Source organism: Cricetulus griseus, chromosome 3, assembly GCF_003668045.3.
Source record: "Cricetulus griseus strain 17A/GY chromosome 3, alternate assembly CriGri-PICRH-1.0, whole genome shotgun sequence".
NCBI classification, from domain to species: domain Eukaryota; kingdom Metazoa; phylum Chordata; class Mammalia; order Rodentia; family Cricetidae; genus Cricetulus; species Cricetulus griseus.
Window position 1 is genome coordinate 135344200 of NC_048596.1, and position 227221 is coordinate 135571420.

Genomic DNA, 227221 nt, shown 5'->3' on the forward strand with positions numbered 1-227221 from the left:
ATTTTTGATTATAGGTATTACCTTCCATTTAATTTCATGAAATTGCAGCTGCACACCAGATCTGTTTTGTCGTTCTGAATCATGATTAATCTATATTAATAAATATAATTTCATACATTGTACAATGAGTTTTGTTCTTTTAATCCCAATTCTTCATCACATCCTGATCTGCTGAAACCATACTTTCTAAGTCCCTTACTATATTTTTAAGAATTAAGTACTTCATAGAAGTCTAGTGTATCTAGATAATTTTCACATCTCTGTACCTACAACCCTTTCTTTGAATTCCTCATTACTCTTCAATATTCACGTCCTCTTCATTTTTATTGTTCATTATACAAAACACACATACCCAGACACACACACAATCACAATCATATATAAACAGGATCTGTTGAATCCCATTATTGTTCTTGGGTCAATAATATTCTTTGGTTATAAGGATAGATTTTGGAATACAGTTATTGATTATAATGATTTTAAGAAAGTAGTGTTAATTTCATCTAAGTTATATGGAGTCATCCCTCACTTGACCTTTGCTGTTTTACATTTTGAGCATGATTTTTTTTTCATGTGAATGCCTCAGGTAGCTATTAGCAGTGAGCGAGGTATAAGATCCACTAATTTCTCTTCAATGATATCTTGCCATGCTAGTCTTTCAATGGCATCATAACTAGGCTGGACACTTCATCACTTTCCTCCCTCACCTGCTTTCCTAACACTTCCCTGGTCTCTGAAAGGATGTTTCTCAGTGATAAAGTTTGATGTATTCAAGTTCAATTTGTCCCTGATCCAAATAAATGCATTGGTATCTGCAGTGGGGATTTACATGTCTCTTCTTGGAATCAACCAAGTGTGATAGTATAGACTGTACTCCTGTGGTAGAACCTTGGACTCTACTTGCAAACAACTCAAAAGTAGATTGCTTCTGCCTGTTTCTAGAGGTATTTTGACATTACATATATTCTCCTGGTGGGTACATTATCTCTCCAAACTTTTTTTAGTTTCAATTAAATACATTCACATATATTAAATTTATATCTAATCTCTGGGGGTTATAAAATAATAATTTCCTCATTATGTTTATCATTTTTTGTGTTTCTTTTTATTCAATTTACTCCCTGTGTCCTCATGGAACTGATTTGTGGAAATGTTTATTCAAGTACTATTTTTGTAGTTCTGATTGTCCTTAAATTGAGAATAGTAAGATAATTTGTATTTTGTAGTCTACATTAGACATTTGTGATCTAATATGGAGTGATTTGACTCTTGCTTAAGGCCATACCTGGACAGTCAGGTATGACTGATATTGTGCTGATAATTCTACTTTTCCCCTTGGGATTTCCCCCAAAATCTGTTTCATAGAACTATCATCTAAATCATATAACTACTTTGCCATGGATTGTTTTATGCAAGTCTGACAAGAGTAAAAATGCTGTATAGATGGGTTAGAGTGCACATTATATGGATTCTGAAGTTAGAGGGCACCATCTTTTCACCTATATAAAACCTATAGTAACAGCAGGGGAAGGGAAATCTGATAAACCATTGGGTTGGAGAACAATCATATTGAAGATGAATACCCCAAAATTGTAGTTTTGTTTGGAACTGACCTGGATTTTGTTGGTGATAGAGGAAAGAGACAAGTAACTGAAGATAAATTGTACAAATTATCTCTATGCTACAGAGTAAATTTTTTGCCCTTTGATTTGTCTTATAAGAGAGTAGGAGGTTTATTTAAACAGGTGTGGACAATAGAGAGTGTGGTGAAGGATATCAGTAAGATGAGGTCATCTGTATAATCACAATGATTTGAGAAATCACAGGATAACAGTCTTTTTTTCCTTGGTGACAGGCATTCTTCATATCTGTATGACTGATTTCTACCTGGGAATGCCGTAACAGTGACCAAAGTAATTGCAAGCATCTACATAGGAATCCTGGCTCCTTCAGTGTTTGAAGAGAAATGACTCTCATGATGAGATTCAGCTCTGAGAGATACTTCTGATATAAGGTAAGAACCATAGCAAAAATAGTGTGAGGCTGACATTTTAGCAATGACTCCCGATACAACAGGTGTATTGGATAAAAGAAAAGAAATGCAAATATCAGTTAGTATTCTTTATACTGATTTAGGCCAAGAGCTAATAGGGCACATTTTATTCCAATATTATAGAGCATCCTTAGCAATGCAAAGCTGGAACCTGATGGTGTTACGTATCAAGGAGTTAGGTGTCTATGGTAATGATCATCAAATATTATTCAATACTGAAATTTCTAGAGTTGCAGAAAAACTTTCATCTGACCTATTATTTATTATTTTTTGCAGTGACATATATGTAATTATGTATAATTAATGGAAACTGCTGAATCCTTCAGCATTTGTATATTCCTCAGCTAGAGCATACATGCATGTGTTTAGGGCGGTATTCTTTGTCTCATCTGTCCCATTAAAGGGTTCACCCTTGAGAAGTCTGCTTCATTGAAATTGTAGCCTCTATCATTACAGGTAGCTCTTCAGCTAGCAGTTAGATCCTTGAGTTTCTCCTATCTACTTTTGCATTTCAAGTTGAAGTGTCCTTTTACTTTTTATTAATCTCTATGTGTTCTCATCTTGAGATAGAAATGGTGTGCCTTTACAGGCACAGATAGAGGACCCTTTCTCACAGTAGACATACTATTCCTCTGTATCTTATGGTAGTTCTGCTACCTATTCCACAATATTATGTGGATTTTGGTTCTTTTTTATTCATCAGGTTTATGTGGCATGGCAGAGTCAGTTGCACTTTGACCAGTGGATTATTTTTATTGTATCTTTCTATTAGAAAATGAAACTCTTTGGCTGAGGGTGAATGTTACACTATCTGTGTGTAAAAGGATAGGTATTTTAAAAGTATATAGAAATTTTACTACCTTAAATACTTAAGTATGTAGGTTCTTTTCGAATATCCATTATTTCAGTGTTTATGGATATTTGGCCAGGTTTACACTGTTTGGCATAATTTGTCCCTTGGTGATGATATAAGTCTTCTCCATTGACCAGAAATATCACAAGCAATTCACTTGTGTATTTGTAGTGCCAGGCCTCTGATAATCCAGTAAAAGCTATGATTTAGGAAATGATGATGCTTTAGGAAGTTTAGGAAAATCATGAATTTCACATAACTTCTGCAGTAATGTTATGCCAGTGGTCACATTAGGATTCCATGGTGGTAAGGAGTAGCCCAAATATAACATGAATAACATTCTAGATTCTCTCTACCATGTAAATAGTGTAAGAAATTCCAAAATCAAAATTATGTGAAAGTATAGTACATGTGAGTATTTAGAGAGAAGCTTGGCTCACATGTGGTGTGGAATGTAGTAGAGACTGTTATGTGCTACTCATGTTCCTTATGTCTTAGTGGCTCACTCTAAGCAACATAGACACTTTCCTACATTTTAATGTTTCAGAAAAACAAATTGAAACTTCAGACATCACTCAGAGATATGGTAAAACAATTCTGGAGATTAACACAAAATGGCCACCCCTATGGTCTTTTAATTAAATACAATTGTCTGCATTATGGCCCTGTAATTATCCTCAATGATAAATCTTATTGACGTTGAAATATATTCAACGGGTTACTTTTTCTTTTAAGATCAATTATGTCTGTGTGGGAATTTGCTTCAGGCAGAAACACTCTTTTAATTATGTCTACCAGATTTTTTCCAGAATGTAGAAGTAAACATCCAGGGATAGTGGTGAATTTGCAATTCATTACATGATGGTCTTTGCCAGATGTATGAATATAGTTTGCCATCAAAGAAATATTATTTGGTGAATGTTAGTGAGAATTATTCTCACATTGGCCACTGGTAGTAGGTATTTGCTGAACATGACAGTAGAATTGCACATATGAATTCCTAGTACTCATAACTGAATGCACAAGACTTGCTTGTCCCAGGTCAAGGTAGCAAAATCTCAGCAAAAGTAGTGGAGGACCTCATGATATCTCACTCATATTTTAGTAGCTACTGGTATTTATTTGTTTATGGAGACAGGACAGTTAGTTTTCCGCAGGGGCTTTTGCTCTCAGAAGTTATTCATGATCCCCTGGTTTTCTGCACATCTGTGTATAAACAGGCAACCCTAAATGGGTATTTAAAGCTTTTCAATACGGAGCTCCACAGCTCCTGTTTTAGTTCACCCTAACCCTAATCTTCCAATAATCATGATCTCCCTACCACTAAGTAGTTAACTAGGTTTCCAATACTAAGCATTATATTCCTCATGTTGTGCATGTGATGGGTATATTTGAGAGCTGTTGGCTATATCCAGGTATGTGTGTCAATATTGCACCCTTAGGGCTAATTTGCTCTGCTGCTCATTAATGTTGTTTATAAATATCACATCTGCTTAAGAGTGCTGATTGCATTCCTCTGTTGGATGCATGCACAGTCCTGATACAAATATACAAAACACCCATACCAAAATTCTTAGTCAATGTTGAGTCAAATGTGGGAGAAAATGTATAAGAGCTAGATTTGTCAAGGATTTTGGAATGGTATTGTGTCTTTTAGTAACATAAGATGTCCTGCCAATAGAGTCTCAGCAACATGACTGGCCAAAAATAATCTGAATAAATGTGACACAAATTAACTTACCAAAATGGACAAATAGTAGTCCAGAAGTACTCAACATGACACTAAGTTCTATATGTAACTGAGGAAATCTAGAAAAGGCAGATGTCACCCAACTCCCACCTGCCCACTCTGGGAAATCCCACCTCGGGGTCTACAGGCAGACTGAATTGGTCCCTGAAGACCCAGGGACCTGACTCTGCTGAGATCGATGGACTATTCTGTCCCCAGGCAGTGGAGAGTGCAGAGAATGCTGAGGTGAGCTGCTTTGGCCCCTGACTTGGGCCCAACTTCTGCCTGCCCACTCTGGAACTCCTGCTCAAGGGTCTTCAGATGGGACAATTCGACCCCTGAGGACCAAGCAACCCAGAATCTGCTGACATCTCTGCCCCCGGTGTGCTCTGGCCCACCTGGAGAGCAAGTGCTTCCAACCACCTGCACTCACCTTGAGACCATCAGAGTATTGGAGCTAATTGCACCCACCTGAAGAGAACACCATACCCATACACACTAGGAAAGGAATTGACACAACCTGTACCCACTGGAAGAAGAGATGGGAAGGTGAAAATATAAGAACACATCCAACAACAGGAAAACCAATATGACACCACAAGCATCTAGGGACTCTACACCAGCAAGACATGAACATCCCAACATAGAAGAATCAGAAGAGAGAAACCTTAAAAACAATTTCATGCAGATGATAGAGACACTAAGAGAGGAAATCAAAAATCCTTCAGAGAAATGGAGGAAAAGATGAACCAAAATATGCAAGAAATCAAGGAAAGCCAAGAAAATACAATTAAACAGCTGAAGGATACAGTTCCAGACCTGAAAACTGAAAAAGAGACAATAAAGAAAACACAATCTGAGGGAATGATGAAATGGAAAAGCTGAGTAAATAATCAGGAAACACAGATGCAGGCATACCCAACAGAATACAAGAGATGGAAGACAGAATGTCAGATGCTGAAGGCACACCTATCAGAATTACACTGGACTTTTCCATGGAAATTCTGAAAGCCAGAAAGACCTGTATTGATACTCTACCAACTCTGAGAGAACACTGACACCAGCCCAGACTACTATACCCAGCAAAGCTTTCAATCACTATAAATGGAGAAAACAAGATATTCCATGAAATAAACCAGATTTAAACAATATGTAACCACTAATCCAGCCCTACAGAAAGTACTCTAAGGAAAACTCCAACCTAAGGAAATTAACTGCACTCACATAAACATAGGCAATAAATAATCCCACTTTTCAAAAACACAGAAAAAAGCAGGGTATATCCCCATACCATACCAGTACAAACAACAAATCAAAAAAAAATAAACACTCAATGGACCTTCATTTCCCTCAATATTAATGGACTTAACTTGCCACAGGCTAACAGATTGGCTATGAAGACAGAAACCATCCTTTTGTTGCATACAAGAAATTCACCTTGAATTTAAAGACAGACATTCCTCAAAGTAAAGGGTTGGGATAAGATATTCCAATCAAATGGACCCAAGAAATGAGCTGGGATAGCAATCCTATTATCTAACAGGTTAGACTTCAAACTAAAATCAATCAAAAGACATAAAGAAAGTCATTTCATATTCATTACTGTAAAAATCCATCAGGAAGAAGTCTCAATTCTAAACATCTATGCCCCAAATACAAAGGCAACTACTTTCATAAAAGAAACATTATTAAAACTCAAATCACAAATAAGACCTCACACAGTTATAGTTGGAGACTTTAACACCCCACTCTCACCACTGGACAGGACCACCAGACAGAAACATAACAAAGAGACAAAGGAAATAACACAAATTATGACCCAATTGGTATTAACATATATCAATAGAACTTTCCATCCAAACACAAAAGAATATACCTTCTTTTCAGCATCATATGGAAGCTTCTTAAAAATTGGCCACATTCTCGGCAACATAGTAAACCTCAACAGGTACAAAAAATTGGAATAATCCCCTATGTCTTATCAGACCACCATGCTTTAAAGTTAGAAATCAAATACAAAACAAATTGCAGAAAACCTACCAACTCATGGAAATTGAACAACATGCAATTGCACCATTCCTGGGTCAAGAAAGAAATAAAGAGAGAAATCAAAGACTTCCTAGATTCAAAGAAAATGAAGACAGAACATACCCAAACTTATGGGACACTTTGAAAGCAGTATTAAGAGTTAAGTTCATAGCTCTAAGTGCTCACATGAAGAAACCAGAGAATAGTCACACCAGAGAGTTGACATCACTGCTGAAAGCTCTAGAACAAATGGAAGCAAATTCACTCTACAGGAGTAGACACCAGGAAATAATCAAACTGAGGGTAGAAATTAATAAAGTCGAAAAAAAGAAATCAAGTCAAAGTATCAATGTAACATAGAATTGGTTCTTCAAGAAAATCAACAAGATAGACAAATCATTATCCAAGCTAACCAAAAGGCAGAGAGAGAACATGCAAATTAACAAAATCAGAAATGAAAAGGGGGACATAACAACAGACACTGAAAAAATCCAGAGAATCCTCAGGTCAAACTTTGAAAACCTGTACTCCACAGAATTGGAAAATTTAAAGGAACTGGACAATTTTCTGGACAGTTATCACTTACCAAATTGAATCAAGAACAGATAAGCAACTTAAACAGACCTATAACCTCAAAGGAAATAGAAGAAGTCATCAAAAGTCTCCCAACCACAAAAAGCCTGGGGCCAGATGGATTCACTGCAGAATTCTACTAGAAATTCAAAGAAGAGCTAAGGCCAATACTCCTCAAATTTTTCCACACAATAGAAGCAGAAGGTTTGCTGCCAAACTCTTTTACGAGATTTCAAAAACCTTGATACCCAAGCCACACAAAGACACAACTAAGAAAGTGAACTACAGACCAATATCCCTCATGAACATTGATGCAAAAATTCTCAATAAAATACTGGCAAATCAATTACAAGTGCGCATTGGATAAATCATCCATCATGATCAAGTAGGCTTCATCCCAAGGATGCAAGGATGGTTCAATATATGAAAATCTATCAATGTAATCCACCATATAAACAGTTTGAGTGAAAAAAACACGTGATCATCTCACTAGAAGCCTAAAAAGCCTGTGACAAAATCCAACACCCCTTCATGATAAAGGTCTTGGAGAAATCAGGGATAACAGGAACAAACCTCAACATAATAAAATAAATATGCAGCAAGCCAATCGCCAACATCTAATTAAATGGAGAGAAACTCAATGCGAAATCAGGAACAAGACAAGGCTGTCAACTCTCTCTATATCTCTTCAGTATTGTCCTTGAAGTTCTAGCTAGAATCTAAGACAACAAAAGGATATCAAGGGAATACAAATTTGAAAGGAGGAAGTCAAACTTTCACTATTTGCAGATGATTTGATAGTTTACATTAGTGACCCGAAAAACTCTACCAGGGAACTCCTACAGCTGATAAACACCTTCAGTAAAGTGCCAGGATACAAGATTAACTCAAAAAAATCTGTAGCCTTACTATATACCAATGACACATTGGTGGAGAAAGAAATCATAGAAACATTGCCTTTACAATTGCCATAAACAACATAAAATACCTTGGGGTAACACTAACCAAAAAAGTGAAAAACCTGTACTGTAAGAATTTTGAATCTCTAAAGAAAGAAATTAAAGAAGATACCAGAAAATGCAAAGTTCTCCCATGCTCTTGGATAGGTTGGATCAACACAGTAAAAATGGCCATTTTGCCAAATCAACCTACAGATTCAATGCAATCCACATCAAATCCCCAACGCAATTCTTCACAGACCTTGAAAGAACAGACCTTCTCAACTTTATATGGAGAAACCAAAGACCCAAGATAGCCAAAACAGCCCTGTACAATAAAGGAACTTCCAGAGGCATCACCATACCTGACTTGAAGCACTATTATACAGCCATAGTCATGAAAACAGCTTTGTTTTCATAAAATAGATAGGTAGACCAATGGAACATAGTTGAAAACCATGATATTAACCTACACATCTATGAACACCTCTGTTTTGACAAACAAACCAAATTTATATGAAGTAACAAAGAGAACATCTTCAATAAATGGTGCTGTCATAACTGTTTGCAGACATGTAGAAGACTGTAGATAGACCCAAGCCTTTCACCTTGCACAAAACTTAAGTCAAAATGGATCAAAGACCTCAACATAAATCCAGGTATGCTGAACCTTTTTTAGAAGACAAAGTGGGAAATACCCTTGAATTAATTGGTACAGGAGACTGCTTCCTGAACATTACACCAGTAGCACAGACACTGAGATCAACAATTGATAAATTGGACCTCTGGAAACTGAGAAGCTTCTGTAAAGCAAACGACCCATTCAGCAAGACAAAATGGCAGACCACATACTGGGAAAAGATATTCACCAACCCCACATCTGACAGAGGGCTGATCTCCAAAATATACAAAGAACTCAAGAAGCTAGTCTCCAAAACACCAAACAATCCAATTAAAAAGTGGGGTACAGAACTAAATAGACAATTCTCAATAGAGGAATCTAAAATGGCTGAAAGACACATAAGAGTGTTTGACATCCTTAGCCATCAGGGAAATGCAGATCAAAACAACTCTGAGATACCATCTTACTCTTGCTGGAATGGGCAAAATCAAAAACACCAATGACTTCATGCTGGAGAGGATGTGGAGAAAGGGGAACAGTTCTCCACTGCTGCTGGGAGTGCCAACTTGTACAGCCACTTTGGAAATCAGAATGACGACTCCCAAGAAAATGGGAATCAGTTTACCACAAGATCCAGCAATTCCACTCTTAGGCATATACCCAAAAGAAAAAAATCATACAACAATTACATATGTTTAACGATGTTCATAGCAGCCCTATTTGTAATAGCCCGAAACTAGAAACAGCGTAGATGCCCCTCAACTGAAGAATGGATAGAGAAAATGTGGTACATTTACACGATGAATTACTACTCAGTGGAAAAAAATGAAATCTTGAAATTTGCAGGAAAATGGATGGATCTAGAAGAAACCATTCTGAGGTAACCCAGTCACAAAAAGACAAAGGTGGTATGTATTCACTCATATGAGGATTTTAGACATAGAGTAAAGGATTACCAGCCAAAATCCACACTGCCAGGGAAGCTAGTAAACATGCAGTACCCTAAGAAAGACACACATGGTCCCTTGGATAAGGGGAAAGGGTCAAGATCCCCTGAACAAATTGGGAGCACCTGAAGAGGCGGCAGGGAGCTAGGAGAATGAGAAGGAAAGAAGAGGAGGATGCAGAGGTCATGAGGGAGCAGAAAGTTTGAGTCCGCGGAAGAATAGAAGATAACAAGAAGGGAGATACCATAATAGAGGGAGACATTTGAGGTTTACAGAGAAATCAGGCACTAGGGAAATGTCTGGAGATCTACAAAGATGACACCAGCTAACAATCTAAGCAACAGAGGAGAGTCTTCCTTAAATGCCCTCCCCTGATAATGAGATTGATGAATGACTTCTATGCCACCCAATAGAACTCATCCAGCAGCTGGTAGTAGTAGAAGCAGACATCCACAACTATTCACCGAACTGAAATGGAACCCAGATGTAGAGAGGGACGAGTGAAGAGCAAAGGGGTCCACACCAGGCTGGTGCAACCTACAGAAACAGCTTACCTGAACATCAGGGACCTCTTGCTCCCAAGACTGATAGCTGGAATACCAGCATGGGACTGATCCAGACCCTAGGAACATGGGTTTCAGTGAGGAAACCTCAGAAATCTACGGGACTTCCTCTAGTCGTTCAGTACTTATCCCTAGCATAAGTGTGGACTTTGGGAGCCCATTCCATATAGAGGAATACTCCCTGAGCCAACACACACAGGGGTGGGCCTAGGCCCTACCCCAAAGGATACGATAGAATCTAATGACACCCTAATGGAAGACCTCACCATACTGGAGGAGCAGAAAGAATATGTGATAGGTAGGGTTTTAGTTTGTAGTGGGTGGTGGTGGTGGTGGTGGCAGGGGAGGACAGGTTGGGAGAAGGGAACTGGGATTGTCATGTAAAACAATTCTGTTTCTGATTCAAATAAAAAATATATAAAAAAAGAAAAGGCAGATGTCATTCTTAGAGACGTGGACACCAATTTGTTGTCTACTCCCCTAAGGTCTGCTTTTAAAAATTCACACAGGTAGCATTAGCAAACATATCAGGGTATAGTTAAGAAAGTATCTCTATTCATATACATATATGCATCCAATAATGATTATTATAAAATGTATTCATCTTTGAAGGAGAGTTGTATATTGTTATATGTGATAATTTGAAAGAGAAAAGATAAGGGAGAAATTTTGTAATTAAATTATACACTCAAAAATAAAAGGAAAGGATATTTCCCCCCACATACTCACACATGGACATGTAGGCATGCTCACATGGACATACACACAAACACATATGAGTACATAAAAACACATATTCCCACATGCACAGACACAGTCACAATGAAAAGGGAGTCCTCTAAGTCATCATAGAATAGTGTTTTGTGGTATAAGAGAGGAATTTTAGATAGGATATGTATGGAAATTGACTTTTTACAAATATACAATATTTATATATTTACATTGAATGAAACATTGTTAAGAAATGAAGGTTCCAGAAGAAGTTAGCAAAGTTTTGTCTTCTGTACATTACCTAAATGCACACCTCATACCAGAAAGCATGTACAACACACACAACACACACACACACACACACACACACACACACACACACACACACACACACTCACAGATGCACACAAACACACACACGCAGACACACACAGCACATGCATGCCCAAACACATACACACAAAGAAGATAATTCTCAGTGTTAGCATAGAATAGTCATAATAGGGATGAAGAACAATTTTAGTTTCGTGTATGGAGAATGGCATTTACCAACGCACACCATTTATACCTTTATATTGATTAACATATTTTTATGGAATAAAGGCACCTGAAATAATAGTAGAGTTTATCCTCTAGCTGTCACCTCCATGAACATGAGTGCCCTTCCCACATCAATTCTTCATGTGCTTGTCCACACCCCCACAGAGGGAGGAGATACAACTACTTTTATTAGTATTATAGCTACTAGTAAATAAAACAACAACAATAATAATAAACAAACCAGAATATTCTAAAAGTAACAAATGTACAACCAGGATAAAAATAGCCAAAACCACACAAGAATCTCATTTATGTGATACTCACTAATTCTCACTCACAGAATTCTCATAACACAAATATCAGAAAATATGATATATAGGTTAGGGAACTATGAAGCTAAACAAGAAGCCGAAATGAAGCATTGTGAGAAAGAGAACCACTAAAAACATCATTTAGTGATTTTTGTCAGGACATCTAATGGCAAACCCAACCTTTAAAAGAAGTGTGTATATACAGTGATATTTCAATGTAGAAATCAAATTTTCCATTACTTCTAGTCACCAAATAGGAACAACTTCTGATTTAGGGATGGGGGCTTGTGTTGATACTCTCCTGCCTTGCATCCAACGACCATCTCTCAGAGTGTAGGGAACTGTAACATTTGCATACTCATTATTCCATCCTCTTACCTCATAATTTTATCACCTACAATTCTATTCTCACTGTGTGAGAAAAATTTCTTTGCTACTCCTGTGCAACCTGTAGTATGTGAGATTGGATTAGGGAATAGACTGGTACACACTTTTATAGAAAGAACAGTTCTTCCAAAATAACCTATCTCTTTTATATTTTACATTTTTGCTTTTGATTTTTTGAGACAGGGTTTCTCTGTGTAGCTTTGGAGCCTATCCTGCCACTCACTCTGGATACCAGGGTAGCCTGAAACTCACAGAGATCCGCCTGCCTCTGCCTCCCAAGTGCTGGGATTAAAGGTATGTGCCCTCAATGTCCGGCCATTTTTAAGATGATGACTTATTACATTTTCCGTTTTTTTTCATCCCAAACACTTCATAATAAAAATTCACACTCTATTTCAAATACATGACCTATCTTTTTTTCTAATTGATACTGCATAAATATACCTAAATAGATGTTTTTACATATAAGATGTTCAGTTCATGTAATATTACTTTCATATTGCTATTCATGGCTGAGTATTAAGACTTGCAATCATCATTTAGTATCTAGCATGTACTTCTTAGCACCTGTCTCCACCAGTCACATCAGTGAAGTAAAAATGCAAATTAATACAGTTAAATTGCCTTTAGTTATTTTTGAAGTCATTAAACGTTTTCAATCATATTTATTTCAAATGAACCTGTAGTTATTGTATGTCCTGTGTCAGTTGTTCTCAAACTTGATAATACTGTACACAATTAATAGTTTATGTTGTTGTGAACAGACAGTCACAACTTTGTTTGCACTACTGCTCCACAAGTGTAATTGTGGACTGCACTGAATTATAGTTTTAATATTTGTGTTTTGTTATCATCTTAGGTGACCCTGTGAAAGCATAGTATGCTACCCAAAGGGTTGACAACAAATACTCTCCTAGACTATTTCCTTACCCACTGGGATATTTTTTAATTGACAACCTTTATATATAGGAACAACACAGCTACCTGAATTAAGTAAAAATATAACCTGAAATTTTATAAAGGAAGCATTTTCAGAACAGCTTCTCAAAGCAACACAAGGGCTTATTAGATTGAGGTTTCACTATGTTTAAGCAATCTGGAGAATCCAAAAGTTGTCAAGTTCTAGGAATCTTAAGACATATTCTGTATTCTTTGCTCCTGTGGTGATTCTCCTTTTAGGTTCTTGAGTTTTTTTTATTACAACGGATGTGTAGTCTGTAGTTTTACTAATGTACAGTTCATCACACTACTTTTTCACTGTAGACACCATCCTCTCAGCCTCCTACTGGTCCATTCTAAACACCTCACAGGTCTCAAGAATTGATCATTTATTTGTATTTTGGTGGAAGAATTTGCTGTTAAATATCTGCAGTCATTCCATAGATTTTCTTATCCTGATTAACTTTTGGACTAGGGAAGCTTTACTTTCATTTATATAATTCACTCCCAGGCATTTAGGCCTCTCCTTGAGGAAAATACACTTACTTTCTATACACCTACTACTTGTTATAACCTTGAATCCTTAGCTTTATGATTGTGCAATGAAATGTAATAGTGAATGTGGATAATAGTAGGAAATTCATTAAAAGAATGTGTGGAGTATTAAGCAAAACATCTATGTATTGAATATAGACGGCAGCATGTCCTTAACTTTTCTGGCAGAATTATGAAAACAGGTTTGGATAAGCTGGGTATATAATTCATTCCAAGACAGGTATGAAGTTCCCATAGCCAGCAATTGTCTCTAGGAAAATTACAGACCGTACTCATCATGGTACCATAGCAAAAATGTGATAGTCACTTAATGCACACCTTTGCCAGATTGACCATCCCTGTCTATTCATTCTGAGTTGTAGTGAGCAGGTAATGTTATCTTGGACTTTGTTAAATTTTCTATTGTGCAGGAGTTTTAATTCATACAAGTGATGGTATGGGGAATTTCACAGGGACAGATCTGAATGATAATTGTATATTAGATTGTTTACTGATTTCCTGTACATTGAACAGCAGGCAGGGTTAGAAGACTGTTGCCTGATTAGATAGACACAGCCTATCATTCCCACCTGCTTTATGCAAATATGCTCAAAGTCAGCAGAGACTCAGAGAGGGAGTAAAATGTATAGGGTGGGGAAAATGAGGGAACGGTGGCCCGATCTATGCCATTGGCAGGAAAGCAATGCCATTCCTACTATGAAAGTCATTCTGCTGCAGTGTTTGGTTGATAGTGCTCACCCTGCAGTAATTTTGTCATCTATGTCATGTAATTATAAACAATAGCCTTATTGGTTTCCCAGAGATTATCTTGGTGGGATTATAAATAGGTCTGCTCTTTTGAACATACTAAGCAGTAGTGATAGGCATAGTTTGCATTTCTCTCCAAATAAAGGTTGTTTGTTGTATATGTGCTAGTGGGGTCATAAACCAATATTACAGCTGGATTTTGGAAATCAGTGATGTTTTTCTTGCTATGGGGCACACATCATATTGTAAGAAGACATTTGTGTCCCAAAAGTCAATTTCCAATTAGGTGAAAGACCTCCAATTTAGACTGTCTCTGTATAGTATCTGGCTGCTGTTCTCTGCATCCCCTCCCATCTGCTTCACAAAAATTCTCCAGTTATCTGCTATTTCCAACAGAAGTTTGTGGGAGATGAATGATAGATTGTTCCACTATGTGACCTCCAATGTAGGTAAGTTTTTTCTTTATTTTTCTACTGGGTTATGCTTTTATGTATTACATGTTGTAGACAACAAGGATATGAAAGCTGAGCAGATTTATAGGTAATAGGGTAAAATCCATTCCTAGAGATAATAAATGCTATAAAACCCCTACTTCTGACATTAATGTCTTTGAGTATTATTAATCCGTATGCACTAAAAATGTATACATCATTTTTGTATTTGTATGTGTTCATATGTCCTTGAATCTATGTATGAGTACATGTATGAGCTGGGGATAGACTTATATGCGTGTGTATTTCTCAATCATTCCTCTTTACATTTTGAAGTAGGGTCTCTCTGAATATAGAGCTCATAATCCAGCTATTCGGGATGGTCAGCAATCCTCAGTTCCTCTAACTCTGCATTTCTTGTATGATATTAAAGGTGTGCATCACAGCATCTGGCTTTTTGTATGGGTTCTGCAGACTGAACTCAATTCTTCATGCTTATTTGGCAAGCACGTCACCAACTGAGCCCATCATCCCAGCAAACAAATTTGAGAGAAATGTTATTTCTACAAGAAGACAAGATTGTGCAAAAATGAAGAGGATTGAGATATAAGGCATGAGTAATGTAGAGATTCAGGAAAAATAGAGATTTTAGAGACTTAAAATGAGTTGTATATGTTGGTAAACTTCCAGCATCCTGTAGATAGTGTAAGGGGATCAGGAGTCAAGGACACTGTCAGTTACTTAGTGACTTGAAGGTCAGCTTGAGTTACATTAGATTCTATTTTAAAATGTATGTGGGGAGAAGTTTTACATCATTTAAATTGCATATGTAGTCGTCTCTGCACTCCAATTCAGGAGGAACAGCAATAAAAAGATACTTTTGGACAGGTACTGATATCAGATAAAAATTGTTCAGGTGCATGCCATAATTTAGCTTTGTGCTTATATGATGAAATATCTGGTTTAGAGAAGAATGCTAAAATATGTAGCAATAAAATTATATTACTCCAAGATATCTGGAATCTTCCTTAAACAACTCAGTAACGAAAAAAAAACATAGATCTATCATAAGACTGATAATTAGAAAATATATGTTACCAGTGTAGGAGTATTCCTTGCTTTGCTTTATTTTCTATGTGTTTAATTATTATTAAGGCAAAACTTCAATGTGTAGCTGCACTATAAAGGCTAGAATCACCCACCAGGTCATAGGTGGTCCTCCTGTCTCATTTTCTCAAATACATGGGATGTCTGGCACGTAACACAATTTGTATCATTCTTAAACTTTCTCTCTTTATCTACCCCTCCCTCTTTTGCTCCCTCCTTCCCTCCTCCTCCTCCCTCTCTCCATTCCCAGTTAAATCTGGGTCATCTAGGCCCAGATTAGAAGTGGCTTTTCTCAGCTCAAATGATCAGGGTTAAAGGTATTTCTTCCTACCCCAAATTTCAGTATTACAAGTGGACCTTCCTACTGCAAATTGAAAAACAAACGAAAAAAAAAAAAAAAACTCATACACCTGCCTATCAGTTTGGGGTTTTAGTTAACTCCAAATGTTTTCAAGTTGAAAACCAAGAATTGCCATATAGCCATCGCACTATATGTCTGTCTATTTATCTATCTATCTATCTATCTATCTATCTATCTATCTATCTATCTATGTTTGTGGAGTGTCGATGTAGGGATAGACATTGTCATCCTTGCTCAGGCGATGTATATCTTCGCTATTAATTAATTAATTAATTTATTTATTTTTGAGACAGATTCTCTCACTGGGACCAGATCAAATTTATTATGTGAGGCTGGGTCTCCAGAAAAGCCTTGAATCTTCCTTCCTGTCTCTGCTTTCTAAGGGCTGAGATTACAAGCACGTGTCTAATGTTAATTTTTAAAGCCATCTGAATCAGGTAAATAGAAGCAAGTGAAACCAGAGCAAGAGGGGTGTTATTTATTCAGATTTTTCCCAAGTTTCATCAACCACTATATGATTTCTCTTTTTAATGGATAAACAATCTGCAAATTTTGATAGAAATGATCTATTAGAACATAATAGAAGTTTCAGGACCTGTTCATTCATGAGAGGATAGTAATGGTCATGACATGTAGCTAAAATGTTATACATTTTAAGAGCAAGGTACACAGAGTCATGCTGGCAAAATGTGGCAGCTAATAAAGATCTGAAAATATTTGTCTAGAGAGAAAAGTCAATAACCCTGAATATTGGATAATGGTGTAAGAGAGTTTGTCCACAAGAACTACAGACTAGGTGAGAATCCATGTTGTCAGACTGTTTACCAGGGATGGATAATGCGTGGCCAGGGCAAAGATCTCAGGTGGGAATCAGAGGCTGTCATCACTTGAGAAAGCAGGCAGTAAGACAAAAATGTTAGTCTTCAAATCCTCAAATAAATAGTTTGTTTTTATTGGAAAGTGGGTAGATTACATGTGAGAAGTCTGAGACATTAAGTAACTACTGTGTCACTCCAGTATAAAGGATAATCTGTGATCCCCATTTCCCACTACATCAGTGGAGTTACAGGGGCACCACACCACACTTTTCATGTTTCCTGGTATTTCCTTTTTGAAGTTATGCATAAAACTTGAATCTGAAATACAGGGGGAAGAGCTGCATGGGAACGCAGAGAAGAGGATCAGAACAAGATAGGACACATTCTTCCTGAGAAAAGGTGGAGGATGCGCTGAAGATGAAGGGTACGTGAGTCAGGCAAGGTTGTGGGGTGGGGAAAAAGTGCATCTATGGCAACAGGGTAGGAGATGACAAGAGACCAGTTGTTGGCAACACAGCTAGGAACAACCCTGGTGACCGTGCAAGACCAGGAAGGGCAAAGTTTTAGGAGACACGACAGGTGAGAGGAATCAAGTAAGGTGGAGATGTGGATGTATCTCGCAGAAGAATTGTTTCTTGTGCTGAAGAATTTTGAAGTTTATTTACCATTGGTTTTATTCTTTAAAATATCCTCTAACCCAAGATGTCTGTCCATGAGAAATGCTTAGAAAGCTGTTTGCTAAGTTATTTCCTGCAGGGCTGGCATTAGGTAGGCAACGAGATGCATGGAAAGGACTGCTGGGTACGTGGGCATAACAGGCTTGAGAAAATGATTGCTTCTGTCAACCTTTCTCTCACTTTCACCTGTTTTGAGGACTCCTCCCTACAAGGACAGTAAATTCTTGTCAGATTGCTTATGTTTTCAGGCTTAGGTAAATTCTCTAGATCAGAAATCAGACAACTTACATTGGCACCTTTGGGCCACTAGGTGGAGACTGCGAACAGCCTCCAGGGTAGCTGCGGATGTGCAGAATCGGCAGCTGCGCAGTGGAGGAAATGGAGGGTCCGATGCTGGCAAGGCCTTTCTCCCTCAGGATGAAAGCCGCTGAAGAAGGTAAGCCTTGAGGTCCGGGGCTTGGGAGCGGCGATGGGCATCCAGAATACGAAGCGGACTTAATTGTAAGCACGTGGGTAGAAAGGCACTGCGCTGTGGGCAGTCATCCCTGGGTTCTTAGCATAGGCACAGATTCTCTGTAGTCGGCCTCCTGCATTGTGAGGTGCATGCTACATATCTTCGTGATTTTACCGTGTGCCTCAAAATCCTAACATGAAATTGAACGTTTTTTCTTCTTTTGTATGTCCCCTCCGTGTTCCTTATCAAGCAATACTGTGAGTAATTATGTTTTTTATTGTTCAATTAGTTATAAAAATTTTAGCAAATCAAGGGTATTGCCATATATTGGTATGCTTTTTATTTAATCGTTGCTAAGGCCATTTTTACGTAACCATTTTTAAGGGATCCGTTTTTGCATGTCCTAAAGCAAGGGTTGTGCTTGAGGTTTGGTGTGTGTCTTTATTATTTTTGCATGTTTCTGTTATGCAAATTGTTAAACCAACACTATTCCTTAAAAATTACATTATGTTTCTGTAATTCGGTTTCTAAAATATGGTATTTAAATTAAATTATTCCCCGAGAAGATCATTTGTGCATACACTATATTTTGATCTCTCTAAACTCCTTCAGTTCCTCCCTGTCCCCCACTATCCCCCTCCCAATTTTTGTATTTTTCCCTTAATAACCCACTTAGTTAAGTTAGTGCTTAACTTGTTTAACGAATTTAGGTCTTCTGTCTTTTCTAACCTGCATTCTAGAACTTTAGATTTCATTTTAACTTCTGAACTACAAGGGGGCCTATTTTAATTGTGTTTGTTCTCTATTGTGTTTGTTCTGTATCCAAGCTTAAAATCCTTCATTTCTTTACAGATACACTGTTTTTTCTTTGAAGATTCTAAAAGAGAAGAAAAAATTTACAGCAAGTATATATATGCCCATAACTATGTAGAAATGTGACTGCATGCATGATCAAATCTGGTAACCTATGAATAGTCTACCCATTTCTTTTAATTATACATAGCCTCCTTATTTATTGATTTCAGAGATCAACCCAAAGATACATGCAGATTGGTTTCAGAATCAGAAGGTCATACTGAGGAAGCGATGTTACCAAATAAATGCTGCACTATCAGCCAACTCCTTTTCAATTTCGGGGTGGAATCTCCAGTCATTTTCCAAGGTACCTGGGTCAGATCCCCTTTCTCCACTACTTTCAGAAATCAGGGAGCTTTCATATATTCATAAAAGAGTTAAACTGTTTCACCAATATTACTTTGTAGGAAAATCCACATTGCTGTTTCTAGAGATTGTGGGGTTATTATTTATGATATAAAATTGTGTAAATGTCCAAAATAATATTATACATATTATTTTCATTGCTCAGGAGATCCTGCGCCTTCTCCATGGTCTATGCATTCTTCTCTTAGAGTCTTTCTTCTTTCCTAGTTCCTTTGGTGATGAGGATTGTAGGCTGGTAATCCTTTGCTCTATGTCCAAAATTCATATATGAGTGAGTACATACCATGTTTGTCTTTTTGTACCTGGGTAACAGGAGGGAATGGCGGAGCTGGAAGTTTGAGTCAGGGGAAGAATAGAGGAGAGAGAGCAGGATGAGAGATCCAATAACAGAGGGGGGCCTTTATAGGTTCAATGAGAGATCTGGCACTAGAGAGATTTCCAGAGATCTACAAGGATGACACCAACTGACAATCTAGGCAGTGGTGGAGAGGCTACCCTAAATGCCCTTCCCCTGTAATGAGACTGATGACTGCTTTATATGACATCCTAGAGCCCTCATCCAGTGGCTGATGGAAGCAGAGGCAGACACCCACAGCTAAACACTGGACTGAACTCCTGGAATCCGTTGCAGAGAGGAGGAGTGAAGAGCAAAGAGGTGAGGACCCAGCTGGTGAAACCCACAGAAACAGATGACCTGAACAAGGGAGAGCACATGGACCCAAGTCTGATGTCTGGTAGGCCAGCACGGAACTGATCCAGAACCCTGAATGTGGATGTCAATGAAGAGGTCTTGGCACTCTATGGGGCCCCTGGTAGAGGATCAGTATTTACCCCTTGTGTATGTAGGAAGGGACTTTGGGAGCCCATCCCACATGGAAAATATTCTCTCAGCCTGGACACATGGGGGAGGGCCTAGGTCCTGCACAGAATGATGTGACAGACTTTCGGGAACCTGCATGGAGGGCCCAACCTGGGGACAGAGGGGGGATAAGGTGGGGAGCTGGTGGGGGATTGGCAGGAGGGGAAGGAGAGGGAGAAGGGATTGACATGTGAAGCAAGCTTGTTTCTAATCTGAACTAATCCAAAGTAATCTCTTGGGAAAAAAGAAAGTGTAAACCAAATACACCCTTTTATGCCCCCCAATAATTTTCATTGCAATATAAAAATTATGTGAGTCTCACATATTCAAACGTCCCATTACCAAAGCACGTTGTAGTTATTAATAATTTTATTATTTCCTCAACTCACTCTTTTGACAGTGTCACATAAATTAGTTTATACAGTATTTTGATATCTTTTTATTAATAGTATGTTTCTTGTATTGTAAAGTGCATTCCATGGGTATTTTGATATGCAATTGTCTAAGAATGGAAAGTATTAACAAGTTTTAATATGCTAATAGGATATTCCTATTAACTACTCTGGAGAAATGTCTATTTAAACATTTATTTCATCAAGATATTTCTCTTTTAACTTAAGAGTTAAGAGTTGTGATATATATATGTATATATATATATATATATGCATATAAATATATGTTTTAGAAAATACATTCATATCAGCTATTGAAAGATCATTCTTTGCTCTGTTGGTTGAGCTTTAATGTCCTTTTTCATTTTATATTTGTGTTATCCTTTTTGTTTGTTATGTTGCTGATATTTTAGGTGTTAATACTTCAATTTATATTCTATCACAGGATGAATATGGGAGAAGTGAAGTAATACAGGGGAGGATGTGAAGAGGCACAGCTAGCAAGTATGTGCCATCCCACAGGTATGTCTGCAGAAGGTATGCAGGGCAGGATGAGTTCATCTATCTGCTCGGTGTCCTCCAACAACACATCAGCTGATTCGAAATATAAGGATTAATTTTGAATGCTAAATTTAATTTCACTGATCTGTAAGTCTACCTGTAAACAATATCAAAGTGTTCTATCCACTATTAATTTGTCATATGTTTTGAAATGAAGGAGTATGTGCCAAGGATTCCATATCTCTTGGAATTTCAGGAGTGTTTTGAATATACAGACACCTCTTTGCACTTGCATAGAAATTTCAGCCCTGGGTTGTTTATTGTAACGAAAACAGTAAATATCTGGGATTTAAACTGGTCCTTCACTTAATCTCTAGCTTCCCAGGAATTTGATGTCATCATAACAATATTTAGCCTTACAATCAATGAAATTGGGGAAATTTAAAGTTTGTATACTCTGATTTTAATTTTTTCCTGCAGAATATAAATAGATTTAAGTATACATAGCCTAAAATAATTTATTTTTTCTTTTGTCTTATTTTCTGCCTTCTTGTCTCTTCACTTTTCCCATGCTTTCCTTTCTTTATAAGCATACTTGTTGCTAAATATTTTATTTTTTGTTATTTAGTTTACAAACAAATACAATGCCTCATTGTGCTGATGCTGCTGGTGTCAAACTCTGCAGAAATGCTAATCCCATTCTACAGCAGAATCCACTGTGTACAGAGATTGTCATACCTGGGTGATGTTGTGGTAAGTGTAACTGCTGAGTTTCCTTTTTCAGCTGTTAATTTTTCCTATGAAATACAATGGACATTTTACGTTATCATATATACTGATACTCCAATTAACTCGTTTTATTTCTGATCATGTTTATGGGTGTGTTCTCGTTTTCTCTCTCTTTTGATTACTTTTTAATTATGTGTATGTTATATATTCATGTAGGAATGTGTGTCCATCAGTGGGTCCTAAGACGTGACCTGATCACCTGGTGTGATCTTTCTGATTTAGGCTCCAGTGGGATGTGACTAGAGGTATATCACTAAGCCTGGCACATTTTCCTTTAGTATATTTGTTTTGACTTTACATTTGGAACATTTTGTGTAAACCTGCAGTTGATTATTTACTTGATCATAGGCACTGCACCATTGTCCAACTCTTTATATTTTGAGAAGGGTTTTGTGGTCCTTAGGTTTTTTTTTATTTTTGTATCCACAATGTCCTGTCATTTTCATAGAGGTGTAGTATGATTTGTTTGGGCTTAATCAATGTGCCATTGTAAATATAGTATTCCTTATATTATTTCGTCACCTAAGACACACGAGAGTAGCCCTGACACAAATTTTCATTAGAAACATACATGGGTTCACATCTGCTTATTTTTTAATCTGGAAAATGGAGCCTTTGAAGATATAATGATGTGTGATTTTTTTTCTGATGTCACTTTCGTTTGGCAAATTCCTTTAACTAACTTTCTTAGTGTTTTATTGCGAATCAGCCTAGGATTTGTGACGTATAACCTCTGCCTTTCATAATACTGCTTAATTTTCATCTATTAATTTTTTTAAGTATTTATCATCAGTTCTGCCTGCATGTATGTCTGAAGTCCATAAGAGGGCACCAGATATCATCATAGAGGGTTGTGAGCCACCATGGAATTTCTGGGATTGAACTCAGGACCTCTTAACCTCTGAGCCATCTCTCCCGCCCATTTTTTTCTATGTGCATAGTGTAATATAGTAACTGTCTTTAAATCTCAAATGAATATTGGCGGCTTGTATATTCATTGTTCTTATGTTTAGTCTTGCTCTTCTTTAGTCACCTTTGTTTCAATGGGGTTTTTTTTTGAAGGACTTTTCTTTTGTATTATTTAAAACTTTTAAATTTTTGTGTGTGCATACCTTGCTTACATGCTTGCCTTTGGATATCATCTGGTGCCTTCAGGGGCCAGAAGATGGTGTGAAATATTCTGGATCTGGATGTATAGACATTTGTGAACAAGCACGTTAGTGCTGGGAATCAAACTTGGGTTCTCTGGAAGAGCTGACAATGGCTCTTAACTATTGGACTTTTCTTTCAGTCTGTTTTCTGTATTCTTAAGTCATATTTGTCTCTAGTGTTCTGTCAGGTATGTGGTGTTTTATTATTAGGTTACACTGGCATCATTAAAGGCTCACTGAAAGTCTTTAATCTGTGTTTTGTTTGTCAGAAGTTTATGAAGAGAAATGATTGTGCTTTCTAAAATATACTTTCTACATTAAAATATGAACACGCTGTATGCTCATTATGATGGTTCAATGGTAACTGTTAACTTGACAGAATCTGAAATCACTTTGGAGGCAAGCTCTTGGGAAAATATCTGTGATAGCTTCTCTTGGTTATCTTAGTTGTTATTCAAAGTCCCACCTTAATTGTTGGTACCAACAACCTCTTGGCAGGAAACCCTAGATTGTTTAAAATGAAGCAGGCTGAACATAGTATGAATGCATTTGTTGCTTTTTATATTGAAAACATGTTTTCTTTGAATACATTCTGATCACTGTTTCCCCCCCCCCCAAATTTTTTTTTGGGGAGGTGATTGGGAGACAAGAGTTTCTCTGTGGTTTTGGAGGCTGTCCTCGAACTAGCTCTTGTAGACCAGGCTGGTCACAAACTCACAGAGATCGGCCTGCCTCTGCCTCCTGAGTGCTGGAATTAAAGGTGTGTGCCACCATTGCCTCGCAGAGAGTAGAGTGCTTACCTAACTGGGAATCAAACCCGGGCCGAGGTGGTGAGAGATTTGTATCATAACCTCAAGACCACCAGAGAGTATCCTTCCCCAAACTTCTACCAAACACTTTCCACTTTTTAACCAACCCAATGCCATACCATCTTTTTTTTCTTTCTCCAGAAAACAAATGGACAAGTTTTCTCTTTCTTGGCCATGGATACAATGATATTAGTTGCCTCATGCTACTTCCGTAATTGTGGGATGTTATTTGAAATTGTAAGTCAAAATACTCTGTTTCTCCTGATTTCTTTCTAGCTAATCCTTGCAGTTCAACAGGGATCAAAACTCCAAACCACCATAGAAGCCTAAAGGGGAGTTTACCAGCTGAGCCTTCAGGAAAACATCCTCCATGGATCTCAATCTATATTCCTAAAGAGAGAAACAAGTGAGTGGCATATAGGTTAAATATTCAAAATCAGGTATTGATATTAACTGTATTCATTCTCTATGAAAATTGTAGAGGAGCTTATGATGAGTTTTTGTAAGAGCGTGAGGAGCATCAGCAGAGTTGGGAGGTAGAGGGAAGGGTACACATGATGTAAATACACTGCCCATACATAGAATTCTAAAAAGATAACAAAATAGCAAAAAACAAAATACGTGAATACCTCAGAATACTGTTTACACAGAGTTCAGTATATATTGCCCTGTAACTTTACATTTACATCTTTATTGCTCAATTCTCTTTTGAAACATATTTCACAAATTTAGTTCACTCAGTTCTATGACCCTTAGTTGTTTAGTCTATCAGAAGACAATTTATATTTGTGCTCCCACAGGATTAAAACACTTGTTTTATTTTCTTTTTATACAGTTGTAAAACTACATTGGAGACATGTCTGTTCAAGGAATCATTATGTAGGTAAGATACTCCTCCTCCTCAGAGTGATTTTGTAACTTTTTCACCTGTTGGATTGTATTTCTGAATTTCTATTTATTCCTGCAACTGCTTCTCCTTGGAAATATATCACTTTCCACAGTATTTGACTCTGGCTTTATCTGAAAGGAAGGTAATTCATCTCAAATTCAAAATCTAACAGAGAGGTGGACCTGCTGTTTCCTACACACCACTCATTGACCTACTGTGTGAAGAATTGATATTTATGTACAGCTCTCACCCTGTCACCCTGAGACTCTTAAAGATTAGAGCAAACATATTGTTGATACCCCTCTCTGTTAGGTAGTTGCTTTTCATTGATATTGTTCTGTTTCATATAGTATATTCCTATTTCTGTTTCCACTTACTGAAATCCTGCTAGGTTCTGCATGCAGAGCCGCCTGCCCAAATCTATATTCTCCCTTTCTTTGTCTTAGCATATGAAGACATATGATAAAACTCACCCTCCTCCTACTACTATCACCTCTACTCCTACTAACAACAGTAACAATAATAATTAATAATAATAAACAAATCAGTATAGGATAAAATAAATAAATAAACGATCAGAAGGAAAATAGCTAAGCACTTAAATTAGATGTCACATAACCAAATTCAAATTCACAGGAATCTCATAAAAACACAACAAGAAACCCTAATGTATAGACAAGGGAATGGTAAGGTTAAACAAGAAGCTGGAACAAAGCACTATGAGACAGAGAGCTTTTAAAATGAAATTGAATGCTTTTTGTGGGGGCCATCTATTTCTAGGCCATGCCCTTATTGGTAGGATTTGTGTACTCAGTGGGACTTGTAGGGAGAAATTCATTTTTTCCTTTGGATTCCGTTATCAGTTAGAAATAGCTTCCAATTTAGGGATAAGGGCTTGTGCTGATATTCTCCTGCCTGGTACCCAATAACCATCACTCAGAAAGCAGAGAATTGTAACGGTGGCATCCTCCTTTCTTTCCATCCTACTACCATCAATTGTCTTCCAGATTCTACTTTCCAAACCAGACTCTATTATCATGTGAAAATTGTTACTGCTGTGTTGCAAATGAATTTTTCCTACTCCCCTCTGCACCCTGTATTATTTGAGATAGTAATAGGGAAGAGACTGGTTCATACTCCCATGAAAAAAGAACATTTTTACCAAAATATCCTTTCTCTTTTATATTTTACATTTTTGAGATTATGATTTTATTACATTTTCCCTGTCCTTTCCAGGACTCCCTCGGGAATAGCAATTTGCACTCTTCAAATAATCATGACCTACTATTTCACTAATATTATATATAATAGTTTTTGGTCCATTCTGGGCTGAGTATTTAGACTTGTAATCTTCATTTATTATCTAGCATGTGCTCATTAGCACCTGTCTTCTCCAGTGACTTCAGTGAGATAAGTCATGTAAGTTAATGCAGTTTAATTAATTTGAGTTGCTCTTTGAAATCACAAATCATTTTCAATCATACTTATTACAAATTATCCTGTGACTGTTGGATTTATTATCTCAGTTGTTCTCAACGTCCCAAATTTTTAATACAGTGTCTTGTGTTGTGGTGACACCCAATCATAAAATTATTTGTTCTTAACCTTCATAGCTGTAATTTGATACTGCAATGATTTGTGATGTCAATATCTGTGTTTTCTTATAGTCTTAGGTGACCCTTGTGAAAGAGTGGTGTGTCCCTCAAAGGGTTGAGATCTATGGTTGAGAACCATCATCCTATGTAAACTTTTATCTCCTGAAGGTTTCCCTTCTTATGGAATATTTTAAGAGGGTAAAAATTCAGGGTCATGTTAATTGTCAAGTGACACATATTGGCATCAACACAACAAAGCACAAAGTTCAATGTACGTATTTCCTCAATAGACTTCTCAGAGGAAGAAATTCACTACCTAAAAGTTAATGGAATTATGGATTTATAACCATATGTGGGAAAATTGAAGTTATGATTAGATAGACATGCTCATATGGCTGATAATTAGATACATAGGTCTAGAAAGGGGGACCAGGCAGTAGAATTCACATCCTTTTATATAATGCATAGAATTTTTGAAAAGGCTCTGCTTCTCTTTTATCATGGGTTCATATGCAGCTAGCAGGTTTTCAGGGGGTGTTATGGTGACTACACATGAGTTGCTGTTCTTGTAAACATGGTCTGCATAAGCTACTAGGCCCACTGGAAAAGCTCACATTTTCATCTGACTTTACCTTAGGACCTTTCCACTAGGAGCTGACCTAGGAGCTGGGTGTCTGAATGAGCTACTTTGAGGAAGATGGAGGAGGTAGAGACCTAAAATTATAGTCAAAGATGCTTTATTCTTCTTTTATAGCAAAGTTTACATGATGCACAGTGAATGCTGATACATCAAAATTTGTAAGAATTTAGTATTATTCAAATTGGGGTTACAGTAATATGCAATTTTAATATTTCAATTATCAGATGACTTTTTTAACTGAATCAATTTTATTTAAGCTTAATTTTAAATTAAAATATAAAATCACATCAATATTTTGTTATCTTAGAATATTATATTACTAAACTCTTATTTGTTTCTCTAAAATGGAAAGTCAGTAGAATTATCTGTTTTCAAGAATAAGAATGTAATTTTCATCGACAAATACTGACAAGTAGCCATAGAGCTGTTTGAACATAATTATGCCTAGATATTCAAACATGTGCTTGCTTAAAACTCCTTCATTTTCTATGGACACACTGTAGGGATCATAGTTTGTTCACTTACTGCCATAGAAAAAAAGTGCAGTCAATCAAAGATCATGTGTGATGCCATAATTTTGCAATTTTATTTGACTTATACTTTGAAATTTTCATATATGTATATTTAATAGGGCTTTATCATATCCACCATCACTCCAACAAATTTCAATTTCAAATTCATATTCTCCTTCTATCATAATTTATTAATGCTTCAAAGCCATTGATTTCACTTAGTTCTTCCCATATGCATGCATGAGTTAAGCATCCATACAAGGTCATTCAAAATTTTCAACAAAGAGGGAGAAATAGAACATGAGAGAAGGGTTGAGAGAGCATATGCACTGAAGGACAAATTACTTATTGAAATCTGAAAAAAATTCAAAGCTGTCCATATATGATGGGTTTGGGTTAAGCAGCATGAAAGCCAGTAGGTTACTGTTACCTTGTAGCTGAGTGGTGATTCAGTTGCATTCCTTGATGGTCTGTGAGCTGAGAGAGTCTCAGGGATAATACTTAACCAGTTCTAACTCTCTTTCCCATAGAATCTGGTCATGAGAAATACTTTCTTCATATTGATATCTAGATGGATAATATTGATGGCCTTGGGAATTACAGTGAACTAGAAATTTGAAGCATTAGTGCAATTAATTTTTCATGGAAACAATGAATATATTCACCTGAATACAGAGCATTAACTTGTAAGCTTATGTACAGTAGTTCTTAAAACTTTTCAATAACACCTCAAATTAAAACTAGATGAACTAATTTGAAAAAAATTTGAAAGTTCATGTAATCATTTTTCTTCAAGTAAGGCCCAGTATGTTCTAGCTAATTTTCCGTGGCGTTTCCTAAGAAATAGTATGTCACAGAGAAAAAAAAATAGTTAATTCCACTAATAATAAGGTACAGATGTTCATCTGTTGCACCTGAATTATATGCTGATCTGATGTTTCACTCATGAATGAAAATAAAACAAAATAACCCCCTTGCACTCACCATTTCTAGTGATTGTTTCAGCCAAAAGAATGTTTGAAGTTGCAGTAAATATAAATGCAAATTTTATGGAAGATTTTGAGACATTCTTAAGAAATTTTGCATCTTTCCTGCATTGGATTTACCTAGAATAAGCACTGTAGGGTATCCATGGGAATGAGGAAAGGACTCTCTCACTTAGTCTAATTTAAACTGAGGACAAGGCACGCATGTGGATTTACTGTATCTGCTTCATTATAACATCCCTAGATAGTCATATAAAGTGCTTTATCAAATCTATTATGTTTATAGGATTGTGTGTAAATGTGAAAAACCTGATATCACAAGAGATCCTTATGTTATGCTGTGGAGAATTTATTTATCATCATTAGATTAAATGTGAAGTATTAACAATTGAATATCATGGTGTCTCTCTGATGTCACACTTCTCCAAAGTATTCTCTTTGGCATAGAAATCCTGCTTAGCCATTGGCCATTCAGATTTTTATTAACAGTGAGAACACCACATTTTCAGTGTACAGAAGTATCATTCCAAATCAACAAATTATTGAAACAAAGTTGAATGAAGGAGCACACATTACATAGGGTGTATTTATATGACTGATTGACTCTACTATTGGGGATTAGTAGGCCACACACATAATGGCCTGTCTTTAAGGTGAAGCTACATTGGCAGTTTTATCTGTAGAAGAAATCACTGTATAGTTATCTTTTTCTCTTTCGTAAGCTGTGTCAGACATTATGATTGGGTGGATATTAGCTCCGGGGCTGGCCCATCTGGGACATAATTTACCTTGGACAGTTGCAAAAGAAACATGGATACTAACTACTATTGTTAATGATATCTCAGTGTGACTCAGCAGGGATTAAAGTCCAGGTGTATGCTGTGCATTGTAGCAAATAGGGATGTAAGCCTTGGATTTTTTACTGACCTGTGAAATAGTGAGCAAATTGCATAAAAGAGGAGAAATTTTGGTGCTGTATATTTTGTTTGTTTGTGTGAGAGTATGAATAATGGGCACAGATAATAGCAATAATATAGAACAGTGCCAGGGATTCCAAAATTGCAACCCATGTGAAGAAACATGCAGTAAATAGGAAGCACAAGATATATCAAAACAAAAAGTTACCATATGAGTACTGATTTGCTACAAAGGAAAATCTATGAGACAGCATTCAGGCATAGGTATTATTTAAAATCAGATGTGTGCTACAATGGTAATCAAAGATAATTCAACATTGAAAATTTTGGTGCTGTGTACAAGCTTTAACAAGAAAATGAGACTCTCACAGGCTGACTTGTGTAGCTGTGCTACAAGGGGGCACACAAGATCAGTCTTCGGGCAGGCAAGCCTAGATAATGAGAAAGATAAATATTTATTCTCCTTTGAGACACAGGATGTATAAACCGTTGTAGTACAATTCACATCCTTCTCTAATGGACTGGTTCATGTAGACATTAGAGATCCTTGTCCATCAACAGTGGATTCTCCAGGGCAGTCAGAAGCTAAAGGACAGTAGAGGTGGAACAAGCACTTCTGAGGGAACTAAGTATGAGGATAATCATATGTGCTTTGTTCACTGCAAGGGCTTCAATACTGTCATGGACATTTAGTGGTTTTGCTGAACATTATGTTCAGCAAGATCTTTGAGATATTGCAAGTCCTTTGCATTTTAATTGACATAGACCAGCATGTGAAGAATGTCTATAAAGTGTTATTGCATATTGGACAATTGAAAGAAATGAGTAGAGGAAGAGTTCTACTTGGTGTTGTCAGGAAGTGTGTTGAAGCAGAGTTCCTATGGAACAATACTGAAACAAAGCATTACTCTCTGGGAGGCTTTCAAGCCTCATTAGAACTTTCCAGAAGCCGAGAGTTGGTGACGCATGCCTTTAATCCCATCACTCTGGAGGCAGAGGCAGGCGGATCTCTGTGAGTTCGAAGCCAGCCTGGTCTGCAGAGGGAGTGCCAGGACAGGCTCCAAAGCTACACAGAGAAACGCTGTCTCGAAAAACAAACAAACAAACAAACAACAACAACAACAAAAACCTAAAGAATTTCACAGAGAACATGCATGATGAATCAATCTAGGTGAAGATAATCAAGCCTATCCTTGATGTGGGCAACTGTGCTTTCAGATTAATATCATTTCCCTGTCTTCTGTGAAAAGGTATGCTGGGAAGACAATGATCTGCACAGCCTGGGCTTTCAACAGAAGCAAGGTATGCTGGACAGAGAGGCAACTGTTGCTACTAAAGCCACAAGGCCAATCATTAGTATCCCCAATGACTGTGTTAATACAAAAATAGTTCAGTCTGAATGTTCTAGTGTAAATTTTGGAAGTAGGGTTTATATGTTAGTGAGAACACACTCTTAAATTTATTATTCTTATGTATTCATAATTGTGCTTTCTTAAAATTTTCCATCAGTTTCTTTCATAGATGTGGTTTTTATAGCACCCTTCTGTGTGACTATTATAAGTCAGAAAGGTAATCCTTCTTGCTAATGCAGCAGTTGTAAAGCAATGGTTCATAATTAACCATAAGATCAGAAAAGACAAAAACAAAAACATGGCAATGTTGTCTAAAGTTTACATGAAACTCTAGCCTGCAACAGTGCACCTCAAATGTTCAGAAATATATTATTCACTTAATTATCTGCTACTAAGCCTCCTCTTATTTTCCTACTGCCTGGATGCTTATGAAATTTTCTTTTCTCCAGCATCTTGTGCCAGGGTAGGAGCATATGGAAGCACACCAGTGTCACCCATCCACCAGAGGGGGCACAATGGAACTTTATCTCCTTTTGAAGAAAATCTATTGCTGCACACCTTAGAAAGTATTGTTTTTATTATGCTTCAGAGATTAATTTTAAGATATATGATAATTGCATAATTTTAAGTTTATGCCTGTATTTTGGTACATGAGCTGTTTTATCTTATTTAAGCGCATTAAAAATTGACATTACAATATAATTGCATCACTTTACCCTTTCCTTTCTTCTATCCAAATCCTCTCATTTTACCAGGCTTGTTCACTTTTAAATTTATGGCCTCTTTTTTATTGTTTGTTCTTACACACATACATAATCTCTCTCTCTATCACTCTCTCTCTCTCTCAGGTAGACAAACACAGACACACTTCTAAATACATAAATACCAAAATCAACAATATGTGTATGCAACAGAAAAATCCAATTTTACTGTATTATTCATTAATGAGAACATTTGAGAAACTTTTTTACCTTTGGCAATTCTTAACATAATTTAAGTGATTATTTAACACTTAACATATTTAAGTGACTTATGATAACATAAGTTAAGTGATTATTAGTAAATTATATTTTTGATTTATTCATTTCAAATAATATTGTATTTATAAGAGTGAGCATGAGGCGCAAGCATGGGTGTGTGTGTGTGTGTGTGTGTGTGTGTGTGTGTGTGTGTGTGTGTGTGTAGTGTCATATTGTAGTAAGGTTTGAAATCAGGAAGTTTGAGTAGAATGCTCCTGTCTTGTTTTTTTCACAGTACAAATTCATTGATATTCGATTTCTTGTCGTACTGTACATATGGTTAGAATAACTTTGATTGTTAGGAGAAAAGAATAACATATATGGAGATGTATAAGCTTCATGTACTTAATCTCTACATTGTGAAACTTGTATTCATAATATTAAAACTTCTTGTCTAGGACTTTGGAACTTTCTCTACCTTGTGAAGGGCTCACTAATCATATCAAAATGATAATTTGCTTAAATGTATATATTCTACAGTTTCTCACTATTTATTTCTAAATATTTTTCATCTTATTTCATGATCCTGATGTAAGGTCTCACAAGCCTGCTCATGATAATCTCAGACTTAAGTACAGAGGAAATACTTCTCCCCAACTTCTGAGAAGACTTCATTGAAGACATGCTCACCATACCTAGCTTGTGGTATTGTAAGTCTTGTTTAGTTTTGTAGCTTTCATATTTAATTACTAATTTCTTGCAGGTAATGTTCCATTACAATTTTATCTTTTTATGTATTAGCATGTTTGATGACCATATTTGTGTATGTTTCTTACTATTCCTATAGAAATCACATGATGTTATTTCCAACAAGACATAATTTATCTTTTGCTATAAAAACACATAATGCTAATTTTCTTCAGTAACTGCCATAAGGTCAATATCCATTAAATGTTTACTGAAGTGGCTCTATCTGTACTTTTCCTTTCAGGATTTGAGAAAGTATTGAACCTTTTAGGATCCTAGGAATTTGCTTCTATTTAAATCCATTAAATTCTAGTTCTATATATGACGTGCGTTGTTGAGTATTTTCTTCTTCTTGGATTAATTTTCTTAATAAATATGTTTTCTTACATTCATATACATTTTTGGTTATTTTATTCCCAATTCTCTTTATTCTCCCGTTCTTCTGAAACTGTACTTTCTAAGTCCCATTCCCATATTCTTTTCTTTATTATATAAAATATGATCATTTTATGTAAGATATGAGCGTTTATGTAATTTCCACATAACTATCTCTCAAACTCTTACTTTGTAGTTCTAGTCCACTGTCACATTCATTACCTCCTCATTAATTATTTTTCCATGTGTACACATACAAATGCACAAACATATACGTATATATTAATATGTGAACATAACCTGTTGAATCAATTTCTTTGTTCCTAGCTCTACAATATTCTGTGTATATGATGACAAACATGGTAATGCAGTTAGGCATTATAATGTTTGATGAAAGTCCTGGTAAGGGCCTCTGTGTTCCATGGATTCCCTAGCTCTGTGATGTTGGCTGGTTTGAAATGTTAAGCATGATTTACCTCTTTTAAAAAAGGACTTGAGTTCAGTTATAGAGATATCAATTATTGATAAGATATATGAGCCAGTAGTGCACCTTTAGAGAAATCTAGACATGCTGGTCATTGTCATTCAAAGTTAATATAACTAAATTGGGCAATTGAATACCTCTCTTTCTTTTTTTTTACCATTTTTTAAAATTTGAATTAGAAACAATATTGATTTACATGACAGTTCCAGTTCCCTTCCCCCTTCAGTCCTTCCCTACCACACCCCCAATTAAAACTCTACCTATCACATAACCTTTCTTCTATTCTTCACCTGAATCAACCTTTCTGCTTCCTCATGATTTCTGTATCCTTCCTCTTCTTCCCTTTTCATCCTCGTAGCTCCCTCCCCCCTCTTCCCATGCTCTCAATTTGCTCTGGGATCATGACCCTTTCCTCTTCTCCAGGGGACAATGTTTATCTCTTTTAGGGTCCTCCTTGTTTACTAGCTTCTCTGGCAGTGTGGATTGTAGGCTGGTAAACCTTTACTCTATGTCTAATATCCACATATGAGGGAGTACATATCATATTTGTATTTTTGTGATTGGGTTACCTCACTCAGAATGGTTTCTTCGAGTTCTATCCATTTTCCTGCAAATTTCAAGATTCCATTGTTTTTTTCCGCTGAGTAGTACTCCATTGTGTAAATGTACCACAATTTCTCTATCCATTCTTTGGTAGAGGGGCATCTAGGCTGCTTCCAGTTTCTGGCTATAACAAAGAATGCTGCTTTGAACATCGTTGAACAGATGTCCTTGTTGTATGAATGTGCTTCTTTTGGAATACCTCTCTTTCTGAACAGATTTCCTAATGCCGCTCTTGTCTCTGAAAACTAATCCACAGGTGTCTGGATTCATGTGGTTCCTGTTCAAATGTTTATAGATCCATAACAAAAACTCAGTGTTTCAGCATTAAGGTCAAATCCACTTCGTGGAAGCAAACATGAGCAGTAGAATTTAACTATGCACTTAGTAGCCTTCTGGACTCCATTGTCTACACTTTGAAAGGAGCTTCTCCAGACTGTCTATGATGTTCTTATTAGAGAGTCATGGCCACTTGTGGGCTGATTATCTTCCAAACTGTGTATAATTTCCTATAAAGTATGCTCATAATACATTTGTATTAGATTATTTTGAGTGAATATAAAAAATGATTTCTTGTCATTTTTTATCATCCTCAGCATTTCAATTCATTATTTTGTAAATTTACTTCTTGAATTCTCATAGAACTTCTTTGAAGAAATGACTATTCAGAGGGTTAGTTATATGGTTCTCATATTCAACTTTTTAAATTTAACTATCTTTTTTACATAGTTATATGAGGACCTGTTGTGGATTTTGATTGCATTCTTTTGTCTGTTATTGTGTGGTGATTTCTGTTTTATATCTTACCAATTTGTTAGGATCTGTGATCAATAAGAGACATTATACATACAATTTACATAATAGAGGGAAGGTTTTGAAGACACAGGTGGTGATATCCTGCAGTAAATGGGGCTTGTATGCAGACTGCCATGTCTTAGGCTCCTCCCACACCTTACCTGATTGACAAGTATTGTTCCTGCAAAGTTCTGTGTTTGTGTCATCATACTTGTTTGAGTTTATAATACATTTTACAAAAAGCATATTTTGTGTTAAATGCAATATTTCCTCTTCTTTTAGTCATTTCTACCTCCAACTTAGATTTATTATTAGTACTATATAAACTAATTCATAATGTATTGTCTTTGCTAATTTTTCATGTTAGGTATGTATTAGTATATGGGAAATTTAAATGGACTTTGTGGAGTAGTAACAACACAATAGGGCATTACCGTGTAAGCCACAGTCTACGGGCAATGCATAGATTGACAGAAATGGGTTAATAATTGAGGTAATAATTCAGACAGAGCTAGCCAATAAGTTGCCCTAGGGATTGGTCCACAGTTTCACAATTAATATAGCATCTGTGTGTTTATTTGGGGCTGAGAATGGCACTGGGACTTGATAGGACAAGAAAACTTTCATCTCCATGTTATGATGTTTAAATCAGATTTTCAATAGAGAAAATATCAATATAATTTATCAATGGATGGGATACTTTTAATCTCTGAATATCTTTGAAAATTATTGGCTTCTAAAATCAGAGTTGCAACATTTGTGCCAGGTACCACAAGTGTAACAGAACTGTGCTGTTTTTTTCTGGGATTTTGTTTTTTACTTTTTTTCTTTAAATGGAGAGTGCTGGATGTCTCTACAATTTTGTTCAAATGACTGCAGAACCTGGAAAAGCTGTTGCTGCTATTGATGCATAACATACTGCCATTATTGGTCTCTCTCTCTCTCTCTCTCTCTCTCTCTCTCAAAAATTCAAAAATTTTGAATTTTTGCAAAATTTAGCTGTGCTGTCAACTTTGGAAAAAAGTATTCCATTTTACCATGTTGAGTAGACATTGTACAAAAATTAACAGCCATATTGGTCTAGAAATGTTGAACTTAAATTTTTCCATTTGTACAGAGATAAACGCACTGTGTTAAATATGTAAGCTCTTAAAAAAAGAAGGGATTTTGAGAGCCCATCCCTTGTGAATGGATGCTCTCTTGACCTGGACACATGGGGTAGGGCCTATGCCTGTCCCAGGATGGTGTGGTAGACTTTGAGGAGCCCCTTTTGAGGGCCTTACCCTGACTGGGGAGTGGAGGGGGGTTGGCTAGGGGCAGGTGGGATGTTGTGGGGGGAGGGGAGGGAGAGGGAGAGGGAGAAGGGATTGACATCTGAAGCAAGCTTGTTCCTAATTTGAACTAATAAAAGAAAAGAAAAGAAAAAAGAAAAATATATATACATGTTATTAATAAGCTTAAATATATTTTTCAGCATTAAGAATACTCACATTCATGTATTTCTGTGTTTTGTCTTAATTTTTGTCCTTTATCTCTGACACAGATTCTGACCATTTTGATGAATGTGATGGCAACTCAAGCACTAAAGCCATGCTTCCTCACTGCATCCCAAGAAGCTGACACTGGAGGAGAACATTCCCTGAGCTTATGGTATTGTAAAACCACTTGTTTCCCCATATCATTTGTATTGCAACTACTGGTATAAATAATTTGATTGGACCTTATATTTTGTTATATGGTATATTCTGGAATTTGCACAGTATTAGACCTAAGTAACTTTTTGATTACTGACTGCTTTACTTTACACAAAGTTATGCCCTGCCAGAAAAACTGTAAAAATCTTGTTTACCTTTGGCATCAGACGTCTAAGAATCAGAAATATGGAGTATTTATTTTCCACAATAACTGTTTAGAGGAAACCTTCCTGGAAATGGAAATGGAGATGACAAGAGTGAATATTCTTGATTATCACTGAAACTTTTTTTTGTTGTTTTTTTGTTTTGTTTTGTTTTCAAGACAGAGTTTCTCTGTGGCTTTTGGAGGCTGTCCTGAAACTAGCTCTTGTAGACCAGGTTGGTCTCGAACTCACAGAGATCTGCCTGCCTCTGCCTCCCGAGTGCTGGGATTAAAGGTGTGTGCCACCCACACCTGGCTTATCACTGAATCTTAATGATCTGTACATGTGGTACTTTCATATATAATGCATCATATATTCTACATGCTGGAGGGTTCTTTGATTATTAATTAACATTAATTCCAGTTTATTGTCATTAGCCATGTGGATTTATAATTTTCTTACCTTTTATCATTTTAACTGTTTTATTTTCAAATAGTACTCTAGAAAGATTTTGAAAGTTATGTATTAGCACAAACTTTTAAAATTATTGACAGCATTTCCAAGGGAAAGACTTCTGTATTGTCAGGAAATGAAACAGAGCAACAAAACAATGAACTTGGAATGAGATATAGAATAGATGAACTTCTATTCATCTATTCTGGGGAGAGTAACGATTTAATTATTTTTGTGGGATGAGGAATAATACAGGAATGGATTTGAGCCTTGAAGAATTGATTTTCTAGAAAAAACTGTTACACATGTTGCATTCAGTACAATGTACTCTACTGGTACTGAATGAATTGGGCAAAATAATGACAGTCGAGGAAAAGTGGTAAAATTATTGGAAATCATGGAGTTTACTCTCTAAATTCCTAGGGCTGTCAGCAATGTTTGTTTACATTTACATAGCCATGTCTGAATGAAGTTAAAAGTTAGGATGATAAACAACTGTGCAACTGTCTTTCTCACTACCGTCTTATTTGTAAGAAACTAAAATGATACCACAATATTTTTAAATTAGATTTTAATTAGTGGAATCTACTTTTATTGTTCATAAAATTACCTCATATCAGAAATTGTAATTTGATGCTGATGTTAAAAGTGAAACCTAGTGTTGCCTCCATGATTATCCACCATGTCACATACAACTGAATGATATTTTCCTTCTCAGGAACATAACACACCACATTAGAACTCTTTTTTCCTTTATCTTCCCATGTTCCAATTCAGTTAATGCATGGACAGTTGTTTAAAATTTTTGAAATTTTAGTATAATCATCATTTCTCCCTTTCATTTCTTGTCTCCTAATCCTGCCCTATAATCATTGTTCACTTTGAAATTTATGACTTCCTCTTCATTACTTGTACACAAAACCATATGCACAAACCACTTCCAAATATATAAATAAATAAATAATCAAATATAGGTGTTATGTGAATGACAAGTCTATTTTCATTCTATATTGACAAGTCTATATTGACTTGTCCTAGAAGTTTTGAGAACCTTTTACATAGTATGCCTTTTGGCATTTGTAGTATGAGTTAAATAATAATAATAATATATGATAATTTTGAACCCACCACTTTTCTCAAATAATTTTGTATTTCTATGAGGGTGTGTGTGTGTGTGTGTGTGTGTGTGCATGTTGTCAATTTTAGTAAGTTTGCAAACAAGAAATGGATTGGAATTTCAGTGAATATGTTCTTATTTTCAATATAATTTCATTGATACCAGATTGACTCTGGTTCTGTATATATTTTATAGTTATGTTGATCATTAGGACAAAGGATGGGAACCTATGTGAACATCAGTATATACAGCATCTGTAATCTGTACATTACTTGCAAATATGGAATTATATTAATATTAACACAATTTGTCTAGATATTTGGTACTTATTAATCCTCATTTTGATCTTACTAATCATATGGAATTTATTTACTGCTTGTATACACACACACACACACACACACACACACATATATATATATAGTAATTACTATTTGTTTTTGTTTTTTAAAATTTAAATTAGAAACAAGCTTGTTTTACATGTCAATCCCAGTTCTCTCTCCCTCCCCTCCACACCTGCTCCTCTGCTACTCCCAATCTCATGCCCTTTCTGTTCTACAGGGAGGGTGATTCCATTGGGGATCTTCAGAGTCTGTCATATCATACGGAACAGGGCCTAGACCCTCCCCCATTTGTCTAGTCTGAGAGAGTATCTCTCTATGTGGAATGGGCTCCCATAGCCCATTTGTATACTAGGGATAAATACTGATCCACTACCAGAGGCCCCAAGATTCCCCAGAACTCCAAACTGACATCTAGGCACATGGTGTCTGGAACTGTGTTACACTGGTTTTTCAGCTATCAGTCTTAGGACCGTGAGCTTCCCCTTGTTCAGGTTACCTGTTTATGTGTTTTACACCAGCCTGGTCTTAACCTGTTTGCTCATCACTCCTCCCTCTCTGAAACTGTATTCCAGGAGATCAGCTCATTGTTTAGCTGTGGGTTTCTGCTTGTGCCTCATCAGCTACAGGTAGAAGGCTCTAGGAGGGCATATAAGGTACTCTTCAATCTCAATATTGGAGAAGGGCATTTCATATAGCCACTCCACTATTGCTTAGATTGTTAGTTTGGGTCACTTGTAGATCTCTGGACATATTTCTCTTCAAACCTACAATTTCTCCCTCAAATATGGTGTCTGTTTTTAGCTCTCCTCTATTCATTCCATGACCAAATCTTCCTGCTCTCTCATGACCTCCTCTCCCCTTCACTTTTCTGCTTCTCTTTTTCCTAACTCCCTCTCCCCTCCTGCCATCCTCGCAATTTATTCGGGAGAACTTCTCTATTTACCCTTCTCCAGGGGACCATTATGTCTCCTTTAGGGTACACTTTCTTTTGTAGCTCTTCTGGCCATGTGTATTGTAGGCTGGTAAACTGATGCTCTATATCTAAATCCCTATATGAGTGAGCACATTACTATTTGTTCTTAAACATGTTCTTTTTCCTTCTATGATGTTGACACACGATCTCATCACTCTGCTCATCATGATCCGACACAGCCACTGAGGACGTCCTTTTCTGCCTTCTCCTGAGAAGTTTTCACTGAAGACACAGACACTACACCTACCTGGTGGTATTGTATTTTGTGGGGCTTTCTTCCTTTTATATTTCACTGTTTCTTTCCTGTGTGTAAAACTCAATTACATTTTTGTTTTTTTGTGCATTAGCTTTATTGCTCACCATTGTTTAACTCCATTATTTTTGTACATATCATAATATTTCTGTAGAAATCCCATGATCTTTTTTCCACCTATATGACCATCTCTATCTATTAAGTCTGAGTTGTAGTAAGCAGATAATTCTAAATCTTATCTTGGATTTCCTAAATTTCTATTTTGTACAGGAGTATCTTTTAAGTCATACAACTGATGACATGTGGAGTTTAGCTGTTAAAGTTTTGAAAGAGAATCCTATATTGGATTGCTTAATGTTTCCTGTACATAGAGCAGCAGGCAGGGTGAGAAGACTGTTCTCTCATTACACAGCCTATTCCTCCCACCTATTTTATGCCACTATGCTCAAAGTCAACATGGACTCAGAGAGGGACAAGAGTATATAGGGTGGGAAAATGAGGGAATGGTGGCCCTATCTATACCTTTGACAGGAAAGCAATGTCATTCCTGCAAGGAAAATTCATTCTGCATTAGCATTTGGTTGATAGTGCTCATACCACAGGAATTATGCCATGTAAGTAACAACAATAGCCTTATTTGTTTCCCAGAGCTTATCTTGGTGGGAAATTAAACAGGTCCTCTCCTTTGAACATACTAAGTAGGAGTAAGAACCACAGTTTACATTTCTCCCCAAATAAAGGTTGTTTGTTGTACATGTGCTAGTGTGGGCATTACCCAATACTACATTTGAATTTTGGGTATCAATGTTCTTTTTCTTGCTATAGGGCATAAGTCATATTGTAGGCAGATATTTTTGTCCCAAAAGTCAATTTCCAATTAGCTGAAAGAAACATAAAGTTAATTGTAAATATTTGGCTAATGGATTACACTTGAATTTAGCTAGCTTCCAGAATTTAAATTAACTCAATTCTATTAATCTGTGTGCTGCCTTGAGGCTCCTTTACCTCATGTACTACCTCCTGTTTTTCACAGTGTATGGAGGGATTATTCCACACGAGCAAATATTTTGAAGCAAGGATGTATGAGGGAGCACACATTGCATAGGAAATATTTCCATGATGGTTTAAATGTACAGTGCTTTGGGTATTAGTAGGCCAATTTCAGATAGTACTATGGTGTAATAACATGTCTCTAAGGTGAAGCTATATTGGCAATTTTATACACACAAACTCATATGAGTACATAAACACATATAGTCCCACATGCCCAGACACAAAGAAAAGAAGAGTACTCAAAGTTATCATAGAATAGTGTTTTGGGGGATAGGAGAGGAATTTCTGTTGAAATTGACTTTTTACAAATACACAAGATTTACATATTTACATTGAATTAAACATTGTTAAGAAATGAAGGTACCAGAAGAAGTTAGCAAAGTTTTGTCTTCTGTAAGTTATCAAAATGCACACCTCCAGAATTACATGTGTACACACACACACACACACACACACACACACACACACACACACACACCACAGAGCACATGCATGCCCACACTCATACACACAAAGAAGATAATTCTCAGTGTTAGCATAGAATAGTCACAACAGTGATGGGGAACAATTTAATGTATGGAGAAATGCACTATACCAACACACAATACTTATACCTCTATACTGATTAAAATATTTTTATGGAATAAAGGCACCTGAAGCAATAGTAGAGTTTATCCTCTAGCTGACACCTTCATGAACATCAAATCTGCATGTGCATGTCCACACCCCCACAGATGGAGGAGATACTACTACTTTTATTACTATTATATCTACTAGTAAATACAATAATAATAATAAACAAAGCAGAATATGATAAAAGTAACAATTGTACAACCAGGACAAAAATAACCCAAAACCTCACAAGAGTCTCACTGATGTGATGCAAACTAATTCACACTCACAGAATTCTCATAAAACAAAAATCAGAAACTATGATATATAGATTAGGGAATCGTGAAGCTAAGTAAGAAGCAGATATGAAGCCCTGTGAGCAAGAGACCCAGTAAAAAACGCCATTGAGTGCTTCTTATGGGGACATCAAATGGCGAACCCAGCCTTTAAGAGAAGTTTTTATAGGCTGTGATATTTCAATGGAGAAATGGAATTTCCCACTTTCTTCCAGTCATCTAATAGAGATAAATTTGATTTACGGATGGGGTCTTGTGCTGATACTCTTCTACCTGGTATCCAACGGCCATCTCTCAGAGAGTAGAGAGCTGTATTATTTGCCTCCTCATTATTCATTCCTCCTACCTCATAATTCCATCATCTACAATTGTATTCTCACTGTGTGAGGAAAAAAACCGCTCACCCCTCCTCCTGTGCAAACTGAAGTATTTGAAATTGGATTAGGGAAGAGATTGGTGCACACTTCTATAGAAAGAACATTTCTTCCAAAATAACCTATCTCTTTTATATTTTACATCTTTAAGATCATGATTTTATTACATTTTCCATTTCTTTTCACCCCAAACACTTCAGAATACCAATTCACACTCTTTTTCAAATGCATGGCCTGTCTTTTCACTAATTGATACTGCATGCATATACCTACACATATATTTTTACATATAAGCTGTTTGGTTCTTGTAATATTACTTTTATGTTTCTGTTCAGGCTGAGTATTTAGACTTACAATGTTCATTTAGTATCTAGCATGTGCTTCATAGCAACTGCCTCCACCAGTCACTTCAGTGAAGTAAATCATGCAATTTAATACAGTTAAATTACCTTTAGCTGCTTTTGAAGTCACTAAACAATTTCAAACATATTTATTACAAATGATCTTGTGGTTATTGTATGCCCTGTGTCAGTTGTTCTCAACTTTGTTAATATGTTAAACCATTAATAATCTATGTTATTGTGAACACCCAGTCATAACTTCATTTATACTACTGCTTCACAAGTGTAATTGTGGACTGAATTATAATTTTAAAATTTGTGTTTTATTATTGTCTTAGGTAACCCTGTGAAAGCAAAGTCTGTCAATCAAAATGTTGAAAACATACTCTCCTAGACATTTCCTTACCCACTGGGATATTTTTTTTTAAATTTTACAACCTTTATATATATGGGAACAACACAGCTACCTGAATTAAGTAAAAATATAACCTGAAATGGTATAAAGGAAACATTTTCAGAACAGCTCCTCATGGCAACACAAGGGCTTATTAGATTGAGGTTCCACTATGTTTAAGCAATCTGGAGAAACCGGAAGTTTTCAAGTTCTAGGACTCTTAAGTCAGATTCTGTACTCTTTGCTCCTGTGGCAGTTCTCCTTTTAGTTTCTTGAATTTTTATTACAAAAAGATGTGTAGTCTGTAGTTTTACTAATGTACATTTCATCACACTACTTTTTCACTGTAGACACCACACTCTGAGCCTGCTACTGGCCCATTTTAAACACCTCACAGGTCTCAAGAATTGATAATATATTTTTATTTTGTGAAAAACGTTGCTGTTAAATATCTGTGTGCTGTCTTGAGGCTCCTTTATCTCATGTATTAACCCCCGAAATTGTAGATCTGTGTCTCATGGTATCTCTCTGACTTCACTTTTCACGCCAGTACTCACATTTCCCTAGATCCTTCCCAGATATCTGCAAATCAGCATTTTAATAACAATGAGAGCAGCATTCTTCACAGTATGGAAGGATTATTCCATGCCACCAAATATTTTGAAGCTAGGATTTTTTAGTGCAATGATGCAATCATTGCATAGGAAAAATTTCCATGATGTTTTAAATGTGCAATTATTTGGAGATAGTTGGTAAATCATGGAAAGTACAATGCTGTAATAACAATACAATGGTTTGTAAGCTAAAGCCATACTGGCAATTTTATCTATGTGAGACTTTAGATTATAGTGTTCTTTCTGTCTTCAGTATGCTGTGTTAGGCATGAGGTTTCGTTGGATGCATGGATTCATCTCTGTGGCTGGGCCATCTGAGACATAAATTTCAGTGTAAAGCTGAAAGGCAGCCTGGATGCTACTACTGGTAATGAGATTGCAGAAGTGAGATCTCAGATGTCTGCTGTGCATTGTAGCAAGGAAGGGATATGAGGATGGGATTTCATGTTGACATCTTACATAGTGAGTGAATTGGAGAAAGGTGGTGTTGGATATTGCCTTGTCTGTTAGAGTATATGGAGAAAGTGCCCATATTATAGCAATAATGTAGAATATTCCCAGGGATCCCCAAAACTGGACCCTTTGGGAAAAACCATGCTGTAAATAGGAAGCAAGTGGTTTATGAAAACCAAGAGTTATCAGATGAGTACTGCTTATAATGTAATTAGAACCTATCCTAAGTGAGGTAATCCAGACCTGATTTACACTTTCTAAGTATTTAATCCTAAATATTTTCTCTTTTATCTCAGGATCCCGATGAAGTGTCTCACAAGCCTGCTCATGGTATTCTCAGACTCAGTCACACAGGAACTGCTTCTGAGGAGGTTTCCCTGAAGATACAGTCAAAACATCTTCCTGGTGGTATTATAAAACTTGTGCTTTTCCCTTTCTTTTAAATTAATAATCGGCAATATATTAAACTCAATTACATTGTTTATGTTCCCTTACATTAGCATGCTTGTTGTCCATATTTTTAAATTTTGAAATCTTTATGTTATGTGTATGTTTACTATTTCTTTGGAAGTCACACATATTGTTCTTTCCAACTAGACATAGTTTATGTTTCTTGCCATAGAACCACCTACTACTCATTTCACCAGTATTTTCCCTGAATTCAATATCCAGAAAATCTTCTGCGAACTGAAATCTACTTATTACTTTTCGGTTCTAATATTTGCAAGTCCTGAAACTTTTATTAATCTAGAATTTCCTTCTCTTTAAATTCCTAATATTCCATTTGTATACATGAACTGTTTTGTTGAGTCTTTTCTTCCTTTTGGATTAAACATTTTTTTTAAAAAAAACATAGCATTTTTTTACATGCATATGAAAGTTTATCATTGTCACCCCAGCTCTCCTAACTCACTCTACCCTTTGTCTCTGACTGTACTTTCTAGGTCCCTTTGCTATATTCTTTCTTTTTATTTAAACATATGAAGAATTAATACAAGACTTGTTCATTGACCTCACTTCCATATCACTGTGTCTGAAACTTTTACTGTGCACTTATCATTCCCCTCTCAAATGCATTACCTCCTGTCTAACTGTTATTGTTATATATACACACACAACTATACAGGTATACTTTTATATAAACATGACATGTTAATCCATTTGCTGTACCAATTTCTCAACTATTTTATGGATATATTGGCAAAAGTGGTAATGCTTTACATATTATAATGTGGAACACCACATTTCATTTAATTAGTATGTATGTAACAATATGCAAATGACTCAAGGCAACAAATTTTTCTATGTTTCAAAATATGAGTGAAACTTGAAGTTCTCCATCATTACTTTTCTGTTTATTTTGTTGATGTTGCCTATTTTATAGAAGTTGTTTATGATGTTTAAGTCAGTTTTACCATAGACAATATACTAATATATCTTCACTATGGATGGGACTCTTTTTTTATACAGGGTTCCTCTGTTTCACTTTGGAGCCTGTCCTGGAACTAGCTCTTGTAGACCAGGTTGGTCTTGAACTCACAGATATGCAGCTTAGTCTGACTCACAAGTGCTGGGATTAATGGCATGTGGGACCACCCCCTAGCTTGGATAGGATACTTTTAATCTTTGAATAGCTTTGAGATTTATTGGCCTCTTAAAGTCAATAAATTATGACATATAAAAATATACATGCATACTAATGGTAATCCTAAATACATGTTTATAGCATGCAGAATTCTCACAATTATTTATCCTAATGATGTCCTTTAATTTATATCATCTTTTTTCTGATATAGAGTCTGACAGTGCTGTTAGTGAAGTTGCATCCAAGTACTACAGCCATGCTTCCTCTCTGCATCCTGAGAAGCTGACAATGGAGGAGACCACTTCCCTGAGCTTATGGTATTGTAAAGCCAACTGTTTACTCATTTCATTTGGATTGTTGGTTACTCATATAAGTAATGAGACTGAAATTCACATTTAGTTATATTCAGGATTTTCTGAAGTTATTAGACCTACGTACATTACTGGATTACTGACTGCTTCATTTGACATCAGGTTATGTCTTTTCACAAAAGTAATAAAAATGTTGTTTATATGATCTGCACATGTCCTACTTCCATATATAATAATGTCATACATTATATACGTTGGAGAGTTTTATTTTAATTATTAACTAATTTATCACAAAGATTATAGTATGCTTTTTATAACCTCACAAGAGACAAACACCCATACTATCACCCTCATTACAGAGGGAAATGGCATAGAAGGGACAGTAGCAAGATTCAAGGGACACATATAACACACAAACCTACCCTACTGCGATATCCAGGGTATGCAGGACACAGTGATAACCTCCCCATTAGATGACAGGTAGATCTCATTGACAAGCATGAATTTTATGAACTTCTACAACCATGATGAGACCCACCCAGATGACCCATTTACAAAGAGTTTTCAGATACCAAATTTTCAGGTATGTGCCTTTATAGCCATCCTATTTGAGAATAAGATATGAGCAGAGTCTCCAGTTTTAATCAGTATGGTGTGAGGCTGTGACATTCACTAATAGGGTTTATCAGGAAACACTAAACAGCATTCCTGTTTCCAAGGCCATGAGTTGAGTTCCTATAGATCTGGTCAAGATTGCAAAGTTTATGCATATAAGGACGGCTCATGTTACTTTGTGAGAGCATATTAGGTGGGCTGTATAGAAACCAATCCTGAGATTATTCAAAAAGGTGGAACAAGGCAGCATTAGTTACGATCTTTAAGTTTTAGGAAATAAACAAGGATAACATTGTATGTTGGGAAACAACACATGCATGGAGTCATTGCTGGAATGGGCTTCATATTCTCAGCAACACTCCATTTGAAAATCTGATTGTCCTTTCCCCCACAGATATGAACTACAAATACAGTCCTGGATAGGAGTTGATCTTTGTGGTCCAAGATGTAATAATGCTGGCATTCATCTGGTTTAAACAATGTTATTTTTTTGTAAATCTCATTGTAAAATCTTTCTACAATATTTACATATGTGAGAGTAATTTTAATGCAGTCCCATATATAATGGACACAATTCCCTAGCTAGACATCTTATGTCAAAAGTAATACCCCAGTGGCATAAGTGTGTTGTATATTGGACAGCCATTAGGCCTAAAATTTTTGGCTTATACTTATTTATCATTATGGAATATTTATATATTTATATATTTATATATTTATCTTCTGATTGCTCATTCTATTAATCAATGCTCTTATATTTGTGTTTGGGATGATGTCTTGATATTTAATAACTCATCAAAGGCCTTGTCAGAGAAGAATTCTCTTTCTCATTCTCAACATTCATTAGTTGCCTGTAGCCACTGAAGATTTTGAGATATCTGACATCCACACTGGCATGAAAGCATGTGCTGTCGTTTTGTTAACCTTCTTTAGGTATCTGTATTGTTGAGATTTTTGTGGATGCATCATTCACATTATAAATAGAAGCTACTTTTTTGTAGCACTCAAATCTACATTATTGACCAGAAATACCATGAGACATTCATATGTGTCTTGGAGCTATAATGAGTCTAAGTCCTGTTAAGGGCTAAGATTTGCAAAATGATGGCAACTAAGGAAGATGACACACATCAAGTTTAATTACAACTTTTGTAGCAGTATAATTATTTGCATTTTGGCCTCAGAAAATGAATGAGAAAGGGTCCCACTTGTGTTTTGAGATGTCCTGCTATTCAACTATATTATCATGAATGAAAAATATATTTGAAAATTATTTTCCATTAAACTTTAATTTGACTTTAAACTATTTTACCTCTCTAGCTTTAAATTGAACATTAACACCATATACAGAAGTATATATAATGGAAGTTATGAATCAGATTTCTCCTCCAAGATTGTTCAAGTGAATTACATTTGTATGTATCTAGGTTACAAACGTAGTTCTAAGGACATTAAATAATTTCATCATTTATACGTTGACTGACCATTTCTTGTTACATTTTAGAAAAAGTTTCAGCAAATTAGTAATTCAAATAAAATTTGGATTTACTAATTCATTCTTGCTACATTACTTCAGCCTCAAAATTTATAGCATTTGATTGAAGCTTTTTTGTAATAAAATAAGCTTTAAATGATAAATAGACTCTATGCAGTGAATGGGCATTTCATTATCCTTATGCTTTTACAGCATATATTCCAAAATAACAGTTCTTTATATAGCTCAGTGCATGTAATTGCTGAAACTTAATAAAGCTATCCAACACTTTTCTGGTAAGATGCACATTTTTGAAATCAATTTTTTGGTCAGAAATGAATATGATCATTGTTCTTGTTAACATAAACAAATATTTGTTAACTTAGAAATGTGCAAGAGTCATAAGCTAAACAATATCTTTAAGTTCTATCTTCCATTACCATTGCAGCATTCATGTTCTGCAGTCAAGTTGCTGGGATGAGATTTTGGATGATACATGTGTCTAAATCACGGCTGCAAAGCCTAAAAGGCTTTGGCTCCACTAGCAGCAGTTTAGTGCGTCTATTTTAATTTTATGCATGCCCTATCTTGGATACATGGATTTTCCTTTCTCTCTACGAAAAGGCAAATAGCAGGAATCCATGTCTATGTTTATTTTCCAAAACCTCCCTTATATACCTACTTGCTCAATTTCATTATCAGGGCCTCTTTATAGATTATGGTTACATGTATGTATGTGGCTGTGTACACACACACACACACACACACACACACACACACACGTATATCCCTTGCTAAGTATGTATATATTTACTTAATTTTCTGTTTTCAGCTTTTATCATCTGGTACTGGATTTGGTGTGTCAGATAAAACACTCTGTTTCTTTATACATATTGGGTGAGTCATAATATCTGCCACGTGTGTTGCTTTACTTCTCTTTTCTGACATAATTGGTTTGCCCCGAGCAGTTATGTCTCAATGTCAAGAAAAACCCTAAATCATTTAAATGCCATATATTCTGTACGTCTTTGAAAGGTTTCAAGAATCCATCTCAAAACATCTGTGTAATATAGAAAACATAAATAATCTAATTATATTTTTTGACTATTATAGGTGACTACGTAATCTGTATTTAATTATGTATATCACAAAATTGACCTTAAATTTGTATCAATAAATTAAAATCCATACCAATAAAAAGTATTCATTCCAGTATCCTATTCCCCTTTTTGACTTTTAAAGACAGATTGACTGATCATTAGCATTTATAACCAACCCCATTTCAATGATAACAAACATTTATAAACAATATTTGGGAATTTGGGCATCATTCATTCCAAACTGCTTCATGCTGGTTGGGGGCGATGTCCTCACAATAGGGATCATGATATCTTGCTGTAGTTATCTATGTCTTCATCTTCTCATCTGTTTTGGATGTAGGATCAGTTGGGCCACTGCTTCAGGGGGTCTTGCTTGATCAAACCATATTAGTCTGGAAGGAATCCACAGCTTTTCATTTTCTATGGAAACACAAGCAAAAACATTTTTCCCAAGTAGCCTGCCCTTAGATTTAATAATGAAGTCAAAACATTTTTAAATTATATAAGTTGTACTAATTTAGCAGCATTCATAATCAAATTTATTGTAGCAGCTGTAGCTCTTTCCTCAGCAATCAAACAATTTAAAGAACACAATATAGCATATAGTATACAAACTCTTACTGTATTTTCCATCTATACTGGCTATTTATTTATTCATTTTTTTACTTCCTTTTGTTTCTTTTTTTGCAGAGACAGGGTTTATCTGTGTAACCTTTGCTGACCTTGAATTCATTCTGTACACTAGGCTGGACTTGAAGTCACAGAGATCTGCCTGCTCTGCCTCCAGAGTGCTTGGATTACAAGCATGTGCCATCCCGCCCAGCTACTCTTTTTTTCTTCCTTGTTTTCTCTCACAAGCCTACATATATTTTTAAACACAGTGTAAACATTTAGAGGTTTTTCTTCATCTGTTTTTATTATAAATCTTTACCTTTTTATGGCCACCAGGTTTTTATTGTTAAACAACACCGCCAAAATTAAATCAGTGTCTTTTTTGCTAGTGATTTCCAAGATGGCAGAGGTATGTTTACAATCAGCTCTGAGAGCTGCACTGACTGCCTTGGTCTATACTTCCATTAAGCATGCTGCTGGCTTGAAGATGTGGTCACTGCCACTACCAGCTGCGTGGGGCATGGACCCACATCAAAAGTCTCAAGCTCTATGACTGAGCTACCTGGGCCTCTTAAAAGGGAACCTTGCAGGTTTTTTTGCTTATTCTGAGTCAGAAAACCTGTTTTAAAGGATCTGCTCCAGTCTCTGCTTGTCTTTAGCAAAACAGAGACTACCTGAGAATATTCTGCTACCAAGAATTGGTGCTTGTTTCTGTCCTTTTCTGCTGACATCTTTTTTTAAGCTTTTTTGAAGTTTACATGGAAGTTCATACCACTATGGCCAGGTGTCCCATTTCTGCTGCAGCTTGACTAGTCACAGGAAGGTGGCCCAGAGCACCTGGGACTCGAGGCAGTTTCTGCCCTTTGCCACATTTTGGTCCCAAGTAACACAGAGAGACTTGTATTAGTACATATGCTGCTTGGCCAATGACTTGGAATTCTCATCTACTATCTCAGTCTTAATTATCATAAATCAATGTATTTTATAAGACTTATGTAGGACACCTTCCACTGGCATCCTCATCCCAGGTTCACATGGTGGCTCAGAGCAGAGAGCAGGAGTAAGATCAAAAGGGGCGCACTACCTTCCTGTCCTTGCTTATATATGATTCTGTCTGTATGCCACTTCCTGCCTGGATCACAGACTTCTTTTTACTATATTTCCCAGAATCCTCATTGTCTCCCAGTCCTGCCTTACTATCTCTTACTATTTGCAAAACACTACTTTATTTGTCATCCAATTAGACAAACACATACACAGATGCACTTCTTCCATCATGAAGAAATTAGAATACCAAAGAATAGATGGTTTATCTTCTGGCTATCGCCTCCATGAAGATGTGTGACTAACCCACATCAAAACTGCATGTGCATGCATATGCAGATACAAACACACACACACACACACACACACACACACACACACACACACACACACACACCAGAGAGAGAGAGAGAGAAATATACATGATTTAAGAGTTATTTTCCAAAACATCTCTTAAATCATTTAATTAACTTCATGACACTTTAGGACACTCCATTCTCACTGCATAAATTGGTTACTGTAGCTGGAAAGCACCAATTCTTTCTTTAAGGTAAGAAGGTCTTTTTAGGGATGGATATATATATATATATATATATATATATATAATATATATATATATATATATATATATATATCAGGGGCTTGCTTCATGCATATAATCATAGCACATGGTGAATTTGACACAGACATGGTACAAAGTGTACACAGAAATCTGAATGACCAGAACAAAATGGAAGCTTCTGGGTAATATTCAGATTCTAGGACAAAGAACCTTAATATATGCCCATCTTCCATGTGCCGCACATGATTTTGTCTGTTGTTAAGTGCAGCAGGATTCCTTCTAAAAAGGACATTTCATCCTGAGATTTTTTTTCAATTTTCCTGCTTCTACTGCAACGGACAGGGAATGTGAGAGACAGATGGGACAGCAGCTTTGATGGAAATCTCCCTAGTTACTGCAGAATATGGATTTCTATCACTAGGTTTAGGATCTCTTTCTTGATTGATCTAAATCTATTCTCTTTATGATTATACACAGCCAATTAGTGGCACCCAAATCTCATAAAAGTCCCCCTGCAAATGGCCTTTGCCAGAAAGTTCTGCTCTCACCTGGTTCCAGTGTCTAACCAAGTTCTGGATATATGCTTCTCCATAGTGTTGTCTAACATTTTCGTTAAAATCAAGCCTGTAATGTTTACCTTGAATTCAGACATTTTTTCACATAATTATCTGATACCAGGCCTGCATGTCTGATTTCACTATTGCCTGTTTCCTTAGGAAATTTTCTTTTCTCCAGCATCATGTACCAGTGTAGTAGTTATGTGGAGACACACTATGGTCACCCATCCAGCAGAAGAACTTTATTTCCTTTTCAATAAAATCTACACAGTAGAGGGTAGTGATTTTATTAATGCTTCATAGATTAATTTTAAGCCAAATGATCTTTGTATAAATTTAAAATTATACCTATATTTTGGTGTATGAACTGCTTTGTTTTATTCAAGCATTACAATATAATTCCATCATTTTATCATATCCTTTCTTCTTTCCAAATCCTCTCATTTAACCCTCATTTTTTACTATTCAATTTATGGTCTCTTTTTCAATGTTTATTCTTACACAGACACTTAATCTCATCCTATTTCACTATTTTGTCTCTCTCTCTCTCTTACAGAAAAACACACACTCCTAAATACATAAATAAAAATAAGCAATATTTGTTGATAATAAGATAATCCAATTTTACTGTATTTTTCATTTATGATAACATTTGAGAAGAATTTTTACCTCTCATATCTTGTGGCTATCTATAAGGAGAGTTAAGCGATTATTTGTAAATTATATATATGAGTCATTTATTTATCTCATATAATTTTGTGTTTATAAGAGTGTGTAGTGAGTGTCATATTGCTGCAAGTTTTCATAACAGGAAGTATGATTGTAATGTTCCTGTCTTATTGTTTTTTCAGCATAATTTCATTGACACTAGATTTCTCATGTTTTTGTACAAATGTTATAATAATTTATACATTAGGAAAAAGAATAAAATACATGGGGATCTATTGGCCCACTCTATGAATTGTCTACCTTGCTTGTAAATACTGCATTCATAGTAATATGAATAATTTGAAACTACTTGTCTAGGAATTTGGGACACTCTCTAATTTATGTAGATATTATTCACCATATAAAATTGATATTTTTTACATTTATATATTTTATACTTTCTCAATATTCCTAAAAATTTTCCCTCTTATTTTATGATCGTGATGTAAAATCTCCCAAGCCTTCTCATGACAATCTCAGACTAAAGCACAGAGGAAATGCTTCACCACAACTTCTGAGAAAGCTTCATTGAAGACATGCTCATGCTACCTAGCTTGTGGTATTGTAAATCTTGTGTTTTTTTTTTTGTAGTTTTCACATTCAATTACTAATTTCTTGCATGTAAAATTCTATTACATTTTTATGTTTTCATGTATTAACTAGTCTACTCACCATATTTGTGTATGTCTTACTATTTTGTAGAAATTACGTGCTGTGTTTCCAACTGGACATAGTTTATATTTCTTGCCATGGAAACACCTACTGCTCATTTACTGCAGTAATTGCTTTGAGGTCAATGTCCACTAAATGTTCTGTGAAGTGGCATCCACTTGCACATTTCCTTTATAACTTTTGAGAAAGTACAGAAACTTGGAGGATCCTATGTATTTCATTCTTTTACATTCATAATATTCCAGTTCTATATATGACCCTATATGTTGAATCCTAATTATCTTTACTTTTCTCTTATGCTGAAACTGTACTTTCTAAGGACCTCTACCATATTCTCTTCTTTATTAAAAATATTTGAATTTAATTCAAGACTTGGGCATTTATGTAATATCCACATAACTATCTCTTAGACTTTACCTGTCCACTAATCAGTCCAATTTCAAACTCATTACCTCCTCATTACTTATTATTGTTACATATATACACATTGAAATATATATATATATATATATAGATATATATGTATGTATATATATCTATATATGTATATAGATATATATACATACATACATACATGTACACATAACCTATTGAATCCATTTGTTGATCCTAACTCTACAAAATTCTGTGGATATGATGATAAAAATGGTAATGCATTTAGATATTATAATGTTTGATAAAGTCTTGGTAGGAGTCTATAATTCCACAGACTCCCTAGCCCTGTGATGACTGCTGGTTAAAAATATTAAGCATGATTTACCGTTTTTAGGCATGACCTGGATTCAGTTATGTCCTTGTTGTATGAACGTGCATTATTTGGGTATATGCCCAAGAGAGGAATGGCTGGATCTCGAGATAGACTGATTCCCATTTTTCTGAGCAACTGTCATACTGATATCCAGAGTGGTCTTACAAGTTTGCACTCCCCCCAGCAATGGAGGAGTGTTCCTTTTTCTCCATATACTCTCCAGCAAAGATTGTCATTTTTTTATTTTAGCCAATCTGAAAGGTGTGACGTGGCATCTCAGAGTTGTTTTGAGTTGCATTTCTCTGATGGCCAAGGATTTTGACCCTCTCTTCTTGCCCAACTCCTGTCCAAACCCCATTCTCCCCAACTTCCTGAGTCTATGGTATTGTAAAACCACTTGCTTCCTAATTTCTCATTTTATAGCAATCGCTCATGTAAATAATTTGATTGAATCTTGTATTTTGTTAGATGTTATCTTCTGGAATTTGCATGTAATTAGACCTATGTAATTTTGGTTACTGAGTTCTTTATGTTATACAAAGTTATGCCATTTAGATAAACTGTAAAAATCTTGTTTGCATTTGGAATCAGACACCTAAGAACCAGAAATATGTAGTATTTATTTTTCACAATAACTGTTTAGAGTAAAGCTTCCTGGAAATGGGAAACAGAGATGACAAGGTGAATATTCTTGATTATCACTGTCCCTTAAGGATCTGCACATCTGCTACTCCCATAAGTAATGCATCATATCTTCTATATGTTGGAGGGTTTTGGGTTGATAATTAATTATTTCCAGTTCATTGTCATTGGTCATGTGAATTTACAATTTTTTCCCTTTTATGATTTTAAATACTTTATTTAATTTTTAGCTTAGTCAATAAGTTTATTATTTTATGAAAAAAAATCTTCATTGTAAACTGGTTTAGATATCACCAGCTGGTTCTTCAGCTCTGAGAAAGCTTGCTGTCTTTTGAGCAACCTGATCTTTCTTCTTGGCCAAAGAATTTTGGGACAGGTTCCAGGTCTTCTCCTTCATCTCTCTTTTGGGCCTCTTCTCATAGACTGGATTCTCTCGAATAGCAGCATGAGCTTTCTTATACATCTCCCCTGTCATTGTTATTTATGTAGTGGGAGAACTGTTTCTTATAAGCATCTTCATCTTGCTCCATTAGGTAACACAGAATGTCTGTGACATTCTGTCCCATGATGTAAGTCTTATGCACGTCTGCATTGAACTCCTTGCTTTCAGAATCATAACCAGAGAATCGTTTGGTACTATGAGGAATAGAAACCCTCCATGCACAGCTCCCTTCAGGGCACCCAAAACTTTATTGCCAGTTGTAGTTCTAATAAGACCTGCATACAGATAATAAGTGAAGTCACCAGGCTGACCATCAATGCTCTCTGCATTGTATTCATCTCCAGTCACCTCCAACTAGATTTTTTTTCTTGATATGGGGAAAGAGAGAAGTAACTGTAGATAAATTGTACAAATTATCTTAATGCTACAGAGTATATATTTTGCCCTTTGGCTTGTCTTCATAGGAAAGTAGGTGGTTTCCTTAAAGAGGCATAGACATAGAGAGTGTAGTCAAGGATATCACTAAGATGAGGTCACCTGGACAATCACATTGATTAGAGAAATCACAGGATAAGAGTCTTTTTCTTCTTGCTGGCAGATATGCTTGATACCTGTATGAATGATTTCTACCTGGGAATGCCACATCAGTGACAGAATTATCAGCAAGTAGGAACAGAAGAATTCTGGCTCCTTCAGTGTTTACTGAGAAATTACTCTCAGATGAGATTCAGCTCTGAGAGATACTTCTTGTATGAGGTAAGAATTGTAGTAAAAAGCAGCATGAGGCTGACATTTTGGCAAAGGCTTTCCATACAACAGGTATATTGGATAAAATAAAAGAAATGCAAATTTTGATTAGTATTCTTTATAGGTGAGGAGGCCAAAAGTGTAAGAGGGCATCTTTTAGACCAATAATGCAGAACACCCTCTGAACCTCCCAAAGCTGGAAACCGATGGAGTCATGTAGCAAAAAGTGTAGGTGTCTGTGGTAATGATCATCAAGGATTACTCAACACTGAAATTTCTAGTGTTGCAGAAAATCTTCCACCTGACTAGTTTTATTAAATTTTGCAGTCACATATATGTAATTATGTGAACTTAAAGAAAACTGCTGAATCCTTCAGCATTTGTATATTCCTCATATAGAGCATGCATGCATGTGTTTAGAGCTGTATTCTTTGTCTCATCTGTCCCATCAAAGGGCTCGCCCTGGGGAAGTCTGCTTCATCAAATCCTTCCAAATGTCATTACAGGTAGATCTTCAGGTACCAGTTAGAACCTGTGAGTTTCTCCCATCCACTTCGGCATTTCAAGTTGAAGCGTCATTTTATTTTTTATTAATCTTTATGCTTTCTTATTTTGAGATATAAACAGTGAACCTTACAGTAACATACAGAAGACACTTTCTCACAGCAGGCATACTATTCCTCTGTATCCTATGGTTGTCCTTCCACCTCTTCCACAATATTACCCAAGTGTGGAGTCCAAGTTAGTTTTTTTTTTTTTAATCAGTTTTTTTGGTTCAGCAGAGTCAGTTGCATTTGACCAGATGAAAATTTTATTGTATCTTTCTACTGGAAAATGCAGCTACTTTGCTGAGGGTGATGGATACATTCATCTGTGGGTAAAAGGATAAATATTTTAAATGCATATAGTATTTTTCCTGCCTTAAAAACTTCCTTCTGTAGGTTCTTTTCGAATATCCATTATCTCAGTGCCTATGGATAGTTGGCCAGGTTTACACTGTTTAGCATTTTTTTTTTCATTTGACGATGATATAACTCTGCTCCATTAACCAGAGATATCACAAACAATTCACTTACAGATTTGCATTGCCAGGCCTCTGATGATCCAGTAAGGGCTAAGATTTAGGAAATGATGATGCTTGAGGAAGGTTAGGAAAATCATGAACTTCACATCACTTCTGCAGCAATGTTACCCCAGTGGTCACCTCAAGATTGCATGGTGGTAAGGAGTAGCCCAAAGGTAAGATGAATGACATTCAAGAATATCTCTGGCACATTCATCGTGTAAGAAATTCAAAAACCAAACATGTGAAAGTAAAGTAAATTTAAGTTTTTGGCGAGAAGCTTAGCTCACATTTGATGTGGAATAGAGTAGAGTTTCCTGGGTGCTGCTCATGTTCCCTTACATGTTATTGGCTAGCACCAGAACAACATAGACAGTTTCCTACGTTTCAAAGTTTCAGACTAATAAATTGAAACTTCAGGTATCATTCAGATATATGATAAAAAAAATCTGGTGCGAATGTAGAATGGCCACCCCTATGGTCATTAGTTATATACAATTGTCTGCCTTATGGCCATTAAATATATTCAATGGTCAATCTTACTGACTTTGAAATATATTCAATGTGTTACTTTTTCTTTTAAGTTCAAACATACCTGCGTGGTTTGTTGCCTCAGGCATAAACACACTTTTATTTATGTTCACCAGAGTTAATTTGCAGATTATAGAAGTAAACATCCAGGGATAGTTGTGGATTTGCAATTAAGTACATGATAGTAATTGACAGATATATGAGTAATGCTTGTCAGCTCAGTAAGAGCATCTGGTGAAGTTTTGTGATAATTATTGTCTCACAAATTGGCAGAGGTAGTAAATATTTGAATAAACCAGTATTTGCTGAACATGATAGCAGAATTGCACATATGAATTCCTAGCACTTATAACTTCATGTGAAGACTTTTTTGTTTCGGGTCAAGCAGGCCATAGTCTCAGAAAAACTAGTGGAGACCTCCTGATATCTCACTCATAATTGAGTAGCTACTGATAATGTATTTGTTTATGGAAAGGGACAGTTAGTTTTCTTCTGGGGCTTTGGCTTTCAGAAGCTACCCATGATCCCTCAATTTTCTGCACATCTGTGTATAAACAGGCAGTCTTAAATGGATATTATATAGTTTTTGGATATGGAGCTTCACAGTTCGCTATTTTAATTGGTATTTCATCATAAATATCTCCATCAAGGAGAAGTTTCTTGGTGTGAGGAGAGGACTAAAAATACCGTTAGATATGAGGACAAATATTTATACATCTCAGAGGTTATGTTGATTTAATTTAATAAATTTAAGGAAGTAGATTCTCCTCCAAAATCATGATTTCAGTACCACTGAGAAATTAACTATGTTTCCAGTCCTAGTCATGGTATTCCTCTTGTTGTACAGGGATAGTGTGTACAGGTCATAGGTGTGATTTAAAAGCTGTTGGATACATCCAGGTAAGCATGTCAATATTGCAAACTTAGGGTTATTTTGTTCTTCTGTGCCTTAATGTTATTTGTAACTATCACAAGAATGATGATTGCATTCCCCTTTTGGATGCATGCACAGTCCTGATAGATACAGCTAGAAAAGTCTCACATAACTAAATCTTAGGCAATGCTGAATCAAATGTTGCAGAAGAATTGCATGTGGCAAATTTTCAAGGATTTTGGTATGACAATGTGTCTTTTAGTAATATAAGATGCTCTGCAAGTAGAGTCCCAGCAATATGACTGGCCTAAAATCATCTGAATAACGATGTTACAAATAAACATTCCAAGTAGGAAACACAAAAGCCCTCATGCACTCAAATGTGCCACATTTTCTCTATCTATTCTTCAGGTGAGGGGCATCTATGTTGCTTCCAGGTTCTGTCTATTACAAATAATGCTGTGATGAACATCGTTGAACAGATGTCCTTGTTGTATGAATGTGCTTGTTTTGGGTATATGCCTAAGAGTGTAATTGTTGGATCTTGTGGTAGACTGATTCCCATTTTCCTGAGAGATTGCCATACAGATTTCCAAAGTGGCTGTAGGAGTTGTCTGTCCCATCATCAGTGGATAAGTGTTCCCCTTTCTCTATATACTCTCCAGCATAAACTGTCACTGGTGTTTTTGAGTTTAGCCATTCTGACAGGTGTAAGATGGTATCACAGAGTTATTTCTTTCTTTTGAAGGAGATATTTGTAGGGCAATGTTGTATACATAAAGTTCTAATCAGGTTGATGACACATGTGTTTAATCAAAGCACTGGGGGAAACTGACACAGGGAGTATAAGGTCAGCAGAAATCAGAATGGCCCTGTACATAATGGATGCTTCTGGTTAATAGCCAGATTCTATGTTCAAGCCCTCTAATGGATTTTCAGTTTCCAGGTGCCATGAGTGATTTTGTCTGTTATTAAGTGCAGCAGGATTCCTTGTTAAATCACATTTAACCTGGCATTTCTTTTCAATTTTCCTGCTTCTACTACAACTGACAGGGAGGGTGAGAGGTAGATGGGACAGCAGCTCTGATGGAAATCTCCCTAGTTACTGCACAGTATGGATTTCCATTACTAGGCTTAGGATCTCTTTCTTGATTGACCCAAATCTATTCTCTATATGATTGTATACAGCCAATCAGAGGCAACCAAAACTCATAAAAGTCTCCTCACACAGGGCTTTTTGCCAAATCACTTTGTCATATTCTTTGTTATCAAAAAAATGAGAATTTAATACAATAGATGGGCATTTATATATTATTCATATAACTATCTCTTAATCACTTACTGTACACTAATCAGTCATCTTTCAAATTCATTATTTCCTCATTAATTATATTGTTACATATATACACATCTAAGTTCATATGTATTAATATGTAAACATAACATAATGAATCCATTTTTTGTACCTAGCTCTACAGTATTTTGTGGAGATGATGACAACATGGTAATGCAATTAGGCATCATGTTTGATGAAATGCTGGTAAGGGCCTCTAATTCCACAACTTACTAGCCCTGTCATGAATGCTGATTTAAAATATAAAGCATGATTTACCTGTTTTAAGCAGGACTCGGGTTCAGTTACGTAGATACTAGATAATGTAAGATAAATGAGCCAGGAGTTCACCATTAGTTATATCGAGCCATGCTGGTCATTGTGCTTAAAAGGTACCATAAATAAATTGGACAATTTTTTTGTGTTTTTTTTATTAGATTAGGAACAAGCTTGCTTCACATGTCAGTGCCTTCTTCCTCTTCCTCCCCTCCCCTAAAACTCCCCCCAACCTATCACCTGTCTCCCACCCTATCCACGTTCCACTTTCTTAGTTAGGCTACGGCCTTCATTACTTGTACACAAAACCATATGCACAAACCACTTACAAATATATAAATAAATATATAATCAAATATAGGTGTTATGTGAATGAAAAGTCTATTTTCATGTGGTATTGACTTGTCCTAGAAGTTTGGAGAACCTTTTACATAGTATGCCTTTTGTCATTTGTAATTGGAGTTAAATAATAATAACAAGTATATGATAATTTTGAATCCACCACATTTCTCAAATAATTTTGTATTTCTATGTGTGTGTGTGTGTGTGTGTGTGTGTGTGTGTGTGTGTGTGTCTGTGGGCATGTTATCAATTTTAGTAAGTTTGCAAACGAGAAATGGATTGGAATTTCAGGAATTTGTTCTTATTTTCAATATAATTTCATTGATACCAGATTGACTCTGGTTCTGTATATATTTTATAGTTATGCTGATCATTAGGACAAAGGAAGGGAACCTATGTGAACATCAGTATATACAGCATCTGTAATCTGTACATTACTTGCAAATATTGAATTATATTAATATTAACACAGTTTGTCTAGATATTTGGTACTTATTAATCCTCACTTTGATCTTAGTAATCATATGGAATTTATTTACTGCTTGTACACACACACACAAACACACACACACATATATTGTAATTACTATTTGTTTTTGCTTTTTAAAATTTAAATTAGAAACAATCTTGTTTTACATGTCAATCCCAGTTCTCTCTCCCTCCCCTCCACACCTGCTCCTCTGCTACTCCCAATCTCATGCCCTTTCTGTTCTACAGGGAGGGTGATTCCATTGGGGATCTTCAGAGTCTGTCATATCATACGGAACAGGGCCTAGACCCTCCCCCATTTGTCTAGTCTGAGAGAGTATCTCTCTATGTGGAATGGGCTCCCATAGCCCATTTGTATACTAGGGATAAATACTGATCCACTACCAGAGGCCCCAAGATTCCCCAGAACTCCAAACTGACATCTAGGCACATGGTGTCTGGAACTGTGTTACACTGGTTTTTCAGCTATCAGTCTTAGGACCGTGAGCTTCCCCTTGTTCAGGTTACCTGTTTATGTGTTTTACACCAGCCTGGTCTTAACCTGTTTGCTCATCACTCCTCCCTCTCTGAAACTGTATTCCAGGAGATCAGCTCATTGTTTAGCTGTGGGTTTCTGCTTGTGCCTTCATCACCTACAGGTAGAAGGCTCTAGGAGGGCATATAAGGTACTCTTCAATCTCAATATTGGAGAAGGGTATTTCATATAGCCACTCCACTATTGCTTAGATTGTTAGTTTGGGTCACTTGTAGATCTCTGGACATATTTCTCTTCAAACCTACAATTTCTCCCTCAAATATGGTGTCTGTTTTTTAGCTCTCCTCTATTCATTCCATGACCAAATATTTCTGCTCTCTCATGACCTCCTCTCCCCTTCACTTTTCTGCTTCTCTTTTCCTAACTACCTCTCCCCTCCTGCCATCCTCGCGATTTACTCGAGAGAACTTCTCTATTTACCCTTCTCCAGGGGACCATGTATGTCTCCTTTAGGGTACACTTTATTTCGTAGCTCTTCTGGACATGTGTATTGTAGGCTGGTAAACTGATGCTCTATATCTAAAATCCCTATATGAGTGAGCACATTACTATTTGTTCTTAAACATGTTCTTTTTCCTTCTATGATGTTGACACATGATCTCATCACTCTGCTCATCATGATCCGACACAGCCACAGAGGACGTCCTTTTCTGCCTTCTCCTGAGAAGTTTTCACTGAAGACACAGACACTACACCTATCTGGTGGTATTGTATTTTGTGGGGCTTTCTTCCTTTTATATTTCACTGTTTCTTTCATGTGTGTAAAACTCAATTACATTTTTGTTTTTTTGTGCATTAGCTTTATTTCTCACCATTGTTTTAACTCCATAATTTTTGTACATATCATAATATTTCTGTAGAAATCCCATGATGTTTTTTCCACCTATATGTAGTTTATATTTCTTGCCTTAGAAACACCTGCCCTTCATTTTCTCCAGTAATTTCCCTTAGCACAGTCTCCAGTAAATGTACTAAAAAGTGGCATTCATTAGAATATATTCCTTTGAAACTATTGGGGAATCACTTTACCTTTTAGGATTATAGGTATTACCTTCCACTTAATTTCATGAAATTCCAACTGCATACCTGACCTGATCTGTTGAATCTTTTCTCATCTTGCATTAATCTTTATTAATAATATAATTTTCATACATTTGTACAGAAAGTTTTCTTCATTTCATACCTTTTCTTCATCTCTTCCTACTCTCTGCTGAATCTATCCTTTCTAAGACCCCTTCCTGTTTTTTTATTGTAAGAAATTAACTACTTTGTAGAAGACTAGTGTATATATAATTTCCACATCTCTGTTCCTAACACCCTTTCTGTGTATTCCTCATTCCTCTTCATTATTATTGTTGATTATACACAGAACTCATGAACACACATACACACACACACACACACACACACACACACACACACACGAACGCATGCACGAATGCACGCACGCACGCACACACATAGAGAATCATATATAAACAGAATCTACTGAATCCCATTAGTGTTCTTAGGTCAATAATGTTCTTTGTGTATAAGGATAGAGTTGCAATACAGTTAGGAATTATAATGGTTTATGGAAGTAGTGTTAATTTCCTTTAATTTATGGCGTCATTCCTCACATGACCTTTGCTGTTTTACATTATGAGGCATGATTTTTTTTGTTAGACATGACCTGGATGCCATCAAGTAACTAATAGTTCTGGGTAAGCTATAAGAGCCACTAGTTTATCTTTAATGTTATCTTGCCATGCTGGAAATGGCATTATAACTAGGCTGGAGAATTTAGCACTTTCCTCCCTTCCTGGTCTCTGAAAGCTGGTTCTCAGAAATAAAGTTTGATGTATTCAAGTTCAAATTCTCCTTGATCCAAATCAATGCAGTGATTTCTACAGTGGGAATTTACCTGTCACTTATTGTAGTCAACCAAGTGTGATGGCAATATACTGTACTCCTTTGGTAGTTTCTTGGTCTCCACTTGTAAACAACTCAAAAGTGGTTTTCTTTTGTCCTTTGGTTTGTCTTTGTAAGAGAGTAGGAGGCTTCCTTAAAGAGGCATAGACAATAGAGAGTGTGGGGAAGGTTATCACCAAGATGAGGTCACCTGGGCAATCACAATAATTTGAGAAATCACAGGTTAACAGTCTTTTTCTCCTTGGTGGCAGGTATGCTTGACACCTGTATGACTGATTTCTACCTGGGAATGCTACATCAGTAACAGAAGTATCAGCAAGCCGCTGCAGAGGAATCCTGGCTTCTTCAGTGTTTACAGAGAAATGTCACTCATGACGAGATTCAGCTCTGAGAGATACTTCTGGTGTAAGGTAATAACTGTAGCAGAGAGCAGGGTGAGGCTGACATTTTGGCAAATGCTTCCTATACATCAGCTATATTGGATAAAAGAAAAAATGCAAATTTCAGTTAGTATTCTTTATAAGTATTGAGGCCAAAATATAAGTGGACACAATTTAGACCAATAATACAGAGCACAGTCTAGCATCCCGAGATCTGTATCCTGATGGAGCCATGTAGCAATAATTTTAGGTGTCTGTGGTAATGATCATCAAAGATTACTTAACACTGAAATTTCTAGAGTTGCAGAAAAACTTCCTCATGGTATTTTTTATTAATTTTTGTAGTGGCCTATATGTAATTATGTGTAAAGAAACCTCCTGAATCCTTCAGCGGACTCTTCCAATAGAGTCTTAGAAAAATGACTGGCCAAAAATCACCTGAATAAAGGCAATACAAATACACATGCCAAACTGGACCAATAAAAGCTGACATTGTCTCAACACTACAAAATGTTCTATGTGTAACTGAGGAAAACTAGAAAATGAAGATGTCATTCTTTGAGATCTGGACACCAATTTATGTCAACTACCCAGATGTCTGCTTTGAAAAATACATGCAGGTAGCATTCGCAGATGTATCAGGGTATAATTAAGAAAATATCTGTATTCCTATACATACTTGCATCCAATAATGATTATTATAAAATGTGTTCATCTTTGAACAAGAGTGTATAGTGGTATTTGTGAGTATTATAAAGAGGAATTGTGAGGGAGACATGTAGTTATAAATATACTCTCAAAAATAAAAGCAGAGGATATATCCCCCAAATACACACACAGACATGCAGGCATGCTCACATGATCATACACACAAACATGTGTGTGTGTGTGTGTGTGTGTGTGCAGAAGCTCATATATGCCCACATGCAGAGAGACAGATACAGAGAGTCCTCAAAGTTGGCATAGAATATTGTTAGTGTGGCTAGGGGAGGAATATAGACAAGGGTATGGGAGAGGCTTTTTAAAATTATACCATACACACACACACACACACACACACACACCACACACACACACACACCCCACACACACACACACACACACATATATATATATATATATATATATATATATATATATATATATATATAAACATTTTTAAGGAGAAATGGAGGCAATAGAAGAATTTAAAAAGATTTGTCTTTCGTATTTTACACCTCATACCTGAACTGCATGTACACACACACACACACACACACACACACACACACACACACAGCACATACATGCACACACCCAAACACACAAAGAAGATAATTCTCAGTTTTAGTGTATATAGTGGTAGTTGGCAAGGAGAAGGTATTAGGTTATGATATGAGAATGACACTGTTCAAACAATATTTCTATCATTATATTGAATAAAATATTTTTACGAAATAAAGGCACCTGAGAAACAATAGTAGAGTTTATCCTCTATCTGTCACCTCCATGAACATGAGTTTCCTCCCTTATCAACACTGCATGTGCCTATCCATACCCTCACCCAGAGAGGAGCTACTACTACTTTTATTACTATTATAGCTACTAACAACAACAATAATTACAATAAAAATCCATAATAAACAAACCCATATATGCTCGGATATATCTTTCTGCCAAAGCTGCCTGAGCTCCACCGGCACATATGCACTTTACGCCAGCCGCCTGCCCGAGTTAGGCCCAAATGAATACACAGAAACTTGTATTAGGTTCAATGCTGCTGGGCCAATGACTAGGATTCCTCATCTGATAGCTCAGTCTTAACTATCATAAACCTATATATTTTATAGGTCTTATCTTATCGGATGTCTTAATGGCATCCCTCCTGCCGGTGGATCACATTGTGCCCCTGGAGCAGGAGCAGAGGGGAAAAAAGCCATTTCCTGTTTCCTCGCTTAGATATGAGTCTCCTGCCATGTCACTTCCTTCCTGGAACATCACTTCTCTACTACATTTCCCAGAATCCTCTTTGACTCCTAGTCCTAACTTGCTGTTTCATTGGCCAACCAGTATTTTATTCAATAATCAACAAGATAAACATACACAGTATGTTCCCCATCACAAATATGATAAAAGAAACAAATACACAACCAGAAGAAAAATAGCCGAAAACCGCACAAGAATCTCATTTATGTGATACACACAAATTCATACTCACAGCATTCTCACAACACAAAATCAGAAACTATGATATATAAATTAGGTAACTATAAAGTTAAATATGAAGCCAAAATGAAGCACTGTGAGACAGAGAATAACTAAAAAAGCCATTGAGTTCTTTTTGTGTTGTCATCTAATGGTGAACTCAGCCTTTAATAGAACCTTGTATATGCAGTGATATTTCAATGTAGAAATCTAATTTTTCATTTTCTTCCAGTCATCAAATAGAGATAACGTGATGTTAAGGTATGGGGGCTTGTGCTGATACTCTCCTGCTGGTACCCAATGGCCCTCACTCAGAGAACAGAGAGCTGTAACATTTGCATCCTCATTATTCAATCCTCCTACCTCAGAATTCCATCACCTACAATTGTATTCTCACTGCTTGAGAAAAAATTTGTTTACTCCTCCTTCTGTACAGCCTGTATTATTGGAGATTGTATTAGGGAAGATACTGGTCCATACTCCCATGGAAAGAACATTTCTATCAAAAAACCTATCTCTTTTATATTTTTCATGTTTTAGATTATTTTATTACATTTTCCCTTTCCTTTTCACCAAACACTTCCAAATACCAATTCATATTCTTTCAAATACATGACCTACCTTTTCACTAATTGATATTGCATACATTTACCTACATATATATTTTTACATATAAGCTGCTTTGTTCTTGTGATATTACTTTCATGTTTCTATTTAAGACTGAGTATTTAGACTTGCAATCTTCATTTATTATCTAGCATGTTCTCTCAGCAATTGTCTCTACCAGTCATTTCAGGGAGATCAACTCATGCAAGTTAATGCTGTTAAATTACTATTAGTTGTTTTTTAAGTCATGAATCATTTTCAATCATATTTATTACAAATAATTCTGTGGTTATTGTATGCCCTGTGTCAGTTGTTCTCAACTTTGGGAATACGGTAAACCATTAATAGTTTCTTATGTTGTTGTGACCCTATAACTTTGTTTGTATTGGTGCTTCACAACTGTAATTGTGCTACTGCACTGAATTACAACGTTAATATTTGTGTTTTTTATTGTCTTAGGTCATGCTGTGTAAGGGTGGTATGTCACCCAAAGGGTTGCCAGCAAATACTCTCCTAGACTATTTCCTTACCCACTGGTATATTTTTTTAGTACACAAACTTTATGTAGAGAGACAACACAGCTACCTGGCTTAAGTAAAAATGTAACCTGAAATGGTATAAAGGAAGCATTTTCAGAACAGCTCCTTGAAGCAACAGAGTGTCTAATTAGACTGAGGTTCCACTACCTTTAGGCACTCTGGAAAAACTGGAAGTTGTCAAGTTTTAGGACTCTTAAGACAGATTCTGTATTCTTAGCTCCTGGGGTAATTCTTCTTTTAGGTTCTTGTTTTATTATTACGAGGGATGTGTAATCTATAGTGTCTACTGTACAGTTCATGACACTACTTTTTCACTGTAGACACCATCCTGTCAGCCTGCTATTGGCCCATTTTAAATACCTCATGTGTCTCCAGAATTGAAAATTTATTTTTATTTCATGGCAGACATTGCTGCTAAATATCTGCATGTCATGCCATAGATATTCATATCCTTATTAACTTTGGGATTCTTTTCTTTCAGTTATATAATTCACTCTCCCAGGCATTTAACCTCTCCTTGAGGAAAATCTACTTACTTTCTATACAAGTACTACTTGTTATAACCTTGAATCCTTAACTTCATGATTGTGTAGTGAAATATAATAGTGAATGTCGTAGTAGTAGGAGATTCATATCAAGAATGTGTGGAATATTAAGCAAAAAAAATCTATGTATGAATATGGAGTGAAGCATGTCCTCAACTTTTCTGGTAGATATAAAGAACCAGATTATCTCTAGGAAAAATACAGACACTATTCATTATGGTATCATACATAAATATGATAGTCCTTTAATGCACACCATTGCCAAATTGACCATCTCTATCTATTAAGTCTGAGTTGTGGTGAGCAGATTATTCTAAATGTGTAGTCTGTAGTTTTCCTAATGTACAATTCATCACACTACTTTTTCACTGTAGACACCACCCTCTGATCCTGCTACTGGCCCATTTTAAACACCTCACAGGTCTCAAGAATTGATAATATAATTTTATTTTGGTGAAAGACTTTGCTGTTAAATATCTGCAGGTCATTCCATAGATCTTCTTATCCTGATTAACTTTGGGAGTAGGGAAGCTTTTCTTTCATTTATATAATTCACTCGCCCCGGTTTAGGCCTCTCCTGGAGGAAAATACACTTATTTCTATACACCTACTACTTGCTATAACCTTGAATACTTAGCTTCATGATTTTCTAGTGAAAATTAATAGTGAATTTGGAAAGTAGTAGGAAATTCATAACAAGAATGTGTGGAGTATTAAGCAAAACATCTATGTATTGAATGTAGATGGCAGCATGTCCTTGACTTTTCTGGTAGAATTGTAAAAGCAAGTTTGGTTATCTGTGTCTAAAATCATTCCAAGACAGGTATGAAGTTCACATAACCAGCGATTGTGTCTAGGAAAAATACAGACTGTATTTTTTATGGTACCATACCAAAAAATGTGATAGTCACTTAATGCACACTTTTGCCAGATTGAACATCCCTGTCTATTAATTCTGAGTTGTAGTGAGCAGGTAATTCCAAATGTTATCTTTGACATTGTTAAATTTCTTTGCTGTGCAGGAGGTTTAAGTTATAGAACTGATGGTATGGGGAATTTCACTGGGACAGATTTGAAAGATAATCCTATATTAGATTGCTTACTGTTTTCCTGTACATAGAACAGCAAGCAGGGTGAGAAGAGTGTTGCCTGATTACAGAGCCTATCCCTCCCACCTATTTTATGCCAATATGCTCAAAGTCAACAAGGACTCAGAGAGGGCCTTGAGTGTATAGCCTGGTAAAAATGGGGGAATGGTGGCCCTATCTATGCCTTTGACAGGATAGAAATGCCATTCAAGCCAGGAAATACATTCTGCTGCAGCTTTTGCTTAATAGTGCTCAGCCTGCAGTAATTAAGTCGTCTATGTCATGTAATTATAAACAATAGCCTTATTGGTTTCCCAGAGATTATCTTGTTGGGATTATAAATAGGTCTGCTCTTTTGAACATAGTAAGCAGGAATGATAGGCATAGTTTGCATTTCTCTCCAAATAAAGGTTGTTGTATTTGTGCTAGTGGGGTCATAATCCAATATTACAGCTGGATTTTGGAAATCAATGATGTTTTTCTTGCTATGGGGGACATATCATATTGTAAGCAGACATTTTGGTCCCTAATATCAATTTCCAATTAGCTGAAAGTAACTTAAAATTAATTGTAAATATTTGGCTAATGGCTTGTGCGTGCATTTAGCTAGCTTCCAAAATTTAAATTAATTCAATTCTATTAATCTGTGTGCTGTCTTGAGGCTCCTTTATCTCATGTATTAACCCCCAAAATTACAGATCGGTGCCTCATGGTATCTCTCTGACTCCACTCTTCATGCCAGTACTCACATTTCCCCAAATCCTTCCCAGATATCTGCCAATCAGTATTTTAATAACAATGAGAGCAACATTCTTCACAGTGTATGGAAGGAATATTCCATGCCACCAAATATTTTGAAGCTAGGATTTTTTAGTGCAATGATGCAATCATTGCATAGGAAACATTTCCATGATGTTTTAAATGTACAATTATTTGGAGATAGTTGGTAAATCATGGAAAGTACAATGCTGTAATAACAATACAATGGCTTGTAAGCTAAAGCCATACTGGCAATTTTATCTATGTGAGACTTTAGATTATAGTGTTCTTTCTGTCTTCAGTATGCTGTGTCAGGCATGAGGTTTCATTGGATGCATGGATTCACCTCTGTGGCTGGGCCATCTGAGACATAAATTTCAGTGTAAAGCTGAAAGGCAGCCTGGATGCTACTACTGGTAATGAGATTGCAGAAGTGAGATCTCAGATGTATGCTGTGCATTGTAGCAAGGAAGGGATATGAGGATGGGATTTCGTGTTGACATCTTACATAGTGAGTGAATTGGATAAAGGTGGAAGAAAGGTGGTGTTGGATATTGTCTTGTCTGTTAGAGTATATGGAGAAAGTGCCCATATTATAACAATAATATAGAATATTCCCAGGGATCCCCAAAACTGGACCCTTTGGGAAAAACCATGCTGTAAATAGGAAGCAAGTGGTTTATGAAAACCAAGAGTTACCAGATGAGTGAGTACTGCTTATAATGTAATTAGACCCTATCCTAAGTGAGGTAATCCAGACCTGATTTACACTTTCTAAGTATTTAATCCTAAATGTTTTCTCTTTTATCTCAGGATCCCGATGAAGTGTCTCACAAGCCTGCTCATGGTATTCTCAGACTCAGTCACACAGGAATTGCTTCTGAGGAGGTTTCCCTGAAGATACAGTCAAAACATCTTCCTGGTGGTATTATAAAACTTGTGCTTTTCCCTTTCTTTTAAATTGATAATCTGCAGTATATTAAACTGAATTACATTGTTTATGTTCCCTTACATTAGCATGCTTGTTGTCCATATTTTTAAATTTTGAAATCTTTATGTTATGTGTATGTTTACTATTTCTTTGGAAGTCACACATATTGTTCTTTCCAACTAGACATAGTTTATGTTTCTTGCCATAGAACCACCTACTACTCATTTCACCAGTATTTGCCCTGAATTCAATATCGAGAAAATCTTCCGTTAAGTGAACTCTACTTACTACTTTTTGGTTCTAATATTTGCAAAGTCGTGAAACTTTTATTAATCTAGGAATTTCCTTCTCTTTAAATTCCTAATATTCCATTTTTTTCTTTTTTTCTCTTTTTATTATTATTATTATTATTGTTATTATTATTATTATTATTATTATTATTATTAATTCAAGTTAGGGAACAGGCTTGTTTCACATATACTTCCCCTCTCCCTCTCCCTCCCCTCACCCCCATTACTTCTCCCCCACCTCCAACCCTCCCCTCACCCCATCTACCCACCACTCCTCAGGTAGGGTAGGGCCCCCAACCTGGGCTCTACCAAGTCCACCAAATCTTCCTGTGCTGGGCTTAGGCCCCTCCCCATGTGTTAGAGACAGAGTGAATCCCTTCAAGTGGGATGGGCTCTGGAAGTCCCCCCCACCCACCAGGGCAAAATGCCAGTCTACCTCTAGAGGCTCCCAGGAGTGCAGGGGCCTCCCCATTGGCATCCATGATCAGGGGGCTGGATTAGTCCTGTACTGGCCTCCCAAAGAGCATCTGGGATCGATATGCTTTCCCTTTTTCAGGACAAGTGTTTCTGAGGGTTTCTCCAACCAGGTACAGACCCCTTTGTTCTTCATTCCTCCCTCTCTTCAAGTAAGTTCTAGATGTCAGCTCAGTGTATTTCTTTGGATGTCTGTCTCTGCTTCCATCAGCCACTGGATGAAGACTCTAGGATAGCAAAGAGAGTAGTCATCAATCTCATTCTAGGGGAAGGGTTTCTAGGCCATCCTCGCCTCCACTGCCCGGACTGTCAGATCGTGTCATCCTTATAGGTCTCCGGAGATCTTCCTAGTTCCAGATCTCTTCTCGGACCTATAGTGGCTCCCTCTGATATGGTGTCTCTCTTCCTGCTCTCTCTCCTCTATTCTTCCCCCAACTCAATATATCTGCTCCTCCATTTCTTCTCCTCTACTCTTCATCTTGTGCTCTTATTGTGGCAGCACCCACTCCCCTACCCTCATGCTCTCAATTAGCTCGGGAGTTCATGCCACTTCCCATTCCTGGGGTCCATTTATCCCTTAGAGTCATTCATGATTTCTAGTTTCCTTGGGGTAGAGGATTATAGGCTGGTAAACCTTTGCTCTATGTCTAAAAATCATATATGAGTGAGTACATACCATGTTTGTCTTTTTGTGATTGGGTTACCTCACTCAGGATGGTTTCTTCTAGTTCCATCCATTTGCCTGCGAATTTCAAGATTCCATTGCTTTTTTCTGCTGAGTAGTACTCCATTGTATAAATGTACCACATTTTCTCTTTCCATTCTTCAGTTGAGGGGCATCTAGGTTGCTTCCAGGTTCTGGCTATTACAAACAATGCTGCTATGAACATGGTTGAACATATGTCCTTGTTGTATGGACATGCAGTATTTGAGTATATACCCAAGAGAGGAATGGCTGGAACTTGAGGTAGATTGATTCCCATTTTCCTGAGCAACCGCCATACTGATTTCCAAAGTGGTCTTACAAGTTCACACTCCCACCCGCAATGGAGGAGTGTTCCTTCTTCTCCACAACCTCTCCAGCATAGGTTGACATTGGTATTTTTGATTTTAACCCGATCTTGTCTAATATTCCATTTGTATACATGAACTGTTTTGTTGAGTCTTTTCTTCTTTTTGGATTAAACATTTAAAAAAAAACATAGCATTTTTTTACATGCATATGAAAGTTTATCATTGTCACCCCAGCTCTCCTAACTCATTCTACCTTTGTCTTTGACTGTCCTTTCTAGGTCCCTTTGCTATATTCTTTGTTTTTATTTAAACATATGAAGAATTAATACAAGACTTGTTCATTGACCTCACTTCCATATCACTGTGTCTGAAACTTTTACTGTGCATTTATCATTCCCCTCTCAAATGCATTACCTCCTGTCTAACTGTTATTGTTATGTATACACACACAACTATACAGGTATACTTTTATATAAACATGACATGTTAATCCATTTGCTGTACCAATTTTCAACTATTTTATGGATATATTGGCAAAAGTGGTAATTCTTTACATATTATAATGTTTTATGAAAGAGCTTGTGAAGACCTTTAAGCTTCATGGATATAATAGCCATGTGACAATTGCTGGTTTACATTGTTAGGCAGGATTTACTTCTTTTAAGGAGGACTTGAGTTTTCTTTGTGAGATATCAGATATTCATAAGATATATCAGTGAGTAGTGTACCTTCATGAAATATAGCCATGGTGGTCATTGTGTTTCAAAGTTATTATAACTAAATTAGACAATTGAATCACTGTCTTCCTTAACCAGCTTTCTGAATGCATTCCTACTCTTTGATAGCTAATCATCAGATACCAGGGTTTCATGTATTTCCTGTTCAAATTTCCCTATGCAAATCTCAGAATTGATCTGCCAGTCTAACAGGATAATGATGTCTAGGACAAATGACAGCCTCTTTGTCACTGAACTTAAGCTGGAATTAAAGAGAGGAAGAGATTTAATGTTCACGTTGCCTGCATAGTCCTGAGTACATATACCAAATCCCTCACACATCCATGATTATTTACATGAATATCCTTAAGTGTTCATTGTGGAACACCACATTTCATTTAATTAGTATGTATGTAACAATATGCAAATGACTCAAGGCAACAAATTTTTCTATGTTTCAAAATATGAGTGAAACTTGAAGTTCTCCATCATTACTTTTCTGTTTATTTTGTTGATGTTGCCTATTTTATAGAAGTTCTTTATGATTTTAAGTCAGTTTTACCATAGAAAATATACTAATATATCTTCACTATGGATGGGACTCTTTTTTTGAGACAGGGTTCCTCTGTTTCACTTTGGAGCCTGTCCTGGAGCTAGCTCTTGTAGACCAGGTTGGTCTTGAACTCACAGATATCCAGCTTAGTCTGACTCACAAGTGCTGGGATTAATGGCATGTGGGACCACCCCCTAGCTTGGATAGTATACTTTTAATCTTTGAATAGCTTTGAGATTTATTGGCCTCTTAAAGTCAATAAATTATGACATATAAAAATATACATGCATACTAATGGTAATCCTAAATACATGTTTATAGCATGCAGAATTCTCACATTTATTTATCCTAATGATGTCCTTTAATTTATATCATCTTTTTCTGATATAGAGTCTGACAGTGCTGTTAGTGAATTTGCATCCAAGTACTACAGCCATGCTTCCTCTCTGCATCCTGAGAAGCTGACAATGGAGGAAACCACTTCCCTGAGCTTATGGTATTGTAAAGCCAACTGTTTACTCATTTCATTTAGATTGTTGGTTACTCATGTAAGTAATGAGACTGAAATTCACATTTCGTTATATTCTGGATTTTCTGAAGTTATTACACCTAAGTACATTACTGGATTACTGACTGCTTCATTTGACATCAGGTTATGTCTTTTCACAAAAGTAATAAAATTGTTGTTTATATGATCTGCACATGTCCTACTTCCATATATAATAATGTCATACATTCTATACATTGGAGAGTTTTATTTTAATTATTAACTCATATATCAGAAAGATTATAGTATGTTTTTTATAACCTCAGAAGAGACAAACACCCATACTATCACCCTCATTACAGAGGGAAATGGCATAGAAGGGACAGTAGCAAGGATCAAGAGACACATATAACACACAATCCTACCCTACTGCGATATCCAGGGTATGCAGGACACAGTGATAACCTCCCCATTAGATGACAGGTAGATCTCCTTGACAAGCATGAATTTTATGAACTTCTACAACCATGATGAGACCCAGCCAGATGACCCATTTACAAAGAGTTTTCAGATACCAAATTTTCAGGTATGTGCCTTTATAGCCATCCTATTTGAGAATATGATATGAGCAGAATCTCCAGTTTTAATCAGTATGGTGTGAGGCTATGACATTCACTAATAGGGTTTATCAGGAAACACTAAACAGCATTCCTGTTTCCAAGCACATGAGTTGAGTTCCTAGGAGATCTGGTCAAGATTGCAAATTTTATGCACATAAGGATGGATCATGTTACTTTGTGAGAGTATATTAGGTGGGCTGTATAGAAACCAATCCTGAGATTATCCAAAAAGGTGTAACAAGGCAGCATTAGTTACGATCTTTAAGTTTTAGGAAATAAACAAGTATAACATTGTATGTTGGAAAACAACACATGCATGGAGTCATTGCTGGGATGGGCCTCATATTATCAGCAACACTCCATTTTAAAATCTGATTGTCCTTTCCCCCACAGATATGAACTACAAATACAGTCCTGGATAGGATTTGATTTTTGTGGTCCAAGATGTAATAATGCTGGCATTCATCTGGTTTGAACAATATTATTCTTTCTTGTAAATCTCATTGTAAAATCTTTCTAAAATATTTACATAATGACAATAATTTTAATGCAATCCCATATATAATGGAGACAATTCCCAAGCTAGACATCTTATGTCACAAAGTAATACCCCAGTGGCATAAGTGTGTTGTATATTGGACAGCCATTTGGCCTATAATTTTTGGCTTATACTTATTTATCATTATGGAATAATACAATTATATATAGTTAACTTCTGATTGCTCATTCTATTAATCAATGCTCTTATATTTGTGTTTGGGCTGATGTCTTGATATTTAATATCTTATCAAAGGCCTTGTTAGAGAAAAAGTCTCTTTCTCATTCTCAACATTCATTAGTTGCCTGTAGCAACTGAAGATTTTGAGATATCTGACATCCACACTGGCATGAAAGCATGTGCTGTCGTTTTGTTAACCTTCTTTAGGTATCTCTATTGTTGAGATTTTTGTGGATGCATCATTCACATTATAAATAGAAGCTACTTTTTCATAGCACTCAAGTCTACATTATTGACCAGAAATACCATGAGACATTCATATGTGTCTTGGAGCTATAATGAGTCTAAGTCCTGTTAAGAGCTAAGATTTGCAAAATGATGGCAACTAAGGAAGATGATACATACATCAAGTTTACTTACAACTTTTGTAGCAGTATAATTATTTGCATTTTGGCCTCAGAAAATGAATGAGAAAGGGTACTACTTGTATTTTGAGATGTCCTGCTATTCAACTATATTTTCATGAATGAAAAATATATTGGAAAATTATTTCCATTAAACTTTAATTTGACTTTAAAATATTTTACATCTCTAGCTTTAAATTGAACATTAACACCATATACAGAAGTGTATATAATGGGAGTAATGAATTAGATTTCTCCTCCAAGATCGTTCAAGTGAATTACATTTGTATGTATCTAGGTTACAAACGTAGTTCTAAGCACATTAAATAATTTCATCATTTATATGTTGACTGACCTTTTCTTGTTACCTTTTTAAAAATGTTTCAGCAAATTAGTACTTCAAATAAAATTTGGATTTACTAATTCATTCCTGCTACATTTCTTCAGCCTCAAAATTTATAGCATTTGATTGAAGCTTTTTGTAATAAAATAAGCTTTAAATGATAAATAGAGTCTATTCAGCAAATGGGCATTTCATTATCCCTATGCTTTTATAGCATATGTTCCAAAATAACAGTTCTTTATATAGCTCAGTGTATGTAATTGCTGAAACTTAATAAAGTTATCAAACACTTTTCTGATAAGATGCACATTTTTGAAATCAGTTTTGTGGTCATAAATGAATATGATCATTGTTCTTGTTAACATAAACAAATATTTGTTAACTTAGAAATGTGCAAGAGTCATAAGCTAAACAATATCTTTAAGATCTATCTTCCATTAACATTGTAGCATTCTTGTTCTGCAGTCATGTTGCTGGGATGAGATTTTGGGTGATACATGTGTCTAAATTACGGCTGCAAAGCCAAAAATACTTTGGCTCCACAAGCAGCAGTTTAGTGCGTTTATTTTAATTTTATGCATGCCCTATCTTGGATACATGTTTTTCCTTTCTTTCTCTCTACAAAAAGGCAAATAGCAGGAATGCATGTCTATGTTTATTCTCCAAAACCTCCCATACACACCTACTTGCTCAATTTCATATTCATGGCCTCTTTATAGATTATGGTTACATGTATGTATGTGGCTGTGTACACACACACACACACACACACACACACACACACACACACACACACACACACAGGCACGCAGGCACGCACGCACGCGGGCACACACACACCTATATCCCTTGCTAAGTATGTATAAATTTACTTAATTTTCTGTTTTCAGGTTTCATCTTCTGGTACTGGATTTGGTGTGTCAGATAAAACTTTCTGTTTCTTTATACATTTTGGGTGAGTCGTAATATCTGCCATGTTTGTTGCTTTACTTCTCTTTTCTGACATAATTGGTGTGCCAGGAGCAGTTATGTCTCAATGTCAAGAAAAACCCTAAATCATTTAAATGTCATATATTCTGTAGGTCTTTGATACATTTCAAGAATCCATCTCAAAACATCTGTGTAATACAGAAAACTTAAATAATCTAATTATAATGTTTGAATATTAGGTGACTACATAATCTGTATTTAATTATGTATATCACAAAATTGACCTTAAATTTGTATCAATAAATTAAAATCCATACCAATAAAAGTATTCATTCCTGTATCCTAATCCTCTTTTTTTCTTTTAAAGAGAGATTGACTGATCATTACCATTTATAACTAACCCCATTTCAATGATAACAAACATTTATAAACAATATTTGGGAATTTGGGCATCATTCATTCCAAACTGCTTCCTGTTGGTTGGGGGCGATATCCTCACCATAGGGATCATGATATCTTGCTGTAGTCATCTATGTCTTCATCTTCTCAGCTGTTTTGGATGTAGGATCAGTTGGGCCACTGCTTCAGGGGGTCTTGCTTGATCAAACCATATTAATCTGGAAGGAATCAACAGCTTTTCTTTTTCTATGGAAACACAAGCAAAAACATTTTTCCCAAGTGGCCTGCCCTTAGACTTAAATTATGAAGTCAAAGCATTTTTAAATAATAGAAGTTGTACTAATTTAGCAGTATTCATAATCAAATTTATTGTAGCAGCTGTAGATCTTTCCTCAGCAATCAAACAATTTAAAGAACACAATATAGCATATAGTATACAAACTCTTACTGTATTTTCCATCTATACTGGCTATTTATTTATTCATTTCTTTTACTTCCATTTGTTTGTTTTTTTGCAGAGACAGGGTTTATCTGTGTAACCTTTGCTGACCTTGAATTCACTCTGTACACTAGGCTGGACTTGAAGTCACAGAGATCTGCTTGCTCTGCCTCCAGAGTGCTTGGATTAAAAGCTTGTGCCATCCCGCCCAGCTACTCTTTTTTCTTCCTCGTTTTCTCTCACAAGCTTACATATATGTTTAAACAAAGTGTAAACATTTAGAGGTTTTTCTTCATCTGTTTTTATTGTAAATCTTTACCTTTTTATGGCCACCATTTTTTTCTTGTTAAACAACACCGCCAAAATTAAATCAGTGGCTTTTTTGCTGCTGATTTCCAAGATAGCAGAGGTAGGTTTACAATCAGCTCTGAGAGCTGCACTGACTTCCTTGGTCTATGCTTCCATTAAGCATGCTGCTGGCTTGAAGATGTGGTCACTGCCACTACCAGCTGCATGGGGCATGCACCCACATCAAAAGTCTCAAGCTCTATGACTGAGCAAGCTGGGCCTCTTAAAAGGGAACCCTGCAGGTTTTTTTGCTTAGGCTGAGTCAGAAAACCTCTCTTAAAGGATCTGCTCCAGTCTCTGCTTGTCTCTAGCAAAACAGAGACTACCTGAGAAAATTCTGCTACCAAGAATTGGTGCTTGTTTCTGTCCTTTTCTGCTGACATCTTTTTTTAAGCTTTTGTGAAGTTTACATGGAAGTTCATACTACTATGGCCAGGTGTCCCGTTTCTGCTGCAGCTTGACTAGTCACAGGAAGGTGGCCCAGAGCACCTGGGACTCGAGGCAGTTTCTGCCCTTTGCCACATTTTGGTCCCAAGGAACACAGAGAGACTTGTATTAGTACAAATGCTGCTTGTCCAATGACTTGGAATTCTCATCTACTAGCTCAGTCTTAATTATCATAAATCTATGTATTTTATAAGACTTATGTAGGACACCTTCCACTGCATCCTCATCCCAGGTTCACATGGTGGCTCAGAGCAGAGAGCAGGAGTAAGATCAAAAGGGGCGCACTTCCTTCTTGTCCTTGCTTATATATGATTCTGTCTGTATGCCACTTCCTGCCTGGATCACAGACTTCTTTTTACTATATTTCCCAGAATCCTCATTGTCTCCCAGGCCTGCCTTATTATCTCCCCATTTGTAAAACAGTATTTTATTTGTCATCCAATTAGACAAACACATACACAGATGCACTTCTTCCATCATTAAGAAAATAGAATACCAAAGAATAGATGGTTTATCCTCTGGCTATCGCCTCCATGAAGATGTGTGACTAACCCACATCAAAAGTGCATGTGCATGCATATGCAGATTCACACACACACACACACACACACATACACACACACACACACACACACACCAGAGAGAGAGAGAAATATATATGTTTTAAGAGTTATTTTCCAAAACAACTCTTAAATCATTTAATTAACTTCATGACACTTTAGGACACTCCATTCTCACTGCATAAATTGGTTACTGTAGCTTGAAAGCACCAATTTTTTCCTTAAGGTAAGAAGGTCTTTTTAGGGATGGATATATATATATATATATATATATATATATATATATATATATATATATATATTCAGGGGCTTGCCTCATGCATATAATCATAGCACTTGGAGAATTTGACATAGACATGGTACAAAGTGTAAGTAGAAATCTGAATGGCCCGAACAAAATGGAAGCTTCTGTGTAATATTCAGATTCTAGGCAAAGGACCTTAATATATGCCCAGCTTCCATGTGCCACACATGATTTTGTCTGTTGTTAAGTGCAGCAGGATTCCTTCTAAAAAGGACATTTCATCCTGAGATTTTCTTTCAATTTTCCTGCTTCTACTGCAACAGACAGGGAGTGTGAGAGACAGATGGGACAGCAACTTTGATGGAAATCTCCCTAGTTACTGCAGAATATGGATTTCTATCACTGGGTTTAGGATCTCTTTCTTGATTGGCCTAAATCTATTCTGTATATAATTATACACAGCCAATCAGAGGCACCCAAAACTCATAAAAGTCCCCCCGCAAATGGCCTTTGCCAGAAAGTTCTGCTCTCAGCTCGTTCCAGTCTTTAACCAAGTCCTGGATATATGCTTCTCCATAGTGCTGTCTAACATTTTCGTTAAAATCAATCCTGTAAGTTTTACCTTGAATTCAGACATTTTTCTTCACACAATTATCTGATACCAGGCCTGCATGCTTGATTTCACTATTTCCTGTTTCCTTAGGTAATTTTCTTTTCTCCAGCTCATGTGCCAGTGTAGTAGTTATGTGGAAACACACTATGGTCACCCATCCAGCAGAGGAACTTTATTTCCTTTTCAATAAAATCTACACAGTAGAGGGTAGTGATTTTATCAATGCTTCATAGATTAATTTTAAGCCAAATGATCTTTGTATGAATTAAAATTATACCTACATTTTGGTGTATGAACTGCTCTAGTTTATTCAAGCATTACAATATAATTCCATCATTTTATCATATCCTTTCTTCCTTCCAAATCCTCTCATTTAACCCTCATTTTTTTACTATTTTATGTTTGGTCTCTTTTTCAATGTTTATTCTTACACAGATACTTAATCTCATCCTATTTCTCTATTTTTGTCTCTCTCTCTCTCTTACAGAAAAACACACACTCCTAAATATATAAATAAAAAATAAGCAATATTTGTTGATAATGGGATAATCCAATTTTACTGTATTGTTTATTTTGATAACATTTGAGAAGAATTTTTACCTCTTATATCTTGTGGCTATCTATAAGGAGAGTTAAGTGATTATTTGTAAATGATATATTTGAGTCATTTATTTATCTCATATAATTTTGTATTTATAAGAGTGTGTAGTGAGTGTCATATTGCTGCAAGTTTTGATAACAGGAAGTATGTTTGTAATGCTCCTGTCTTATTGTTTTTTTCAGCATAATTTTATTGACACTAGATTTCTCATGTTTCTGTACAAATGTTATAATAATTTCTTCATTAGGAAAAAGAATAAAATACATGGGGATCTATTGGCCCACTCTATGAAATGTCTACCTTGCTTGTAAATACTGCATTCATAGTAATATGAATAATTTGAAACTACTTTTCTAGGAATTTGGGAACTCTCTAATTTATGTAGATATTATTCACCATATAAAATTGATATTTTTTTACATTTATATATTTTATGTTTTCTCAACATTCCTAAAAATTTTCCCTCTTATTTCATGATCCTGATGTAAGATCTCCCAAGCCTTCTCATGACAATCTCAGACTAAAGCACAGAGGAAATGCTTCACCCCAACTTCTGAGAACGCTTCATTGAACATATGCTCAACCTACCTAGTTTGTGGTATTGTAAATCTTGTGTTTTCGTAGTTTGCACATTCAATTACTAATTTCTTGCATGTAAAATTCTATTACATTTTTATGTTTTCATGTATTAACTAGTCTACTCACCATATTTGTGTATGTCTTACTATTTTGTAGAAATTACGTGATGTGTTTCCAACTGGACATAGTTTATATTTCTTGCCACGGAAACACCTATTGCTCATTTACTGCAATAATTATCTTGAGGTCAATGTCCAGTAAATGTTCTGTGAGGTGGCATCCACTTGCACATTTCCTTTATGACTTTTGGGAAAGTACAGAAACTTGGAGGATCCTAGGTATTTCATTCTTTTACATTCATAATATTCCAGTTCTATATATGACCACATATGTTGAATCCTAATTATCTTTGCTTTTCTCTTATGCTGAAACTGTACTTTCTAAGGACCTCTACCATATTCTCTTCTTTATTAAAAATATTTGAATTTAATTCGAGACTTGGGCATTCATGTAATATCCACATAACTATCTCTCAGACTTTACCTGTCCACTAATCAGTCCAATTTCAAACTCATTACCTCCTCATTACTTATTATTGTTACATATATACACATTGAAATATATATATATATATATATATATATATATATATATATATATTAATATGTACACATAACCTATTGAATCCATTTGTTGTTCCTAACTTTACAATATTCTGTAGATATGATGATAAAAATGGTAATGCATTTAGATAATATAATGTTTGATAAAGTCTTGGTAGGAGTCTATAATTCCAAAGACTCCCTAGCCCTGTGATGACCGCTGGTTAAAAATATTAAGCATGATTTACCAGTTTTAGGCATGACCTGGATTCAGTTATAGAGATGTTAGGTATTGATAAGATATATGAGACAGTAGTGCACATTTAACTACATCTAGCCATGCTGGTCATTCAAAGATCCATAAATAAATTGGACAAGTTTTACTTTTCTTCCTTAAGATTTATCTATTGCCATACTGGTTGGTCTCTGAAATACTACCTTCAGGTGTTTGGGATTTATGTTATTTCTGTTCAAGTTTCTATAGATGCATAACAAAACCACAGTGTTTCACCCAGAAAAGACACCCTTAGTGTCCTTCATGTTTCCTAGTTTTGTTGGTGAAGAGGATTATAGGCTGATAATCCTTTGCTCTATGTCTAAAATTCATATATGAGTGAGTACATACCATGTTTGTCTTTTTGTGACTGGGTTACCTCACTCAGGATGGTTTCTTCTGGTTCCATCCATTTGCCTGTAAATTTCAAGATTCCATTCCATTTTTTCTGCTGAGTAGTACTCCATTGTATAAATGCACCCCATTTTCTCTATCCATTCTAGAGTGGAGGGGCATCTAGTTACTTCCACCTTCTTGCTATTACAAAAATGCTGCTATGAACATGGTTGAACATATGTCCTTGTTGTATGAACATGCATTATTTGGGTATATGCCCAAGAGAAGAATGGCTGGATCTCGAGGTAGACTGATTCCCATTTTTCTGAGCAACCGCCATACTGATTTCCAGAGTGGTCTTACAAGATTGCACTCCCCCCAGCAATGGAGGTGTGTTTCTTTTTCTCCATATACTCTCCAGCAAAGATTGTCATTTTTTTTTTATTTTAGCCAATCTGAATGGTGTTACGTGGCATCTCAGAGTTGTTTTGTGTTGCATTTCTCTGATGGCCAAGGATTTTGACCCTCTCTTCTTGCCCAACTCCTGTCCAAACCCCATTCTCCCCAAGTTCCTGAGTCTATGGTATTGTAAAACCACTTGCTTCCTAATTTCTCATTTTATAGCAATCGCTCATGTAAGTAATTTGATTGAATCTTGTATTTTGTTAGATGTTATCTTCTGGAATTTGCATGTAATTAGACCTATGTAATTTTGGTTACTGAGTTCTTTATGTTATAGAAAGTTATGCCATTTCAGATAAAATCTGGTTTGCATTTGGAATCAGACACCTAAAAACCAGAAATATGTAGTATTTATGTTTCACAATAACTGTTTAGAGTAAAGCTTCCTGGAAATGGGAAATAGAGATGACAAGGTGAATATTCTTGATTATCACTGTCCCTTAAGGATCTGCACATCTGCTACTCCCATATGTAATGCATCATATCTTCTATATGTTGGAGGGTTTTGGTTTGATAATTAATTAATATTATTTCCAGTTCATTGTCATTGGCCATGTGAATTTACATTTTTTCCCTTTCATGATTTTAAATACTTTATTTAATTTTTAGCTTAGTCAATAAGTTTATTATTTTATGAAAAAATCTTCATTGTAAACTGGTTTAGATGTCAAGAGCTGGTTCTTCAGCTCTGAGAAAGCTTGCTTTCTTTTGAGCAACCTGATCTTTCTTCTTGGCCAAAAAATTTTGGGACGGTTCCAGGTCTTCTCCTTCATCTCTCTTTTGGGCCTCTTCTCATAGACTGGATTCTCTCGAATAGCAGCATGAGCTTTCTTACACATCTCCCCTGTCATTGTTCTTTATGTAGTGGGAGAACTGTTTCTTATAAGCATCTTCATCTTGCTCCATTAGGTAACACAGAATGTCTGTGACATTCTGTCCCATGATGAGTCTTATGCACGTCTGCATTGAACTCCTTGCTTTCAGAATCATAACCAGAGAATCACTTAGTACTATGAGGAATAGAAACTCTCCATGCACAGCTCCCTTCAGGGCACCCAAAACTTTATTGCCAGTTGTAGTTCTAATAAGACCTGCATACAGATAATAAGTGAAGTCACCAGGCTGACCATCAATGCTCTTTGCATTGTATTCATCTCCAGTCACTTCCAACTAAATCTTTTTTTCTTGATATGGGGAAAGAGAGAAGTAACTGTAGATAAATTGTACAAATTATCTTAATGCTGCAGAGTATATATTTTGCCCTTTGGCTTTTCATCATAGGAGAGTAAGTGGTTTCCTTCAAGAGGCATAGACATAGAGAGTGTGGTCAAGGATATCACTAAGATGAGGTCACGTGGACAATCACATTGATTAGAGAAATCACAGGATAACAGTCTTTTTCTTCTTGGTGGCAGATATGCTTGATACCCGTATGAATGATTTCTACCTGGGAATGCCACATCAGTGACAGAATTATCAGCATGTAGGAACAGAAGAATTCTGGCTCCTTCAGTGTTTACTGAGAAATTACTCTCAGATGAGATTCAGCTCTGAGAGATACTTCTTGTATGAGGTAAGAATTGTAGTAAAAAGCAGCATGAGGCTGACATTTTGGCAAAGGCTTTCCATACAACAGGTATATTGGATAAAATAAAAGAAATGCAAATTTTGATTAGTATTCTTTATAGGTGAGGAGGCCAAAAGTGTAAGAGGGCATCTTTTAGACCAATAATACAGAACACCCTCTGAACCTCCCAAAGCTGAAAACTGATGGAATCATGTAGCAAAAAGTGTAGGTGTCTGTGGTAATGATCATCAAGGATTGCTCAACACTGAAATTTCTAGTGTTGCAGAAAATCTTCCACCTGAACAGTTTTTATTAAATTTTGCAGTCACATATATGTAATTATGTGAACTTAAAGAAAACTGCTGAATCCTTCAGCATTTTTATATTCCTCATATAGAGCATGCATGCATGTGTTTAGGGCTGTATTCTTTGTCTCATCTGTCCCATCAAAGGGCTCGCCCTGGGGAAGTCTGCTTCATCAAATCCTTCCCAATATCAGTACAGGTAGATCTTCAGGTACCAGTTAGAACCTGTGAGTTTCTCCCATCCACTTCGGCATTTCAAGTTGAAGCGTCATTTTATTTCTTATTAATCTTTATGCTTTCTTATTTTGAGATATAAACAGTGAACCTTACAGTAACATACAGAAGACACTTTCTCACAGCAGGCATACTATTCCTCTGTATCCTATGGTTGTCCTTCCACCTCTTCCACAATATTACCCAAGTGTGGAGTCCAAGTTAGTTTTTTTTTTAAATCAGGTATTTGGTTCAGCAGAGTCAGTTGCATTTGACCAGATGAAAATTTTATTATATCTTTCTACTGGAAAATGCAGCTACTTTGATGAGGGTGATGGATACATTCATCTGTGGGTAAAAGGATAAATATTTTAAATGCATATAGTATTTTTCCTGCTTTAAAAACTTCCTTCTGTAGGTTCTTTTCGAATATCCATTATCTCAGTGCCTATGGATAGTTGGCCAGGTTTACACTGTTTAGCATTTTTTTTCATTTGACAATGATATAACTCTATCCATTAACCAGAGATATCACAAACAATTCACTTACAGATTTGCATTGCCAGGCCTCTGATGATCCAGTAAGGGCTAAGATTTAGGAAATGATGATGCTTGAGGAAGGTTAGGAAAATCATGAACTTCACATCACTTCTGCAGAAATGTTACCCCAGTGGTCACCTCAAGATTGCATGGTGGTAAGGAGTAGCCCAAAGGTAAGATGAATGACATTCAAGAATATCTCTGGCACATTCATCGTGTAAGAAATTCAAAAACCAAACATGTGAAAGTAAAGTAAATGTAAGTTTTTGGAGAGAAGCTTAGCTCACATTTGATGTGGAATAGAGTAGAGTTTCCTGGGTGCTGCTCATGTTCCCTTACAAGTTACCGGCTAGCACCAGAACAACATAGACAGTTTCCTACTTTTTAAAGTTTCCGATTAATAAATTGAAACTTCAGGTATTCAGATATATGATAAAAAAATCTGGTGACTAATGTTGAATGGCCACCCCTATGGTCATTAATTATATACATTTGTCTGCCTTATGGCCATTAAATATTTTCAATGGTCAATCTTATTGACTTTGAAATATATTCAATGTGTTACTTTTTCTTTTAAGTTCAAACATACCTGGGTGGTTTGTTGCCTCAGGCATAAACACACTTTTATTTATGTTCACCAGAGTTAATTTGCAGATTATAGAAGTAAACATCCAGGGATAGTTGTGGATTTGCAATCAAGTACATGATAGTAATTGACAGATATATGAGTAATGCTTGTCAGCTAAGTAAGAGCATCTGGTGAAGTTTTGTGATAATTATTGTCTCACAAAATGGCAGAGGTAGTAAATATTTGAATAAACCAGTATTTGCTGAACATGATAGCAGAATTGCACATATGAATTCCTAGCACTTATAACTTCATGTGAAGACTTTCTTGTTTCAGGTCAAGCAGGCCAGAGTCTCAGAAACACTTGTGGAGACCTCCTGATATCTCACTCATAATTTAGTAGCTACTGATATGTATTTGTTTATGCAAAGGGACAGTTAGTTTTCTTCTGGGGCTTTGGCTTTCAGAAGCTACCCATGATCCCCCAATTTTCTGCACATCTGTGTATAAACAGGCAGTCTTAAATGGATATTATATAGTTTTTGGACATGGAGCTTCACAGTTCGCTATTTTAATTGGTATTTCATCATAAATATCTCCATCAAGGAGAAGTTTCTTGGTGTGAGGAGAGGACTAAAAATAGCCTTAGATATAAGGACAAATATTTATACATCTCAGAGGTTATGTTGATTTAATTTAACAAATTTAAGGAAGTAGATTCTCCTCCAAAATCATGATTTCAGTACCACTGAGAAATTAACTATGTTTCCAGTCCTAGTCATGGTATTCCTCTTGTTGTACAGGGATAGTGTGTACAGGTCATAGGTGTGAATTACAAGCTGTTGGATACATCCAGGTAAGCATGTCAATATTGCAAACTTAGGGTTATTTTGTTCTTCTGTGCATTAATGTTATTTGTAACTATCACAAGAATGATGATTGCATTCCCCTTTTGGATGCATGCACAGTCCTGATAGATACAGCTAGAAAACTCTCACATAACTAAATCTTAGGCAATGCTGAATCAAATGTTGCAGAAGAATTGCATGTGGCATATTTTCAAGGATTTTGGTATGACATTGTGTCTTTTAGTAATATAAGATGCTCTGCTATTAGAGTCCCAGCAATATGATTGGCCTAAAATCATCTGAATAACGATGATACAAATAAACATGCCAAGTAGGAAAAATAAAAGCCCTCATGCACTCAAATGTGCCACATTTTCTCTATCTATTCTTCAGGTGAGGGGCATCTATGTTGCTTCCAGGTTCTGTCTATTACAAATAATGCTGTGATGAACATCGTTGAACAGATGTCCTTGTTGTATGAATGTGCATGTTTTGGGTATATGCCTAAGAGTTGAATTGTTGGATCTTGTGGTAGACTGATTCCCATTTTCCTGAGGAATTGCCATACAGATTTCCAAAGTGGCTGTAGGAGTTGTCTGTCCCATCATCAGTGGATAAGTGTTCCCCTTTCTCTATATACTCGTCAGCATAAACTGTCACTGGTGTTTTTGAGTTTAGCCATTCTGACAGGTGTAAGATGGAATCACAGAGTTATTACTTTCTTCAATAAAGGAGATATTTGTAGGGCACTGTGATACACATAAAGTTCTAATCAGGGTGATGACACATGTGTTTAATCAAAGCACTGGGGAAACTGACACAGGGAGGTAGCATAAGGTAAGCAGAAATCAGAATGGCCCTGTACATAATGGATGCTTCTGGTTAATAGCCAGATTCTATGTTCAAGCCATCTAATGCATGTTCAGTTTCCAGGTACCATGAGTGATTTTGGCTGTTATTAAGTGTAGCAGGATTCCTTGTTAAATCACATTTTAACCTGGCATTTCTTTTCAATATTCCTGCTTCTAATACAGCTGACAGGGAGAGTGAGAGGCAGATGGGACAGCAACTCTGTTGGAAATCTCCCTAGTTACTGCAGAGTATGGATTTCCATCACTAGGCTTAGGATCTCTTTCTTGATTGACCCAAATCTATTCTCTATATGATTGTATACAGCCTATCAGAGGCAACCAAAACTCATAAAAGTCTCCTCACCCAGGGATTTTTGCCAAATCCCTTTGTCATATTCTTTGTTATCAAAAAAATGAGAATTTAATACAATAGATGAGCATTTATATATTATTCATATAACTATCTCTTAATCACTTTCTGTGCACTAATCAGTCATCTTTCAAATTCATTATTTCCTCATTAATTATATTGTTACATATATACACATCTAAGTTCATATGTATTAATATGTAAACATAACATAATGAATCCATTTGTTGTACCTAGCTCTACAGTATTCTGTGGAGATGATGACAACATGGTAATGCAATTAGGCATCATGTTTGATGAAATCCTGGTAAGGGCCTCTAATTGCACAGACTCACTAGCCCTGTCATGAATGCTGATTTAAAATATAAAGCATGATTTACCTGTTTTAAGCAGGACTTGGGTTCAGTTATGTAGATACTAGCTAGATATTGTAAGATAAATGAACCAGGAGTTCACCATTAGTTATATCCAGACATGCTGGTCATTGTCCTTAAAAGGTACCATAAATATATTGGACAATTTTTGTATTTTTTTTATTAGATTAGGAACAAGCTTGCTTCACATGTCAGTGCCTTCTCCCTCTCCCTCCACTCCCCTAAAACTCCCCCCAACCTATCACATGTCTGCCACCCTATCCATGTTCCACTTTCTTAGTTAGGCTACGGCGTTCATTACTTGTACACAAAACTATATGCACAAACCACTTCCAAATATATAAATAAATATATAATCAAATATAGGTGTTATGTGAATGAAAAGTCTATTTTCATGTTGTATTGACTTGTCCTAGAAGTTTTGAGAACCTTTTACATAGTATGCCTTTTGGCATTTGTAATATGAGTTAAATAATAATAACAAGTATATGATAATTTTGAACCCACCAGTTTTTTCAAATAATTTTGTATTTCTATGAGTGTGTGTGTGTGTGTGTGTGTGTGTGTGTGTGTGTGTGTGTTTGTGCATGTTGTCAATTTTAGTAAGTTTACAAACAAGAAATGGATAGGAATTTCAGTGAATTTGTTCTTATTTTCAATATAATTTCATTGATACCAGATTGACTCTGGTTCTGTATATATTTTATAGTTATGTTGATCATTAGGACAAAGGAAGGGAACCTATGTGAACATCAGTATATACAGCATCTGTAATCTGTACATTACTTGCAAATATGGAATTATATTAATATTAACACCATTTGTCTAGATATTTGGTATTTATTAGTCCTCATTTTGATGTTACTAATCATATGAAATTTATTTACTGCTTGTACACACACACACACACATATATTGTAATTACTATTTGTTTTTGCTTTTTAAAATTTAAATTAGAAACAAGCTTGTTTTACATGTCAACCCAGTTCTCTCTCCCTCCCCTCCACACCTGCTCCTCACCTACTCCCTATCTCATGCCCTTTCTGCTCTACAGGGAGGGTGATTCCATTGGGGATCTTCAGAGTCTGTCATATCATACGGAAGAGGTTCTAGACCCTCCCCCATTTGTCTAGTCTGAGAGAGTATCCCTCTATGTGGAATGGGCTCCCATAGCCTATTTGTATACTAGGGATAAATACTGATCCACTACCAGAGGCCCCAAGATTCCCCAGAACTCCAAACTGACATCTAGAACATGGTGTCTGGAACTGTGTTACACTGGTTTTTCAGCTATCAGTCTTAGGACCGTGAGCTTCCCCTTGTTCAGGTTACCTGTTTCTGTGTTTTTCACCTGCCTGGTCTTAACCTGTTTGCTCATCACTCCTCCCTCTCTGAAACTGTATTCCAGGAGATCAGCTCATTGTTTAGCTGTGGGTTTCTGCTTGTGCCTTCATCACCTACAGGTAGAAGGCTCTAGGAGGGCATATAAGGTACTCCTCAATCTCAATATTGGAGAAGGGCATTTCATATAGCCACTCCACTATTGCTTAGATTGTTAGTTTGGGTCACTTGTAGATCTCTGGACATATTTCTCTTCAAACCTACAATTTCTCCCTCAAATATGGTGTCTGTTTTTTAGCTCTCCTCTATTCATTCCATGACCAAATATTTCTGCTCTCTCATGACCTCCTCTCCCCTTCACTTTTCTGCTTCTCATTTTCCTAACTCCCTCTCCCCTCCTGCCTTCCTCCTGATTAACTCAGGAGAACTTCTCTATTTACCCTTCTCCAGGAGACCATGTATGTCTCCTTTACGGTACACTTTATTTTGTAGCTCTTCTGGACATGTGTATTGTAGGCTGGTAAACAGATGCTCTATATCTAAAATCCCTATATGAGTGAGCACATTACTATTTGTTCTTAAACATGTTCTTTTTCCTTCTATGATGTTGACACATGATCTCATCACTCTGCTCATCATGATCCGACACAGCCACAGAGGATGGCCTATTCTGCCTTCTCCTGAGAAGTTTTCACTGAAGACACAGACACTACACCTAACTGGTGGTATTGTATTTTGTGGGGCTTTCTTCCTTTCATATTTCACTGTTTCTTTCATGTGTGTAAAACTCAATTATTTTTTTGTTTTTTTGTGCATTAGCTTTATTTCTCACCATTGTTTTAACTCCATAATTTTTGTACATATCATAATATTTCTGTAGAAATCCCATGATGTTTTTTCCACCTATATGTAGTTTATATTTCTTGCCTTAGAAACACCTGCCCTTCATTTTCTCCAGTAATTTCCCTTAGCACAGTCTCCAGTAAATGTACTAAAAAGTGGCATTCATTAGAATATATTCCTTTGAAACTATTGGGGAATCACTTTACCTTTTAGGATTATAGGTATTACCTTCCACTTAATTTCATGAAATTCCAACTGCATACCTGACCTGATCTGTTGAATCTTTTCTCATCTTGCATTAATCTTTATTAATAATATAATTTTCATACATTTGTACAGAAAGTTTTCTTCATTTCATATCTTTTCTTCATCTCTTCCTACTCTCTGCTGAATCTATCCTTTCTAAGACCCCTTCCTGTTTTTTTATTGTAAGAAATTAACTACTTTGTAGAAGACTAGTGTATATATAATTTCCACATCTCTGTTCCTAACACCCTTTCTGTGTATTCCTCATTCCTCTTCATTATCATTGTTGATTATACACAGAACTCATGAACACACACACACACACACACACACACACACATGAACGCATGCACGCATGCATGCACGCACGCACACACATACAGAATCATATATAAACAGAATGTACTGAATCCCATTAGTGTTCTTAGGTCAATAATGTTCTTTGTGTATAAGGACAGAGTTGCAATACAGTTAGGAATTATAATGGTTTATGGAAGTAGTGAATTTCCTCTAATTTCTATGGCGTCATTCCTCACATGACCTTTGCTGTTTTACATTATGAGGCATGATTTTTTTTTGGTAGGCATGACCTGGATGCCATCAAGTAACTAATAGTTCTGGATAAGCTATAAGAGCCACTAGTTTATCTTTAATGATATCTTGCCATGCTGGAAATGGCATTATAACTAGGCTGGAGAATTTAGCACTTCCCACCCTTCCTGGTCTCTGAAAGCTAGTTCTCAGGAATAAAGTTTGATTCAAGTTCAAATTCTCCTTGATCCAAATCAATGCAGTGATTTCTACAGTGGGAATTTACCTGTCACTTATTGTAGTCAACCAAGTGTGATGGCAATAGACTGTATTCCTTTGTTAGTTTCTTGGTCTCCACTTGTAAACAACTCAAAAGTGTTTTCTTTTGTCCTTTGGTTTGTCTTTGTAAGAGAGCAGGAGGCTTCCTTAAAGAGGCATAGACAATAGAGAGTGTGGGGAAGGTTATCACCAAGATGAGGTCACCTGGGCAATCACAATAATTTGAGAAATCACAGGTTAACAGTCTTTTTCTCCTTGGTGGCAGGTATGCTTGACACCTGTATGACTGATTTCTACCTGGGAATGCTACATCAGTAACAGAAGTATCAGCAAGCCGCTGCAGAGGAATCCTGGCTTCTTCAGTGTTTACAGAGAAATGTCACTCATGACGAGATTCATCTCTGAGAGATACTTCTGGTGTAAGGTAGTAACTGTAGCAGAAATCAGGGTGAGGCTGACATTTTGGCAAATGCTTCCTATACATCAGCTATTTTGGATAAAAGAAAAAATGCAAATTTCAGTTAGTATTCTTTATAAGTATTGAGGCCAAAATATAAGTGGACACAATTTAGACCAATAATACAGAGCACAGTCTAGCATCCCGAAATCTGTATCCTGATGGAGCCATGTAGCAATAATTTTAGGTGTCTGTGGTAATGATCATCAAAGATTACTTAACACTGAAATTTCTAGAGTTGCAGAAAAACTTCCTCATGGTATTTTTTTATTAATTTTGTAGTGTCTTATATGTAATTATGTGTAAAGAAACCTCCTGAATCCTTCAGCGGACTCTTCCAATAGAGTCTTAGAAAAATGACTGGCCAAAAATCACCTGAATAAAGGCAATACAAATAAACATTCCAAACTGGACCAATAAAAGCTGACATTGACTCAACACTACAAAATGTTCTATGTGTAACTGAGGAAAACTAGAAAATGAAGATGTCATTCTTTGAGATGTGGACACCAATTTATGTCAACTACCCAGATGTCTGCTTTGAAAAATACATGCAGGTACCATTCGCAGATGTATCAGGGTATAATTAAGAAAATAACTGTATTCCTATACATACTTGCATCCAATAATGATTATTATAAAATGTGTTCATCTTTGAACAAGAGTGTATAGTGGTATTTGTGAGTATTTTAAAGAGGAATTGTGAGGGAGACATGTAGTTATAAATATACTCTCAAAAATAAAAGCAGAGGATATATCCCCCACATACACACACAGACATGCAGGCATGCTCACATGATCATACACACAAACATGTGTGTGTGTGTGTGTGTGTGTGTGTGCAGAAGCTCATATATGCCCACATGCAGAGAGACAGATACAGAGAGTCCTCAATGTTGACATAGAATATTGTTAGTGTGGCTAGGGGAGGAATATAGACAAGGGTATGGGATAGGCTTTTTAAAATTATGCCATATATATATATATATATATATATATATATATATATATATATATAAACATTTTTAAGGAGAAATGGAGGCAATAGAAGAATTTAAAAAGATTTGTCTTTCGTATTTTGTACCTCATACCTGAACTGCATGTACACACACACACACACACACACACACACACACACACACACACAGCACATACATGCACACACCCAAACACACAAAGAAGATAATTCTCAGTTTTAGTGTATATAGTGGTAGTTGGGAAGGAGAAGGTATTAGGTTATGATATGAGAATGACACTGTTCAAACAATATTTTTATCATTATATTGAATAAAATATTTTTATGAAATAAAGGCACCTGAGAAACAATAGTAGAGTTTATCCTCTATCTGTCACCTCCATGAACATGAGTTTCCTCCCTTATCAACACTGCATGTGCCTATCCATACCCTCACCCAGAGAGGAGCTACTACTACTTTTATTACTATTATAGCTACTAACAACAACAATAATTACAATAAAAATCCATAATAAACAAACCCATATATGCTCGGATATATCTTTCTGCCAAAGCTGCCTGAGCTCCACCGGCACATATGCACTTTACGCCAGCCGCCTGCCCGAGTTAGGCCCAAATGAATACACAGAAACTTGTATTAGGTTCAATGCTGCTGGGCCAATGACTAGGATTCCTCATCTGATAGCTCAGTCTTAACTATCATAAACCTATATATTTTATAGGTCTTATCTTATCGGATGTCTTAATGGCATCCCTCCTGCCGGTGGATCACATTGTGCCCCTGGAGCAGGAGCAGAGGGGAAAAAAGCCATTTCCTGTTTCCTCGCTTAGATATGAGTCTCCTGCCATGTCACTTCCTTCCTGGAACATCACTTCTCTACTACATTTCCCAGAATCCTCTTTGACTCCTAGTCCTAACTTGCTGTTTCATTGGCCAACCAGTATTTTATTCAATAATCAACAAGATAAACATACACAGTATGTTCCCCATCACAAATATGATAAAAGAAACAAATACACAACCAGAAGAAAAATAGCCGAAAACCGCACAAGAATCTCATTTATGTGATACACACAAATTCATACTCACAGCATTCTCACAACACAAAATCAGAAACTATGATATATAAATTAGGTAACTATAAAGTTAAATATGAAGCCAAAATGAAGCACTGTGAGACAGAGAATAACTAAAAAAGCCATTGAGTTCTTTTTGTGTTGTCATCTAATGGTGAACTCAGCCTTTAATAGAACCTTGTATATGCAGTGATATTTCAATGTAGAAATCTAATTTTTCATTTTCTTCCAGTCATCAAATAGAGATAACGTGATGTTAAGGTATGGGGGCTTGTGCTGATACTCTCCTGCTGGTACCCAATGGCCCTCACTCAGAGAACAGAGAGCTGTAACATTTGCATCCTCATTATTCAATCCTCCTACCTCAGAATTCCATCACCTACAATTGTATTCTCACTGCTTGAGAAAAAATTTGTTTACTCCTCCTTCTGTACAGCCTGTATTATTGGAGATTGTATTAGGGAAGATACTGGTCCATACTCCCATGGAAAGAACATTTCTATCAAAAAACCTATCTCTTTTATATTTTTCATGTTTTAGATTATTTTATTACATTTTCCCTTTCCTTTTCACCAAACACTTCCAAATACCAATTCATATTCTTTCAAATACATGACCTACCTTTTCACTAATTGATATTGCATACATTTACCTACATATATATTTTTACATATAAGCTGCTTTGTTCTTGTGATATTACTTTCATGTTTCTATTTAAGACTGAGTATTTAGACTTGCAATCTTCATTTATTATCTAGCATGTTCTCTCAGCAATTGTCTCTACCAGTCATTTCAGGGAGATCAACTCATGCAAGTTAATGCTGTTAAATTACTATTAGTTGTTTTTTAAGTCATGAATCATTTTCAATCATATTTATTACAAATAATTCTGTGGTTATTGTATGCCCTGTGTCAGTTGTTCTCAACTTTGGGAATACGGTAAACCATTAATAGTTTCTTATGTTGTTGTGACCCTATAACTTTGTTTGTATTGGTGCTTCACAACTGTAATTGTGCTACTGCACTGAATTACAACGTTAATATTTGTGTTTTTTATTGTCTTAGGTCATGCTGTGTAAGGGTGGTATGTCACCCAAAGGGTTGCCAGCAAATACTCTCCTAGACTATTTCCTTACCCACTGGTATATTTTTTTAGTACACAAACTTTATGTAGAGAGACAACACAGCTACCTGGCTTAAGTAAAAATGTAACCTGAAATGGTATAAAGGAAGCATTTTCAGAACAGCTCCTTGAAGCAACAGAGTGTCTAATTAGACTGAGGTTCCACTACCTTTAGGCACTCTGGAAAAACTGGAAGTTGTCAAGTTTTAGGACTCTTAAGACAGATTCTGTATTCTTAGCTCCTGGGGTAATTCTTCTTTTAGGTTCTTGTTTTATTATTACGAGGGATGTGTAATCTATAGTGTCTGTCTACTGTACAGTTCATGACACTACTTTTTCACTGTAGACACCATCCTGTCAGCCTGCTATTGGCCCATTTTAAATACCTCATGTGTCTCCAGAATTGAAAATTTATTTTTATTTCATGGCAGAGTTTGCTGCTAAATATCTGCATGTCATGCCATAGATATTCATATCCTGATTAACTTTGGGACTCTTTTCTTTCAGTTATATAATTCACTCTCCCAGGCATTTAACCTCTACTTGAGGAAAATCTACTTACTTTCTATACAAGTACTACTTGTTATAACCTAGAATCCTTAACTTCATGATTGTGTAGTGAAATATAATAGTGAATGTCATAGTAGTAGGAGATTCATATCAAGAATGAGTGGAATATTAATCAAAAAATATATGTATGAATATGGAGTGAAACATGTCCTCAAATTTTCTGGTAGATATAAAGAACCAGATTGTCTCTAGGAAAAATACAGACACTATTCATTATGGTATCATAAATAAACATGATAGTCCTTTAATGCACACCATTGCCAAATTGACCATCTCTATTATTAACTCTGATTTGTAGTGAGCAGATAATTCTAAATGTGTAGTCTGTAGTTTTCCTAATGTACAGTTCATCACACTACTTTTTCACTGTAGACACCACCCTCTGAGCCTGCTACGGGCCCATTCTATACACCTCACAGGTCTCAAGAATTGATAATATATTTTTATTTGGGTGAAAGACTTTGCTGTTAAATATCTGCAGTTCATTCCATAGATCTTCTTATCCTGTTTAACTTTGGAAGTAGGGAAGTTTTTCTTTCATTTATATAATTCACTCGCCCAGGCATTTAGGCCTCTCTTGGAGGAAAATACACTTATTTCTATACACCTACTAGTTGTTATAACCTTGAATACTTAGCTTCATGATTTTCTAGTGAAAATTAATAGTGAATTTGGAAAGTAGTAGGAAATTCATAACAAGAATGTGTGGAGTATTAAGCAAAACATCTATGTATTGAATGTAGATGGCAGCATGTCCTTGACTTTTCTGGTAGAATTGTAAAAGCAAGTTTGGTTATCTGTGTCTAAAATCATTCCAAGACAGGTATGAAGTTCACATAACCAGCAATTGTGTCTAGGAAAAATACAGACTGTATTTTTTATGGTACCATACCAAAAAATGTGATAGTCACTTAATGCACACTTTTGCCAGATTGAACATCCCTGTCTATTAATTCTGAGTTGTAGTGAGCAGGTGATTCCAAATGTTATCTTTGACATTGTTAAATTTCTTTGCTGTGCAGGAGGTTTAAGTTATAGAACTGATGGTATGGGGAATTTCACTGGGACAGATTTGAAAAATAATCCTATATTAGATTGCTTACTGTTTTCCTGTACATAGAACAGCAAGCAGGGTGAGAATAGTGTTGCCTGATTACAGAGCCTATCCCTCCCACCTATTTTATGCCAATATGCTCAAAGTCAACAAGGACTCAGAGAGGGCCTTGAGTGTATAGCCTGGGAAAAATGGGGGAATGGTGGCCCTATCTATGCCTTTGACAGGACAGAAATGCCATTCAAGCCAGGAAAGACATTCGGCTGCAGCTTTTGCTTAATAGTGCTCAGCCTGCAGTAATTAAGTCGTCTATGTCATGTAATTATAAACAATAGCCTTATTGGTTTCCCAGAGATTATCTTGTTGGGATTATAAATAGGTCTGCTCTTTTGAACATACTAAGCAGGAGTGATAGGCATAGTTTGCATTTCTATCCAAATAAAGGTTGTTTGTTTTATCTATGCTAGTGGGGTCATGAACCAATATTACAGCTGGATTTTGGAAATCAATGATGTTTTTCATGCTATGGGGCACACATCATATTTTAAGCAGACATTTTGGTCCCTAATATCAATTTCCAATTAACTGAAACTAACTTAAAATTAATTGGAAATATTTGGCTAATGGGTTTTTCGTGCATTTAGCTAGCTTCCAAAATTTAAATTAATTGAATTCTATTAATCTGTGTGCTGTCTTGAGGCTCCTTTAATTCATGTATTAACCCTCGAAATTGTAGATCGGTGTCTCATGGTATCTCTCTGACTCCACTCTTCACGCCAGTACTAACATTTCCCCAAATCCTTCCCAGATATCTGCCAACCAGCATTTTAATAACAATGAGAGCAACATTCTTCACAGTGTATGGAAGGATTATTCCATGCCACCAAATATTTTGAAGCTAGGATTTTTGAGTGCAATGATGCAATCATTGCATAGTAAACATTTCCATGATGTTTTAAATGTACAATTATTTGGAGATAGTTGGTAAATCATGGAATGTACAATGCTGTAATAACAATACAATGGCTTGTAAGCTAAAGCCCATACTGGCAATTTTATCTATGTGAGACTTTAGATTATATTGTTCTTTCTGTCTTCAGTATGCTGTGTCAGGCATGAGGTTTCGTTGGATGCATGGATTCATCTCTGTGGCTGGGCCATCTGAGACATAAATTTCAGTGTAAAGCTGAAAGGCAGCCTGGATGCTACTACTGGTAATGAGATTGCAGAAGTGAGATCTCAGATGTCTGCTGTGCATTGTAGCAAGGAAGGGATATGAGGATGGGATTTCGTGTTGACATCTTACATAGTGAGTGAATTGGAGAAAGGTGGCAGAAAGGTGGTGTTGGATATTGCCTTGTCTGTTAGAGTACATGGAGAAAGTGCCCATATTATAGCAATAATGTAGAATATTCCCAGGGATCCCCCAAACTGGACCCTTTGGGAAAAACCATGCTGTAAATAGGAAGCAAGTGGTTTATGAAAACCAAGAGTTACCAGATGAGTACTGCTTATAATGTAATTAGAACCTATCCTAAGTGAGGTAATCCAGACCTGATTTACACTTTCTAAGTATTTAATCCTAAATGTTTTCTCTTTTATCTCAGGATCCCAATGAAGTGTCTCACAAACCTGTTCAATGTATTCTCAGACTCAGTCACACAGGAACTGCTTCTGAGGAGGTTTCCCTGAAGATACAGCCAAAACAGCTTCCTGGTGGTATTATAAAACTTGTGCTTTTCCCTTTCTTTTAAATTAATAATCGGCAGTATATTAAACTCAATTACATTGTTTATGTTCCCTTATATTAGCATGCTTGTTGTCCATATATTTAAATTTTTAAATCTTTATGTTATGTGTATATTTACTATTTCTTTGGAAGTCACACATATTGTTCTTTCCAACTAGACATAGTTAATGTTTCTTGCCATAGAACCACCTACTACTCATTTCACCAGTATTTGCCCTGAATTCAATATCCAGAAAATCTTCCGTGAAGTGAAATCTACTTATTACTTTTCGGTTCTAATATTTGCAAGTCCTGAAACTTTTATTAATCTAGTTATTTCCTTCTCTTTATATTCCTAATATTCCATTTGTATACATGAACTGTTTTGTTGAGTCTTTTCTTCCTTTTGGATTAAACATTTAAAAAAACATAGCATTTTTTTACATGCATATGAAAGTTTATCATTGTCACCCCAGCTCTCCTAAATCACTCTACACTTTGTCATTGACTGTTCTTTCTAGGTCCCTTTGCTATATTCTTTCTTTTTAGTTAAACATATGAAGAATTAATACAAGACTTGTTCATTGACCTCACTTCCATATCACTGTGTCTGATACTTTTACTGTGCACTTATCATTCCCCTCTCAAATGCATTACCTCCTGACTAATTGTTATTGTTATGTATACACACACAACTATACAGGTTTACTTTTATATAAACATGACATTTTAATCCATTTGCTGTACCAATTTCTCAACTATTTTATGGATATATTGGCAAAAGTGGTAATGCTTTACATATTATAATGTTTTATGAAAGAGCTTGTGAAGACCTTTAAGCTTCACGGATATAATAGCCATGTGACAATTGCTGGTTTGCATTGTTAGGCAGGATTTACTTCTTTTAAGGAGGACTTGAGTTTTCTTTGTGAGATATCAGATATTCATAAGATATATCAGTGAGTAGTGTACCTTAATGAAATATAGCCATGATGGTCATTGTGTTTCAAAGTTATTATAACTAAATTAGACAATTGAATCACTGTCTTCCTTAACCAGCTTTCTGAATGCATTCTTACTCTTTAATAGCTAATCATCAGATACCAGGGTTTCATGTATTTCTTGTTCAAATTTCCCTATGCAAATCTCAGAATTGATCTGCCAGTCTAACAGGATAATGATGTCTAGGGCAAATGACAGCCTCTTTGTCACTGAACTTAAGCTGGAATTAAAGAGAGGAAGAGATTTAATGTTCACCGTGCCTGCATAGTCCTGAGTACATATACCAAATGCCTCACACATCCATGATTATTTACATGAATATACTTAAGTGTTCATTGTGGAACACCACATTTCATTTAATTAGTATGTATGCAACAATATGCAAATGACTCAAGGCAACAAATTTTTCTATGTTTCAAAATATGAGTGAAACTTGAAGTTCTCCATCATTACTTTTCTGTTTATTTTGTTGATGTTGCCTATTTTATAGAAGTTGTTTATGATGTTTAAGTCAGTTTTACCATAGAGAATATACTAATGTATCTTCACTATGGATAGGACTCTTTTTTTTGAGACATGGTTCCTCTGTTTCACTTTGGAGCCTGTCCTGGAACTAGCTCTTGTAGACCAGGTTGGTCTTGAACTCACAGATATCCAGCTCAGTCTGACTCACAAGTGCTGGGATTAATGGCATGTGGGACCGCCCCCTAGCTTGGATAGGATACTTTTAATCTTTGAATAGCTTTGAGATTTTTGGCCTCTTAAAGTCAATAAATTATGACATATAAAAATATACATGCATACTAATGGTAATCCTAAATACATGTTTAGAGCATGCAGAATTCTCACAATTATTTATCCTAATGATGTCCTTTAATTTATATCATCTTTTTCTGATATAGATTCTGACAGTGCTGTTAGTGGAATTTGCATCCAAGTACTACAGCCATGCTTCCTGTCTGCATCCTGAGAAGCTGACAATGGAGCAGACCACTTCCCTGAGCTTATGGTATTGTAAAGCCAACTGTTTACTCATTTCATTTGGATTGTTGGTTACTCATGTAAGTAATGAGACTGAAATTCACATTTAGCTATATTCTGGATTTTCTGAAGTTATTACACCTAAGTACATTACTGGATTACTGACTGCTTCATTTGACATCAGGTTATGTCTTTTCACAAAAGTAATAAAAATGTTGTTTATATGATCTGCACATGTCCTACTTCCATATATAATAATGTCATACATTCTATACATTGGAGAGTTTTATTTTAATTATTAACTCATATATCAGAAAGATTATAGTATGTTTTTTATAACCTCAGAAGAGACAAACACCCATACTATCACCCTCATTACAAAGGGAAATGGCATAGAAGGGACAGTAGCAAGGATCAAGGGACACATATAACACACAATCCTACCCTACTGCGATATCCAGGGTATGCAGGACACAGTGATAACCTCCCCATTAGATGACAGGTAGATCTCATTGACAAGCATGAATTTTATGAACTTCTACAACCATGATGAGACCCACCCAGATGACCCATTTACAAAGAGTTTTCAGATACCAAATTTTCAGGTATGTGGGTTTATAGCCATCCTATTTGAGAATATGATATGAGCAGAGTCTCCAGTTTTAATCAGTATGGTGTGAGGCTATGACATTCACTAATAGGGTTTATCAGGAAACACTAAACAGCATTCCTGTTTCCAAGCCCATGAGTTGAGTTCCTAGGAGATCTGGTCAAGATTGCAAAGTTTATGCACATAAGGATGGCTCATGTTACTTTGTGAGAGCATATTAGGTGGGCTGTATAGAAACCAATCCTGAGATATCTGACATCCACACTGGCATGAAAACATGTGCTGTCGTTTTGTTAACCTTCTTTAGTTATCTGTATTTTTGAGATTTTTTGGATGCACCATTCACATTATAAATAGAACCTACTTTTTCATAGCCCTCAAATCTACATTATTGACCAGAAATACCATGAGACATTCATGTGTGTCTTGGAGCTATAATGAGTCTAAATCCTGTTAAGGGCTAAGATTTGCAAAATGATGGCAACTAAGGAAGATGACACATACATCAAGTTTACTTACAACTTTTGTAGCAGTATAATTATTTGCATTTTGGCCACAGAAAATGAATGAGAAATGGTCCTACTTGTGTTTTGAGATGTCCTGCTATTCAACTATATTTTCATGAATGAAAAATATATTGGAAAATTATTTTCCATTAATCTTTATTTTGACTTTAAACTATTTCAGGTCTGTAGCTTTAAATTGAACATTAACACCATATACAGAAGTATATATAATGGGAGTTATGAATTAGATTTCTCCTCCAAGCTTGTTCAAGCGAATTACATTTGTATGTATCTAGGTTACAAATGTAGTTCTAAGCACATTAAATAATTTCATCATTTATATGTTGACTGATCTTTTCTTGTTACCTTTTCAAAAATGTTTCAGCAAATTAGTAATTCAAATAAAATTTGGATTTACTAATTCATTTTTGCTACATTTCTTCAGCCTCAAAATTTATAGCATTTGATTGAAGCTTTTTTTGTAATAAAATAAGCTTTAAATGATAAATAGAATCTATGCAGTGAATGGGCATTTCATTATCCTTATGCTTTTACAGCATATATTCCAAAATAACAGTACTTTATATAGCTCAGTGTATGTAATTGCTGAAACTTAATAAAGTTATCAAATACTTTTCTGGTAAGATGTACATTTTTGAAATCAATTTTGTGGTCATAAATGAATATGATCATTGTTCTTGTTAACATAAACAAATATTTGTTAACTTAGAAATGTGCAAGATTCATAAGCTAAACAATATCTTTAAGTTCTATCTTCCATTAACATTGCAGCATTCATGTTCTGCAGTCATGTTGCTGGGATGAGATTTTGGATGATACATGTGTCTAAATCATGGCTGAAAAGCCTAAAAGGCTTTGGCTCAACAAGCAGCAGTTTAGTGCGTCTATTTTAATTTTATGCATGCCCTATCTTGGATACATGGATTTTCCTTTCTTTCTGTCTACGAAAAGGCAAATAGCAGGAATGCTTGTCTATGTTTATTTTCCAAAACCTCCCATATATACCTGCTTGCTCAATTTCATATTCATGGCCTCTTTATAGATTATGGTTACATGTATGTATATGGCTGTGCACACACACACACACACACACACAAACACACACACACACACACACACACACACGCATGCACACATGCACACACACACACACACACACACACACGCATGCACGCATGCACACACACACACACACACACACACACACACACACACACACACATCCCTTGCTAAGTATGTATAAATTTACTTAATTTTCTGTTTTCAGGTTTCATCATCTGGTACTGGATTTGGTGTGTCAGATAAAACTTTCTGTTTCTTTATACATTTTGGGTGAGTTGTAATATCTGCCACGTTTGTTGCTTTACTTCTCTTTTCTGACATAATTGGTGTGCCTGGAGCAGTTATGTCTCAATGTCAAGAAAAAACCTAACTCATTTAAATGCCATGTATTCTGTAGGTCTTTGAAAGGTTTCAAGAACCCATCTCAAAACATCTGTGTAATATGGAAAACTTAAATAATCTAATTAAAATTTTTGACTATTATAGGTGACTACATAATCTGTATTTAATTATGTATATCACAAAATTGACCTTAAATTTGTATCAATAAATTAAAATCCATACCAATAAAAAGTATTCATTCCAGTATCCTATTCCCCTTTTTGTCTTTCAAAGAGAGATTGACTGATCATTACCATTTATAACTAACCCCCTTTCAATGATAACAAACATTTATAAACAATATTTGGGAATTTGGGCATCATTCATTCCAAACCGCTTCATGCGGGTTGGAGGCGATGTCCTCACCATAGGGATCATGATATCTTGCTGTAGTCATCTATGTCTTCATCTTCTCATCTGTTTTGGATGTAGGATCAGTTGGGCCACTGCTTCAGGGGGTCTTGCTTGATCAAACCATATTAGTCTGGAAGGAATCCACAGCTTTTCATTTCCTATGGAAACACAAGCAAAAACATTTTTCCCAAGTAGCCTGCCCTTAGACTTAAATAATGAAGTCAAAGCATTTTTAAATGATATAAGTTGTATTAATTTAGCAGCATTCATAATCAAATTTATTGTAGCAGCTGTAGCTCTTTCCTCAGCAATCAAACAATTTAAAGAACACAATATAGCATATAGTATACAAACACTTACTGTATTTTCCATCTTTACTGGCTATTTATTTATTCATTTCTTTTACTTCCTTTTGTTTCTTTTTTGCAGAGACAGGGTTTGTCTGTGTAACCTTTGTTGCCCTTCACTCTGTACACTAGGCTGGTCTTGAAGTCACAGAGATCTGCTTGCTCTGCCTCCAGAGTGCTTGGATTACAAGCATGTGCCATCCCGCCCAGCTACTCATTTTTTCTTCCTTGTTTTCTCTCACAAGCCTACATATATTTTTAAACACAGTGTAAACATTTAGAGGTTTTTCTTCATCTGTTTTTATTGTAAATCTTTACCTTTTTATGGCCACCAGTTTTTTATTGTTAAACAACACCGCCAAAATTAAATCAGTGTCTTTTTTGCTGCTTATTTCCAAGATGGCAGAGGTATGTTTACACTCAGCTCTGAGAGCTGCACTGACTGCCTTGGTCTATGCTTCCATTAAGCACGCTGCTGGCTTGAAGATGTGGTCACTGCCACTACCAGCTGCATGGGGCATGCACCCACATCAAAAGTCTCAAGCTCTATGACTGAGCTAGCTGGGCCTCTTAAAAGGGAACCCTGCAGGTTTTTTTGCTTAGGCTGAGTCAGAAAACCTCTCTTAAAGGATCTGCTCCAGTCTCTGCTTGTCTCTAGCAAAACAGAGACTACCTGAGAAAATTCTGCTACCAAGAATTGGTGCTTGTTTCTGTCCTTTTCTGCTGACATCTTTTTTTAAGCTTTTGTGAAGTTTACATGGAACTTCATACCACTATGGCCAGGTGTCCCATTTCTGCTGCAGCTTGACTAGTCATAGGAAGGTGGCCCAGAACACCTGGGACTCCAGGCAGTTTCTGCCCTTTGCCACATTTTGGTCCCAAGGAACACAGAGAGACTTGTATTAGGTACAAATGCTGCTTGGCCAATGACTTGGAATTCTCATCTACTAGCTCAGTTTTAATTATCATAAATCTATGTATTTTATAAGACTTATGTAGGACACCTTCCACTACATCCTCATCCCAGGTTCACATGGTGGCTCAGAGCAGAGAGCAGGAGTAAGATCAAAAGGGGTGCACTACCTTCTTGTCCTTGCTTATATATGATTCTGTCTGTATGCCACTTCCTGCCTGGATCACAGACTTCTTTTTACTATATTTCCCAGAATCCTCATTGTCTCCCAGTCCTGCCTTACTATCTCTTACTATTTGCAAAACAGTACTTTATTTGTCATCCAATTAGACAAACACATACACAGATGCACTTCTTCCATCATTAAGAAAATAGAATACCAAAGAATAGGTGGTTTATTCTCTGCCTATCGCCTCCATGAAGATGTGAGACTAACCCACATCAAAACTCCATGTGCATGCATATGCAGATACAAACACACACACACATACACACACACACACACACACTAGAGTGAGAGAGAAATATACAAGATTCAAGAGTTATTTTCCAAACCATCTCTTAAATCATTTAATTAAGTTCATGACACTTTAGGACACTCTATTCTCACTGCATAAATTGGTTACTGTAGCTGGAAAGCACCAATTTTTCTTTAAGGTAAGAAGGTCTTTTTAGGCATATATATATATATATATATAATATATATATATATATATATATGTATATATATTCAGGGGCTTGCCTCATGCATATAATCATAGTACTTGGTGAATATGACACAGACATGGTACAAAGTGTAAGCAGAAATCTGAATGGCCAGAACAAAATGGAAGCTTCTGGGTAATATTCAGATTCTAGGACAAAGGACCTTAATATATGCCCAGCTTCCATGTGCCACACATGATTTTGTCTGTTGTTAAGTGCAGCAGGATTCCTTCTAAAAAGGACATTTCATCCTGAGATTTTCTTTCAATTTTCCTGCTTCTACTGCAACAGACAGGGAGTTTGAGAGACAGATGGGACAGCAACTTTGATGGAAATCTCCCTAGTTACTGCAGAATATGGATTTCTATCACTAGGTTTAGGATCTCTTTCTTGATTGGCCTAAATCTATTCTGTATATAATTATACACAGCCAATCAGAGGCACCCAAATCTCATAAAAGTCCCCCCGCAAATGGCCTTTGCCTGAAAGTTCTGATCTCAGCTGGTTCCAGGCTCTAACCAAGTTCTAGATATATGCTTCTCCATAGTGTTGTCTAACGTTTTCGTTAAAATCAATCCTGTAAGTTTTACCTTGAATTCAGACATTTTCTTCACATAATTATCTGATACCAGGCCTGCATGTTTGATTTCACTATTGCCTGTTTCCGTAGGAAATTTTCTTTTCTCCAGCATCATGTGCCAGTGTAGTAGTTATGTGGAAACACACTATGGTCACCCATCCAGCAGAGGAACTTTATTTCCTTTTCAATAAAATCTACACAGTAGAGGGTAGTGATTTTATCAATGCTTCATAGATTAATTTTAAGCCAAATGATCTTTGTATAAATTTAAAATTATACCTATATTTTGGTGTATGAACTGCTTTGTTTTATTCAAGCATTACAATATAATTCCATCATTTTATCATATTCTTTCTTCCTTCCAAATCCTCTCATTTAACCCTCATTTTTTACTATTCAATTTATGGTTTCTTTTTCAATGTTTATTCTTTCAGAGACACTTAATCTCATCCTATTTCTCTATTTTGTCTCTCTCTCTCTCTTACAGAAAAACACACACTCCTAAATATATAAATAAAAAATAAGCAATATTTGTTGATAATAGGATAATCCAATTTTACTGTATTTTTCATTTATGATAACATTTGAGAAGAAATTTTACCTCTCATATTAAGGAGAGTTAAGTGATTATTTGTAAATGATATATTTGAGTCATTTATTTATCTCATATAATTTTGTGTTTATAAGAGTGTGTAGTGATTGTCATATTGCTTCAAGTTTTGATAACAGGAAGTATGATTGTAATGTTCCTGTTTTATTGTTTTTTTCAGCATAATTTCATTGACACTAGATTTCTCATGTTTTTGTACAAATGTTATAATAATTTATTCATTAGGAAAAAGAATAAAATACATGGGGATCTATTGGCCCACTCTATGAAATGTCTACATTGCTTGTAAATACTGCATTCACAGTAATATGAATAATTTGAAACTACTTGTCTAGGAATTTGGGAACTCTCTAATTTATGTAGATATTATTAACTATATAAAATTGTTAATTTGTACATTCATATGTTTTATGCTTTCTCAATATTCCTAAAAATTTTCCCTTTTATTTCATGATCCTGATGTAAGATCTCCCAAGCCTTCTCATGACAATCTCAGACTAAAGCACAGAGGAAATGCTTCACCCCAACTTCTGAGAAAGCTTCATTGAAGACATGCTCACCCTACCTAGCTTGTGGTATTGTAAATCTTGTTTTTTTTTGTAGTCTTCACATTCAATTACTAATTTCTTGCATGTAAAATTCTATTACATTTTTATGTTTTCATGTACTAAATAGTCTACTCACCATATTTGTGTATGTCTTACTATTTCTGTAGAAATTACGTGATGTGTTTCTAACTGTACATAGTTTATATTTCTTGCCACGGAAACACCTATTGCTCATTTACTGCAGTAATTGCCTTGAGGTCAATGTCCAGTAAATGTTCTGTGAAGTGGCATCCACTTGCACATTTCCTTTATAATTTTTGAGAAAATACAGAAACTTGGAGGATCCTATGTATTTCATTCTTTTACATTCATAATATTCCAGTTCTATATATGACCATATATGTTGAATCCTAATTATCTTTACTTTTCTCTTCTGCTGAAACTGTACTTTCTAAGGACCTCTACCATATTCTCTTCTTTATTAAAAATATTTGAATTTAATTCAAGACTTGGGCATTTATGTAATATCCACATAAATATCTCTCAGACTTTACCTGTCCACTAATCAGTCCAATTTCAAACTCATTACCTCCTCATCACTTATTATTGTTACATATATACACATTGAAATATATATATATATATATATATATATATATATATATATATATTAACATGTACACAAAACCTATTGAATCCATTTGTTGATCCTAACACTACAATATTCTCTGGATATGATGATAAAAATGGTAATGCATTTAGATATTATAATGTCTGATAAAGTCTTGGTAGGAGTCTATAATTCCACAGACTCCCTAGCCCTGTGATGACTGCTGGTTAAAAATATTAAGCATGATTTACCGGTTTTAGGCATGACCTGGATTCAGTTATGTCCTTGTTGTATGAACGTGCATTATTTGGGTATATGCCCAAGAGAGGAATGGCTGGATCTCGAGGTAGACTGATTCCCATTTTTCTGAGCTACAGCCATACTGATATCCAGAGTGGTTTACAAGTTTGCACTCCCCCCAGCAATGGAGGAGTCTTCCTTTTTCTCCATATACTCTCCAGCAAAGATTGTCATTTTTTTTAATTTAGCCAATCTCAAAGGTGTGATGTGGCATCTCAGATTTGTTTTGAGTTGCATTTCTCTGATGGCCAAGAATTTTGACCCTTTCTTCTTGCCCAACTCCTGTCCAAACCCCATTCTCCCCAACTTCCTGAGTCTATGGTATTGTAAAACCACTTGCTTCCTAATTTCTCACTTTATATGCAATCGCTCATGTAAATATTTTGATTGAATCTTGTATTTTGTTAGATGTTATCTTCTGGAATTTGCATGTAATTAGACCTATGTAATTTTGGTTACTGAGTTCTTTATGTTATACAAAGTTATGCCATTTAGATAAACTGTAAAAATCTTGTTTGCATTTGGAATCAGACACCTAAGAACCAGAAATATGTAGTATTTATTTTTCACAATAACTGTTTAGAGTAAAGCTTCCTGGAAATGGGAAACAGAGATGACAAGGTGAATATTCTTGATTATCACTGTCCCTTAAGGATCTGCACATCTGCTACTCCCATAAGTAATGCATCATATCTTCTATATGTTGGAGGTTTTGGTTTGATAATTAATTAATATTATTTCCAGTTCATTGTCATTGGTCATGTGAATTTATAATTTTTTCCCTTGTATGATTTTAAATACTTTATTTAATTTTTAGCTTAGTCAATAAGTTTATTATTTTATGAAAAAAATCTTCATTGTAAACTGGTTTAGATGTCAACAGCTGGTTCTTCAGCTCTGAGAAAGCTTGCTTTCTTTTGAGCAACCTGATCTTTCTTCTTGGCCAAAGAATTTTGGGACGGTTTCCAGGTCTTCTCCTTCATCGATCTTTTGGGCCTCTTCTCATAGACTGGATTCTCTCGAATAGCAGCATGAGCTTTCTTACACATCTCCCCTGTCATTGTTCTTTATTTAGTAGGAGAACTGTTTCTTATAAGCATCTTCATCTTGCTCCATTAGGTAACACAGAATGTCTGTGACATTCTGTCCCATGATGTAAGTCTTATGCACGTCTGCATTGAACACCTTGCTTTCAGAATCATAACCAGAGAATCGTTTGGTACTATGAGGAATAGAAACCCTCCATGCACAGCTCCCTACAGGGCACCCAAAACTTTATTGCCAGTTGTAGTTCGAATAAGACCTGCATACAGATAATAAGTGAAGTCACCAGGCTGACCATCAATGCTCTCCGCATTGTATCCATCTCCAGTCACCTCCAACTAGATTTTTTTTCTTGGTATGGGGAAAGAGAGAAGTAACTGTAGATAAATTGTACAAATTATCTTAATGCTATAGAGTATATATTTTGCCCCTTGGCTTGTCTTCATAGGAGAGTAGGTGGTTTCCTTCAAGAGGCATAGACATAGAGAGTGTGGTCAAGGATATCACTAAGATGAGGTCACGTGGACAATCACATTGATTAGAGAAATCACAGGATAACAGTCTTTTTCTTCTTGGTAGCAGATATGCTCAGAATTATCAGCAATTAGGAACAGAAGAATTCTGGCTCCTTCAGTGTTTACTGAGAAATTACTCTCAGATGAGATTCAGCTCTGAGAGATACTTCTTGTATGAGGTAAGAATTGTAGTAAAAAGCAGCATGAGGCTGACATTTTGGCAAAGGCTTTCCATACAACAGGTATATTGGATAAAATAAAAGAAATGCAAATTTTGATTAGTATTCTTTATAAGTGAGGAGGCCAAAAGTGTAAGAGGGCATCTTTTAGACCAATAATACAGAACACCCTCTGAACCTCCCAAATCTGGAAACTGATGGAGTCATGTAGCCAAAAGTGTAGGTGTCTGTGGTAATGATCATCTAGGATTACTCAACACTGAAATTTCTAGTGTTGCAGAAAATCTTCCACCTGCCTAGTTTTTATTAAATTTTGCAGTCACATATATGTAATTATGTGTACTTAAAGAAAACTGCTGAATCCTTCAGCATTTGTATATTCCTCATATAGAGCATGCATGCATGTGTTTAGGGCTGTATTCTTTGTCTCATCTGTCCCATCAAAGGGCTCTCCCTGGGGAAGTCTGCTTCATCAAATCCTTCCCAATATCAGTACAGGTAGATCTTCAGGTACCAGTTAGAACCTGTGAGTTTCTCCCATCCACTTCAGCATTTCAAGTTGAAGCGTCATTTTATTTTTTATTAATCTTTATGCTTTCTTATTTTGAGATATAAACAGTGAACCTTACAGTAACATACAGAAGACACTTTCTCACAGCAGGCATACTATTCCTCTGTATCCTATAGTTGTCCTTCCACCTCTTCCACAATATTATCCAAGTGTGGAGTCCAAGTTAGTTTTTTTTTTTTTTTAATCAGTTTTTTTGGTTCAGCAGAGTCAGTTGCATTTGACCAGATGAAAATTTTATTGTATCTTTCTACTGGAAAATGCAGCTACTTTGCTGAGGGTGATGGATACATTCATCTGTGGGTAAAAGGATAAATATTTTAAATGCATATAGTATTTTTCCTGCCTTAAAAACTTCCTTCTGTAGGTTCTTTTCGAATATCCATTATCTCAGTGCCTATGGATAGTTGGCCAGGTTTACACTGTTTAGCATTTTTTTTTCATTTGACGATGATATAACTCTACTCCATTAACCAGAGATATCACAAACAATTCACTTACAGATTTGCATTGCCAGGCCTCTGATGATCCAGTAAGGGCTAAGATTTAGGAAATGATGATGCTTGAGGAAGGTTAGGAAAATCATGAACTTCACATCACTTCTGCAGAAATGTTACCCCAGTGGTCACCTCAAGATTGCATGGTGGTAAGGAGTAGCCCAAAGGTAAGATGAATGACATTCAAGAATATCTCTGGCACACTTATTGTTTAAGAAATTCAAAAATGAAACATGTGAAAGTAAAGTAAATGTAAGTTTTTGGAGAGAAGCTTGGCTCACATTTGATGTGGAATAGAGTAGAGTTTCCTGGGTGCTGCTCATGTTCCCTTACAAGTGATCAGTTAGCACCAGAACAACATAGACATTTTCCTACTTTTTAAAGTTTCAGATTAATAAATTGAAACTTCAGGTATTCAGATATATGATAAAAAATCTGGTGACTAATGTTGAATGACCACCCCTATGGTCATTAGTTATATACATTTGTCTGCCTTATGGCCATTAAATATTTTCAATGGTGAATCTTATTGACTTTGAAATATATTCAATGTGTTACTTTTTCTTTTAAGTTCAAACATACCTGGGTGGTTTGTTACCTCAGGCATAAACACACTTTTATTTATGTTCACCAGAGTTAATTTGCAGATTATAGAAGTAAACATCCAGGGATAGTTGTGGATTTGCAATCAAGTACATGATAGTAATTGACAGATATATGAGTAATGCTTGTCAGCTAAGTAAGAGCATCTGGTGAAGTTTGGGATAATTATTGTCTCACAAATTGGCAGAGGTAGTAAATATTTGAATAAACCAGTATTTGCTGAACATGGTAGCAGAATTGCACATATGAATTCCTAGCACTTATAACTTCATGTGAAGACTTTTTTGTTTCAGGTCAAGCAGGCCATAGTCTCAGAAACACTTGTGGAGACCTCCTGATATCTCACTCATAATTTAGTAGCTACTGATATGTATTTGTTTATGGAAAGGGACAGTTAGTTTTCTTCTGGGGCTTTGGCTTTCAGAAGCTACTCATGATCCCTCAATTTTCTGCACATCTGTGTATAAACAGGCAGTCTTAAATGGATATTATATAGCTTTTAGATATGGAGCTTCACAGTTCGCTATTTTAATTGGTATTTTATCATAAATATCTCCATCCAGGAAAAGTTTCTTGGTGTGAGGAGAGGAATAACATTACTCTTAGATATGAGGACAAATATTTATACATCTCAGAGGTTATGTTGATTTAATTTAATAAATTTAAGGAAGTTGATTCTCCTCCAAAATCATGATTTCAGTACCACTGAGAAATTAACTATGTTTCCAGTCCTAGTCATGGTATTCCTCTTGTTGTACAGGGATAGTGTGTACAGGTCATAGGTGTGATTTAAAAGCTGTTGGATACATCCAGGTAAGCATGTCAATATTGCAAACTTAGGGTTATTTTGTTCTTCTGTGCATTAATGTTACTTCTAACTATCACAAGAATGATGATTGCATTCCTCTTTTGGATGCATCCACAGTCCTGATAGATACAGCTAGAAAACTCTCACATAACTAAATCTTAGGCAATGCTGAATCAAATGTTGCAGAAGAATTGCATGTGGCAGATTTTCAAGGATTTTGGTATGACATTGTGTCTTTTAGTAATATAAGATGCTCTGCTATTAGAGTCCCAGCAATATGATTGGCCGAAAATCATCTGAATAATGATGATACAAATAAACATGCCAAGTAGGAAACATAAAAGCCCTCATGCACTCAAATGTGCCACATTTTCTCTATCTATTCTTCAGGTGAGGGGCATCTATGTTGCTTCCAGGTTCTGTCTATTACAAATAATGCTGTGATGAACATCGTTGAACAGATGTCCTGGTTGTATGAATGTGCATGTTTTGGGTATATGCCTAAGAGTTGAATTGTTGGATCTTGTGGTAGACTGATTCCCATTTTCCTGAGGAATTGCCATACAGATTTCTAAAGTGGCTGTAGGAGTTGTCTGTCCCATCATCAGGAGATAAGTGTTCCCCTTTCTCTATATACTCTCCAGCATAAACTGTCCCTGGTGTTTTTGAGTTTAGCCATTCTGACAGGTGTAAGATGGTATCACAGAGTTATTACTTTCTTCAATGAAGGAGATATTTCAGGGCACTGTGATATACATAAAGTTCTAATCAGGGTGATGACACATGTGTTTAATCAAAGCACTGGGGAAACTGACACAGGGAGGTAGCATAAGGTCAGCAGAAATCAGAATGGCCCTGTACATAATGGATGCTTCTGGTTAATAGCCAGATTCTATGTTCAAGCCATCTAATGCATGTTCAGTTTCCAGGTGCCATGGGTGATTTTGGCTGTTATTAAGTGCAGCAGGATTCCTTGTTAAATCACATTTTAACCTGGCATTTCTCTTTAATTTTCCTGCTTCTACTACAACTGACAGGGAGAGTGAGAGGCAGATGGGACAGCAACTCTGATGGAAATCTCCCTAGTTACTGCAGAGTATGGATTTCCATCACTAGACTTAGGATCTCTTTCTTGATTGACCCAAATCTATTCTCTATATGATTTTATACAGCCAATAAGAGGCAACCAAAACTCATAAAAGTCTCCTCACACAGGGCTTTTTGCCAAATCCCTTTGTCATATTCTTTGTTATCAAAAAATGAGAATTTAATACAATACATGGGCATTTATATATTATTCATGTAACTATCTCTTAATCACTTACTGTGCACTAATCAGTCATCTTTCAAATTCATTATTTCCTCATTAATTATATTGTTACATATATACTCATCTAAGTTCATATGTATTAATATGTAAACATAACATAATGAATCCATTTGTTGTACCTAGCTCTACAGTATTCTGTGGAGATGATGACAACATGGTAATGCAATTAGGCATCATGTTTGATGAAATGTTTCTAAGGGCCTGTAATTCCACAGATTCACTAGCCCTGTCATGAATGTTGATTTAAAATATAAAGCATGATTTACCTGTTTTAAGCAGGACTTGGGTTCAGTTATGTAGATACTAGATATTGTAAGATAAATGAGCCAGGAGTTCACCATTAGTTATATCGATCCATGCTGGTCATTGTCCTTAAAAGGTACCATAAATATATTGGACCATTTTTTGTGTATTTTTTTTATTAGATTAGGAACAAGCTTGCTTCACATGTCTCCCTCTCCCTCCACTCCCCTAAAACTCCCCCAACCTATCACCTGTCTGCCACCCTATGCACGTTCCACTTTCTTAGTTAGGCTACGGCCTTCATTACTTGTACACAAAACTATATGCACCTACCACTTCCAAATATATAAATAAATATATAATCAAATATAGGTGTTATGTGAATGAAAAGTCTATTTTCATGTGGTATTGACTTGTCCTAGAAGTTTGGAGAACCTTTTACATAGTATGCCTTTTGGCATTTGTAATATGAGTTAAATAATAATAACAAGTATATGATAATTTTGAACCCACCACTTTTCTCAAATAATTTTGTATTTATATGAGTGTGTGTGTTTGTGTGTGTGTGTGTGTGTGTGTGTGTGTGTGTGTGTGTGTGTTTGTGCATGTTGTCAATTTTAGTAAGTTTGCAAACAAGAAATGGATTGGAATTTCAGTGAATTTGTTCTTATTTTCAATATAATTTCATTGATACCAGATTGACTCTGGTTCTGTATATATTTTATAGTTATGTTGATCATTAGGACAAAGGAAGGGAACACAGTGTAAACATTTAGAGGTTTTTCTTCATCTGTTTTTATTGTAAATCTTTACCTTTTTATGGCCACCATTTTTTTCTTGTTAAACAACACCGCCAAAATTAAATCAGTGGCTTTTTTGCTGCTGATATCCAAGATAGCAGAGGTAGGTTTATAATCAGCTCTGAGAGCTGTGCTGACTGCCTTGGTCTATGCTTCCATTAAGCATGCTGCTGGCTTGAAGATGTGGTCACTGCCACTACCTGCTGCATGGGGCATGCACCCACATCAAAAGTCTCAAGCTCTATTACTGAGCAAGCTGGGCCTCTTAAAAGGGAACCCTGCAGCTTTTTTTCCTTAGGCTGAGTCAGAAAACCTCTCTTAAAGGATCTGCTCCAGTCTATGCTTGTCTCTAGCAAAACAGAGACTACCTGAGAAAATTCTGCTACCAAGAATTGGTGCTTGTTTCTGTCCTTTTCTGCTGACATCTTTTTTTAAGCTTTTGTGAAGTTTACATGGAAGTTCATACCACTATGGCCAGGTGTCCCGTTTCTGCTGCAGCTTGACTAGTCACAGGAAGGTGGCCCAGAGCACCTGGGACTCGAGGCAGTTTCTGCCCTTTGCCACATTTTGGTCCCAAGGAACACAGAGAGACTTGTATTAGTACAAATGCTGCTTGTCCAATGACTTGGAATTCTCATCTACTAGCTCAGTCTTAATTATCATAAATCTATGTATTTTATAAGACTTATGTAGGACACCTTCCACTGGCATCCTCATCCCAGGTTCACATGGTGGCTCAGAGCAGAGAGCAGGAGTAAGATCAAAAGGGGCACACTTCCTTCTTGTCCTTGCTTATATATGATTCTGTCTGTATGCCACTTCCTGCCTGGATCACAGACTTCTTTTTACTATATTTCCCAGAATCCTCATTGTCTCCCAGTCCTGCCTTACTATCTCCCCATTTGTAAAACAGTATTTTATTTGTCATCCAATTAGACAAACACATACACAGATGCACTTCTTCCATCATTAAGAAAATAGAATACCAAAGAATAGATGGTTTATCCTCTGGCTATCGCCTCCATGAAGATGTGAGACTAACCCACATCAAAACTCCATGTGCATGCATATGCAGATACACACACACACACACACACACACACACACACACACACACACACCAGAGAGAGAGAGAAATATATATGTTTTAAGAGTTATTTTCCAAAACAACTCTTAAATCATTTAATTAACTTCATGACATTTTAGGACACTCCATTCTCACTGCATAAATTGGTTACTGTAGATTGAAAGCACCAATTTTTTCCTTTAGGTAAGAAGGTCTTTTTAGGGATATATATATATATATATATATATATATATATATATACACATATATTCAGGGGCTTGCCTCATGCATATAATCATAGCACTTGGAGAATTTGACATAGACATGGTACAAAGTGTAAGTAGAAATCTGAATGGCCCGAACAAAATGGAAGCTTCTGTGTAATATTCAGATTCTAGGCAAAGGACCTTAATATATGCCCAGCTTCCATGTGCCACACATGATTTTGTCTGTTGTTAAGTGCAGCAGGATTCCTTCTAAAAAGGACATTTCATCCTGAGATTTTCTTTCAATTTTCCTGCTTCTACTGCAACAGACAGGGAGTGTGAGAGACAGATGGGACAGCAACTTTGATGGAAATCTCCCTAGTTACTGCAGAATATGGATTTCTATCACTGGGTTTAGGATCTCTTTCTTGATTGGCCTAAATCTATTCTGTATATAATTATACACAGCCAATCAGAGGCACCCAAAACTCATAAAAGTCCCCCTGCAAATGGCCTTTGCCAGAAAGTTCTGCTCTCAGCTCGTTCCAGTCTTTAACCAAGTCCTGGATATATGCTTCTCCATAGTGCTGTCTAACATTTTCGTTAAAATCAATCTTGTAAGTTTTACCTTGAATTCAGACATTTTTCTTCACATAATTATCTGATACCAGGCCTGCATGTTTGATTTCACTATTTCCTGTTTCCTTAGGTAATTTTCTTTTCTCCAGCTCATGTGCCAGTGTAGTAGTTATGTGGAAACACACTATGGTCACCCATCCAGCAGAGGAACTTTATTTCCTTTTCAATAAAATCTACGCAGTCGAGGGTAGTGATTTTATTAATGCTTCATAGATTAATTTTAAGCCAAATGATCTTTGTATAAATTAAAATTATACCTATATTTTGGTGTATGAACTGCTTTAGTTTATTCAAGCATTACAATATAATTCCATCATTTTATCATATCCTTTCTTCCTTCCAAATCCTCTCATTTAACCCTCATTTTTTTTACTATTTTATTTATGGTCTCTTTTTCAATGTTTATTCTTACATGCATTACCTCCTGACTAACTGTTATTGTTATGTATACACACACAACTATACAGGTATACTTTTATATAAACATGACATTTTAATCCATTTGCTGTACCAATTTCTCAACTATTTTATGGGTATATTGCCAAAAGTGGTAATGCTTTACATATTATAATGTTTTATGAAAGAGCTTGTGAAGACCTTTAAGCTTCACAGATATAATAGCCATGTGACAATTGCTGGTTTGCATTGTTAGGCAGGATTTACTTCTTTTAAGGAGGACTTGAGTTTTCTTTGTGAGATATCAGATATTCATAAGATATATCAGTGAGTAGTGTACCTTAATGAAATATAGCCATGATGGTCATTGTGTTTCAAAGTTATTATAACTAAATTAGACAATTGAATCACTGTCTTCCTTAACCAGCTTTCTGAATGCATTCTTACTCTTTAATAGCTAATCATCAGATACCAGGGTTTCATGTATTTCTTGTTCAAATTTCCCTATGCAAATCTCAGAATTGATCTGCCAGTCTAACAGGATAATGATGTCTAGGGCAAATGACAGCCTCTTTGTCACTGAACTTAAGCTGGAATTAAAGAGAGGAAGAGATTTAATGTTCACCGTGCCTGCATAGTCCTGAGTACATATACCAAATGCCTCACACATCCATGATTATTTACATGAATATACTTAAGTGTTCATTGTGGAACACCACATTTCATTTAATTAGTATGTATGTAACAATATGCAAATGACTCAAGGCAACAAATTTTTCTATGTTTCAAAATATGAGTGAAACGTGAAGTTCTCCATCATTACTTTTCTGTTTATTTTGTTGATGTTGCCTATTTTATAGAAGTTGTTTATGATGTTTAAGTCAGTTTTACCATAGAGAATATACTAATGTATCTTCACTATGGATGGGACTCTTTTTTTTGAGACATGGTTCCTCTGTTTCACTTTGGAGCCTGTCCTGGAACTAGCTCTTGTAGACCAGGTTGGTCTTGAACTCACAGATATCCAGCTTAGTCTGACTCACAAGTGCTGGGATTAATGGCATGTGGGACCATCCCCTAGCTTGGATAGGATACTTTTAATCTTTGAATAGCTTTGAGATTTTTTGGCCTCTTAAAGTCAATAAATTATGACATATAAAAATATACATGCATACTAATGGTAATCCTAAATACATGTTTAGAGCATGCAGAATTCTCACAATTATTTATCCTAATGATGTCCTTTAATTTATATCATCTTTTTCTGATATAGAGTCTGACAGTGCTGTTAGTGGAATTTGCATCCAAGTACTACAGCCATGCTTCCTCTCTGCATCCTGAGAAGCTGACAATGGAGCAGACCACTTCCCTGAGCTTATGGTATTGTAAAGCCAACTGTTTACTCATTTCATTTGGATTGTTGGTTACTCATGTAAGTGATGAGACTGAAATTCACATTTAGCTATATTCTGGATTTTCTGAAGTTATTACACCTAAGTACATTACTGGATTACTGACTGCTTCATTTGACATCAGGTTATGTCTTTTCACAAAAGTAATAAAAATGTTGTTTATATGATCTGCACATGTCCTACTTCCATATATAATAATGTCATACATTCTATACATTGGAGAGTTTTATTTTAATTATTAACTCATATATCAGAAAGATTATAGTATGTTTTTTATAACCTCAGAAGAGACAAACACCCATACTATCACCCTCATTACAGAGGGAAATGGCATAGAAGGGACAGTAGCAAGGATCAAGGGACACATATAACACACAATCCTACCCTACTGCGATATCCAGGGTATGCAGGACACAGTGATAACCTCCCCATTAGATGGCAGGTAGATCTCATTGACAAGCATGAATTTTATGAACTTCTACAACCATGATGAGACCCACCCAGATGACCCATTTACAAAGAGTTTTCAGATACCAAATTTTCAGGTATGTGGCTTTATAGCCATCCTATTTGAGAATATGATATGAGCAGAGTCTCCAGTTTTAATCAGTCTGGTGTGAGGCTATGACATTCACTAATAGGGTTTATCAGGAAACACTAAACAGCATTCCTGTTTCCAAGCCCATGAGTTGAGTTCCTAGGAGATCTGGTCAAGTTTGCAAAGTTTATGCACATAAGGATGGCTCATGTTACTTTGTGAGAGCATATTAGGTGGGCTGTATAGAAACCAATCCTGAGATATCTGACATCCACACTGGCATGAAAACATGTGCTGTCGTTTTGTTAACCTTCTTTAGTTACCTGTATTTTTGAGATTTTTTGGATGCACCATTCACATTATAAATAGAACCTACTTTTTCATAGCCCTCAAATCTACATTATTGACCAGAAATACCATGAGACATTCATGTGTGTCTTGGAGCTATAATGAGTCTAATCCTGTTAAGGGCTAAGATTTGCAAAATGATGGCAACTAAGGAAGATGACACATACATCAAGTTTACTTACAACTTTTGTAGCAGTATAATTATTTGCATTTTGGCCTCAGAAAATGAATGAGAAATGGTCCTACTTGTGTTTTGAGATGTCCTGCTATTCAACTATATTTTCATGAATGAAAAATATATTGGAAAATTATTTTCCATTAATCTTTATTTTGACTTTAAACTATTTCAGGTCTGTAGCTTTAAATTGAACATTAACACCATATACAGAAGTATATATAATGGGAGTTATGAATTAGATTTCTCCTCCAAGCTTGTTCAAGCGAATTACATTTGTATGTATCTGGGTTACAAATGTAGTTCTAAGCACATTAAATAATTTCATCATTTATATGTTGACTGATCTTTTCTTGTTACCTTTTCAAAAATGTTTCAGCAAATTAGTAATTCAAATAAAATTTGGATTTACTAATTCATTTTTGCTACATTTCTTCAGCCTCAAAATTTATAGCATTTGATTGAAGCTTTTTTTGTAATAAAATAAGCTTTAAATGATAAATAGAATCTATGCAGTGAATGGGCATTTCATTATCCTTATGCTTTTACAGCATATATTCCAAAATAACAGTACTTTATATAGCTCAGTGTATGTAATTGCTGAAACTTAATAAAGTTATCCAATACTTTTCTGGTAAGATGTACATTTTTGAAATCAATTTTGTGGTCATAAATGAATATGATCATTGTTCTTGTTAACATAAACAAATATTTGTTAACTTAGAAATGTGCAAGATTCATAAGCTAAACAATATCTTTAAGTTCTATCTTCCATTAACATTGCAGCATTCATGTTCTGCAGTCATGTTGCTGGGATGAGATTTTGGATGATACATGTGTCTAAATCATGGCTGAAAACCCTAAAAGGCTTTGGCTCAACAAGCAGCAGTTTAGTGCGTCTATTTTAATTTTATGCATGCCCTATCTTGGATACATGGATTTTCCTTTCTTTCTGTCTACGAAAAGGCAAATAGCAGGAATGCTTGTCTATGTTTATTTTCCAAAACCTCCCATATATACCTACTTGCTCAATTTCATATTCATGGCCTCTTTATAGATTATGGTTACATGTATGTATATGGCTGTGCACACACACACACACACACACACACACACACACACACACACACACAACAACACACACACACACACACACACACACACACACACACACACACACACACATCCCTTGCTAAGTATGTATAAATTTACTTAATTTTCTGTTTTCAGGTTTCATCATCTGGTACTGGATTTGGTGTGTCAGATAAAACTTTCTGTTTCTTTATACATTTTGGGTGAGTTGTAATATCTGCCACGTTTGTTGCTTTACTTCTCTTTTCTGACATAATTGGTGTGCCTGGAGCAGTTATGTGTCAATGTCAAGAAAAAACCTAAATCATTTAAATGCCATGTATTCTGTAGGTCTTTGAAAGGTTTCAAGAACCCATCTCAAAACATCTGTGTAGTACAGAAAACTTAAATAATCTAATTAAAATTTTTGACTATTATAGGTGACTACATAATCTGTATTTAATTATGTATATCACAAAATTGACCTTAAATTTGTATCAATAAATTAAAATCCATACCAATAAAAAGTATTCATTCCAGTATCCTATTCCCCTTTTTGTCTTTCAAAGAGAGATTGACTGATCATTACCATTTATAACTAACCCCCTTTCAATGATAACAAACATTTATAAACAATATTTGGGAATTTGGGCATCATTCATTCCAAACCGCTTCATGCTGGTTGGAGGCGATGTCCTCACCATAGGGATCATGATATCTTGCTGTAGTCATCTATGTCTTCATCTTCTCATCTGTTTTGGATGTAGGATCAGTTGGGCCACTGCTTCAGGGGGTCTTGCTTGATCAAACCATATTAGTCTGGAAGGAATCCACAGCTTTTCATTTCCTATGGAAACACAAGCAAAAACATTTTTCCCAAGTAGCCTGCCCTTAGACTTAAATAATGAAGTCAAAGCATTTTTAAATGATATAAGTTGTATTAATTTAGCAGCATTCATAATCAAATTTATTGTAGCAGCTGTAGCTCTTTCCTCAGCAATCAAACAATTTAAAGAACACAATATAGCATATAGTATACAAACACTTACTGTATTTTCCATCTTTACTGGCTATTTATTTATTCATTTCTTTTACTTCCTTTTGTTTCTTTTTTGCAGAGACAGGGCTTGTCTGTGTAACCTTTGCTGCCCTTCACTCTGTACACTAGGCTGGTCTTGAAGTCACAGAGATCTGCTTGCTCTGCCTCCAGAGTGCTTGGATTACAAGCATGTGCCATCCCGCCCAGCTACTCATTTTTTCTTTCTTGTTTTCTCTCACAAGCCTACATATATTTTTAAACACAGTGTAAACATTTAGAGGTTTTTCTTCATCTGTTTTTATTGTAAATCTTTACCTTTTTATGGCCACCATTTTTTTCTTGTTAAACAACACCGCCAAAATTAAATCAGTGTCTTTTTTGCTGCTGATTTCCAAGATGGCAGAGGTAGGTTTATAATCAGCTCTGAGAGCTGCACTGACTGCCTTGGTCTATGCTTCCATTAAGCATGCTGCTGGCTTGAAGATGTGGTCACTGCCACTACCTGCTGCATGGGGCATGCACCCACATCAAAAGTCTCAAGCTCTATTACTGAGCAAGCTGGGCCTCTTAAAAGGGAACCCTGCAGGTTTTTTTGCTTAGGCTGAGTCAGAAAACCTCTCTTAAAGGATCTGCTCCAGTCTCTGCTTGTCTCTAGCAAAACAGAGACTACCTGAGAAAATTCTGCTACCATGAATTGGTGCTTGTTTCTGTCCTTTTCTGCTGACATCTTTTTTTAAGCTTTTGTGAAGTTTACATGGAAGTTCATACCACTATGGCCAGGTGTTCCATTTCTGCTGCAGCTTGACTAGTCATAGGAAGGTGGCCCAGAACACCTGGGACTCCAGGCAGTTTCTGCCCTTTGCCACATTTTGGTCCCAAGGAACACAGAGAGACTTGTATTAGGTATAAAGGCTGCTTGGCCAATGACTTGGAATTCTCATCTACTAGCTCAGTTTTAATTATCATAAATCTATGTATTTTATAAGACTTATGTAGGACACCTTCCACTGCATCCTCATCCCAGGTTCACATGGTGGCTCAGAGCAGAGAGCAGGAGTAAGATCATAAGGGGTGCACTACCTTCTTGTCCTTGCTTATATATGATTCTGTCTGTATGCCACTTCCTGCCTGGATCACAGACTTCTTTTTACTATATTTCCCAGAATCCTCATTGTCTCCCAGTCCTGCCTTACTATCTCTTACTATTTGCAAAACAGTACTTTATTTGTCATCCAATTAGACAAACACATACACAGATGCCTTCTTCCATCATTAAGAAAATAGAATACCAAAGAATAGGTGGTTTATTCTCTGCCTGTCGCCTCCATGAAGATATGTGACTAACCCACATCAAAACTGCATGCGCATGCATATGCAGATACAAACACACACACACACATACACACACACACACACACACTAGAGTGAGAGAGAAATATACAAGATTCAAGAGTTATTTTCCAAACCATCTCTTAAATCATTTAATTAAGTTCATGACACTTTAGGACACTCCATTCTCACTGCATAAATTGGTTACTGTAGCTGGAAAGCACCAATTTTTCTTTAAGGTAAGAAGGTCTTTTTAGGCATATATATATATATATATATATATATACTATATATATATATATATATATATATATATATATATATATGTATATATATTCAGGGGCTTGCCTCATGCATATAATCATAGTACTTGGTGAATATGACACAGACATGGTACAAAGTGTAAGCAGAAATCTGAATGGCCAGAACAAAATGGAAGCTTCTGGGTAATATTCAGATTCTAGGACAAAGGACCTTAATATATGCCCATCTTCCATGTGCCACACATGATTTTGTCTGTTGTTAAGTGCAGCAGGATTCCTTCTAAAAAGGACATTTCATCCTGAGATTTTCTTTCAATTTTCCTGCTTCTACTGCAACAGACAGGGAGTGTGAGAGACAGATAGGACAGCAACTTTGATGGAAATCTCCCTAGTTACTGCAGAATATGGATTTCTATCACTAGGTTTAGGATCTCTTTCTTGATTGGCCTAAATCTATTCTGTATATAATTATACACAGCCAATCAGAGGCACCCAAAACTCATAAAAGTCCCCCCGCAAATGGCCTTTGCCTGAAAGTTCTGATCTCAGCTGGTTCCAGGCTCTAACCAAGTTCTAGATATATGCTTCTCCATAGTGTTGTCTAACGTTTTCGTTAAAATCAATCCTGTAAGTTTTACCTTGAATTCAGACATTTTCTTCACATAATTATCTGATACCAGGCCTGCATGTTTGATTTCACTATTGCCTGTTTCCGTAGGAAATTTTCTTTTCTCCAGCATCATGTGCCAGTGTAGTAGTTATGTGGAAACACACTATGGTCACCCATCCAGCAGAGGAACTTTATTTCCTTTTCAATAAAATCTACACAGTAGAGGGTAGTGATTTTATCAATGCTTCATAGATTAATTTTAAGCCAAATGATCTTTGTATAAATTTAAAATTATACCTATACTTTGGAGTATGAACTGCTTTGTTTTATTCAAGCATTACAATATAATTCCATCATTTTATCATATCCTTTCTTCCTTCCAAATCCTCTCATTTAACCCTCATTTTTTACTATTCAATTTATGGTCTCTTTTTCAATGTTTATTCTTTCAGAGACACTTAATCTCATCCTATTTCTCTATTTTGTCTCTCTCTCTCTCTTACAGAAAAACACACACTCCTAAATATATAAATAAAAAATAAGCAATATTTGTTGATAATAGGATAATCCAATTTTACTGTATTTTTCATTTATGATAACATTTGAGAAGAAATTTTACTTCTCATATTAAGGAGAGTTAAGTGATTATTTGTAAATGATATATTTGAGTCATTTATTTATCTCATATAATTTTGTGTTTATAAGAGTGTGTAGTGATTGTCATATTGCTTCAAGTTTTGATAACAGGAAGTATGATTGTAATGTTCCTGTCTTATTGTTTTTTTCAGCATAATTTCATTGACACTAGATTTCTCATGTTTTTGTACAAATGTTATAATAATTTATTCATTAGGAAAAAGAATAAAATACATGGGGATCTATTGGCCCACTCTATGAAATGTCTACATTGCTTGTAAATACTGCATTCATAGTAATATGAATAATTTGAAACTACTTGTCTAGGAATGTGGGAACTCTCTAATTTATGTAGATATTATTAACTATATAAAATTGTTAATTTGTACATTCATATGTTTTATGCTTTCTCAATATTCCTAAAAATTTTCCCTTTTATTTCATGATCCTGATGTAAGATCTCCCAAGCCTTCTCATGACAATCTCAGACTAAAGCACAGAGGAAATGCTTCACCCCAACTTCTGAGAAAGCTTCATTGAAGACATGCTCACCCTACCTAGCTTGTGGTATTGTAAATCTTGTTTTTTTTGTAGTCTTCACATTCAATTACTAATTTCTTGCATGTAAAATTCTATTACATTTTTATGTTTTCATGTACTAAATAGTCTACTCACCATATTTGTGTATGTCTTACTATTTCTGTAGAAATTACGTGATGTGTTTCTAACTGTACATAGTTTATATTTCTTGCCACGGAAACACCTATTGCTCATTTACTGCAGTAATTGCCTTGAGGTCAATGTCCAGTAAATGTTCTGTGAAGTGGCATCCACTTGCACATTTCCTTTATAACTTTTGAGAAAATACAGAAACTTGGAGGATCCTATGTATTTCATTCTTTTACATTCATAATATTCCAGTTCTATATATGACCATATATGTTGAATCCTAATTATCTTTACTTTTCTCTTCTGCTGAAACTGTACTTTCTAAGGACCTCTACCATATTCTCTTCTTTATTAAAAATATTTGAATTTAATTCAAGACTTGGGCATTTATGTAATATCCACATAAATATCTCTCAGACTTTACCTGTCCACTAATCAGTCCAATTTCAAACTCATTACCTCCTCATCACTTATTATTGTTACATATATACACATTGAAATATATATATATATAATATATATATATATATATATATATATTAACATGTACACATAACCTATTGAATCCATTTGTTGATCCTAACACTACAATATTCTCTGGATATGATGATAAAAATGGTAATGCATTTAGATATTATAATGTTTGATAAAGTCTTGGTAGGAGTCTATAATTCCACAGACTCCCTAGCCCTGTGATGACTGCTGGTTAAAAATATTAAGCATGATTTACCGGTTTTAGGCATGACCTGGATTCAGCTATGTCCTTGTTGTATGAACGTGCATTATTTGGGTATATGCCCAAGAGAGGAATGGCTGGATCTCGAGGTAGACTGATTCCCATTTTTCTGAGCTACAGCCATACTGATATCCAGAGTGGTTTACAAGTTTGCACTCCCCCCAGCAATGGAGGAGTCTTCCTTTTTCTCCATATACTCTCCAGCAAAGATTGTCATTTTTTTTAATTTAGCCAATCTCAAAGGTGTGATGTGGCATCTCAGATTTGTTTTGAGTTGCATTTCTCTGATGGCCAAGAATTTTGACCCTTTCTTCTTGCCCAACTCCTGTCCAAACCCCATTCTCCCCAACTTCCTGAGTCTATGGTATTGTAAAACCACTTGCTTCCTAATTTCTCACTTTATATGCAATCGCTCATATAAATATTTTGATTGAATCTTGTATTTTGTTAGATGTTATCTTCTGGAATTTGCATGTAATTAGACCTATGTAATTTTGGTTACTGAGTTCTTTATGTTATACAAAGTTATGCCATTTAGATAAACTGTAAAAATCTTGTTTGCATTTGGAATCAGACACCTAAGAACCAGAAATATGTAGTATTTATTTTTCACAATAACTGTTTAGAGTAAAGCTTCCTGGAAATGGGAAATAGAGATGACAAGGTGAATATTCTTGATTATCACTGTCCCTTAAGGATCTGCACATCTGCTACTCCCATAAGTAATGCATCATATCTTCTATATGTTGGAGGTTTTGGTTTGATAATTAATTAATATTATTTCCAGTTCATTGTCATTGGTCATGTGAATTTATAATTTTTTCCCTTGTATGATTTTAAATACTTTATTTAATTTTTAGCTTAGTCAATAAGTTTATTATTTTATGAAAAAAATCTTCATTGTAAACTGGTTTAGATGTCAACAGCTGGTTCTTCAGCTCTGAGAAAGCTTGCTTTCTTTTGAGCAACCTGATCTTTCTTCTTGGCCAAAGAATTTTGGGACGGTTTCCAGGTCTTCTCCTTCATCGATCTTTTGGGCCTCTTCTCATAGACTGGATTCTCTCGAATAGCAGCATGAGCTTTCTTACACATCTCCCCTGTCATTGTTCTTTATTTAGTAGGAGAACTGTTTCTTATAAGCATCTTCATCTTGCTCCATTAGGTAACACAGAATGTCTGTGACATTCTGTCCCATGATGTAAGTCTTATGCACGTCTGCATTGAACACCTTGCTTTCAGAATCATAACCAGAGAATCGTTTGGTACTATGAGGAATAGAAACCCTCCATGCACAGCTCCCTACAGGGCACCCAAAACTTTATTGCCAGTTGTAGTTCGAATAAGACCTGCATACAGATAATAAGTGAAGTCACCAGGCTGACCATCAATGCTCTCCGCATTGTATCCATCTCCAGTCACCTCCAACTAGATTTTTTTTCTTGGTATGGGGAAAGAGAGAAGTAACTGTAGATAAATTGTACAAATTATCTTAATGCTATAGAGTATATATTTTGCCCCTTGGCTTGTCTTCATAGGAGAGTAGGTGGTTTCCTTCAAGAGGCATAGACATAGAGAGTGTGGTCAAGGATATCACTAAGATGAGGTCACGTGGACAATCACATTGATTAGAGAAATCACAGGATAACAGTCTTTTTCTTCTTGGTGGCAGATATGCTTGATACCTGTATGAATGATTTCTACCTGGGAATGCCACATCAGTGACAGAATTATCAGCAATTAGGAACAGAAGAATTCTGGCTCCTTCAGTGTTTACTGAGAAATTACTCTCAGATGAGATTCAGCTCTGAGAGATACTTCTTGTATGAGGTAAGAATTGTAGTAAAAAGCAGCGTGAGGCTGACATTTTGGCAAAGGCTTTCCATGCAACAGGTATATTGGATAAAATAAAAGAAATGCAAATTTTGATTAGTATTCTTTATAAGTGAGGAGGCCAAAAGTGTAAGAGGGCATCTTTTAGACCAATAATACAGAACACCCTCTGAACCTCCCAAATCTGGAAACTGATGGAGTCATGTAGCCAAAAGTGTAGGTGTCTGTGGTAATGATCATCTAGGATTACTCAACACTGAAATTTCTAGTGTTGCAGAAAATCTTCCACCTGCCTAGTTTTTATTAAATTTTGCAGTCACATATATGTAATTATGTGTACTTAAAGAAAACTGCTGAATCCTTCAGCATTTGTATATTCCTCATATAGAGCATGCATGCATGTGTTTAGGGCTGTATTCTTTGTCTCATCTGTCCCATCAAAGGGCTCTCCCTGGGGAAGTCTGCTTCATCAAATCCTTCCCAATATCAGTACAGGTAGATCTTCAGGTACCAGTTAGAACCTGTGAGTTTCTCCCATCCACTTCAGCATTTCAAGTTGAAGCGTCATTTTATTTTTTATTAATCTTTATGCTTTCTTATTTTGAGATATAAACAGTGAACCTTACAGTAACATACAGAAGACACTTTCTCACAGCAGGCATACTATTCCTCTGTATCCTATAGTTGTCCTTCCACCTCTTCCACAATATTATCCAAGTGTGGAGTCCAAGTTAGTTTTTTTTTTTTTAATCAGTTTTTTTGGTTCAGCAGAGTCAGTTGCATTTGACCAGATGAAAATTTTATTGTATCTTTCTACTGGAAAATGCAGCTACTTTGCTGAGGGTGATGGATACATTCATCTGTGGGTAAAAGGATAAATATTTTAAATGCATATAGTATTTTTCCTGCCTTAAAATCTTCCTTCTGTAGGTTCTTTTCGAATATCCATTATCTCAGTGCCTATGGATAGTTGGCCAGGTTTACACTGTTTAGCATTTTTTTTTCATTTGACGATGATATAACTCTACTCCATTAACCAGAGATATCACAAACAATTCACTTACAGATTTGCATTGCCAGGCCTCTGATGATCCAGTAAGGGCTAAGATTTAGGAAATGATGATGCTTGAGGAAGGTTAGGAAAATCATGAACTTCACATCACTTCTGCAGAAATGTTACCCCAGTGGTCACCTCAAGATTGCATGGTGGTAAGGAGTAGCCCAAAGGTAAGATGAATGACATTCAAGAATATCTCTGGCACACTTATTGTTTAAGAAATTCAAAAATCAAACATGTGAAAGTAAAGTAAATGTAAGTTTTTGGAGAAAAGCTTGGCTCACATTTGATGTGGAATAGAGTAGAGTTTCCTGGGTGCTGCTCATGTTCCCTTACAAGTGATCAGTTAGCACCAGAACAACATAGACATTTTCCTACTTTTTAAAGTTTCAGATTAATAAATTGAAACTTCAGGTATTCAGATATATGATAAAAAATCTGGTGACTAATGTTGAATGACCACCCCTATGGTCATTAGTTATATACATTTGTCTGCCTTATGGCCATTAAATATTTTCAATGGTGAATCTTATTGACTTTGAAATATATTCAATGTGTTACTTTTTCTTTTAAGTTCAAACATACCTGGGTGGTTTGTTACCTCAGGCATAAACACACTTTTATTTATGTTCACCAGAGTTAATTTGCAGATTATAGAAGTAAACATCCAGGGATAGTTGTGGATTTGCAATCAAGTACATGATAGTAATTGACAGATATATGAGTAATGCTTGTCAGCTAAGTAAGAGCATCTGGTGAAGTTTGGGATAATTATTGTCTCACAAATTGGCAGAGGTAGTAAATATTTGAATAAACCAGTATTTGCTGAAGATGATAGCAGAATTGCACATATGAATTCCTAGCACTTATAACTTCATGTGAAGACTTTTTTGTTTCGGGTCAAGCAGGCCATAGTCTCAGAAACACTTGTGGAGACCTCCTGATATCTCACTCATAATTTAGTAGCTACTGATATGTATTTGTTTATGGAAAGGGACAGTTAGTTTTCTTCTGGGGCTTTGGCTTTCAGAAGCTACCCATGATCCCTCAATTTTCTGCACATCTGTGTATAAACAGGCAGTCTTAAATGGATATTATATAGCTTTTAGATATGGAGCTTCACAGTTCGCTATTTTAATTGGTATTTTATCATAAATATCTCCATCCAGGAAAAGTTTCTTGGTGTGAGGAGAGGAATAACATTACCCTTAGATATGAGGACAAATATTTATACATCTCAGAGGTTATGTTGATTTAATTTAATAAATTTAAGGAAGTAGATTCTCCTCCAAAATCATGATTTCAGTACCACTGAGAAATTAACTATGTTTCCAGTCCTAGTCATGGTATTCCTCTTGTTGTACAGGGATAGTGTGTACAGGTCATAGGTGTGATTTAAAAGCTGTTGGATACATCCAGGTAAGCATGTCAATATTGCAAACTTAGGGTTATTTTGTTCTTCTGTGCATTAATGTTACTTCTAACTATCACAAGAATGATGATTGCATTCCTCTTTTGGATGCATGCACAGTCCTGATAGATACAGCTAGAAAACTCTCACATAACTAAATCTTAGGCAATGCTGAATCAAATGTTGCAGAAGAATTGCATGTGGCAGATTTTCAAGGATTTTGGTATGACATTGTGTCTTTTAGTAATATAAGATGCTCTGCTATTAGAGTCCCAGCAATATGATTGGCCTAAAATAATCTGAATAACGATGATACAAATAAACATGCCAAGTAGGAAACATAAAAGCCCTCATGCACTCAAATGTGCCACATTTTCTCTATCTATTCTTCAGGTGAGGGGCATCTATGTTGCTTCCAGGTTCTGTCTATTACAAATAATGCTGTGATGAACATCGTTGAACAGATGTCCTTGTTGTATGAATGTGCATGTTTTGGGTATATGCCTAAGAGTGGAATTGTTGGATCGTGTGGTAGACTGATTCCCATTTTCCTGAGGAATTGCCATACAGATTTCCAAAGTGGCTGTAGGAGTTGTCTGTCCCATCATCAGTAGATAAGTGTTCCCCTTTCTCTATATACTCTCCAGCATAAACTGTCCCTGGTGTTTTTGAGTTTAGCCATTCTGACAGGTGTAAGATGGTATCACAGAGTTATTACTTTCTTCAATGAAGGAGATATTTTAGGGCACTGTGATATACATAAAGTTCTAATCAGGGTGATGACACATGTGTTTAATCAAAGCACTGGGGAAACTGACACAGGGAGGTAGCATAAGGTCAGCAGAAATCAGAATGGCCCTGTACATAATGGATGCTTCTGGTTAATAGCCAGATTCTATGTTCAAGCCATCTAATGCATGTTCAGTTTCCAGGTGCCATGGGTGATTTTGGCTGTTATTAAGTGCAGCAGGATTCCTTGTTAAATCACATTTTAACCTGGCATTTCTCTTTAATTTTCCTGCTTCTACTACAACTGACAGGGAGGGTGAGAGGCAGATGGGACAGCAACTCTGATGGAAATCTCCCTAGTTACTGCAGAGTATGGATTTCCATCACTAGACTTAGGATCTCTTTCTTGATTGACCCAAATCTATTCTCTATATGATTTTATACAGCCAATAAGAGGCAACCAAAACTCATAAAAGTCTCCTCACACAGGGCTTTTTGCCAAATCCCTTTGTCATATTCTTTGTCATCAAAAAATGAGAATTTAATACAATACATGGGCATTTATATATTATTCATGTAACTATCTCTTAATCACTTACTGTGCACTAATCAGTCATCTTTCAAATTCATTATTTCCTCATTAATTATATTGTTACATATATACTCATCTAAGTTCATATGTATTAATATGTAAACATAACATAATGAATCCATTTGTTGTACCTAGCTCTACAGTATTCTGTGGAGATGATGACAACATGGTAATGCAATTAGGCATCATGTTTGATGAAATGTTTCTAAGGGCCTGTAATTCCACAGATTCACTAGCCCTGTCATGAATGTTGATTTAAAATATAAAGCATGATTTACCTGTTTTAAGCAGGACTTGGGTTCAGTTATGTAGATACTAGATATTGTAAGATAAATGAGCCAGGAGTTCACCATTAGTTATATCGATCCATGCTGGTCATTGTCCTTAAAAGGTACCATAAATATATTGGACCATTTTTTGTGTATTTTTTTTTATTAGATTAGGAACAAGCTTGCTTCACATGTCTCCCTCTCCCTCCACTCCCCTAAAACTCCCCCAACCTATCACCTGTCTGCCACCCTATGCACGTTCCACTTTCTTAGTTAGGCTACGGCCTTCATTACTTGTACACAAAACTATATGCACCTACCACTTCCAAATATATAAATAAATATATAATCAAATATAGGTGTTATGTGAATGAAAAGTCTATTTTCATGTGGTATTGACTTGTCCTAGAAGTTTGGAGAACCTTTTACATAGTATGCCTTTTGGCATTTGTAATATGAGTTAAATAATAATAACAAGTATATGATAATTTTGAACCCACCACTTTTCTCAAATAATTTTGTATTTATATGAGTGTGTGTGTTTGTGTGTGTGTGTGTGTGTGTGTGTGTGTGTGTGTGTGTGTGTTTGTGCATGTTGTCAATTTTAGTAAGTTTGCAAACAAGAAATGGATTGGAATTTCAGTGAATTTGTTCTTATTTTCAATATAATTTCATTGATACCAGATTGACTCTGGTTCTGTATATATTTTATAGTTATGTTGATCATTAGGACAAAGGAAGGGAACCTATGTGAACATCAGTATATACAGCATCTGTAATCTGTACATTACTTGCAAATATGGAATTATATTAATATTCACACAATTTGTCTAGATATTTGGTATTTATTAATCCTCATTTTGATCTTACTAATCATATGAAATTTATTTACTGCTTGTACACACACACACACACACATACACACGCATATTGTAATTACTATTTGTTTTTGTTTTTTAAAATTTAAATTAGAAACAAGCTTGTTTTACATGTCAACCCAGTTCTCTCTCCCTCCCCTCCATACCTGCTCCTCACCTACTCCCTATCTCATCCCCTTTCTGCTCTACAGGGAGGGTGATTCCATTGGGGATCTTCAGAGTCTGTCATATCATATGGAACAGGGCCTAGACCCTCCCCCATTTGTCTAGTCTGAGAGAGTATCCCTATATGTGGAGTGGGCTCCCATAGCCTATTTGTATACTAGGGATAAATACTGATCCACTACCAGAGGCCCCAAGATTCCCCAGAACTCCAAACTGACATCTAGGAACATGGTGTCTGGAACTGTGTTACACTGGTTTTTCAGCTATCAGTCTTAGGACCGTGAGCTTCCCCTTGTTCAGGTTACCTGTTTCTGTGTTTTTCACCAGCCTGGTCTTAACCTGTTTGCTCATCACTCCTCCCTCTCTGAAACTGTATTCCAGGAGATCAGCTCATTGTTTAGCTGTGGGTTTCTGCTTGTGCCTCATCAGCTACAGGTAGAAGGCTCTAGGAGGGCATATAAGGTACTCTTCAATCTCAATATTGGAGAAGGGCATTTCATATAGCCACTCCACTATTGCTTAGATTGTTAGTTTGGGTCACTTGTAGATCTCTGGACATATTTCTCTTCAAACCTACAATTTCTCCCTCAAATATGGTGTCTGTTTTTTAGCTCTCCTCTATTCATTCCATGACCAAATCTTCCTGCTCTCTCATGACCTCCTCTCCCCTTCACTTTTCTGCTTCTCTTTTCCTAACTACCTCTCCCCTCCTGCCATCCTCCTGATTAACTCGGGAAAACCATGTATGTCTCCTTTAGCGTCCACTTTATTTTGTAGCTCTTCTGGCCATGTGTATTGTAGGCTGGTATACTGATGCTCTATATCTAAAATCCCTATATGAGTGAGCACATTACTATTTGTTCTTAAACATGTTCTTTTTCCTTCTATGATGTTGACACACGATCTCATCACTCTGCTCATCATGATCCGACACAGCCACTGAGGACGTCCTTTTCTGCCCTCTCCTGAGAAGTTTTCACTGAAGATACAGTCACTACACCAACCTGGTGGTATTGTATTTTGTGGGGCTTTCTTCCTTTTATATTTCACTGTTTCTTTCCTGTGTGTAAAACTCAATTACATTTTTGTTTTTTTGTGTATTACCTTAATTCTCACCATTGTTTTAACTCCATAATTTTTGTACATATCATAATATTTCTGTAGAAATCCCATGATGTTTTTTCCACCTATATGTAGTTTATATTTCATGCCATAGAAACACCTGCCCTTCATTTTCTCCAGTAATTACCCTGAGCACAGTCTCCAGTAAATGTACTAAGAAGTAGCATTCATTAGAATATATTCCTTTGAAACTATTGGGGAATCACTCCACCTTTTAGGATTATAGGTATTACCTTCCACTTAATTTCATGAAATTCCAACTGCATACCTGACCTGATCTGTTGAATCTTTTCTCATCTTGCATTAATCTGTATTAATATAATTTTCATACATTTGTACAAAAAGTTTTCTTCATTTCATGCCAGTTCTTCATCTCTTCCTACTCTCTGCTGAATCCATCCTTTCTAAGACCCCTTCCTGTTTTTTTATTGTAAGAAATTAACTACTTTGTAGAAGACTAGTGTATATATAATTTCCACATCTCTGTTCCTAACACCCTTTCTGTGTATTCATCATTCCTCTTCATTATTATTGTTGATTATACACAGAAACCATGAACAAACACACACACACACACACACACACACACACACACACACACACACACACAAACACACACACACACGCACGCACGCATGCACGCACACACATAGAGAATCATATATAAATATCAACAGAATCTGCTGAATCCCATTAGTGTTCTTAGGTCAATAATGTTCTTTGTGTATAAGGATAGAGTTGCAATACAGTTAGGAATTATAATGGTTTATGGAAATAGTGTTAATTTCCTCTAATTTTTATGGGGTCATTCCTCACATGACCTTTGCTGTTTTACATTATGAGGCATGAATTTTTTTTTGTTAGGCATGACCTGGATGCCATCAAGTAACTAATAGTTCTGGATAAGCTATAAGAGCCACTAGTTTATCTTTAATGTTATCTTGCCATGTTGGAAATGGCATTATAACTAGGCTGGAGAATTTAACACTTTCCTCCCTTCCTGGTCTCTGAAAGCTAGTTCTCAGGAATAAAGTTTTATGTATTCAAGTTCAAATTCTCCTTGATCCAAATCAATGCAGTGATTTCTACAGTGGGAATTTACCTGTCACTTATTGGAGTCAACCAAGTGTGATGGTAATAGACTGTACTCCTTTGTTAGTTTCTTGGTCTCCACTTGCAAACAACTCAAAAGTGGTTTTCTTTTGTCCTTTGGTTTGTCTTTGTAAGAGAGCAGGAGGCTTCCTTAAAGAGGCATAGACAATAGAGAGTGTGGGGAAGGTTATCACCAAGATGAGGTCACCTGGGCAATCACAATAATTTGAGAAATCACAGGTTAACAGTCTTTTTCTCCTTGGTGGCAGGTATGCTTGACATCTGTATGACTGATTTCTACCTGGGAATGCTACATCAGTAACAGAAGTATCAACAAGCCGCTGCAGAGGAATCCTGGCTCCTTCAGTGTTTACAGAGAAATGTCACTCATGACGAGATTCAGCTCTGAGAGATAATTCTGGTGTCAGGTAAGTACTGTAGCAGAAAGCATGGTGAGGCTGACATTTTGGCAAAGGCTTCCTATACATCAGCTATATTGGATAAAAGAAAAAATGCAAATTTCAGTTAGTATTCTTTATAAGCATTGAGGCCAAAATATAAGTGGGCACAGTTTAGACCAATAATACAGAGCACAGTCTAGCATCCTGACATCTGGATCCTGATGGAGTCATGTAGCAATAATTATAGGTGTCTGTGGTAATGATCATCAAAGATTACTTAACACTGAAATTTCTAGAGTTGCAGAAAAACTTCCTCATGGTATTTTATTTATTAATTTTAGTAGTGGCTTTTATGTAATTATGTGTAAAGGAATCTGCTGAATCATTCAGCAGACTCTTCCAATAGAGTCTTAGCAAAATGACTGGCCAAAAATCACCTGAATAAAGGCAGTACAAATAAACATGCCAAACTGGACAAATAAAAGCTGACATTGATTCAACACTACAATATGTTGTATGTGTAACTGAGGAAAACTAGAAAATGAAGATGTCATTCTTTGAGATGTGGACACCAATTTATGTCAACTACCCAGATGTCTGCTTTGAAAAATACATGCAGGTACCATTCGCAGATGTATCAGGGTATAATTAAGAAAATATCTGTATTCCTATACATACTTGCATCCAATAATGATTATTATAAAATGTGTTCATCTTTGAACAAGAGTGTATAGTGGTATTTGTGAGTATTTTAAAAAGGAATTGTCAGGGAGACACGTAGTTATAAATATACTCTCAAAAATAAAAGCAGCGGATATATCCCCCACATACACACACAGACATGCAGGCATGCCCACATGTTCATACACACAAACACGTGTGTGTGTGTGTGTGTGTGTGTGTGTGTGCAGAAGCTCATATATGCCCACATGCAGAGAGACAGATACAGAGAGTCCTCAAAGTTGGCATAGAATATTGTTAGTGTGGCTAGGGGAGGAATATAGACAAGGGTATGGGATAGGCTTTTTAAAATTATGCCATATATATATATATATATATATATATATATATATATATATATATATATATACATTTTTAAGGAGAAATGGAGGCAATAGAAGAATTTAAAAAGATTTGTCTTTCGTATTTTGTACCTCATACCTGAACTGCATGTACACACACACACACACACACACACACACACACACACACACACAGCACATACATGCACACACCCAAAAACACAAAGAAGATAATTCTCAGTTTTCGTGTATATAGTGGTAGTTGTGAAGGAGAAGGTATTAGGTTATGATATGGAGAATGACACTGTTCAATATCTTTATATTGAATAAAATATTTTTATGAAATAAAGGCACCTGAGAAACAATAGTAGAGTTTATCCTCTATCTGTCACCTCCATGAACATGAGTTTCCTCCCTTATCAACACTGCATGTGCCTATCCATACCCTCACCCAGAGAGGAGCTACTACTACTTTTATTACTATTATAGCTACTAACAACAACAATAATTACAATAATAATCCATAATAAACAAATCCATATATGCTCGGATATATCTTTCTGCCAAAGCTGCCTGAGCCCCACCGTCACATATGCACTTTACGCCAGCCGCCTGCCCGAGTTAGGCCCAAATGAATACAAAGAAACTTGTATTAGGTTCAATGCTGCTGGGCCAATGACTAGGATTCCTCATCTGATAGCTCAGTCTTAATTATCATAAACCTATATATTTTATAGGTCTTAACTTATCGGATGTCTTAATGGCATCCCTCCTTGCCGGTGGATCACACTGTGGCCATGGAGCAGGAGCAGAGGGGAAAAAAGCCATTTCCTGTTTCCTCGCTTAGATATGAGTCTCCTGCCATGTCACTTCCTTCCTGGAACATCACTTCTCTACTACATTTCCCAGAATCCTCTTTGACTCCTAGTCCTAACTTGCTGTTTCATTGGCCAACCAGTATTTTATTCAGTAATCAACAAGATAAACATACACAGTATGTTCTCCATCACAAATATGATAAAAGAAACAAATACACAACCAGAAGAAAAATAGCCGAAAACCGCACAAGAATCTCATTTATGTGATACCCACAAATTCACACTCACAGCATTCTCACAACACAAAATCAGAAACTATGATATATAAATTAGGTAACTGTAAAGTTAAATATGAAGCCAAAATGAAGCACTGTGAGACAGAGAATAACTAAAAAAGCCATTGAGTTCTTTTTGTGTTGTCATCTAATGGTGAACTCAGCCTTTAATAGAACCTTGTATATGCAGTGATATTTCAATGTAGAAATCTAATTTTTCATTTTCTTCCAGTCATCAAATAGTGATAACGTGATATTAAGGTATGGGGGCTTGTGCTGATACTCTCCTGCTGGTACCCAATGGCCCTCACTCAGAGAGCAGAGAGCTTTAACATTTGCATCCTCATTATTCAATCCTTCTACCTCAGAATTCCATCACCTACAATTGTATTCTCACTGCTTGAGAAAAAATTTGTTTACTCCTCCTTCTGTACAGCCTGTATTATGGGAGATTGTATTAGGGAAGATACTGGTCCATACTCCCATGGAAAGAACATTTCTACCAAAAAACCTATCTCTTTTATATTTTTCATGTTTTAGATTATTTTATTACATTTTCCCTTTCCTTTTCACCAAACACTTCCAAATACCAATTCCTAATCTTTCAAATACATGACCTACCTTTTCCCTAATTGATATTGCATACATTTACCTACATATATATTTTTACATATAAGCTGCTTTGTTCTTGTGATATTACTTTCATGTTTCTATTTAAGACTGAGTATTTAGACTTGCAATCTTCATTTATTATCTAGCATGTTCTCTCAGCAACTGTCTCTACCAGTCACTTCAGGGAGATCAACTCATGCAAGTTAATGCTGTTAAATTACTATTAGTTGTTTTTTAAGTCATGAATCATTTTCAATCATATTTATTACAAATAATCCTGTGGTTATTGTATGCCCTGTGTCAGTTGTTCTCAACTTTGGGAATACGGTAAACCATTAATAGTTTCTTATATAGTTGTGACCCCCAACTCATAACTTTGTTTGTATTGGTGCCTCACAACTGTAATTTTGCTACTGCACTTAATTACAACGTTAATATTTGTGTTTTTTATTGTCTTAGGTCTTGCTGTGTAATGGTGGTATGTCACCCAAATGGTTGCCAGCAAATACTCTCCTAGACTATTTCCTTACCCACTGGTATATTTTTTTAGTACACAAACTTTATGTATAGAGACAACACAGCTACCTGGCTTAAGTAAAAATGTAACCTGAAATGGTATAAAGGAAGCATTTTCAGAACAGCTCCTTGAAGCAACAGAGGGTCTAATTAGACTGAGGTTCCACTACCTTTAGGCACTCTGGAAAAACTGGAAGTTGTCAAGTTTTAGGACTCTTAAGACAGATTCTGTATTCTTAGCTCCTGGGGTAATTCTTCTTTTAGGTTGTTGTTTTATTATTACAAGGGATGTGTAATCTATAGTGTCTACTGTACAGTTCATGACACTACTTTTTCACTGTAGACACCACCCTGTCAGCCTGCTATTGGCCCAATTTAAACACCTCATGTGTCTCCAGAATTGAAAATTTATTTTTATTTCATGGCAGACTTTGCTGCTAAATATCTGCATGTCATGCCATAGATATTCATATCCTGATTAACTTTGGGACTCTTTTCTTTCAGTTATATAATTCACTCTCCCAGGCATTTAACCTTTCCTTGAGGAAAATCTACTTACTTTCTATACAAGTACTACTTGTTATAACCTTGAATCCTTAACTTCATGATTGTGTAGTGAAATATAATAGTGAATGTCATAGTAGTAGGAGATTCATATCAAGAATGTGTGGAGTATTAGGCAAAAAAATCTGTGTATGAATATGGAGTGAAACATGTCCTCAACTTTTCTGGTAGATATAAAGAACCAGATTGTCTCTAGGAAAAATACAGACACTATTCATTATGGTATCATACATAAATATGATAGTCATTTAATGCACACCATTGGCAAATTGACCATCTCTATCTATTAAGTCTGAGTTGTAGTGAGCAGATAATTCTAAATGTTATCTTGGATTTGCTAAATTTCTATTTTGTACTGGAGTATCTTTTAAGTCATACAACTGATGACATGTGGAGTTTAGCTGTTAAAGTTTTGAAAGAGAATCCTATATTGGATTGCTTAATGTTTCCTGTACATAGAGCAGCAGGCAGGGTGAGAAGACTGTTCTCTCATTACACAGCCTATTCCTCCCACCTATTTTATGCCACTATGCTCAAAGTCAACATGGACTCAGAGAGGGACAAGAGTATATAGGGTGGGAAAATGAGGGAATGGTGGCCCTATCTATACCATTGCCAGGAAAGCAATGTCATTCCTGCAAGGAAAATTCATTCTGCAATAGCATTTGGTTGATAGTGCTCATACCACAGGAATTATGCCATGTAAGCAACAACAATAGCCTGATTTGTTTCCCAGAGCTTATCTTGGTGGGAAATTAAACAGGTCCTCTCTTTTGAACATACTAAGTAGGAGTGAGAGCCACAGTTTACATTTCTCCCCAAATAAAGGTTGTTTGTTGTACATGTGCTGGTGTGGGCATTACCCAATACTACATTTGAATTTTGGGAATCAATGTTCTTTTTCTTGCTATAGGGCATAAGTCATATTGTAGGCAGACATTTTTGTCCCAAAAGTCAATTTCCAATTAGCTGAAAGAAACATAAAGTTAATTGTAAATATTTGGCTAATGGATTACACTTGCATTTAGCTAGCTTCCAGAATTTAAATTAACTCAATTCTATTAATCTGTGTGCTGCCTTGAGGCTCCTTTACCTCATGTACTACTTCCTGTTCACAGTGTATGGAGGGATTATTCCATGCCACCAAATATTTTGAAGCTAGGATTTTTGAGTGCAATGATGCAATCATTGCATAGCAAACATTTCCATGATGTTTTAAATGTACAATTATTTGGAGATAGTTGGTAAATCATGGAAAGTACAATGCTGTAATAACAATACAATGGTTTGTAAGCTAAAGCCATACTCGCAATTTTATCTATGTGAGACTTTAGATTATAAATTCTTTCTGTCTTCAGTATGCTGTGTCAGGCATGAGGTTTCGTTGGATGCATGGATTCATCTCTGTGGCTGGGCCATCTGAGACATAAATTTCAGTGTAAAGCTGAAAGGCAGCCTAGATGCTACTACTGGTAATGAGATTGCAGAAGTGAGATCTCAGATGTATGCTGTGCATTGTAGCAAGGAAGGGATATGAGGATGGGATTTCGTGTTGACATCTTACATAGTGAGTGAATTGGAGAAAGGTGGAAGAAAGGTGGTGTTGGATATTGCCTTGTCTGTTAGAGTATATGGAGAAAGTGCCCATATTATAGCAATAATGTAGAATATTCCCAGGGATCCCCCAAACTGGACCCTTTGGGAAAAACCATGTTGTAAATAGGAAGCAAGTGGTTTATGAAAACCAAGAGTTACCAGATGAGTACTGCTTATAGTGTAATTAGAACCTATCCTAAGTGAGGTAATCCAGACCTGATTTACACTTTCTAAGTATTTAATCCTAATTGTTTTCTCTTTTATCTCAGGATCCCGATGAAGTGTCTCACAAGCCTGCTCATGGTATTCTCAGACTCAGTCACACAGGAACTGCTTCTGAGGAGGTTTCCCTGAAGATACAGTCAAAACATCTTCCTGGTGGTATTATAAAACTTGTGCTTTTCCTTTTCTTTTGAATTAATAATCTGCAGTATATTAAACTCAATTACATTGTTTATGTTCCCTTATATTAGCATGCTTGTTGTCCATATTTTTAAATTTTGAAATCTTTATGTTATGTGTATGTTTACTATTTCTTTGGAAGTCACACATACTGTTCTTTCCTACTAGACATAGTTTATGTTTCTTGCCATAGAACCACCTACTACTCATTTCACCAGTATTTGCCCTGAATTCAATATCCAGAAAATCTTCTGCGAAGTGAAATCTACTCATTACTTTTCGGTTATAATATTTGCAAAGTCCTGAAACTTTTATTAATCTAGGAATTTCCTTCTCTTTAAATTCCTAATATTCCATTTGTATACATGAACTGATTTGTTGAGTCTTTTCTTCTTTTTGGATTAAACTTTTTTAAAAAAACAGCATTTTTTTTACATGCATATGAGAGTTTATCATTGTCACCCCAGCTCTCCTAACTCACTCTACCCTTTGTCTCTGAATGTGCTTTCTAGGTCCCTTTGCTATATTCTTTCTTTTTATTTAAACATATGAAGAATTAATACAAGACTTGTTCATTGACCTGACTTCCATATCACTGTGTCTGAAACTCTTACTGTGCACTTATCATTCCCCCTTCAAATGCATTACCTCCTGACTAACTGTTATTGTTATGTATACACACACAAGTATACAGGTATACTTTTATATAAACACAACCTGTTAATCCATTTGCTGTACCAATCTCTCAAATATTTTATGGATATATTGGCAAAAGTGGTAATGCTTTACATATTATAATGTTTTACATAAGAGCTTGTGAAGACCTTTAAGCTTCATGGATATAATAGCCATGTGACAATTGCTGGTTTACATTGTTAGGTAGGATTTACTTCTTTTAAGGAGGACTTGAGTTTTCTTAGTTAGATATCAGATATTCATAAGATATATCAGTGAGTAGTGTACCTTCATGAAATATAGCCATGGTGGTCATTGTGTTTCAAAGTTATTATAACTAAATTAGACAATTGAATCACTGTCTTCCTAAACCAGCTTTCTGAATGCATTCCTACTCTTTAATAGCTAATCATCAGAACCAGGGTTTCATGTATTTCCTGTTCAAATTTCCCTATTCAAATCTCTGAATTGATCTATCAGTCTAACAGGATAATGATGTCTAGGGCAAATGACAGCCTCTTTGTCACTGAACTTAAGCTGGGATTAGAGAGAGCAAGATATTTAATTTTCACGTTGCCTGCATAGTCCTGAGTACATATACCAAATCCCTCACACATCCATGATTATTTACATGAATATACTTAAGTGTTCCTTTTGGAACACCACATTTCATTTAATTAGTATGTATGTAACAAATTCCAAATGACTCAAGGCAACAAATTTTTCTATGTTTCATAATATGAGTGAAATGTGAAGTTCTCCATCATTACTTTTCTGTTTATTTTGTTGATGTTGCCTATTTTATAGAAGTTGTTTATGATGTTTAAGTCAGTTTTACCATAGAGAATATACTAATGTATCTTCAGTATGGATGGGACTCTTTTTTTGAGACAGGGTTCCTCTGTTTCACTTTGGAGCCTGTCCTGCAACTAGCTCTTGTAGACCAGGTTGGTCTTGAACTCACAGATATCCAGCTTAGTCTGACTCACAAGTGCTGGGATTAATGGCATGTGGGACCACCCCCTAGCTTGGATAGAATACTTTTAATCTTTGAATAGCTTTGAGATTTATTGGCCTCTTAAAGTCAATAAATTTGACATATAAAATATACATGCATACTAATGGTCATCCTAAATACATGTTTATAGCATGCAGAATTCTCACAGTTATTTATCCTAATGATGTCCTTTAATTTATATCATCTTTTTCTGATATAGAGTCTGACAGTGCTGTTAGTGAATTTGCATCCAAGTACTACAGCCATGCTTCCTCTCTGCATCCTGAGAAGCTGACAATGGAGGAGACCACTTCCCTGAGCTTATGGTATTGTAAAGCCAACTGTTTACTCATTTCATTTAGATTGTTGGTTACTCATGTAAGTAATGAGACTGAAATTCACATTTAGTTATATTCAGGATTTTCTGAATTATTAGACCTACGTACATTACTGGATTACTGACTGCTTCATTTGACATCAGGTTATGTCTTTTCACAAAAGTAATAAAAATGTTGTTTATATGATCTGCACATGTCCTACTTCCATATATAATAATGTCATACATTCTATATGTTGGAAAGTTTTATTTTAATTATTAACTCATTTATCACAAAGATTATAGTATGTTTTTTATAACCTCAGAAGAGACAAACACCCATACTATCACCCTCATTACTGAGGGAAATGGCATACAAGGGACAGTAGCAAGATTCAAGGGACACATATAACACACAAACCTACCCTACTGCGATATCCAGGGTATGCAGGTCACAGTGATAACCTCCCCATTAGATGACAGGTAGATCTCATTGACAAGCATGAATTTTATGAACTTCTACAACCATGATGAGACCCACCCAGATGACCCATTTACAAAGAGTTTTCAGATACCAAATTTTCAGGTATGTGCCTTTATAGCCATCCTATTTGAGAATAAGATATGAGCAGAGTCTCCAGTTTTAATCAGTATGGTGTGAGGCTGTGACATTCACTAATAGGGTTTATCAGGAAACACTAAATAGCATTCCTGTTTCCAAGCCCATGAGTTGAGTTCCTAGAGATCTGGTCAAGATTGCAAAGTTTATGCATATAAGGACAGCTCATGTTACTTTGTGAGAGCATATTAGGTGAGCTGTATAGAAACCAATCCTGAGATTATTCAAAAAGGTGGAACAAGGCAGCATTAGTTACGATCTTTAAGTTTTAGGAAATAAACAAGGATAACATTGTGTGTTGGGAAACAATACATGCATGGAGTCATTGCTGGAAAGGGCTTCATATTCTCAGCAACACTCCATTTGAAAATCTGATTGTCCTTTCCCCCACAGATATGAACTACAAATAAAGTCCTGGATAGGAGTTGATCTTTGTGGTCCAAGATGTAATAATGCTGGGATTCATCTGGTTTAAACAATGTTAATTTTTTTTGTAAATCTCATTGTAAAATCTTTCTAAAATATTTACATATGTGAGAGTAATTTTAATGCAGTCCCATATATAATGGACACAATTCCCTAGCTAGACATCTTATGTCACAAAGTAATACCCCAGTGGTATAAGTGTGTTGTATATTGGGCAGCCATTAGGTCTAAAATTTTTGGCTTATACTTATTTATCATTATGGAATAATACAATTATATATTTATCTTTTGATTGCTCATTCTATTAATCAATTCTCTTATATTTGTGTTTGGGATGATGTCTTGATATTTAATAACTCATCAAAGGCCTTGTCAGAGAAGAATTCTCTTTCTCATTCTCAACATTCATTAGTTTCCTGTAGCAACTGAAGATTTTGAGATATCTGACATCCACACTGGCATGAAAACATGTGCTGTCATTTTGTTAACGTTCTTTAGGTATCTGTATTGTTGAGATTTTTATGGATGCATCATTCACATTATAAATAGAAGCTACTTTTTTGTAGCACTCAAATCTACATTATTGACCAGAAATACCATGAGACATTCATATGTGTCTTGGAGCTATAATGAGTCTAAGTCCTGTTAAGGGCTAAGATTTGCAAAATGATGGCAACTAAGGAAGATGACACATACATCAAGTTTACTTACAACTTTTGTAGCAGTATAATTATTTGCATTTTGGCCTCAGAAAATGAATGAGAAAGGGTACTACTTGTGTTTTGAGATGTCCTGCTATTCAACTATATTTTCATGAATGAAAAATATATTGGAAAATTATTTTCCATTAAACTTTAATTTGACTTTAAACTATTTTACATCTCTAGCTTTAAATTGAACATTAACACCATATACAGAAGTATATATAATGGGAGTTATGAACCAGATTTCTCCTCCAAGATTGTTCAAGTGAATTACATTTGTATGTATCTAGGTTACAAACGTAGTTCTAAGCACATTAAATAATTTCATCATTTATATGTTGACTGACCATTTCTTGTTACCTTTTAGAAAATGTTTCAGCAAATTAGTAATTCAAATAAAATTTGGATTTACTAATTCATTCTTGCTACATTACTTCAGCCTCAAAAATTATAGCATTTGATTGAAGCTTTTTTGTAATAAAATAAGCTTTAAATGATAAGTAGAGTCTATGCAGTGAATGGGCATTTCATTATCCTTATGCTTTTACAGCATATATTCCAAAATAACAGTTCTTTATATAGCTCAGTGTATGTAATTGCTGAAACTTAATAAAGTTATCCAACACTTTTCTGGTAAGATGCACATTTTTGAAATCAATTTTGTGGTCATAAATGAATATGATCATTGTTCTTGTTAACATAAACAAATATTTGTTAACTTAGAAATGTGCAAGAGTCATAAGCTAAACAATATCTTTAAGTTCTAACTTCCAATACCATTTCAGCATTCATGTTCTGCAGGCAAGTTGCTGGGATGAGATTTTGGATGATACATGTGTCTAAATCACGGCTGCAAAGCCTAAAAGGCTTTGGCTCCAATAGCAGCAGTTTAGTGCGTCTATTTTAATTTTATGCATGCCCTATCTTGGATACATGGATTTTCCTTTCTCTCTACGAAAAGGCAAATAGCAGGAATGCATGTCTATGTTTATTTTCCAAAACCTCCCATATACACCTACTTGCTCAATTTCATATTCATGGCCTCTTTATAGATTATGGTTACATGTATGTATGTGGCTGTGTACACACACACACACACACACACACACGCACGCAGGCACGCATGCCCGCAGGCACACACACACCTATATCCCTTGCTAAGTATGTATAAATTTACTTAATTTTCTGTTTTCAGGTTTCATCTTCTGGTACTGGATTTGGTGTGTCAGATAAAACTTTCGGTTTCTTTATACATTTTGGGTGAGTCGTAATATCTGCCACGTTTGTTGCTTTACTTCTCTTTTCTGACATAATTGGTGTGCCAGAGCAGTTATGTCTCAATGTCAAGAAAAACCCTAAATCATTTAAATGTCATATATTCTGTAGGTCTTTGATACGTTTCAAGAATCTATCTCAAAACATCTGTGTAATACAGAAAACTTAAATAATCTAATTATAATTTTTGACTATTATAGGTGACTACATAATCTGTATTTAATTATGTATATCACAAAATTGACCTTAAATTTGTATCAATAAATTAAAATCCATACCAATAAAAGTATTCATTCCTGTATCCTAATCCTCTTTTTTTCTTTTAAAGAGGGATTGACTGATCATTACCATTTATAACTAACCCCATTTCAATGATAACAAACATTTATAAACAATATTTGGGAATTTGGGCATCATTCATTCCAAACTGCTTCCTGTTGGTTGGGGGCGATATCCTCACCATAGGGATCATGATATCTTGCTGTAGTCATCTATGTCTTCATCTTCTCATCTGTTTTGGCTATAGGATCAGTTGGGCCACTGCTTCAGGGCGTCTTGCTTGATCAAACCATATTAGTCTGGAAGGAATCCACAGCTTTTCTTTTTCTATGGAAACACAAGCAAAAACATTTTTCCCAAGTAGCCTGCCCTTAGACTTAAATTATGAAGTCAAAGCATTTTTAAATAATAGAAGTTGTACTAATTTAGCAGCATTCATAATCAAATTTATTTTAGCAGCTGTAGCTCTTTCCTCAGCAATCAAACAATTTAAAGAACACAATATAGCATATAGTATACAAACTCTTACTGTATTTTCCATCTTTACCGGCTATTTATTTATTCATTTCTTTTACTTCCTTTTGTTTCTTTTTTGCAGATACAGGGTTTATCTTGTAACCTTTGCTGCCCTTGAATTCACTCTGTACACTAGGCTGGGACTTGAAGTCACAGAGATCTGCTTGCTCTGCCTCCAGAGTGCTTGGATTACAAGCATGTGCCATCCTGCCCAGCTACTCTTTTTTTCTTCCTCGTTTTCTCTCACAAGCTTACATATATTTTTTAACACAGTGTACACATTTAGAGGTTTTTCTTCATCTGTTTTTATTGTAAATCTTTACCTTTTTATGGCCACCATTTTTTTCTTGTTAAACAACACCGCCAAAATTAAATCAGTGTCTTTTTTGCTGCTGATTTCCAAGATGGCAGAGGTAGGTTTACACTCAGCTTGAGAGCTGCACTGACTGCCTTGGTCTATGCTTCCATTAAGCATGCTGCTGGCTTGAAGATGTGGTCACTGCCACTACCTGCTGCATGGGGCTTGCACCCACATCAAAAGTCTCAAGCTCTATGACTAAGCTAGCTGGGCCTCTTAAAAGGGAACCCTGCAGGTTTTTTTGCTTAGGCTGAGTCAGAAAACCTCTCTTAAAGGATCTGCTCCAGTCTCTGCTTTTCTCTAGCAAAACAGAGACTACCTGAGAAAAATCTGCTACCATGAATTGGTGCTTGTTTCTGTCCTTTTCTGCTGACATCTTTTTTTTAAGCTTTTGTGAAGTTTACATGGAAGTTCATACCACTATTGCCAGGTGTCCCATTTCTGATGCAGCTTGACTAGTCACAGGAAGGTGGCCCAGAGTCCTGGGACTCGAGGCAGTTTCTGCCCTTTGCCACATTTTGGTCCCAAGGAACACAGAGAGACTTGTATTAGTACAAATGCTGCTTGTCCAATGACTTGGAATTCTCATCTACTAGCTCAGTCTTAATTATCATAAATCTATGTATTTTATAAGACTTATGTAGGACACCTTCCACTACATCCTCATCCCAGGTTCACATGGTGGCTCAGAGCAGAGAGCAGGAGTAAGATCAAAAGGGGCGCACTTCCTTCTTGTCCTTGCTTATATATGATTCTGTCTGTATGCCACTTCCTGCCTGGATCACAGACTTCTTTTTACTATATTTCCCAGAATCCTCATTGTCTCCCAGTCCTGCCTTACTATCTCCCCATTTGTAAAACAGTATTTTATTTGTCATCCAATTAGACAAACACATACACAGATGCACTTCTTCCATCATTAAGAAAATAGAATACCAAAGAATAGATGGTTTATCCTCTGGCTATCGCCTCCATGAAGATGTGAGACTAACCCACATCAAAACTCCATGTGCATGCATATGCAGATACACACACACACACACACACACACACACACACACACACACACACAGACACACCAGAGAGAGAGAGAAATATATATGTTTTAAGAGTTATTTTCCAAAACAACTCTTAAATCATTTAATTAACTTCATGACACTTTAGGACACTCCATTCTCACTGCATAAATTGGTTACTGTAGATTGAAAGCACCAATTTTTTCCTTTAGGTAAGAAGGTCTTTTTAGGGATATATATATATATATATATATATATATATATATATATATATATATTCAGGGGCTTGCCTCATGCATATAATCATAGCACTTGGAGAATTTGACATAGACATGGTACAAAGTGTAAGTAGAAATCTGAATGTCCCGAACAAAATGGAAGCTTCTGTGTAATATTCAGATTCTAGGCAAAGGACCTTAATATATGCCCAGCTTCCATGTGCCACACATGATTTTGTCTGTTGTTAAGTGCAGCAGGATTCCTTCTAAAAAGGACATTTCATCCTGAGATTTTCTTTCAATTTTCCTGCTTCTACTGCAACAGACAGGGAGTGTGAGAGACAGATGGGACAGCAACTTTGATGGAAATCTCCCTAGTTACTGCAGAATATGGATTTCTATCACTGGGTTTAGGATCTCTTTCTTGATTGGCCTAAATCTATTCTGTATATAATTATACACAGCCAATCAGAGGCACCCAAAACTCATAAAAGTCCCCCCGCAAATGGCCTTTGCCAGAAAGTTCTGCTCTCAGCTCGTTCCAGTCTTTAACCAAGTCCTGGATATATGCTTCTCCATAGTGCTGTCTAACATTTTCGTTAAAATCAATCTTGTAAGTTTTACCTTGAATTCAGACATTTTTCTTCACATAATTATCTGATACCAGGCCTGCATGTTTGATTTCACTATTTCCTGTTTCCTTAGGTAATTTTCTTTTCTCCAGCTCATGTGCCAGTGTAGTAGTTATGTGGAAACACACTATGGTCACCCATCCAGCAGAGGAACTTCATTTCCTTTTCAATAAAATCTACACAGTACAGGGTAGTGATTTTATTAATGCTTCATAGATTAATTTTAAGCCAAATGATCTTTGTATAAATTAAAATTATACCTATATTTTGGTGTATGAACTGCTTTAGTTTATTTAAGCATTACAATATAATTCCATCATTTTATCATATCCTTTCTTCCTTCCAAATCCTCTCATTTAACCCTCATTTTTTTTACTATTTTATTTATGGTCTCTTTTTCAATGTTTATTCTTACATGCATTACCTCCTGACTAACTGTTATTGTTATGTATACACACACAACTATACAGGTATACTTTTATATAAACATGACATTTTAATCCATTTGCTGTACCAATTTCTCAACTATTTTATGGGTATATTGGCAAAAGTGGTAATGCTTTACATATTATAATGTTTTATGAAAGAGCTTGTGAAGACCTTTAAGCTTCATGGATATAATAGCCATGTGACAATTGCTAGTTTGCATTGTTAGGCAGGATTTACTTCTTTTAAGGAGGACTTGAGTTTTCTTTTTGAGATATCAGATATTCATAAGATATATCAGTGAGTAGTGTACCTTAATGAAATATAGCCATGGTGGTCATTGCGTTTCAAAGTTATTATAACTAAATTAGACAATTGAATCACTGTCTTCCTTAACCAGCTTTCTGAATGCATTCCTACTCTTTAATAGCTAATCATCAGATACCAGGGTTTCATGTATTTCTTGTTCAAATTTCCCTATTCAAATCTCAGAATTGATCTGCCAGTCTAACAGGATAATGATGTCTAGGGCAAATGACAGCTTCTTTGTCACTGAACTTAAGCTGGAATTAAAGAGAGGAAGAGATTTAATGTTCACCGTGCCTGCATAGTCCTGAGTACATATACCAAATGTCTCACACATCCATGATTATTTACATGAATATACTTAAGTGTTCATTGTGGAACACCACATTTCATTTAATTAGTATGTATGTAACAATATGCAAATGACTCAAGGCAACAAATTTTTCTATGTTTCAAAATATGAGTGAAACGTGAAGTTCTCCATCATTACTTTTCTGTTCATTTTGTTGATGTTGCCTATTTTATAGAATTTGTTTATGATGTTTAAGTCAGTTTTACCATAGAGAATATACTAATGTATCTTCACTATGGATGGGACTCTTTTTTTTTTGAGACATGGTTCCTCTGTTTCACTTTGGAGCCTGTCCTGGAACTAGCTCTTGTAGACCAGGTTGGTCTTGAACTTACAGATATGCAGCTTAGTCTGACTCACAAGTGCTGGGATTAATGGCATGTGGGACCACCCCCTAGCTTGGATAGGATACTTTTAATCTTTGAATAGCTTTGAGATTTTTTGGCCTCTTAAAGTCAATAAATTATGACATATAAAAATATACATGCATACTAATGGTAATCCTAAATACATGTTTATAGCATGCAGAATTCTCACAATTATTTATCCTAATGATGTCCTTTAATTTATATCATCTTTTTCTGATATAGAGTCTGACAGTACTGTTAGCGAATTTGCATCCAAGTACTACAGCCATGCTTCCTCTCTGCATCCTGAGAAGCTGACAATGGAGGAGACCACTTCCCTGAGCTTATGGTATTGTAAAGCCAACTGTTTACTCATTTCATTTGGATTGTTGGTTACTCATGTAAGTAATGAGACTGAAATTCACATTTAGTTATATTCTGGATTTTCTGAAGTTATTACACCTAAGTACATTACTGGATTTCTGACTGCTTCATTTGACATCAGGTTATGTCTTTTCACAAAAGTAATAAAAATGTTGTTTATATGATCTGCACATGTCCTACATCCATATATAATAATGTCATACATTCTATACATTGGGGAGTTTTATTTTAATTATTAACTCATATATCAGAAAGATTATAGTATGTTTTTTATAACCTCAGAAGAGACAAACACCCATACTATCACCCTCATTACAGAGGGAAATGGCATAGAAGGGACAGTAGCAAGGATCAAGGGACACATATAACACACAATCCTACCCTACTGCGATATCCAGGGTATGCAGGACACAGTGATAACCTCCCCATTAGATGGCAGGTAGATCTCATTGACAAGCATGAATTTTATGAACTTCTACAACCATGATGAGACCCACACAGATGACCCATTTACAAAGAGTTTTCAGATACCTAATTTTCAGGTATGTGGCTTTATAGCCATCCTATTTGAGAATATGATACGAGCAGAGTCTCCAGTTTTAATCAGTATGGTGTGAGGCTATGACATTCACTAATAGGGTTTATCAGGAAACACTAAACAGCATTCCTGTTTCCAAGCCCATGAGTTGAGTTCCTAGGAGATCTGGTCAAGATTGCAAAGTTTATGCACAAAAGGATGGCTAATGTTACTTTGTGAGAGCATATTAGGTGGGCTGTATAGAAACCAATCCTGAGATTATCCAAAAAGGTGGAACAAGGCAGCATTAGTTATGATCTTTAAGTTTTAGGAAATAAACAAGGATAACATTGTATGTTGGAAAACAACACATGCATGGAGACATTGCTGGGATGGGCCTCATATTCTCAGCAACACTCCATTTTAAAATCTGATTGTCCTTTCCCCCACAGATATGAACTACAAATACAGTCCTGGATAGGAGTTGATTTTTGTGGTCCAAGATGTAATAATGCTGGCATTCATCTGGTTTGCACAATATTATTCTTTCTTGTAAATCTCATTGTAAAATCTTTCTAAAATATTTACATATATGACAATAATTTTAATGCAATCCCATTTATAATGGAGACAATTCCCTAGCTAGACATCTTATGTCACAAAGTAATACCCCAGTGGCATAAGTGTGTTGTATATTGGACAGCCATTTGGCCTATAATTTTTGGCTTATACTTATTTATCATTATGGAATAATACAGTTACATATAGTTAACTTCTGATTGCTCATTCTATTAATCAATGCTCTTATATTTGTGTTTGGGCTGATGTCTTGATATTTAATATCTTATCAAAGGCCTTGTTAGAGAAGAAGTCTCTTTCTCATTCTCAACATTCATTAGTTGCCTGTAGCAACTGAAGATTTTGAGATATCTGACATCCACACTGGCATGAAAACATGTGCTGTCAATTTGTTAACATTCTTTAGGTATCTCTATTGTTGAGATTTTTGTGGATGCATCATTCACATTATAAATAGAAGCTACTTTTTCATAGCACTCAAGTCTACATTATTGACCAGAAATACCATGAGACATTCATATGTGTCTTGGAGATATAATGAGTTTAAGTCCTGTTAAGAGCTAAGATTTGCAAAATGATGGCAACTAAGGAAGATGATACATACATCAAGTTTACTTACAACTTTTGTAGCAGTATAATTATTTGCATTTTGGCCTCAGAAAATGAATGAGAAAGGGTACTACTTGTATTTTGAGATGTCCTGCTATTCAACTATATTTTCATGAATGAAAAATATATTGGAAAATTATTTCCATTAAACTTTAATTTGACTTTAAACTATTTTACATCTCTAGCTTTAAATTGAACATTAACACCATATACGGAAGTGTATATAATGGGAGTTATGAATTAGATTTCTCCTCCAAGATTGTTCAAGTGAATTACATTTGTATGTATCTAGGTTACAAACGTAGTTCTAAGCACATTAAATAATTTCATCATTTATATGTTGACTGACCTTTTCTTGTTACCTTTTTAAAAATGTTTCAGCAAATTAGTAATTCAAATAAAATTTGGATTTACTAATTCATTCCTGCTACATTTCTTCAGCCTCAAAATTTATAGCATTTGATTGAAGCTTTTTGTAATAAAATAAGCTTTAAATGATAAATAGAGTCTATTCAGCAAATGGGCATTTCAATATCCCTATGCTTTTATAGCATATATTCCAAAATAACAGTTCTTTATATAGCTCAGTGTATGTAATTGCTGAAACTTAATAAAGTTATCAAACACTTTTCTGATAAGATGCACATTTTTGAAATCAGTTTTGTGGTCATAAATGAATATGATCATTGTTCTTGTTAACATAAACAAATATTTGTTAACTTAGAAATGTGCAAGATTCATAAGCTAAACAATATCTTTAAGTTCTATCTTCCATTAACATTGTAGCATTCTTGTTCTGCAGTCATGTTGCTGGGATGAGATTTTGGGTGATACATGTGTCTAAATTACAGCTGCAAAGCCTAAAAGTATTTTTGGCTCCACAAGCAGCAGTTTAGTGCGTCTATTTTAATTTTATGCATGCCCTAACTTGGATACATGTTTTTCCTTTCTTTCTCTCTACAAAAAGGCATATAGCAGGAATGCATGTCTATGTTTATTTTCCAAAACCTCCCATACACACCTACTTGCTCAATTTCATATTCATGGCCTCTTTATAGATTATGGTTACATGTATGTATGTGGCTGTGTACACACACACACACACACACACACACGCACGCAGGCACGCATGCCCGCAGGCACACACACACCTATATCCCTTGCTAAGTATGTATAAATTTACTTAATTTTCTGTTTTCAGGTTTCATCTTCTGGTACTGGATTTGGTGTGTCAGATAAAACTTTCTGTTTCTTTATACATTTTGGGTGAGTCGTAATATCTGCCACGTTTGTTGCTTTACTTCTCTTTTCTGACATAATTGGTGTGCCAGGAGCAGTTATGTCTCAATGTCAAGAAAAACCCTAAATCATTTAAATGCCAAGTATTCTGTAGGTCTTTGATACGTTTCAAGAATCTATCTCAAAACATCTGTGTAATACAGAAAACTTAAATAATCTAATTATAATTTTTGAATATTAGGTGACTACATAATCTGTATTTAATTATGTATATCACAAAATTGACCTTAAATTTGTATCAATAAATTAAAATCCATACCAATAAAAGTATTCATTCCTGTATCCTAATCCTCTTTTTTTCTTTTAAAGAGAGATTGACTGATCATTACCATTTATAACTAACCCCATTTCAATGATAACAAACATTTATAAACAATATTTGGGAATTTGGGCATCATTCATTCCAAACTGCTTCCTGTTGGTTGGGGGCGATATCCTCACCATAGGGATCATGATATCTTGCTGTTGTCATCTATGTCTTCATCTTCTCATCTGTTTTGGCTAGGATCAGTTGGGCCACTGCTTCAGGGCGTCTTGCTTGATCAAACCATATTAGTCTGGAAGGAATCCACAGCTTTTCTTTTTCTATGGAAACACAAGCAAAAACATTTTTCCCAAGTAGCCTGCCCTTAGACTTAAATTATGATGTCAAAGCATTTTTAAATAATAGAAGTAGTACTAATTTAGCAGCATTCATAATCAAATTTATTTTAGCAGCTGTAGCTCTTTCCTCAGCAATCAAACAATTTAAAGAACACAATATAGCATATAGTGTACAAACTCTTACTGTATTTTCCATCTTTACCGGCTATTTATTTATTCATTTCTTTTACTTCCTTTTGTTTCTTTTTTGCAGAGACAGGGTTTATCTGTGTAACCTGTGCTGCCCTTGAATTCACTCTGTACACTAGGCTGGGACTTGAAGTCACAGAGATCTGCTTGCTCTGCCTCCAGAGTGCTTGGATTACAGGCATGTGCCATCCCGCCCAGCTACTCTTTTTTTTCTTCCTCGTTTTCTCTCACAAGCTTACATATATTTTTAAACACAGTGTAAACATTTAGAGGTTTTTCTTCATCTGTTTTTATTGTAAATCTTTACCTTTTTATGGCCACCATTTTTTTCTTGTTAAACAACACCGCCAAAATTAAATCAGTGGCTTTTTTGCTGCTGATTTCCAAGATAACAGAGGTAGGTTTATAATCAGCTCTGAGAGCTGCGCTGACTGCCTTGGTCTATGCTTCCATTAAGCATGCTGCTGGCTTGAAGATGTGGTCACTGCCACTACCTGCTGCATGGGGCATGCACCCACATCAAAAGTCTCAAGCTCTATTACTGAGCAAGCTGGGCCTCTTAAAAGGGAACCCTGCAAGTTTTTTTCCTTAGGCTGAGTCAGAAAACCTCTCTTAAAGGATCTGCTCCAGTCTATGCTTGTCTCTAGCAAAACAGAGACTACCTGAGAAAATTCTGCTACCAAGAATTGGTGCTTGTTTCTGTCCTTTTCTGCTGACATCTTTTTTTTAAGCTTTTGTGAAGTTTACATGGAAGTTCATACCACTATGGCCAGGTGTCCCGTTTCTGCTGCAGCTTGACTAGTCACAGGAAGGTGGCCCAGAGCACCTGGGACTCGAGGCAGTTTCTGCCCTTTGCCACATTTTGGTCCCAAGGAACACAGAGAGACTTGTATTAGTACATATGCTGCTTGTCCAATGACTTGGAATTCTCATCTACTAGCTCAGTCTTAATTATCATAAATCTATGTATTTTATAAGACTTATGTAGGACACCTTCCACTACATCCTCATCCCAGGTTCACATGGTGGCTCAGAGCAGAGAGCAGGAGTAAGATCAAAAGGGGCGCACTTCCTTCTTGTCCTTGCTTATATATGATTCTGTCTGTATGCCACTTCCTGCCTGGATCACAGACTTCTTTTTACTATATTTCCCAGAATCCTCATTGTCTCCCAGTCCTGCCTTACTATCTCCCCATTTGTAAAACAGTATTTTATTTGTCATCCAATTAGACAAACACATACACAGATGCACTTCTTCCATCATTAAGAAAATAGAATACCAAAGAATAGATGGTTTATCCTCTGGCTATCGCCTCCATGAAGATGTGAGACTAACCCACATCAAAACTCCATGTGCATGCATATGCAGATACACACACACACACACACACACACACACACACACACACACACACACACACACCAGAGAGAGAGAGAAATATATATGTTTTAAGAGTTATTTTCCAAAACAACTCTTAAATCATTTAATTAACTTCATGACACTTTAGGACACTCCATTCTCACTGCATAAATTGGTTACTGTAGCTTGAAAGCACCAATTTTTTCCTTTAGGTAAGAAGGTCTTTTTAGGGATATATTCAGGGGCTTGCCTCATGCATATAATCATAGCACTTGGAGAATTTGACATAGACATGGTACAAAGTGTAAGTAGAAATCTGAATGGCCCGAACAAAATGGAAGCTTCTGTGTAATATTCAGATTCTAGGCAAAGGACCTTAATATATGCCCAGCTTCCATGTGCCACACATGATTTTGTCTGTTGTTAAGTGCAGCAGGATTCCTTCTAAAAAGGACATTTCATCCTGAGATTTTCTTTCAATTTTCCTGCTTCTACTGCAACAGACAGGGAGTGTGAGAGACAGATGGGACAGCAACTTTGATGGAAATCTCCCTAGTTACTGCAGAATATGGATTTCTATCACTAGGCTTAGGATCTCTTTCTTGATTGGCCTAAATCTATTCTGTATATAATTATACACAGCCAATCAGAGGCACCCAAAACTCATAAAAGTCCCCCCGCAAATGGCCTTTGCCAGAAAGTTCTGCTCTCAGCTCGTTCCAGTCTTTAACCAAGTCCTGGATATATGCTTCTCCATAGTGCTGTCTAACATTTTCGTTAAAATCAATCTTGTAAGTTTTACCTTGAATTCAGACATTTTTCTTCACATAATTATCTGATACCAGGCCTGCATGTTTGATTTCACTATTTCCTGTTTCCTTAGGTAATTTTCTTTTCTCCAGCTCATGTGCCAGTGTAGTAGTTATGTGGAAACACACTATGGTCACCCATCCAGCAGAGGAACTTTATTTCCTTTTCAATAAAATCTACGCAGTAGAGGGTAGTGATTTCATCAATGCTTCATAGATTAATTTTAAGCCAAATGATCTTTGTATAAATTAAAATTATACCTATATTTTGGTGTATGAACTGCTTTAGTTTATTCAAGCATTACAATATAATTCCATCAGTTTATCATATCCTTTCTTCCTTCCAAATCCTCTTATTTAACCCTCATTTTTTTTACTATTTTATTTATGGTCTCTTTTTCAATGTTTATTCTTACATGCATACCTCCTGACTAACTGTTATTGTTATGTATACACACACAACTATACAGGTATACTTTTATATAAACATGACATTTTAATCCATTTGCTGTACCAATTTCTCAACTATTTTATGGGTATATTGCCAAAAGTGGTAATGCTTTACATATTATAATGTTTTATGAAAGAGCTTGTGAAGACCTTTAAGCTTCACAGATATAATAGCCATGTGACAATTGCTGGTTTGCATTGTTAGGCAGGATTTACTTCTTTTAAGGAGGACTTGAGTTTTCTTTGTGAGATATCAGATATTCATAAGATATATCAGTGAGTAGTGTACCTTAATGAAATATAGCCATGATGGTCATTGTGTTTCAAAGTTATTATAACTAAATTAGACAATTGAATCACTGTCTTCCTTAACCAGCTTTCTGAATGCATTCTTACTCTTTAATAGCTAATCATCAGATACCAGGATTTCATGTATTTCTTGTTCAAATTTCCCTATTCAAATCTCAGAATTGATCTGCCAGTCTAACAGGATAATGATGTCTAGGGCAAATGACAGCCTCTTTGTCACTGAACTTAAGCTGGAATTAAAGAGAGGAAGAGATTTAATGTTCACCGTGCCTGCATAGTCCTGAGTACATATACCAAATGCCTCACACATCCATGATTATTTACATGAATATACTTAAGTGTTCATTGTGGAACACCACATTTCATTTAATTAGTATGTATGTAACAATATGCAAATGACTCAAGGCAACAAATTTTTCTATGTTTCAAAATATGAGTGAAACGTGAAGTTCTCCATCATTACTTTTCTGTTCATTTTGTTCATGTTGCCTATTTTATAGAAGTTGTTTATGATGTTTAAGTCAGTTTTACCATAGAGAATATACTAATGTATCTTCACTATGGATGGGACTCTTTTTTTTGAGACATGGTTCCTCTGTTTCACTTTGGAGCCTGTCCTGCAACTAGCTCTTGTAGACCAGGTTGGTCTTGAACTCACAGATATGCAGCTTAGTCTGACTCACAAGTGCTGGGATTAATGGCATGTGGGACCACCCCCTAGCTTGGATAGGGTACTTTTAATCTTTGAATAGCTTTGAGATTTTTTGGCCTCTTAAAGTCAATAAATTATGACATATAAAAATATACATGCATACTAATGGTAATCCTAAATACATGTTTATAGCATGCAGAATTCTCACAATTATTTATCCTAATGATGTCCTTTAATTTATATCATCTTTTTCTGATATAGATTCTGACAGTGCTGTTAGTGGAATTTGCATCCAAGTACTACAGCCATGCTTCCTCTCTGCATCCTGAGAAGCTGACAATGGAGCAGACCACTTCCCAGAGCTTATGGTATTGTAAAGCCAACTGTTTACTCATTTCATTTGGATTGTTGGTTACTCATGTAAGTGATGAGACTGAAATTCACATTTAGCTATATTCTGGATTTTCTGAAGTTATTACACCTAAGTACATTACTGGATTACTGACTGCTTCATTTGACATCAGGTTATGTCTTTTCACAAAAGTAATAAAAATGTTGTTTATATGATCTGCACATGTCCTACTTCCATATAAAATAATGTCATACATTCTATACATTGGAGAGTTTTATTTTAATTATTAACTCATATGTCAGAAAGATTATAGTATGTTTTTTATAACCTCAGAAGAGACAAACACCCATACTATCACCCTCATTACAGAGGGAAATGGCATAGAAGGGACAGTAGCAAGGATCAAGGGACACATATAACACACAATCCTACCCTACTGCGATATCCAGGGTATGCAGGATACAGTGATAACCTCCCCATTAGATGGCAGGTAGATCTCATTGACAAGCATGAATTTTTATGAACTTCTACAACCATGATGAGACCCACCCAGATGACCCATTTACAAAGAGTTTTCAGATACCAAATTTTCAGGTATGTGGCTTTATAGCCATCCTATTTGAGAATATGATATGAGCAGAGTCTCCAGTTTTAATCAGTATGGTGTGAGGCTATGACATTCACTAATAGGGTTTATCAGGAAACACTAAACAGCATTCCTGTTTCCAAGCCCATGAGTTGAGTTCCTAGGAGATCTGGTCAAGATTGCAAAGTTTATGCACATAAGGATGGCTCATGTTACTTTGTGAGAGCATATTAGGTGGGCTGTATAGAAACCAATCCTGAGATATCTGACATCCACACTGGCATGAAAACATGTGCTGTCGTTTTGTTAACCTTCTTTAGTTACCTGTATTTTTGAGATTTTTTGGATGCACCATTCACATTATAAATAGAACCTACTTTTTCATAGCCCTCAAATCTATATTATTGACCAGAAATACCATGAGACATTCATGTGTGTCTTGGAGCTATAATGAGTCTAATCCTGTTAAAGGCTAAGATTTGCAAAATGATGGCAACTAAGGAAGATGACACATACATCAAGTTTACTTACAACTTTTGTAGCAGTATAATTATTTGCATTTTGGCCTCAGAAAATGAATGAGAAATGGTCCTACTTGTGTTTTGAGATGTCCTGCTATTCAACTATATTTTCATGAATGAAAAATATATTGGAAAATTATTTTCCATTAATCTTTATTTTGACTTTAAACTATTTCAGGTCTGTAGCTTTAAATTGAACATTAACACCATATACAGAAGTATATATAATGGGAGTTATGAATTAGATTTCTCCTCCAAGCTTGTTCAAGCGAATTACATTTGTATGTATCTAGGTTACAAATGTAGTTCTAAGCACATTAAATAATTTCATCATTTATATGTTGACTGATCTTTTCTTGTTACCTTTTCAAAAATGTTTCAGCAAATTAGTAATTCAAATAAAATTTGGATTTACTAATTCATTTTTGCTACATTTCTTCAGCCTCAAAATTTATAGCATTTGATTGAAGCTTTTTTTGTAATAAAATAAGCTTTAAATGATAAATAGAATCTATGCAGTGAATGGGCATTTCATTATCCTTATGCTTTTACAGCATATATTCCAAAATAACAGTACTTTATATAGCTCAGTGTATGTAATTGCTGAAACTTAATAAAGTTATCAAATACTTTTCTGGTAAGATGTACATTTTTGAAATCAATTTTGTGGTCATAAATGAATATGATCATTGTTCTTGTTAACATAAACAAATATTTGTTAACTTAGAAATGTGCAAGATTCATAAGCTAAACAATATCTTTAAGTTCTATCTTCCATTAACATTGCAGCATTCATGTTCTGCAGTCATGTTGCTGGGATGAGATTTTGGATGATACATGTGTCTAAATCGTGGCTGAAAAGCCTAAAAGGCTTTGGCTCAACAAGCAGCAGTTTAGTGCGTCTATTTTAATTTTATGTATGCCCTATCTTGGATACATGGATTTTCCTTTCTTTCTGTCTACGAAAAGGCAAATAGCAGGAATGCTTGTCTATGTTTATTTTCCAAAACCTCCCATATATACCTACTTGCTCAATTTCATATTCATGGCCTCTTTATAGATTATGGTTACATGTATGTATATGGCTGTGCACACACACACACACACATACACACAAACACACACACACACACACACACACACACGCATGCACACATGCACAACACACACACCACACACACACACACACACACACACACACACACACACACACACACACACACACACACACACACATCCCTTGCTAAGTATGTATAAATTTACTTAATTTTCTGTTTTCAGGTTTCATCATCTGGTACTGGATTTGGTGTGTCAGATTAAACTTTCTGTTTCTTTATACATTTTGGGTGAGTTGTAATATCTGCCACGTTTGTTGCTTTACTTCTCTTTTCTGACATAATTGGTGTGCCTGGAGCAGTTATGTGTCAATGTCAAGAAAAACCCTAAATCATTTAAATGCCATGTATTCTGTAGGTCTTTGAAAGGTTTCAAGAACCCATCTCAAAACATCTGTGTAGTACAGAAAACTTAAATAATCTAATTATAATTTTTGACTATTATAGGTGACTACATAATCTGTATTTAATTATGTATATCACAAAATTGACCTTAAATTTGTATCAATAAATTAAAATCCATACCAATAAAAAGTATTCATTCCAGTATCCTATTCCCCTTTTTGGTTTTTAAAGAGAGATTGACTGATCATTACCATTTATAACTAACCCCCTTTCAATGATAACAAACATTTATAAACAATATTTGGGAATTTGGGCATCATTCATTCCAAACCGCTTCATGCTGGTTGGAGGCGATGTCCTCACCATAGGGATCATGATATCTTGCTGTAGTCATCTATGTCTTCATCTTCTCATCTGTTTTGGATGTAGGATCAGTTGGGCCACTGCTTCAGGGGGTCTTGCTTGATCAAACCATATTAGTCTGGAAGGAATCCACAGCTTTTCATTTCCTATGGAAACACAAGCAAAAACATTTTTCCCAAGTAGCCTGCCCTTAGACTTAAATAATGAAGTCACAGCATTTTTAAATGATATAAGTTGTATTAATTTAGCAGCATTCATAATCAAATTTATTGTAGCAGCTGTAGCTCTTTCCTCAGCAATCAAACAATTTAAAGAACACAATATAGCATATAGTGTACAAACTCTTACTGTATTTTCCATCTTTACCGGCTATTTATTTATTCATTTCTTTTACTTCCTTTTGTTTCTTTTTTGCAGAGACAGGGCTTGTCTGTGTAACCTTTGCTGCCCTTCACTCTGTACACTAGGCTGGTCTTGAAGTCACAGAGATCTGCTTGCTCTGCCTCCAGAGTGCTTGGATTACAAGCATGTGCCATCCCGCCCAGCTACTCATTTTTTCTTTCTTGTTTTCTCTCACAAGCCTACATATATTTTTAAACACAGTGTAAACATTTAGAGGTTTTTCTTCATCTGTTTTTATTGTAAATCTTTACCTTTTTATGGCCACCAGTTTTTTATTGTTAAACAACACCGCCAAAATTAAATCAGTGTCTTTTTTGCTGCTGATTTCCAAGATGGCAGAGGTAGGTTTACACTCAGCTTGAGAGCTGCACTGACTGCCTTGGTCTATGCTTCCATTAAGCATGCTGCTGGCTTGAAGATGTGGTCACTGCCACTACCTGCTGCATGGGGCTTGCACCCACATCAAAAGTCTCAAGCTCTATGACTGAGCTAGCTGGGCCTCTTAAAAGGGAACCCTGCAGGTTTTTTTGCTTAGGCTGAGTCAGAAAACCTCTCTTAAAGGATCTGCTCCAGTCTCTGCTTTTCTCTAGCAAAACAGAGACTACCTGAGAAAAATCTGCTACCATGAATTGGTGCTTGTTTCTGTCCTTTTCTGCTGACATCTTTTTTTAAGCTTTTGTGAGGTTTACATGGAAGTTCATACCACTATGGCCAGGTGTCCCATTTCTGCTGCAGCTTGACTAGTCATAGGAAGGTGGCCCAGAACACCTGGGACTCCAGGCAGTTTCTGCCCTTTGCCACATTTTGGTCCCAAGGAACACAGAGAGACTTGTATTAGGTATAAAGGCTGCTTGGCCAATGACTTGGAATTCTCATCTACTAGCTCAGTTTTAATTATCATAAATCTATGTATTTTATAAGACTTATGTAGGACACCTTCCACTGCATCCTCATCCCAGGTTCACATGGTGGCTCAGAGCAGAGAGCAGGAGTAAGATCATAAGGGGCGCACTTCCTTCTTGTGTTTGCTTATATATGATTCTGTCTGTATGCCACTTCCTGCCTGGATCACAGACTTCTTTTTACTATACTTCCCAGAATCCTCATTGTCTCCCAGTCCTGCCTTACTATCTCTTACTATTTGCAAAACAGTACTTTATTTGTCATCCAATTAGACAAACACATACACAGATGCCTTCTTCCATCATTAAGAAAATAGAATACCAAAGCATAGGTGGTTTATTCTCTGCCTATAGCCTCCATGAAGATGTGAGACTAACCCACATCAAAACTCCATGTGCATGCATATGCAGATACAAACACACACACACATACACACACACACACACACACACACACTAGAGTGAGAGAGAAATATACAAGATTCAAGAGTTATTTTCCAAACCATCTCTTAAATCATTTAATTAAGTTCATGACACTTTAGGACACTCCATTCTCACTGCATAAATTGGTTACTGTAGCTGGAAAGCACCAATTTTTCTTTAAGGTAAGAAGGTCGTTTTAGGCATATATATATATAATATAATATATATATATATATATATATGTATATATATTCAGGGGCTTGCCTCATGCATATAATCATAGTACTTGGTGAATATGACACAGACATGGTACAAAGTGTAAGCAGAAATCTGAATGGCCAGAACAAAATGGAAGCTTCTGGGTAATATTCAGATTCTAGGACAAAGGACCTTAATATATGCCCAGCTTCCATGTGCCACACATGATTTTGTCTGTTGTTAAGTGCAGCAGGATTCCTTCTAAAAAGGACATTTCATCCTGAGATTTTCTTTCAATTTTCCCGCTTCTACTGCAACAGACAGGGAGTGTGAGAGACAGATAGGACAGCAACTTTGATGGAAATCTCCCTAGTTACTGCCGAATATGGATTTCTATCACTAGGCTTAGGATCTCTTTCTTGATTGGCCTAAATCTATTCTGTATATAATTATACACAGCCAATCAGAGGCACCCAAAACTCATAAAAGTCCCCCCGCAAATGGCCTTTGCCTGAAAGTTCTGATCTCAGCTGGTTCCAGGCTCTAACCAAGTTCTAGATATATACTTCTCCATAGTGTTGTCTAACGTTTTCGTTAAAATCAATCCTGTAAGTTTTACCTTGAATTCAGACATTTTCTTCACATAATTATCTGATACCAGGCCTGCATGTTTGATTTCACTATTGCCTGTTTCCGTAGGAAATTTTCTTTTCTCCAGCATCATGTGCCAGTGTAGTAGTTATGTGGAAACACACTATGGTCACCCATCCAGCAGAGGAACTTTATTTCCTTTTCAATAAAATCTACACAGTAGAGGGTAGTGATTTTATCAATGCTTCATAGATTAATTTTAAGCCAAATGATCTTTGTATAAATTTAAAATTATACCTATATTTTGGTGTATGAACTGCTTTGTTTTATTCAAGCATTACAATATAATTCCATCATTTTATCATATCCTTTCTTCCTTCCAAATCCTCTCATTTAACCCTCATTTTTTACTATTCAATTTATGGTCTCTTTTTCAATGTTTATTCTTTCAGAGACACTTAATCTCATCCTATTTCTCTATTTTGTCTCTCTCTCTCTCTTACAGAAAAACACACACTCCTAAATATATAAATAAAAAATAAGCAATATTTGTTGATAATAGGATAATCCAATTTTACTGTATTTTTCATTTATGATAACATTTGAGAAGAAATTTTACCTCTCATATTAAGGAGAGTTAAGTGATTATTTGTAAATGATATATTTGAGTCATTTATTTATCTCATATAATTTTGTGTTTATAAGAGTGTGTAGTGATTGTCATATTGCTTCAAGTTTTGATAACAGGAAGTATGATTGTAATGTTCCTGTCTTATTGTTTTTTTCAGCATAATTTCATTGACACTAGATTTCTCATGTTTTTGTACAAATGTTATAATAATTTATTCATTAGGAAAAAGAATAAAATACATGGGGATCTATTGGCCCACTCTATGAAATGTCTACATTGCTTGTAAATACTGCATTCATAGTAATATGAATAATTTGAAACTACTTGTCTAGGAATTTGGGAACTCTCTAATTTATGTAGACATTATTAACTATATAAAATTGTTAATTTGTACATTCATATGTTTTATGCTTTCTCAATATTCCTAAAAATTTTCCCTTTTATTTCATGATCCTGATGTAAGATCTCCCAAGCCTTCTCATGACAATCTCAGACTAAAGCACAGAGGAAATGCTTCACCCCAACTTCTGAGAAAGCTTCATTGATGACATGCTCACCCTACCTAGCTTGTGGTATTGTAAATCTTGTTTTTTTTTGTAGTCTTCACATTCAATTACTAATTTCTTGCATGTAAAATTCTATTACATTTTTATGTTTTCATGTACTAAATAGTCTACTCACCATATTTGTGTATGTCTTACTATTTCTGTAGAAATTACGTGATGTGTTTCTAACTGTACATAGTTTATATTTCTTGCCACGGAAACACCTATTGCTCATTTACTGCAGTAATTGCCTTGAGGTCAATGTCCAGTAAATGTTCTGTGAAGTGGCATCCACTTGCACATTTCCTTTATAACTTTTGAGAAAATACAGAAACTTGGAGGATCCTATGTATTTCATTCTTTTACATTCATAATATTCCAGTTCTATATATGACCATATATGTTGAATCCTAATTATCTTTACTTTTCTCTTCTGTTGAAACTGTACTTTCTAAGGACCTCTACCATATTCTCTTCTTTATTAAAAATATTTGAATTTAATTCAAGACTTTGGCATTTATGTAATATCCACATAAATATCTCTCAGACTTTACCTGTCCACTAATCAGTCCAATTTCAAACTCATTACCTCCTCATCACTTATTATTGTTACATATATACACATTGAAATATATATATATATATATATATATATATATATATATATATTAACATATACACATAACCTATTGAATCCATTTGTTGATCCCAACACTACAATATTCTCTGGATATGATGATAAAAATGGTAATGCATTTAGATATTATAATGTTTGATAAAGTCTTGGTAGGAGTCTATAATTCCACAGACTCCCTAGCCCTGTGATGACTGCTGGTTAAAAATATTAAGCATGATTTACCGGTTTTAGGCATGACCTGGATTCAGTTATGTCCTTGTTGTATGAACGTGCATTATTTGGGTATATGCCCAAGAGAGGAATGGCTGGATCTCGAGCTAGACTGATTCCCATTTTTCTGAGCTACAGCCATACTGATATCCAGAGTGGTTTACAAGTTTGCACTGGCCCCAGCAATGGAGGAGTCTTCCTTTTTCTCCATATACTCTCCAGCAAAGATTGTCATTTTTTTAATTTAGCCAATCTCAAAGGTGTGACATCTCAGATTTGTTTTGAGTTGCATTTCTCTGATGGCCAAGAATTTTGACCCTTTCTTCTTGCCCAACTCCTGTCCAAACCCCATTCTCCCCAACTTCCTGAGTCTATGGTATTGTAAAACCACCTGCTTCCTAATTTCTCACTTTATATGCAATCGCTCATGTAAATATTTTGATTGAATCTTGTATTTTGTTAGATGTTATCTTCTGGAATTTGCATGTAATTAGACCTATGTAATTTTGGTTACTGAGTTCTTTATGTTATACAAAGTTATGCCATTTAGATAAACTGTAAAAATCTTGTTTGCATTTGGAATCAGACACCTAAGAACCAGAAATATGTAGTATTTATTTTTCACAATAACTGTTTAGAGTAAAGCTTCCTGGAAATGGGAAACAGAGATGACAAGGTGAATATTCTTGATTATCACTGTCCCTTAAGGATCTGCACATCTGCTACTCCCATAAGTAATGCATCATATCTTCTCTATGTTGGAGGTTTTGGATTGATAATTAATTAATATTATTTCCAGTTCATTGTCATTGGCCATGTGAATTTATAATTTTTCCCTTTTATGATTTTAAATACTTTATTTAATTTTTAGCTTAGTCAATAAGTTTATTATTTTATGAAAAAAACTTCATTGTAAACTGGTTTAGATGTCAACAGCTGGATCTTCAGCTCTGAGAAAGCTTGCTTTCTTTTGAGCAACCTGATCTTTCTTCTTGGCCAAAGAATTTTGGGACGGTTTCCAGGTCTTCTCCTTCATCGATCTTTTGGGCCTCTTCTCATAGACTGGATTCTCTCGAATAGCAGCATGAGCTTTCTTACACATCTCCCCTGTCATTGTTCTTTATTTAGTAGGAGAACTGTTTCTTATAAGCATCTTCATCTTGCTCCATTAGGTAACACAGAATGTCTGTGACATTCTCTCTCATGATATAAGTCCTATGCACGTCTGCATTGAACACTTTGCTTTCAGAATCATAACCAGAGAATTGTTTGGTACTATGAGGAATAGAAACCCTCCGTGCACAGCTCCCTACAGGGCACCCAAAACTTTATTGCCAGTTGTAGTTCAAATAAGACCTGCATACTGATAATAAGTGAAGTCACCAGGCTGACCATCAATGCTCTCCGCATTGTATCCATCTCCAGTCACCTCCAACTAGATTTTTTTTCTTGGTATGGGGAAAGAGAGAAGTAACTGTAGATAAATTGTACAAATTATCTTAATGCTACAGAGTATATATTTTGCCCCTTGGCTTGTCTTCATAGGAGAGTAGGTGGTTTCCTTAAAGAGGCATAGACATAGAGAGTGTGGTCAAGGATATCACTAAGATGAGGTCACGAGGACAATCACATTGATTAGAGAAATCACAGGATAACAGTCTTTTTCTTCTTGGTGGCAGATATGCTTGATACCCGTATGAATGATTTCTACCTGGGAATGCCACATCAGTGACAGAATTATCAGCAATTAGGAACAGAAGAATTCTGGCTCCTTCAGTGTTTACTGAGAAATTACTCTCAGATGAGATTCAGCTCTGAGAGAATCTTCTTGTATGAGGTAACAATTGTAGTAAAAAGCAGCATGAGGCTGACATTTTGGCAATGGCTTTCCATACAACAGGTATATTGGATAAAATAAAAGAAATGCAAATTTTGATTAATATTCTTTATAAGTGAGGAGGCCAAAAGTGTAAGAGGGCATCTTTTAGACCAATAATACAGAACACCCTCTGAACCTCCCAAAGCTGGAAACTGATGGAGTCATGTAGCAAAAAGTGTAGGTGTCTGTGGTAATGATCATCAAGGATTACTCAACACTGAAATTTCTAGTGTTGCAGAAAATCTTCCACCTGCCTAGTTTTTATTAAATTTTGCAGGCACATATATGTAATTATGTGAACTTAAAGAAAACTGCTGAATCCTTCAGTATTTGTGTATTCCTCATATATAGCATTCATGCATGTGTTTAGGGCTGTATTCTTTGTCTCATCTGTCCCATCAAAGGACTCGCCCTGGGGAAGTCTGCTTCATCAAATCCTTCCCAATATCAGTACAGGTAGATCTTCAGGTACCAGTTAGAACCTGTGAGTTTCTCCCATCCACTTCAGCATTTCAAGTTGAAGCGTCATTTTATTTTTTATTAATCTTTATGCTTTCTTATTTTGAGATATAAACAGTGAACCTTACAGTAACATACAGAAGACACTTTCTCACAGCAGGCATACTATTCCTCTGTATCCTATAGTTGTCCTTCCACCTCTTCCACAATATTATCCAAGTGTGGAGTCCAAGTTAGTTTTTTTTTTTTAATCAGTTTTTTTTTGGTTCCGCAGAGTCAGTTTTATTTGACCAGATGAAAATTTTATTGTATCTTTCTACTGGAAAATGCAGCTACTTTGCTGAGGGTGATGGATACATTCATCTGTGGGTAAAAGGATAAATATTTTAAATGCATATAGTATTTTTCCTGCATTAAAACTTCCTTCTGTAGGTTCTTTTCGAATATCCATTATCTCAGTGCCTATAGATAGTTGGCCAGGTTTACACTATTTAGCATTTTTTTTCATTTGACGATGATATAACTCTACTCCATTAACCAGAGATATCACAAACAATTCACTTACAGATTTGCATTGCCAGGCCTCTGATGATCCAGTAAGGGCTAAGATTTAGGAAATGATGATGCTTGAGGAAGGTTAGGAAAATCATGAACTTCACATCACTTCTGCAGAAATGTTACCCCAGTGGTCACCTCAAGATTGCATGGTGGTAAGGAGTAGCCCAAAGGTAAGATGAATGAAATTCAAGAATATCTCTGGCACACTTATTGTTTAAGAAATTCAAAAATCAAACATGTGAAAGTAAATTAAATGTAAGTTTTTGGAGAGAAGCTTGGTCACATTTTATGTGGAATAGAGTAGAGTTTCCTGGGTGCTGCTCATGTTCCCTTACAAGATATCGGCTAGCACCAGAACAACATAGACAGTTTCCTACTTTTTAAAGTTTCAGATTAATAAATTGAAACTTCAGGTATTTAGATATATGATAAAAAATCTGGTGACTAATGTTGAATGGCCACCCCTATGGTCATTAGTTATATACATTTGTCTGCCTTATGGCCATTAAATATTTTCAATGGTGAATCTTATTGACTTTGAAATATATTCAATGTGTTACTTTTTCTTTTAAGTTCAAACATACCTGGGTGGTTTGTTGCCTCAGGCATAAACACACTTTTATTTATGTTCACCAGAGTTAGTTTGCAGATTATGGAAGTAAACATCCAGGGATAGTTGTGGATTTGCAATCAAGTACATGATAGTAATTGACAGATATATGAGTAATGCTTGTCAGCTAAGTAAGAGCATCTGGTGAAGTTTTGTGATAATTATTGTCTCACAAATTGGCAGAGATAGTAAATATTTGAATAAACCAGTATTTGCTGAACATGATAGCAGAATTGCACATATGAATTCCTAGCACTTATAACTTCATGTGAAGACTTTCTTGTTTCAGGTCAAGCAGGCCATAGTCTCAGAAAAACTAGTGGAGACCTCCTGATATTTCACTCATAATTTAGTAGCTACTGATATGTATTTGTTTATGGAAAGGGACAGTTAATTTTCTTCTGGGGCTTTGGCTTTCAGAAGCTACCCATGATCCTCCAATTTTCTGCACATCTGTGTATAAACAGGCAGTCTTAAATGGATATTATATTGTTTTGTATACGGAGCTTCACAGTTCGCTATTTTAATTGGTATTTTATCATAAAAATCTCCATCAAGGAGAAGTTTCTTGGTGTGAGGAGAGTACTAAAAATACCCTTAGATATGAGGACAAATATTTATACATCTCAGAGGTTATGTTGATTTAATTTAATAAATTTAAGGAAGTAGATTCTCCTCCAAAATCATGATTTCAGTACCACTGAGAAATTAACTATGTTTCCAGTCCTAGTCATGGTATTCCTCTTGTTGTACAGGGATAGTGTGTACAGGTCATAGGTGTGATTTAAAAGCTGTTGGATACATCCAGGTAAGCATGTCAATATTGCAAACTTAGGGTTATTTTGTTCTTCTGTGCATTAATGATACTTCTAACTATCACAAGAATGATGATTGCATTCCTCTTTTGGATGCATGCACAGTCCTGATAGATACAGCTAGAAAACTCTCACATAACTAAATCTTAGGCAATGCTGAATCAAATGTTGCAGAAGAATTGCATGTGGCAGATTTTCAAGGATTTTGGTATGACATTGTGTCTTTTAGTAATATAAGATGCTCTGCCATTAGAGTCCCAGCAATATGATTGGCCTAAAATAATCTGAATAACGATGATACAAATAAACATGCCAAGTAGGAAAAATAAAAGCCCTCATGCACTCAAATGTGCCACATTTTCTCTATCTATTCTTCAGGTGAGGGGCATCTATGTTGCTTCCAGGTTCTGTCTATTACAAATAATGCTGTGAATAACAGATGTTATTGTTGTATGAATGTGCATGTTTTGGGTATATGCCTAAGAGTTGAATTGTTGGATCTTGTGGTAGACTGATTCCCATTTTCCTGAGGAATTGCCATACAGATTTCCAAAATGGCTGTAGGAGTTGTCTGTCCCATCATCAGTGGATAAGTGTTCCCCTTTCTCTATATACTCGCCAGCATTAACTGTCACTGGTGTTTTTGAGTTTAGCCATTCTGACAGGTGTAAGATGGTATCACAGAGTTATTACTTTCTTCAATGAAGGAGATATTTGTAGGGCACTGTGATATACATAAAGTTCTAATCAGGGTGATGACACATGTGTTTAATCAAAGCACTGGGGAAACTGACACAGGGAGGTAGCATAAGGTCAGCAGAAATCAGAATGGTCCTGTACATAATGGATGCTTCTGGTTAATAGCCAGATTCTATGTTCAAGCCATCTAATGCATGTTCAGTTTCCAGGTGCCATGAGTGATTTTGTCTGTTATTAAGTGTAGCAGGATTCCTTGTTAAATCATTTCTTTTCAATTTTCCTGCTTCTACTACAACTGACAGGGAGAGTGAGAGGTAGATGGGACAGCAATTCTGTTGGAAATCTCCCTAGTTACTGCAGAGTATGGATTTCCATCACTAGGCTTAGGATCTCTTTCTTGATTGACCCAAATCTATTCTCTATATGATTTTATACAGCCAATCAGAGGCAAACAAAACTCATAAAAGTCTCCTCACACAGGGCTTTTTGCCAAATCCCTTTGTCATATTCTTTGTTATCAAAAATGAGAATTTAATACAATAGATGGGCATTTATATATTATTCATATAACTATCTCTTAATCACTTACTGTGCACTAATCAGTCATCTTTCAAATTCATTATTTCCTCATTAATTATATTGTTACATATATACACATCTAAGTTCATATGTATTAATATGTAAACATAACATAATGAATCCATTGTTGTACCTAGGTCTACAGTATTCTGTGGAGATGATGACAACATGGTAATGCAATTAGGCATCATATTTGATGAAATGTTTCTAAGGGCCTGTAATTCCACAGACTCACTAGCCCTGACATGAATGCTGATTTAAAATATAAAGCATGATTTACCTGTTTTAAGCAGGACTCTGGTTCAGTTATGTGGATACTAGATACTGTAAGATAAAGGAGCCAGTAGATCACCATTAGTTATATCTAGCCATGCTATAACTAATGTCTTTTAAGGACTATTATATATATAATGTTATATATATAACATAATGGTCTTAAAAGGTACCATAAATAAATTGGACAATTTTTGTGATTTTTTATTAGATTAGGAACAAGCTTGCTTCACATGTCAGTGCCTTCTCCCTCTCCCTCCGCTCCCCTAAATCTCCCCCAACCTATCACCTGTCTGCCACCCTATCCACCTTCCACTTTCTTAGTTGGGATACAGCCTTCATCGTGGGCTCCCCCATGTCCACCACATCATCCTGGGCTGGGCCTTGGCCTTCCCCATATGTCTAGGCCAAAGGTGCATACCTTCACGTGGATGGGCTCTAAAAGTCACTTCCTATACCAGGGAAAATTCTGATTCATTCCCAGGAGCCCCATAGAGTGCTGAGCCCTCCTAATTGACATCAATGTTCAGGGGTCTTGATGAGTCCTGTGCTGGCCTCCCATACAGCAGTCTGTGGTCTGTGTGCTCCCCCTTGTTCAGGCCAGCTATTTCTGTGGATTTCACCAGCCTGGTTCCAACCCCTTTGATCTTCACTCCTCCCTCTCTGCAACAGGTTCCAGAGTTCAGTTCAGAGTGTATCTGTGGGTGTCTGGCTCTGCTTCCATCAGCCACTGGATGAGGACTCTAGGATGGCATAAAAAGTAGTCATCAATCTCATTTTAGGGGAAGGGTATTTAGGTTATCCTCCCCACCATTGCCTAGATTGTTAGTTTGTGCCATCATTGTATATCTCTGGAAATCTCCCTAGTGCCATATCTCTCCTTGGACCTTTAATGGCTCCCTCTGAAATGGTATCTCTCATCCTGCTCTCCTCTATTCTTTCCCAGCTCAAAATTACTGCTCCTCCATTTCCTCCTCTCATTCTGGCAGCTCCCTCTCCCCTACCCTCATGCTCCCAATTAGTTCAGGAGTTTCTGCTTCTTCCCATTCTCTGGGGTTCATACATTTTCCCTTAGAGTCCTTGTTTCCTCGTTTCTTTGGTGAAGAGGATTGTAGGCTGGTGATCTTTGGCTCTATGTCTAAAAGCTTTCCTGTTGCCATACTGGTCTCTGAAAGATAAACAATGTGTCTGAGTTTTATGTTATTTCTGTTCAAGTATCTGTAGATCCATAACAAAACCACGGAATTCATCCAGAAGGATTTAACATTCACTAATTTGAAGCAACCATGAGCAGTAGTAATAGACTATATTATTAGTAATCTCCTGGACTCCCTCATCAACACTTTGAAAGGAGTTTCTCCTGACTGCCTCTGATGTTCCTCTTAGGTAGTCATGGCCATTGGTGGGCTGATTATCTTCCAGGGTTTTGAAGACACAGGTGGTGATATCCTGCAGAATAAGGGGCTTACATGGAGACAGCCATTTCTTCTTAAGCTCCTCCCACACCTTACCTAATTCACAAGTATTGTTCCTGCAAAGTCCTGTGTTTGTGTCATCATGCTTGTTTGAGTTTATAACACATTTTACAGAATGCATATTTTGTGTTAAATGCAATATTTCCTCTTCTTTTAGTCATTTCACTTCCAACTTAGACTATGTTATTAATACTACATTATCTTATTCATAATGTATTTTCTTTGGTAAGTTTTCCTATTTAGGCATGTATTAATATATGGGAAATAATTTAAATGGATTTTGTGGTCTCATGAGTGGGGAATTTAATTTTCATGTATTATAAAGTTGTCCCACTAGTTTTGAAAATTACTAGGTCTTTTGAAAATGTCAGCTGTTTTTGAGAATTGTTGGTGTCTTACACACACACACACACACACACACACACACACACACAATATCCCATTTTTATGTCAGTATTGGTCTGCCAGTGTAACATGCTACTGAGCTCTAGGACCAATGACAGATTCTGTGTCAAAAAAAGAAAGAGAATCTGCATGGAGGAAGGGTTCTGGTGTTGTCCTTCCCTCCATCATTTGTACACATATAGCAGAACCCTCATACACCAATTAGCATATAAACAAATATATTTAATTTTTCATTTTGGAGCACCTGTTTTCATTTTACTAATCTTTGTTTAACCATATGAAAATGACTTCCTGACAACTCACTTTTTCAGAGTTTTGAAATATGACTGAAATTTGAAAATCTTATTTTTCTATTTTTATATTGTGTTAATGTTGGTTATCTCATTTTTCATTTTGTATTACAATTGCTCATGTAAATAATTTGATTGGACCTTATAATTTTCATATGTTATATTCTGGAATTTGCATATAATTAGACCGAAGTAATGTTTGAATACTTAGTGCTCTAATTTTCACAAGTTTATTCCCTTTCACAAAAACTGTAAAAATCTTGATTGCTTTTGGCATCAGACTTCTAAGAAGCTGATATGTGTAGTATTTATTTTCCACATTAATAGTTTAGAGAAAACCTTCCTGGAAGTGTGAAATGGAGATGACAATGGTGAACATTCTTGATTATCACTGCCTCTTAATGATCTGCACATTTCTTGTCTCCTAATCCTGCCATATAATCATGTGTACTTTGAAAGTCATGATGTCTTCTTCATTGTTTACACACACACACACACACACACACACACACACACACACACACACACACACACACCACTCCTAAAAATACAAATATTCAATTATAAGTTATATGTGAATGAAAAGTTAATTTTCATGTGGTATCTATATGTCGTAGATCTTTTGAGAAAACGTTTACCTAGTATGCATTTTTTGGCATTTGTAATATGAGTTAAATGATAATAAGTACATGATAATTTTGAACCCACAACCTCTCTCAAATAATTTTGTATTTATATGAGTGTGTGTGTGTGTGTGTGTGTGTGTGTGTGTGTGTGTGTTCGTGTGCATGTTGTCACATTGTAGTAAGTTTTGCAAACAAGAAATGGAATTCAGTGAATTTGTTCATGTTTTCAGTATAACTTCATCAATACCAGATTTTCTCTGGTTTTATACATATTTTATAGTTGTGTTGAAAGTTAGGACAAAGGAATGACACATATGAGAACCTCAATATACACTGCATTACTTGTGAACATAATATTTATATTAATATCAACACAATTTTCTAGTAAATTAGTATTTATTAATCTTTGTTTTAATCTTAATAATCATGTGAAAATGATTTATTCCTTTATGCATATATATGTGCATATATATATATATATATATATATATATATATATATATATATATACACTGAGCACAACCTTCTGTGCCTTCTCCTAAGAAGATTTCGCTGAAGGCACAGACACCACACCTGGGTGATTGTTTTGTAATTTGAGGAGATATCTTCCTTTTATATTTCACTATTTCTTTCATGTTTGTAAAACTCAATTAAAGTTTTTGTTTCTGTGCATTAGCACTATTGCTTACCTAAGTTTTAACTCCATACATTTTGTACATGTCTTACTATTTCTGTAATAATCACATGGTGTTCTTTCCACTTATATGTAGTTTATATTTCTGGAGACAGAAACACCTGCTGTTCATTTTCTCTACTCACTTCCTTGAGCACAGTTTTCAGTAAGTGTTCTTAGATGTGTCTTGACTTGAATCTATTTCTTTGTAACTACTGGGAAAGCACTCTACCTGTTATAGGTATTTCCTTCCATTTAATTTCATGAAATTCCAGCTGTGTAACTGATCTGTTTTGTGTTTCTTCATCTTGCATTAATCTATATTAATAAATATAATTTCATAAATTGGACAATGATTTTTGTTCTTTTAATCCCAATTCTTCATCTCATCCAGATCTGCTGAAACAATCCTTTCTAAGTTGTTAACTATTTTTTTTTATTTTAAGAATTATGTACTTCATAGAAATCTAGTGTAGCTAGATAATTTTCTCATCTCTGTACCTACAACCATTTCTTTGTATTTATTCCTCATTACTCTTCAATATTTATGACCTCTTCATTTTTATTGTTGATTATACAAAACACACACACACACACAATCACAATAAACAAATAAACAAATAATAAATAAATAAATAAATAAATAAACAAAATGTGTTGAATACCATTAGTGTCCTTGGGTCAGTAATATTCTTTGGGTATAAGGATAGAGTTTGGAATACAGTTAGGGCTCATAATGGTTTATGAAAGTAGTATTAATTTCATCTAAGTCATATGGAGTCATCCCTCACATGACATTTTCTGTTTTACATTATGAAGCATGATTTTGTTCTTGTTATGGAAGCCTTTTATACCTCAGGTAGCTATTAGTTGTGGGCAAGGTATAAGATCCACTATTTTATCTTCAATGATATCTTTCCATGCTAGTCCTTCAATGGCATCATAACTAGGCTGGACACTTCGTCACTTTCCTCCCTTAACTGTTTTCTAACACTTCACTTGTCTCTGAAGGATGTTTCTCAGTGATAGGGTTTAATGTATTCAAGTTCAATTTCTCCTTGATGTAAATAAATGCAATGATATCTGCAGTGGGGATTTACATGTCACTTCTTGGAATAAACCAAGTGTGATAGTAATAGACTGTACTCCTGTGGTAAAACATTGGACTCCACGTGCAAACAACTCAAAAGTAGTTTTTTTCTGCCTATATCTAGAAGTATTTTGAGATTACAGATATTCTCCTGGTGGGTGTATTATCTCTCCAAAGTTTTTTTTGTTTCAACTAAATACATTCACATATATTTTATTTATATCTAATATTTGGTGTGTTATAAAATAACAGATTCCTTATCATGTTTATCATTCTTTGTATTTCTATTTTTCTTTAATTGTGTCCCTGTGTCCTCATAGAACTGATTTGCAGAATTGTTTATTCAAGTATTATTTATGTAGATCTGACAGTCCTTAAATTTAGAATAGTAAGATAATTTGTACTTTGTAGTCTACATTGGACTTTTGTATTCTAATATGAAGTGATTTGACTCTTGATTAAGGCCATACCTGTACAGTCAGCTATGACTGATAATGTGCTGATAATTTTACTTTTCCCTTTGTGATTTCCCCAAAATCTGTGTTTCACAGAACTATCATCTAAATCATATAACTACTTTGCCATGGATTTTTTATGAAAGTCTTCCAAGAGTGAAAAGGTCTTTATAGATAGTTTAGAATGTGCAGGATATAGATTATTAAGTTAGAGGGCTCTATCTTTGCACCTATATAAAACCTATAGTAACCAAATAGGAAAGGAAATCTGATGAAACATTGGGTTGGAGAACAATCATATTGAAATTGAATACCCAAAATTGTTGTTTTCTTTGGGAACAACCTGTATTTTGTTCATAAATGGGAAAGAGACAAGTAACTGAAGATAAATTGTATAAATTATCTTTATGCTATAGAGTAAATATTTTGCCCTTTGGTTTGTGTTTATAAGAGAGTAGGAGGTTTCCTTAAACAGGCATAGACAATAGAAAGTGTGGTGAAGGATATCACTAAGATGAGGTCATCTGTATAATCAAAATGATTTGAGAAATCACAGGATAACAGTCTTTTTCTCCTTGGTGGCAGGTATTCTTACCTGTATGACTGATTTCTACCTGGGAATGCCACATCAGTGAGAGAAGCATCAGCAAGCATCTACAGAGGAATCCTGGCTTCTTCAGTGTTTACAGAGAAATGACTCTCATGATGAGATTCAGCTCTGAGAGATACACTGGATATAAGGTAAGAAACATAGCAAAAACAGGATGAGGCTGACATTTTGGCGATGGCTTCCCATACAACAGGTATATTGGATAAAAGAAAAGAAATGCAAATATCAGTATTCTTTATAGATATTGAGGCCTAGAGGTAATAGGGCACAGTTAGTCCAATAATATATAGCATCCTTGGCAAAGCTGGAAACTGATGGTATCATGTATCAAGAAGTTAGTTGTCTGTGGTAATGATCATCAAATATTATTCAACATTGAAATTTCTAGAGTTGCAAAAAAATTTTCACCTGACCTATTATTTTATTAATTCTGCTGTGGCATATATGTAATTATGTGTAATTAATGTAAACTGCTGAATCCTTCAGCATTTGTGTATTCCTCATATAGAGTATTCATGCATGTGTTTAGGGCTGTATTTTTTGTCCCATCTGTCCCATCAAATGGCTCACCCTGGAGAAGTCCTCTTCATCAAATTCTTCCCAATATCATTACAGGTATATCTTCAGGTACCAGTTAGAACTTGTGAGTTTCTCCCATCCACTTTGGCATTTCAAGTTGAAGCATCATTTTATTTTTTATTGATCTTTATGCTTTCTTATTTTGAGATATAAACAGTGAATCTTACAGTCACATACAGAAGATACTTTCTCATAGCAGGCATATTATTACTCTGTATCTTATGGTAGTTCTGCCACCTCTTCCACAATATTATCCAAGTGTGGTTTGCTGAGTGAGTTTTGGTTTCTTTTATTCATCATTTTAATTTTTTATTTTAATTTTTTTACAAGGAGAAATGAATTTTTAACCTCTGTTCTTTTTCTTTTTTTTATTTGAATTACAAACAAGATAGAAAAATATGACAATCCCAGTTCCCTTCTCCCTCCCTTCCTCCCCTACCATCCTCCCAACTAAAAATCCTACCATAACATATCCTTTCTTCTAATCTACACTTGACTCGAACTTTTTGCTCCCTCATGACCTCTGCATCCTTCCTTTTCTTCCCTTCTCATTCTTGTAGCTCCCTCCCCCCTCCTTCCATGTTCTCAATTTTCTCATGGGATGGTGACCCTTTCCCCTTCTCCAGGGGACAGAGTTTGTCTCTTTTAGGGTCCTCTTTGTTTACTAGTTTCTCTGGCAGTGTGAATTATAGGCCGGTAATCCCCTACTCTATGTCTAAAATGCACATAAAAGTGAGTAAATATCATGTTTGTCTTTTTCTGATTGGGTTACCTCACTCAGAATGGTTTCTTCAAGTTCCATCCATTTTCCTGCAAATTTCAAGATTCCATTTTTTTTTTCTGCTGAGTGATACTCCATGTTGTAAATGTACCACATTTTCTCTATCCATTCTTCAGTTGAGGGTCATCTAGGCTCCTTCCAGTTTCTGGCTATTACAAATAGTGCTGCTATGAACCTCGGTGAACAAATGTCTTTGTTTTATGAATGTGCTTCTTTTGCGTATATGCCTAAGAGTGGAATTGCTGGATCATGTGGTAGACTGATTCCCATTTTCTTGAGTAGTTGCCATACTTATTTCAAAAGTGGCTGTACAAGTTGGCACTCCCACTAGCAGTGGAGAAGTGTTCCCCTTTCTCCACATCCTCTCCTATTCATCAGGGTTTTTTGGGCATGGCAGACTCAGCTGCATTTTGACTAGTGGACTATTTTTATTTTATCTTTCTACTGGAAAATGAAGCTATTTGGCTGAGGGTGAATGTTACTCTATCTTTGTGTAAAAAGATATGTATTTTAAATGCATAAAGAAATTTTACTACCTTAGTACTTCAGTCTGTAGGTTCTTTTTGAATATCCTTTATCTCAGTGTCTATGGATATTTGTCCAGGTTTAAACCGTTTGGCATAATTTTTCCCTTGTCGATCATACAAGTCTTCTCCATTGACAGAGATATCAGAAACAATTCACTTGTAGATTTGCATTGTCAGGCCTAGGATAACCCAGTAAAGGCTAAGATTTAGGGAATGATGATGCTTGAGGAAAGTTAGGAAAATCATGAACTTCATGTAAGTTCTGCAGCAATGTTACCCCAATGGCCACTGTAAGATTGCATGGTGGCAAAGAGTAGCTCAAATATAAAATGAACTACAATCAAATTCTCTCTACCACATTAATAGTGTAAGAAATTCTAAAATCAAAATTATGTGAAAGTATATGGTACATGTGAGTATTTAGAGAGAACCTTGGCTCACATGTGATGTGAAATGCAGTAGAAATTGCTATGTGTTGCTCATGCTCCCTTACAGCATAGTGGCACACACTAGAACAACATAGACACTTTCCTACTTTTTTAATATTTCAGAAAAATAAAGTGGAACATCAGGCATCACTCAGAGATATGGTAAAAACATTTTGGAGACTAACAGAATGGTCACCCCTCTGGTCCTTTAATTAAATACAATTGTCTGCCTTATGGGACTGTAAATATCCTCAATGTTAAATCTTATTGAGCTTGAAATATATTCAATGGGTTACTTTTTCTATTCAGGTGAATTATGCCTGGGTGGGAAGTTGGTTTAGGCAGAAGCACACTTTTAATTATGTCCACCATGTTTTTTTCAACAATATAGAAGTAAGCATCCATAGATAGTGTTGAATTTGCAATTCATGTACATGATGGTCTTTGTCAGATGTTTGAGTATTTTTTGCCAGCAAAGTAATATTATTTGATGAAGTTTAGTGAGAATTATTGTCTCATATGTGCTACAGGTATTAGGTATTTCCTGAACAGGATAGCAGAATTGCTCATATGAATTCTTAGCACTTATAACTGAATGTACAAGACTTGCTTATCCCAGGTCAAGCTAGCAAAAATCTCAGCAAAGCTAGTGCAGGAGCTCATGATATCTCTCTCATATTTTAGAAACTACTGTTATTTATTTGTATATGGAGAAGGGACTGTTGTTTTTCTTCAGGGGCTTTTGCTCTCAGAAGTTACTCATGATCCCCTAGTTTTCTGCGCATCTCTGTATACACAGGCGTCCCCAAATGGGTATTATAAAGCTTCACAATACAGAGCTCCACAGCTTGCTGTTTTAGTTCACCCTAACCCTAATTGTCCAATAATCATGATATCCCTACTACTAAGTAGGTAACTAGGTTTCCAATACTAAGCATGATATTCCTCATGTTGTGCAGGTCATGGGTAATTTGAGAGCTGTTGGCTATATCCTGGTATGTGTGTCAATACTGTACCCTTATGGTTATTTTGCCCGGCTGTTCATTAATGTTATTTATAACTATGACAGCTACTTAAGTGTGTTGATTGCATTCCTCTGTTGGATGCATGCACAGTCCTGATAGTAATATCCAGAAAACTCCCATGCCAAAAATCTTAGGCAATGTTGAGATAAATTTGATAGCAATATTACAAGAGCTAGATTTTCAAGGGATTTGACATTGTATTGTGTCTTTTAGTAATACAAGATGCCCTGCCAATAGAGTTTCAGCAACATGACTGGCCAAAAATAATCTGAATAAATATGACACTAACAAACTTGCCAAAATGGACAAATGATAGCCCATAATTGCTCAACACTACACTAAGTTCTATATGTAACTGAGAAAATATAGAAAATGCAGATGCCATTCTTAGAGATGTGGACACCAATTTATGGTCTACCAAACAAAGGTCTGCTTTATAAAATACATGTGGGTAGCATTAGCAGATATATCAGAGTATATTTAAGAAAGTATCTCTATTGCTATAAATGTATGAATCCTATAATGATTATTATAAAATGTGTTCATCTTTGAAGGAGAGTGTGTAGTGATATATATGAAGATTTGAAAGAGGAAAGGGGAGAAATGTAATTAAATTATACTCTCAAAAATAAAAGGAAAGGATATTTTCCCCCAACTACATATACACAGACATGCAGGAATGCTCACATGAGTAAAATATAACCTGAAATGGTATAAAGCAAGCATTTTCAGAATAGCTCCTCTAAACAACACAGAGGCTAATTGGATTGAGGTTCCACTATGTTTAAGCAATATGGAGAAACCAGAAGTGGGAAGTTCTATGGCTCCTAAGACAGATTCTGTATTCTTTGCTCCTGTGGTAATTCTCCTTTTAGGTTCTTGAGTTTTTTACTACAGGGGATATGCATTCTGTAGTTTTACTAATGTACAGTTCATTATACTACTTTTTCACTGTAGATACCACACTCTCACAATGCTACTGGCCCATTTTAAACACCTTACAGGACTCAAGAATTGATATATTTTTTTTTTATTTTGGTGGAAGACTTTGCTGTTAAGTATCTACAGGTCATTCCACAGATCTTCTTATCCTGATTAACTTTGGGACTAGGGAAGCTTTTCTTTCATTTATACAATTCACTCTCCCAGATATTTAGGCCTCTCATGAAGGAAAATACACTTACTTTCTATACCCATACTACTTGTTATAACCTGAATCCTTAGCTTAATGATTGTGTAGTGAAATGTAATAGTGAATGTGGATAGTAGTAGGAGATTCATATCAAGAATGCATAGAATATTAAACAAAATATCTATGTATTAAATGTAGACAGCAACATGTCCTTAACTTTTCTCTTAGAATTATGAAAACAATTGTGGTTAGCTGGGTCTACAATTCATTCCAAGACAGGTATTAAGTTCCTATAGCCAGCAATTGTGTCTAGGAAAATTACAAACTGTACTCATTATGGTACCATTGCAAAAATATGAAAGTCACTTAATGCACACCTTTGCCAGATTGAACATCCCTGTCTATTAATTCTGAGTTGTAGTGAGCAGGTAATTCTAAATGTTCTTTGACATTGTTAAATTTCTTTGTTTTGCAGGAGTTTTAAGTTATAGAACTTATGGTATGGGGAATTTCACTGGGACATATTTGAAAGATAATCCTATATTAGGTTGTTTACTGTTTTCATGTACATAGATCAACAGGCAGGGTGAGAAGTCTGTTACCTGATTACACAGCCTATCCATCCTATCTATTTCATGTAAATATGCTCAAAGTCAACAAGGACTCAGAGAGGGACTCGAGTGTATAGGGTGGGAAAAATGGGGGAATGGTGGCCCTATCAATGCCATTGAAAGGAAAGAAATGCCATTCATGCTAAGAAAGACATTCTGCTGCAGCTTTTGCTTAATAGTGCTCAGCCTGCAGTAATTAAGTCATCTATGTCATGTAATTATAGACAATAGCCTTAATGGTTTCCCAGAGATAATCTTGGTGAGAGTATAAATAAGTCTCCTGTTTTGAACATACTAAGCAGGAGTGTTTGCATTTCTCTCCAAATAAAGGTTGTTTGTTGTGCATGTGCTACTGGGGTTAGGTGCCAATATTACAGCTGGATTTTGGAAATCAATTATGTTTTTCTTGCTATTGGGCACACCACATCATATTGTAAGAAGATATTTCTGTCCCCAAATTAATTTCCAATTAGCTGAAAGAAACAAAATTAACTGTAAATATCTGGCCAATGTTTTGTTCTTGCATTTAGCAAGCTTCCAGAATTTAAATTAACTCAATTCTATTTTTCTGTGTGCTTACTTGAGGCTACTTTATCTCATGTATTAACCCCAGTTTTGTAGATTGGTGCCTAATTGTATCTCTGTGATTCCATAATTCTCCCCAGTACTCACATTTCCCCAAATTCCTTTGCAGCCATCTGCCCATCATTATGTTAACAGCAATGAACACAACATTTCTTCACAGTGTATATAAAGTTTGTTCCACACCAGCAAATATTTTGAAACAAGGATGCTTGAGTGCAATGATGCACTCATTGCATAGGAAAATTTTCTATGATGGTTTGATTGTAGAGTGCTTTTGGGATTGTTGGCAAATTATGGAAAGTACAATGGCGTAATAACATGTTTTTAACATGTAGCCATATTGGAATTTTATCTATCAGAGACTTTAGATTATAGAGTTCTTTCTCTCTTCAAAATCCTGTGTCAGGCATTAGTTTTCATTGGATTCATGGAGTCATCTCTGTGGCTGGGCAATCTGAGATGTAAATTTCAGTGTACAGCTAAAAGGCAACATGGATGCCACTAATGGTAATGAGATTGTAGGGGTGAGACTTCAGAAGTAAGCTGTGGATTATAGTGAGGAAAGGATATAAGGATGGGATTTCATGTTGACATCTGACACAGTGAGTGAATTGGATAAAAGTGGAGAAAAGGTGGTGTTGGATTATTCCTTGTGTGGTTGAGTATATAGAAAAAGTGTCCATATTATAGCAATTGTGTAGCATAGTCTCAGGGTTGCCAAAAACTGGTCCCTTTGGGAAAAATCATGTAGTAAATAAAGGAAGCAAGTGATTTATAAAAAACCGGAGTTACCAGATGAGTACTGCTTATTTTATAACTATAACCTATCCTAAGTGAGGTAATCCAGACCTGATTTACACTTTCTAAGTATTTAATCCTAAATGTTTTCTCTTTTATGTCATGATCCTGATGTAGTGTCTCACAAGCCTGATCATGATAATCTCAGACTCAATCACACAGGAACTTCTTCTCCCCAGCTTCTGAGGAGATTTCCCTGAAGATAGAGTCAACACATCTTCCTGGTGGTATTATAAAACTTATGCTTTTCCCTCTCTTTTCAGTTATTAATCTGTAGTATGTAAAACTCGATTACATTGTTTATGTTTTCTTATATCAACATGTTTGCTGAACATATTTTTAAATCTTTAAATCTTTATGTTATGTGTTTTTCTTACTATTTCTTTGCAAGTGGCACATAATATTCTTTTCAACTAGACATACTTTATGTTTCTTGCCATAGAACCACCTATTGCTCATTTTCACCATTATTTGCCTAGAGGAAAATATGCAGATAATCTTCTGTGAAGTGAAATCTAGTTATAACATTTTGGTTCTAATGTTTGCAAATATCCTGAAACTTTTATTAATCTAGGAATTTCTTTCTATTTAATTTCCTAATATTCCACTTGTATACATGACCTGATTTGTGAGTCTTTTCTTCTTTTTGGATTAAAGTGTTTTAAAAAACAGAGCATATTTTTATATGTATATGAAATTTTATCATTGTCACTCCAGTTCCCCTATCTCACTCAACACTTTGTCTGAGACTGTACTTTTTAGGTCACTTTGCTACATTCTTTTTTTAAATATAAATATATGAAGATTTATTACAAGACTCGTGCATTTACATCATTTCTTCATCACTGTGGCTGAAACTCCTACTGTGCATTCATCATTCCCCTCCCAAATTCATTACCTCCTCACTAACTATTATTGTTAAGTATATACACGCAATGATGGAGGCATATTTTTACATAAACATGACCTGTTGATCCATTTGCTGTACCAATTTCTCAAAAATTTTATGGATATGTTGGCAAAATGGTAATGCTTTATGTATTATAATATTTTTGAAAGAGCTGGCAAAGGCCTGTAAGTTTCATGGATACAATAGCCATGTGACAATTGCTGGTTTACATTGTTTGGCTCAATTTAGTTCTTTAAGAAAGACTTGAGTTTTCTTAGTTAGATATCAGATATTGATAAGATACATGAGTGAGGAGTGTACTTTTAGTGTAATATAGCCATGGTGGTCATCATCATTCAATGTTATTAAAACTAAATTAGACAATTGAATACCTCTCTTCCTTAAGAGTGTCCTGAATGCCTTCCTGCTCTCTGATTGCTAATCCTCAGTACCAGTGTTTCATGTAGTTCCTGTACAAATTTCCCTATTCAAATCTCAGAATTGATCTACCAATCTAACAGGTTAATGATGTCTAGGAAAATGACAGCCTCTTTGTCACTGAACATGAGCTGGAATTAGAGGAAGATATTTAATGTTCACTTTGCCTGAGTACATATACTGAGTACATATACATATAGTCCTGAGTACATATACCAAATCCCTCACACGTCCATGATTATTTACATAAATATACTTAGGTGTTCATTTTGGAACACCACATTCATTTCACTAATCTGTATTTAACAATATCCAAATGACTTCAAGACAACAAATTTTTCTGTGTTTCAAAATGTGAGTGAAATTTGAAGTTCTGCATCATTACATTTCTATCTGTGTATTTTGTCAATGTTTCCTATTTAATAGAAGTTCTTTATGATGTTTAAGTCAGTTTTATCATAGAGAAAATACTAATATAGCTTCACTATGGATGTGAGCCTTTTTTGATACAGGGTTCCTCAGTTTCACTTTGGAGCCTGTCCTGGAACTAGCTCTTGTAGACTAGGTTGGTCTTGAACTCACAGATATCCAGCTTAGTCTGACTCACAAGTGCTGGGATTAATGGCATGTGGCACCTCCCCCTAGCTTGGATAGGACACTTTTAAACTTTGAATAGCTTTGAAAATTATTGGCTTCTTAAAGTCAATAAATTGTGACATTTAAAAATATAAATGCATACTAATCGTAATCTTTACATGTTCATAGCTAGAAGAATACTCATCTTTATATATCCTTACAATGGCCTTTAATTTATATAATTTATTTCTGATAGTGCTCCTTAGTGAAGTTGCATCCAAGCACTACAGCCATGCTTTCTTTCTGCATCATGAAAAGCTGACAATGGAGGAGACCACTTCCATGAGCTTATGAGCTTATGGTATTGTAAAGCCAACTGTTTACTCATTTCATTGTGATTTGATTACTCATGTAAGTAATTAGACTGAATTTCATATTTAATTATATTCTGGATCTTCTGGATTTATTAGACTTAAGTACATTACTGGATTACTGACTGCTTCACTTTACATAAGGTTATGTGTTTTCACTAAAGGAATGAAAATGTCTTTTGTATGATCTGCACATGTCCTACTTCCATACATAATTATGTCATACTTTCTATATGTTGGAGAGTTTTATTTCAATACTAAATCTTATATCACAAAGATTATAGTATGTTTTTTTAAACTCAGAAGAGACAAACACCTATACTCTCACCCTCATTACAGAAGGAAATGACATAGAAGGGACAGTGGTAAGGTTCAAGGAACACATATAATACACAAGCCTAACTTAGTGTGGTATCCAGGGTATGGAGGAAACAGTGATAGCATCCCCATTAGATGACAGTTATATTTCATTGACAAGCATACATTTTATGAACTTCTACAACCATGGTGAGTTTAATGAAATAAACAAGGATAACATTGTATGTTGGAAAACTACACATGCAGGGAGTCATTGCTGGAATGGGCTTCATATTCTCAGCAACACTCCATTTGAAAATCTGATTGTCCTTTCCCCCACAGATATAAAATACAAATACAGTCCTGGATAGGAGAGTGTGTTGTATATTGGACAGCCACTAGGCCTAACATTTTTGGCTTATACTTATTTATCATTATGGAATAATACAATTATATATAGTTATCTTCTGATTGCTCATTCTATTAATCAATGCTCTTATATTTGTGTTTGGGCTGATGTCTAGATGTTTAATAGCTTATCAAAGGCCATGTCACAGAAGAAGTCTCTTTCTCCCTCTCAAAATTCATTAGTAGCCTATAGCTCTTCAGTTATTACTGAATATTTTGAGATGTTTGATATCCACATTGGCATGAAAACATGTGTGACATTTTGCTAACCTTCTTTAGGTATCTCTATTTTTGAGATTTTGTGGATGCATCTTTCACATTATAAACAGAAGCTACGTTTTCACTGTACTCAAGTCTACGTTATTGGCCAGAAATACCATGAGACATTCATATGTGTCTTGGAGCTATAATGACTCTAAATCCTGTTAAGGGCTAAGATTTGCAAAATGATGGCAACTAAGGCAAGATGATACACACATCAAATTTACTTAGCACTTTAGTAGCCATACAAATATCACACTTTTGGCCTCAGCGAATGAATGAGAAAGGGTACTACTTGTGTTTTGAGATGTCCTGCTGTGCAACTATATTTTCATGAACTAAAAATATTTGGGAAAATTATTTTCCATTAAACTTTAATTTGACTTTAAACTATTTTAAGTCTATTGCTTTAAATTGAACATTTATACCATATACAGAAGTATATATAATCGGAGTTATGAATTAGATTTCTCATCCAAGATTGTTTCTTTAAGAGAATTACATTTATATGTATCTAGGTTGCAAATGTAGTCCAAGCACATTAAATAATTTAATCATTTATAAGTTGACTGGCCATTTTTTGTTACCTTTAAAAAAATGTTTCAGCAAATTTAGTAATTCACCTAAGATTTGGATTTAATAATTCATTCTTGCTACAGTTCTTGAGCCTCAAAATTTATAGCATTTGATTGAAGCTCTTTTGTAATAAAATAAGCTTTAAATGGTAAATAGAGTCTATGCAGCGAATGGACATTTCATTATCCTTATGCTTTTAAAGCATATATTCCAAAATAACAGTTCTTTTATATAACTCAGTTTATATAATTGCTGAAACTTAATAAAGTTATCAAACACTTTTCTGGTAAGATGCACATTTTTGAAATCAATTTTGTGGTCAGATATGAATATGATTATTGTTCTTGTTACCATAAATAAATATTTATTAACTTAGAAATGTGCAACAGTCATAACCCAAACAATATCTTTAAGTTCTATCTTCCATTAACATTGCAGCATTCATGCTCTGCAGTCATGTGTTGTGATGAAATTTTTGAATGATGAAAGTGTCTAATTTCACCTGCAAACTCTAAAAGGCTTTGGCTCCACAAAAAGCAGTTTAGTGCATCTATTTTAATTTTATGCATGCCCTATCTTGCATACGTGGATTTTCCTTTCTTTCTGTCTAAGAAAAGGCAATTAACAGAAATGCACTTCTATGTTTATTTTCCAAAACCTCCTATACATACCTACTTGCTCAATTTCATATTCATGATCTCTTTATAAATTATGGGTACATGAATGTATGTGGATGTGTACACACACACACACACACACGTATATCCCTTGCTAAGTATGTATAAATTTACTTAATTTTGTGTTTTCAGGTTTCCTCATCTGGTATCGGATTTGGTGTGTGCTTACTTTGTCAGATAAAACTTCATGTTTCCTTAAGCATTTTGGGTGAGTTGTGGTATCTGCCACGTTTGTTGCTTTACTTCTCTTTTCTGACTTCTTTGGTGTGCCAGGAGTTGTGTCTCACTGTCAAGAAAAAACCTTAACCATTTAAATGCCATATATTCTGTAGGTCTTTGAAAGGTTTGAAGAATAACTATCCATCTCAAAATATCTGTGTAATATAGAAAACTTAAATAATCTAATTATAATATTTGACTATTATAGGTGACTAGATAATCTGTATTTAATTATGCATGTCACAAAATTGACCTTAAATTGTATAAATAAATGAAAATCCATACCAATGAAAAGTATTCATTCCTGTATCCTATTCCCCATTTTTTTCTTTTAAAGAGACATTGACTTGATTATTACCATTTATAACCGACCCCATTTCAATGAAAACAAACATTTATAAACAATATTTGGGAATTTGGGCATCATTCATTCCAAACCGCTTCATGCTGGTTGGGGGCGATGTCCTTACCATAGGGATCATGATATCTTGCTGTAGTCATCTATGTCTGCATCTTCTCATCTGTTTTGGATATAGCATCAGTTGGGCCACTGCTTCAGGGTGTCTTACTTGATCAAAACATATCAATCAGGAAGTTATCCACAGATTTTCATTTTCTATGGAAACACAAGCAAAAACTTTGTTCCCAAGTAGCCTGTCCTTAGACTTAAATTATGAAGTCAAAGCATTTTTAAATTATATATGTTGTATTAATTTAGCAGCATTGATACTCAAATGTATTATAGCAGCTGTAGCTCTTTCCTCAGTCATCAAACAATTTAAAGAAAACAATATAGCATGTACTATACAGACTGTCATTGTATTTTCCATCTTTACTGGCTATTTATTTATTTTTTATTTTCTAGAATGTACATTTATTTTTTATTTTATTATATTTTAATGAGTTCAAATTAGGAACAAGCTTGTTTCACATGTCAATCCCTTCTTGCTCTCCCTCCCCTCGAACAGTCCTCCTTCCCCATCCTGACCTGCCCCCCACCCCATCAACCCTCCAATCCCCAGGAAGGGTAGGGGCTCCGCAAAGTCCACCACATCATCCTGGGCTGGGCCTAGGCCCTTCCCCATGTGTTCAGGGCAAGAGTTCATCCCTTCATGTGGCATGGGCTCTCAAATCCCTTCTTACAGGGAAAAATACTATCATGGGCCTCCTAGAGTGCAGAGGCCTCCTCATTGACATCCATGTTTAGGGGTCTGGATCAGTCTTGTACTGGCCTACCAGACAGTATCTGGGCTCAATGTGTTACCCTTTTGCAGGTCAGCTGTTTCTGTGGGTTTAACCAGCCTGGTACCAACCCCCTTTATCTTCATTTCTCCCTTTCTGCAACTAAGTTCCAGAGTTCAGTTCATTGTATATCTGTGGATGTCAGCCTCTGCTTCCATCATTGCTGGATGAGGGCTCTATTATGGCATAAAAATGTAGTCATCAATCTCATTTTATGGGAAGGGCATTTAGGTTGTCCTCTCCACCATTGCCTGGATTGTCTGTTGGTTTCATCCTTGTAGGTCTCTAGAAAAATCCCTAGTGCCAAATCTGTCCTTGGACCTTAAATGGCTCCCTCTAATATGGTATCTCTCATCATGCTCTCCTCTCTTCTTCTCCCAACTCAATATTTCTGCTCCTCCATTTCTTGCTCTCCTCTCCTCTTCTCCTGCTCTCATTCTGGCAGCTCCCTCTCCCCTACCCTCATGCTCCCAATTAGCTCAGAAGTTCCTGCCCCTTTCCATTCCTGGGGTCTGTGCATTTACCACCTAGAGTACTTCATGTTTCCTAATTTCTTTGGTGAAGAAGATTGTAGGCTGGTAAACCTTTGCTATATGTCTAAAATTCATATATGAGTGAGCACATACCATGTTTGTCTTTTTGTGATTGGGTTACCTCACTCAGGATGGCTTCTTCTAGTCCATCCAATTGCCTGAGAATTTCAAGATTCCATTGCTTTTTTCTGCTGAGTAGTACTCCATTGCATAAATGTACCACGTTTTCTCTATCCATTCTTCAGTTGAGGGGCATCTAGGTGCCTCCCAGGTTTTGGCTATTACAAACAATGCTGCTATGAACATGGTTGAACATATGTCCTTGTTGTATGAACACACACTATTTGGGTATATACCCAAGATAGGAATGGCTGGATCTTGATGTAGATTGATTCCCATTTTTCTGAGCAAATCGCCATACTGATTTCCAGAGTGGTCTTACAAGTTCGCACTCCCACCAGCAATGGAGGAGTGTTACTTTTTCTCTACATCCTCTCCAGCATAGATTGTCATTGGTATTTTTGATTTGCCATTCTGACAGGTGTGAGGTGGTATCCCAGAATTGTTTTGAGTTGCATTTCTCTGATGGCCAAGGATTTTGAGCACTTTCTTATGTGTCTTTCAGCCATTTCAGATTCCTCTGTTGAGAATTCTCTAGTTAGTTCTGCACCCCACTTATTAATTTCATTGTTTGGTGTTTTGGTGGCTAGCTTCTGGAGCTCCTTGTATATTTTGGACATAAGCCCTCTGTCAGATGTGGGGTTGGTGAAGATCTTTTCCCATTCTGTGGGTGGTCGTTTTGTCTTACTGACTGTGTCCTCTGCCTTCCAGAAGCTTCTCAGTTTCAGGAGATCCCATTTATTAATTGCAAACCTCAATGTCTGTGTTTGGCAATATCCCATCTGCTTCTATTGTGCGTAACAGTTTGAGGAGTATTGGAATTATCTCTTGTTTGAATTTCTGGTAGAATTCTGCAGTGAAGCCATCTGGCCCTGGGCTTTTTTTGGTTGGGAGGCTTTTGATGAATGCTTCTATTTCATTAGGGGTTATGGGTCGATTTAAACTGTTTATCTGATCTTGGTTTAATTTTGGTAAGTGATATTTAACCAGAAAACTGTCCACTTCCTATAGATTTTCGAATTTTGTGGAGTACAGGTTTTCAAAGTTATGACCTGAAGTTTCTATGGATTTCGTCAGTGTCCGTTGTTATATCCCCCCTTTCGTTTTTGATTTTGTTAATTAGCATGTTCTCTCTCTGCCTTTTGGTTAGTTTGGCTAGAGGTTTGATCTTCTCAAAGAACCAACTCTTTGTTTCATTGATTCTTTGTACTGTTTTCCTACTTTCTGCTTTGTTGATTTCAGCCCCCAGGTTGATGATTTCCTGGCGTCTATTCCTCCTTGGTGAGTTTGCTTCTTTTTCCTCTAAATCTTTCAGTTGTTCTGTCAATTCTCTAATGTGACCTTTCTCCAGTTTCTTCATGTGGGCACTTAGTTTTATGAACTTCCCTCTTAGCACTGCTTTCAGAGTGTCCCATAAGTTTGGGTATGTTGTATCTACATTCTCTTTAAATTCCAGGAAGTCTTTAATTTCTTTTTTTCTTTCTTCCTCAACCCAGGAATGGTGCAATTGTGTGTTATTCATTTTCCACGAGTATTTAGGTTTCAAAGTTATTATAACAAAATTAGACAATTGAATACCTTTTTTCCTTAACAGCTTTCTGAATGCTTTTTCATCCTGAAAGCAAATCATCAGGTATCAGTGTTTAATGTAGTTTCTGTTCAAATTTCCTAAAACAAATCTCAGAATTTATCTGGCAATCCAAGAGGATGATGATGTCTAGGATAAATGACAAACTGTTTTTCACTGAAGATAAGCTGGAATTAATTAGACAAAGAGATTTAATGTTCAATTTGCCTGCTTAGTCATGGATATATATACCAGATCCCTCACACATCCATGATTATATGCATAAATATACTTAAGTGTTCATTTTGGAACACCACATTTTATTTCAGTGATCTTTATTTAACAATATCCACATGATTTTAACACCACAAGTTTTTTCTAAGTTTCAAAATGTGAGTGAAATTTGAAGTTTTTCATTGTTACTTTTCTATCTGTATATTTTGTTGATGTTGCCTATTTTACAGAAGTTCTTTATGATGTTTAAATCAGTTTTACCCTAGAGAAAATTCTAATATCTTCACCATGGAAGGGATACATTTATTTTAGAGACAGGGTTCCTCTGTGTCACTTTGGATCCTCTCCTGGAACTAGCTCATGTAGACCAGGTTGGTCTTCATCTCACTGATATCCACTTACTCTGACTCACAACTGCTGGATTTAATGGCATGTGTTACCACCACCTAGCTTGGATGGGGTATTTTAATCTTTGAATAGCACTGAGAATCACTGGCCTCTTAAACTCAATACATTATGACATTTAAAAATAAAAATGCATTCTAATTGTAATCTTAAATACATGTTTATAGCATGAATAATAGTCACATTTATTTCACTCTATGATGGCCATTAATTAATATATTTATTTCTGGTATAGATTCTGACAGGGCAGCTTAGTGAAGTTGCATCCAAGCTCTACAGCCATGATTCCTCTCTGCATTCTCAGAAGCTGACATTGGAGGAGACCCCTTCTCTGAGCTTATGGTATTGTAAAGCCAACTGTTTACTCAGTTCATTGTGATTGTTGTTTACTCATGTAAGTAATTAGACTAAAATTCATATTTATTTATATTCTGGATTTTCTGAAGTTATTAGACATAAGTACATTACTAGATTACTGACTGCTTCACTTTACATCAGGTTATATCTTTTCACAAAAGTAATGAAAATGTTCTTTGTATGATCTGCACATGACCTATTTCCATACATAATAATGCCATACTTAACTATATGTTGGAGAGTTTTATGTTGAATATTAACTCATATATCACAAAGAATATAGTGTGTTCTTTTAACCTCAGAAGAGACACACATTTTTTTCATTACAGAGGGAAATGGCATAGAAGGGACCGTAGTAAGTTTCAAGGGACACATATAATACAAGAGCCTAATTTACTGTAATATCCAAGGTATGGAGGACATAGTGATAACCTCCCCATTAGATATCAGGTAGATCTCATTGACAAGCATGAATTTATGTACTTCTACCCACTCAGATGGCCCATTTACAAAGAGTTTTGAGATACCAAATTTTCAGGTATGTGCCTTTACAGCCATCCTGCTTGAGAATCGGGTATGAGCAGAATCTCCAGTTTTAATCAATATTGTATAAGGTTATGATTTTCCCTAGTTGGGTTTATCAGGAAACACTAAACAGCATTCTTGTTTCCAAGCCTGTGAGTTGAGTTGATAGGAGATCTGGTCCAGACTGAAAATATTATGCATATCATGATGACTCGTGTTATGTTGTGAGAGCATATTAAGTATAGAAACCAATCCTGAGATTATACAAAAAGCTGGAAGAAGGCAGCATTAGATATGATCTTTAAGTTTTATGAAATAAACAAGTATAACATTGTATGTTGGGAAACAACACATGTATGGGGTCATTGCTGAAATGGGCTGCATATTCTCAGCAACACTCTATTTGAAAATCTGATTGTCCTTTCCCTCACAGATATAAACTATAAATAAAGTCCTGGTTAGAAGTTGATTTTTTGTGTTCATAGTTTTAATAATGTTGGCATTCATCTGGCTTGAACTAATGTTATTCTTTTTGTAACTCATACTATAAAATCTTTCTAAACTATTTACATATATGAGAGTAATTTTAATGCATTCCCTTATATAAAGGAGATAATTCCCTAGCTAGACATCTTATGTCACAAAGTAATACCCCACTGGCATGAATGTGTTGTATATTGGACACCCATTAGCCCTAAAATTTTTGGCTTATACTTATACATCATTATGGAATAATACAAATATATATACTTATCTACTGATTGTTTATTCCACTAACCAATGATCTTATATTTACATTTGGGCTGATGTATTGATATTTAATAACCTATCAAAGGCCTTGTCACAGAAGAATTCTCATTCTCCCTCTCAACATTTATTAATTGCCTGTAGCTCTTCAGTTGTTACTGAAAATTTTGAGATGACTGACATCCATGACATTGGCATGAAAACATGTGCTGTCATTTTGTTAACTGTCTTTAGGTATCTCTATTTTGAGATTTTGTGGATGCATCATTCATATTATAAATAGAAGCTACTTTTTCACAGCACTCAAGTCTACTTTATGACCTGAAATACTTTAAGCCTTTCAGATGTGTCTTGGAGCTTTAAATATTCCAATACCCTTTAAAGGGCTAAGATTTGCAAAATGATGGCAAGTAAGGCAAGATGATAGATACATATAATTTACTTAGAACTTTTGTAGCAGTATTATCCACACTTTTGGCCTCAGCATTGCATGTTGGTAAAGAACAGACTAAATATAATGTGGAATGGTATAGGAGACTCTCTATGGTGTCATCAATGTAAGAAATTATAAAACTGACATTATTGGGAAAGGGATTGTGTCTTCTTTAGTGATTGAAAGCTATTTGGACAATACATGGTATGGATCATATATCTGATTTCTCTGGGATTGTTTTGCTACTACATGTTTAAGGTTCACAGGAAAACAAGAAGCAATTTTTCCATTTCCTAAGATTTCACTCCAGCATTAGAAGACTAAAATAGATAATTAAGGATCTCAGACTATAACTTCAGGTATGTGATAGTACGTTTGATGGTTGCACCTTCCCATAAATCAGCTTCCTTTTGGTCCTTGAACAATATTCAATGTTCCACTTTTCCTTCCAAATCAAAATATTCATGGCTAGGAAATTTTATCAGTCAACACACACTTGCCTTTCTGATATGGGCAGCTGAATTTTATTTTTAGGATATATGTAAAAACCAAGGCATAATAGTGTGGGCTATTACTTGTCAAGACATGAGGGGAATTGACAGACACATTTCTGAATTTTCTTGGCCAGCCGGCCTAGACAAGTTGGTAATTTCTAGTCCACTGAGAAACACTGTTTCACCTGAGCTAGAGTTAGTAGATATCTGCATGATAATATTATAGTGGTTCTTAGAGTACTTTTGAGATCATCATTTCTAACACCAAGGCAACATGCATGTATTCTGCCAGATCAAGACAACCAAATTTCCACTATGTCTGTCCATAGTGGGGATTCATATATTCCTATCTTAGTCGATATTGTCAGGTGATAGGCTTCTGGAGAAAGGATAGTCAGGTTTCTTTTGGGATGTTTTCTGAGTGGCTACTTATCTCACACAGATATTTCCCAAAGAAACTTCTGTGGAAAAATATCATTTTTCTTTGTTTGTGGTTTTCAGATGGGAGATCATTTTTTCCTTCCTCTTTTTAGTGTTGGGATGATTTCTGGCTTGGTCCTGGACAGTCCTGTGCTTCCTGCCAGGGTCTCTGTGAGTTCATATGTAGGTCAGTATTGATGTTTCTAGAAGGCACTTTGTGCTCTGTGTCTTCCATTCACACTGGAGTATAAATGCTTCTCTAAAATACCCTTTTATTATTTCTTTACAATTATGACATCATAATATACTCCATGATAATTTGGAATGTTGCATGAACAGGGCTGCACACCATACATCTTTTTTTAATCCAAGTATTATTTAGAAATAATGTAATAGATATAAAGGTCTAACACAGTGTTATGTCTCATTAAAATATTCCCAGTGTTTGGTGAAACTGGCACATGGAAATTGAAGACTAAGCAGCATGCTATCATTGACAGCCCACAGTCATAATCTGAATGCCCAGACAGAAATGGAAGCTTTCATTGAATAGCCAGGATAAAGGCCTGTTAAGACAGATAATCAGCCTGCAAGCACCATTTTATTGTATTGTTTTCATCAATGTGAGCCAGATCCCCAGAGTAAATTACATTTTCCTATCTTTCTCTTTTCCCTTTCCTTGATTCTGTTCTGAAACTTAAGGAAGAAGGGTATCTGGATTTCCCAGCAAAGCTAAAGACTCTACTTGGATTTTCTACAATGTTACCCAAAGTAGTGAGTTTAATGTCCAAATATCTGGCAGTTTCCCTTGATTAGGGAACATTGATGGTTATGCTACGGAAAATGGAATTAGCTTTTGCAAAGTTATGAGAATTGGAAACATAGAAAGGGACATGGCCAGGTAAAATATCATGTATGTCCAATACCAGTTGGGTTGCAGGCTTAGGTACAAGTGTCTCCTGTCCACAGTTTCTCATGTGTCATTTTGGGAGCTATTGAGTGCTTACTAATTACTATTGGCATCTCTGTAGTTTTGACATTTAAGCCGTGGGTGTCAACACTAAGATCATCCACTGATAATGAGAATTAATTACCCTTTGGTGTGATACTGCTTGCTCTGGCCTACATACTTTCCACCAATAGTTTTCCTATTTGGTCAGGGTTTAGAGACTAGTGCAGCAGAAGTCCAGTAAGCCTTAGTTACATGTTTATCTTTATTCTATAATGATGCTAACAAACCAGTTACTCTGATGAGGTTGTGTACCATGTAAGAGAAAGGGTACCATTTGTGTTTTGAGATGCCTTTCTCTGCAAGTGTATTGTTATAAATTAAAAATATTTTGGAAAATTATTTTCCATTAAACTTCAATTTGACTTTAAACTATTGTAAGAATCTTGCTTTAAATTGAATTTTAACACTATATACAAAAAAGTATATAATGTGAGGTATAAATTAGTTTTCTCCTACATGATTGTTTTTAAGAGAATTACATTTGTATGAATCTAGGTTACAAACATAGTTCCAAGCACATTAAATAATTTTATCATTTATAAGTTGAATGACCATTTTTTGTTACCTTTGGTTTAAAATGTTTCAATAAATTAGTAATTCATATAAGATTGGGATTTAACAATTCATCCATGCTACAGTTCTTGAGCCTCAAAATTTAAAACATTTATTGGAGCTCTTTTTTGTAATAAAATTAGCTGTAAATGGTAAATAGAGTCTATGCAGAGAAGGGGGCACTTCATTGTCTCTATGCTTTTACAGCATAAATTCCAAAATAACAGTTCTTTGTATAGCTCAGTTTGTATAATTGCTGAAACTTAGTAAAGTTTTCAAAGTCTTTTCTGGTAAGATGCACATTTTTGAAATCAGTTTTGTGATTAGACATAAATATTTTTATCGTTTTTGTTAACACAAATAAATATTTTTTAACCTAGAAATGTACAAAAGTCATAAATCAAACAATAGCTTTAAGTTTTATCTTCCATTAATATTACAGCATTCCAGCTCTGCAGCTTTCATAAGTCATCACTCCCCCTGGGAAGAGATTTTGGATGATGCATGTGTCTGAATTCCACCTGCAAAGCCTAAAAAGCTTTGGCTCCATAAGCAGCAGTTTAGTGCATCTATTTTAATTTTATGCATGCCCTATCTTGGATACGTGGATTTTCCTTTCTTTCTCTCTAAGAAAAGGCAATTAGCAGAAATGCATGTCTATGTTTATTTTCCAAAACCTCCTATACATACCTACTTGTTCAATTTCATATTCATGGCTTCTTTATAAATTATGGTTACATGTATGTATGTGGATGTGTACACACACACACACACACACACACACACACGTATATCCCTTCATAATTATGTATTAATTACTTAATTTTATGGTCTCAGGTTTCACCATCTGGTATTGGATTTGGTTTGTGCTTACCTTCTCAGATAAAACTTCCTGTTTCCTTAAACATTTTGGGTGAGTTGTAGTATCTGCTGCATTTGTTGCTTTACTTCTCCTTTCTGAGGTAATTAGTTTGCCAGGAGCAGTTGTGTCTCACTGCCAAGAAAAACTCTAAACCATTTAAATGCCATATATTTTGTAGGCCTTTAAAGGTTTGAAGTATAACTATTCATCTCAAAGACATCTTTGTAATATCTAGAAAACCTAACTAACCTAATTATAATTTTTGACTATTATAGGTGACTATAATCCATATTTAATTATGCATATCACAAATTGGCCTTAAAGTTGTATCAATAAATCAAAATCCATACCAATGCAATTATTCATTCCTATATCCTATTCCCCTTTTTTCTTTCAAAAAGAGATTGACAGTGATCATTTCCATTTATAACCTACCCCATTTAAATGGAAACAAACATTTATCAACAATATTTAGGAATTTGTGCGTCATTCATTCCAAGCTGCTTCCTGCTGGTTGGGGGTGATGTCCATGTCATTGGGATCATGATAAAACACAGAAATCTGGCAGTAGTCATCTATGCCTACATTTTCCCAGCTGTTTTGGATATAGGATCAGTTGGGCCACTGCTTCAGGGGATCTTTCTTGATCAAACCATATTAGTCTGGAAGGAATCCACAGGTTTTCATTTTCTGTGAAAACACAGCAAAGACTTTCTTCCCAAGTAGCCTGTTTAGACTTAAACTATGAAGTCAAAGCATTTTAAAAATATATAAGATGTATTAATTTATCAGCATTGATAATCAAATATATCGCAGCACCTGTAGCTCTTTCCTCAGCCAACAATTTAAAGAAAACAATGTAGCATATAGTATTCTGACTCTCATTGTATTTTCCATCTTTACGTGGCTTTTTATTTATTTCTTTTACTTCCTTTTGTTTCTTTTTCCCAGAGACAGGGTTACTTTGTGTAATTTTGGATGCTCTTGAATTCATTCTGTACACCAGGCTGGCCTTGAAGTCACAGATATCTGCTTGGCTCTGCCTCCTGAGTGCTGGGATTAAAGGCATGTGCCACCACCACCCAGCTACTCTATTTTTTTCTTCCTCTTTTTTCTCTCACAAGCCTACATATATTTTTAAACAGAGTGTAAAACTTTAGAGGTTTTTTATTCATATGTTTTTATTGTAAATCTTTACCTTTTTTATGGCTAACAATCTTTTAACTGTTAAACAACACTGCCAAAATTAAAGTGGTGGCTTTCTTAGCTTCTAATTTCCAAGATAACGGAGGTATGTTTACCATCAGCTCTGAGAACTGTTAGCAGTGCCTTGGTCTATGCTTCCATTAAGTATGCTGCTGGCTTGCAGATGTGGTCACAGCTGCATGGGACATGAACCCACGACTCTCAGATTACGAGTCTCATGCTCTAACAACTCATCTAGATGAGCCTCTTTAAAGGAACCCCTGTTGTATATTCACTTAGGCCAATTCAGAAAAACCTCTCAAAAAGAACTGCTCCAGTCTCTGCATGTCTCTATCAAAACAGAAACCACCCGAGAAAATTCTGCTACCAAGAAGTCGTGCTTGTCTCTGTACTTTTGCTGCTAAAATCCTTTTCAAGTATTTGTGAATGCCTAGTCACAGGAAGGCACCCATGGCACATGGGACTCAAGACACTTTCTGCCAGCTGCTGCAGTTCTGCCCACTGCCATATTAAGGTCCCAAATAACACAGAGATATTTATATTAGATACAAATGCTGCTTGGCAAATAGTCTACATAAGTGCTTTGAAAACCTCTACCAGGCAACTCCTACAGCTGATAAACACCTTTAGCAGGATAGCAGGATAGAAAATTAACTAAAAAAATCAGTAGCCCTACTGTATACAGATGATCAATGCAATGAGAAAGAAATCAGAGAAACATCACCCTTCACAATATCCACAAGCAATATAAAATATCTTGGGGCAACACTAACCAAAAAAGTGAAAGACCTGTACAATAAGAACTTTGAGTCTTTAAAGAAACATATTAAAGAAGATACCAGAAATGGAAAGATCTCCCATGCTCTTGGATAGGTAGAACCAACATAGGAAAAATGGCAATCTTGCCAAAAGCAATCTAGAGATTCAACGCAATCCCCATCAAAATCCCAACACAATTCTTCACTGACCTTGAAAGAACAATTCTCAACTTTACATGGAAAAACAAAAGACCCACGATAGCCAAAACAACATTGTACAATAAAGGATGTTCTGGAAGCGTCACCATCCATGCCTTCAAACTGTATTATAGAGCCAAAGTTCTGAAAACAGCTTGGTATTGGCACAAAAATAGACAGATAGAGCAAGGGAATTGAATTGAAGACCCTGATATTAACCCACACACCTATGAACACCTTATTTTTGAAAAAGATGCTAAATGTATACAATGGAAGAAAGATAGCTTCTTCAACAAATGGTGTTGGCACAACTGGATTCGGACATGCAGAAGATTGCAGATAGATCCATATCTGTCACCATGCACAAAACTTAAGTGCAAATGGATCAACGATCTCACCATAAATCCAGCCAAACGGAATCTTCTAGAAGAGAAAGTGGAAGGTACCCTTGGATGAATTGGCACAGGAGCTCACTTCCTTAACATTACACCAGTAGCACAGACATTGAGATCTTCAATTAATAAATGGGACCTCCTGAAACTGTGAAGCCTTTGTAAGGCAAAGGAAACAGTCAGTAAGACAAAACAACAACCCACACAATGGGAAAAGATCTTCACCAACCCCACATCTTACAGAGGCCTTATGTCCAAAATATACAAGGAGCTCCAGAAGCTAGCCACCAAAACACCAAACAATGAAATTAAAAAGTGGGGCACAGAACTAAATAGAGAATTTTCAACAGATGAATCTGAAATGGCTGAAAAACACTTAAGAAAGTGCTCAAAATCCTTGGCCATCAGAGAAATGCAACTCAAAACAACTCTGGGATACCACCTCACACCTGTCAGAATGGCTAAAATCACAAATACCAATGACAATCTATGCTGAGAGGATGTGGATAAATAGGAGCAATCCTCCATTGCTGGTGGGAGTGCGAACTTGTAAGACCACTCTGGAAATCAGTATGGCGGTTGCTCAGAAAAAAGAGAATCAGTCTACCTCATGATCCAGCCATTCCTCTCTTGGGCATATACCCAAATAATGCATGCCCATATATCAAGGACATATGTTCAACCATGTTCATAGCAGCATTGTTTGTAATAGCCAGAAACTGGAAGCCACCTAATTGCCCCTCAACTGAAGAATGGATAGAGAAAATGTGGTACATTTATACAATGGAGTACTACTCATCATAAAAAATGGAATCTTGAAATTCACAGGCAAATGGATGTAACTAGAGGAAACCATCCTGAGTGAGGTAACCAGTTACAAAAAGACAAACATGGTATGTACTCACTCATATATGAATTTTTGATATAGAGCAAAGGATTATCAGCCTAAAATCCTCTTCACCAAAGAAATTTGGATACATGAAGGACTCTAAGTGACAAATGCATGGACCCCAGGAATGGGAAAGGGCAGGAACTTCTGAGCTAATTGGGAGCATGAGTGTATGGGAGAGGGAGCTTCCAGAATGAAAGCAGGAGAAGAGCACTGGAGAGGAGATGAGAGGAGGAAATGGAGTAGCAGAAATGTTTATTTGGGCAAAAATAGTGGAAACCAGGATGAGAGATACCATATTAGAGGGAGCCATTATACTTCTGTGGAGAGATGTGGCACTAGGGAGGTTTCCAGAGACCTATAAGGATGACACAAACTGACAATCCAGGCAATGGTGGAACCTAAATGCCCTTCTACTATATTAAGACTGATGACCACTTTTTATGCCACCCTGGAGCCCTCATCCAGTGGCTAATGGAAGCAGAGGCAGACATCCACAGATATACACGGAACTGAACTCTGGAACATAGTTGCAGAAAAGAGAGGAATGAAGATCGAAGGTGTTGGTACCAGGCTGGTGAAACCTTCAGAAATGGCTGGTCTGAACAAGGGGGAACACATCGACCCCAGATGCTGTCTGGGAGGTAGTACAGGACTTATCCATACCCCTGAACATGGATGTCAATGAGGAGGCCTCTACACTCTAGGGGGGGCCCTGGTAGTAGATTAGTATTTTTCCCTTGTGTAAGAAGGGAATTTGAGAGCCCATCCAACATGAAGGATACACTCTTGCCCTGGACACATGGGGAAGGACCTAGGCCCAGATCAGGATAATGTTATACTTTGGGGAGGCCCCATTGAGGATCCTGCCCTGCCTCGGGAGTGCAGGTTGGGTAGGGTGAGGGGTAGGTCTGGGGTTGGAGCAGAGGGGCAGAAATGAGTGGAGGGAAGGGAGAAGGGTTTGACATGTGAAACAAGCTTGTTCCAGTCTTTAATTTGAATTAAAGAAAAAAATTAAAAAGAGAGAAAAAATAAAATGATTTTTGCAAGTTGCAAAAATAAAAATGAAATTAGGATACCAAAGTATAGAAGGGTTTATCCTCTGGCTATCTCCTCCATGAATATGTGTGACTAACCCACATCAAAACTGCATGTGCATGCATATGCAGATACAAACACACACACACACACACACACACACACACACACACACACCAGAGAGAGAGAGGAGGGATGCCTAAAATATATATAGGATTTAACAGTTATTTTCCCAAACATCTCTTGAACCATTTAAGTAACTTCATGATAATTTAGGACACTCCATTTTCACTCTGTATATTCGTCATTGTAGCTTGAACCACGGTTTCTTTCTTTAAGGTAAGTAGGTCTTTTTAGGGATATATATATATATATATATATATATATATATATATTCATTCTAATCAGGGAGTTGTCTCAGGCATATATTCATAGCACTTGGTGAATCAGACACAGGTATGTTGCAAAAGTGACAGCAGGAATCAGAATGGATCAGACCAAAATCGATGTTTCTGGATAATATTCAGATTCTAGGGCACATCACCTTAATACATGCCCAGCCTCCATGTGCCACACTTGATGTTGTCTGTTGTTAAATGCAGCAGGATTCCTTGTCAAATGACATTTTATCATGACTTTTTCTTTCTATTTTCCTGCTTCTATTGCAACAGACAGGGAGGATAAGTGATAGTTGGGACAGCAGCTCTGATGGAAATCTCCCTAGGTACTGCAGAATATGGATTTCCATCACTAGGGTTAGGATCTCTTTCTTGATTGATATAAATCTCTTCTCTACATGGTTGTACACAGCCAATCAGAGGCAACCAAAACTCATAAAAGTCCCCTTACACAGGCCTTTGCCAGAAAGGTTCCGGCTGGATCCTGCTCTCAGCTTTTTCCAGTCACTAACCAAGTCCTAAATATATGCTGCTCCTCAGTGTTGTCTAACATTTTCATTAAAATCAAGCCTGTAACAGTTTACTTTGAAATTTCAGACATTTTTCTCAAATAATTATATGATATCAGGCCAGCTTTTTTGATTCCACTATTGCTTGGTTCCTTAGGAAATTTTCTTTTCTCCAATATCATGTGCCAGTGAGGTAGTTATGTGGAGACACACGATTTTCACCCATCCAGCAGAGGAACTTTATTTCCTTTGCAATAAAATCTATAGCTGCACACTTAGAGGGTATTGATTTTATTAATGCTTCATAGATTAATTTTAAGACAAAGATCTTTGTATAAATGTAAAATTATACCTATATTTTGGTGTATGCGCTGCTTTATTTTATTATTTAAGTATATTAAAAATATCATTACAATGTAACTCCATCATTTTATCATTTCATTTCTTCTTTCCAAGTCCTCTCATCTAACCCTCATTTTTTAATTTTCAATTTATGGTCTCTTTTTCAATGTTTATTCTTACACAGATACATTATCTCATCCTATTTCTCTCTTTTGTCTCTCTCCCTCTCTCTTACAGAAAACACACACTCCTAAATATATAAATAAAAAATAAACAATATTTGTTAGATAATAGATAAATCCAATTTTACTGTATTATTCATTTATGATAACATTTGAGAAGAATTTTTATCTCTTATATCTTGTGGCAATTTATAAGGGGAGTTAAGTGATTATTTGTAAATGATATTTTTGAGTGATTTATTTATTTCATATGTTCTTGTATTTATAATAGTGTTTTGGGGTGTGTAGTGAGTGTCATATTGCAGTACATTTTGTTAACAGGAAGTGTGATTGTAATGCTCCTGTCTTGTTCTTTTTTCAGTTTAATTTCATTGACACTAGATTTCTCATGTTTCTTTACAAATGTTATAATAATTTATTCATTAGGAAAAAGAATAACACACATGGGGATCTATTGGCCCACTCTATGTAATGCCTACCTTGCTTGTGAATACTGCATTCATAATAATATAAATATTTTGAAACTACTTTTCTAGGAATTTGGGACTCTTTATGTAGATCTTATTAAACATATGAAATTGAATTTTTTACATTTATATGTTTTATATTTTCTCAATATTCCTAAAAATTGTCCCTCTTATTTCATGATCCTGATGAAAGATCTAAGCCTTCTCATGATAATCTCAGGCTTAAGCACAGAGGAAATGCTTCACCCAAACTTCTGAGAAATCTTCATTGAAGACATGCTCACTCTACCTAGCTTGTGGTATTGTAAATCTTGTTTTTTTGTAGTTTTCACATACAATTACTAATTTCTTGCATGTAATATTCTATTACATTTTTATGTTTTCATGCATTAACAAGTCTACTCATTATATTTGTGTATGGCTTACTATTAGTGTAGAAATCACATGATGTGTTTCCAATTAGACATAGTTTATATTTCTTGCCAAAGAAACACATACTGCTCATTGACTGCAGTTATTTCCCTGAGGTCAATGTCCAATATATGTTCTGTGAAGTGGCAGCCACTTGTACTTTTCCTTTATGAGTTTCAGGGAAATACAGAATATTGTAGGACCCTAGGTAACTCACTCTGTTAAATTCATAATATTTCAGTTCTATATATGACCACATATGTTGAATATTTTCTTCTTAATTAATATATTTTCATACATTCATAAAAATTTTGGTTATTTTAATCCCAATTATTTTTAATTTCCTCTTCTGCTGAAATAGTACTTTCCAGAGTCTTTACAATATGCTCTTATTTATTATAAAAATATTAGTATTTAATTCAAGACATGGGCATTTATATAATACCCGCATAACTGTCACTCAGACTCTACCTGTCCACTAATCAGTCTAATTTCAAATTCATTGCCTCCTCATTACCTGTTAATGTTACATATATACACATTGAAATGCATATATATTAATATGTAAACATAACGTATTAAATCCACTTGTTTTTCCTAACTCTACAATATTTTGTGGATATGATGATAAAAATACTAATGCATTTAGGCATTATAATATTTGATGAAGTCATGGTAATAGCCTCTAATTCCATGGACTCCATAGCCCTGTGATGATTGCTGCTGGTTTAAAATATTAAGCATGATTTACCTGTTTTTAGGCATGACTTGGATTCAGTTATGGAGATATTAGGTATTGATAAGATATATGAGACAGTAGTGCACCTTTAGCTACATCTAGCCATGCTGGTCATTGTCATCCAAATGTACCATAAATAAATTGGACAATTTTTACTTTTATTCCTTAAGACCTTATCTATTGTTATACTGGCTGGTCTCTGAAATACAACCTTCAGGTGTCTGGGATTTATGTTATTTCTGTTCAAGTATCTATAGAGGCATAACAAAATCACAGTGTTAAACCCAGAAGGATTTAACATCCACTTATCTGAAGCAACCATGAGCAGTAGAACTAGATTATATTCTTAGTAGGCTCCTGGACTCCCTCATCAACACTTTGAAAGGAGTTTCTCCTGACTGCCTCTGATGTTCTTCTTAGGTAGTTATGGTCATTGGTGGACTGATTGTCCTCCAAAGTGTGTGTAATTTTCTGTAAACAATTCCCATAATTAATATGCATTAGATAATTTGGAGTGAACATAAAATAGTGATTCCTTGCCATTTTTGATCATCCTCAGGATTTCTATTCATTTATTTTGTAAATTTTCTTCTTGAATCCTCATAGAAATTCTTTCCAGAAATGACTATTCAGAGGATTAGTTCGTAGTTCACTTATTCATGTTTTTAAAATTTAACTTCTTAGAGTATTTTATACTATCTGAGCAGTGACCTCTTCTAATGTGATGTTGAAAATACTGGATTCCCTTGATTGAGCTATCTTCTTTACTTACTAATGTCAGGATCTGTTGTGGATTTTGAGTTGATTTAATTATGTCATTTGTTATTGTGCGGTGTAGCTGCTTTATAAGTTATCATTTTATTAGTATTTGTGATCCATATGTGACATTATACAGGAAATTTATGAAATAGACGGAAGGTTTTAAAAAGATAGGTGGTGACATCCTGCAGTACACAGGGCTTGTCTGCAGACTGCCATGTCTTTTAAAACCATGTCCAAATGGTTTTAAAAATTGCAATGTCTTCTGGAAAATATTAGATGCTTATGTAAATTTTTGGTGTCTTACACACACACACACACACACACACACACACACACACACACACACACCATTGTTATCTTAGAATTGGTCCGCAAGTGTTACAGGCTGCTGAGCTCTAGGAACAATGACAGATACTGTGTCAAGCAAAGAAAGAGGCTCTAGATGGGGGAACTGATCTGTTGTCCTTGCCTCCATACGTTTATACACATATAGCAGAACCCTCATACACCAATGAGCATATAAACAAATATATTTAATTTTTCATTTTGGAGCACCTGTTTTCATTTTACAATTGTTTTTAACCCTATAAAAATTACTTCATGACAACTCACTTTTCCAAAGTTTTGAAATGACTGAAATTTCAAGTTTTGGATCTTTATTTTTCTATTTTTATTTTGTGTCAATATTGGTTATCTTCTGAAAGTTCCTTATTGATTTGGGATCTTCTTCTGTATATATGTTTCTTTTATTGGTTGATGAATAAAACACTGTTTGGCCAATGAGGCAGGAGATAGAGAGGACTAGGAGACAAGGAGATTTCTGTAAAATGTAGGCAGGAGCCTGCCAGAGTTGTCATGCTGCTAAGGAGTACAGGGTTTTACTGGGTAATTCATAGCCTCATGGCAATACATAGAGTGAAAGAAATGTGTTAATAATCAAGACACAACTAGCCATTGATCCATAGCCATCAGCCCACAGTTTCATAATTTATATAAAGTTTGTGTGTTTATTTGGGTCTGAGAAGGGCACTTGGAGTTTCAAAATTTTAAAATATAAATACATGCTATATAGAATCTTAAATATATTTTTAGCATTAAGAATACTCTTAGCCTAGATGCATGGGGGGCTTTACAGTTTTTATGATTCCCTCATTGAAGGCCTCACCCTCCCTGGGGAGTAGATGGGATATGGGATGGGGTGTCGGTGAGGGTAATTTCAGGATGGGAGTGAGATGAAACTGGGATTGATATGTAAAATAAGATTGTTTCTAATTTAAATAAAATTTATTGAAAAAAAGAATACTCACATTCATGTCTTCCTTTGATTTGCCATAATTTATGTTGTTTATCTCTGACACAGATTCTGACCATTCTGCTTCATATGACTGCAACTCAAGCAGTAAAGCCATGCTTCCTCTCTGCATCCCGAGATGCTGACACTGTAAAAGACCGCTTCACCAAGTTTTTGGTATTGTAAAATCATTTGCTTCCTAATTTCTCATTTTATATTGCAATTGCTCATGTAAATATTTTGCTTGAGTCATATATTGTTATATGTTATATTCTGGAATTTGCATGTAATTAGACCTAAGTAATTTTGGTTACTGAGTTCTTTATGTTATACAAAGTTATCCCCTTTCAGAAAACTGTAAATATCTTGGTTGCCTTTGGCATCAGACATCTAAGAACCAGAAACATGTAGTATTTATTTTCCACAATAACTATTTAGAGGAAACCTTCCTGGAAATGGGAATGGAGATGACGAGGTGAATATCTTGATTATCACTGTCCCTTAAGGATCTGCACATGTGCTACATCCATATATAATGCATCATATCTTCTGTATGCTGGAGGGTTTTATTTTGATTATTTATTAATATTATTTACAATTTATTGTCATTGGCCATGTGGATTTATAATTTTCTTCCCCTTTATAGTTTTAAATATTTTATTTAATTTTTGCTTGGTCAATAATTTTATTGTTTTGTGGAAATATCTTCATAGAAAATTGCTTTTGCTCTCAGCCACTTGTCCTTCAGCTCTGAGAAAGTTTGCCTTCTTTTGAGCAACCCGATCTTTCTTCTGGGCCAAAGAATTTTGGGACAGTTCCAACTCTTCTTCACTTGTGTCTTGGGATTCTTCTTATAGACTGGATTCTCTCAGAAAGCAGTGTGAGCTTTCTTATACATCTCCTCTTTCATGTCTGGAGTAACGTCCTTCTTTATGTACTGGGAGCACTGTTTCTTGTAAGCATCTTCATCTTGCTCCATTAGGTAACACAAGTAGTCTGTGTCATTCTGTCCCATTGGGTGCTTCTGATGCACTTCTTCATTGAACTCCTTGTTTTCAGAATAATAGCCAGCGAATTGTTTGGTACTATGTCAAATAGACAAGCGTCTATCCACAGCTCTCTTTAGGGCCCCAAAACCTTTATTGCCAGTTGTAGTCCCTGCAAGACATTCATCCCAACAGCAAGTGAAGACACCAGGCTGACCATCAATGCTCTCCACATTGTATTCATCTCCAGTCAACTCCACTTGGCCTTCATAGATCTTGTCCATACTAAACCTACTGAGAAGCCTGTTGTCCAGGAGAAGGTCAGTACAATAGGCTGCATCATAATTTGTGAAGCCAAAATTCACACAGTATTTTGGCAGTTTGTGTGCATATGCTGCACAGACTATCATATCCCCTTTTATATGGGCAATGTGGCAGATAATATCTCTGTTAGTTACATAAACAAGCAGCCTGTATTTAACTGTGTTGTACTTATTTTTATCATGGATCACCAATTGTTTCTAAGCATAGTAGTAAGTTTTACCCACTCACCACCTTCTAAATCTCAATTGGTAGCTCTGTGTTTTTTTTTTTTTTGTTGTTGTTGTTTGTTTTGGAGACAGGTTTTCTCTGTGGCTTTGGAAGGTGTGCTGGAACTTTTTGTAGGCTGGCCTTGAACTCACAGAGATCCTCCTGACTCTGCCTCCTGAGTGCTGGGATTAAAGGCGTGTACCACCAACATTGGGCTCACTTGGTACCTCTTAAAGTAGACCTTCTTCTTGACAAATTTCACAAACCTCATCATGCAGAACAGACACCCTTAACCATTGTTTCCACACAGACCTCTAAACCTTTTGTTATCAAATAATCCTTAAAGAAAGATTGTGAAAGTTAAGTATTATGACAAACTTTTAAAATTATTGCCAGTATCCCCAATGGAAAATTTCCTTCTTAGTCAGGAAATGAAACAGAGCAACAAAACAATGAACTTGGAAGGATATAAGAATAGATAAACTTTCATTACTCTCCCCAGCCTTGAGTATGAAATAAGTTTTCATTTGTGGCATGATGATAAATACAGGAATGGATTTGAGCCATGAAGAACTTACTTTGTGGTAAAAACTATTCCTTATCTTGCATACAGTATGATGATGTACTCTTCAGGTAAAGTATGAAATGGGTAAAATGATGACACTTGAGGAAAAGTGGTAGAATCGCTGGAAATCCTGGAGTTTATTCTATAAATTCCTGGGACTGTTGGCAATTTCTACCACATGGAACACCACAATATTATGTAAATTATATTTTAATTAGTGTATTCTCCTTTCACATTTACATAAGATAGCCTTATATCAGAGATGCTAATTTGATGCTAATGTTAAAAGTGAAAGCTATTGTAGCCTACATGATTATCCTCCATATAACATACAGCTCAATGATATTTTCCTTCTCAGGAACATACACAGCAACTTAAAACTCATTTTTCCTTTACCTTCCGATGTCACACATTCAGGTTTTGTATGGATATTTGTTTAAAATTCCAAGTTTTACTATAATTTCATATTTTCTCCATTTGATTCCTTGTCTCCTAATCCTGCCATATAACCATTGTTCAATTTGAAATTCTTCATTAATTGTACACACACACACACACACACACACACACACACACACACACACACACACACACAAAACTTTCCTAAATATATATAAATATATAAATAATCAACTATAATTGTTATGTGAATGAAATGTTCATTTTCATGTGGTATCCACTTGTTGTAGAACTTTGGAGAAAACTTTTACTTAGTATGCCTCCTGTCAATTGTAATATGAAATAAATGTTAATAAATATATGATAATTTTGAACCCACAACTTCTTTCAAATATTTTTGTCTTTTTATGAGATTTTTTTTTGTGTGTGTGCGTGTCAGATTGTAGTAAGTTTTGCAAATAAGAACTGTGACTGGAATTCATTGAATTTGTTCTTATTTTTTGTATAATTTCATTGATACCAGGTTGACTCTGGTTCTGTCCACATTTTATAGTTATGTTGGTCATTAGGACAAAGGAATAGCACATATGGGAATCTCAATAAATACTGCATCCACTCTGTATATTACTTGTGAATATGGTATTTATATTAATAATAAACAATTTGTCTAGGAATTTTGTATTTATTAATCCTCATTTTGATCTTACTAATCATATGAAAATGATTTATTGCTTGTATATATACATGTATAATATATATATATATATATATATATATATATTATAAATGCTATTTGTTCTTAAATATGTAACATGTTGTTTTTCTCTCTATGATGATGACACATGACTCATCATCCTGCTCATGTTGACCTCAGACACAAGCACTGAGGACACACTTCTCTGCCTTCTCCTAAGAAGCCTTCGCTGAGGACATTGGCACCACACCTGGCTGGCGGTATTGTAATTTGTGGGGCTTTCTTCCTATTATATTTCACTATTACTTTTATGTATGTAAAACTCAATTTTCGTTATTTTGCATTAGCATTATTGCACAGCATAGTTTTAACTCTATACATTTTGTACATGTCTTACTATTTCTGTAGACATTGCATGATGTTCTTTCCACCTATATGTAATTTGTGTTTCTTGCCACAGAAACACCAGGTGTTCATTTTCTCCACTAATTGCCCTGAGCACCCTGTCCAGTAAATCTTTTAAGAAGTGTCACCCACTTGAATCTATTACTTTGTAACTATTGGAAAAGTTCTCCACCTTTTATGATTATAGGCATTACCTTCCATTTAATTTCATGAAATTCCAGCTGCATACCTAAACTGATCCGTTGTGTCTTTTCTCATCTTGCATTAATTTTTATTTGTTTGTTTTGTGTTTTTCAAGGAAGGGTTTCTCTGTATTGTTTTGGAGCCTTACTGAAACTATCTCTGTAGACCAGGCAGGCCTCGAACTCACAAAGATCTGTCTGTCTCTGCCTCCCCAGCGCTGGCATTAAATGCAAGGGCCAGCAAGGTCAGGCCTGCATTAATCTTTATTAATAAATATAATTTTCATACATCTGTACAAATATTTTTGTGCTTTTAATCCCAATTCTTCATCTCATCCTGTTCTTCTGCGTAAACCATACTTTCTAAGTCCCTTACTGTTTTTTTCTTTATTTAAAGAAACTAACTACTTTATAGATACTAGTGTGTTTACATAATCTCCACATCTCTCTTCCCTACAACACTTCCTGCATACTCCTCATTGCTCTTTAATATTCATAACCTCTTCATTATTATTGTTGATTATACACAACACACAGAAACACACAACACACAGAAACGCACACGCATAATCATATACAAATAGAATATGCTTAAGCCCTCTAGTGTTCTTGGGTCAATAAATGCTTTGTGTATTAATTAGTTTTCATTTCATCTAAGCTATATGGGGTCATCCCTCACATGTCCTTTGCTGCTTTACATATGAGGAATGATGTTTTTCTTGTTAGGCAAGCCTTGGATGCCATCAGGTACCTATTAGTGATGGACACACTATAAGAGATACTAGTTTATCTTTACTGATATCTTTCCATGCTAGTCTTCCAATCACATCATAACTAGGCTGGACACTTCATCACTCTCCTCCCTTAACTGCTCTCCTAACACCTTCCTGGTCTCTGAAAGGTGTTTTTCAGAGATAAAGTTTGATGTAATCAAATTCAAGTTTTCCTTGATCCAAATAAATGCAGTGATATCTGCAGTGGGGTTTTACTGTCACTTCTTGGAAGCAAACAAGTGCAGGAGAAATAGACTGTTCTCCTGTGGCAGTCGCTTGGACTCCACTTACAAACAACTCAAAAGTGGTTTTCTCTTCCTGTATCTAGAGGTATTTTGAGATTGCATATATTCCCCTGGTGTGTGTATTACCTCTCCAAACATTTTAAATTTCAATTAAATACTTGCACACTGCATTCAATACTGCATTAGAATATTGCTCACCAAAATTTTATCTCCATACATTTTGTATATGTCTTACTATTTCTGTAAAAATCACATGATGTTCTTTCTACTTATATGTAGTTTATATTTCTTGCCAAGAAATAACTGCTGTTCATTTTCTCTACTAAGTTCCTTGAGCATAGTGTCCAGTAAATGTTCTAAGAAGTGTCTTGACTTGAATCTATTCCTTTGTAACTAATGGGAAAGCACTCTACCTTTTATGATTATAGGCATTACCTTCCATTTAATTTCATGAAATTCCAGCTGGATACCTGATCTGATCTGTTTTGTCTTTCCTCACCTTGCATTTTTCTATATAATTTCATACATTGTACATTGAGTTGTGTTCTTTTAATCCCAATTCTTCATCTCTTCCTAATCTTCTGCTGAAACCATACTTTCTAAATACCTTACTATTTTTTTTTTATTTTAAGAATTAAGCACTTCATAGAAGTCTCGTATATCTAGATAATTTTCCCATCCCTGGCCCCGCAATTGTTTCTGTGTATTCCTCATTACTCTTTAATATTCATGACCTCTTCATTTTTATTGTTGATTATAGAAAACACACATACCCATACACATACACAATCACAATCATGTATACAAACAGAATCTGTTGAATCCCATTAGTGTTCTTGGGCCAATAATATTCTTTGGATATAAGGATAGAGTTTGGAATACAGTGAGTTGTTATAATGGTTTATGAAAGTAGTGTTAATTTCCTATAAGTAATATGGGGTTTTCCCTCACATGACCTTTGCTGTTTTACATTATGAGGCATGATTTTTTCTTGTAAGGCAAGCACTTTATGCCTCAGGTAGCTATTAGCAGTGGGCAAGGTATAAGAGCCACTAGTTTTTCCTCGATGATATCTTCCCATGCTAGTCATTCAATGGCATCATACTAGGCTGGACACTTCATCACTTTCCTCCCTTAATTGGTTTCCTAGCACCTCCCTGGTTTCTGAAAGATGCTTCTCAGTGATAAAGTTTGATGTATTCAAGTTCAATTTATCCTTGATCAAAATAAATGCAGTGATATCTGCAGTGGGGATTTACATGTCACTTCTTGGAATCAACCATGTGTGATAGTAATAGACTGTACTCCTGTGGTAGTACCTTGGACTCCGATTGCAAACAACTCAAAAGTGTTTTTTTTCAGACTGTATCTAGAAGTATTTTGAGATTACATATATTCTCCTGGTGGGTATATTATCTCTCCAATCATTTTTGTTTTAATTAAATACATTCACATATATTTAATTTATATCTAATCTTTGGGTGTTATAAAATAATAATTTGCTTATTATGCTTATCATTCTTTGTGTTTCTATTTTTCTTCAGTTTACTTCCGTGTCCTCATAGAACTGATTTGAGGAAATGGTTATTAAAGTATTATTTATGTAGTTCTGATAGTCCTTAAATTTAGAATAGTAAGATATTTTATACTTTTTGGAATACAGTGAGTGATTATAATGGTTTATGAAAGTAGTGTTTCATAAAAAGTCTAGTATATCTAGTCACACTAGATTTTGTAATCTAATGTGAAGTGATTTGAGTCTTGATCAAGGCCATACCTGGACAGTCAGGTATGACTGATAATGTGCTGATAATTCTACTTTTCCCTTTAGGATTTCTCCAAAAGAAGTGTTTCACAGAACTATCATCTAAATCATATAACTACTTTGCCATGGATTGTTTTATGCAAGTCTGCCAGGAATGAAAAGGGCATTATAGACAGGCTAGAGTATGCAGGATATAGGTTATGAAGTTAGAGGCCTCTAGTTTCACACCTATATAAAACATATAGTAACTGCAGGGGAAAGGAAATCTGATGAAACATTGGTTGGAGAACAATCATATTGAAGATGAATACCCTAAAATTGTAGTTTTGTTTGTTTAGAAACTGGATTTTGTTTGTGATATAGGAGACAAATAACTGAAGATAAATTGTACAAATTATCTTTATGATACAGAGTAAATATTTTGCCCTTTGGTTTGTCTTTATAAGAGAGTAGTAGGAGATTTCCTTAAACATGCATAGACAATAGAGAGTGTGGTGAAGGATATCATTAAGATGAGGTCATCTGTATAATCACAATGATTTGAGAAATCACAGGATAACAGTCTTTTTTTCCTTGGTGACAGGTATTCTTCATATCTGTATGACTGATTTCTACCTGGGAATGCTGTAACAGTGACCAAAGTAATTGCAAGCATCTACATAGGAATCCTGGCTCCTTCAGTGTTTACAGAGAAAAGACTCTCATGATGAGATTCAACTGTGAGGGATACTTCTGTTATAAGGTAAGAACCGTAGCAAAAATATCATGTGTAACTAATGGAATCTGCTGAATCATTCAGCATTTGTATATTCCACATATATACCATACATGCATATGTTTAGGGTGGTATTCTTTATCTCCTCTGTACCATAAAAGGGCACACCCTAGAGAAGTCTGCTTCATCAATATTTTAGCCTCTATCATTACAGGTAGATCTTCAGCTAGCACTTAAATCCTGTGAGTTTCTCCCATCCACTTTGTCATTTCAATTTGAAGTGTCCTTTACTTTTTATTAATCTCTATATGTTCTCATTTTGAGATAGAAACAGCGAACCTTTACAGGCACAGATAGAGGACCCTTTCTCACAGTAGACCAACTATTTCTCTGTGTCTTATGGTAGTTCTTCCACCTCTTCCACAATATTAGCCAAGTGCTGGTTGAGTTTTTTTTTTTTTTATTCATAAGGCTGAGGGTGAATATTACACTATCTGTGTGTAAAAGGATAGGTATTCTAAATACATATAGAAATTTCACTACCTTAAATACTTCAGTCCTTAGGTTCTTTTCTAATATTCATTGTCTCAGTGTCTATTTATATTTGGCCAGGTTTTTACACTGTTTGGCATACGTTTTCCCTTGACAATGATATAAATATTCTCCATTGACCAGAGATATCATAAACAATTCACTTGTGGATTTGCAATGCCAAGCCTATGATAACCCAGTAAAGGCTATGATTTAGGAAATGGTGATGCATGAGGGAGGTTAAGAAAATAGGTTAGAAATTATGTGAATTTCAATGTTACACCAGTGGTCACCTTAAGATTCCATGGAGGTAAGGAGTAGCCCAAATATAACATGAATGACATTCCAGATTCTCTATACCACATTTATAGATTAAGAAATTACAAAATCAAAATTATGTGAATGTATAGTACATGTGAGTATTTAGAGAGAAGCTTGGCTCACATGTGGTGTGGAATGTAGTAGAGACTGTTATGTGCTGCTCATGTTCCTTATGTCTTAGTGGCTCACTCTAGACAACATAGACACTTTCCTACTTTTTAATGTTTCAGAAAAATAAATTGAAAAGTCAGACATCATTCAGAGATATGGTAAAACAATTCTGGAGATTAACACAAAATGGCCACCCCTATGGTCTTTTAATTAAATACAATTGTCTGCATTATGGCCCTGAAATTATCCTCAATGTTAAATCTTACTGACCTGGAAATACTTTCAATAAGTTACTTTTTTCTTTCAGGTCAATTATGCCTGGGTGGGATGTTGGTTCAGGCAGAAACACACTTTTAATTATATCTACCAGATTTTTTCCAGAATGTAGAAGTAAACATTCAAGGATAGTGGTGAATTTGCAATTCATTACATGATGGCCTTTGCCAGATGTATGAGTATAGTTTGCCAGCAAAGAAATATTATTTGGTGAATGTTAGTGAGAATTACTGTCTCACATTGGCCACTGGTAATAGGTATTTGCTGAACATGATAGCAGAATTGCACATATGAATTCCTAGTACTCATAACTGAATGCACAAGACTTGCTTGTCCCAGGTCAAGGTAGCAAAATCTCAGCAAAATAGTGGAGGACCTCATAATATCTCACTCATATTTTAGTAGCTACTGGTATTTGTTTGTTTATGGATAGAGGACAGTTAGTTTTCCTCATGGGCCTTTGCTCTCAGAAGTTGCTCATGATCCCCTAGTTTTCTGCGCATCTGTGTATAAACAGGCAGACCTAAATGGGTACTATAGAGCTTTTCAATACAGAGCACCACAGCAAGCTGTTTTAGTTCACCCTACCACTAATCGTCCAATAATCATGATCTCTCTACTACTAAGTATTTAACTAGGTTTCCAGTACTAAACATAATATCCTTGTTGTATAGGCCAGGGGTGTAATTTGAGAGCTGTTGCTATATTCAGGTATGTTTGTCAATATTGCACCCTTAGGGTTATTTTGCTCTGCTTCCTTTAATGTTGTTTATAACTATCACAGCTGCTTTAAGAGTGCTGATTGCATCCTTCTCTTGGATGCATGCACAGTCCTGATACAAATATCTAGAAAACCCCCATACCAAAAGTCTTAGGCAATGTTGAGTCAAATGTGGAAGAAAATAAGAGCTACATTTTTCAAGGACTTTGGTATGATGTTGTGTCTTTTAGTAGTAAAAAGTGCTCTGCTAATAGAGCATCAGCAACATGACTGACCAAAATAATCTGAATAAATGTGACACAAATAAATTTTCCAAAATGGACAAATAGTAGCCCACAATTACTCAACACTACACTAAGTTCTATATGTAACTGAGGAAATCTAGAAATGCCATTCTTAGAGATGTGGACACCAATTTGTTGTCTACTCCCTCTGCTTTTAAAAATTCATGCAGGTAGCATTAGCAGACATATCAGGGTATAGTTAAGAAATTATCTCTATTTATATACATATATGCATCCAATAATGATTATTATAAAATGTATTCATCTTTGAAGGAGAGTTGTATATTGGTATATGTGATAACTGGAAAGAGGAAAGGTAAGGGAGAAATATTGTAATTATTATACACTCAAATATAAATGGAAAGTATGTTTTCCCCCACATACTCACACACGGGCATGTAGGCATGCTCACATGAACATACACACAAACACATATGAGTACATAAACACATACATTCCCACATGCACATTCACAGACTCAAAGAAAAGAGAGTCCTCAAAGTTATCATAAAATAGTGTTTTGGGGGATAGGAGAGAAAGTTTAGATAGGATATGTATGGAAATTTACTTTTTCAAATATACAATATTTATATATTTACATTGAATAAAACCTTGTTAAGAAATGGAGGTTCCAGAAGAAGTTAGCAAATTTTCGTCTTCTGTAAGTTACCTAAATGCACACATCATACCAAAACTGCACACTGCACACTGCACACTGCACACACACACACACACACACACACACACACACACACACACACAAACAGCACATGCATGCCCATACTCATACACACAAAGAAGATAATTCTCAGTGTTAGCATAGAATAGTCATAATAGGGATGGGGAACAATTTTAATTTCACTTATGGAGAATGGCACTGTACCAACACAGAATATTTATACCTTTTTATTGATTAAAATATTTTTATGGAATAAAGACACCTGAAACAATAGTAAAGTTTATCCTCTAGCTGTAACCTCCATGAATATGAGTGCCCTCCCCATATCAGTTCTTGTGTGCTTGTCCACACCCCCACAGAGGGAGGAGATACGACTACTTTTAGTACTATTTTAGCTACTAGTAACAAAATCAATAATAACAACAACAATAATAAACAAATCAGAATATTCTAAAAGTAACAGGACAAAAATAGCCAAAAACCACACAAGAATCTCATTGGTGTGATACATACTAATTCACAATCACAGAATTCCCATAACACAAATATCAGAAACTATGATATATAGGTTAGGGACCTGTGAACCTAACTAAGAAGCTGAAATAAAGTACTGTGTGAAAGAGAACCACTAAAAACACCATTGAGTGTTTTCTGTGGGGGCATCTAATGGCAAGCCCAACCTTTAAGAGAGTTTGTATATGCAGTCAGAGATATTTCAATGTGGAAATCGAATATTCTGTTTTCTTCCAGTCATCAAATTGTGATAATTTCTGATTTAGGGATCGGGATTTGTGCTGATACTCTCCTGCCTGGTATCCAATTGCCATTTCTCAGAGAGCAGAGAACTGTAACATTTGTATACTCATTATTCCATTCTCCTTCCTCATAATTTCTTCACCTACAATTCTATTCTCATTGTGTGAGAAAAAAATTCTTTACCTCTCCTGTGCAACCTGTAGTATTTGAGATTGGATTAGGGAAGAGTACTTTCTAGAGAAGTACACACTTCTATAGAAAGAAAATTTCTTCCAAAATAACCTATCTCTTTAATATTTTACAGTTTTGTTTTTGGGTTTTCAAGACAGGGTTTCTCTGTGTAGCTTTGGAGCCTATCCTGGCACTTGCTCTGGAGACCAGGCTGGCCTCGAACTCACAGAGATCCACCTGCCTCTGCCTCCCGAGTGCTAGGATTAAAGGTGTGTGTCACCAATACCCTGCCATTTTTAAGATTATGATTTTATTACATTTTCCGTTGCTTTTCATCCCAAACACTTCATAATAAAAATTCACACTCTATTTCAAATACATGACCTATCTTTTTTCTAATTGATACTGCATACATATACCTAAGTATATATTGTTACATATAAGATGTTCGGGTCATGTACTATTACTTTCATGTTGCTCTTCATGGCTGAGTATTTAGAATTGCAATCTTTGTATTGTATCTATCATGTGCTTCATAGCACCTGTCTCTACCAGTCACTTCAGTTTAGTAAATCATGCAAATTAATCCAATTAAATTACCCTTAGTTATTTTTGAAGTCATTAAACGTTTTCAATCATATTTATTACAATTGATCCTGTGGTAATTGTAATCCCTGTGTCAGTTTTTCTCAAACTTGATAATACTGTACACAATTAATAGTTTATATTGTTGTGAACACCCAGTCACAATTTGTTTGTACTACAGCTTCACAAGTGTAATTGTGGACTGCACTGAATTATAATTTTAATATTTGTGTTTTGTTATCGTTTTAGGTGACCCTGTGAAAGCGTAGTATGTTAACCAAATGGTTGACAACAAATATTCTCCTAGACTATCTCCTTACCCACTGGGATATTTTTTTTAATTGACAACCTTTATATATAGGGACAACACAGCTACCTGGATTAAGTAAAAAGTAACCTGAAATGGTATAAGGGAAGCATTTTCAGAACAGCTTCTCAAAGCAACAAAAGGGCTTATTACATTGAAGTTCCCCTATGTTTATGAAATCTGTAGAACCCAGAAGTTGTGAAGTTCTAGGAATCTTAAGACAGATTCTGTATTCTTTGCTCCTGTGGTGATTCTCCTTTTAGGTTTTTGAGGTTTTTTTTTATTACAAGTGATGTGTAGTCTGTAGTTTTACTAATGAACAGTTCATCACACTACTTTTACACTGTAGACACCACCCACTCAGGCTCCTACTGGTCCATTCTAAATGCCTCACAGGTCTCAATAATTGATGATTTATTTTTATTTTGGTGAAAGACTTTGCTGTTAAATATCAGCAGGTCATGCCAGAGATCTTCTTATCCTGATTAACTTTGGGACTAGGGAAGCGATTCTTTCATTTATATAAGACACTCTCCCAGGCATTTAGGCCTCTTCTTGAGGAAAATACACTTACTTTCTACACACATACTACTTGTTATAACCTTGAATCCTTAGCTGATTGTGTAGTGAAATATAATAGTGAATGTGAATGGTAGTAGGAAATTCATAACAAGAATATGTGGAGTACTAAGCAAAACATCTATGTATTGATTGTAGACAGCAGCATGTCCTTAACTTTTCTGGCAGAATTATAAAGAGTTACTTTTGATAGCTGTGTCTACAATTCATTCCAAGGCAGGTGTAAAGTTCATATAACTAGCAATTGTCTCTATGAAAAATACATAATTACTCATTTTGTTACCATAGCATAAAGGCCCATCTTTGACAGATTGAATATCCCTGTCTATTAATTCTGAGCTGTGCTGAGCATATCATTCTAAATGTTTTATTTGACTTTGTTAAATTCTATATTGTGCAGGAGTATCTTTTAAGTCATACAACTGATGGCATGGTAAGTTTTGCCACGACATTTTTGTAAGATCATCCTATATTGGAGTGTTTACTGTTTTCCTGTACATAGAACAGCAGGCAGGGTGATAAGACTGTTACCTGATTAGACAGTCTATCCATCCCACCTATTTTATGCAACTATGCTCCAAGTCAACATGGACTCAGAGAGGGACTCAAGTTTATAGGGTAGGAAAAATGAGGGAATTGTGGCCCTGTCTATGCCACTGAAGGAAAGCAATGCCATTCCTGCTATGAAAAGACATTCAGCTGCAGCATTTGATGATAGTTCTCAGCCTACAGTAATTAAGTCATCTATGTAATGTAATTATAAAAAATTGCCTTATTGGTTTCCCAGAGATTATCTTGGTGAGATTATAAAATGATCTGCTCTTTTGAACATACTAAGCAGGAGTCATAGGCATAGTTTTCACTTCTCTCCAAATAAAGCTTGTTTGTTTGACATGTGCAAGTGGGTGGTCATATAACAATACTACATTTGAATTTTGTAAATCAATGTTGTTTTCCTTGCTATAGTGGTAAGTCATATTGTAGGTAGACATTTCTGTCCCAAAAGTCAATTTCCACTTAGGTGAAAGAAACTTAAAATTAATTGTAACTATCTGGCTAATAGCTTATGCTTGCTTTTAGCTAGCTACCAGAAGTTGAATTAACTCATTTCTATTAATCTGTTTGCTGTACTGAGGCTCCTTTACCTAATGTGTTACTTCCCGTTCTTGTAGACTGGTGTCTCATGGTATCTTTCTGACTCCATACCTCTCCCCAGTACTCACATTTCCCCAAATTCCTGCGTACCCATCTGCCAATCAGCACTTTAATAACAATGAGAACAACATGTCTTCACAGTGTATAGAGGGATTATTCCACACCAGCAAATATTTTGAAGTAAGGATTCATGAGGGAGCACATATTACATAGGGAATATTTCCATGATGGTTTGATTGTGGTGCATTGGGGGTTAGTTGGCCAATCACAGATAGTACAAAGGTGTAAAGACATGTCTTTAAGATGAAGCTATTTTGAAAATTTTGTCTGTGTATGACTTTCAGAGTATAGTGGTCCTTCCCTCCTTAAAATGCTGTGTCAAGCAATAAGGTTAGTTGGATGCATGTATTCATTTCTGTGACTGGGACATCTGAGATATAAATTTCAGTGGACAGCTGAAAGGCAACATGGATGCTACTACTGGTTATGAGATTACAGAGGTGAGAACTCAGAAGTAAGCTGTGGATTGTAGCAAGGAAGGGATATGAGGAAGGGATCCCGTGTTGACATCTGGCATAGTGAGTTAATTGGATAAAAGTGGAAGCAGTGGTGCTGGATTTTTTCCCTTGTATGGGTGAGTATATGGAGAAAATGTCCATAGTATAGTAATGGTATAGAATAGTCCCAGGGATCACCAAAACTGGACCCTTTGGGGAAAGTCATGTAGTAACTAGGAAGCAAGTGATTTATTAAAACCAAGGGTTACCAGATGAGTACCGCTTATAGTACAATTAAACCTATCCTAATTGAGGTAATCCAGACCTTATTTACACATTCTCAGTATTTATTCCAAAACATTTTCCCTTTTATTTCATGATCCTGATACAGTGTCTCACAAGCCTGCTCATGTTTATTTGAGTCTCAATCACAGAGGAACTGCTTCTCCCCAGCTTCTGAGGAGGTTTCACTGAAGGTACAGTCACATTTCCTGGGTATTATAAATCTTTTGTGTTTTCCCTTTCTTTTCAATTATTAATCTGTAGTATGTAAACCTCAATTAATTTTTTTTAACTGGTAAAAATTTTTCCTTTTTGAGACAGTTTCACACACTCGAGCTGGCTTGATATTCATTACATTCACTGAGGATAGCTTCTTCCTGCCTCCTGCCTTTCAAATGAGTGCTGGGTTCACAGATGTGTCCATCATACTTGTTTTTATATGGTATTAGCGACTTCCTGTATGTGAGGCAAGCATTCGTCCAACTGAGTTACATCACCAGCCATACTTAAGCTAGCTTCCTAAGTCTTTACACTTAGCAAAAAATAGCAGTGTGGGAAATCATACATATATGTTGGTGATATCAGTGTGCATAGAAGAAAAATGTGCTCTGAAAAACTTCAGATCTGTCACCAAGAGAGAGACAGACAGAGAGAGAGAGAGAGAGAGAGAGAGAGAGAGAGAGAGAGAGAGAGAGAGACAGAGAGACAGAGAGACAGAGAGAGACAGAGACAGAGACAGAGAGATTGGTTGGGCACTGAGAGCTCCATGCTGAACTCACCCAACAGACTGTAACCATAACAGGGCATCCTGTACTGAGGAGATCTGAACCCAGTGCCTAGGATATAACATAAGTGAGGATCGAAGAGACTGTGCAAAACTGAACTTTTTTTTCCTCCCCAATCCCTCAATTACATTTTTATGTTTTCATGCATTAGCAAATTTACTGGTCATATTTTTAAATCTTTATGTTATGTGTATGTCTTACTATTTCTTTGGAAGTCACACATGGTGTTCTTTCCAACTAGACATAGATTTTATATATTGCAATAGAATCACCTAGTGCTCATTTTCCCAAATAACTGCTTTGAGGATAATATCCAGAAAATGATTTGACAAGTGACGTCAACTCATAACTTTTCAGTTCTAATGTTTGCAAATTCCTGATCCTTTAATGAGTCTATGTATTTCCTTCCATTTAAATTCCAAAACTTTCATTTGTATGCTTGACCTGATATGTTTGGTCTTATCTTCATTTTGGATTAAACTTTCTTAAAAAATATAGCATTTTCTTACATGTATATGGGTTTTTGTCATTTACAACACAATGTCCCTATCTCACTCTACCCTTTGGCTGAGACTGTACTTTCTAGGTCCCTTTATTATATTCTTTTCTTTTTCTTTAAACATATGAAGATTTAATACAAGACTTGTACATTTAAATCTTTTCCATATCACTGTCTCTGAAACTCTTAGTATACACTCACCCTTCTCCTTTCAAATACATTATCTCCATACTGTTATTGTTATGTTTATACACACAATGATACTGATATATTTTATATAAATATGCCCTGTTTAATCCATTTGTTGTAATCTAATAATCTGGTAGCTGGGTTTTATATAGTTCCTGCTCAAATTTCCCTATTCAAATCTCAGAATTGATCTGCCAGTCTAACAGGTGATGAGCTCTAGAATAAAAGATAGTCTCTGTGTCACCGAACTTAAGCTGGAAATTAGATAGCATAAGAGATTTGATGCTCACTTTGCCTGCATAGTCCTGAGTCCATATACCAAATCCCTCTCACATCTATGATCATATACATAAATATATTTAAGTTTTCATTTGAAATACCACCTTTCATTTCAACAATCTATATTGAACCATATCCAAATGACTTCATGACAACTAATTGTTCAATGTACAAAATATGAGGGAAAGTTGAAGTTCTCCATCGCTACCTTTCAATCTGTGTATTTTGTCGATGTTACCTATTTTATAGATATTCTTTATGATTTTTAAGTCAGTTTTACAATAGAGTAAATACTAATGTATCTTCAATATGGATGGTATCCATGTTTTTTTTTTTTTCTGAGACAGGGATTGTCTGTGTTGCTTTGGAGCCAGTAGCTCTTTTAGACAAGGCTGGTGTTGAAATTACAGATATCCACCTCTGTCTCCCAAGTGCTCATATTAAAGGTATGTACCAAAACTACTAGCTTGGATAGGATACTTTTAATCTTTGAAAAGCTTTGAGAATTAGCCTCTTAAAGTCAATACATTGTGACATTTAAATATATAAATGCATATTAATAGTAATCTTAAATAAATGTTTATAGTGTTAAAATAATCATATTTATTTATCCCCATGGTGTTCATTTATATCATATATTGCTTATATAGAGTCTGACAGTGCCACTTAATAAATTTGCATCTAAGCACTACAGCCATGCTTCCTCTCTGCATCTTAAGAAGCTGACAATGGAGGAGACCACTTCTCTGAGCTTATGGTATTGTAAAGCCAACTGTTTACTCATTTCATTTGGATTGTTAATTACTCATAATTAGACTGAAATTCATATTTAGTTACAATCTGGAATTTTCTAAAGTTATTAGACCTAAGTACATTACTGGATTACTGACTGCTTCACTTGACACCAGGTTATGTCTTTTCACAAAAGTAATAAAAATGTTGATTGTATGATTTGCACATGTGCTACTTCCTTACATAGTAATGTCATACTTTCTGTAGTTTGGAGAGTTTTATTTTGATTATTAAGTCATATATCAAAAAGATTGTAGTATGAATTTTTACCTTAAAAGAGGCAAACAAACCCACAAACACAGATACTAGCAACCTCATCACAGAGGTAAATGACATAGAATGGACAATATTATGATTCAAGAAACACATACAATAGACAAACCTTCCCTAATGTGATATCCAGGGTATGGAGGATACAGTGATGAGCTCCTCATTAGATGACAGGTAGATCTCATTGACAAGCATTAAATTTATGAACATCTATAACCCTGGTGAGTCTCACCCAGATGACCTATTTACAAAGAGTTTTCACATACCAAATTGACAGGTATTTGCCTTTACAGCCATCCTGCTTGAGAATAAGATATGAGCAAATTCTCCAGTTTTAATCAATATTGAATGAGGCTATGATTTTCACTAACTGACTTATCATGAAATACTAAACAACATTCCTGTTTCCATGTCCATGAATTGAGTTGGTAGAAGATCTGGTCCACACAGAAATGTTTATGAATATAGGGATGAATCATGTTCTGTTGTTAGTGCAGACCATGTGGTCTGCATACAATCCAATCTTTAGAATATACAAAAAGGTGGAACAAGGCAGCATTGGACACGATCTTAAGTTTTATGAAATAATATGTAGTGAGGCTTTATATTTGCAGTGTATATTAGAATTTATTTACAATTGTTTAGTTCTTAACAAGACTTTACACCAGCATATATTTTATGAAATCCTGATTTTCTCTCTTCAGTGAATATTTCATGCACATAATATTACTTTTTTATTTATATTATCTGTTTTGACATTTATTATTTTTTCTCAAGTGTATTGTGATAAATTCTTCCCTTTCTGGGCTCCATATACTTCCTTTTCATTACACTACCCTACCTAATTCATGTTATTTCTCTTCTGTCTTTAAAATAATGAAATGAAAACAAAGATAAAAACTAGCAAAACAGAAACTACCACAGTAAGACAAAAATGCATGATAAACAAAGATAACATGTTATGTTGGCAAACAACTCATGCATGGAGTCAGTGCTAGAATGGGCTTCATATTCTCAGCAACACTGTTAAAAAATCTGATTGTCCTTTCCCCAACTGATATAAACTACAAATAAAGTCTTGGTTAGGAGTTTCTTTTTGTGTTCACAAATTTTAATAATGCTGACATTCATCTGGTTTGAATTTGTGTCATTCTTTTTTGTACCTCTTACATTCTAAAATATTTGCATATATAAGAGTAATTTTAATGCAATCCCCATACATAAAGGAGACAATTCCCTAGCTAGACAACTTATGTCACAAAGTAATACCCTAGTTGCATGAGTGTATTTTATATTGGGCACCAATTATGTCTAAAATTTGTGGCTTATAGTTATTAATCATTATGGAATAATACAATTATATATACTTGCCATCCAATTGCTTATTCTATTAGGCAATGCTCTAATTTTGTGGATGCATCTTCCACATTACAAATAGAAGCTACTTCTTCACAATACTCAAGTCTACTTAACTGATCTGAAATATCATAAGTCATTCATATGTGTCTTGGATCTATAAAGACTCTAATACTGTCCTTGTTATGGTCCAAGATTTGCAAAATGATGACAACTAAGGCAAGATGACACATACATCAAATTTAGTTAGACATTTTGTAACAGTGTTATCCACATTTTTGACCTCAACAAATCATTGTGGTAAAGAACAGACTAAATATAAAACTGAATGTCATAGGAGAATATCTACTGCTCTATTATTGTAAGAAATTCTAAAACATATATTATTGGGAAATAAATTGAGTATTCTTTAGTAATTGACACATGTGTGGTATGGATCATATATCAGAGTTCTCCATAATTCTTTTCCTATTACATTATTAGGGCTCACTGGGAACAACAGAATATTTTGCATTTTTAAAGATTTCACTCTAGTATTAGAAAACTACAATCGATAATTAAAGATGTCAGTCTAAAACTTCA

At 35.6% G+C, this 227221-nt stretch overlaps 2 long non-coding RNA genes and 6 pseudogenes across 5 annotated transcripts in view; 2 read left to right on the forward strand and 6 right to left on the reverse strand.

Moving 5' to 3' along the window:
- Positions 1-5255, forward strand: part of LOC103158847 — a 53270-nt gene extending 48015 nt beyond the window's left edge. Inside the window, exon 17 of the long non-coding RNA XR_004769168.1 lies at positions 1856-5255. This is a non-coding gene — a long non-coding RNA (uncharacterized LOC103158847). The remainder of the gene's footprint in view (positions 1-1855) is intronic.
- Positions 5256-20164: 14909 nt separating this feature from the next.
- On the forward strand, positions 20165-49830 carry LOC107977310. 4 transcript variants are annotated; one of them, XR_004769164.1, is made up of 14 exons: positions 20165-20220; positions 21262-21338; positions 21946-22070; positions 24343-24472; positions 24902-24949; positions 30856-30907; positions 31407-31523; positions 32513-32626; positions 36461-36567; positions 39821-39894; positions 44328-44439; positions 45502-45554; positions 45828-45933; positions 48849-49830. It is a non-coding gene; the product is annotated as an uncharacterized LOC107977310 (long non-coding RNA). The 4 variants fall into 4 exon arrangements; XR_004769165.1 differs by lacking the exon at positions 48849-49830 and adding an exon at positions 46937-48810; XR_004769166.1 differs by lacking the exons at positions 45502-45554; positions 48849-49830 and adding an exon at positions 46937-48810.
- Positions 49831-54944: 5114 nt separating this feature from the next.
- Positions 54945-57245, reverse strand: LOC100756888 (annotated as a pseudogene).
- A 26104-nt stretch (positions 57246-83349) lies between these two features.
- LOC118238493 lies at positions 83350-106128 on the reverse strand (annotated as a pseudogene).
- A 2822-nt stretch (positions 106129-108950) lies between these two features.
- Positions 108951-123893, reverse strand: LOC118238494 (annotated as a pseudogene).
- A 2820-nt stretch (positions 123894-126713) lies between these two features.
- On the reverse strand, positions 126714-164305 carry LOC118238495 (annotated as a pseudogene).
- Positions 164306-167117: 2812 nt separating this feature from the next.
- On the reverse strand, positions 167118-208072 carry LOC113834800 (annotated as a pseudogene).
- Positions 208073-208661: 589 nt separating this feature from the next.
- On the reverse strand, positions 208662-210449 carry LOC100757942 (annotated as a pseudogene).
- Positions 210450-227221: the final 16772 nt, after the last annotated feature.